Genomic DNA, 288,358 nt, shown 5'->3' with positions numbered 1-288,358 from the left:
TGCAATCATAACCACTTACCTGAGAGTAAGCCCCATTGAACAAAATAGGACTTACTTCTGAGTAGACCTGGTTAGGATTGTGCCCTGAGTTTGTTAGCAGCACACCTGCAGGGGTTTGGAAAGCAAGGGGGAAGTAATGAATTTGCTGGGGGAGGGGAAGACTTTGTTTTGTGTGTATCTGCTAACTGCAAACTGAGACCTAGAGGCTGTTTGGCTGTAATCCTAACCCTACTTTCCTGGGAGTAAGTCCCATTGAACACTTCTGAGTAGACCGAGCTAGGATTGTGCCTTTTGCCTTACAGTAGCAGCCAACAGAGTACCCCCCCCCCCAAAGGAGGCAGGAGGAAAAAGGGGAATGGCTAAAAAGGAATGGGAATTTTTATTTTTAATCAATTTTTGGAGACAAAGCCATCAAGAGTGGCTTTTTTCTCTTTTTTGGAGGGGGAGGAAAAAGAAAGGTGAAGATCCTGGATTAAGCTGACACAGACCCCAAGCCTGTGTAGGTGTACTCAGAAGTAAGCCCCATTTGAGTCAATGGGGCTTACTTCCAGGAAGGTGTGAAAAGGATTGCAGCCACACCCAGCAAGATTACAACTCACCCCAAAGTAGATGGGGGCTGCTCACACACATACACCCAACATGCAGATGCCTCCCCTGTTCCCCCCAGGCAAGACAGAGGAATGCAGGCTGTGGCATTTGGACACTAAGAGCAGGCTGGGCTCCCCAAGTGGAGGATTTACTCTTCCCTCCTGCTTTGAAGACTGCCAGGAGCACCCCTGTGCTGATGAGATGCAGCACCTCCACACTCTTCTCTTCTCCAGACTTGACCAATCCCATGATGCCCAGGGCGAGGGGCACGCTGGGAAATGTAGTCCTTGGGACGAGGTTGCACATGGAGAGAGCTCCATGCTGAGATGCAGCACCTCTGCCTGCCCAGCCAGCCTTCTCTCCCACCTCCCCCCAGCATGTTTCACATGCCTTCCCAGCCTCACGCTGCCCCACCTCACACAGCTGCAGAAAAGCAGCAAGTCAGCAGGCAGCACATAGAGCACCCAGCCCAGCCTCTCTCCCCAAGATGCCTGGCAATGCCCCTGGAGGCTAGCCACGCCTTACTACGGAGGCGGGACGCATAGATTGAATACCTCAGCTTTAATCTCTTCTGTCTCACTTGATTCAAAAGTATTTCCATGATCACTATAAAGCCTCTCTTGAGACTTTTCGGCGAGGCCTGAAGACCTTTTTGTTTAAACAAGCCTTCTAGTTCATGGCCTTTTTAACATCCTTTTTACATCTTTTAGTATTTTTTACAGGCTTGAGTCCTCTATGATCTGCTGCTTTATGCTCTTTTTATCTGACTTTTTATCTGACTACTGTTTTTATGCTATTTGTTAATGTGTTTTAATATGTTTTAATCTGTTGTTAAATTATGTTTTAATCTGTTTTTAATATGTTGTAAGCCGCCCTGGGTCCCTTTGGGGAGAAGGGCGGGATATAAATAAAGTTTATTATTATTATTATAAATCAGTGGTTCCCAAACTGTGAGCCGTGGCTCCCTGGGGAGCCATGGAAACCAACCAGGGGAGCCGCCGAATTCTCATAGAAAATGTGCCACCCTCTACAATGTATAGGATTGTAGCCCTAATGGGGAGCGCCGGCCAGTGGCCCAGTATGTCAAGGGAGCCGCCAATTGAAAAAGTTTGAGAACCGCTGCTATAAATAGTAATGGAGAAAGTGAACATCCCTGTCTCATTCCTTTTTCAATTTTTATCTCCTATGAAAGCTCTCCATTTATTCTAATTATAGCAGTTTGATTCTTACATATAGCTTTAATCATAGCAATAAACGAAGTTCCTGCATCCATCATTTCAAATTGTAAAAACATCAAATTCCAGTTCACATTATCAAATGCTTTTTGAAAATCTATAAAAAAACATCGCCATTTGCTTATCAGGGTGCATTTCATAATATTCTAAAAAGTTCTATATCTTTCTCATATTATTTCTGGTTTGTCTTCTTGGTAAGAACCCTGCTTGGTCTTGATGAATAATGTTTATCAAAACTCTTTTTAATCTTGAAGCTAATATTGTTGCAAAAATTTTATAATCCACATTAAGTAGTGAAATTGGCTTGTAATTTTGAATCTCTTCTTGGTCAAGCCCTTCTTCATGTATAACTGTAATAATTGCTTCCTTCCAAGTATCAGGGATTTTATTCTTTTGCTGTATTTCTTCTGTTTTTTAAATAGTAACATCAACTCTTCAAAACATTTATAAAATTCAGCTAGTAATCCATCGCTACCCGGCGATTTCTGATTTTTATTTTATTGATTGCTTCTGAAATATCACTAACTGATATCACTGTTCACTAACTAACTGTTCACTAACTAACTATTCACTAACTAACTAACTGATATCACTATTCACTAACTATCACTATCTCACTAACTGATATTGATTTAAACTTTCTTTTTGTTGCTGCGACATCTTTAATTCATTTGTTTTTGTAAGTAATTCCTTTGAGTAATGCTTGGGATCCCGTCTTCCATATATAATTTTTCATAAAAATTTTTAGGAATATCAATCATATCTCTTACATTCATAGTCTTTTTTCCATCTTCATTCTTTAATGTGTATATATAGGGTTTCATTTTCTCTCTCTTTAATTTATAAGCCAGTCATTTTCCAGTTTTATTGGCATTTTCAAAAAAAAATTTGTCTAGCAAAAGTAAGTTTCTTTGCTGCTACTTCTTCTGTCAAGAAAATGTTCAATTTGTGTTGTACCTCTCTCATTCTGTTTTATCTCTGTTACTGTAGGGTTTTGCTTTGCCAATAATTCTTGTTGTTTCAATTCTTTCTCTAATTCTACATATCTTTTCTCTCTTTTCTTTTTCTTGCACCTTCTCTTGTTGCCAATCCTCTAAAAACAGCTTTACTAGCATCCCAGACCGTGGTCATTGGTATATTAGGTGCAATATTAGCTCCAAAATAATGTTCAATTTTTTCTTTCAAACTCTTTTTAAATTTTTTTAAACTGTTAATGTTCAATCTCCATTGAGATGGCTTTTGAAGAGTTTCAGATTTGCTCATTACTGGGTTGTGACCTGATAGTATCTTTGGTTATGTTAACATGATTAAAAAATCTGCAAATACTTACCAGATACTGACATTTGTCACAATCCAATACAATTTAGTCAAACTGTTGAAATTGAGTGGGGTTGCAGCCCAGGCCCCTCCTGTTAAAATGGTTTACACCAGGGTTTCTCAAACTTTGTTACTGTTGTCCTCCCAAAATAATATATAAGTTTACATGACCCACTCCCATCACAATGATTTCCAGTAGACTGATCAGCATAAACAGCAGGCAGTTCTCCCTGCCCATTCGTCTCTCACTGAATGATGGTGGAATGTTATCTGAGTAGTCAGTATGGTGCAGGAATGGAAGAGGGCAAGGACAGGCAGGCAGATGCAGCTGCAGGAGCCACCAGGTAGTCAGGCAATTGACTTGTGGAACAAATATTTTATTTTCAGTTCTTCAGAACTCTGCAGCCTCCCCTTCCGATCTGTTTATGACCCCAGTGGCGGTCATAAACCTTGGGCTCATCAAATTTGTAAAAGCCAGGGGTATTAGGACTTGGCTAAGATTAGTGTGGACCTGATGCACATCCTGATGTTTCCGTAACCTACAGCAACTGGAGATGTGTCACCCATTGGTTTCACATAGTAGTTGCTGTGCGTGGGATGTTGGAAAGGGAAATGATTCCTATGCATAAATCTGTATGTGCACAGCTCATAGTTTGCTGGGAATGGATACTCTTGGAGTCCTCAATTTTGGCCGATTATCTGCAGCTCATAGGATAGGACCTACCTGCAAATATGCTATTTGATTACCAGGCTACCACTAAAAAAACACCGAGTTATTATGACTGTTATTGTCACTATTGGCTCAAAAGATATGATTTAATTCTCCTTCAGGGGTTGTAATTAACCATCATGTGGAAGCTTAATGAAGTGAAACGTTTCTGTTGAAACCTCTTCCATATCGTCAATAACATGCTGCATATTGTCCAAGTGAATTTGACGGGTAGAATAATACGAACTTGACATAGATCCAATAGTATTACTAGTGTATACTGCACTATTGAAATTCTGGGAATTTATGATGACAATGATGATTTGAAAAGGAACCTAAAATCTGCTTGACTTTTAAGAGATTCCAGTGTTGCATGAAGATAAAAATATACAAGATGATAGTTATCTGACTGTGGTCAAATGGGGTAATGAGAAAGTGCAAATAGTTTGTTGTGGCTACTTTCCAAACTACTACATTTGTAACTGTTGTACATTTCTGGGAAAACTTGTTATGTTTACATACTGAAACTGGCTTTTTTTCTTTTTTACTTCTGCAACCCATAATATTTTACCTTTCCATTCATATTGCTTTTACTTTCCTTTAGCTAAAGTAAAATTCTAGTGGCTGTTTACTAGTGTTTTTTTTTAAGCATCTGTGTTCTGCAGGCCTGAAACCACATACATAATAATTTAATATAACCAAGTACCTGAAAACAAATCTTCAAGTAAGTTATTTGATGTGTTCTCAGAAACAAGTTTAAAAAAAACAAAAAAAAAAAACCTAAGCAGTAATTTTGCTAAGCAGGCCATTTGAGCCTGCCCATACACTGTTATTCATCAAAGGCCCTGCTCTGTGTCCCGACTCCTGGATAACTTGGTTGACAGGAATGAAAAACTAGGTTTTCTTCATGATAGTGCCTAGGTTATGGGTTTTCCTATCACGAAAAATGTTTTATGAGCAGCCCAATCCTATCCCCAGTGGCTCCATTGGGTGCAGCGGTGCTGTCACGATGGTTGCACTTGCCTCCAGGCCTACAAATCTGTACACAACTCTGCTGGCTTCTACTTTGACCATTCAGTGCAAACCTGTGGTCCGCTTGCTATCGCTACAAGTGCATTACTTCATATACAACCCACTATCAGGTTCACTGAGGCAATTCAACCCCCATGTCCATACAATTCACTAATGCAGATTCATAAACCTAAAGAAGTTTTTATTAGTCAGATACACAAGATATTTTAAAATAAACCCTCTATGTTTACATAAGACTAGTACAAGAGGGTTTTCGGTCAATAAAACGTAATAAACCAAGGCAGCCAAGAAAAAAACAAATAACATCTAAATATCTAAAGTTGCCTTCTTGCTGCACTGTACTCTCCATCCACTGGGTCTTCTCATCCGAAGCAAGGCTCCTAGCTGCAAGGCTAGTTAAAACTGAATGACTTTGACTTCTTTCTCTACAATAGCTTCCCAACTTAAATACTCTTAGCTCCCCCTACCAACACCTGTTATCAACTCCACATTAGAACCTATTATCTTACCAACTTCTCTTTACTCTCCAGGAAAGTCTCTAATCCTTCAAATCACTTACAGTCTTTACCTTCATCTGGATTTTTACCCTCAACTCTTCTTCCCCTTTTCCCGTTCTTACACAAAATAGGGCAACTAAATACATAACCTCTGTGACAGGTGCCAAAATGGCTACAGCTGCATCCAGTGGCACCACTGGGACCACTGGAGGTCTTCTAGGAGGAAGGAGAGATCTGTCCACCTGGGGAAAGCCCCAAGCCCCACTATGGGGCTTCTCAAGTTTGCGCTAGCTATTTTGCTGGCGCAGACATGAGAGCTTCCATGTTTGACTTTGCAGCCCACCATGAAAGATAGGATCTGGCAGAGCAGGGCTCCATCAGTCCCATCTCCCTCCCACCCCAGTTCCTCCCCCCCCCCCGTCCTCTCTCAGCCTTCCCCCTGCCCCAGCAAGTGGCCCTCATCTCTTCCCGGAGCTCTTACTGTGCTCTGGGCGGCATCCATCTGGTGCTGGACCAGCGCTCACTCCTTGCTGAGTGTCACCGGCATACCTTACGGCATGACTGTGACACCCAGCGCTGGCCCACATTATGATTGGACCCTTAGTCACTGGAGTATTTCAAGCTAGCTATTAAAACGTGTGTATTTTTGTTGGTTTTTTTATTGATGCCTGTTTTGGTTGCACCTTAGTTTGCTGTATTATTCTCTTATCTCCTTATTTTTATTGTGGATTGCTGTACTATTTTAAAGTGTTGTAAGCTGTCCTGATTGTTCATTTTGGGATGGAAAGACAGGCTATGCATACTTTAATAAATAAAGCAAGTATACATGGCCATATGTCAATTTCTGTTCTCTCCATAGATTCCTGTCATAAGCCAATTCTTTTTATTTCATTCTATTTTATTTAAGCTATGCTGTTCCTATTCAGTGGAGGTGATCCAAAGATTTGAAGGACATGGTGGCAGCCGTCACTTCTTCAGGTCTGTGTTAGACGTTGGTGATGACTATAGTAGCACTTCACCTTTGCCATATACCTAAGCTTTGTCTTTGGAAGGTGCAGCTGAACTACTGGCTCAGCTGAATAGTCTCCTTGTTTTGGCATATTACCCTTTGGTATCTTCTCTGTAGTAGGAGCTCAGCGGAGTTAAAGAGTTTGGCACAGCGTAGTCTTTTTACAGAGAGGCAGCGTATTAGATAGATGTGCGTTTGCTAAATCCCAACAACCTTTTAAAAGTATTGGGGGGATTTGGAAAGGATTGGCTCCTAAGAAGCTAGTATACTGCTGATTCCCAGAGCTTTTCCCCTTCCCTTAAGCTGCATTTTATGCCTGTACTACCATTTTTTTCCTATAAGAGATACAAAGAATTGATAAAATGCTATCATTGATTGCCCCTGAATAGTTGTTTAAAAGTTGCAAGTTTTCAGGCCTTATGAGGTGTTCCTTAAGGGTAAAAACAAAATGTAGGAAGGTGGATGGTTTTAATCAAAAGTTTGATAAGGTGTTACAGTTTATACTTAAAATTATAACCCATCCACCCCTGATCTCAACAATTTCCATCTTAACATTTCAATATTTTTTCACCTTCAGTCTCTGTATGTCCAAACAGACCTACTAGAATGTTTCAGGTGTCTCATACCTGTAATTTAACAGGTGGATCAGCAGTATCCATATTAACAGTTGAGTTTTTTGGGATCTCTAATGCCAAAGGATCATGGCATTGACTGTGCAGAAGCCCATGGTATATATCCCAGCTCAGCAGGGCCAGCTCCTCTGGGGCATTTGGTGGGCCGCTGTGAGATACAGGAAGCTGGACTAGATGGGCCTATGGCCTGATTCAGTGGGGCTGTTCTTACGTTCTTAGTTTCAGGGGCTCTTCAGGAAATTGTCTTCCTGAGAGTGCCTTGAGAGTTCCTCTTCCACCACCATATAAAGCCTGTGGGTATAGAGGTGATCTCAGGAAGCAAAAGTGAGCCCTCAGCAGCTCCCCAACAATGCCAGCTCCTGGTATTTGCCCTGTATTCCAGCACATTGCTTAGTAGCAAGGACCCATTTACCAAACCTTTCTGTCATGTCTTTGATCTTCTCCTGCTACTAGAGCAATGTCAGAGGGGACACAATGAAGCAGCTCTGTATTGTCTTTCAGTTATCAAGTCACTGGCCAGCCAAGTTCTCTGAGAATACATGGCCTGAAAAATTTTGGTTGCCATCCTAATACTGTGTTTGGAGAAGAAACAGCTTTAAAGTCAGATTTTAGGCTATCTAGAATTGCTGTCAAAAAATAATACAATAGTTCCAGTCTGAATCTCAGAGTTATTTAAGAGGAATGACCCTATAAAGAAAAGGTCATGTGCCTTAATGGTGGGCTTGCAAGCATGTATGATCAAGCACCACCATTTAGAATTATTTCAGAATTCTGACACCAACAAAATGTTTACATGGAGATGTTTTCCTTGTTAGAAGTCAAAAGCCATGGAATTAAAACAGGACAGCACTTGTTACAGAAGGCTACATTAATGATGGACTTGCAGCCCTTTATTGCCATTAAAGAAGAAAGGTCCTGTTCTAAAGAATAAAAAATGACACATCTGGGAAATAACATGATGACCCGAAGCATATGGGTATAACTGTCCTTTATTCCCCATGGAGGTTAAGATATTGTTGATAATGAACTTTGTGTAGCTAACAGCTTTAGTTCTAATAAGCTGAACCTTATTCACTTTAAAAGTCACAACAGGGTGTGTGATTGCTCTTTATTGTATCCCTGGTGGGGATGCTAAGCAGTTGAGATAAAATTTGTAGTGCTAATTCTTTTATGTATGTAAATAAAAAGACATCTAGCACAGGAATAGTATGTGATTTTCCTGCCTGCCACCCTTGAGTTGGCCTTTAATAAATTACAGTCCTGTGGAAGCTGTGTCCCTTGTCACAACACAAAGTATAAGTGGGTGTGAAATCTTCTAAAGCACAATTTAAACATTAAGAAATTGGTGTTTTAAAATAAAGTTACCCTAAGAATAGATAATTTAAGCTAGCAGATGGACATCTCTAGTATTTTAAAGATGGAGCAAAAAGTCATGCTGTTTCAATTGAATAGATCTGAATCAGTAGGATAACAATAAACATGTGTAGGTTCCTGAGTGTACAGATCACTTCACTTGTACCATTTTGATGTACTTTAGTCCTTAAACAACCTTGTAAGGTAAGTACTGTTATTCCCATATTGCAGTGGAATGGAGACAGAGTAGCTTGCCAAAGACCACTATGTGAGTTCATGGCAGAGGTGAGATTTGAGCTGGAGAAGTTTTGATTCGCAGCTCAGTCTCTTAACCTCTACAGTTCACCAACATAAATACATTAATCAACACACCCATATGACCGTACAATTTATTTTATCAAAGAAACATTCCTATGGGAAACAGATCGTTCTGGAGTGAATAACGAATGATCTTTCTTCCCATTTTCCTATCGCCTTCTTCCGAGGAGCTCAGGGTGGTGTACATAGTCCCTCCCCTTCTTTTGTCCTCACAACAACCCTGTGAGGTAGGTGAGGCTGAGACATATGGACCGCCCAAGTTCACCCAAGAAGCTTCATGGCTGAGTGGGAATTTGAACCTGGATCTTCCGCCAGGTCTAGGTCTGACTCCCTGAGCCTCTGCAACCATCCTAGCTCTCTTATTTTCCCCTATTCCTTAGCCATACCTGTTTTTGACTGCCACTACATTACTCCTTGCAAATAACATAAAAAATACTATATAAATTAAATCATAAGGTGCACCTGTGTTTATGGCATGTCTCCAGACTAATGGACCATGTCCCAGTGGTAACCATGAATGATCACAGCAGTTAACTTTTGCATCATAAAGAATCATTGTTATGGTTTTGTAAAAAAATTTGCAGAATCGATAAAGATTTGTTTCTTTAAACGCATTTGGGTATATAACAGAGTATTGAGCCTAGGTTATGCTGGGATCAGTTAAGACTTCCAAAGATTTGAGTCGTCACACTTTTTATTGTGGGTGTATAATCTCTCCTGAAATAAATGCGCTTTGCCCTAAGTGCAGTTGAGTGCTAATTTGCTTTTTTTACACCCCTGTTGCATACTTGTTAGCTATGGCTAAAAGGCACCAAGTCACTGTGCACTTTTAAAAATGTTTAGTTTATTGGGGCTCAATACTGCCTCTCCTCGATTTAGAGTGAGATCCAGACCAAACGTTTGTTATTCATTCTGCCTCCCATCCATGGGGAAGCAGCATTTGTGAAAGAATCAATTATCCATTTGTTAGTCAGAGAAGCTTTACAAATTATACATTAGCAGATTGATTTCTCAGGTTCACTGTTGAGGGACTGACACTATAAGGTGGGATGATGATGAGCATCAGGGGAGAAGAAGTTGCCACACAGTTAAAAGAGGCTCTCTGAATGGCCATGAATTTATTCCTAATTGAAGAGCTGACATAATCCATACTAAGTGTATTTATTTCAAGCATTTTGCATTAGATTATCTCACAAGTTGCATTTTGCAAGTGGCAGCTTTTCTTCAAATTTAGGGTTTTGCAAAAAGCTTTTGTTATAAGAGACCGACTGGTCTCTTTGCTGCCAAAATACACAAACCATTTCTCCTGAACTTTTTTCCTCTCCCATTAAAGTTACATTTTTGTTCTAATAGTGTCAGGTTGATGTTATTGATTTCTTTTGAACAGTCAAACTTAGATTGTCCAGAATTCCAAGCAGGTCTCCAAGAGAAATAAAGCGGCAGTTAATGGTAATTCAGTGGGGGACATTTATTCCTCCCTGACACAACTTCCTGGCGTTCTTCATGAAATCTGGATTTTTGTCCTCAAGTTAATCATTTAAGTCCTAAAGTTCTTTAGATTGGGGAGCCAGTTCACCTAACTTCTAGACATAAGGTTCATTGCTTTTATGCTATACTTAATCCTTGGAATAATATAGTATATATCCAGTGTTTCAGCAAAATACTGCTCCTATTACTAGGAGCAGTCTCACTATGGGCTCTGTTTCCTTGAATAGAATTGCAAGCTGGTTCTATTAATTAGTCATTTCCACTGATTTGCTTAGGTAGTTACCTGCTCACACAAACAGTGTAAGGGAGTTGCAAGCTCACACAATGTCACCCCTTGTGCAGAACTTGCAGTTCCAGAAAGGAACATTGCAAATGAAGTGGCATAGCTTTGTCCATTCAGTGCCTTTAAATATATCTGGAAGTACCGCACTTCCAGGTTTGTAAAAACCTCTCCATGGAGCACAGTTAAGGGGCTTTCTTTCAGTGCACCATGGCAGAGGCGGCAGGAGCAGCATTGCCCCTGTCTGCCGCCAACAGAAACTGTTGTCCTGAAATAAAACATGGTCTGCACACTGGTATATTAACTCCACAGAGTCATTTGACAGACCTGTAAATGGTGATCCATCTGAATTGCTTCTTGGTGGCTAGTTAGGGAACTGTTATAAAATGTATTGTCTATACCTAAGTTAAGGCATAGATTCCTAACACTGGAAAGTTTGGTAGGTAAGCATAGGAGCAGAACTGATTTCTAGGGTGCCCTTTTCATGTAGAGTATTATATAGTGGTTATTATTATTTTTGGCCATTCTCATGCTGTATTCTAGAGCAGGGGTCTCTAAACTTTTAGGCCCGAGGGCCACATCAAATATCTGGCATGGTGTCAAGGGCCGGAAAAATAAATAAATTTTAAATATAAAATTTAAATAGATACATTAGAAAGCCTAAGGCCTTCAGATAGCCCAAAAACATCACTTCTGGTTTTTCAGGAAAATCAGGTAATTATGTTTTTAAGCCTTTAGAAAGCATTCTGAGGGGAGGCGCATGGCCTCCCAGGCCCTCATAACACCCTCCAGACTCAATTGGAGCACAGCTCTGGTCTAATTCAGTTGAGCAGGCCAGAGGCTTGCTGTGGGCTGGATAGACACTTATCGTGGGCCGCATCTGGCCCCCAGGCTGGGGTTTGGAGACCCCTGTTCTAGAGAACCCTGGAAGCCTATCAGGAGTTACTTGGTAAGAAGGTCATTAATGGTAGACAAATTTATCCACTGCTGTCAGTCTTCCCTCATAAGGAGCAACTATAGAGGAGTGTTAGAAGTCTGCAAAAAAATATGTCCCAGAATCCTTTACAATGTTTAGGGGTTGAGTGGCAAACAGGTAAGTATAAGAAGTGGTCCATAAAGACCAAACGTTTGAAAATCATTGTCCTAGAGCAGTGTTTCTCAAACTGTGGGTTGGGACCCACTAGGTGGGTCATGAGCCAATTTCAGGTGGGTCCCCATTCATTTCAATAACATGGTATGAAATGCTACCATGGTATGTGACTGCATTTGGGGAAATGTTACAGTTCTGTACTTTTAACAGGTTACTATGCATATGTTTTTAACAATGATAGTCAGTGGGACTGACTCCTGGATAAGTGTGGGTAGGATTGCATCCTAGGTTTGTTAAAAATTTTCCTGCTTGATGATGTGACTTCTAGTCATGACATCACTTCCAGTGGGTCCCAAGAGGTTCTTATTCTAAAAAGTGGGTCCTGATGCTAAATGTGTGAGAAACACTGTGCTAGAGCAAAACTCCCTTGCCTTATATATATGGAATTTTCTCCCTGAATGCCTCCTCTGTTGCATTCTTCAGATCCCTCTTCAAAGCCCACCTTTTCCATGAAGCTTTGGAGAGTACTTCCTAGGCTCTCTGCCTTACTGTAACTAAGTCTAAGTACATATCCCTGAAATTTGTATATTATTTCCTAGTGCCACTTACCTCTCCTTCTGGTGTCTACCATGTGTCTGTTTAGATTGTGAGCCCCTCTGAGAAGGGACCTGGCTTATCTTATTCAGTAAAGTTCTGTGCACTTTGATGACACTATGCAAATAAAAATAAATGCTAGATGTGTCTTGTGGCATGTCTGGTGTTTGATAACCCTCTTCTGATCCATCCACAATACCCAGATAGACAGCAAATCTGGTAGCTTTATTGAACCTCTGATGGACTGCTATATAAGACTGCGTTCAGCTTGGTAGGTCACAAATAGTACAGGTTTCGTTTATATCTTAGGCAAAAGGTCTTCATTTATATCTTAGGCAAATCTTCATTTACGTGCTTTTTAAAACTGTTCTCTTTCGTTTGTCAACAGAGTCCAGTTAAAATCAATCAGATTAGCCTGGATGAAAGTGGAGAACACATGGGGGTGTGCTCTGAAGACGGCAAGGTATGACAAAAGATTCTGCTTTCTTTTTGCATGAGACGGGGCTCGTGTGCTGTATTCCAGATTGTCAAGAGATACCATGAAGACCTATAGCAACCACACTGTGATCCTCTGTTTGTATACCAGGCACATGTGCAGAAAACTCATAATTAAAGGCAAATATATTTGACCCAAATGTGCCTTAGGAAAAATAATTACAAGGAATGTCAATAATGTTACTGGTATTAAGCTGATTAACAGCTGTGGCAGAAGGACTTGTCACCATAATCATTACTACCGTGCCAGTTATACTTCAGTGACTAGCTTGATGCTCCTGCAAGACAGTAACTTAATGCTTCTCTGCTATAAATCCACCAAATTGGATTTCTGTGGGCGAGATTTCTGTGGGCTGGTGGTTTTTCCTTTAAAACACGCACGTGCACATGTGATTGTTTCTTCTGTGAAATCTTTTGATAAGCAGTCATAGTTTATCCGAATAATATAGTGCCTTACAGTGGGCCATGTTTAACAAATGGTAAATCAATATCTATAATATATGTACAGTTTCCTTAAAAATGTGGCAACTTCTTTCTCGACTGGGGACATACATCATTTTGTGCACTGCTCAGCCAACAATTATCAGTGTTCTGTCACATTGAGAGCTGTGACATTTTAGTGATTTTGCTGATCGATTCTCCACTTATTAGAATGTCTTTGTTTGTTTTTAACTCAGTGGCAGTGCTAATATTGCTTGTGATATAAAAATTCCAAACCATAATCTATTCAGGATGCTTTTTCAGGCAATAATGCTACTGGTAGGCACAGTGTGCTAATGTCACTCTTCAAGATCCATCTCACTTAACTGGGTAGAGTATGGCTTGTTACTAATCCATATTTTTAGGCAGGATTTTTGGGATCACCCATTGAACAATTTAAGCTCAGCAAACTGAAATTAATACTGGTGTGTGCACACGCATTTATAATTAATTAATACTGGTGTGTATAATACTGGTGTGTATAATTATATACAGGTGTGTATAACAGTATAATTATTACTGGTGTGTGCACACGCATTTGTTAATTCTATAGTCATCAAAGTAACAGTTTATGTACCCAAGCCCATTGTTCCCTAAACCTTAGGGAAGTGGTTCTCAGACTTCTTAGCACTGTGACTCACTTTTTCGAATGACAATTTTTTGTGACTTCATGGCCAGAAGTGTCATCATCAAGCGGGACCATTTTTAAAAACACTCCCCATACAACAAAATCAGATCAAATCAAATCAGTTCCCTCGAAGATCCCAAAGGCTACAATCTTATCCACACTTACCCGGGAGTAAGCCCTATTGAATATCATTGTTAATAAGTCACCTGTTAAAAGTAGGGATCTGTAACATTTCCCCACAAGCAGTCACATACCATGGTAGCATCAAGTCTAATATATTAAAAATAAATTACTCAGCCGGAGGTAAGGGAAAACTCTTCCCCTTACCCGCGGGTAAGCCACTGCAGCCCCTGTGGGTTTCCTCAGACTTGTGCCACCTCCTGAGTTGGCAGAAGTCCAAGGAGAGTGAAGTGGCTTGAAGTCACTCCAGCTGCTCAGGAACAGGGGCTAGAATCCTGTATATCTGCTAGCTCCACCTCCAGCGCACATCCCTGCACAAGCCCAGCCAACTCATAAGGAGGCACAAACATGCTTTATGGCAACCCCAGGTCAGGATTGTGCCCATAGTGAAGTTCGTTCTCATTGGTATGCTTTTAAACATAACTTTTTGTGTGCTTTGATATATCTGGATTACAAAAATAGACTTCCCGTTCTGAAGCTGGCCAAGCATTTGAACAATATTAGCCTTTATGACCTTTTTGACCTAAATATGACTTTAGACCAGCCCCTTTTCAATCAGCAAGGAGGGAGGGAGGAGGAGCTAGCTAGGAGTATAAAGCTAGTGCCTGCCACCGTGTGAGCCTCTCTGCAGAAGCACGCGTGGCCTCTGGGACACCAAGTGCCTCAGGAACAAAGTGCCAGGTAAGGCACCACAAGTTTAGCATCTGTGCAAGTTCAGCAGCAGGGTGAGGAAGCCAGGGCCCCAGATACAGCCCTTTCTCTTCCCTTGAGAAGAGGGCTGCTAACCAGTGTAGGGTTTTTAAGTACCCCTAAACAAAAACAAACAAAATTTAAAAAGCTATGCAGTTAGACAGCCAGCAGCAGGGTGGGGGCTATCCAGTGTTTTGCATCCAGTCCCCCATGTATGACTATATGCCTCTGGGGCATAAGTCATGGGTGTGTCTTTGGTGCAAGGAGTTCCAGGGACACGTCTGCTGCCTTGAAGCCTTGGTAGCCGACCTGGAGAAGCAGAGGCAGGCAGAGAAGGACCATGGGGAGACTTCGGGGGACAATCAGGCTTGGTACCAACCTCAGGCGTGCAGCTCCTCAGCTGCCCGGGTGGGAATTCTCTGGGCTGGAGGACGTCATCCTGAAGAGGAGGGAAACAATCCCCTAGGGGGGACCCCTTCTCCAGGGGATGGGCCCGTATCCGAACGTACTCGGGATACTCCTCGGTGGGAGGGGGGTCGGGGGCTTCTTGTAGTGGGAGATTCGATTATTAGAAACATAGAGAGGGGGGTTTGCGACAGATGTGAGGACCGCATGGCGACTTGCCTGCCTGGTGCAAAGGTTGCGGACATCACTTCTCGTCTAGACAGGCTGGTAGATAGTGCTGGGGAGGAGGTAGCTGTTGTGGTGCATGTCGGCACCAACGACGTGGGCAAGTGTAGCCGGAAGGTCCTGGAGGCCAAATTTAGGCTATTAGGTAGGAAGCTGAAAGCCAGGACCTCAAGGGTAGCGTCCTCTGAAATGCTACCTGTTCCACATGCAGGGCCAGCTAGGCAGGCGGAGATCAGGGATCTCAATGCGTGGATGAGACGGTGGTGTAGGGAGGAGGGGTTTAGATTCGTTAGGCACTGGGGAACGTTTTGGGACAAGCGGGGCCTGTAACAAGGGGGACGGGCTTCACTTGAACCAGAATGGAACCAGACTGCTGGCGCATAACATTAAAAAGGTGGCAGAGCAGCTTTTAAACTGATCCCTGGGGAAAGCCGACATGAGCCGAGGAGCATCTGGTTCGGGACTCCTCATCCCTCTGGGACAAGAATGGGGAGGTTAGAGAACAACAAGGTAAAGGCAGAGTAGGAGAAGAAATTGGGAATGGTAGCGTGATGGGATGTGATAGACGGTTTGGCACAATGAGAGGATTCAGGGATAAAGGAGCTAATAAGCAGCCCATCCTGGGGCATTCCATGTACAAATGCTTTTATGCAAATGCCTGATGTCTCCGAGCAAAAATGAGAGAACTGGAATGTCTGGTGACATGGGAAAACATTGACATAGTGGGATACCAAAATCCCGGGCTATAAACTCTACAGGAGGGACAGGGAGGGGCGTGTTGGAGGAGGGGTGGCCATTTATGTTAAGGAAGGGATAGAATCCAGCAAAGTAGAGATTGAAGATGGGTCTGACTCCATAGAATCTCGGTGGGTTAAATTACCAGGCCTGAGAAGTGATGTGATACTGGGGGCGTACTATTGTCCTCAAGACCAGAAACTGGAAGGGGGCCTTGAAATGAGGAAACAGATCAGGGAGGTGACAGATCAGGGAGGTGACAAGGAGGGACAGGGTTGTAATCATGGGGGATTTCAATTATCCTCATATTGACTGGGTCAATTTGTGTTCTGGTCAGAAAAAGGAGACCTGATTCCTTGACATGCTAAATGACTGTGCCTTAGAGCATAGTCTGTGCCTTAGACTGTGCCTTAGAGCACTAGCTGCTCTAGCTAGAGCAGCTAGTCATGGAGCCCACCAGAGGACAGGTGACTCGTGATTTAATATTGTGCGGTACTCAGGATCTGGTTAGAGATGTCAATGTTGCTGAGTCATTGGGGAACAGTGATCATGCTGCGATCCGTTTCGACATGCAAGTCAGTGGAGGAATACCGGACAAATCTCTTACAAAAACCCTTGACTTCCGACGAGCAAACTTCCCTCAAATGAGGAGGCTGGTTAGAAGTTGGTTGAAAGGGAAGGTAAAAAGAGTCCAGTCTCTCCAGAGTGCATGGAGGCTGCTTAAAACAACAGTAATAGAGGCCCAGTGGAAGTGTATACCACAAAGGAAGAAGGGCTCGACTAAGTCCAGGAGCGTGCCCACATGGCTAACGAGCCAAGTTAGAGAGTCCGTAAAGGGCAAGGAAGCTTCCTTTTGTAAATGGAAGTCTTCCCTAATGAGGAGAGTAAAAAGGAACATAAACTGTGCCAAAAGAAATGTAAGAAGGTGATACGGGAGGCCAAGCGAGACTATGAGGAATGCATGGCCAGCAGGATTAAGGGGAATAATAAAAGCTTCTTCAAATATGTTAGAAGCAGGAAACCCGCCAGAGAAGTGGTTGGCCCTCTGGATGGTGAGGGAGGGAATGGGGAAATAAAAGGAGAGTTAGAGATGGCAGAGAAATCGAATGAGTTCTTTGCATCTGTCTTCATAGCAGAAGACCTCGGGCAGATACCGCTGCCCGAACAGCCCCTCCTAACCAAGGAATTAAGTCAGACAGAGGTTAAAAGAGAAGATGTTTCAGACCTCATTGATAAATTAAAGATCAATAAGTCACCGGGCCCTGATGGCATCCACCCAAGAGTTATTAAGGAATTGAAGAATGAAGTTGTTGATCTCTTGACTAAAATATGCAACTTGTCCCTCAAAACGGCCACGGTTCCAGAGGCTTGGAGGATAGCAAATGTCACGCCAATCTTTAAAAAGGGAAAGAGCTGGGAAACTATAGGCCTGGGAAACTATAGGCCGGTCAGCCTAACATCTATACCTGGTAAGATGGTGGAATGCCTCATCAAAGATAGAATCTCAAAACACATAGACGAACAAGCCTTGCTGAGGGAGAATTAGCATGGCTTCTGTAAGAGTAAGTCTTGCCTCACGAACCTTTTAGAATTCTTTGAAAAGGTCAACAGGCATGTGGATGTGGGAGAACCCGTGGACATTATGTATCTGGACTTTCAGAAGGCGTTTGACACGGTCCCTCACCAAAAGCTACTGAAAAGACTCCACAGTCAGGGCAGGTCCTCTCCTGGATTAAGACCTGGTTGAAGACCAGGAAACAGAGAGTGGATGACAATGGGCAATTTTCACAATGGAGAGAGGTGAAAAGCAGTGTGCCCCAAGGATCTGTCCTGGGGCCAGTGCTCTTCAACCTCTTCATTAAATGACCTGTAGACAGGGTTGAGCAGTGAGGTGGCTACGTTTGCAGACACCAAACTTTTCCGAGTAGTGAAGACCAGAAGTGATTGTGAGGAGCTCCAGAAGGATCTCTCCAAACTGGCAGAATGGGCAGCATGGGCAGCAAAATGGCAGATGCGTTTCATTGTAGGTAAGTGTAAAGTCATGCACATTGGGGCAAAAAATCAAAACTTCACATATAGGCTAAGGGGTTCTGAGTTGTCTGTGACAGATCAGGAGAGAGAACTTTGGGGGTGTGTGTGTGGACAAGTCGATGAAAGTGTCGACCCAATGTGCGGCAGCAGTGAAGAAGGCCAATTCTATGCTTGGGATCATTAGAAAAGGTATTGAGAACAAAACAGCTAATATTATAATGCCATTGTACAAACCTATGGTAAGGCCACACCTGGAGTATTGTGTCCAGTTCTGGTCGCCGCATCTCAAAAAGGATATAGGGGAAATGGAAAAGGTGCAAAAGAGGGCAACTAAGATGATTGCTGGACTGGGGCATCTTCCTTATGAGGAAAGGCTACAGCGTTTGGGGCCTCTTCAACCTAGAAAAGAGACGCCTGAGGGGGGACATGACTGAGACATACAAAGGTATGCACGGGAAGGATAAAGTGGATAGAGAGATGCTCTTTACACTCTCACATAACACCAGAACCAGGGGACATCCACTAAAATTGAGCGTTGGGAGGGTTAGGACAGACAAAAAAATTTTTTTTACTCAGCATGTGGTTGGTCTGTGGAACTCCTTGCCGCAGGATGTGGTGATGGCATCTGGCCTGGATGCCTTTAAAAGGGATTGGACAAGTTTCTAGAGGAAAAATCCATTACGGGTTACAAGCCATGATGTATATGTGCAACCTCCTGATTTTAGAAATGGGCTATGTCAGAATGCCAGATGCAAGGGAGGGCACCAGAATGAGGTCTCTTGTTATCTGGTGTGCTCCCTGGGGCATTTGGTGGGCCGCTGTGAGATACAGGAAGCTGGGCTAGATGGGCCTATGGCCTGATCCAGTTGGGCTGTTCTTATGTTCTTATGTAATATGTAGCCCCAAGACATGCCTGGAAAGACAGGGGCCTACTTGAAGTCACTGGATTATTTCTTCTAGTTTGTATGATCTAGAACTCCATGTGATACTGAATTCCTGGATGCACAGCACAGTGACTGAAAGATTGAGCTTCTAGGACTGCCCCATTTGAAGCTCACCTGTACCATGGAGTGTCTAGGGCAGTGTTTCTCAAGCTGTGGGTCACGAGCCCCTCGTCGGTTGTGACTTGATGTGCAGCGGGTCATGACACAATGCTTCCTATTATGCCATAAAGCATTATTTGGAGCCTCTGGAGCCCACTTACAACTTGTGCCAGGCCTGCAACTCACTCCCTTGGCCTCTGTGGTCCCCAGAATGCCCTGCAAAAGTGATCCAAACCAATTAACTGAAGCAGCCTCTGGAGGTTCCCAATAATGCTTTGTGGCACTACAAAGAGAATTGTGTCATGACCCACCATGGAGGACAAGGTGGATCACAGCTCTAAAAGGTTTGGGAAGAAAGAAACCTTTCTATCATCTTTCAAGCAGAAGACCTTGTGGTCATGGAGTCTCTATGTGTACAGCAAGTTCCATACTTGCAGCAAGTGGTCTGATTTGGGTTGAACCCCTGTTAGCAGAAGCTATAATTTTGTATAGTCGGCCTGTATCTTAGGTGTGATAGTCTTGCACAGGCACTTGAATCCCACCTCAAAAAAAGACAGAAAAACTAAATAGTATAGGCAACTCCCCCCTCCATTCCACTTCTGTTTATGCCACAGAGCAAGACTGAAATGGGAGACTCGCAGCCCAATCCTGAGCTACCCGGAGCTCCCAGGCTCGGCGGCTCTGTGCAGGGCTCCCGTCAGATCCTGCGGCTCCCGCGCTACCACAGGGGGCGCCTTGGGAGAAGGGGACGTTCGTCCCCTTCCCCCAAGTAAGGGAAGCAGCCCCGCAATTCAATTACAATACAATACCTGTGTGCCTCTCATACTGTGCTTTTAGTTCTTAAAGAGACTGTATGTATTTGTTGGCTTTAAGAGAGTTTTGACTATATTCGTTTTGGCTTTACACACTGATCTTGGAAATGGGAAGACTTGCAAAAATGTGTGGCTACTTTGCACGGTCTCTGGTGTTCTTTTGCAGGGCTATAATGTAGAAATTCACCTTTATGTTAACTGTTCAGACAAGTCGTTAAATACTAGAAATATGATATGGTTAATACGAGTCCCCAGGTGGATTCATTCCAGGTAAATGTGTTAATATTTGTAGCATCTTTGAAGCTGCATTTTAATACATATGAAAATATATTAACAGTAGGAAAGCAGAGTCTTAGTGGGAGAGAGAAACCTTTCAGTACACGTTCTACCTAATTTTAAAATGAAAATTATTTTGATCCATTTTAGTTGTCATCAATTTTATAACGGTGGTATAAGGAAAGAAAACCCTTTGTCCTTCTGATGGCTCCAGCAGCTTAATTGTACAGAAATACTTCGTTTGCATGAAATACTTTAATGGAATCAAAGGAAACCTTGAATAATTCTTAATGATTAAAGTGCTGTCGTTTTTAAAAATATAAAATAACGTATATTGGCTGTTGCTGTTTTCTTATTCACCATTTGTCTTCTGAAGTGGAATAAATAAGAGGCAATTTTATACAATTTTACAACCATGTCATTTAATTTCAGGTGCAAGTGTTTGGATTGTACACTGGTGAAGAATTCCATGAAACATTTGATTGCCCAATTAAAGTAAGTAGTTGGTTAATTCTTAACAAATGCCCTATTGTTGCCTTAAGCAAGTTGTCACATCAATTCATCGTATTTTCTGTTCTCTTCAGGAAGGAGGTAAAGACAGTTTTAATATACTTTCACTCAGATATGTGTGATTGTCAGGGATAAACCAAACTGGGCCCTGATTGAGGGCCCACATCCATCTGAGGGCCCACCCAAATGGGCTGTCCCTGAACCCTCAGTACTGGAGGTAGTGGAGGATACTCAGTACTGGAGGATTGGTGGAGTGCTCTGTACTCCACCAACCCTCAGGTGGAGTAGTACCCAGTGTGCTATCAGGAAGTGACTAGGTGCTGCCTTGTGGGGGGGCAGTACAGGCTTTGGCCCAGGGTCTCCATCAACTTGTTGTCAAAACTGAGGATGGTTGTCCTTCCTTGTGATCTCTGTACACACACAAGTTGCAGAGCCTTCTAAACCTAGTCAAGAAGCTAATGCCTGCCTCTCCCCTGAAACAGAGAGATTTGTCCCCTCTCAGCATGCCCATTAGGACAGGCTCCTTTCTGCCTAGCGGTTCTGGCTGCTGCAAAAAAGCAGAAGACCTTCTCTGAGATTCCTTCCGAGCTCTGTTTTTTTTTCCTCTACTTTTTAAATGAGAAAGCTTTTCTTTCTAGTTTTTAGATAGCCTGGTTTTGTTACCATTTTAGTTTTATTGCATTGGGGACACTTAATTCTCTGTTTCACATTAATTGCCTGTGTCACAGTGGGTCATGTTTTTAATTGTATTTGTTGTAGGGGAACGATCTCCATTGTTGAGATTGTTAGCGTCCATTGTTATTGTCTCACTGTTTGGGAGATGCTCCTCACCCCCCATTCTCTCCTGTGGTTATTCCCAGAGATTATACACTCTTGGGAACTTGAAGAGTACAAGTTTATACTCTCTTGGGAATGTGGGACTTGAAGGTCTGAACTGAAGATGTTTTACAGCTCTTCTTACTGAGTTTTGCTGCCATAGAATATCTATTTTTTCTGCAAATCTGGAAACTCCCAAGTTTTCAAACAACACAGGAAGCAAGTATGCCAGAGCTCAGTTAACTACCTTTATATGACACCCACACAAGTGCTGTTGTGATATAGACTTTTTTTTACTTCTGGAAGATCCAGCACTAATTGAAGGGAATCATTGTTAAAGGGATTGTGTGGACAGTTTCAGGATTAAAGTGAATTGCTTCTGTCCTTCCATATAGAAATAGTTTATTGGATTTTTTTTTTTACTATAGCATCCTCAACTCTCACTGTAAGAATATGTGGATATGGTCGCGTCGTTTTCCTTAGCACAACATACTTTGGGTTGTGAACAAGCCAAAAGAAATGAACAACAGCAGCAGCAACAAAAAATCACAAACCAACGTTGTCTGTGAATGGTACAAAAGCAAACTAGCTAATGCTAAAGTTACCAAGGGTATGCTTTGATGTAAAATATTATGCAGAAACAAAGCAAGCAGGACGATGGCCTCTGTATGTGCAAGTCATTCTGCAGCCTGCAAAATTTCAAAACTAATATTGCATTATTTTCCTCTTTTATGTGCAGATTGTTGCAGTTCACCCTCAGTTTGTGAGATCGCACTGCAAACAGTTTGTAACTGGAGGAAACAAGGTACATTTTTTCATGTCATAATATTGTTTGAATAAGCAGGAGACACGTATTGGGATCCTCTGGGCTGTGTGTGCTTATTCCATGTCTTTGCTCAAGGTTTTGTGCAGTATCTTTTAGAAGCTCTTCTCCTTCAGGAACGTTGGAGATTATGCTGAAGGACCAATTGGGAGAAATAACACAGGAGCATTTTCTTTTCATAGACAAAGCTCTACCCCTAATCTCCAAGCTTGGGAGAACTCAAAGAGCAATTCAGGGCACAAGCCTAGACCTGAAGATCTCAGACAGAGATTCAACCACAGAACCAAAAGAGGGGCGATCAGAAAGCCTCCTTGCACACGTGTCTATTACATGTATGCCCTCCCTGTTAACAGAGTTCTCGAGGGAGTTAAAAAGGTAGCGGCACTACCTAACCCATATGGAAGCTTTGGGGAAGGGTTGCTTGTTTTTGGAACTAGAGGATCCATGTTTGCTTCTTCTGACTCATCCCTTTGCCTTTGTCTCAGAGGAGGGGACCTTAACTCTGTGGAAGAGCACACACTTTGTATACAGAAGGTCCTAGGTTCAGCCCATAGCATTGCAAGGGAGAGGTGGAAAAGGACCCTGTCTGAAATATTTGAGATTTACCAGTTAGTGTAAATCACCCTGACCTGTATGGATCAATAACTTGATTATAACAATTATTCTATTAACTTTCATCATTGTAGATCATAGAATGTAGATCATTGAATGAGATTTGCCTATGTGAGACATTGGGGAAAGTATTTTGAATACTGCTACTATGATTGTGTGATCTAGAGTGGAAGAGACCAGATTGAATTCCTTGCTCAGGAAGTCACTGGGTTCCCACTGAGCAAACTGGGTTCCCTTTAACTCTGGGAGTTGACATGATACAAAACGGTTTAACTCCATGTTTGCCACCCTGAGTTCCTTAGAAAAAGGCATAGGATAAAATATGAAAGATAATTCTCACCTTTGCCTCCATTTATGTTTCTGTTATGCTATGGCTTCTTTGAAAGCTAGAATGGGAGCCACTGACCTCACTTTCAGTGACTGGCGAGAGCTTGCTGAACTGTTTCAGGAGATCTGTCTTCCAGAAACTAAGCTATAAAGACTTTTATGTGTTGATTATTAGGAATAGGGAGGGAGATGCAAGGACTTTGTAGAACAAGAGTGCATTGTGAGGTGGTAAACTTACTTGGATTCACCTGATGCTGAAGAGAAGGAGAGAGAAAAAATTACCAATGATTTGACATGTCTTTTTGAATAACTTTGATTACTTGATGGAATGGTTTATATTCTGTCCTCTGAGAAATGGCATACCGATTCCTAATGCATGCCCTCTTCCTCTTCTTCTGTACCTTTGTGCATTTAAAAAAAAGAAACCCACTATTTCTCAGAATAACTTCGGCTGTTTGTCACATGGTATGTGGCAGTGTAAAGGGGGAAAATGAGTGAAAATTCATTCAGGATTTGTTTTGGCAGTAATTTTTTTAAAATTATCTTTAAATAGTACTTCTAGATAACAAGACTACAAAAAACTGCTGTTGATACTGAACACTTCTATAGTGCTTTGGAGCAGAATGCGTCATATGATTATCACAGTCATCTTCACAGCAACCATGCATCATAAGTTTGCATTATGATCCATGTATTATATCTCAGTCTCAATTAAAGATCTTGAGACTGAAAGAGAGTGGTTTGCCTAAGATCTGCTAGTATGGCTGTGGCAGAATTTGAACTGAGGATTTTCCAGCTCACATTCAACCAACTCGTTAAACCAGCAACTATAATTACACCCTAACAGACCAATCCTGAGCTGCCCTGGATGCCCAGCCTCAGTGGCACCGAGAACGGCTGCTGCCAGATCCTGCGCGCCCCAGGCTACCGCGGGAGGCACCTTTGTCCCCTTCTCCTGGATAAAGTAAGCAGCCTCGCGATGGGGCTACTCACTTTACTGCCAACCAAAAGCTCGGTGGTAAAGTAAAGGCATTTGTGTAGGGCACCAAGCCCTCCACGAACGCCTTGAATCCTGCGGAGCAGAGCTCTACGGACCCGCCTCCCTCCCTCTCCCAGCACGCCTCCCGCGTGCCCCCTCCCCGTGTCACGTCTCCACATCATGCCTCCCCCTGCCCTCTCTCCACCCCTGCCAATCTCCCCCCTCCCTGGAAACCTTCTCCCTGCCCCCATCCCCACCCCCGCTTACCATGCCGCGGCTTGGTGGTCCATGAGACCGCCGAGCCACGGAGGCTGGGCAACCACCCCGCTGTAGCCCAGCATTGGCCGGTGCTGAGCTAGCACGGGCAGGAGCCTAGCGGTGAGGCTCACAAACATGCCTTATGGCACGTTTGTGACAATCCACAGCAGCACAGAGCCGCGGCACGGAGCCCAGGATTGAACTCTAAGGGCCCAATCCTAACCAACTTTCCAGCCCCAGCAAATGCATTTCCAGCAAATGCAGCCCCAAAGTAAGGGAGCAAATGCTCCCCTATCTTGAGGAGGCCTCTGGGACTACCTCCCCACCACAGGATGCATCGTACACCCCATTGGCACAGTTGCACTGGCACTGGAAACTTGGGTAGGATTGGGCCCTAAGTCTACTACGGGTTGGGCAAAAAGTGCTCTGCAAATCTATTATATTTTGTAGAAAGTAGTACTAGCAGCGTAATAGCTCAACAATAATCGCAATAATAGGATCACAATAATAAAGGAATATAATAATTTTGGACATGGCAATTTGTCTTTGATCAAAACTCTATGACTGTTTTCAAATATGTGTTGCTTTTTGGAAAGCAAACACTACACTTTCTTGAAAGGCTCATGAGGTAGTAGAAATAGTGGCTTTGGCTGCGTAGTGCAGTAGAAGCGATGGGCGTGGTGCTAACTAACAGAATCATTCCTGCCCCTTTCACTCTGCAATTAAGTACGGTAAGTTTTGAATGGAACACTTGGCAGCTGATGGTAACCCTACAATAATAATACATTGTAAATAACAGGGCATCCCCAGCCACAGAGGACGGTGGAGCTTTGAGGCGAGAAGAAAAGACAAATAGTGCTATTGTAGGCCATAACCTTCTACCTTTAAAAGAGGGTCTAATCTTAAAAAATAACAGGGTGAAGGCTTGCTAAATGAAGGTGGTAAAGCTGAAATAAAGGTGATCTTTAGTTAACCCTTTAAGAACTGTCACATTTCCAACCTGGCAGTGAAATCACTCCTGTAGTTGGACAATATAAAACATGAACACCATCCAGAGGGTTAAAATTTCCAAAACAAATGGAAAAAGAATCTGGAAGGACATGTAAATTTTCCAAATTGCTTATGTTAATCTGAGTCAGCATAAACTTGTGAGCAAAGCCTTGGCGGTATTGTCATATAGAATGACATTGGTGAAATTTGCCACGGAAAGGGGGTTGATGAAGATACAGCTGTAGGTCATTGCTAGGCAAATAATTGTGGTGATGCGTTTGAAGTGTCAGTTTTCAATGAACATACTCGTCATTGCACATGTTGATTATAGTGTTGGGGATATTGTCCAGTAAGATTCAGAGGGGAATGCATGTTCTGCTGACAGCTGGCTTTGTTGCTGCTTGTTGACTTACTGACTTAATTTTTAGTTTCTGAAAAGAAATTAAGGCAGACTTGAAGTATTTACATAGAAACTTTTTAAATGAGAAACCTGCAAGTTCACCAGCTTCCCCTTTGTTGTTTTGAGTTGGTGCTTTGGTTTTTCTGATGCTTTGGTTTTTCTGATTACAAGCAAAAGTAATACTTTATTTCTATTTTGATTTTGTGAGCTTCCTTGACTCCCTTTATTTGGGAGAAATATGGTGTAGAAATTAATTTTAAAAATATGGACGATATTTTCAGAGTCCAGGGGTCCTTGACATTTCCTGAAAATACAAGAATTCTAAAGGCTGGAGAGAACAAATCCAACATATGCATTTAGAATCTTCCACAGTCAGTGCCTTTATCGATTTGGTTCTGCATTATAACATGCCTGATGCACTCTTAAGGACACAGAATGTGTTTAGTATTGCCCAGCCCAACCTGCTAGTCCACCTTGAACTCCCACCCTCCCACCAGAAGTTCTTCCCTCTAGGAGGAAATTGCTCCCTAACCTTAAATATGGTGATCTCTGAGGCCCCTGTACTTGTTCTTTTCCCAGTATGGTTGTCCCAGCCTTCACAATTGCTCCCCTGCTAATCTAGCTACATTTGAAAACTATCACCCATGTGGACTGACTTCTTGGCGTATTTGCAGGTGTTTGGCATTCTGGCCCTTGCAAGGTTTCTAAAGACACCAGGAAGCCAGTGATTTCTTTTCTTCAGGGTTAGAAATTTCTGGATAGAGCTACAATATGTTTTTTTTTCCCCCCATGTACTTAGGTTGTAAACAATGATCTTAAAAAACTACTATGTTTTTGGTATGAGTCACTCCTCCATTAAACCACCTCTTAAACGAAAAGAGGTAGAGCTCCTGCGAAACATGCAAGCTGGAAGTAGGCAAAAATACTTCAGCTGATATTATTTCAAGTGTTGCAATAGAATTTATACTTTTGCCTTTAAAGTCTTGCCAAATACAGTCCTGGAAAATTTTTTTAATTGTCCTGTTTTTTTGTGTGTGTCGGCAAACCCGGTTTATGTTTGCTTTGTGAGTAAGTAGGTGACCTTTACCTCTGAACCCCACAATATGTGCTTCATAATAACTGCTTGGATCACTCTGACAAATTATTAAATTGTCAGGATGCTGTTTGCAGCACAGTCCATTTTTAGAAACAGGATAGTCAGCTGTTTGGCATTGCGTTGGTAGATGAAGAGTACCAGACAAGAAAGGCAGATTGCTTTGTAAGCTGTAAAATGTCAGTCAGTAAATACTGAGAGGTCCCATTTAAGTGAAGTAAGAGTAAATACCAAGGCAATCTCTGTCCAGGTATTGGGTGATTTACCTTAAATCATGTTTTAAGGTACATGTTTATTGCCTCAGTACCTTCTATCTGGAATTACTGTCGAAAATGAATGGCTATTAGAATGTTTACATTTGTGTGTACTTAGAACATTTGAGAGAACCAGGAGTCCAGATATTCAAGAGCCTAGTTGCCACTACAGACAGAAAACTGAACCTGGTAGTGGGTGCCCAGGTTGCTGCAGACTGCAGGAAGATGGTTTCTCATCCTTTCACATGTGCTCCTTTCACTTTGTGTAAGACCTGTGCCTCACCCCCTCATAGTCTTGCCTGCCTTCCTTTAATTTGAGCAAGAAGGCTCAAAGGGCAAGGGACTTCTTTTAGTGGTAGGACTCAGCTCTGGAAGAAAGGTTATGGTGGTGGTGACAACAGTATTTGTTAGCATCTGGAAAGAGGAAAGGAGGAGAAGATCACTGAAGGAGGAGAACTGGATCCTTCCTCTTGCTGGCACATTCAGGCACCTGTCTCTTCCTCCAAGTTGGCTCCTCAATTTTGCAAACCCGTTCATACCTTTGAAGAGGACCACATGGTATATCAGGGATGGAGAACTTTAGACTCCTCTACCCTACCAGGCCCTCTCTTTCCCTCCTTCATTTGGGCAATGCCATTGTCTCATGTCTCCTATCAGTTTAATCCCCCCCTTCTCTTCATAGATAATGTGAGCCAGCCTAGCTTGAGCAACAGCATTTAAAAATGTTTTCAATATCTCTAGTCTTTTTTCCTAACTTAATGTTTAGATAACATTTATATGGGTTCTGCCAAGCGTATGCAAGCACCCCTTAATTCTTAGGCTCTTAGAACTAATTATTGTGTTATGTGGGCATCAAACAGCTCATGGGACTGAATCATGTGGCCGCATAACAATGTGATGTAGGAGGAGAAATTCATGTGATATTGTAGATCGGTTTCTGTGAGTAGGGATTGTTTCATCCTCTGCAGTGAATGAGCAGGCCACCAGCTGAAAGTACTGCATGAATTGGCATATCAGTGATAAATGTGTATTTTTAAGTTTGTTGTTAAAATTAGAAAATCAGTTGAATATTTTTACAGTAAAGAGAATAAATGAGGATATGCATGGATTATTAATATAAAATTTAGTTCTTTTTGCTGGGGTCCAAATGCCGTATGTGATGTTCCACATGTGCAAGGGGACTTTTTGTCTTTGCAAGCTTCTGCAAAGGTGGGGGTCTTTAGAGCAGCATCCCTCAGGGGGCTGCCACTGAACAGAACAACTGGCCAGCCAAGGGCATCCCACATGATTGTGTGGAACCATTTTGCTTATGTACACAGGCTTCTCTGGACCCTTTCCTTTGAGCTCAACTTTTCATGATTTCCTTGTGGTAGCAAAATAAACAAGAAGAAGGTATAGGTGGGGCTTCAGTAAAATGGCGGATAATCAAACCTGTGATTTTCTGCACCTTCCTCTGTCCAAAGAGGACCGGAGCTGTGCTCCAGTCTCTTCTGGAGGGCTTTCTGAAGCCCGCAGAGGCAGCACGAATCAGTCTGCTGCCTCTGCAGACTTCAGAATGGACCGGCCAGGCAAAAAAACGGCATTTCCAGTTTCCTGAAGGTGCTTCTCCTCCAGGCATTTCCCTGGGTCTCAGAATGCCTTAAATGACAAAAAAAGTAATTTCCGGTTTGCCTCGGAAAGCTGGAAGTGCCATTTTTCCACCTCTCTGGGCCATTCTAAAACCCGCATAGGCAGCAGGTAGAAACATGCTGCCTCTACAGGCTTCAGAAAGCCCTCCAGAGGGGACTGGAGCACATCTTTGGAGGACTCAGATGGTGCTGAGTCTGGCTCAAAGCGGACCCATGTTGAGCCAGATCCATGGATGAAAAATCCACAGATAAGCAGGCTTCACCTGCACATTGGGGCAAAAAAATCAAAACTTCACATATAGGCTAAGGGGTTCTGAGCTGTCTGTGTCAGATCAGGAGAGAGATCTTGGGGTGGTGGTGGACAAGTCAATAAAAGTTTCAGCCCAATGTGCGGCGGCAGTGAAGAAGGCCAATTCTATGCTTGGGATCATTAGAAAAAGTATTGAGAACAAAACAGCTAATATTATAATGCCATTGTACAAATCGATGGTAAGGCCACACCTGGAGTATTGTGTCCAGTTCTGGTTGCCGCATCTCAAAAAAGACATAGTGGAAATGGAAAAGGTGCAAAAGAGAGCGAATAAATTATTTACTGGGCTGGGGCACCTTCCTTATGAGGATAGGCTACAGCATTTGGTCCTATGTGCCTGAGGTGGACATGATTGAGACATACAAAATTACGCATGGGAAGGATAGAGTTGATAGAGGGGTACTCTTTTCTCTCTCACACAACACCAGAACCAGGGGACATCCACTAAAATGTAGTGTTGGGAGAGTTAGGACAGACAAAAGAAAATATTTCTTTACTCAGCATGTAGTTGGTCTGTGGAACTCCTTGCCACAGGATCTGGTGATGGCATTGGGTCTAGATGCCTTTAAAAGGGGATTGGACAAATTTCTGGAGGAAAAATCCATTTCAGGTTACAAGCCATGAAGTGTATGTGCAACCTCCTGATTTTAGAAATGGGCTATGTCAGAATGCCAGATGCAAGGGAGGGCACCAGGATGCAGGTCTCTTGCTGTCTTGTGTGCTCCCTGGGGTATTTGGTGGGCTACTGTGAGAGACAGGAAGCTAGACTAGATGGGCCTGATGGGCTTGATCCAGTGGGGCTGTTCTTATGTTCTTATGTATGTGCTGTGTTATAACAAATATCATGTATTCTGTATGTATAGCTTAGTTTTGAGTATAGTTTGCTGCCTTAGAATGAATCATGCTTCAAAATTTTCTTCTAGAATGTCAGGTTGCTCTTAAATTCTATTTGGGTGAGGGTGTTTCAAAAATGATCAATTTAAATGTAATCCCTTTGATGATATTTCTGACATTGTACTTCTAATTTTAGATGACAGAAGGATTCCTCTAAGCACTCTAAAGACAGGGATTACATGTAATTAGTGCTAGCGTTAATTGCCTGACAAGCTCCATTAAATCGAAACACTAGCCTTACTCTGATTCAGTGCTGTTTGCTACTAAATGGACTGTCAGCCTGATGCTGATTGTAATGCTAGTGTTACCTCTCCATGCCAGCCTGTGTGCAATGAAGGTTTACATTTCAGTCCTTGCTTTTGGAATTAATCCAGGGAACAAGCAAATCCCAGAGAAAGAAGAAGGGGCCACAGTGTAAAAAGCAGTGGAGACTTTTTTCATTGACACAACTTCCACTACCACCTCTAACAATCAAGTCACAAAGTGACTTTTCTTTCTGCACTAATTGTGATGTGTGGTTTGGCATTTTGGCTCTTGACCAGATCAAAACAATGGACAGAGTCAGAGGAGAGCTAGCACCTTTCAAGGCTGTTTCTCTGCTTGGAGAGTCACACTTCATCTTTTCAGATGACTGTCCTGAGGAAGAGAGAGATGAGAGTAGAGGGTTCTTTGAGGAATGGAGCAGCTCACAAGAAGATAAAGTTAGCAGTTAGTGTTCAATGGAGAAGATGGAAAAATCCTTAGTGAAACATAATGATTAAACATAGTGACTTTCAAACTGTTTGTTTAGGGACATGTGTTTCCAGCTTTCTCCTGCAATGTGCCCACTTAGGATCTCCCACATGGTTGCAATGGGGCTCTTGTGTTGCAAAGGTTTCTGAGAAAGCTTTCAAGTTTCTGCAGTATCCTGACTGGGCCTGTTAGGCCTCTTCATGCCCCATGTTAGATAAGAGGTCATCTTAGCGTGCACCTATCAGTCCTTTGTGCGGTGCAGTTTAGGAGACATTTGGTAGTGGTGGGACAACTTCTCTAGCTTTTCCAATCCTCTCGTTGAAAAGCTCCTGCTCCGTTTTTAAGAAACCAGAACACAGTTTGTAAATCACAGTTTTCTGGAACCAGAAATTAAGACACTTTCTAAGAGGATAATAATAAAGTAAAACTGTCCACAAAATTCCAGGTGTTAGCAATAGAATAGGCGATAAAACATAATATGGGTTGCACTGCTATCAAAATTCATTTAGTTTACGTTATTCTGTTTATGTAATGATCTGCTATACATACAAGGGCTGACAGGACGTGTGGCTTAAGAACAGTTGTATTGTAACAAAGCATTAGAGAGATTTGCCAGCAGAAAACAGATAGGTGAATAAAGTATATTGCCGAAGAAGTGATTTTATAGCAGCTGCTGCTGCTATTGAAATATAAGTACTGAGAATGCTGACTGCCAGGATATGGATTTATGGGAAATAAAGCCCTAAAATACTTTCTCCAGCCTAGAAGAGGGGAAAACAACCCTCTCTTACGAACAGCTTTTCTTCTCTCAGTACTTAGCTCCCATTGAGCTTCAATTGCTCTTGATACTGCGATAATGACAATTCAATATTATAGTCGACTGGAATATGAACTAAATAAATTAACCAACTGCTTTTAAGAAAAAATATGCTTTATGGATAGCTGCTTCTGGAAAGTCTCAGGAGGAAGTTCCATGTTTCGTAAGCTTCAAAGTGGCTGTATTGTAAGAAAAAGAGAAATAGATTTTATTGAATGTCAGTAAAATTGTACCATTGGTCTTATTGTGGCTAAATTAGCAATACATTTCAAACGGGAAAAAATGAAAATTGTTTATCTGTTGAACCTTATGGCGTAATAGGTTCAACAGATGTTGCTGGTAGTATGGAAGCCACTTAATTTACCTTCAGAAAACAAAGCTTTATTTGATAATAGTAATACCAACATTAATACAGTACATTTTGAGCTCTCCAAAGAACTTCATGTACATTATAACAGTAATCCTTATAACGATTATAATGATACCCATAATATGCCCAGCATTATTATTTCCATATTGCTGATAGAGTGCTTACATACCAGATCTCATCCAGACAGAACCTACAGTAACAACCAGAGAGAGTCACACAGCACCTTTAAAGGCTGACAGCTTTATTGTGGCATAAGCTTTCATAGACTGTGTCCTACTTTATCAGTGCTTATGTTTGTGTACTCATTTTCATGGGTACTCTTTTCCTTAGACTCAGGATGGCAGGTAACTGCAGCCTTCCCTAGATGAAATGGATCAAATAACCCTTAAAACATGGACGCACCCAAAACACATTGCAACCTGTTTCAAACCACAGTATTAAACTCTTAGCAGCTCTTGCCCAATTAATAGTTCATTCTGGCAACTAAAACCAGTTCAAACAAAATCATCTTTATATTGCTTCCATATATTTTAATTCTGGCCAAAACTCAGGACAAAGGCTCAGGTTGCAGTAACTGACCATCTTAGCTCTTGGTGACAGCTAGTTAAGGGCTTGGCAATCTGCTGATTCCTTATTTGTCTGTTGAACTAGTGGGACAGCACTGCTTGTAAGCGATTTCTGCAGTTACTTTTGAGGGACAGGCAGACAGTGCCATGAATTGCATCTGGCCTACCAAAGCATTTCTCCCTGCTGTTTGTAAGACCAGTTATTTTGTAGATATTCTCCCCCCCCCCCAACCAGGACAATCTTGGATACAGTGGTTGTTATAGCCTATAGGGTTAACACTGTCTGAAATCTCCTCCTTAACTGTGGTACCGGCAAGAGATAGGAGCACCAATGCTTCAGTCTTTCTGGCATAATTATGGGTTGGATTCTGCTGTCAAATGAAAAGCTGATCCCAGTGCACTGCTGGTAGAAATAGCCTTGGATGTATGAGGTGCTCACACCCATAAGACTTGTACATAAACATTTTTGTTTTTGCACCTTAGTTTCTGTGCTGGGATAACTACAATGTCAGTTTTTTAGGTACCAGCCAATTTTTAGGTAGCTGCAAGCATACCTTTTCTTGGTGGCTAAAGGCAAATTATTAAAGGTAAGAAAAATGTATCTTAGAGTAAATTTCTACCTGTTCTGAAGACCATTCCAGCTGGCCTATACTAAAATGAAATTCCTAAATAAATTACGTTAAATTTCAGCTGATTTTTCTAAAGCTCTTACAATGCAAGCCAATGTTTTAATTTCAGTTGACTTTGTAGAGACTCTAAAACCCCTATTAATATTTTGGAGGGAAATTAGAAAGAAATGAGTAAGAAAAACTGTTTACACTTTAATGATGAATAGGGTAGAAACAAATAGAATTTTACAAATATCAATGTTTGTGTTCTTGGATAAATATGTACACTTTTTGGAGGGCTTTGCATCTGAATTAGTTTGAAGTAGCCAAAGCACAAATATTAGATCTATTTCAATTTTGTATTCAATTTTTATTTTATATGTGCTCATTATTATGTTATGCAAAATAGATATATGCAATATTCTGAAACTTGGTCCAAGTTTGGAATTTGATTTGCATTTCATAAGGCATCAGTTTGTACAGCAGAATGCAACTTTGAAATCTCCCAATTAGAAATGTGTTAAGATTATTGAAAAGTTAACATTATTTAAATTCAATAATTCAGTTTATTCAGCAATGCCTTGCTATGTTCTCTCTTCTTAATTTTGTGGGGGGGGGGGAGGAAACAGATGGTACTGGTATGTAACTTGATCAAATCCAATAAAAAATTGAACATTAGGTGAATAAGGGTGCAATCCTAATCAACTTTTCAACTTCAGGGTAAGGGTAAAGCAGCTCCAAGATAAAACATTCCCTTACCTAGAGGGTCCATGACTGCCCCCCAAGTGCAGAATCCAGCACATGCCCCATTGGCACAGCTATGTCAGAGCTGGAAAGCTGGTGAGGATTTGGGCCTAAGTCTCCAACTCTCAGACCACATCCTCCAAGAGCACCTCTCTTCTGCTTTGCTAGCTGCTTGGATGAAATTAGACAAACTAATTTGACAAACAAAAATGTAGATAAACAAAAATGTATAACATATTGCCCATTACAGATTATTAACACATTATTGAATTGAATAGCATTTTGTCATGTGTTTTTAAACAAAATTTGAAATCAAAGTGAACATTTGCATCCTTTTTTCAAAGTACTAATACTGTATAATCATACATAGTAGACAGGTAACTTTTACAATATTTTTCTCTTATTCCCAATGGAGAGTTTTGTATAAATTGAATGCTTGTTTGCTTCTATACTAGTAGAATTTGGTTCAGGGAAAGTATTTGTTTACCTTGGTTAATAAGTCTCGTTTGGACTTTGATTTCTAGAGATTTGAGCACTGTCTGGTCATATGAGACTTGCAGATTTCTCACTATATGGGTTTCAGTGACTGATCCAGGATTACATAGAAAATTCTAACTCATAGACACTTTCAAGGCAAATGTAAATGATATTTAAACAAATTAAAATATCCAAATTAGGTACAACCTTTACATTTCTTAGAAGTGATGGGTTGGCGATTAGAAATACTAATTTCTGTGCCCAGCCTTTGTATGATGAAGAATCATGCGTTCTGCAGATACACATCTGATTTCCAATTACAGTACCTGTCTTACTTTGCATTCAACCCATCAAGGGCATTCATTTAAACTAATGTAGTGCCTTTGAAGTGAATGCAATGGGACTCAATGGTCTTAATTTCTAGATTTCAGCTAAGCTGTGGTACACTCTGGACTGCCTGTTTCTCTTCTATATTGCACTTTTGCTTTTACCCAATTTGTCCTAATCTAACTTTCCATCACTAATTCTAAACTTAACTTCTGAATTTTTTCATTTGAAATATCTGTCATTTGGTACCATCTTGTGGCTATTTGTATAATAGTCACTCTGTGTTAAGCAAAAAGCCCTTTTAATAGTGACTTTACATAAGATAGTTTTATATAATTTTACCTTTTATAATTATTTTTGAAAAATTTTATTTGAAAAGGGTCTTGATCCAGTGGGATCTATACTCACAAAATATCATACATATCCTGGATACGTGGACTTGGGTTTTACTTACTGTTTCCACTGTTTTCATTCGTATTGCTAAACCACTTCTAAAATGTCGTAGATGAAAATGCTGTTTATTTTGACTGCAAAATTGTTCCTTCTAAAAGGGAAAGGTGAGGTAATTGTGTCTATCAGGTGCCCACAAAATCAGTTGTCAATGTGAAGCACCAGCTTTATATATGAGATTATCTTTGTGGTTGAAAGGGAGGCACATTTTAACTCTTTCATGGTTATACAGTTCTTGGCTAGTCCTTATTCTAGGTGTCATATTTCAGTTCTAAAATGTAAAACTTCCTCTGTTGTCAATGATAAGCAAAGCTTCTGGTTTATGTTTACATTGTATGCACTTTAATATAAACTGATGAGAAGATATTTAATGATGAGCCAAATGGCTCCTTTTGTATCTTTACCAAAATGCAGGTTTCTTTTGTGTCTTTTCCTCCTAGTTATTGTTATACGAAAAGACATGGATGAACAGATGGAAGCCTTCTGTTTTACATGAAGGAGAAGGAAATCTAAGAAGTGTTAAATGGAGAGGAAATCTAATTGCTTGGGCCAATAATATGGTAGGTATTGCAGGGCTGGCTATTTGTTACCCTGAGGTTATTTCATGTGGATTGTCTTGAACTGTTTTAATTGTCTGGATGCTCTCAGTGACTCAGTGGTTTGCTTCAGACATTATGGGAAACCATGGTCTCCAAGCAGAAGGACTGGGCTGGAGGGCTCAAAACGTGCTGGTGCCTGGACATAAGTGCAGGGGAAGGCAGCAAAGGGAGACTCTGCTGAGTGGAGAGAGCAAGCAATTCCTTGTGGTTGCCTCATGCAGAAGCAGCAAGTGGAGTCCGCTCCCCCCCAAGAAGATAACTGATAAGAGATCCTGGGACTAAGCTCTGCCACTCACCGCTTTCTCAGTTTCCTTGTCAGCATCTTTGTTTTTTCTCATTTCTTTCTCAGCTATTTAAATCAGTAGCCATTCTCACTTCCAGTAGCCTCCTTCCTTTACCATTCTCCTACTCCATCTTGGGCAAGCAGAAGTCACCAGTCATCAATGTATTAAATCGCTTTTTCCCTAACCCAGGCAAATCCCATTGTTCGTTGTAGGAAAACCGGTTTTTATTTATGTGTTTTTATATATTCACAATTTTCCAGGAATTGTTAATTTCCCTTTGTTAATTGAGAGCTGCCTGGTTTTTTTGTTTGTTTTTTTAAAGCAGCATGTGCGCTGTAGTATAAAAGTAAACCACTGAGTTTTCAAAGATGGCTCCCACTAAAACTCAAACCGACTAGGAGCTGCAAAAGTAGTCGTCAGACTTCGCCTGTTTCATCTTGGCAATTTTGAGTATTGGGGACATGAAAGAACTAGAACTGTATTAAATAGTAGAACAACCTTGAGGGACTACCCATGAATGGTGTTCAGGAAGGTTTGAGCAAAACTAGTAACTGGAAAAGCCCATGTTTCTGTATAGGATTTATATCATATCATATCAAGAGGTATAATAACAATAAAATAAAACCAGAAATAGAAATGTAAAATACAAAGAAACAAATTAGGCAGTTGATAACTACATTCATTTAATATAAGCTTGGGAAGTGCTTGAATAGATAGAGTTAGTCTCAGGCTTAAAGCAGTAGTTGACTTTAATAATATAGATAAAAATATGTCAGGTCTTGCCATGACTTGTGACTTCTGTGTGATGGTTCTCAACCATTGATTAGTATTCTGGGTTCCTCTCAAGGGAGGCCACTCTTCAGCTGTCACATCTATTCCCAGCAGATGGTTGAAGAATATATGCTTTAATTGTGTCACTCTTGGCAGAGATAGTAGTGAGAACCTCAAGATGAATTTGTAGCTGTATTTTCATAGATGAGCCACAATGGGGAAAGTTGGTTTCTTTAACGAGATATCAAAAACTAGATCATCATAATTAAAAAAGAAAAACAAAATGACAGGGAAAAATTCTTTTATATGGTTTGTAAGAAGTGTTACAGCACATTTAGCTCTTGGGCATAGATATTCCTGTGCATATGTAAGTCCTGATGGTAAATAGTGCCTGCAGAAAGAAGTTGTCATTGCCTGCCTGCCTGCCTTGCTCATGTACTTTCATCCAAAATTATAGTTTGCAGCAGAAGAGACAAACTGACATAGGCAGCTTTCCTCCAACTGGCCCCAGCTTCTTTTACCCACTCACTGGATTTCTTTCGGTGCTCCCTAGTAGGATCATTCTGCCACCTTACTATGACCTGTCGTGTGATATTTCAGGACTGTGGTTTGTGTATGAGGTGCCACACTGAATTCTCTTACTGTGTATTAAACTTCCAGGGCGTGAAGATACTCGACGTGATTGCTAAGCAAAGAATCACCAACGTGCCCCGAGACGATATAAGCCTTCGTCCTGATATGTATCCCTGCAGCCTTTGCTGGAAAGATAATTTAACACTGATTATTGGCTGGGGAAATTCAGTAAAGGTACAATTACCTGTCTTTGTAATAAATGCTTGCTGCTATCACAGACAAACAGAGGATTATTTCTGAAAAGTGAAGGCGATAGGGGGAAAAAAAGAAGGGAATTTGATTTGACTACTGTGCAGAGAACTCCTGCTGCCATAGAAATGTCATTGGATTGACCTTCATAAGAAGGAATAATGACAAATACCCAGTGGTCAGACAGATTTCTCTGAGCGTGTGCAGTAGGCAAGGTTGCGGGATGATCTTCCTTTCTTTGTCTTCCAGAGATTTGCTCTGAGCACGGTTAAAAGAGAAATTCATTAACTATGTTTAGTCTAGGCAAAAAGTGCTTAGCAGAATGTTTTGGCAAGCCTTTCTCATCTGGCCTTTCTTCTAAGGGTAGTTAAACCTGTGGGAATGGGATGTTGAATGCATTAGGGAGGCCACAGAAAACAATTAGCCCCAAATTAGTTCCTGTGTTCCCAAAACAGTTTTCTACAAAGCAGTAGTAGATGAGAAATCAAGAGATGTCATCTCTGAAGGAGAATGGACGCTAAATAAGTTCCTTAGCCTGCAATCCTATATGCACTTCCCTGGGAATAAGCCCCATTGAACACAACGGAACTTACTTCTGAGTAGTCATGCCTATGATTGTCCAGTTAATAGCTTTTAAAAAAGTCTAATGCACCATACAGTTCTGTCAGCATTTTTATCCTAAGTTTATTATATGACATGCATTTTCTAACTCCACAATCAAGTTACTTCTATATGTTTTTAAACTATCATGCAATTGCTCATAATGTTAACCTACAGTGAGCACTTCTGAAAGCAGAAAAACATTGCCCTGCTGTGGTAAAAAAATAATAATCAAACAAGAAACAAATGATCTATGCCAGATCTTAAAGACTGTGAGATTTGTGGTGGCATCAACCTTTATAGTCAGGAATCTTTTATCAGATAGATTTTATGACATACTCTTGTCCTACAAAAATTCACACTGCATAAATTAGTATTTAAGTTGTCCCAGAACTTTTTCGTTTTTGCTACAACTTGCTAATATGGCTACTTGTCTGTAATAAGTGAAAGCAATTATAGTAACATTGATGCTATATTTACAAATACAAGGAAGGCCATACTCTTCCAGACTTTCATCCCACCTGATCCTTCTTGACTTTGAGAGAAGAGTTTTGTACCAGTTACAAGAAACAGAGTTTCTTAAAATGCCATCTCTACTGAAATCATAATTGCCCTGTTTGCAACATTTGCCTATATGCAGGTCTGAACTCTGTGTCCTGAAGCGGAATTCCAAATTGCCATTAATTAATATACTGTTTTATAGATATGCTCGGTAAAAGAACGACATGCCAGTGAAATGCGAGACCTGCCTAGTCGTTACGTGGAAATAGGTATGAGCACAACATGTTTGTTGTGAACGTTCAGATAAGCATAATATGTGTAAAAATCATGTTTTTTGCTTGATCTTTTAAAAAATGTAAACCTTATTTGTGGCAGCATAATTCAGAGTATGCAGAACACTTCTATTCTGCTATCAGATAGTCTCTGGGGAAAACTGGTAATCCATTCCTAAAGAAAAGAGATGCAGTTTACTTTAGAGACTAGATGGCTTGGCTAGATTGCTCGGTTTGGTGGTGATTTGGTCACGTTTGTGTGTAAATCAGGGTAGTTACTTCTCCACCTGATATGTTGTAGTCTGATTTCCACCACTGTTACAACTTCTGTCAGAAAGGAGGTTGCATACATGTGGCCTGTGTGACAAGTGAAGAGATACAGTTTGGAATGTAGCATACAGATAGATGACGAATGCTATTTAACCATATTCTTTTGACACACCAAGGAAATGGCAAGGGTGGAAGGAGAAGAGCTGTGTTGTCATAAATCTGCCCAGGCACATATTGTAAGGGTGGGGTATTTGTGGAGACAGCTTCTTTATCTTCCCTCTTCCAGCCCACAGTCTTCCCTACATATCTGAGGATCAGTGCTTTATCTCACTTAGCTGCTAACAATCTGTTTGAGATTTCCCGTTCTGGTTTCAGGTCACAGCACTCTGGCTCTGCTGAATGATGTGAGCATCACTCTTAAGCATGGTTTGGAAGAGGCTGAGAGAAGGTTGTCATCTATCCATGTCTTAATAGAGATTACAATACCTCTTGATACCATTTAGGGGCATCTTGCTTAGGAATCTTGTATTGTACAAGAACATCTGTTTGATTCATGGTAGTCTAGTCTTTTAACTTTCAGACACTTAATGATATCCAGGTTAATCATAAGAGGCAGCCCAGTGATCAACTGGAATTTTTTTCTTCTTTTTGTTGTTGTTGACTAAAGTGTAGTATATCAAGTACATTATGGCTGGTTCTCATAGTACCCTAGTACGGGAAGTGAGCGTTGAGTTTGCCACCTGTCTCTTAAACCAACATGCTTGGTGTAAACCAATGTCTGTGCATCTACATTCATACCCAGGTAAACCTTTTTCATCTGATCCCTCCAGCACATTTTGTGGCAGATGAATACATGAGCGAGGCTATTCATGGATGAGCATCCACACATAAGACCTACTTCCTGCAAAATGTTCTATGGACAAGGATGTCCTCTTGTTTGGACCTGAGGCTTGATCCCATGTCCTACCTGCCAGAGTCACGTAGAGTCCTCTACTGTTGATCCTGGTCTGATTAGGTCTGATTCATGTACACAGCTGCACAAGAGGTTTGCAGTTGCAAGAACTGCTCTTCTAAATAGAGTATTATATGGACCTGCTCTCACTGTGTAGGTGGATGGACACATGCATGTGTCACAAAAGTTTATAAATAACCGTCCATAACAGCCCTGTCATTCAAGAGGCTTGCATAATACCAGAACCAGGGGACATCCACTAAAATTGAGTGTTGGGCGGGTTAGGACAGACAAAAGAAAATATTTCTTTACTCAGCGTGTGGTCGGTCTGTGGAACTCCTTGCCACAGGGTGTGGTGCTGGCGTCTAGCCTAGACGCCTTTAAAAGGGGATTGGACGAGTTTCTGGAGGAAAAATCCATTATGGGGTACAAGCCATGATGTGTATATGCAACCTCCTGATTTTAGAAATGGGTTAAGTCAGAATGCCAGATGTAGGGGAGGGCACCAGGATGAGGTCTCTTGTTATCTGGTGTGCTCCCTGGGGCATTTGGTGGGCCGCTGTGAGATACAGGAAGCTGGACTAGATGGGCCTATGGCCTGATCCAGTGGGGCTGTTCTTATGTTCTTATGTCATGATTATTCCAAAATAAGAACCACTTTGTGCATTTTTGGGAAAGACACATTGCTTTGTGTCCACTTGGAAGTGCTGATGATGTGAAGCATTGACCATGAAACCTTTGGGCTGGCTACAAAGTAGTTTGCTGAACTTTTTGCTTGTGAAGAAAATAGTGGAAGATAGCTGCAATGTCTTCCAAAAGTGCTCTGCAGAGACATGTGCATGCAGACTATTAGATTTTTGGGTAGTAGTTTGTTAGGGGAAAGATTTAAGACAAAAGTTATGATTGCATTCCACCCCCTGTGCCCGTCTGCCAGATATATTGTATAAGCCTTAGCTTTAACTTCCAATCTGCCTCTACATTGGCTTTGTCATATAACAATCGGTCTGTCCTATTATAACATTCAAGAAACTAGGCTCTGCCAGATTCTCTGGTTTACTTGAGGTTGTTCTTGGGACAGGCTCCCATTTGTCCCCTGTGCCTGGATAGATGGTTCCTATTGGATTCCTGACTATCCAGTCTTCATAGGTCATTACTTTTTTTTAAGGGCTTTCAGTATGTCACAGATAGAGTGATGCTCTAAGTCCTCCCTGCTACCTCCTACAGCACCTGACAGTCTGCCACAGGAGCTAATAATTCCCACTTAAAGTTAACTGTTGCACTTGAATTGTGTGTCTGATGCAGCACAAGTCCTTATGGTGATAACAGTATATTCCAGTTTGGCGTTGTATAAGTGTATTTTATGCTGGCTTACTCCTTGGGGAAGGAAAAGAGAAAAACCCCAAACACTTGCCTTCTAAGTTTTATTACCTCTGGAGCACTGTATTATAAAGTACTCTTTCCTCAACTTCTTGTTCTGTAGTAGTGCTCTGGTCACTTTTATAGAAAAATAAGACCGCAGCAGCAGTGTAATTGCTTCTAAATTTGACCGCCCTTGTATGAAAGTAAAACAACATCCCATTTAAGCTTTCTTAAATATGCTTCAATTGGTATTGAAGAATAATGCTGGATTTATGCATAACATTTAGGAATAAAATCTTGTCAGGTTTGACTCTGTGAAAGGGTGTGTTGAATGTGCAGCTCACTTGTCACATCTTTCCATTTAAGAGAAATGCAATCATTTCCTACTTTGTCTCTTTTTACATTTTCCAATTCATTGCTTGCCTGGTTCTTAATTTATAACCATAAATAAGCTCCAGCAGAGATCGCAGCTAGGTGAGCAAAGATGTTTGCTGGATGAACTGATCATCTGGGCTCAGCAATGTTGGCTACATTCTGTTCAGTTTTGAGTGGAAGGAAGGACAGATGCTGGATTTTGAAACTGAACATAACCTCTTCTTAAAAACAAGAAGGGTGTTGTGTGTTGTGGTCCTCACTGAGTAGTGTTGTGTGTGTGAGTGAGTGGTCCTCACTGAGTGTGTCCTCACTGAGTGTGTTGTTGTCTTCACTGAGCCTGGATAACATTTGGGGTTGATTCAGTGCCAATACAAATGCAGCCCCTACATGTGATAATTCCCATTAGACTCAGTTTCCCCTCCTCTTGCCCCCTCTCAGCTGGTGTACAAGCTGCACTATAAGCCGTTACAAGTCTAGGAGGTCTGTGTGCTTTTCCCTTATCCTGATCCACCCTGTCTTCCCTGCATGAGACAAAGTGCTCATTTCTCACTCATTTCTTCACTCACCCTTTTTGGGGGAGTTTTCAAAGTTTAAATTATAATACTTTGTTCTGGGGAAGTTAGATTTTGTTTAGAAATTTACCTTCCCTGTTTTGTTTGATCATGAATTATGCAGTTATGATGGTTGGAGCTTTTTGATTGCAATTTTTCCCCATGTTTAGTAGCATCATCTCTTTAGTGCATAAAAAAATTAAAAAACAAGCAAATCATCTTTCCTAATTACTTTTTTCAAGTATCCATATTTTCATGTATTCAAAACCACCTTGGATATAAAAAGAATGTCCTTATGAGACATTTTTACTATTTCATTCACCATATCTGTCCAGAATTTTTTTTTACATGACTGCAAATCAGGATTGTGCCACTTCCAACAGTTATACATACATGCCAAACACATGTGTGTGTAAGATGGCTACAATATTAAAGTTACAAATAACTTTCCTTGAATATTAAACTGGTCATATGTCTAGCCATATTATTCAGTAGCCGTAGCTGTTGCTGTTCATTCTATTCCAGTGGTTCTTAAACTTTGTAGTGCTGGGACCCACTTTTTAGAATAAAAAATCTGTCTGGACCATCAGAAGTGATGTCATTAACCCAAAGTGATGTCATGGCCGGAAATGACATCATCAAGCAGGGAAATTTTTAACTCGCCATACAACAAAATCAAATCTAGTTAAGTAAGCAAGGGCGCAATCCTAACTATCAGTTAGGCCCGCACAAGTCCCTTGCGCCAGCTCAGGAGGGTTGCAAACGTGCCGTAAAGCACATTCACGCCTCCTAATGTGTCAGCTGGGCCACACAGTTTGAGATACATTGTTCTATCCTATTGGTATTTGGATTTACAGGATATTTGCCTAGGATGAAAACTTATATGCTGCCATTCAAAACTGCACACTTTTGGGGGGGGACACGGGAATAGCAAAATATACATCTGAATTTGTTTTTTGGAAAGTCAGATGAATGCTGATCTGTGTAAGGGAAGTTCTTAATATCAATTGTATAAGAATTATGATGCTTCTTGCGCACTGGAAGTGCTACACAGTATAAGTGTTGCTTTATACAATTAATGCAATTAGTGCTTTGGTTTTATCACTAAGGCCTGTTTCTTTTTTGCCATTCAGTTTCCCAGTTCAATACTGAATTTTACATTAGTGGAGTGGCACCTCTCTGTGACCAGCTTGTCATTCTTTCCTATGTAAAGGAGATTTCTGAGAAAACTGTAAGTATTGTCAAATATGTAACTAACAAAATGTGCACACATGTACACATGTACTCACACGCCATTAGCCAGGTGTGAACTAGGTTTCCAGATCTGATTATTTGTAAAATGGTGGTTATTCATTTAGACTGCAGTTTCCACTTGCCACACATTTTTCTGGGTGTAAGTCTCAGCGGGCCAAGTACAGCCTGCTTCTGGGGAAGTATGGAGGACAAACCTATCAATGGCTGCTGTTCATTATAGCTATATGCCATGGCCAGGTTCAGTGACAGTACGGCTGTGGAGACCCGTTGCAGAGGAACAACAGCAGGAGTATTGCCTTCACTTCCCATTTCTGGACTACCCAGAGGTATCTAGTTGGCCACTGTGAGAAACAGGATGCTGGACTAAAGCCTTTGGCTTGATCCAGCACCGCTTCTCATATGTCCTTATGTATGTAGAGGATTCCAGATTTCTGACTTGACATAACAATTCCAGAATGCGTGCAGATAGTCGTCATGCTTCCAACGCTAGCTAACTGGCAGCCATCAGTGCAACTCTTCTTTCTATTTGTGTGATACGGCTGTGTCCCATAAATAACTTTCTCTGGTCTGGCAAAAATGAGGAATGTTCTAACAAGAGACCATAAAACAGTATCCTGTGGACCATTCATGGGTCCTACTAGAACAGCAGTGCTGTTCTGTGCCACTCACTGGCCCAGTAGTAAAGGTTGAACTTTGGACTCCAGGCAAACTGTGTTCACATATACTAGGTTAGGTGGATGCTGTTTTAGCTTTCGCAGTGCAAACTATTTGTGCTGTGGTAGCAAAAGTGGCTGACTCAAAGGTTTGTCCGTGTTGTGGGAAGCTGTGGATAAAATTCCATGTTTGTTTTTTGTCCGTAATCTTTTGCGTGCCTATGAAGACAAATTAAAGCTGAACGGAGGAAGGGCACATTGGCATTGCACATTCTTTTACATAAGGCTAGGAAAGATTATTGGCTTCAACAAGCACTGGGATCCTTCTAAGTGATGTGGGAAGAACAACTATTTGGTACTGTTGTCTCATTCAGATCTGTTCCAATTGAAAAAAAATGTATCAGATCACCACCTCTCCTCAGAACTGAATCTCCCCATGTCTTCATGACGCATTAGTTTCACAATACAAAACTGAAAGGGAAGGGGAAAGGAAGAGGGAAAACCCTTGAAGTTACAGCATTAAGAGTGGCAGATGCTCTTAATCATTTCCTTGATAGCAAACCAGCATTAGACAGTCATTGCTATAGTAACCTTGAGCAACTGGGTGCAGGCTGTTGCTAGGCAATGAAATGCCGGTGGCTCAAGGTAACGCTCAAACCTATTGAAATCAATAGGGTCAGCTTCTAGCCCTCTTGCAGGACAGCCAGATTATTATTTTTTATTATTTTTAAGAAAGGAACAAAGGTGCTCGTGCAGCTTCTCCCAGAAGAGATAATACTGTAGTTCTTCTCTGTGAGCTGAGTCTAAGAAATCAAGCTAGCAGATGAAGAAGGGAATGAAGCTAAAAAGTAGGGAGAAAATAGAATGCAATTAATGGGGAGTAGCAGTGCTTGTGAGTAGAAGCAAGGAAGAAGTCAGCAATCTGACCCATAGAGCCTGACCTGCGTCTTACCAAAAGCCTGAGACTTGGAAGTGCCTTTTTTCACAGCAGTCGTATGGCCTAGATAGCTATCAGCTACTTATGACATCTGAATAACAGCTTATCTAATAATATACATATTGCGAACACCCAATATGGGTAAAACCAGACAACGTTTGAGATAATAAGTGAATCCACGTGGAATAACTATTATGGCCTAAAACTGGACTCTCCAAACCCTGACCGGGGGGCCAAATCCAGCCCGTGGGAGGGTTTTATCCGGCCCCCGAAGTTCCCCAGCGTCTCAGGGCTAAAAATAACTCAAAAAGATGCACTTCTGGGTATATACCGCATTCAGACACAAGAGGTTCTGAATGTAATGAAGGGAAAAAATTATTCCATTACATCGCATTACATTCAACACCTCCAGTAGCTGAATGCGATATATACCGATACTGAGAGACTTGGAATATAAATATAATGTTCGTTAAACTTCAAACGGAGCAGGAAAAAAGTTTGAGATTTTCTTCGTAGGTTACTTGTTGCATTTTCCAAATTCATTCCCCCCCTCTTCCTGTGCAAGTCAATTTTGCCCTCTGTTCTCATCTTCCTTCCACCTCCATTCACTTATTGTATTCAGTCATCAGTTCTCCATGTATTTATTATTTATTTATTTTCTGGCCCTCAACACTGTGTCAGCTATATTATGCGGCTCTTGTGCCAAAATATTTAGAGACTCCTGACCTAGAATAATTTGTCACCTACAGCCTGCCCCTTTACTGAGCTGTCACTCTTTTTACAAGTTATGCTTCTCAGATGTATATCTAAATTAGGTTATATGTACACGCAAGTAAATCATATTTGTAGCCACGTGTGGCAAGGGGTACCTGTGTCACGTAACAGACGTTGTTCACAGATCACAGAGCAGACAGCACTACTGCTGATCCCAGATCAGACTCCCAAAAAGGAACCCCATGAGCCACTGCAATACTACCTAGCCTGTTTCCAGTTTAATTAACACCTACTAAATGCCCAGCACACTTTCTGCCCAAACTTGAAATTCCACAAATGGTTTCTGCCTCTTCCACAAAGTTGTGACCTTCTGATGACCTGATTGAGATTTCCCAGTACTGAGGGCATTGAACTCTTTTGTCTTCTGTTAGGTAAATAAAAGGTAAAGGTTTCACAGTCATATCTGACCCTAGGGGGCAGTGCTCATCTCTGTCTCAAAGCTGAAGGAGTCAGCGTTGTCCGAAGACATTTTTCGTGGTCATGTGGCTTGCATGACTAAACGCCGAAGTGCACAGAACGCTGTTATCTTCCCATCGAAGTGGTACCTATGATGCAGGTCATTCAGAACCATTGTAATAGGCCTATTGAAAATCAAACTCAATACAAATAATGCAGTACCATAGAAATGATGCCAACATATTTTCTTGGGCTATATTGGATGTTGGCAGTAGTGAATCCAACCCAAAGACAGTACATTAGAGAAAGGCAACTGGGGCATCAGTGGCTTCTCATTTGGACTGTTGCATTTTCATCAGTTGCTTTCTGTCTAGCCAAGGCAAAGATGTTCAGGTGGCAGCACTGTGCAAAATGCCTTCTGGAGACCTTATAGAGATACGGTCAGAGTGAAAACAAGGCTTTGTGAAATAGGAAATGCAGGTAACTGTATAAGGCAGTTCCAATCAGGGTTTGTTCGTTAACTGTTTGTGCAAGAAGACCTTGGTTGCACATGATACTATTCAAATCTCTGTTTTGGATATGTTGTAAAATATCAGTAACACAGTGTATGCATTTTTTCTGCATTTTTTTTTTCCTTCCAGAAAACAGAATGTTGTTCCAGACCTAGGCTGGATATAATCCAGCCTTTTCCTGAATCTTGTGAAGAAATCTCTTCTGATGCATTAACGGTGAGAGGCTTCCAAGAAAATGAATGTCGAGATTATCGTTTAGGTGAGAATTTCAGTTGTTTGGCCATCCTTATTTTTTTGTCTGTTATAGTTTTGTGCCCAATTTGAGTTAAGAGCCTTTGTTCCATAATGGTATTGGCCTATGGGACAAATAATGGTAAGAGTGGGATTAGGTTGTTAGGTCCATCTGCAATAGATAGCATCCACAGTTTCCTGTTCCAGAGGAAGGGAAACTGTGGATGCCACCCACGGTCAGAGAGTTAAGTGCTACAAATGTATCGAGCATGATTCTGAGAGCTTTGCCAGTGATATGTATTATGGATATATTTTCTTGATCTACGTAGAACAGTGGTGCTAAGAAATTGATCCCTTGATTCCATTCTCTTTGTATTGGGCCATTATTAATGTTTGCAGTTTACTAACGATAGCGAAGACAAGGAAATGTTTGCAGAGACTCATTGTTTGTTGGGAACAAATCAAATTTTTTGTTCCTGTTTTGTTTGTGGGGATGTTCTTAAGTTTGTGTTTTGCAATCTGCACAATGAATTGCAGAACCGCTGGTGAACAGCTTTAATTTACTCAAGCAGACAAAAGAAACAGACAAAAGAAAATATTTCTTTACTCAGCGTGTGGTCGGTCTGTGGAACTCCTTGCCACAGGATGTGGTGCTGGCGTCTAGCCTAGACGCCTTTAAAAGGGGATTGGACGAGTTTCTGGAGGAAAAATCCATTATGGGGTACAAGCCATGATGTGTATGCGCAACCTCCTGATTTTAGAAATGGGTTAAGTCAGAATGCCAGATGTAGGGGAGGGCACCAGGATGAGGTCTCTTGTTATCTGGTGTGCTCCCTGGGGCATTTGGTGGGCCGCTGTGAGATACAGGAAGCCGGACTAGATGGGCCTATGGCCTGATCCAGTGGGGCTGTTCTTATGTTCTTATGTTCTTAAGCATAAGGCATCCCAAACAGTTTTCTTCAGCAGGACGGTTAACGTGTCCGTGTTTTGTCCTTATGACTACAACCAAGCTTCAACAATGGGAAAATGGATGAAACTGTCTCTGTATCTTTTCTAGAGTATTCAGAAGGTGAATCACTTTTTTATATCATCAGTCCGAGAGACGTTGTTGTGGCCAAAGAACGAGACCAAGATGACCATATCGAATGGCTCCTTGAGAAAAAGAAATATGAAGTAAGTTCCAAATTTTGCTACTCTTAAGTCTTGTTAATGTAAATGAAAATATTTTATGTAATGTCTTGTTTATCCATGTTGTAACCTTTTCAGTATTCTCAGTACAGTTCAAGTTCATGTGAGGCAATAGTGCCAGTGTTAGAATAGACCTTTGAGTGTTTAGGTCAGCAGTTCCCAAACCCCTGCTCGGACTTTGGGAATGAGCTAAGATTTGGCAGGGGCAGGGCAGGGGCGGTTGCCAATTGGAACCCTGTGGAGCTGCAGGGAGGCTTGCAGAGGGGGCTTCAGGCATGAAGCCCCTCCTGGATGCCAGCACAACCCTCTGGGTAAGTAGAATGCCACTGGGTCCCAGTGGCAGCACGATTGCTGCAGTGCCGTTGGGGCATCCATTCCTGGGCCATTCCCCTTAAGGGGGAGCGGTCCATTTCTGGTTCCCTGGTGGGTCTTGACCCACCAGTTTGGGAACCTCTGGTTTAGGTATTTGGAAATAAGGGCATATAACCTTGACCTCAAAAAATTGAGTTAAATAAATCATAGTGACTTTGAAGGATTGTATCCACTCCAGTCATACCTCATCTTCCAGTGTTTGTTATAATGTCTAAAGCAGAAATTCTCAAACTTTTCCCCTCCACATCCCACTTGGTAGACCACAACCACCATGTTGCACCCTATAATGCCTTGCAGCTTCTGGGTTACCCCAGCCTGAGACCAGGAAGCCACAAGGCATTCTGGGGTGCAACATGGTGAACAAAGTTTCCGCTTTCCCATACTAGTAGCAGCTCTGTTGGGCTGATCCTGCTCCTGGGAGCAGCACTCAACAAAAGCACAAGTGCTGGGAGGAGAGGTAGCCAGTTAGTGCCCATGCCAATGGTGATGCCCATGCTGTTGGACTCCAAGGCAACCGAGCACAGTCGGCCCACCACCGCTAGCAGGATGTCTGGGCTGCAGTGCAAACTACAAATCTGAACATCACTTGTGTCACTTCCGCCCAACAGCCACATTGGAAAGGAAGCAGTCCTCTGAGCCATACTTCCACCCTGACTTGTTACTGCCACTTACCTCCATTTCTGTCAAAGGTGAAAGAACCTTTCTCTCCCTTGCCTGCTTCTAGTTAGCTAGGAATGCTTGCACCTTCCTGGGTGAATCATCATGCACCAGAATGCCTTTCAGCTTCTAGGTGACACCTTATAATGCCTTGTGGTGCCACAGCCAGTGGCCTGAGGCCCACAAAAAATCAGGTAGTGACCCACAGTTTGAGAACCACTGGTCTAAAGGGTGCATGTCATATCATACGTGCCATTTAGATATTACTGCAACTATATGTTTAATTTTTTAAAAAAGATTTATAAACTGCTTTTCCCAGAGCTCAAAGTGGTGTACAATATAGCAATAAAATAACTAAAAACGTAACAGTACAATAAGATAAGAACATGGTCCTGTGTTAAAGGTTCTTTGAATGTCTCTATTCTGTGAATTAATTGAGTTGAGCAGCTATTTCTGTGCCTGATTCATTTATAGCATTTTTTTGTTTGTGGTATGTTAGTCTGAAAACATGCAGGCAGGTTAATTGTTCCCAGGAAACAAATGTGTTTGTCCAGGGAGTCCTACAGCATCCACAATACACTGTTCCATGGGATTCTAAAGGCTTTCAGAAATATTCTACCCAAAGTCCTCTAAGGTTTAATAGGGAGGGAATAGCTTGTGTTGTAACCCATATTAAGCTTTCACTTTTCATTTTGGGCAGCAGGAAGCCAGCTCTATTTCTACACACATGGGGTAGTTTAGTAACTGTGCCTCAAATTAAACATAATGAAAAATCATTTTCTTACTAGTGAGGGATTTATTCTTTCTCTTTTCGCTGAGCGCTAGGAAAATCAAGATACCTTTTTGACCCATCTCTTCCTTGAACAGATTTTTGTTAGGAAATGTAACTTGGGCAATTGCACTTTAGATGGTGCCATCCTTCTGAAATTTGATCGTGATATACTAATGTGGAATGAACCCAGATGGAAATCAAAGTAGTATCTTTTTGGTTAACAATTACTTTTGTTAGACTAGGAATTCAAAGCTGTTCATCGAACCATGACATTAAGCAGTCTAGTGTTTTCAGACACAAGGCATAAGAAACAAAAGGCATCTCTATAGCTCTTTGTACAGAAGTTTTGAGTAGTTGGATTGGATATCATTTTTGATTGTATTATATAGGAGGCTTTGATGGCAGCTGAGATCAGTCAGAAGACTATAAAAAAACACAAGATTCAGGTAAGTTGAAATACTTGAGTCTGAAATTAAAGCTCCCTGCTCTTCAGAGAGAAATGTAGTATTTCGAATGGGTCCGTAGGCCAAAACAAACATTAAGGGTGCAATCTTAACCCGTTTTCCAGCACTGACATAAGGGCAATGCAGCTCTGAGGTAAGGGAACAAACATTCCCTTACTTTGAGGAGGCCTCCATAAGTGACACCCAACTGCAGGATGCAGCACATGTCCCACTAGCACAGCTATGCCAGTGTTGGAAAGTGGGTTAGGATTTGGGCCTAAGTTTAGGACATATTCCTAGTTTCTCCCAGATCCACCTGTAATATCTGCTACTGCTGAATTGCCTCTTGATGTCATATACCATGTTTCCCATCCCCCTGCCAGAGAAGCAAATGATGTGGAGTAGAGGTGGAGAAATAATTGAATATTATGACATCAGGATATGGGGGAGATGTGCTCAATGTTTCCAACAGGTAAGAGGGGGTTCTAGACACATGGCAATTTTTTTTTTTCAGTCCAAGTTACATGTTTATCATAACTAGTGTGCCCTGTAGTGGGTTGTACTCACTGTCCAGTCAGCGTTGTTGTGCTAATGTACCTAAGATCACAATTCTTTGTGTTTACTCAGAAAAAGTCCCATTTATTTTAATTGGATTTACTCCCAGGTAAATGTATATAAGATTGCAGCCCTAGTGAAGTAAGCAGTCAGGTAATTTACCTTGTTGAAGTTAAGAATGCCCAGGTTTGAATTTGAGCAAGGGCTTAAAAAGATCATGTAAAGGCATAAAGAAGATAATGCCTCTAATCATGTATTGAGTGCATGTTTTTTGGCACTGAGTAACCTCAGCCTGCTTTACCCATCTGAACTTTAGGAGTCAAGGATTCCATTTCAGGGTATTGCTTACTTCCAAGGAGGCTTGGCTCTTGGCACTGTTTTTTGTAGTTTGCTGAGAACTCCTTTTGCTATTAGATAGCTGATCATAGCTTCCCTCACATGGCTTCCCCAGGCTTCCCAATGCCTTAGGCATTAAAAACATCACTTCCAGTTACCTCTGGAAACCAGAAGTAGTGTTTTTAAGACCTTTTCAACCATTCTGAAACCCACAGAGGCTGCGGGCAGATGTGCATGGCCTCTGTGGGCTCCAGAAAGCTATCTGGAGGCGACTGGAGCGCAGCTCTGGTCACCTTCGGAGGCTTTAAAGGGGCCAAAACCACAGATTTTGGTATCTGCAGGGGGGTCTGAGAATGTATCCTTCACGGATACCGAGGCCCCACCTATACACTATATACTCTGGTTTTCTGAAGGAAAGACATGCACAAGAGCTCTGTAGTCCAGTGAACAAGAGCCCTGAGCAATTACCTTCTTAGCCATTGAGTCCTTGGATGGGTTACTACTCTGAGGCTGCAATCCTATGCACACTGACCTTGAATTAAGCTCAATTTAATTCTATGACACAACTTCTGAATAAATATGCCTAGGATTGTGCCGCAAGTCTCTGTAATATTTCAACCGAAAGTTGTGAAGGAAAAAAAATTAGTTTCGGAAGTATCCCACTGGAATCCTAGAGATTTGTAAATAAACTCTTAGAAGAGCAACTTGCTCTTCCCCTGGGACAAGTAGTAGTTCTCTCAGAATGAGTGCACAAGTTGCAACTCACACCTTTCCTTTTGTCTGTTGTATGTGGTGTTCTTTCACGTGGTCTTCTAGGATTGAGAAAGATAAAGGGAGAATGCTGAATAGCTCTTTCTTTTTCAGGGAAGAATTCAGGCTATCACTTTGGCATGTTTTAGCTTTCAGGCATTGTCACGGAGTGGCTCACCCATTTTTTTCCCTCCACAAGGCTACTGTAAACATTTTCTAATTGTTAACTATTCCTATGCATAACTTCTCTTGATGTTTTCTCCTTTACAATTAAATGTTCCTCACAAAGCATTTAGTGAAGGAATTGCTGGAACAAAGATACATTTGAGAGAGAGAGAGAGAGAGAGAGAGAGAGAGAGAGAGAGAGAGATGTTTCAAAACAACAACCACCCCCTCAAAAAAAAAAAACTTCACCGTCTTTAACTTCTTAGAGTTTCTTTCCTTTTTCCCAAATACTTTGGATTTTACTGTGGTCGTGTATCTTGATGTAGAAATGTGAGATTGTGCATTAAGAGTAAAAACGTATTCAGAGCAACAAAGAAGATTGCAAATGGAAAACCAGTAAAATGGGAAATCATATTCCACAGAAAGAATAGTGAAATTTAGTTCAATATGGTCAGATGCGATTGAAGCTAAAAATGGAGGACATTTCAAAGAGGAGGTAGAAGTCATAAAAACATGGTAAGAATTTGATGTTATAAGTGTTTGTGAGCGATGGTGCTTTAGTACATAGGCACGGTCCTCTGTATTTTTTTAAAATTTTTTATTATTTTCCAAAATAAAAACAAACAACAAATATAAACAAACACAAACTCAATACACAACACAAAAAAAACAAAGAAAGACACCGTTGGAGGGTGCAAGCAATCATATATCAATATATCTAATCAATCAATACATATCTTCTAATCTTGTGCTTCTTCTAGTTTAGCCTCTTAATATCATTTATCTATCATATCATATCCTGTATATCATGTATACAATATATTCATCTAAATGCCCTATCTTATACATCTACAGCTTCATTTTCAACCAAGCATAAAATGGTCTCCATTGCTCTACCTGTGTCTGCGCTATTGATCCAAAATCTCTGTAAGCCTATCCATTTCCGCCACATTCATTATTTTCTCTTTCATTGGAGAAATTAAATTAAATTCATCTTTCATTGGAATTTTAATATCTTTCCAGTATCTAACATATAAAATCCTTGCAGCAGTTAGTATCATAATAACTAAATACACATCATTATCTATAATATCTAAGGTAATATTAAGGAAAATTAACTCTGGTTTCAGCGGTATCGTAAATCCAACGATCTCTTGTATTGGATTCCTTACCATTTTCCAATATACTTGCATTTTTTTTACATGTCCACCGCATATGATAAAATGTCCCTTCTACACATTTACAGTTCCAACAATTTTTTGATATGTTCTGATTCATTTTTACCAGTTTTACTGGTGTCATGTACCATCTATAAAACATTTTATATACATTTTCTTTAAAATTTGTTGCTCTAATAAATTTTATATTATATTTCCAAATCTATTCCCATTGTTCTAATGTAATATTATGACCTATCCATATTTAACTTTTACAATTGAAGGGAGACTTTCTTTTGTTTTTGAGGTGAATTTAAGCCATTTATGTTGACAGAGTAAATACTCCATCCTCCCTCAACCGTCATGTTTCTTTTTACTTTTCACCTCTTTTTGTCTTCTTCTTGTTGCTATCAGTGAATGCCTCCTTGCCCCTCTAGTTTCTTCCTTTTTGATTCCTCAGTTATCTCTGAATCATCTGATTTCTTTTCTTCCAGCTCCATTTCTACACTTTCTAGTTCTTTTCTTCTTCCTCAGTTTCTTCTTTTCTCATCTCATCTTTCATCACTATACTCAAAAAATTTTATGCTTTTATTGTTGAATTTATATTATAGCTCTTTGACTGGAATTGAAAAAACATACCTTCCAGGAGAAGCCATCTATATGGTATTTGCTTTCCTCTTAAGAATTTTGCTAGCTCTTCATATTCTTTTCTCTTCTTTCTCACTCTCCAAGGGACATGTCTCACTTTTCTACCCAAATTTTCACTTTGCTACCCTTCACCATCCATTCCTTTTCCTGTGAGATCTTCAATATTTTATGTCTGTAAAAAGTTCTGATGAATTTCACATGGATTTCTCTTGGTAGTTCATGTTTTCTTAGATAAAAAGTGCTCACTCTTCTCGCTCAATCAAGATCCATGAGTATCTCTGTTGGCGTGTCAATCCACTCTGATATTAAATCACCAATCCGACGTTGTGTATCTTCTTCCCCTTTCTGTTCTGGTACATTTTGCATTCTCACCACTCAAGCTGCACTCTCCATTTGAATTTCCATTAAAGTTGCTTCTGCATCATATTGGTTCTGTTCTGTCTCCAGTATTCTAGATTGATCTTTTGTTGTCTTTTCTTCTAATTTTCTAATCTTTTGTGTATTCTCATCTGCTTGGCCTTTAACAGCTTTCAGTTGCACACAAAGATCATTTAGTTGTGTAGTTAAAACATCCAGACTAGCTTGAATCTGCAGAAATTGATTTGTGTGCTGCTGTCCCATCGCCACTAATTTTTCTATATTGTCTTGTATTGCCTGCTTCCAATCTTTCCCTTTCGGTTCCTCTTGTGTTAGTTTTCCCAAGCTTGACTCCAAGGCGGGAGAGCCCCTAACTTTCGCTCTTTTTCCTGTCATCCTTTTTCTTCCTTCTTATGTCTTCTTTCCTGTAAAACTCAAATATCTGTTATCACATATATCACTATCAGTTACCCTTGTATCACATCGCATCATCAAGAAATCAACTGTTCACCCATGAAAACCAACACAAGGAAATTTTAAGTCAAATAAACCTTTGCCCTGCAATATTTTTTAACGCCGCTAGATGTCCTCAGCATATCATCCTCCTTACTTCACTTGTCAAATCCTGTTGTTGTCCTTGCAATGTCTTTTTAACTCCACTAGATGTCCCGGATGTTCTATTCTTCTTATTCTGTTGTTTTGCTTCCAATGCTTACGTTTGTCGCTATATCAACCACATTCCTTTCCAGGAGATAGTAAGAGGAATTCAAAACAATAAACCACATTTGCAAAACAAAGAAATGCAGATCTCCAGTCCTCTCCACAGGCACTCCAAGATCTCCACAGGAAAACGAAACTGACCTTTCCAAAGCAGAGTTTATATTCCAAAACGATTAATTTGTAATCCAACGAGTTTTAGATTTGTAAAGTTAGAGTTATGCTCTCTTATTTCCATAACAAGCTCCGCAAATCTCCTCCAAAGCTTCTTCTCACACAAGCAAACAAGTGAATGGAGAAAGCCCCTCCTTCTTCTTAAGCAAAAGCTTAATCAGGCAGTCAATTAATCAATCAGTGCCACACACACAACAGAATAACACTCACTTAGTTCTTCCTACATCTTTCCCTGCCTGGGGCTTTCAGCTTAGTTTCAAGATGAATCCTCACCAACATTGATGGCTCGGTTCCCTTGGAGAAAAACAGCCCCTGGATGGACCCTTCTTCTCCGAAACCGTACACAATCTGTAGGATCAAATCTCTCCTGATCACAGATCCTCAAATCTCCTCAGAATCATGGTTTTTTGGGAGGAAATAGCATACTTTTTATAGCTAAAAAAGCTGTTAAAAAAAGCCCCGGAGGCGGGGCCAGAGGGCAGGGCCTGAGGGCCAGAGACAACTGAATGGCTGTGTTTTTCTTAGCACTTGAAAGCTCTTGGCATGGTCCTTTGTATTAATGCCCCATGCCTGTTGCATTCTGCATCAGACAAATGCAGGTCTGCATGTCTGCATCAGACAAATGCAGGTCTGTTGCATTCCTGCATCAGACAAATACAGGTCTGTTGCATTCCACCTGTTGGATCATTTTATCTGCACAAACAAGAGAAGTATCGCTAGAGAGCTGGGGAGGGGAAGCTAGATTGCCTTTAGGGAACCTGCGCCCTGAGAAAGAACTTTCCCATATACTGCCTAGGAAGTGCATAGAAGAATGCCGCTGCTTTTGCATGCTTTATTTATTTAAAATTTGTATCCAGCCTTTGCCCATTCACAAGGGAGGTGCTCAAAGTGGCTCACAACCACTGTTCCCTGTAAAGTCCACACACTTCCAAGCTGAGCTCTGTGCAGCACAGAGCTTGGCAATGCGGAAGATCTGCAATCATGTCGTCACTGAATATCTGGAATTGGTGTCGTGATGCACTCACAAAGCCATGCATCAAAGCCACATTTTCACTATCCATCTTCATTTAAACTTTGCTCCCCTGGTAACCTTGTCTTACATAGACTTAAGCTTGGTTCCTTCTCTTAGCCAGATCTTCACATTCTCCCATACTGGCTTTGCTTTGTTTTGTTTTCAGCTAGAAAAGGAACAAAACACATTTCCCAGTCTTTCCTTTTTAAAAAAAAGATTTTAGGATTAATTTTTAGAATTTAGTGTTTTAATAATTTTTAGCATTTAGTGCTTTAATAATATATGAACAAACTTGAATTTCTGAATAGGGATGGAAATTGGGATACCTCAATAAACTAAGTACTGGTTTTGAATTTAACGAATCACTTAGGCTATTTTGGTAGCCAAACCTTTGGCTGAGGAAGAATGTTTCTAATTTGGGCAGTTACTTTTAACTATCTGTAACTAATTATGCTCTCTTTTACCCCAGGACATTGGTTTAGCCTACATAAACCATCTAATGGAAATTGGAGAGTATGACCTGGCAGCACGGTAGTATTTTTAGTTGCTTGGATTGTGTGCTTCAGTGTGTTGTGCATGCCCCTCTGATTGTGTGGGCTGCTTCTGTGTGTACATTGTACTGATTACCTCATGATAGTTGCAATATACTAATGTGCAGATTGCTTGCTTGCAAGACTAACACTGATGTACTTTTGGCATAGATGCCAACAATGAAGGGCCACTGCCCTCAAACACCCTGTTCATGGAGGCCACACTTTCTCCTTTGTAGCTCTTTACTCATGGCAAATGGGTTTCCTAAGGGGAAGGCGTCCCATGACTTCCATGTACAGGAGGAAACCAAAGGGGCCCATGTGCCTATTGGACTCTGTATAGTGGTCACTGAACTTACGTTCTTAATGGTGATCTCATTCAGAGTAAGGAGCCATACAAAAAGTGATTCCCAAAAAACTTCTAAATGATGGCCAAATGATGCTGGCAAGCATAGGAGGACAGTGTTTTAGCAGTGAATATTTGGTCTGTAAACATTTCTTCTTTCTGCATACTCTCTTTTTGCACTTAGAAAATGTCAGAAAATCCTTGGCAAAAACACAGATCTCTGGGAGTTTGAAGTACATAGGTTTAAAGAAATTGGACAACTGAAGGTATGTTGGTTTGTAACTTGTTACAAAGCTATTCTGTGGTCTAAAACATTATTTGGTTCTTGTAAAAAAAAATGTTGCGTATATGTCAGTGATGACTAAGATTCAACTGAAGAGTTCCCACCTACATATTGACATTTACCTTTCATCTTTCTCATGTGTATTTGTTCATGGAAGCCCTTCTTCAAAAGAGGACTGCGTGGTGGGTCTCTGTGATCTCGTTACTCAAGGCCTATAGTACATCCTTTCTCATTAGTGACAGCAGCAAGAAGTAATTAAGTTTCAGTGTAATAGATGAGTTAGTGTTCCCTGCAAAAATCCAGGGTAAAAGGAGAGAATCCTGCCACTTCCTATATATTACTGGTATAGCAAACGAAGTACACTAATGGGTCGTGTTTGTTAGAAAGTGTTTAAGTTTGTCGGGGCCCCTCCCAGATGCCCTGACCCCCGACTTACCCTGGAGCAAGCACCCCATGCCCAGGATGGGGAGGCTTCCCTGCCCTTGAAGGGGGCAAAGCAGGCTGGCTCACCCCAACCAGCCAGAGGGGGCTGGCAGGGCAAACAAGGAACACTGCAGGAAACAAGCCAGGAAGAGGAAAGGCCTTTTCTGCCCCACCTGGAGGAAGGGGAGGGGCCAACGGGGGTGGGCTTGCTCCATAAAGCAGGAAGGCCAGGGATGAGAGGCAGTCAGTGTGAAGCAGGGAGCTGTGAGGTAAACAGCTCCTGCTCCTAGGCCAGGCTTGGCAGCTCTGCTAGGGAGGAGGACAAGGGTGCTAGAACCCCCTCCCCCTCCAGCCAATCGGAGGCCTCCCTGGGGGTGGAACAAGCCTGCTCCAGATGGGCCCCTACCAAGTTAATAAATTGCCCATGACACATGGCTAAAAGACTGTTGCTTTCCGAGCAGCAGAAAACATTTATGCACGGGCCCTTTGATAACACGTACACATTTTCTTGCCAAGTTTAATGTCTTCCTATTCAAACTCAGTAAGCCAAATGGGGCATATTATTAAGATCCCGTGGCAGGTGGTCCCTTGCTGCTTTTTGAGCTGTAAAATTCTGCTCGGGAATGTGAAGGTGTTGTAACATTACAGCCTTTCTCGTAACATCTGCCTTCTTATAGAATTAAAGATAGAGGGAGAGACAACAGCTCCATTTATGAGGGTTTTAGTGGGTTGGTGGGCACTTTGCCAGATTGGATGATAACCTCTCAGGTTTGTTTGCTTCCACTTCAGTCCAATAAGGGACCTCAGAAATGGGTGTAGGTAAAATTGTGATGTGCTGTTTTCACCATCACCACTCCCTTCTGGATTTATTTCCTTCCTGGATGTGAGTGTCTTGAGCAGACAGACTCCACTTATGCCATCCAGCAGACTGTAAAATTTAGAAATATTTGTAGGTTGTCCAAAAAGCCTTTCTGTTAAATTACTGCCTTTCTAAACAGTTGGTTGTTTTCACCTTTCTGAAAGCCGATCACAGAAAAACAGAAGGTGCCGCATGATGGGCTGCAAACTGCAGGGGTAGCATGAGCTATTTGTATACCTCTTTCAGTGTTGCTGGTCTACCTTAGGCTATTGCTAGACTTAATAAAAATGATGCAGTCAGCCAAATAACATCATCATCAATGTGTGTCCAGCATAATTACACAGAGGGTGCTCAGTTCTGTTTTATGTGATATTATGGGTTTTCGGGCTTGTATGTACAGGTTAGTTTTTGTCCTTTTGGCTTGCAGCATTTATAGTTCACTTTTAATACCTCTTGGAATTGTGTCTGGTAGTTGGCCCATTCTATGCTATGTCAGGATGTGTTGGGCTCAGTTTTGAATAACGAAATTGTCTCTGTATAATTTGATTCTGTTATTCTCCTATGCTTCATTTTCATTTCTGGAGTAAAAAAAATGCACAGATGTCCATTCGCAGATGTAGTGTCTTCCAGAGTTTGTTCCTAAATGCAATTCCATCCCTTCTAGAGATGTCCCAAGTTCTCTCAAGGAGGGAACCCAAATCTGCTCAGCACGATAGTGAAGTCCTGCACTGAGCTCAGTGTTCTCCGCAACCAATCCCATGACCCCACAATTTATGCAACAATCATTTTATTGGACGAGCTCTTGCATTCCAGAGCAGTCAACTTCTCTATTGAGCACCATTAATTTATCCATAATGTTGGGTTGGAGTTCTGGGGCAAATTGGGTGGAGTGACAGCATTTCTGTGTATATAGACTGCACATTTGGCACAAACTACAAGCAGAGAGAGAGAGAGAGAGAGAGAGACCTTTCTTCTTCCTGCTGACCAAGGAACTGCACTTGATTCCCTTTTATGGCCCAGCAGCTGTGGCATAAGACGAAGAAGATTGTGTGCTTAGCGGAAGAAGGTTTTGACCAGGATGGAGAAACTTCTGTGCCTCTAGAAGGGAATGAAGGAGAACTTCCCAAGTGCTAGTTAGCATGGCAACTGGACATCTAGGATGTTTTCCAGTTTGTTATATTGTTTGTGTTATGGATAGCCTGCACAACTTGTGACCCAGTAAGCAGCTCACCAGCTTGACTACTTCCCTTTTTACCTATCCCAGGGAGGCAGCAAATCCTCAGGCCTCAAGCTTAAGTCTGTGATGGGCTGCTTTCTGCTTGGTGGACCACACAAGCAGGCCTCATGTATTCATTTTTCAAACAAATAGTATCACAAATTTCAATTATTTGAATATCTTCATTATTTGAATTCGTGCTACAGAGAGAGCTATTTGAGTGTATTGCCTATGTAAACATTTTACTGAATTCCTGTTTTCCATAGCAATGTAGGAACTCTACTCTCCCCTCCCCCCAACTGCTTGGTTCTCTCTCAGATGAAATGTTGACTCTGTTTTGTTCTCCTTCCTTCCTTAGGCAATTAGTCGCTATTTGCCAAGACGGGATCCAGTCCTGAAACCTTTAATTTATGAAATGGTCCTACATGAATTTCTGGAGAGTGATTATGAGGTACCACATTCCATCTGATAGCCACTGGCATTAAAACAGTGGCTTAATTCTAAACAAGCTGTTACATTAGTAAAGAAAAATTTAGGATGAGGCACAGTATCTTTCAGGAACTTAATAGTATTATAAGCCAGACAAGGATCTTGTGTTGGCACAGCAGAATAAACCAAATAACAATTGATCAGAATCTGCCAGTCTTGCCAGACAAGACCAAGGCTATCATAGTTGCTGGTCTTGCTACATTGGATCAAGTGTATTTGTCCTCTCTTAATAAGGCACAGCTATGTGTATCTTCCGTAGACTGCCCCTTAGGCTATGCAAGATCTTTTGGCTACATCCAGCCTATTAAGATGTTTGCTCCTCCTTTCATCCAAGAAGTTCAGCACACATGGAATTATCCTATTAGGTTTATAATGCTGCTCCTTACTCCCTGCCTTTGGGAGATGCTGTCTCAGATCAATCTTAGTAAATACATAAAAGTGTTTGAGCAAACGTCACGGTTGTAGACATGTATCGCCAAACCAGATGATCATTTAAAAAAGAAAAATATTTGTTTTACAAAATGAAACACAAATGTGATGTATGTGCACGTTGAGAGCTTGTCAGTCCCCAAACTGCTTGCAGGTGAGCTTCAGTCATGACAAGTGAAAACAAAAAGGACTGTAAAATGGGCAAATAAGCACATGGATAATCAATGACCTGCTCTTCCATGGGCTGAAAGTATACTAATTTGTAAGTATTCTCAGGGAAGCGAAATAAATAGAATATTATTTTATTTCCCTGTTCGATTATTCTTAAGTGTGACAATTTCGTTCCAGTTCATTATTTATAATAGCGATAGTAATGTCTGCATGATCTCTCTGCAACTTTCTAGACTCTGTATCTGGAATGCGTCATATGTCTCAGTAACTTTGATGTTTACATTCCTCAGAATGCAGACAAAAGTCTGCTCCTCTGACTTTTGAAGGATTCTCCCACATAAGGTCTTGCATGTCATTCTGGCATTGTGAATCACATTGGGTGAGCAGATGCAACCATTTCCCAAGTGGTAGCATGAATGGGGATATCAGTCTTTCCAAATGTTATCAAATTGTCCTCCAGGAATTTGTCTAATCTCCTTTTGAGGCATCTAAGCAAGTCACCATCCTCTCATCCTGTGACAATGAATTCCATAAATTGATAATGTGCAAAAATACTTTCTTCTGTTGTAAGTCTTCTTCCAGTTTTCATTAAATATCTTCTAGCTTAATGTTGTGAGAGAAAATTTCTCTCTATCCACTTGCTCTACACCAGGGGTGTCCAAACGTTTTGGCAGGAGGGGCCACATCATCACTCTGACACTGTGTTGGGGGCCAGGGGAAAAACAGAATTAATTTACATTTCAAATTTGAATAAATTTACATAAATGAATATATTAGAGATGTAACTTATATGAAGAAGGTCCTGCAATAGTTCAAAGCCTATAAAAGGCCTTGCACAAAGCAAGGCCAGCCTTTCCTTTGCTGCCGCTGCTGAATCACAGGTGTGAAACAGTAAGCAGTGGAGGGAGTCCTAGTCCCACAGCTAACGCAAGAGGTCAAACAGTGGGCTGTCATGCTGAGAGCAGGTGCATCAGGCCAGTGAGGGCTCCAGCAAGTCTCTGGAGGGCCAGAGCTCTTTGGAGACTGGGTGCTCCCTGAGGGCCATATTACAAGTCCTCGAGGGCCACAAGTGGCCCCAGGGCCGGGGTTTGGCCACCCCTGCTCTACCCCATGCATAGTTTTATAAGTCTCAATCACATGGCCCCCATTCAGTCACCTAAGCCCTGTGCCCTGATTAGCCTAAGGCTCTTGATTGAGTTGTCAGTGAAGTTGGTGAGGGAAGTCAGAGGCTGGAGGCACATTTTTTGTGACTATAAATGGTTCTGTTTATCTCAGTCATTGTTTGCAGGACTGAATTGTGGAATTTTCCTAGTGCATGGCTTCTTTAAAGCACTGAGGGAAGCGTGGTGGTGGGTAGTGTTGCTACATTGAACCAAATTTGACCTTATTACCCAAAGGCCTGTGGGATGCTGATGCTCTCTTGCCATCAGCTTAAGCAAAAACTGCCTGGGACATGCTTTCCTGGCATGTATCCAGCTTCATGCACATGTGTGCACATACATATTATGCAGCAAGACAGTAATGAGAGCTGAAGTGAGGAACTTGAAGAGAAAATGTCTTAAATATGCAGGGCAAAAGTTGTAAAGTTTTAAAACGTAATGTCAGGAGAGACTTTTATCCATACTTGGCACCCGATCACCCACTGCAAATGCTGACTCGTGAGAGCAGGGTGGTGAGATAGCAGTTGCTGCAAAGGACCTGCCACTCAGTTGAGTACTCAGTGGTGCACTGTTAATTAGAGGCCGGAAGGCCAAAACAAGACCCATGAAGCTGGCACCAAAAGGGAGCGGCCTTCCCTACCCCATCGGCATGGAGCATCACTGCCCAGCTAGGCTGCAGCTGGCGATGGCCTTCTCCAGGAATCTGGTTTGTAGAATGGGATGGGAGGAGGGGATCCCAGGGAAAAGAAGGAAGAATGCTAGGTACATTAAGGTTGGGCAAATGGCCAGAAGAGGCAGGCCACCAGGTGGTCCTCAGGGAATAATAATAGGTCCAATGAAGCTGGTGCCATCTGGAGAGCAGCTGGCTGGAATCGCCCAGCAGGGGAGCTACCAGTCCACCCTGTGACAAGAGAGGAAACCCAGGAGGAGAACTAAGGCTGAGATATTCCCCTTCCTTGGGTCTGATTTGAGGTTTCCTTTGCACCGCTTCCCTAGCCTGCATTTCAGCCTTCCATTGGGCCCTAACACAAGGGACAATGGACCCTGCCAGCAGTGGCCCACTAGAAACTGAGGGCTGATCCCAGGGAGAACTGGACCCACTGGGTTGAAGGGGCATGAACATCTAATAAAGGCCCTCACTGTTCTTGAAGGTTTTAGGTAGGGTGTGGTGTTTTGTATACACTTAGTTAATGAACAGTGCCTTCCATTTTAAGGGCTTTGCAACACTAATTAAAGAGTGGCCTGGAAATCTCTATAACAACACAGTAATCGTCCAAGCAGTAGTGGATCATCTGAAGAAAGACCCACAGAACAGGACTTTACTGAAGACACTTGCAGAGTTGTAAGTCTGTAGCATAGTGCTTTTGCTTATCTGTCTTAATTGAGAATTTTTAACTTTCTCCACTTTCTAAAAAATTAAGTACTTTTAATTCTAATTCCTTTGCAAAATACATTTGGATCACTGAGTTTAAAAAAAAAAATCTGCATCAAATTCATTCTGTGTCCTCCTTCTTTGCTTTTTAAAAAAATGTCTTTGAAGTGTGTCATTTTGAAAGCAATACATCAGGCAGAGTGGTGTGTTTCAAAATAAAGTAAGTTGTTTTAAAATTAGCTCTGGTATGTATGAATCACTAATGGGTCACCAAGCAGCACTAACTATGAGCAGCAATAGCAGTGGTGTACAGAAGCTGTAGCAAGGGGTCTGTGACACCACTTTTTGTTGACAAAATTCTTATAAGCCAACTTGGAGTTGTGTCACTGTGGGGTGACCTGATCACAGATCATTCTTTTGTGTCTTGATGGTCCATCCCTGGTGGAGATGGTCATCTTCCAGGGTCATGCAGTGCAGGAGAAGGACACCTGAGGAGGCTTTCCATACACCCAAGGAGACTCTCCTTACACCAGCTTTCTCAGGTGTTAGGAGAGCCTCCTTGGGTGTCAGCAGGCAGGGTAGCTACGGTGGTTTTCCATGACTACAATGTGGTGGATCTGCCTCACCTGCCAACCCCACACTGCGCATCGCTGTCGTCTTCTATTGTGCAGCATCCAAGAATGGTGTGCAAGGAGACTCCATGTTTGCTCTGAAAGCCAGTGCCTCCTTTAGCATACGACTCATGGTTAAGTTTACAGTGCAGTTGGTGGAGGAAGCCAAGGTTGAAGGCACTTCATTTGTGACCATGAACTGTCTTCGTTTCCTCAAAGTCGAGAAGCTTCCAGGATGTGGCATTATTTACAAGCCTGAATTGGCTTGCCAAGCAAGGTGTGACTGGTAATGGAATTTTCCAAGGAAGGTCTTCTCACAAGCCAACTACTTAACGGGGGTGGGAGGGGGGGTGTTGCTCTAATAAATCAATATTTAGGCTTTATTCCAAAGGTCTGTGTAACTTGACATCAGCCCAAGCGAAACAACATGAGATTAACATGGGTCACCTGAGTTACTTGGCATGCACCCAGCACCATCTACATACCTGTATAAATGTGTCAGGCAGCCTCCTTATGCACTGCCGCTTAGGCTGCAGGATTGATGATTCTCTGTGACAGGGCTTAAGCCTAATATAGCGACGAGTGTACCTGGTCTTCTAGGATTTTAAAAATAAATCCTTTCAATGCAGTTGAATGTTTGTTTTCCTTAAACAAATCTACTGTCAAGTTTTTCTTGTTCATTCTAGCCTATCCGTTTTAATGTATAAAGGGGAAAGAAACTGCCAGTGGGCTGTTGATAAAGAATCAATAGTTCTGGAAGGGGGTAATTGACTGTTGAAAAGACCTTTCAGTTCTGCAACGTCTGGACTTTGGTGCATAAGGGACACCTAGAAGTCCAAATGGCAGTACAGATATCCCACTGTGCCAAGAATTGGGGGCAGGGCGGAAGGGAGGTAATTCTGTCTTGAGGCACATTGGCTTCTCACAGTGAGCAATTTTTCCCTGATTTGCGGCAAACTTGTACAGTTTTGGGCAGGTCTGATTAAAAATGTATTCAGTCAAGTTTAAAACGCCTGAGGTAAATGTTCAGCCCCAGCTACCGCACCGTTTCTTCATCACACATGGCCAGTACAACGTAGGAAGCTGTTTGTTTTATCTCCTTCTGGAGACTACCAAAACTGGAAATTTCTGGAGCTATTCTATTTTTATAAGGGTTTGCCTATCTAAAGGTCCTATACTGTGAGGCCCACATGGACAGAAAGGGAAGGGAAGATTTTTTTAATCTGCCTAACTTCAACCAAAAGCTTTGGGTTTTATTCTTCCCTCCCCCCAAGAAAAGTGCATCCTGTCTTGGCATCGTTAAAATAATTAGGCAAGTTACTGATGACTAACTTAAGTCCCATTGATTGCAATTCAGCCGACTGGATTCATTTCTTTGGGTAGAACCCTTTGTCAACTGTACTGCTTGTGTTTTTGTTATTCTTTTGAGCAGCTGCTCACATCATATGTCCCCTTTAAAAGAACAAAATAATAAATATACTTGAGTGTTTTGAAATGCACAGTGTCTCTTCAAAAATATTCATTTCCTTCCATCTAAGTATTTCTCAAGTTTGGGGAAAATTTAATGTGGGAAATAGTCTTAAGGCTTGAAGGCTCAGTTTATTTATTTCTTGCCCTAGTGTGATTCACTTATGATGCAGTTGGAGAAAGCCTCCTTTAAACCATGTGTTATATCTGATTAGTTCCTCATTCAAAATGATCTTGTCATCATTCTGAATTGGGTTTGCCATAGTTTGGAACTATGAAACAGTTCTACATTTTAAACTGTTCAGGCATCAGCCTGAAATTATAGCTTTACCACCAAATCTTCATCATGTTATCCATTAGAATCATCCCTCCCAACCTCACTCATAATTACTCCAGTTGCTAGAGTTTCTTGTGGGGAAGAGACTGTGGTTACAGAATGGACATGGCCTGAGTCTTAGGTAGGAATGCCACCAAACAATCATCAGTATAGAATTTAGTAGCTCAGATCCAAACTGGAAGGGAGCCTGGATTTACTGGACTTATTCCATTCCATGTTAAGAAGTCTTCTCCAATATGGAGCACAGTGCTGTGCAAGTTCAGAAGCACCTACACGAGACTGGCATGGGGATGTCCATCCCACCATTTATTGCTTGTGTTTTCCAAAAAAGGAGGCTTCTCTGCATGCACAGCACAGCCTGAAACATTAGGGAAGTTCTCAGAATCCACCAGATCCTAGAAAGCTTACAGACAGGATTAGGGCATCTGAAGCCCGAAGTGGGATGGTGACTGGACATTGGTGGACTTCTGGATTGAAAATGTGGGTTGCCTGAACTTTTTCAAGGTATTCCTAGTCTTTGGATCTGCATTTATAGTCTTGATTCAAAGCACATGCTTTTATTTTTAAGCCCAAATGCACATATGAGTGTGTGTGTGTGTGTAAATACTTTATTGTATCAGCATATGCATTCAGCAGCTACTATAGGAAAAAAAAAAATCAGCTACCTCTGAAGTTCGGAAAATACCCTTACATTGACCTCAATTCTTCATTATGCAGTTGGGACATTGCTGTTTAATCAGAAGATGGGACGTGGGTCATGGGCCATTGGTGGCCTGTTTGGAAAAAACATCAAAGGGAAAAAAATTGTACTCAATTACTTTTCTCATACACGTAGATAAAGATGAAGAGCGTTTCCCATTATTTTAAACGATTCCAGAATGCATCAGCCGTTTGTGTCCGCTTTTCAGCAAAACAGTTTTCGTACTGGTGGATTGCTTTCACAAAAGGCCTTGCCAATAGATCTGTCTGTAACATATGATCCTTCTTAACAGGTACACCTATGACCAACGCTATGGAAAGGCCCTTGAAATTTACCTCACACTGAGACATAAAGATGTTTTCCAACTGATCCACAAACACAATCTTTTCAGCTCCATCAGGGACAAAATTGTTCTGCTAATGGAGTTTGATTCAGAGGTATGATGACTTTTATGTGTTGTTTTTTTTTATGGTCCATAAGAATTTTAATGAAAGGAGAAATAATTTATCTAGCAGAATTGTTTGTTTAGGATAAATTCTGATTGCTAAGTGGCTGAATTAGTGGTATTCCAACAAAATCTTTTTTACAGTAGCTGTGTGCTTTAGCCAAAGAATATGAAAATTTTAGAAAATAAAGCATCTGCAGTGTTTGGTGTTACGGGAGAAAAAGCCCCATAACCTGGCAGTAATATTGTGCTATCTGCATCCATAAATCTTCCTGTGTTACCCTACTTGGAGGAACAGAATATGAACAATGGAGAACCAACCATAATATGTTTGAAAATGGGATTTGCTACAACAGCCCTGTAGCTTTTCCAAACAAACATGTTTAATGAGCCAACATGCTAATTGTTTGCAGAAACCATTTGAATTTAGCATACATCACACACATACAGTGGTGACATTCTCAGCATGTTCTTTTTTTTTTTTTTTTTCTGTTGTCCTAACATGCTGGTGAAGCTTCCCATTCTGCATTGTCCATGCAAAAGATAACGATGTCTGCTAGGCAAAAATCCCCTTTCCTTATATTTAGTTGGCCACAAACTTATAGCACAGGGAAAAGCTTTGGAGGAAGACTTTAGGGTGCATTAAGGTATGTGAGACATTTAAATCTGCTTCACTGATGCGACTCAGTGGTTGTGCCTCAGGGCAGATGTGGGCAGTTCTAACATTTTGTATCTTGGGGCCTGTTAAGTTGTGTTTTTCCCTAGAAGAGATCAAGAGTGGGTTTCAAACTCACACTTTGCACTGCCTCTTTTCTCACAGGGAGAAGTGAATGTCTGAACATTGGTGTGAATAACTTATTGGATTGAGTGCTCCAATAAATGTTCAGTTCTCCCTGCAGCAAAGTATAGGGAGAATGCAAGGCTCTAGTCCTCTCCAAAAACAAACATCATGTGACAGGCCTTGGGATGAAATGCATTGTACGTTGCTGCTGCACAAGCTCCATTTATTGCATGGGAAATAATATTCTGTTACTTTTGCCTTTAATAAGTGTTGCAGTATTGCACATCTATTAATAAATTTCTGTAGATATAGGCTGTGATCCAGCACACAAATGGGACTGTCTTATTGTTGACCAAGACAGGGAGGACATTTTTCCACTGGCAATGGGTAACCCACGTGTGCTGTGAACTGGAGCAGTGGACAGTATAATCAGACTAGTAGCATCTGTTTCCCCCATCAACACTAGTTGCTTTTTTCCCCTTCCCTTTCCCATTTTGTCCCACAAAACTGTATAGCAATTATTGTTTGTCTGCAAGCAGAGACAGCCCAATCAGAAGTCTAGGAATGCACAGAACTGTGTCATGTTGCAATTGTTTACATACCTGTACTCTGTCATGGACATTGTGTTTCTTTTAGAAAGCAGTTGACATGCTTTTGGATAACGAAGATCGAATCTCTGTGAGTATTGTCATTTCATGATGTTGCTTTGGCTGACGACCTTCTATAATCCTTTCAGAATCATGTGGCGTTCTTCCAAGAAACAGCTAACTCTGATACCTTAACAATTTCTCTTTTAGATTGACAAAGTTGTGGAGGAACTAAAAAACAGGCCTGAATTGCAGCATATGGTAAATATGACAGTTATATGGTTTTTATGTGGCTCTCCACAAGTGTTGTCTTGGTCCAGGCAGAGGCTTAATAGACAAATATTTCTCTTTGATGGGGACTGAACCTAATCTCTGATTTCAGTAGCAGAGACAAAACTGATGTGGCATAGAATGTTTTAGGAGTCAAACTTAACATTGGTTAAGGGGAGGGTGTACTTCTGGTAAGGTGCATTGTGAGCGGTAAGCAGTCTTAACTACTGGAAAAACCCCAGATTGCGCTGGTGTGTAGTTGTGCCCTGTCCCTACTCACAGCAGATTTTAGATTTAGAAAGTCTTAAACAACTTAGGCCCAAAGCCTATTCAGACAACAAAGTTGTGTGTGAATGAGCTCTGGATTGTTGTTAAGCTGTGTAACTAGCTTCAGCAGGCTGGGAAAGAAAAACAGTATCTTGAAGGAACTGGGACAATAGTTAAAGGTAGTCTGGAGTACAGGCTTGCTACTAGAACCATTTTATGCATATTCATTGGGTTTTTCCTTTTGATTTATTTTTTTTAGTATTTGCATAAACTTTTCAAAAGAGATCATCACAAAGGGCAAGAGTACCATGAGAAACAAATCAGCCTGTATGCGGAGTATGATCGTCCAAATTTACTTCCATTTCTCAGAGATAGCACCCATTGCCCACTAGAAAAGGTAAGGAAAATATCTTCTAAAATGTCCTTTCTGACTTATACTGAGTATACTGATTATACTTCTACTTCGTGCTGACAATTTGCAGTTATATCTCTGCTGGTTCTGCCTACTCTGTGTGTTATGCTACCCTCTGCTGGAAAATATGAAAGTTACATTTGATTCTCTCCCTGAAAACATAAGGGTGACCCAGAGATGCTTTTTCTCCAGCTCTTTAAAAGAGTGCAGTGCGATGTTCTAGTGAAGTTTTCTTCATTCAGCACGTTACATGACAGCACACCTGAGTTTGCAACTTTATGTACACTTGACAGAAAACTGCAGCCAGAGTGACCATGTCATAACCACAAAAGAGGACAAGGCACCCCAAAATGTAGGACATCCAAGAAAAATGTAGGATGTGACAAAATTAAAGCTAAAAAACTCATATATTGATTTCATGTGGTTAATTTAAAACGATATTACTTATTATTAAATTTAAAACTATATTATATATAATTTATTAATTCCAAGAAGACTCTGTGCTGCCTGAGGACATTTGAGTTCTTTTCCAGGAGGTTAAAAAAGAGGACATGTTCTGGAAAAAGAGAACATCTGGTCACCCTGACTGCAGCAGACCTGGTTCTCTGCTTGGTGGATTGAACATCACTGTGGTATAATGGTCACGGATTCAGACGAGGCCTAGGAAAACCCAGGTTCAAATTCTACTCAGCCAAGAAGTTCATTGGTGACCTTAGGTCAGTTATTCTCTCTTTCTCTGCTCTAAATCACAGGGGTTTTATGAGGATTAAAAGGATGGGGAACCATAAACAGGCCTGACCAGAGATGCAACAGCACCAAAGCAAAGCCAATGCTCCATCCCCACTTTTTTCTCTGCACACATGGCTCACACACACAAAATACCACCTTGTCTTCCTTATGTCCACCTCCTCATCTTCCAGCCCTTTCCCCAGGCCTCTTTGCTTCTCCCCAGGCTATGGAAATTGAAACCTTGAGAAGAAAGCAGAAGAGATAAATTTGAGGAGAAAGCAGAATAGAGAGATTTCCTCTTCCCTCTTTCCCCAGGCGTTGCCCATCCAGCTTGTTTTGGAGCAAAGAAGTGGGTGGGGTGGAGGACAAGGTGGAGCATTACTGCCAGGCCAGTTCTCTCACTGGCTTCGCTAACCTTTCCGCAAGGGAAGGGAAATGAGCAGGAGAGAGTTTGCCCTGTTGATTCCTCCTTCTGCACTGCTGTGATTTCTGTCCAGCTCACTTCCCTTCCTGTGTGCGAAGGAGAGCAAGATGAATGAGAGAAGGATTGTGATGACAGGTAGAGAATTTGTTTATTTTCAGCTTGCTGTGTAATCTCCTTGCCCACCTTTGTATCCTCCCCTCTTTTTTCTGTTTTGCCAAAAGATCCATTCCTTGTCCTTGTCACCTACAGTTATCTCTCCTGTGTTGTATGGAAAGTTGTGTTGTCTTGCCTAGCCTTCCAATATCCTCTTAAACACTTCCAAAAGTATATAGGTGATGCAAGTGCCGGCACCACTGCTGTGAAATACAGGGCTCCCAATAGGAGGATTCTGTTGGACCCTCCCAGTTCTGGAGGGTTTTGCAACCCTAGTCCCGAAGTTTCTGCTTGGCTAGGCAGAGGACATTTCATATTTCATATTATTACTTGCATCATATCCAGCTCTTCATTCAAGGAGCTCAGAGCAGCATATGTGGGATTGTCTCATTTTATCTTCACAGTAGCCTTGTGAGGTAGGTTATAATGAAAGAATGACCGACTCAAGAGAGTGGGGGGAGGAGCAGTTTGATGGCAATTGTTGTAGAACAAGCAGTAGCATACCAAGGGGGGAGCCTGGGGCAGAGCGCCCTAGGTTCCAGGCTGGGGCATTACATGGGGGGGGGGGTATTATGCAAGGCCTCTCCAAGATAGCAGCCACCACATCTTAGTGTCTCAATCTCCATGGGGATCACTTAGAAACACTAAGAGGCAGCTGAAGCAAGACAAAGGGGTGACAAGGAAGGAGGAGGAAGGGGATGCAGCTTCTTGATCGGGAAACTGCAGAAACACTAAGAGGTCATGTCATAGGACATGTCAAAAACTGCAGTATGGTCATGAAATATACCTTCTTAGTGCTTTATTGAGGCAAAAATTACATATCTTACATGCTTGTTTCATTCTGAATATATGGAAGAACTCATTTTACATTTCAGGTTAGGCCAGCTGTCTCTGGAGCATTGGTGTAGGAGTGGAGAGGATTATCATGCCACAATGATGTTTGAATTCACGAGTCCTTCTCATTCTTCAGGGATTTGGAGATAGCTGCCTTATTGTGAATAGCATGTGCCCTTCATATTCCTTATGCATCTCTGTTCAATCCTTTTGACTAGATGACAGGAGGATGCAAATTGTGAGGGATTTTTCTCTGAGGACTTCCATATCCTGTATTTATTTACAGGCTCACAATTCTGTCTTTGAAAGGCTTGGACAATTTTTTATGAGAGAAGTTAAATAATTGCAGTTAAACAAAAAAAGATAAGCAATCTTTGCTAGTTTCAGTAGAGGCTAGATTTTTCTACAACCGTTTTCAAGCTAAAGAAAGATGGAAAAGAACCAGCCCAGGAATGGAGGAGTCAGGAAACCTCAGACTTAGACCTGGTGTTCCACTTGACTAGGGTGGTCAGTTAATCCTGGCTTTCCAAGCTGTGAGCTTATGTTTGCAAAAGTATGCATCATTCTTGTTTGCCACACTTACACTTTTCATGTTAAAATGTATGCTTAAAACATGTTTGGTGTGCATCTAAAAATATAATTTGGCCCTAAGAAAGTGCATGGGAGACTATTTACCAATCTACTGTTTACCGACAGATTTGAAGTGCAAAATCATTCTACTCGCAAATTAAGAAACTTAAATTATAAGCTATTATTGACTGTAAACCCTTTTTTGTTAACTTTACTTCCAGGTGTTTTAAAGTATCTGCAGTTTTGGGTATAAACATAATGACCTTTTTGTACTTCTTACATCTCAGTTCTAACCTACACTGGAACAGGCATACCAATTGTGTGTGTGTGTGTGTGGCTGGCTGCAACACAAATTGGAATAAACGGAATATTTTTCCCCTTACCCTGTGTCACATGCCAGTTGTCACCCCCTATGGGACTACTTGGATCTGTGCCAGCAAAATCTCTGGCGCAAATCCAAGGAGCCTGGTGAAACACTGAGCTAGCTGGGAGAGGGGGTTTCAGATCCGGCCTAAGTTGCTGAGGCTGGTCCCACCCCCCTCCCAGGTCCGGTTTACCCATCAGCTCTCCCTGCCCCTGCCCCAAAATGCCGCCATACCACCCTCCCTCCAACTTCCCCAGCCCCCCCCCCCACACACTGGCCACCCTTGGCCAATGCAAACCTACAAGATCCAAGGCTGGATTTGGCCACTGGGAGCCAGTGCACATCTCCGGAGTAGTCGCCAACATGTTTTATGGCACATCCACGATACTCCTGGGCTGGGACTGGCACTGGTCCAAGTGATTCTCTGGATTGTGCTCTTAATCTAATGGGGGAGAAGTGTTAGTCTTATCATATTAAGACATCATCATATTAACTTCCTACCTTTGACATTTATTTCAAGGCTCTTGAAATCTGCCAACAGAGAAAATTTGTAGAAGAGACAGTTTATCTTTTGAGTAAGTGATATTTTGATGAATTCTAATGTCTCTCTTTGTTTGTGTCAAAGAAAGCTTTGCTTTTGTTTTAAACATAGATCCTCTGTTCTTCCTTGCTCAAACTCAGGGTTTGTCCAGACTGATCAGACCTAAACCTATTTAGCTTCAGCAACATGGCCCTCAGATCATGCCTTGGAACCTAAATGATTAATTCTAAATGCCTCCCAGTCCTTAGGTCTTGTCAAACATTTATGACCAGAGAGGAGAATGTTAAGCAATAATTATAATCTCATATAGGTATGACATCCATGTACCGTCATTACGCAGATCTTCTCTGCCAGCTGTTGAGGTACTGGTTAACCAAATTTGCTCCCTACCTAAGCACTGAATAACACAGCTTTAACTATATACTGCTTTAATTTAGACTGTTTGTATTGCTAAAAAGGTAAAGACTTCAGAAAATGTTCTAACCTAGATAGCGGAACAGAGGATAAGATGTGTTTTAAGTTTGAGACCCAGACTTAAAACAAACTTTTTTGTGTGTTTGACCTGTTCTTTAAAAAACCATTCCTATTTCCTTTGTCTTTCTAGGCAGAATGGGCAACAGCCGAAGCGCCCTGAAGATGATAATGGAGGAATTAAATGATGTCGATAAGGCCATTGAATTTGCCAAGGAACAAGATGATGCAGAACTTTGGGAAGACCTCATTTTATATTCCATTGACAAACCACGTAAGCAGAGTAGCCTTTGCTCAGTTCGCACACTCTGTGCACGCGCTTCTAATCAAATGTGAGGAGGAGTGGGAATATAAACTAGCCCTCTTGTAGTACAAAAACAATTTAGTTAGATTGATTTGGGAGTAATGCCTGCTTGCATAGTGCAAGAGGCTAAAATTGCATGGTAATCAATGTAGTACTACAACATGCTAAGGGGAAATACTGCAGCATCTTGGCATTGATAAACATAAGCGATGGCATTATTCCACAGCTGCTGGTACATTTGGTGTTGCTAGGCAAATGAGATGAAATTGTAACGTGTTTTTTCTTCTTTGCAATGATCTTTGGGTTTCACTGATAGAAAGTGTGACTATTGTACATCTTTAAATTTCTGAAAATAAATACTGTTACTGTGAGTGTGTGTGCCCTTTCATGAGAAGGGAAAGAAAAGAAAATCTTATTGATTCATTTGAAAGATTTATACCTCTCCTTTTCAGCCTTCTGAGGCTTCAAGTGGTTTTACATATAACAGGCTAAGAAAAACCTGTATGCTGCTGGCCCACCTATCTACATGCATCCTTCCTGGTGGCGTAGCTGGAGGGGGGCAGAGCACTCAGGCTGGCAGGGAGGTGGGCGAGTCACCCTTCGGAGCCATTCCCGGGGGGGCAAAACAGAGCCGTATGGCCGGGGGCCGCTCACCCACCTCCCTACCAGCCTGAGTGCTCCGCCCCCCTCCAGCTACGCCACCGATCCTTCCTTAACTATTGGCTGAGCTGTGATGTCATGGAATTTTCATTAGCATTCTAACTTACGATGTGTAAACTTAGCGATAGTGTTTACAAACAGTTCAGCTTTTATAAGGAAAATGGAAGGTCATTATGGCTGAGGACAAAAGCTCACTTTGCACAGAGTAGGGCAAAAGGAGTTGTGTGAAGGTGAGAGGGGGGCTGAGAATGAGGGGCCAAATGAGAAAAGGACCCATGAGTTAAGGAAACTAGGAACTTAGAAGAAGAGTAGCTCAGTGGAAGTAGGGCTTAGTGAGAAGTCGTGACCTGAAGGAAGATTTGATGCAACAAGTAGAGACCTGAGGCAAAGGGCAGAAAAGATGAGGTGTGGGAGGAACCAATAAGTAAACAGGTGTAGGGAAAAGCCATTATAGTCCAAAAAACAAAAGAAGTGTTTACTGTGGAAGGAAGATTCCGCTCTGTTGGCATGTTGGAAAATGAGGGCTGGGGTTCTGTGTGAAAAGGATGACTGAAGGAAAGAGCATTTAGGCGGTAAGTGTAAAACAAATGTGAATGTATGGATGCAGGACAGAAAGAGCAGAGATGACTATTTTCCACAGCGTATCTTCAAGATCATTTATTGCCTACCACAGTTGAAAGAGAACATGTGAGCAACGTGAGAGCATGTTCAAGATGCTTGCAGATCCAAGAAATAGGTTAACCAAATTATTGCAGTGTATTGTCCTCTCAGAACTATTTGAAGAGCCAGATCTGTCTCTGAATTGTGGGAGAAGCACTCAAAGCTCCCACTAGCTTGTGGCTTGCAACCTTTCATTAGCATGCATAACTCTGTAAAGTACAGTTAAATTAGAAAATGAGATCCTTCAGGGGGCCATTCAGCCAGGGAGGTTTCTTCAACTTTAAATGTGTGGGTTGGCATACTATTCCATTTTTTCCTTCAAAAGAAGGCTATAGAGGACAAGCATTCCAAAGAGTAGATCCACGTTCAAGATTACGTCTGTCTTAAAAATCTGTCCATTGCATTCTGGTTTTGGTACTAAACTCTGATAAACCTTTCTGTGTTTCTGCAGCTTTTATTACTGGTTTGTTAAATAATATTGGGACCCACGTTGACCCTATCCTTCTCATCCACCGCATTAAGGAAGGCATGGAGATTCCAAATCTGAGAGATTCGCTGGTAAAAATACTCCAGGATTACAATTTGCAGGTAACCTTTACTGATTGTCTGCCCATTCCTGCCTTCACCCCACTATTAGTCAAATGGGTCTTCTTGAATAATTAGAACTCAGTTATTTCAGGAAGTCAGCAAGTGTTGTAGAAGAATCATGCCAAGATGACTTCATATGTCTGCGGTAGTTCTGAATTTACAGTGATTTAATGCCTTCTGTAGAATGATACAAAATCATTGTTTACCTCATCTGTGTTGCAACACATCATCTATCTCACCATGTTGTCATCAGGACCTTGAACAATCCCTGCAGTAATTGGTTGGAAAACAGCAACATTAGTTTTCAGGTCCTGTGGTCCAATCATATTTGGATGCTGTACAAATGTCAGTGTAATGTCTGTCATATCCTAAATCTGTCCTGGCAACATTGCACTGATGGCACTTTGGTGCCAGCAGAACAAGGGCCAAATGCCAAGCTTGTCCTGGCAAAGCAATACTGGCACAGCCCTACCCAGTAACAGCTTCAGCATCTATGGAAACACTAATACAGCCTGTTATCCATGGAATGGCATTCTGATAGCATCATGTTATCACTGAAACATTGGTGCATCAGCTGAATGACATCCATGTGCCATCAACGTGAAGCTGGCACGAAATCCTTGTGACATGCTTATGTCATCAATGTGCTGTCCAAGGAGCCAGTCACAGCATCCAATGAGCCCTAACGTTGGCAGCCAGAGAAGCCCAACTGAGGGAACTGAGCAGGGGCAAAAGCAGATAACTGCTAGAGATCCCTATACCTTAAGTTCCAATCCCTTCATTCCATCCATACTAAATTCAAGGAATACCTTTTGAGTAGAGCAGAGCACAGATAGAAAGATGGCTTCCCTGGAAGAGGGCAGCTGTGTGAAACAAACACTCAAGCTCCTCCATGTCAGGGGTGTAAATCTCCATAGGAGTATCTTGCAACTGTAAGGAATACTTCTGCCAGGGGAAGGGCTGGAACAAGTCACATAGGGAGCCTCAACGTAATTCAGGCGAAGCAGGACACCAGTGGTTCACTGCACAAAGGCACAGGCCGAGAGCCGGGTGAGATGGGTTCAAGCTCAGCCAAGGACTTGCCCTTCCCAGCAAGGAACTCACCTTTTGCATCACCAGCCAGAAACACACTTGGCAGGAACAAAAGAAGAGAAGCAAGACACTTTAGACGCTAGAAGCCACAGTGGCTGCTACACAGAGCTGCTCTCTAACAAACTAGCTACAGCAGGTGACAGGCAATGAGCACTTGGTCTGGCATTTAACACTCTGCATCATTTCAAACAGGCACAACTGGCTGAGAGGCTGTAGCACATGAACCTATCAGAGGGAGCAGCAACTGTTACCCTGCACATGTCTGATCTTGGAAGCTAAGCAGGGTCAGGCCTGGTTAGTACTTGGATGGGAGACCACTTGGGAATACTGGGTGCTGTAGGCTTATACCATAGTCTTTCGAGACTGAAGGTTGCCAACCATTTAATGCGTGGGAAAATCATTGGGCTATGAGGATCAAGACAGAGAGAGTAACAAGGTCTTGACAACAGCAACAGTCACCCTGTTCTCTAGCATGAGATGCATACTTGGAGTTTGTGTGGGAGAGTGGTGCCACCAGAATGTACATGCAGTGGTACCCTATAGTTGATGTGAGCTTAGTGGGGTGGCTGCAGTGGAACTCTGCTCAATCCCCTGTGATGATGGTGCAGTTCTGAGAAACTACAGAGATTCAGATGAGTATTTGGCTCACAGGAGCAACGGTTGGAGTCCCTGGCATTCACCAAAAGGGAGCAGACGCTCCCAGCTCTTAGCTGTGGCAAGAAGAATAAATAGTGAGACAACACTATTGATAGCAGAGACACGTGATAATCCTGAAGGACCAGGAGGCAGGGGGTAGAGACATGAGACAGAAATAAATACATTGCGGAATGGAATCCCCCCTCCCCACTTTGCTTAACTGCAGTGGGGTGATGCATTGGGGTGATGAGATGGAGGTGTCAGAATTCTGAGAAGGCAAGTGTTAGTAAAATGCCTTGCCATACTTGTTGTGAGGGAGCAGTGGTTGCTTGTGCAAAGCGCTCCATTTGTGTTCTAAGTGCCCTTTTACCAGGTTTATTAAAGCCCCTGCCCAGGGAGACTTTGCTGTGATTGGCTGCCAATTGCAGTCTGTATCCTAAGTTTTGTTGTGGGGGGAACAGGTGGGTCAGAGGAGCAACAGGAGTTACACTTTTCTTCTGTTTTGCACTGTTTTTGCGCTGTTTTTCTTGTCATCGGGGCGTGTTCAGTGTCTGAACGGGTGGGGTGGGGATGAGGTGTATGCCAACTTCTTCTCATCCCCTCCAAGCCTTCCCAATCTCTTCCTAGTTTTGGCCTCTGTGCTAGCAGAGTTGCACTGGCACCTCAGTGATGTCCAAGGTACATCAGTGCAGGTGTTTTCCAACATTGCTCTGGTGTCCGTGGTGTGTCTGTTGGCAGGTGGGCTTCTAAGCTAACAGCACTGTCATTGCACCAGCATAGACGTGGAGATACAATGGTATATCCTGAGGATAGGATTGGGCTTTTAGTGCACTCCTGTCTGTACAAAGAATGCCCATCATTGCTCAAGGTACAGACCAAAGCTTCCTTGCAGAGCTTTCAGCAGTGATCAATATCTGTTCTGTGCATTGGTAGCCTCCTACCCATCTCATCCCAAAAAAAGTCCAGCAAAGAAACAGATCAATGCAGAGATGATTAAGGTAATTCCAAATGGAATTATGTGGCCCAGGTGATATTGTTAACCAGACGTGTTTTGCTTTAAACTCTCTGCCTCAGGGGTCCACCACTGTGTTTATAAGAGCAGCATGAGGATCACTAAATTTAGTAATGTTGTTGTCATCATTGGTGGGAATGATTTAAGCCTGTCTAATAATGATGGCAGTGCTATGAGACGAAGGTGTTCCAATATTCATGGGAGGGCAAGACAGAGTTGTCTGTCTGGAATTAAACAGGGAGTAAGTTAAAGCTGCATTCTAAAAGTGCTTGTATTTTATATCTTGCTCTTCAATGAGATGAATATTAAATCATAAATAAAGGAGACTACTGACAGCTGCAAGTTAATTTATATCGCCATAAAATTGTGCATTCTCTTAAAGTGGAGCCACTCATGCATCAAAAGTGACACATGCCTGGGAGCAGTGTTTAGCTAGCTGAGAATAAATTGCCGTTCCACTGGCAGTGTTTTCTTATTATAATTAAATCACAATTGGAACTCTGACAAGCCTGCCAGAATGAGCAAGGTTACACTGAAATTTAGGCAATAAAATAGTAATTTCCTAATTTCGACTCCTGACATAATATATTTGAAGTATCCTGTATTTTCAGCAGCCATGCTTTGCAAACCTTACCCACAAAATCAATATTTTGCTTTTGCATATATTGTACATAAAAACCATTGACCATTTATCATGGGTCCGTTCCTTGGATTTTTGGTCCCCTTCCCCCTGGGTAAGCTGAATTTTACCTGTCTCCACCTTGGCTGTACTCCCAACCACTTGGTGTTATCAACAGTCTCCCTTCTGCTCTGGACCTGGCTCTCCTGCCTACTTATTCCTAGACAGACGACTGGATTGGAAAGAGAAGGCAGGGAGAGAAAATAACACTCCTGTGGTTGCCAACCAATTTCAGGATGCTTATTTCCCCCTGTAATGGCCGGCAATCATCTTCCCTGCCTGGCAACCAACTCCTGTGCCTCTCCCAGCCTTTGAGAGCTGTCTGATTTTCCCATGAGAAGCATGAGAAGTTGGACTCAAAACAATGAACCTGAACTGCAGCTGCACCTGCCTGGTGTTTTGAGAATCTGGGTGATAAGGTGTGTTTACCCCAAAGCCCAAGGCTATGTTTATTCATTAAGTTTATCAACTTAGCTGCACCTGCTTGATGGTCCTTCTCCCAAATGATGGAAACATCTCTTGCTTCTATCAGCCTGACCAGTTATCCATTGCATGCAGTGGCGTCGCTAGGGGGGTATGGGGGGTGCAGGCCGCACCGGGTGACGCGCACTGGGGGGTTGACGCGTGCTGGGGGTGTGATGTGCTAAAATTGCGGTGGTTAGGAGTAACCCCATCATATTATATACCGTTAGATGTGGAATTTCAAGTGGAATGCAATGCAAAAAACCTGAGTGAAATATCTCCTTTCCATCAAAAGTTATGGCCAAAAAACTGGAGAACAAAAAATGCATGGAGCCCTATGGAAAGTGAAAGTGAACCGTATCGCGCATTTACTCATGAGTAGGTGAACTTGCCTTAGTTCATCGGAAAGGACAGGATGAGAGGAATCCAATGACACCAGAAAGGTCCTGATCCAATGAATGCAGCCCCCAAAAACACCTGAGAAGGAAGTCCCTCCCTCCAAGCAGATGAATGTATTGAGCCCTATGGAAAGCGAAACTAAGCCTCATGGTTGCATTTACTCAAGAGTAAGCAAATGTGCTTTGGCTGGTGTGGAAGATCAGGTGAAGGTGAGTGCAAGGCTACCAGAATGGTCCTGATCCTATGCACCTGGAGCTAAACAAGTGCTCCAGAAGGCAGCCTCCCCCCCCCCACTAAAAAGGATCAAAACAGAGGCTTCAGCTGATAAGGTGAACCTTTTTGAGACTTGCAAAGCCAGGTGGATCCTGACAGTGATCCGGTTTAAACAGAAGTTCTTAAATTGAACTGGGCACTGGGTAGGGCTGAAAACCTTACTGGTTTTGGAGGGGGGTGTTATTGCAGGCAGGCTACACAGGAATTTCACTTGGTGGAACAGGGCTGGCTTCTGCTTATTTAATTATTGTTTTACTTTAATTATTTCTACTTATTTATTTTAATTTGCCTGATGATGTCACTTTCACCAGGACATCACTTCTGGTGGGTGCTGGACAGATTGTCATTCTAAAAAGTGGGTCCCAGTGCTAAAAGTTTGAGAACTGCTGCAATAAGGTGTTAGTAAGTTGACACCCTGGCGTGTCTGTGTGTGTGTGACACCACTTGTGACCAAAATCACTAAAATCGTAATTTGGAGGAATAATACCATCATGTTATATATCAATCAATGCGTAATTTCATGCAGAATGTGTTCTATCTTTGTTTTATCAAGAGGTACAGCCAAAAAACCAGTGGGGGCAGAGTGATGGTGCATCGCCATGCCCACAACCTGGGGTGTTGCCCCGCCCACTGCATGGGGGTGACGCACTGGCATCCCGCACCAGGTGACATGAACCTTAGTGATGCCACTGACTGCATGTGTCCAATAAGATGCCTCTTAATGACGAGAACCCAATCAATAGTTTATATTTACAGTAATATATATCATCTTGCCATCAGTTTATTTCTTGCTAATTAGCACCAATTTCCCAACCAATCAACTGAAGTAAACACCTAGCCCAGTGATTTTCAACCTTTTTCATCTCATGGCACACTGGCAAAGCACTAAAATGGTCAAGGCACACGATCAGCTTTTTGACAATTGACAAGGCACACTGTGCTGTCAGTGGGGGCTAACATCCCCCAATGGTCCTATTGATAAATGACCCTCTCCCAAATTCCCGCAGCACACCTGGGAACCATTCACGGCACACCAGTGTGCCACGGCACAGTGGTTGAAAATGGCTGGCTAGCCTCTATAATCTTTCAATTAATTTAGCTCGCCCCTCCCAGACTTGGCTTTCCTGCTATATTGTGCAGTTAGTCAGCAGGGGAAGCCAGCTTTATCATTTGAACCCATACAGGTTCTTGTCTGCCCATGCTCTGGAGCTTGAACTAGGAATGTTGTAGTCTGACAGAATGGGAGCTAACCTAGTGAGCTACCTGTGGGTTATGTAACCTCAGGCTGCAGGGTCATCTTCATGCATAGCAAGAAATGGAAATGTGTAACATCAGCTCCTGTAATTAAAATCCAGTAGGAAGCCTTTGGAAGGACTGACCAGGCATGTGATATACATGCTAGGAGTCAGGTGGTCTGCCCTTACCTGTTGAACATAGTAGTGTGTGTCTGCTGTGCTTCAGGCTCATTCTCAAGCTCTGTTTTAACTCCGAGCATGCAGATTTTGTGCTGCCCTGGCTTTGCAACAGATATCCAAGTACAAAGCGCACATATGCTGCCTTATTTACTAAATTCTCACACAAGCGGGAGCCCAGTTCTTTCCCAGTCGATGCTCCTGCACATTCTAAAGGGATAAGTGATAGTTTGTGTACCCTTCGCAACTGGCATGACATATATGTAGTATTAGGGCCCAGTCCTATCCAACTTCTCAGTGCCAATACAACTGTGCCTTTGGGGTGTACACTACATCCTATAGTGGTGGGTTAGTTGTGGAAGCCTCATCAAGGTAAGGGAATATTTGTTGCCTTCTCTCAGAACTGCATTGTGAATGCTTCTGCGCTAGAAAGTTGAATAGGATTGGACCCTTACTTTGTTAATATTGTCCAAAGTAAGAGAAGACTTTTATTAGGACCTGCACACAGCTGCAACCCTCATACAAATTGCTGTGTTCTATTTCAAAATACTGATATAGAAGTTGGCCAAGTGACCACTAGGGGGCAAGTTCTACCTACTTGGCATACATGCTATTACTTATACCTGATGGCTAGAGGTGTTTGAAAACGGTGATTTTTTTTTAATGTGTTGAACTAAAATGCAAAATGTGTTGTGTTTTTATTCACAACTGAATACATGACTCCAGTATTCCTTACTCATTACCTATGGATAGAGGTATTTGAAAAATGTGGTGTTTAGTATTTTTTATTTAATAATCTGCAAAAACAATCCTCTCTACTGATGGCAATATTCGTTCAGGTGACCGTGGAGGCTGTTATGACCTGATGATATGATTCCTTTAGTTCAGGGGTGACAAACATAAGGCCCATGGACTGGATATACCCCCCCCCAAGAAGCAATTTATCCAGACCGTGTTATAATTGAACTCTCCCAGCATAATAATGGGCTCTCTCCTATCTTGAAATTATTAACAAGATGCACATTTTCTCTTCTGTCGTTTGCAACTAATGAGTTGTTCAGTCTTGAAAGACTATGGTATCGCGCTCTGAAAGGTGGTTCTGGAACAGCGTCTAGTGTGGCTGAAAAGGCCAATTCGGGAGTGACAACCCCTTCCACACTGGGAGCAAGTGCAGTCTGTCTCTGGTGTGTCTCCCTGGCTATGGGCCTTCCTTCTTTGCCTCTTTGCCTCAGTCTGTTGGCCAAGTGTCTCTTCAAACTGGGAAAGGCCATGCTGCACAGCCTGCCTCCAAGTGGGCCGCTCAGAGGCCAGTGTTTCCCACCTGTTGAGGTCCACTCCTAAGGCCTTCAGATCCCTCTTGCAGATGTCCTTGTATCACAGCTGTGGTCTACCTGTAGGGTGCTTTCCTTGCACAAGTTCTCCATAGAGGAGATCCTTTGGGATCCGGCCATCATCCATTCTCACGACATGACCAAGCCAACACAGGCGTCTCTATTTCAGCAGTGCATACATGCTAGGGATTCCAGCTTGTTCCAGGACTGTGTTGTTTGGAACTTTGTCCTGCCAGGTGATGCTGAGGATGTGTCGGAGGCAGCGCATATGGAAAGCATTCAGTTTCCTCTCCTGTTGTGAGCGAAGAGTCCATGACTCGCTGCAGTACAGAAGTGTACTCAGGACACAAGCTCTGTAGACCTGGATCTTGGTATGTTCCATCAGCTTCTTGTTGGACCAGACTCTCTTTGTGAGTCTGGAAAACGTGGTAGCTGCTTTACCGATGCGTTTGTTTAGCTCTGTATCAAGAGAAAGAGTGTCGGAGATCGTTGAGCCAAGGTACACAAAGTCATGGACAACCTCCAGTCCATGCGCAGAGATTGTAATGCAGGGAGGTGAGTCCACATCCTGAACCATGACCTGTGTTTTCTTAAGGCTGATCCTCAGTCCAAAATCTTGGCAGGCCTTGCTAAAACGATCCATGAGCTGCTGGAGATCTTTGGCAGAGTGGGTAGTGACAACTGCATCGTTGGCAAAGAGGAAGTCACGCAGACATTTCAGCTGGACTTTGCTCTCAGTCTGGAGAGGTTGAAGAGCTTTCCGTCTCATCTGGTCCGGAGATAGATGCCTTCTGTTGCAGTTCCAAAGGCATGCTTCAGCAGAACAGCGAAGAAAATCCCAAACAAGGTTGGTGCAAGAACACAGCCCTGCTTCACGCCGCTTCGGATGTCAAAGGGGTCTGATGTGGAGCCATCGAAGACAACAGTGCCCTTCATGTCCTTGTGGAAAGATCTGATGATGCTGAGGAGCCTGGGTGGACATCCGATCTTGGGGAGAATCTTGAAGAGGCCGTCCCTGATGACCAGGTCAAAAGCCTTTGTGAGATCTATGAAGGCTATAAAGAGTGGCTGTCATTGTTCCCTGGATTTCTCCTGCAAATGTCTAATAACTAATGAGTATGTGAAAACAAAATGCTTATTTCTGGCCATCATCTGCTTAATGATGTCACTTCTGGCCCTCAGCAGGTGCCATGAATGCTATTCAGCCACTATATGCTTTGGCTCATTCAGAAATTTGGTGATGAGGGCACTGATGAAGTAAAGCATTTCATGCTGTGGAATAGCCATAAAAAAATTAACCTTTTGCACTCAACCTTCAAACTTTTTGCACTGATAGAGGGCATGTTCCATGGCCTACTAAAGACTATTGCCAATAGCACTCATTTACACGCACACATATGTTCCTATATGTGTAGTGTGTGTGCACACGCGCACACACACACATTGAACCACATTGGGGGAATTAGCAGTATTTCTAGCACAAGAAGTCAAATTCAGCAGTGTCTGCCAGTTTTGGGATCATTGGCGTGGGTGAGCAATGCGAACAACATCAGAGTGCCTCTAAAGTAGTCTATTGGGAATCTCGGGACTAAGCTTTTCATAAAAAGATTGAGATTATTGAAGAAATAATAATTTACTTATCTAAAAGTAAAAGTCATGTTTACTTTCAGTTGCTTGCTTAGGAGATCAGTTACAGATCTTTAATTAGTTGTAAATACTTGTGAATAGCTGTTTTTTGACTGCAGGTGTGACTGTAGTTGGAGAAAGTGACTGAATGAAGCTGTGCTAATCTGGGTTTCCTCCCCAATCAGCCAGCAGAAGAACGCAATCTAATGGGAAGCTTTGACTAGGCAGAGGAGAATGAAGACTTTTAGGAGGGAGGAAGAGAGAAGGAGAGATTTCCAATCCTATTCTGCTGGGCAGGTTTTGAGTACAAAGCCCTTCTAAGCAGCAGTGGCTGGACTGCAAGATTCCAGGTTCCAGAGGAGAAAAATGCGACCGAAAGATGCTCCTTTTAGCCAGAAAGGTAGCTACTCCAAGGGTGAGGGAAGCTACCAGAGCCAGAGGGCTCAGCAAGAGGCTTCCTGATTGCAGGAAATATCCAGAGAATTTCCAAAGTCATGACTAAGTCTCATTGAAATTCATTGGACTTCACAGCTGACTTTGTTTCATTGATTTCAGTAGTGCTTAGGGCCACATGACATATTAAAGTAAATGTGTAATGTTTCCTGGTGGGGGTTCTACTTCTAAATAGTGGGGGTGGCACACAAAATGTGGGATGGGGTTTCATACCTTTCCCCACCTGCAGTTTTGTTCCCTATCCCATTGGGTTTCAGTGGATATTTTTGTTCTCGCTAAAAACCATATGTGGGCAGTTGTGGCTGCATTTGGGAACAAAACTACAGTGGGGGCAAGTGCTAAAGCCCCCCTACCCATCCACCCTGCTGTGTTTTCAAGCTTCCCTCTTTCATGCAGCCTTTATAAAGAAAGCTGAAACTCCATTGGACCACATTACTTGTTTAGCCTAACATGTAGTGTGGCCCTTAGTCATGCCCAATGTTCTGTGGATACTACCCAATAAAACTAGTCTTGGCCCTTGTTAAAACACAGAAATAAGTGTTTCTGTGTTTGGTAATCTTTTTACAGTTCTACCAAATCAGAATAGGATAGAATTCTGCTATCAGGCTTTACCTTACAATATTTGGTGTTCTGTGTGGTTGGAACTAAAAACAATGGCAACTGCGGGGCCTGACTCCATAACAAAATGTTACAGGAGAGAAGAGGAGGAACTCTGCATGGACTTGCCATTTTGGGATCCACTCTGTATTTGGCATTCTGTCTAATTTCACCTTAAATGTTGCTTTTGGGTTGGTCTTGTAAAACGTTGCCTTTATAAGCCTGAGCAATTTCACTCATTCATATGTACTCTATAATTTTCCCACTGGTTTTGTATGTGTACATACATATTCAGTTATCTAATTAATCTCTGGGTGGGAAATGTAGGCTGTAGAGCAGACCTTTAATTTTTCCTTGTTCTTGTTACAAGCGTACTGTTTCAGTGATTTTCTAATTATGTTAGAAAATATAACAAAACAAAAGCTTGTGGTAAAACAAGTTTCCTTTTTTAAATATATATGTTAAAAAAATAGAATATACTTACCAATTGGATATTTCTTTGCTGTTACCTTTCAGTTCATTCATTCCATTCAGTTGCTGTATACTATTGGCAGTAATTTGCTAAATAGTGTTCATGTCATCTAATTATACATACCCTCTTGCAGAGTAGCCATACAAATGCAAACATTTTAAGCTGCAGAAATAAAAACGGATTTCATGAGCACTTTTGCCTGTTTGTATTTGTGTGTCTTTTTCCTAAGGGTTAGTGTTTTTTAAGTTCACGTTCTAAAATATGCAGCAGTCATTCAGGTTAGGCAAACTAGAAGTAAGAGAGAGAAGATTTTATGGCACGGTGAAGAACCTGGAAATATCTCAGTGGCCCTGTGGATCAACAAAATGAAATATCCTACTGTCCAGTAAAAGGTCCTCTGGCAATGCCACTCTATAATCTGGTGCCATTATTACATTGAGTAGGAAGAAACTGGTCATTTTTCTGTAGATGTAGAGTTCCAAATCTCTGGAACAATTAAAAAAAATAAAAATATTAGTTGCAATAGACCTGACTTTTAAAAAGTACAGTTTGCTAACCATTACTTCTGCCTAATACTCCTTTAAACTTAGCTTTAATAGAAGTATCATAGTGTTGCCCTTGAACTTGCTCTTTTATGTTACAGTTAATCTCATTTTGCTTAGAGAATTTATGAAGCTACTCTTATTGGAAAAGAAGTATAACAGCCAGCAATTCTCAAAATGAAATCCTGAACCCTTTGAATCAATATTGACTCTGTGTGTGTGTGTGAGTGAGAGAGAGAGAGAGAGAGAGAGAGAGAGAGAGATTATGTATATAAATATATATTTTGTTATGCCATAAATATTTGAGATACACAATTTCATAATTTAAAATGAATTCACAGATTGTTTGATCTGTTTCAGTTGTGGGAGCTATATATTCCCAACCCATAGTAGCCTCTGATCTATTCCAATGGAGAAAGTAGATTAACATTTCTATGAGCATGTTAATTTGCAATCTCTGTTGGAATGAATGACAGAACATCCCATATGACCAGATAAGTACCCATGGATTTGTCTTTTGGTTGCTGTCTATAAGTGTGATTATTGGGAGGACTGTAAACTTATTGGCAAATTAATCAGCTAAACTTCAGTTGATTAATCTGTGAGGGCAATTTTGATCTGTGAAACTGATAAAAGGGAATATTTTAAACATTTTTAAAAGCTACTTTAGTGGTCAGGAAATAAAGTAAAATATTAAAAGATGGTCTTCCATTCTAGCAATGACTGTTCGCTTTTGTTAAATTGCAAGCTACCGCACTTGTTCCAGTGTCTCAAAAGAAGCTTCTTTACTGAGGTTTTAGGAACATGCAGATTTATTTAAATGTCATTGATTAATCAGAAAGCAAATACTGTAGTCATCTGGACAATTAGGTTGATTGTTTTTAAAGACTTCTTTCAGCTGTGATGGTATTCGCTATTCATCCCTTTTCAGGTGGCCCAGGTTACAATGTTCCAAGTTTATTTGTTCTATTTTAATATAGAACAGTTTCTGTGTTCTAGAAATATAAATTTGTTAATGTGGGGAATGCAGAAGAATTTCCAAATTATTATAAGGATGGAATGTGGAAACCTAGCACAACGAAGGAGTCCAAAGGCATTGGGAAAGACTTGAGGCTACTTTAAGGAAATTATCCCATCCCGAGGCAGTAGGAAAGGTCCTCCTCCACACTCCCAGGCAGGGATCACATGCTTCCTGCAAAGAGCATTTTCAGCTTCCAATGTGTCATTTAAATTATTAAATACTACTTTTTGAAGCTCCTCAGTGACGTTTTGCCAGGACAGATTTATTACTAAAGGAAATAGACCCTGGAGAAAATTATTGTTAAATCCATAATGTATCATTCATAATTTTGACTTCTGTGCAAGCTGAGTAAATATTGTCACAGAATGGCATTTTTTTCCCCCTGTATCTTAGATTTTGCTTCGAGAAGGGTGCAAGAAAATTCTTGTTGCTGACTCGCTCTCCTTGTTGAAAAAGATGCACCGGACTCAAATGAGAGGGGTCCTTGTGGATGGTTTGTACAATGCATCTCTGAAAATAACTAAAATGAAAATCCTTTCCAGTAGAAACCTTTTAGCAACTATTAAAGGGCTCCCAAGATGATTTCCAAACCTGTGTTGCATTGAGATATGCTTATAGCTGCAAGTTCAAGTATGGGAACATTTACTCTTTACCAGACATTGCAGTTTTTGCCTACAGTGGTGATACCCATTAGCAAAAGATCTTAATTACCTGTGCAAATGTTTTCTCTAGTTCATGTGGGGATTTTCAAGGTGGCCAATGAATCCTCCTGGTATGGCTGGTGATGAACTTTAATGTGAGGACTTGGGTCTAAAGACTAACGGTGTTCTGTGCCTTCCTGCCAGAGACCAGTCACACAGCATCATCCAAACAATTAGCGTTAACTTCAGCTATTTCTTCTTTCCTTACAGAGGAGAATATCTGTGAATCATGCCTTGCTCCTGTACTGCCTACAGGTAGGATATTTCATAGTAAAAGAAAGAAAATCATTTCAATGAGTCGGTGCCTGGTTTGAAATTGTTTTTGGTGGGTCAGGCCCCACTGAATGGAAGTGGAGAATGAAGTTCAACTCTCGTGTGAGCCCAGCCTCTGCTCTCTCCCTCTCCCCTTTGCTCTCCCTGAAACAAGGATGGGGTTGGTGAGGGATAAACCCTGCTGTGCTGGGGAAAAGGATTGCTCTTGGTTGTCAGGGTCTTAGTCTTCTTTCTTAGTTTGTTTTCCTGGCAAGGATGGGTCTTCCGGGTTGAAATAGAATTGACAATTGAATGGAATGGTCAAAACAGAATTGAACACTGCTCTAGGTTTCCTTTCCTCCTATCACAACAAAAGTTCTGAGGCTCTGCATAGGCTAGCACATGTGTTGTAGTATGAGCTTTCATAGGCAAGCATCAAATCCCTCATATTCAGTAACTATGAGGAATAGTCATGTATGCAGTAGTGGATCGTATCCTAAGCTGGTCCATCTGTACAGGGGGAGGTGGGGAAGAGATATTTTCATTTTCTTGGTGTTTATCAATGGCCATCATTTTTTGCTAAGGATGCTCACAGCATCTGGGCACACAGGTAGCCCAACACAAGAAAAAAGTGTGTTTGGTAACATTGGCATTTTAGTAATGGCAACGTAGGACAGAATGATGTCAAAAGGAAGAGGAATACCGAAAGTGATTTTTGTCTATTATTATTATTATTATTATTATTATTATTATTATTATTATTATTATTATTATTATTATGCTGTTATACAAACCAATGATAAAGCCACACCTGGAGTATTGTGACCAGTTCTGGTCGCCACATATCAAAAAAGGTATAGTGGAAGTAGAAAACAAGAGTGACCAAAATGAACAGAACAGAACAAAGTGACAAAAATGATTCCTGGGATGGTGCACCTCCCTTATGAGGAAAAGCTACTGTATTTGGGGCTGTTCAGTCTAGAAAAAAAGCACCTGAGGAGGGACATGATTGAGACGTGCAAAATTATGCAGGGAGTGGATAGAGGGATGTTCTTTTCCCTCTCACACAACACCAGAACCAGGGGGCAACCACTAAAACTGAGCATCGGGAGAGTTAGAACAGGCAAAAAAAAATATTTCTTTACCCAGCATGTAGTCTGTGGAACTCCTTGCCACAGGATGTGATGATGGCATCTGGCCTAGATGCCTTTAAAAGGGGATTTGACAGATTTCAGATTTGACAGTCCATTACAGGTTACAAGCCACGATGGGTATGTGCAACCTCCTGGTTTTAGAAGTAGGCTACCTCAGAATGCCAGATGCAAGGGAGTGGCACCAGGATGCAGATCTCTTGTTGTCTTATGTGCTCCCTGAGACATCTGGCAGGCCACCGAGAAGTACAAAAAACTGGACTAGATAGGCCCTTGGCCTGATCTAGCAAGGCTCTTTTTATGTTCATAGTATGTGAATGTAGAAAATGTCCTCAAATATACTCTTATTTTGTAAGGTGCTGTATGTTAATAAAAGACCTCTCTTTTTTGGTGCTTTTTATAGCCTTGAGTTCATGTGATTTGATAATACACCATGTATTTTTCTCTCTTCCCTGGCCAGATGCATCTAAATCCTTCAGCATAACAGTGTTTCACTGCAGGCATATGTTCCACAAAGAATGTCTTCCTGTACCTGGCACAGTAAGTTCCCAGCTTAATCTCTGTGAATTCTAAAAATTGCTGTAGTCAAAGACAAAAGGACAAATGAGGTGTATTTGCCATCCACTGAGAAGGGCATGTGTTTATGGAGGATTATAAGATAATTATAGTAATTGTTCCTAACTGGATCTCGGTAGGTGTTTAAAACCATCGTAGCGTGCACATCCAAAATATAACCCTACCACCTTTCAGCACCGCAAGTTGCAAAACTGCTTCCATTAGCAAGAAATGATGTGACTTTCATTCATCCAAGTAGTAAATGGAACTTTGTTAGTAAACGGGAAACATTCAATTTGGGGTTGACAAAAAGCGAGCAAGGTTGTAATAACATTAAGTAAGTTGTAGTTCTGGCATAATCTCTTAACAGAGGAGCTTCTCACATAGTTTTAGTGTTTGTGCAGTCAAGGAGACACTTTCATTGCTTACAATAAAGTCCAAACCTTTGGAAGACGGTTGCACCCAGACGTTTTTCTGTCAAACAGGAAATAGTAGATGACCTGTCAGCAGCACAGTGAATAACCATTTCTTGAGACACAAAAGCCACTTTTTCACCTTTTCTGTTGTGATTTAGGATAAGCAATGTTGTGTAGTCACCTGATATTCCCTTTGCAAAACCTCAGTTGGGTATGCCTTCCTGTTTTTTTTCTCTCACTCACTCACACACTCATTGAATTCACTTGTCAAAAAAGTCAGGTCCATACACTGTAGTGAGGGATTTTTTTAGAACTTTTCTGATTTCTACCAAGTCAGATCATTGGTCTTTCTCAGTCATAAGAAGAGCCCTGCTAGATCAGGCCAAAGGCCATCTAGTCCAGCTTCCTGTATCTCACAGTGGCCCACAAGATGCATCTTGGAGCAGACAAGATATCTGTATCCTATTGCCATTCACTTTTGCACTCAAAGAAAGGCTACCTCTAACACTCAGAGGTTGCATAAAATCGATATTGTCTACACTGACTCTGACACTGAATATTGTCTAAAGTGACTCTCTGAGGCATCAGACGAGAGTATTTTTCAGCCCTACCTAGAGATGCCAGGGATTGGACCTGAAACCTTGTACATATGCAACATGTGCTCTACCCCAGTGGGTTATTGCCTTTCTCCTGTGTATATGCATCAGTGGCATAGATGTGTTCCTGAAAAAGATATATAGGTATGCACCACATAACAATGTTCCAACTAATGACAGTCTTCATATATGGTGGCAGTTCCATAAGACTGTAATGGAGATTTGTTCAGGTTTGTAGCCTAGGAGCAATAGGTTACACCAGATTGTCCCAATAGATGGCGCTGTGCACTAAGAATGTTTGCATGACAAAACAGCCTATCACAGTGTTTCTCACACATTTAGCACAGGGACCCACTTTTTAGAATGAGAATCTGTTGGGACCCACTGGAAGTGATGTCATGACCGGAAATGACATCATCAGGCAGGGAAATTTTTAACAAACCTAGGCTGAAATCCTACCTGCACTTACCCAGGATTAAGTCCCATTTACTATCATTGTTAAAAGCATTTACATAGTAGCTTGTTAAAAGTACAAGTCTGTAACATTTCCCCAAATGCAGTCACATACCATGGTAGCATCAAATATATTAAAAATAAAATATTGAAATGAATGGGGACCCTCTTGAAATTGGCTTGTGACTCACCTAGTGGGTCCTGACCCACAGTTTGAGAAACACTGACCTATCAGGTTCCTCAGAACATATCCCCTGTCATTAATTTTACCTGTAATATTGGTTAGTGACATTTTGCTTTTTATATGCAGTATAATTTTGTTGTAAGTAGGAGTAATTTCTGATAGCACCTTAAAAAAAAAAATCAATCATGATTCCCTGCACTGTTTTCATGCATTTCCTGCCAAATATTCAGCAGAAAACAAATGGTTGTTTTGTTCCATTTTCAGCTGGCTCCAATGCAGTTCTGCAACATCTGCAGCGCTAAACACCGAGGACCAGGAAGTGGCATCCTGGAGATGAAAAAATAACTTTCTCTGGCATGCTGAAAGCTTAGAACCCTATACATGTGACAACTATACCATAGCTCAGAGGCACTGTTAGATGCTCGTTAGGCACTTCGTTTATTTTCAACTTTGACTGAGGATGTGATGAAAGGGATTCTTTTAATCATCCAGCTCATTGATGTTTCCTATACGGATCTGAAGCAACAACATGAAATCACCATACTTGTTATCTGACTCACTACTGCTGCACAGTTCAGATGTTATCATCTTGTATGCTTGGCTTATTCTGTATTGCTTAATTAAAGCATTAAAGCTTGATGGGAAATTGAGAAATGGTATGTTCTCCTAACATGCGGAAGTTTTGCTGTTCAGTTTGAAACTGCATTTCAGAATCTAGCTTAAACAACACACACACTACGCTTAAGCATTCAGGAACATTCTCAAAAGTGAGCTGCCTCGTAGGAAGCTGCCCTATATTTAGGCAGGACATTGGTTCGTCACACTCGATACTGTCAACACTGTCTGATAGGAGCTTCAATACAAACAGATAGCAGGGTTTCAGACCAGATTTTTCTCTGCCATACCTGGAGATGCCATGGATTGAACCTGGGACCTTCTGCATTGAAATCATGGACTGTGTCGCTAAGTTACAGCAAGTCCATGTGGACTTACTCCATCCTGGTGCAGGTCCAAGTTGACCTAGTTGGCACAGTCTTACCACCAGGACAAGAGAACAAATGTTCCCTTACATCATGGTGATCTCCAGTGGTTAGACCTCCCCTGCAGGATACAACAGGGGCCATGTTGGTGCCACTGCATATCCGCACAGAGTTTCGATTGGGCTTTAAAAATCGTAATCAAAAACCATGACCCAGCATGCCAGGTATTTTATATGCCCACAGAGTCAACATGCCCACATGTTGCTGACCATGTGATTAGGGAAGCTCAAAAGATGACAAAAAAATGTGAACAAAACAGCTATGTTGGGAAGTGGACTTCACAGGCTTCTCTATAGTTTGATAAAACACATCCTTCATAATGAAGAAGAGTCCCAAGAAAGGATGAAAGTGGTGCAATGGCTTGTAGAAGATAATTGGAAGTTTAGCAGGTAAATGATAGAGAAGCAGACAACATTGACAGAGAGAATGTGGGAACAGACTTCATAACTCTTCAACTAGAAGGCAGTTGAGCTTTAAAGGGCTCATAAACCACACATATACACACACACTGTGGTGGGTAACTAACTGGTCACTGACATGTATAGATGCTTGCAAATATTCTTCACCCTCATGATCTGTCAGCTGCAGATAATGTGTTGAATTTGGTGTGTGGAGAAAGCATTTGCTTGCCTGTTGCTTTTTGACATCAGATCACATGATACACAATGCCTATATTCTCATAAGACATCAGTACCAGTGTGCTGACCCCTTCTTTTCCTGCATGGCATCGTGTCATTGTCAAATGTCTGACTTTCCAAGCTCCGTGCTGCATGGAGAATGGCTTTGAGCTGCACGGCCATGAGGCCGCATTGCTTAGCAGGAACCCTGATTGTAACCAAGTGAGGGCATGTGGGTTGCACAACTCCAAGACTTCTTCCCATGTCACACCAATGGTAAAATCTACATGCTACATGCTAGGCCTATGTGAACCAGCTTAGTCAGATTTCTTGATCACCCAAGCAGAAGGGGGGAAAAGACTTCTGTCTCAGTTGTGGGCCTTTTTCAGAAACAGTATTGACACTGAGCCTCTTGGCTACATGCCTAAACCCTTTTGCATTCAGGTTCTCTCTGTACATTAGCTATAGAAAGCTGATTAAAAAAACATTCCCTCCCTCCACCCCTTGCCAGTCTACAATTTGGCTTTGCGGACAGAATGAAACAGACAAGTTGTAGATGCTTAACCACTGATTGTCCCATGCTTCTCACTTTTAGGACTTTGGTCTTTCTGACCCTGTATATTAGTACTCCCATCTGGATTGCATAATCCCAGATGTTGACCTATTGTTTCATGTACCATCTGGCCTGTTCAGACTCCCAGACTGTGCTACACAATAATATTGTCACAGTTTTGTTTTGCCTTGGTTTTTTGAAGGAAATTAAATCCTAGTAAAAGCATTCTTTATCCTTGTTTCCCAAATATCTGTTGTCATAGCATCCAAGTATTTTATGCTGCTCCCATAAAGAATGAACTAGTGAGAATTATAATGCTCATCAAAAAAGGGTTCTTTGGGATCACTGTGTTCTTTTTTCTCCCATCACAATTTCTCTTTTTATAAGATGAGAATACAAAAATGAGTGCATTCTTCTTTCTGTTGCAAGCATAATGCATTTTTGATTTACCAGAGATACCTGCCTATAAGGCAAGAAATTTCTACCAATAGATCAAGCCTAGATTGTCACCTTGTCTTATCTGCAGGTCACTCAGGGTCAGGGCTGTCAAGGCAGCCAGGAGAAGCCTGGAGGAGCTTTAAAAGTGCCTGCAGAGGATATGTGAAGCTTATAGAACATTTTGAGTGATTGCAGATAGCTTACAACAGACAGCTTTGTTTACATTTGCCGGAGCTCCATTCTGAGCATGCCTCTTAGCTCAAAACCTAGGAACGCCTCTTAAGACAGTGAACAATATAAAAAGTTGTCTGGCAGCAATGGAAGCAGGGCGTTGTGATTTGGTAAGCTGTTGCTTTATATTGGCGCTACATTTGTTTTGGATGATTTTTAAAACTGAATGCTTTTCTGCAGATTCAAACCTGGATTTTTATTTTTTTTTAGCAATTCAATGCAATGTTCAATTCTGTTGCTTGGGGGGGGATGGCACACAGTACTATATAAGCACCTTGTTAATGTGTTCCAAAACAGTGGCCAAGCACAGATTCTCCCCCCCCCCATTCAATCGGACTCCAGGGCAAGCTGCAACTCCTCCTCACAAGAACCATTCCCCAAGTTTTACCTGAATTTATCCAAGGGTCATGGAACGTTCCATGATTTGGGGCTGAAAACCTGCCCTCACCTTATCTGTGAGATTGACTTATGGGCGAATAACTATGGTAACTCTATTTTCTGTGTTGTTCCATCACCTGTCTACGTATTTGCTATTTCTTTTCAGGAAGTGGTATGCAGCCCAATATGTTCTTAGGCAGTCATTCTCAAACTCTGATGCTGGAAATCCTATGGTTCCTTGTAAACTTAATAGGAGTGCCTTAATGAGAAGATCAGCAATGGCAGTCAAGTTTTCCTGAAAAACAACTGGCCTGCCCTGTTCTGTTCTGTTCTGTCCCTCACAGTTACAGGGGAGAATTGGGGATTTTCTAGGATATGCTCTCAGAGTCAGTGATACACCCAGCCAACAGCTGTGGTGAGCTATGGACCCAAGAACATGCTCTGGAATCCTCTGCCATGTGCCGCATTTCCATGGCAGATGCATGATGAGTTACTCTTAGCAGATAAGTAGAAGTAGAAAGTGTTCCTGGAAAGCAAAAACATTTGAAAAACAATCAGTGCAGAAATGCCAGCTGATGACATGTTTCTGCTAATACTGCACATGAGTGTGCTAGTTAGCGCTAGGTTACAGGCATTGTCATTTCAAAAGAGTAGAGGCAGAAATTGTAGAGTCACATTTATTTTTGAACAAAGCCTTACAAAAGTGATGTTTTACAGAACAGCATCTCCTTGTTCTCACAACTCTGTGTGTTGGGGTCATTATTTAGATAGTTTTTACATTTTAGATAAGATGTTATAAAGGTTTGAACAGAAGAAACTAGGTGTCAAAACACTTTTAATTGCTTTCTGGCACGTTGCAGAATATTTCTTTTTCCTCTCTTATCCTCCTTACTTTCTTACACCTACAAGCCCTTTCCAGCTTTAGATGCCCTTGATTCTTCTCTCAACCCTGAATACCATGTTTCTCCTATGCCTGGAGTAGCTTCTTTATCAAACCTAGTGCCTGATGGTGCTAAATACATATTAAATACTGCTTGTGACCTGGTGAACTCTGCCAAGTTGCTAAGTGTTGATTTCAAAAATTCTGACCCTGTTGCTAGGCTAGGGGCAGTGCTGTTGCCTTATTATTATTATTATTATTATTATTATTATTATTATTATTATTATTATTATTATTATTATTATTATTAATAATAATAATACACCACTTTTCAACAAAAAAAATAAAAATTAAAAACCTCACAAAACAGAGAAATGCATCTATCAATAAGTGTTTACTTGACCCCCACAGTGCCCCTTCTCTGCCCTGATGGAACACTGGACACTTGCACCAGTTTTGAGGGCTCAGGGCATAGCCCAAACAGGTGGGCCTTCTGATGGGCATGGGCCCTGTCACCAGGGTCTGGCCCCAGCAATGCCAGTGCACATGGGAGTAAGGAGCTCCTTGGGAGTAAGGGACTCCTCAGAAGTAGGGGACAAGTACAGCCTGGATCCAGCCCCCAGGCAAAGGGTCACCCTGAGAGGCGGGCCTGGGAGCTGTGGAGACCTGAAGCAGATCTCATGGCTGGAAGGGGGGAAACTAGCTGCTGGGTTCATAAGGAGCGCAGCAGCCAGAGAGGGAGGATGCTCCTCCCAGGGTACAAGCTCCTGGAGGACAGACTGGGCTGCTTGGGCAGACCCCTTGCCTTCCACTTGCCTGGCTCTCAGAGCAGGGAATCCGGTGGGCACCGTATCCACTGAAGGAGCCAAAACAGGACAGGGCCTGGGGACTAGAGAGGCAACCCCCAGGCCTGTGTGTGGCATCGAAGCCCCAGCAGTCACCCCAGGGGTGCCCATTGCAACAGCCCCGCAGTTCCAGTTGACCAGACACCCGACAAACTTGGCAATGCAGCTTGGAGACTCTTCCTTACCCAACCTGGTGGATGCTGTATGGACTCTATATGCACCAGGGAGACTGCCCTGAAGACACGGGTCCCAGTGATGTGTCCAGGAGCCCTGATAAGTGTAAAGAATCTCACCCCAATAAATCAGCTTTGCCAAGCCAGTCAACACTCCTGGTTGTCCTTCGCGAGGCAGAGTAAGTCCTCAGTCTTGTGGATTTCCCGTTGACCCGATTTGGGACCTCGGGGGGAGGGGCTGGACACAGCCACAGGCTCGCAGGGCCCCAGCTGGTTTTTATTTATTTGTTTATTTGTTCACATTTTTTATAACGCCCTTCCTCCAAAGAGCTCAGAGCGGTTTACACAGCTGCTCCTCCCCTCCTTTTCCTCACAACAACCCTGTGAGGTAGGTGAGGCTGAGAGAAAGTGACTGACCCAAGGTCACCCAGGAGGCTTTGTGGCTGAGGGGAGATTTGAACCTGGATCATCCAGGGCTAAGTCCACCTCCCAAACCACTACACCATCCTGGCTCTCCTGGTTGGCATCCTTCAGTCTCAAAAGACTATGGTATAAGCCTACAGCACCCGGTATTCCCAGGCAGTCTCCCATCCAAGTACTAACCAGGCCTGACCCTGCTTAGCTTCCGAGATCAGATGAGATCGGGCATGTGCAGGTCCTCAACCTGGTCAATCCTTAATGTCAACCCTAGCTAAGAGGTGGAACCAGGACCAAATTTGACAGGCTGGGGTGAATGGAACTAAGGCAGAATGTGACAAAGTGAACTAGGGTGAAACTTGATCAATTCTGCCAGAATTAGATTTGTGTCAGATCCTCTCTCCAACAGTTTACTTGCCTGAAGATGGTTTCTGGTTGTACCAATAAAACACAGGCTTGCTGGCAACCCCATTGCATATTGCTCCCTTAGCAGCCACGATCAAGAGATTTGTCTCTCTCGGAGTCATGTTTTGCACCCTCCTCAGACTTGTGTTTGCTTTTGTTATCACACTAAATGACTCATTCCTAGCACCACCATTATTCCTTTGTATTCTAGTTACATTTGGAAGCTTTATATTTTTTGGCAGATACAGCCTCATGCCAAATAGGAGATCTAGGTTTTTTTCCCCTAAGGCCTGTGCACTCAAAATGAGATTTAAAAGCATGTCAGTTGTGGAGAATTTAACCTGCTTTCCATGGTTATTGACATAAAGTTTAATTTTCATTTTGGCAGGAGATAAACCCTAAGATGTGGCAGCATCTGCTGCTAAAATCAAGCTTGACTTTAGGTAATTTACTTGTGTTTTTTTTTAACTTAAATCTAAGAAATGTTGAAATAATTAAATAAGAAAGAAATGCTTATGAAATGTCTCCCTGTCCTCACAAAACTATTAAGTGGGAAAGGTACTTCTTGACAGTTTGGGAGGAACAGATCTAAATGAGAAATGTTTAAAAATAAGAATGCATGAAAAACAAAGGGTGGGGGAATCCTAGGTAAGAAAATAAGGCACACAAGCAACATATTTTCTCTAATGATGGAGAAACCTGTTGCCAAAGCTAGAAATAAGCTGAACCAAAGAAGAATTATTCCTTTTTTATTCAAAGGACTCATTCAAAGGACAAGGCATTCCTTTGTGGTTTTTCCACTGGGAAATTTCACTTGAATGGTTGAAGACCCTTTCTCACATAATGCAGATGAAATATGGGTCTGACACAAAATCAGACCAACCTGGGGTTCTGTTGAATCTGCCTTTTATGATTTACATTTTTGCAAATGTGTATATGGCATCATTGTCATTATAAAATTCTATATCCAACATTTCCCAAGCCAAAGCAAACACCCAAGGCGGCTTTCAAAGTTCCACAATAATTATACAATGTATAACAACAATAAGTAAAATCATTACACACAACACACTAGATTGTGTTAGACGGCTAATATTATAATGCCGTTGTACAAATCGATGGTAAGGCCACACCTGGAGTATTGTGTCCAGTTCTGGTCGCCGCATCTCAAAAAAGACAGTGGAAATGGAAAAGGTGCAAAAGAGAGCGACTAAGATGATTACGGGGCTGGGGCACCTTCCTTACGAGGAAAGGCTACGGCATTTGGGCCTCTTCAGCCTAGAAAAGAGACGCCTGAGGGGGGACATGATTGAGACATACAAAATTATGCAGGGGATGGACAGAGTGGATAGGGAGATGCTCTTTACACTCTCACATAATACCAGAACCAGGGGACATCCACTAAAATTGAGTGTTGGGCGGGTTAGGACAGACAAAAGAAAATATTTCTTTACTCAGCGTGTGGTCGGTCTGTAGAACTCCTTGCCAAAGGATGTGGTGCTGGTGTCTAGCCTAGACACCTTTAAAAGGGGATTGGACAAGTTTCTGGAGGAAAAATCCATTATGGGGTACAAGCCATGATGTGTATGCGCAACATCCTGATTTTAGAAATGGGTTATGTCAGAATGCCAGATGCAAGGGAGGGCACCAGGATGAGGTCTCTTGTTATCTGGTGTGCTCCCTGGGGCATTTGGTGGGCCGCTGTGAGATACAGGAAGCTGGACTAGATGGGCCTATGGCCTGATCCAGTGGGGCTGTTCTTATGTTCTTACGTAGATAGAGGTGTTTGAAAACAGTGCAATTTTACTCAGATGTAAGCCCATTGTGTTCAGTAAGACTTAGGTTGAAAACCTGTCTTACTGAAAACAAACACCTCTGCCCATAGAGTCATTGGGGGAGGTAACTATTTGGTCAAGAAAGAAGCAGCCAAGCACAGCACTATTACTGCAACACAGAGGGCAGACATCAGCCCATCACCCAAACGCCAAATGTAACAGACATGTTTGGAGCCCTCACCAGAAAGCCATGAGGGAGGGAATGGAATTCCATGGTTGTGGCATCAGTACAGAGAGGTTTGCCCCTGCACTGTCATCTCTCTAACTTGGGGTGGGGCGGCACTTGAAGGCGAGCTCCACAGATGTGCTAAGAGGGCTGGCCTATCCCCTGAGATCTCCAGGAAAGGGCCTTTTTGCATTTTCCACTACTAACTAAAATACATCTGTTGACACATGAAAGGGCTTTCTCTATGATGGCATCCAGACTCCTCCCACAAGAGGTGAGTTTGCCGCCATCACTAATTCAGTTTCTACATTGGCTGAAAATCCTTTTGTGTCACTTGGCTTTCTCCTCCTAATTTTGGGTCTGGTTTGGTGTAATTTATTAACTACCTTCTGATATTGTTCTGGCACTGCTTAATGCTGGGGAAGATGTGTGAGAGAGTTTTGTAATTAAAATTCTTGGGAAACTATTCCAGAGATTTTAATTGCAAATTACCTTTCCTACAAAATTACATTTAGAGGAAATGTTCAAAACTTACTGCATGCCAGATTTGTCATTTTTTTAAATTAAAACTGCCTTTTTGTTGAATTGCTGCATGTGCTGGTATAAATCCTTATGAAATTACAATATCAGCCATGTTCATTGAACCCTACAGTGAACTATGTATCTGTAAACTCCTGTCACATCTCAGGAGGGGGGGGGGGGGATGATCTGCATGACCAGGGTATTTTCTGTGCGCAGATAGATACGGTTCTGGATGTACTCAGGGTGCTGTTATTGTTAGATCCAGTTGATTCTGGTGCCTTCAGTTACAGATGTATCAGTAACTCAAGCCAACTTGGCAGACATTGTATTTGAGTAGAAGCTATGCCAAATTACAAGGGGCAAAGATGGTCTTGAGCAGGAGTTGATTTACATACTTGAGTCAGGATATTTTAATTAAAAAAACAACACAGTATTTGGCTAGCTCACTGGTTCCCAAACTTGTGGGTTGCGACCCACCAGCCAGGAAAGCACTCCTCTCTGGCCCCTTAAGGTGCGGGACAGAGAAATGGCAGTGACATGGTCCCCGGAGGCACTTGCAGGGCTCCCCAGTTCCTGGGCATTGTCAATCAGTACTTACACACAGTACTTATAACAACCTTGCAAAATAAGTAGGTATTATTTTAATAAATAAATTTTATTTAGATACATTGTCAGAGGACGTTCTGACAATGGATCTAGATCAGGTAAAAATGGCAATAGAGGATGTTTAATACCAAGAAGCAAGGGGATATTAGAAGAACCCCAAACTTTTTAGCCATGGAGGATGCTTCTTTGGCACTACTAGAGTACCCAAGGCTCAGAAGGGACTTCTTCTCGGCTAGTGGAGAGCGCTCCCCTGGGCATTTGTGGAGGGCTGTTAAAGAAGGATTTCTAACTGCTGAAAGGGTCTGCCCCTGTGGCTCAGGAAAAATTGAAACAATCGAGCATGTTCTGTTTCGCTGTTTGTTTTATCAGGGGATACATGCAAAGTTCATCACCCACCTGATTAGGAAACTTTCAGGCCTGCTTGACATAGAGATCACCAAGAACCTCCTTATGGGATCCAATTCATGCTTTGCAACTCGGAGCGCAAGTTTCTTGGCAGCTGCCTCCATAACACACAAGAGTATCGCTAGTAATGAGGAAAAATTCTAATGTTTACTTACTGTTTCCCTGTTTTTGTATGGAACTATTATTTTAATTTGTAACATTTTAGTTCCTTTTAAATTATATTTCTGACACATAGCAAAAGTAAGCAACGATGCTTTTGTACTGCTGTGTTTTGCTTATGCTGGTCTTTGACCGTACCAATAAACTGAATTATTTATTTTAAAATATCCATGTTCCACCTTATCTCTGAAGATTTAAGGCAACTCACAAGTTAAAAAACACAATAAAAATGCAATTTTAAAAAAGGAAACAAAGCACACAACCAAGAGACTGTAGCCGCTATCAGGCAAACCAAGAGAGATAAAACAGTGGTTAAAATGCAATGATAAAAGTAATTGGGGAAGACCTGTTGAAATAAATCTGTTTTGACCCTCTTTGACCCTTTGATCATAAGACAGGGTGCCCCAAGATCCTCTAGGTCAAAAAGGCTCCTTCAGGCCTTTTTGACCTAGAGGATCTTGGGGCACCCTATCTTATCTATTTCATGCTTTCTCGCCCTCTCTCTTTTCCACCTACCCGTGCAAAGACTATCTCTTCTAGAAATTAAAAATTGCCTTGTGCTTTTTTATTTAGATGTTGCTGGTATGCCAATATATTTAAATTTAATCAATTAATGGGTTAATTCAAAACAAATTTCTTCATCCTTTAACAGTTTTGCAAACAATGCCCTTCCTCACTGCTGATGACCAACTCCTTGATTTATTCTCTCCCTCACTTTATGGTTCACCATGACTAGGTTTGGTGTCAGCAAGTGCAAGTGAAACTTTGGATATGCTTGCTAAGGTGTAAACATAAACGAGAAGGCAAAGTTTTCTTTAAGAGAAGAAGTGAAACAGAAAGGACAAGAATGATTATTGATTGGTGATAAGAAACTGGTGTGTTCACTGGACAACTTGCTGAAATGGGTAAAGCTTTGATTGTTTACAGCTTAGTCTGTCCATACTTATATTCATAACATAGAGAACAATCCTATGCATGTCTATGTAGAAGGAAGTTACGTTGTGTTCAGTGGTGCATACTCCCAGGAAACACTTACTGCAGTCTTATGGCCCAATCCTATTGAGGCTGGCCAGCAGTGGAACTCTCATTCTGCTGGCACTAACTGCTGCAAAGCAGGCAGCACATCAGCCAGAGGGGGCAGGTTTGGGCTGTTCATTTTCCTAGGAATCCTAGGTTTGGATTTTGCTCTTTAAAAAGTATGTATCTGAATAGTCAGTTCCCAGCTCACTTTAAAAGGTAAAGCTGTGGATGAAGAATGACATGCAGTCAACACATGCACAAGACTTATTCCCCAGTAACATCAGTGAGCACAAACACACCATCACCACACAGAGTAGAGGAGTTCACCAAATTCTACCTAAAGATTTCCAGGCAAATTTGGGGAAACATCTATGGAATATTGAAGGAAACAAAATATTGTTTGCTTCAGATATTGGGTGGGTGGGTGGGGAGTTTTCACCACCTCCCTAACAAAAGAAAGGAAGGGCAAGGCAGCATCAGTGCAGAAACAACAAGAGAGGAAACTGCAAAGTTGTACTAACAACTTGGTTTTATTATCACACCCAATGCAATCCGCATGATTTTTACAGGAGATTTGCTCTGCTATTTTTGCCCCTTGCTCTCTGCCTTTTAGGTCTACTGCATTTAAGGAGTCATTTCATTCCTTGTGTAAACAGAGTTTCTTTTCTGGTTCATGTGGCCTTACAAGTCTGTGCGCCTTGAGGACTTACTGAAGCCAAAGGGTTAATTTTTATCCAGTGCCATTAAGTGTTTTCCTTTCCTCTTTTGGAATGCAACACCTGTGTTCTCTTTTCTCTTTTGGCAATAAAGGACAATGAATGAATTTTTTTGCACATTTTTCTACCCAGTTACATAACTTTCTACTTTCGTCTCAAGAATTGTTTCAGAAGGTTGCTTTTCTTTATCAGATTAACTTAGACTTAAACTCAATTTGGGAGGTTTGGGTTTTAACTAATCTAGTTTATATGAAACACAGGAGGGATATAGTTAATGGATACTGGTGAGATTTTAGCAGCAATTAGCGAATGAGTGTTTGGGTCATGCTTTTTTGTCACATGATGTTGAGTGCTTATGATGAATTTGGTGTTATTTTAAGGGTAACAGATTTAAGCCTTATCATTGCAACACTATAACACTCTATTGTTTAGTTTGTCCCTTTAGAAAGGTTGTGCTTTTTGTCATTTGATTATTTTTATAATATACTGAAATTTTTTTTGAAATATTAATATTTTAATTGCCTTGGTATTGAACTCACAAAATGGAGGGCAGGAGGTCTGGCTCAGTTGGTAGAGCTGCCGCCTTGTATGCCTGAAGATCTGAGGCTTCCAGTTCGAAACAACCGGAAGTACCCGAGAACTGATGACATGCTGATATACTGATGTGCTAACCCTCGGTGGCAGAGAGGAGTTGCCGTCTAGTGGAGCGTGGGAGGCAAAGGGCCAGAGAGAGGCCAGACCGGGAAGGAATCCAGCTGGAACAAGGAGTTCTATGAAAGACCAGAACTACTCAATTGTAAAAATCCCTATGGGGGTTCAGAACAGCCTGCCTATGTAAACCGCCTTGGATTAAAGTCTGAGGAGAAATCTGACGACCAAAGAAAGGCGGTATAGAAATACCTGTATAAATAAATAAAATATAAAATATTTGATTTTTATACTGCCGTCTCAAGAAGAGGATCCATGCAAAATTCATTGGGTTTAATAATTCAAACTACATTGCTGTTGCACCTTTGCATTTTTATTTCCTGGTGCTTATTTCTGAACCTTTCACTCACCCACACACACACACCCCTTGCAGAAGGGGAGGTTTAATATGAGGGAAGGGGTAGTAAAAGTTGTGACATCCCATTTGAGTGTAGAAAATGGGAGAGATGAAGACAGAGTACGGGTGGAGTTGGTGTAGCTTGAATCATGGGTTCCAAATTAATTCAAACAAAAATATGGTTGATACGTAAGTTGAGAGTCTCCCAATCTGCTTGTCTGATTGTCTTTCACCCCTCTTTTTATGCTTGAAAGACAAAAGAGGGTGTGGTGAGAACTGGTGACTCCCCCTCAGTAGAAAGACCAATGCCCTTCCACCATTGCGGAGAGGCAGTTTAAGACTTTGGAGCTATTCAGGAGGGACTGCAATGCATCTGTGTTCCACAGTTAATAGTATGTTGAACTGGACTTTGTGTGCTCTATAAATTTATACGAAGAATGCCTGAGTCTATCAGTGTGCTATCATCAAGGTGCTGTTGGAGTGGGCACAATCAGAGATGTATCTCATTGGCAAGCCCATCTAGTTAGGTCACCAGATGGCCAGAATTATAACAGTATTTATGTACAGTACATTGTAATTTTTTTTTTGTGGTGAGTTTATGTTTTTGAATAAATAGTATGACTACTACTAGGGGGGGGAGCAAAAACTATAAGGAAAGTCTTGTAGAGAAGGTATATAAAACATTAAAAGAGGAATTTAATAGCTTTACATTAAAGATACAAGAGAAACTGGATAATACAAAAGAGAAAATCCATCATAGAAATGACTGACTCAGAAATACCAGAATTCAAGCACAGCATGGGCAAACTGTGAGAAGTTTGAATGAAATAAAAGTAGTGCAGACAGCATTGGAAGCAAAAATAACTCAGCAGGCAAAAACATCAAAGCTCTGTGAAGATAATGTTGCCAAAGAGATAAAGTAGAATATCTGAAATAATAGGCTGCAGATTTGCAGCCCAATCCTGAGCTGCCCATTGCTCCAGAATTTCCGTGGTGCCAAAATGGTTGCTGTAGCATCCTGCGCACAACAGGACAGCCACCGGCAGCTCCTTGGGGGAGGGGGACTTTTATCCCCTTCTCCCGGGTAAGGCAAGTAGCTCCACAATGGGACTACTCAATTCTGCAGCAACCCTGGGGCTGCCATAGAATCAAGAGCCACATCCTCTGGATTTGGAGGAGCAAAGCTCCTCTGGTTCCGCCTTCTTCCCACCCTGCTTCCTTCCCAGCACACCTCCCCTGCATACCTCCTTCCCACCTTCTCCCTGCCCCAGAACGGCTCCTCCCTGCCTTCCCCCACACCCCCACCTACCTTTCTGCCACCTGGCAGTTTAGGCAGCTGCGGAGCAGCAGCAATCCACCGGCGCTAGCCCAGTGCCAGCTGGCCCTGGCACTGGACTGGTGCTGATGGCTGCAGACATGCCTTACAGAATGTCTGCGACACTCAGCGCTGGCAGAGGACAAGTGGTAAGAGCTCAGGAATGGACTCTCAGGCAATAAAAATAGGAGAACCTCCCATCACTTAGGAAAAGAGTAGGAAAGTCTGTTGCAGCAGTATTGGAGGGGATCATAATTAACAAGTGTATACAGATATGATACATATGGAACAAATTCACCCTCAGCAGCAAGACATATCCTGGCTGGAGAGAATCAAGTGACATTTGACAACATCAGTCTGATGTCTGAGTTATTCAAGTAGTTAGGAGGAATCTGCAGGTTACAATAACTAAAGTAAAGGGGAAAAAAGTCTGGATTTCTCCCCTCTGAGTTGAAAAAAGAAAAAGCTATAAGGCAATAATAGATAAATTGAAACAAGAAATTCTCATTTCAACTAATGTTTAGGTATAGGGGAAAAATGTCATTATAGGACTACAGAAGGGGGGGTGTTTGAAAAAGTTAGTATGTTTCTAGGGAACACTGCGGAAGGTGAAATAATACAACATGCTGTCCAGGCATTAGCAATCAGGTATTGTAGAACCATAGGATCCTAGCCACAAGAGGGAGAAAGAGGGTGAAAAGAGTTCAGTGAGATGAGGAAACAGATATTTCTGAGAAGGGATTAATATTAAAAGAAAAAAAGCAGGGGAAAGGAAGAAAGAAAAGGGAAAAGTTGGGGAAAAGAAAAATAAAGAGGGTGGAAAGCAAAAATGGCATATCTGAAAATATAAGTGAATGTTAACAGCTTGAACAAGATGAAAACTTTTTGTCCTTAAAGTTTAAAAGAGAAATTGAATATAATATTAGTGTCTAATATTATTCCATAGTAGTCTTAGACACACATTTAAGCAAACATGTATATTAATGTCTGTAGAGTTAGGTACATTTAATTCAAGAAGTGTGATTAGGTGCTAGTTTATCAATATGGAAGATATTGATTAAAATTAAAATAATGAATAAAATCTATGCTCTTAATCAAAACTTTAATATTATCTATGTTCAATTAACCAACATACTAGTTACATTCTTAGTAGGGCATTGGGTAGCAGGGGGAGATGTGAATTTGGAAAAGGGTAATTTGATGAACAAACTAAACAAACCACTACACAGAGCGTTTCAAGGAGTTATAAGAACTTTTCACCTTCAGGTTTTTGGAGGATTCTTTACCGTAAAGAAAGGAGTTCGATGTATTACGTGAATGTATAGGATAGCTATTCTTTAACAGATCTATTCTTAGTAGCACTAGGAATTATGAACATTGTTAAAGGAGCAGAAATAGAAGTGGCAGCATATGCTGGTCATAACCCTAGGTCTAAAGATCGTAGCACACGGCTCCCAGAAGTGACTGGTGATGACATCATTGCCAGTTACTTTTGGGTTTGGAGACCCAAAATGCCTCCACAAACAGCAGTAAAAGGGTCAGGGTTGGTGGGCTTTCCCCAGCATGTTGTTTTCACACAGTGAAGCTGTGCTGAGTCTCCAACCACTGTTTGAAGCAGTGAAGTGCAGTCTCCTACCATGGCAGCAAGCACTCCATGACACCCTGGCAAGTGCCTTGCGACACCCCAAGGTGTCAAGATTTGAGAATTGCTGCCCTATGGGGTTACTATTTCCTATACCAGCTCTGCCGTTGGCATAGTGTTATCCAGCAGTGGGCATGTCTATATTCTGAAAGAGGATTAGGATATGGTGTACACTGACTCTTATGTGTATAAGTACTCTTATGTGTATGTGTACACTGATATGGTGTACTCTTTCCCATCTCTCCCATGTCTTTCCCCAGCCTCTTTCCGATTTTGGCCCCTTTGTGGGCATATTTGCACCAGTGTCCAAGTCATGCTGGTGCAGCATTTTTTCAGTGTTGTGTCAGCATCTATGGTGCATCTGTTGATGGATGAATGTCTGTACCTGTCAGGCCATTGTTGCTTCAGTGCATCTCGAGAATCAGATTGGGCTGCACGTGACTGCCTGCAACATTTTTTTCTTCTTCAAAGAATTGCAACAGATGATGGAGAAGTTGTATGAGGGGAGAAAAAGGGCAAACAGTGTGACTGCTACTGAGTTAGGAGAAAATGGAAGGTGGAGGCTTCCTGGTATACAGAGGTATATTAATGCAAATGTACTGAGATAATTATCTTGGCGGTTAAATTGAAGAATGGTAGATGATGCTATTGAGATAGAATAGTCCTTTGCCTTGATTCCAATCAAAGATATGTTGTGTTCTAATAAGCAGAGCAGGTCCTTGTTGGATAAAAGAGAAAATCAGATTATGAATCTGTTTTTAGAAGTTTGGGTTACTTAAAAGATCTCCCCCACTGAAGATCTTTCAGCAGAGGCTTGACTAGCACCTGCTGAAGATGCTCTAGGACAGGGGTGGGCAAACTCTGGCCTTGGGGGCATTTGCAGCCCTTGGGACCCCCCCCCCCCAGTCCAGCCTGCAGGGTGCCCCCAGTTTCCAATGAGCCGCTGGCCTGTCAGAGACAGTTGGAAACCACACTGGCCCACAACTGCCGGTCATGACTATCAGACGCGAGCTGCAGGCCGAGTTAGAGCAAGGCCTTTTATAGCCTCCATGTGTTTTGTGGTTTTTCCTGGGCTTTTTTTAACCCCCTCCCCACTGCCTCTGAACAACTTACATCTCCATGTGTTTTTGGCTTGGTCTGTACGTTTTCACTGTGCAAGAGACATGTGATACACGGTTCATAGTTCTCATGTGGTTATACATGCATGTCTTATAGTTCTCATGTGTATTATAAATAAACTCAGTAAAATTCATTCATTCATATAAGTTCCATCTCTAATGTATTTGTTTATGTAAATTTATTCAAATTTGAAATGTAAATTAATTCTTTTTTGCGGCCCCCAGCACAGTGTCAGAGAAATGATGTGGCCTTCCTGCTAAAATGTTTGCCCACCCCTGTGCTAGGAGAATTTCCTGCTACAGGCAAGGGGTTGGACTAGATGATCTTGTAGTGCAGTTCCAATTCTATGAAAGCACAGCTCCACATTTTTCCCGCTCCCGTCTTCTACAATTAATGCTGAAGATTTCAATATATATGGGCAACTGGGTAATGTCTACGAGCCCAATTCTGTGGTCCACGCTGCGCCTCCGTGGCACAGACCACAGTGGCAAAAGTGCCATAAGGCATGTTTGTGGGGCTCACCACCGGGCTCCTGCTGGAGGTGGCTCAGCTCTGGCCGGCACTGAGCCACCACCCGGCGGGTGCCCGCATTCCGCAGCTCAGCGGTACTTGGCGGTGCTGGGCTGCGGAATGGGGAATGGGGTGGGGGCGGGGGCGGGGAGGCCAGCATGACGTGGGGAGGGGGGCGTGACCGGGGGCGGGCAGGAGGAGGATCTGTGAAGCTCCGCTCTGCAGGATCCTAGGCGCTCGTGGAGGCTGCGTGCCTTACACGAGCGCCTTTACTTTAGCTGCTCCCTTTGGGCGCTGCTGAAGAGAGTAGCCCCATTGGGGGGCTGCCTCCCTTACCCGGGGGAAGGGGACAAATGTCCCCTACTCCCGAGCTGCCTCCTGCTGTAGCGCAGGAGGCGCTGGATTCGGTGGCAGCCCTCGTGGTGCCGCCAAGCAGGGGCTCCCTGGGCAGCTCAGGATTGGGCTGCCCCTTTGGACTGGGCAGTAAATCTTGCAAAAATACAATTATAGACTATTATAACCAAATGGTGGATGGGACACTGTTGTCCTATGAATCAGTTGTTCAGCTGATGAGAGAGAGGCCAATATTATATCAGTATCTACAGTAGAAATGCACACACATATTGAAAAGAAAAGTGCTCATTAAAATAAAAGCTGAATTTGTGAATGTGATATTGAATATTCAGAAGAAACAACTACCAGCGGTTATATGAGATTTTAAGAAATATAGGAACTATTATATTGAATAAAGTCTAAGGAGAAATCTGAGGACCAAGAAAGGCGGTATAGAAATACCTGTATTATTGTTATTATTATGGTCAAAACACATCCAGTAAAATGGAGAAGAGATTTGCAGGAAGAGTTACAGAAGAATTTTGGAAATGTATTATCACTGAAGGGGCTAATTTTTCTGCATTTGTATATTGTCAGGAAGAAAATGATTTATTATCAGTGGTATCTAATGGCTTGGAAGATCTATAAAACATACTGTATAAGGTCTCCGATGGAGAATGCTGGAATTGCAAAAGAGTTCAGTGTGATTTCCTGGTGGGAATGTAAATGAGTGAAAGAATATTGGAAGGTAATGATAAACTCTATGCGAAAGATGTTGCAAACACAAATGCTAAGGGATCCCAAGTTATTTTTGTTAAATTATCCAGAATTTATACCAAAGGATTGGCAAGACCCAATATGATACTTAGTGACAGCTGCACAGATAATATACACAAAATACTAGAAAAGTTGCAAGATGCCATTTGAAGGTAAATAGTTATCAAAAAGCTGGGAGATAATTAAAGAGGTTAAGCTAATGCATAGCTGAGATCAGAAAAGATTTTAAAGAGGTATGTATTAATTGAAGACTAATGATGAACTATTTGAACCATGTAAAGAATATTCCTGAAAAGAGTGATTGCGATGCAATACCTGAGTATTTAAATTTAAGTGAAAATGACTGGTGATATTAAGGTAAATATAGGGATGAAGTTATAAAGAGATGATGGCTAGTACTAAACTGTATTATAAAAACTGGCAAGAGTGCTTTAAGATACCAAATGGATGGAAGGGGGAGAAACAAACCATGCAATCCTATGCATGCTTACTCAGAAATAAGTCTCATAATATAACTGTGTATGCAGTGATTCGCAAACTTTTTAGCACCAGAACCCACTTTTTAGAATGACAATCTGTCATAACCCACTGGAAGTTATGTCATGGCCATACATGATGTCATCAAGCAAATTAAAATAAATAAATTTTACTAGCCAAGGCAAGTTTGCTTACTCATGACTAAATGCGACTGTGTAACTTAAGGTGTAATCATAACTGTGCCCTGGGCTGCCATAAGTCCCTTGTGCCAGCCTTGTACCAGCCAGGGAGGGTCGCAAATGTACCGTAAAGTATGTCTGCAGCCCCAAAGAAATAAGCTGTGCCAGTGCACAGAGGTGCACTAGCCCAGAGAGGCCAGAACTAGCCTCCACAGTGGCAGCAGTAGGTGAGTTCGGCAGGCACAGGGGTCGGAGGGGGACGTGGGTAGGGCAGGGAGGAGGGAGGCATTCCGGGGCGGGGGGGGAGGCCTGTTGGTGGGCGTTCCTGAGGCGGGCAGTTAGGCGGGGAGCGGAGGGCAGGGCCAGGACCTGGCAGTTATGCCGGATCCTATCCCCGTTCCCAGGCAGCACGGCGCAGCTCAGGGCTGCGCCACTCTGCTCGGATATGCATCATCTCACCAGGTGGTGCAGATCTGAGTAGACCCACTGGGGCTGCTGCCACTTTACCCGAGGTAAGAGAAAAAGTTTCCACTTGCTGTGGGCTGAGCTGCAGTCAGCCCCAACCTTGCGCTGGATACAGCACAGGCCTGCCTGTTCCATCGCAAGTTAGGATTTTGCCATTAGTTTTGTTTTCCATAGGGCTCAATACATTCATCAGCTTGAAAGGAAGGGGCTTTTGGGGGGCTGGGTTCATCGGATTAGGACCATTCTAGTGGTGTTGGATTCATCTCAGCCTGCCCTTCACAATGGACAAAGCCAAGGCACGGTCGTCTACTCACTAATAAACGCATGATATAGCTCTGTTTCACATTCCATAGTGCTTCATGCATTTTCCTTCTCAGCTTTCTGCTTGTCGGTTTCAGCTTCATGACCTACCAACAACGAGGTCACAACCCACAATGTGGGTCATGACTCACTTTGAGAAATCTGGAAATAGGAATGTATATGTGTTGGTGGCTTTAATGTTTTAGTACCCAGTCTTATCCAAATTTCCAGTGCTGATGCAGCTGCAATGCTGCCACAACGTAAGGAAACAAACATTCCCTGACCTTGATGAGGCCTCTGTGGCTGCCCTCTATCAGAGGATGCAGCGCACACATCCTGTTGGCATGGCTGCATCGGTGCTGAATAGGATTGATAAGGGGTGTAACAGAACAGAGGGAGGGGAGCGACAGGGGCAGGGGCTGAGTGGATTGGGCCTAAGAGGGGGGCAGGATCAGTGGCAGCAGTGGCAACATATCCTATCACCCTTCCCGGCCCCGATCTGCTAACATGGGACGACATGAATCTATGCCAGCAATTTCACAGTTGTGGCTGCTGTGGTGTGGCTTACCATGGGGCAAGGGTTGCAGTTTTCCAACTCTCAGGGAGTTTCCAGATCGCAGTAAGTCCTTGCAGGGGAGGGGAGGGAGGTAGCGGAGGCGGGGGGAAGGCAGCAACTGGATCTACTCACCAGTCCCTGCAGCAGCTGTGGCGGGGGGCGGGTTTGCAGGGCTCCCCAGCCTTCTAAAAGTGAAAGTGGAGCAATTGCAATTGCTTCTGGTTTTGTGAAAGTGGAGTGTGATTGCTCCACTTGCGCTTTTGGGACGTTGGGGAGCCCTGCAGATGCTCGTGCAGGGCTCCCCACACCCCCGACAGGCTGCTGCAGGGACTGGTGCGTGTATTCTAGTCCCTGCAGCCCCCCTTAGCCACATGATCCTGGGGATCGCGTTGTTGCCTTCCCCCTGCCCCCATCCCTGAAGGGGGCAGAGGGCAGGGCTGTCAGGCTGGGGCGTTGCAATGCCCCAGTTTGAATAGCTCTGAGCAAGGGGTGACTGTCCCAGTACCTCAAGGAGATCTCCAGCATGCAAAATTCCCCCTCAAGGTGCAGGGCAAGCCACACTGGCACCACTGCATCAGCGTGGGGGCATTTGTGCTGGATTGGGCTGTTGGCCATTTTGAATTGTCTACTTCTTCACAATCTCAAGAAAAGGAGTTTTTAGACTTCATGTTCTTGGAGGATACAAGTCTCATTTTGTTCTAACCTCTCATACATTTCTGCCATGTCGACTCTGAAATGTGATGAGTTGTTTCACTCAATTCAGTATTATGCAGAGTCTCTCTCAAGGCTAATAAATGGTTCATAGCATCAGAATCTGCACATGATTGATGTTGCAGCAGAGCCATAAAAATCTATAATCTAATACCCTTACATATTATGGTAAAATATCAGGCTGCTTACAGCAGTGACTCACCCCAAGAGGGATACTTATCTGGCCTAAAGATATGAGCCTAAAGATATGATAAACAGCTCTCATCTGGTGTAACTGGGTTTGCTGTTGTGGTTAATTCAAAGTAGCATGACCTCATTAGACAAAATATGATGCAAACCCAATTGTAAAGCACAGACATAAAACTTCCCAAAATTATCATTCTCCATGAGTCGCTTGGGATGTGAAGCACCCGCCTCATTCAATACCCGTCGGATGGTTGTTTGCATCAACTCTTTAAAAATTCATCCCAGCCATCTGTTCATGCTGCACATGTTAATTGGATCCCCTTGCACCATTTGATACTCATTCTAGCCTCTTCTCCTTCCCCACCTCCTAGCCTCTGGCTCACATTCCCAGGTACCAAATAATATTTAGCCTTGTTTGTTGGAAGCACCCCCCAGCAGCACCTTGGACAGCTACTCTAGCAATTTCTGCAAAGATTTACAACAGTTCTACATTCCTGATATATATTAGCTTTCTACTTACTCAAGTCACCTCTGAGCATCATTCGTGTTTTCCTTTTTAATGGTAAAGAAGCCCAAACGTATTCAGCATCCAACTGGCTATAAAATAAAACCACTGTTGCAAGCAAAAAACAAACACACTTTGGCCGTGTTGTGTAAAAACTAGAGAGAGAGGTGTCTGAGTGTGAATTAGAATTCAGATCTCGGTATTGCCTCCTGATTGGAAGATTGGATACCCTGCCCTCACAGAACTGGTTCCTCCCTCAGTGGTTGTGGAGGGCCTCAATCATGTTCTTATTGGTTAAAGAAAGAATTTTGCTGGAGATTTTTTTCAGTTACAGGTCATATTCTCCCAGGATGAATATTGTGTCCAGATTGCTGTTTTACTGTGTCAACATGCAAATAGCACGGATTTATCTTAATAGATAAACCTTTTTGCAAAAAGAAAAACAGAGGAACAATACAGTGTTTAGATGGTGTTGACTTTTAAGTTTAACCAAGATCACTGTTGATAGAAAATGTGCAAACAGCCTTCTAAAATAAGACTAAAACATCATTATTAGATTAAACAGATAATTTTTTTTCCTGGAGAGAATGAGAAAAAGAGTGAGAAGAAAAAGATAGCTGTGAATGTTGGTTTCTATAGTGATGTTTACAGGGATGGCTTCTTAAGCTTATTTGAAAATAACTTTAAAATACAGTAGGAGGCATATCTCTTGTTTTGGCAACTGCTTTTGGAATTGTGCAAATATTTCTTCTTACACACATGAATCTGACCTCTTTTTTGTCCATCTGTTGGTCTACTTCAGAAGTTTGGTCTGCCTTTTTCTGAAAATTTAAGGAAAGATGGTATCAACAGTTTATATTTAAAATAAACTTTACGTTTCAGACATTTATACTATCCTCCTTTTGGCTTAAAACCAATCATCACAGCCACCTGATCCTGCCTGTTGCTTTGGCCCTGAGTCTATAATGGGGTGAACATTTCTTAACTGTGGAATAGGAACTGGTGTTCAACACCCCCCTCCATTAGTGAATGCATAGAGGAGCGAGAAATAAAATTGTGCTCATTCGCCACACACCCAGCAGGCACACTTCATGGCAGCTGCATGTTTCTCATGCATGAGAAAAGAGGTGCATAGAGCTCCTCCATGCTAGCTAGATCTTTTTGGGAATATTGTAATAAGCTTCATGCAGGGCTGCCCTTTAGAAGCTTTTGGAAGCTAGAACTGGCACAAAGTTTAGCAGTCATATTGCTGATGAGTATCTCCAGATTGGGGTATATAATTCTTGTCTTTGCTGCTTGGCTGCTTTGGGTCTGATATGGACAAAAGCAGGATATAATTTTTAAACAAATGAAAACCAAAAGAAATAAAAATCATTCACAAACTGCTGCATTGGCTTCTGGGTTGAATTCAAGGTGCTGTTTGTTGGCTTTAAAACCCCATGCAGTTTGATCCCTGGGAATCTCTAGTTCTACTTTCTGTCACGTGAGTATACCGACCTAAGGTGGACACTGTTCTTTGTGCAATCACATGCTAAGGCTTTATGTACATGCACATGGAATAGGGCCATCTCTGGGTGACTCTGGATTTGGAACTCTGCTACGGGGATTTCAGAATTCTCCCTCTCAGCTTTGAGGAGGATTTTAAATACACATCTGTTCTGCAGGTCCCTATGCAAATAAATTAATAAAATTCAACAAAGTCATGAGCTTAATTATTTCATTTTAATAGGTATGGTAATCTGTGGGCAAGTCTATATGAACAACCATTGTGCATACACACACATGACTCTTGTCAGTGCAGACTGTAATTTAAAAAGGGGCCATTGTTTAATTAAATGCACATTCTAACAGGCTCAGATGGGGGGGCAAAACAATTGTGTACAGGGATCCTGTGTAGTGGCCAGTGGCACAGTTTCGTATAACTCAGTGGGGGTGATGGTGAAAGGTACAAAGAGAGGATTTATTATAGTGACCCAAACCAAAAAGAAATTCAGAACTGGGGCCTCACTGAACGGGCTCACTAACACTTTAATCTAGACAGGGGAAAGCTATATCTACTAATGTACTCGCTAGTGACCCCTAGGAGGAGGGTATTGGAAGAAATGAGATAAGGGGAGGAAAGAGGAACTCCTTAGAAAGAGCAAGGGGCAGAGTGAGAAGGGGGAAAATGAGAGGGGTGAAGATTAGATGGGTTTCCCAGAGGGAAGGAGGTGAAGGTTTTGGCTGCAGGGAAAGAAGGGAAGAGAGAGTAGGGAGAAATTGGTAGTGAAGAAGGGAGACAGACTCCTACACTTCAGACTGTCATGGGAGATCTGCTTTCTGTAGCCAAACCAAGGGGTGAGCTTCTACGCAGGGTGGGGAAGCTAATTTCTCCTCTTGAATAGACACTTGTATCCCAAGTCTCTGGATGGAGCTTAACAGGAATGCTCAATGGAAAAGGTCTATTTTGGATATTTTCCAGCTCTCAGAGTCCTTAAGAGATCAGTTATAGGGGTATATCTTGGAGGAGTCCTGAGGCTGATCTCATGTCTCCACTGTAAAAATGGCAGGAAAACAGAACAATTCACTCACACGGGCACAACACAGAACTCACTAAAGAATACCACAAACACTAAATGCGTTGTCAATTTGACTGCAAAACCTCTCTGAGTAATAGAGAACATAAGAACATAAGAACAGCCCCACTGGATCAGGCCATAGGCCCAGCTTCCTGTATCTCACAGCGGCCCACCAAATGCCCCAGGGAGCACACCAGATAACAAGAGACCTCATTCTGGTGCCCTCCCTTGCATCTGGCATTCTGACATAGCCCATTTCTAAAATCAGGATGTGGTACATGTACATCATGGTTTGTAACCTGGATTTTTCCTCCAGAAACTTGTCCAATCCCCTTTTAAAGGCACCCAGGCCAGATGCCATCACCACATCCTGTGGCAAGGAGTTCCACAGACCAACCACACGCTGAGTAAAGAAACATTTTCTTTTGTCTGTCCTAACTCTCCCAACATTCCATTTTAATCCCTGGTTCTGGTGTTATGTGAGAGTGTAAAGAGCATCTCCCTATCCACTCTGTCCATCCCCTGCATAATTCTGTATGTCTCAATCATGTCCCCCCCTCAGGCGTCTCTTTTGTAGGCTGAAGAGGCCCAAACGCCATTGCCTTTCCTCATAAGGAAGGAGCCCCAGCCCCGTAATCATCTTAGTCACTCTCTTTTGCACCTTTTCCATTTCCACTATGTCTTTTTTGAGATGTGGCGACCAGAACTGAATACAATACTCCAGGTACCTCACCAAAACAGGGAGGGCTATGAAGCAAGCCTTTGTACGTAGTTTGGCAGTAGCCTTAATCATAAGGAGAAGCAGGGCAAGGAAGTCATTTTGCTTTCCTGAGGGAAGGGGCCTATTGAGAGGTAGCTCACAAAGGCTAGCTGACCAGCCTACACTGGCTCAGCCACTTCAGTTGCATTGGGGGGGGGGGAGAGGCTGGAAAGGAAAGACTGAATGGGGTGTTGGTGATGCTTGGTGCTGACTAGCAGTGTTCCTTGGATGTCAGCTGGAAGGGTGGGCTAATGCAGGCTATTGTTCTATAGACCAACAGCAAGGCAGGATAGCAGGTGAAGAACAAGAAACAAAGCAAAGAGCAAAAAAACACAAGGTTCTAGTGCTCAGGGTTTTCATGGACTTTCCCCTCACATAATACTGTCAGATCTTAGGTGGGGTGAACCAGTGGTGTAGCTAAGACATCTGGCACCCAGGGGCACAAAAATTTAACGCCACCCATACGACATCACTGTGCCCCTGCCAGGCCTCAGAGGGCCTTCTGGAGGCTTCCAACAGGCCATTTTTCATCGAAAACTGGAAGTGCCCTTTGGAGGCCTTCGGAAGGCATCTGCGGCCTGGAGGGGATGCAATGATTTTTAAAGTTACCATTGCCTAGACACCACCTCAGGCATGGTACCCAGGATCCTATACTCTCCCTCCAGTGCCCTATATCTATGCTGGTGGGGTGAACTAATTCAGGGCTCTTCTTTTGCAGGTTGAGGATCCTGGCTAAGCTTTGCCTTTGTCTTCCACATCCACAGCAGTTGAGGGTGTGGTGGCCAGTTTGGAAGTCTGTCTGGTCTTTCACAGGCCTCCTTGATTGGCCTTGAAACATGGGGTTGGACTCTGGTATTCTTCCTTTGTATTATTACATTTGTTTTCTCCAAAGTTAGGAACTCTTAGGCAGTGGTTGTGGTGACAAGGTATGAGATCAGCTTCTCCAGCAGGATTTGGTGCCAGGATGCTCCATTTGAATTTTGGAGCTGTGAAAATCCTGTATGAATTTAAGGACTAAACAAGTCACCACAAGCATCTAGAACAGGCTGAATTGCATTGCATCGATGGAAGGGGGCATTATTACCTGGCTTTAATTAAAAGTGTGGCCTTCTCAGCCCTTGGATCTGCAGCCTCTTGTCAACAGTCCAGCACATAATGTTACTAGTGTCGCCCATGCAGTACAGTAGCTTGGGAAGGGGGCAGGGTAAGCATTGCAGGTGCCACAATGCGCTGTGCAAGTGTCCGGTCCCACTCTCTCTGAGAGCTGTTCTGGGTGGTGACTGCAATATGCAGGCGCACTGCGGCACCTGCAATACTTACCGGGCTGCCCCTGTAGCTATGCTACAGGGTCCATGCACCATGTACACTTGCATAAATGCACGTCTCTTGCACAGGGAAATAAAACACTTGAAAATATTTGGAAAAAATATATATGAATTAAGGGAAAATAAAGTATTAACCGTGTTAACAGTCCAGATTTTCCTGTAGGTTTACCTGCCTGGATCATTAAAAAACAGGTGCACGACTGGCGTTCCACAGGTCTCTTTCCTAGCCAGCATGGTTAGGATCATCGCTCCTATGCACTGAATCCCAAGCAAGCGTGCACAGGAGCAGCGTCACGTGTGAACACGCCTCCCCCCTCCCATCTCTGCTGGAGCTGGCCCCGGTGGCTCTCCGGCTGCCCCTTTAAGGCCCCCCCTCCCCAGCTTGGTCCCTCCCCTCCTGCTCTGCGAGTCGGGCTCCGGCTTTCTCCCTCTCTCCGCAGCCGGGCTCCGTTTGGTGCGCCTCCTCGGCAGAATCCTGGATCAGGCAGGCGCCATGGCCGACATGAAGACCGGCATCTTTGCGAAGAACGTGCAGAAGAGGCTGAGCAGGGCGCAGGAGAAGGTGAGCCGGCAGGGCGCTGGGCTGGGCTGGGCTGGGCTGGGCGGGGAGCGGTGCCCCTCTCCAGGGGTGCGCCCAGGGGCTGCTGCGTGGAACTCACCCTTGGGATGCTGCAGGCGAGGGGCAGCCCTCCAATCGGCGGGGAAAAGCAGCAGCAGCAGCAGCGCCGAGCGCTTCAGCCCGGGCAAGGTGGCGGCCGTGTGGCTGCTCGACCCTGGCAGTGCTTCCTCCCCTCTCCAGCCGGTGCGATCGGAAGCCACCGAGTCCTTTCCCTGCCCCCTCCCATCCCCCTGACTTGCAGAAGGGGGGCCTGCGCACCGACCTGCGGTCTTGCAGTGGGGTTGGCATACCCAAGCCGAGCACCAGGAGAGCTTCTGGTGGGGGCAGGGCTGAGGAACCCCAACAGCAACCGGGGCTGAGACAGGCTACACCTGCCTGCTGTTCAGGTCTGGATGGGCTGTCTGGCGCCTGTCCTTCCTTCCCCAGAAGGTCAGGGGAATTGGAAGGCGTCAAGTCGAGCGTCTGGCTGAAGAGGGGGTGCATTTGGGGCACAGAGAGAGAGAGAGAGAGAGATTTATGGGAGGGGGGGGGACAATGAATCCCCTCCCAAAAATGTTCCTGCAAGTAGTTCCCTGTAGCGGTCTGGATGGTGGGTTTGCAGGGCACTTCTCTTCCTGATGGACGCATAAATAACTCCTGCAGAGTGGATTGCTTGGATGTGAAGCGGAGGGGCCTCTCCAAGGAGCTCTTGGCGAGTAATTACCCACAATAGTGTGTGGTGGTGTGTGTGCGTTTCAGTGTTTTTTCCTTTCTCTCTTGGCAAACAGCTGCCACCGCTGAGGTTATGTAATATCCCTTGTCCCATTTATTAGCTATCCTGGATGGAGTGCTTTTGGACAAAAGGATGCAGCAGCCCAACTTATTTTCTCCTCTTCTCCCACCAGGCCTCTGATCACGTTGTGTGGTTGGCCACCCCTACCCTGAGTTGTGCACAAGGGCGAGTGCTGCATTGTTGGTCTTGGCAAGCGACTGGCACAGGGCCTGGGTTTCATGCTGGGATCAGGCATCAGGGTTGGGGCCTTGGCCGGGGAAAAACAAAGACCTTGGTGCAGGCGGTCGTGTTATGGATCTGCTGGAACTACGCTGATAGATGGTGCTGACTGAAGGATTTTGGGGACCCTCAGACAGTGGACCCTGAAACTAGGATGTGCCAACTGGGAGCCCTCTTGGAGGACTGACATACTTGGGTGCTTCTTGCACAGCGAGAGTGGCCTTGGCTGTTCTTAGGGCCTTGGTGGATGCCTGATTTTAAAATCCTCTGGAGCTGGCCCCACTGGTAGAGTGAAAGGTTTCACCTTGCACGTTTCTGTAATGGGTTCTGAAAAGCCACTGTGTCTGATAACATTCAGGGCCTCCAAGATAACATTCAGGGCCTCAGGGCCATACCAGAGTCTTGGTATGCACTATTCAGTAAGGACGGGAAAATGCTCAGGGTGTATTGAAGGCCCCATGAGAGCCTTTCTGAGCTCTCTGCAGCGGGCTCACTTGTACTATACTTCCTCCTTCTTTCCCTCCCTCCCCTGCAGCCTTGATGACATTAAAGCAGCCATCAAAGCAACTTAAGCTACTTGGGAGCCTGCAATGCAAAAGGAGGATTGCATCTGCAGCCCTGAGCTATTTGCAGAAAGAAAGATTTGGTTCTCACTCTGCTCCACCTCGAGACTTGCACACTTTCCATACTGTAAGAGGATTGTATTTCTTTTAATAACCACCCAAGCTTGCCGTGAACTAACGTGGTCTTTCTCGCAGTGTTCGCTTGGAGAGCTGAGCAGTCATCTGATAAGAAGGGTCCTTTCTTGCCACCTTCTCTAAATCACTTCTGTCAGTAATCTATAATGGCCACCTTGTCACCCTTAGAGTGCTTTGTCGGGGCCTCATGCCAGCTCTTTCATGATTGGCAGTGAAGTATTAGGAAGTATATTTGCATTCCTGATCAATTAAAAATATTTGATAGAACACTGAAGGCCCATCATGTCGTGCTTCCCAGTGATTTAGAGGTGAATCGGACAGTTCTTTTTGGGGGTTTTAAAAAAATATTCAGGGAAGTAACAGATGGGGGGAAGATGGCTTGACTCAAAATGGCTGCATCTTGACTATCTATTTCAGCCATTTTCAGCCACTGCGCTATGGCACAAAACATTTGGTGTGCCGTGAATGGTGTCCCCAGATGTGTCATGGGAATTTGAGAGAGGGTCATTTATTACTAGGGCCATTGGGGGATGTGAGCCCCTCATTGGCAGCACAGTGTGCCTTGTCAGTTGTCAAAAAACTGATGGTGTGCCTTGACCATTCTAATGCCTTGCTAGTGGACCATGAGATGAAAAAGGTTAAAAATCACTGATCTGTTTTCTAGCCAAGTACTTGGCAATCATGTAGCTATTGGGTTCCCATTCTTTGCGATGTCTCCTGGGCAAACCTGATCCATAGAAATAGGGTTTGGTCAACACTTCGTATGCTAAGATGGTCCTACCATATTGTGTCCAAAAGCTGCTTATTAGTTGACTTTATGAAAAAAAAAAAAATATGGAACTTAAGTGTAATTTTGGATTTGTAGCCTGCTGTGTCTCAGAGTGGGTAACACTTACACAAATAGAAAAGACCCAGCCTGGTTGGTACATGTAGCAAAGTGAGATGGTAGAATGGACACCATCTCATTTCAAGTTACAGTAGAGGACTTATTTTCAAATGTTATCTTGTGTTATAAACTCCCTGCAGATAAACAAGTACAGTAGGTTAAGGGCTGGGTTGATACTTCTCTCTGTGTACTAGTTTTCTACTTGCAGAAGCTGGTTTTTCTTTTAATTTTCTTTGGGGCAGCAGTATTCAAAAATGTGATCTTCTCATGTACATTCTACTGTCTCACTTCTAACTTCATTCTGCTGCAAGTGTGGGCCCAGACACTTTCTTGTCCCAAGAGGAAAGAGCAGGATAGTTTCTTGTCTGCTGAAGAAAGCCCTTGATTGCCTAGAGATTTGATTCTGGAATATTGTATTGGCAACCTTCAGTCTCGAAAGACTATGGTATCGCGCTCTGAAAGGTGGTTCTGGCACAGCATCTAGTGTGGCTGAAAAGGCCAATCCGGGAGTAACAATCCCTTCCACACCGGGAGCAAGTGCAGTCTGTCCCTGGTCTGTCTCCCTGGCTATGGGCCTTCCTTCTTTGCCTCTTAGCCTCAGACTGTTGGCAAAGTGTCTCTTCAAACTGGGAAAGGCCATGCTGCACAGCCTGCCTCCAAGCGGGCCGCTCAGAGGCCAGGGTTTCCCACTTGTTGAGGTCCATCCCTAAGGCCTTCAGATCCCTCTTGCAGATGTCCTTGTATCGCAGCTGTGGTCTACCTGTAGGGCGCTTTCCTTGCACGAGTTCTCCATAGAGGAGATCCTTTGGGATCCGGCCATCATCCATTCTTACGACATGACCAAGCCAACGCAGGCGTCTCTGTTTCAGCAGTGAATACATGCTAGGGATTCCAGCACGTTCCAGGACTGTGTTGTTTGGAACTTTGTCCTGCCAGGTGATGCCGAGGATGCGTCGGAGGCAGCGCATGTGGAAAGCGCTCAGTTTCCTCTCCTGTTGTGAGCGAAGAGTCCATGACTCGCTGCAGTACAGAAGTGTACTCAGGACGCAAGCTCTGTAGACCTGGATCTTGGTATGTTCCGTCAGCTTCTTGTTGGACCAGACTCTCTTTGTGAGTCTGGAAAACGTGGTAGCTGCTTTACCGATGCGCTTGTTTAGCTCGGTATCGAGAGAAAGAGTGTCGGAGATCGTTGAGCCAAGGTACACAAAGTCATGGACAACCTCCAGTTCATGCTCAGAGATTGTAATGCAGGGAGGTGAGTCCACATCCTGAACCATGACCTGTGTTTTCTTCAGGCTGATTGTCAGTCCAAAATCTTGGCAGGCCTTGCTAAAACGATCCATGAGCTGCTGGAGATCTTTGGCAGAGTGGGTAGTGACAGCTGCATCGTCGGCAAAGAGGAAGTCACGCAGACATTTCAGCTGGACTTTGGATTTTGCTCTCAGTCTGGAGAGGTTGAAGAGCTTTCCGTCTGATCTGGTCCGGAGATAGATGCCTTCTGTTGCAGTTCCAAAGGCCTGCTTCAGCAGGACAGCGAAGAAAATCCCAAACAAGGTTGGTGCAAGAACACAGCCCTGCCTCACTCCGCTTCGGATGTCAAAAGGGTCTGATGTGGAGCCATCGAAGACAGCAGTGCCCTTCATGTCCTTGTGGAAAGATCTGATGATGCTGAGGAGCCTGGGTGGACATCCAATCTTGGGGAGAATCTTGAAGAGGCCGTCTCTGCTGACCAGGTCGAAAGCCTTTGTGAGATCTATGAAGGCTATAAAGAGTGGCTGTCGTTGTTCCCTGCATTTCTCCTGCAGTTGTCTAAGGGAGAATACCATATCAGTGGTGGACCTGTTGGCTCAGAATCCACACTGCGATTCTGGATAGACGCTCTCTGCAAGTACCTGGAGCCTCTTTAGTACAACTCGGGCAAACAGCTTTCCTACAACGCTAAGGAGAGAGATGCCACGGTAGTTGTTGCAGTCACCCCTGTCACCTTTGTTCTTGTACAGCGTGATGATGTTTGCATCCCTCATGTCTTGAGGTACTCCATCTTCTCTCCAGCAGAGACAGAGGATTTCATGCAGCTCAGTGACGATGATCTCTTTGCAGCATTTTAGGACTTCAGCAGGGATGCTGTCTTTTCCAGGTGCCTTGCCAAAGGCAAGGGAGTCCAGGGCCACGTGAAGTTCTTCTAGGGTTATTCTGGAATAATATTATTAATATTTTAAAAAATACGTATTTACTGCTTTTCAATAAAAGTTCACTGGGTAACATGGCAAAATAAATGGGAAGATGGGTTTGTTTCCTGTTGCAAAAGGAATGCCACCAAATAGCCATTGGGAGAGATTCTATGCCAGGGGGAACAGGGACATTTGGTTGCCGGATCTCATGAAGGACTTTGTAGATTTGGGAAAGTTGCCAAAGAGGGCTACAAAATGATCAGTGGACTGGAACACCTTATGAAGAAAGGCTACAGTATTTGGGGCTTTTTAACTTGCAAAGAGGGTGTCTGGCCTCGGATGCAGCCTCCTCTGTGTCCTGGGGGCATCAGCCACTGAAACAGCTGGTGGGTGGTTGAGCATACCTGACTGAGATCACATGGCTCAATGACTGCCTCGACTGGAATATGGAAGCATTCCTTGCTCCCGCAAGAATACGTTCTGGCCTCGGGCAACACTGCCAGCCAGCATCAACAAGGAGGTTGAGGAAGAGGGAAGGGGGGGAGGAAATGCCAGGGAGAGGACCATTCAAGCTGCCACTGTGAGCACACAGCATGGGAACTTTTGTAGCCACCTGGGGGTGGGAACAGGAAAACCTGACCAGGAAGGGATGGGGTGACCCAGGCATAAGACCACCCAGGCCTGTGAAGAAGAGCCCTACAAGTTTGTCTCCTGAGGACATTGCAGGGAGGACACTCCCCAGGGAGCCTCTGCAGCTGCACCATGCCCATTGCACCTAAGGTCTGATGGAGGAGGGCCCAATGTAGGGTAACTTCGTACCTATGTAATTTCTGAGATCCTGAGGACCCTGGTTTGTCCATGACTACTCCAATATCATGGACCGGCTACCTGGGGGGGGGGCAGGAACAGAGAGAGGAAAGCGAGGAGCAGCCCCTCCTCTCATGGAGCACCCTGACAAAGGACAATTAAGAGGGAACATGATTGGGACATAAAAATGATATCAAGAGTGGAGAGAGAGAAATTTTTCACCCTTTCTCACTATACTGGAAGTTCACTCAATGAAACTGATTGGCCAGAGATTTAGGAGGTACACAGTCCATAATCAGATTGAGGAATTCATCGCCTTAAGATGTGGTGATGGTCATTCTTAATTTGGATGTCTTTAAAGGAGGATTGACAAATTCATGGTGGACAGGTCCATCAATGGCTGTTGGTGATGATGGCTGTATGTTACCATAGAGTTCAACAGCTGTGAGCCTCTGAATTACTAGGGGAGAGAGATGGCAGGTTAGAAGTATGCCTTTCTCTCTTGCTTGTGGGTTTCCCTGAGCCTCCTGATGAATCAGTGTGAAACAGGATGCTGTACTAGATGAATATGGTTCCCTCAGTACAACAGGATTGACTTGAGAAGGGCAGTGGCAGAGCTAGAGGGGGTGCAAAGCACTAAGTTTTGCAGGGAGCCTCACCGCGGTGTGCAAGGAGCCCCTTTGGAGCTATTCCAGGTACGGGGTGCAAAATGGGATCTGACTGGTCTGATCCAACCAGGTCAGTAATGCTCTTTTGTTCTTCCCCTGCTAAATGTAAGAGAGCCACCACTAAAAAGGTGCCTCTTAGTGCAGAACATAAACTTTTTCAGGACCACGTCCTAAACATTTGATGCTGGCTCCATAAAGGAAGTAATGGAACTTAGAAATTGGAAATCTGCTTTCCCCAGCCCCATAGTCCTCACAGAGATGTTGAGATTATTCCCAAGTGCATGTTTCAGAACTTCCATTGTGAAGCGAATCACTCAAATGCGACTAGTTTTTGAGCCACATGTTGAAGGAGTAGTAGAGTGATACTTCCGTACCTGAACAGAAACATAGGCAGATACCAGATGGGTGGACTTCCTGTGTTTAATTTGCTTCCCCCAAGGAATACTGCAACTATGGAACAGATCAACATAAGGGAATTACTGGCAGTCAATTGGGGTTAAGCAATGGGGTCCAAGGATGAGGGAAGAGGGAAGGATACGTGCCCTCCCATTTATGCCCTTGATCATGTGAAACCATGTGGTCGATGAGTTATCATTTGAGCAGGCCCCTTAGTCATTGAAGCCCCTCTACCTCAACACAAAGGTGTTAAAGGTTCTATGGCTATTTTCAAAAGTGTAAAATGTCAAGGGTGGGTGGTTTTGTGTTTTGGTACATCATTCTTGTATGTTCTTGCAGATATGATGAATGCAGTTGTGTTCCTGGCCCTTCTGCCACCTTGGGCCCAAGAGTGTAACTGTCACCCCTCCCTGGCCCCAGAAGTAATTGCGGTGATGTGGTGATGTCACAGCAATTACTGCTGGTACGTTCAGAGTGATTACGCACTATTACCCCTGCTAACGGGTAAAAGGCACTTTTTCAAGTAGGTGCTCCTCTTTTATTTAGCAGGGGGAGAGTAACTGGCCCACCTCCCCCCAGCAGTGTCTTTTCTAGTGGCTGTCTGCTGGGTTTGCATCTTTTTAGATTGTGAGCCCTTTTGGGACAGGGAGCTATTAGTTGTTTGATTTTTTTTCTGTAAACCACTCTGGGAACTTTTTGTTGAAAAGCGGCATATAAATACTGTTGTTGTTGTTGTTGTTGTTGTTGTTACTTTGGCTGTTTTTTAAGCTTTATTTTCAAAGTGAAAGAAGTGGGCAGCTGCTTAGGCCACCTGCTTCTTTGCTTTGAAAACAAAGCCAAAAAAGTGGGTGGCAGAGCAGCATGGAACTGCACCAAGTGGCTGCGAGGGAGGGCAGCCCCCACCTCACAGCCACTTGGAGTGGTTCCCCGCCGCTCTGAGTAGCCTGACCACCTGCTTTTTTTCAAAGCAAAAAAGTGGGCAGCCGTGTGAGGACTGTGGATAGTGTTGTGGTACCCCCCCTGCGTGCCTCCCAGAAGCACGTGTCCTTTCTGACCCCCCCCCAATGCCAGTGGGTGAATGAAAAAGCTGAGTGCTGCTACTTTGAATTCTAGAAATGTGAATACTTTAAAATTCAAATAGGCTGGTTGATGCTTTTATTCCACTTCTTGAAAATGGCCATGAGGGTACAGTTCAGGGAAAACTAGGCATGACAAAAGACTGGTTTGTCATAAGCATTCAGGAAAAGCAAGTCAGAAAGCTTTAGCTAGGCCAGTGATTTTCACCTGGTGTGCTGCAAGGGATAAAACCTTGTTGTGACTAACTTAATTTCCATTCATTTCAGTGGGAGTCAGTCACAGCTAACATTTTCTAGATTGTACCCATGATCTTAAAAAGGGCCACAGTGCTGGTTGCTCATTACCATCTCACTATAGCACTGGTTCCCAACTTGTGGTCCATGGAACCCTGAGAAGTGGTCTGTGAGCTCTCAGGAAAAAAAAAATCTTTGATCACTTCCAGTGTTTCACTGAGCAAGCAATCTGCCATGAATCACCAATGAGGGCGGAGAACTGACTGCCCACAGCCATAAACACTGAAGTGTCAGCTGGGCTGTGGGTGGTCTATTCTTTGACCTCTCTGATAATCTGTAGGGCAGCGCTTGGGGGACAGACCACCAAAGTGGAGACCAAACCCCCCACAGCCACAAGTGGTCCATGATGATTCCAGTTTTTGCCCCAGTGGTCTGCAGGTTCCTAATGGTTGGGAACCACTGTACTATAGGAACATTCTCTTCTGTACAACAGTAACATTTAAACCAGGCCCTGATGAAGTCACCCCAGTTCATCCTTCCTGAGGACCTTTCTCCCTAAGAAGCTGAGATTAATCGGCAGACACGGCATGACATCCTTCCCCACTTTCAGTTTAGCCTCTGTGTGTGACTTGGCTGGTCAAAGAACCAGTCTATGTAGTTTCTAACTCTAGTCCAGGGGTGGGCAAACATTTTGGCAGGAGGGCCACATCATCAGTTTGACACTGTGTTATGGGCTGGGAAAAAAAGTATTAAGTTACATTTCAAATTTGAATAAATGTACATAAATGTACATAATGTACATTATGTACATAATACATAATGAATGTATTAAAGACCGAACTTATATGAATGAATGAATTTTACTGAGCTTATTTATAATGCACATGAGAACTATAATACAGGCATATCGCAGCACATGAGAACTATGATCTGTTTACCGCACACCTTTTGCACAGTAAAAACATACAGACCAAGCCAAAAACGCATGGAGACATAAGTTGTTCAGAGGCAGTGTGTGGGGGCGGGGTTAATGTCCAGGGGAAAGCAGAAAACACATGGAGACTATAAAAGTCCTTGCTCTAACTTGGCCCACAGCTTGCAAATGCCGGTAATGACTGGAAGTTGTGGGCCAGTGCAGGCTCCAACAGTTTCTGACAGGTTAGTGGTTCATTGGAGACTGGGGGCTTCCTATGGGCCAGATTGGGAGGACCTTAAGGGCCACAAATGGCCCCTAAGCTGGGGTTTTTTCCACCCCTTGTCTAGTCCATCAATACAACCTAAGTACTCCTGTGAACATAGCCATGGATCACTCTGACTTCCACTCTAGTGTTCACAGTTGTGGGCATTCAGACTTTTCTGCAGTCCAGCAACAAGCACCATCCATTGGGAGCTGGGTAATACTCATTGATATTAAATAAGAATTGCTATGTGGCTTGTGTTTGCTGCTAGACAGAGGAGATTGTTTTCAGGCTTTATTGCTAGTAAGCTTTTCTTGACATGGAGCACGCATAATGAAAGGGTTTGAAATTTCCTGCAGCATACATGGGTGCAAGTCATTTCATGCACACAACTACCCTATGAAGTCAGTTAGCATGCAAGAGAGTGAAGTGCCCAAAGCCAGTCAGTGAGCTTTATGACGGAATGAAGTTTTGAACTTGAGTCCAAGTCTAAGGCATAACACTGGCTTACTCGTGTATCATGGCAGGAGGTCTGGTCTAGAGGGTAGAGCCTCCGTCTGCCTGAAGATAACATCCACAAGGTCGCCAGTTCGAGGCCACCGGCACCTTGCGACCTTGGAGCAGCTGACAAGCTGAAGCCGAGCAATTCCATCTGCTCTGAGCGTGGGAGGATGGAGGCCAGAATGTGAAGCCAGATCGGAATGAAACACCTTGAATGTAGTCGTTCTTGAAAGAAAGAACCTTCTTTGAAATTGTAAAAATCCCTATTTAATAAGGGATTTAATAAAGCCTGCCTATGTAAACCGCCTTGAATAAATTCTTGAATAAAGACCAAGAAAGGCGGTATATAAATATCTGTTGTTGTTGTTGTTGTTGTTGTTGTTGTTGTTATTATTATTATGGTCTAGTACAGCAGTATTGAAAAAGGCATGAACTTTGCATATTCCTTAATAATAAAAAAAATAAAATCCTTAAAGCTGGGATGGTGTAGTGGTTCTGGCATTGGATGTAGACCTGGAAGATCCAGGTTCAAATTCCTGCTCAGCCATGAAACCTCCTGGGTGACCTTGGGCCAGTTTACTATCTCTTAGCCTAACCTACCTCACAGGCTACTTGTACACGGCTCCTCCCCTCCTACTGTCTTCACAAGTATCCTGAATGTCTTGGAGAAAGGGTGGTCCTCCAATGTAAATAAACCCTGTTTTTGTTTCTAAAAATGAAGAGGATAATATTCAGTTCTGATATGGACTTTTAACTCGAACTCTGTTTATATGGAACACTGATCCAAAATGGATTCCTTAGTAAGAACTTGGGAACGAAAGAAAATGGTTTCTCTTGCTCAGTAGTACTCCATATGGAGGTTTTTTAAAGTCCATCTGTTCATTGATTAGTGCTGTAATGAACTGCTGTTCATTAACTGCATCACTTTGCAATAATTTTTACAACACATTTGTATGTGACTGTACATGTGCGTGTTCCCCCATAAACATAGGAGATCAGAGTTCATATAGCAAGAGACATGTATTAACTCTCAAGCAGATATTAACATATTTAACCTGTTTTTGTGTAAGTTTGTGTGGTTAGAAGTGTGTGAGAGTAAACTGGAGAACATGCTGCCTTTTCTAAGAACACCACATTCAGGGAGGCAAAATGATTTAAGCATCCAGATCACAGCTGAGGTGCAGGGAAACCATAATAGATGCAGTGGAGAAAACGTTGCATTTCGGAGAGATTCAGTAGAGATTCAGTAGAATGAAAAATCAGCTCTTTCAGTGGGATTGTGTATTTTTTTTTTTTATTTAGTGAAGTCCTATTTAAATTACAGCAATGCAAATAGATTGACCCCTCTATCTGCACAGAATTCAGAAGGCTACATTTGCATCATTTATAAAGCTTTAACCTGCTTGGGACACAGACCTATAGAACTGTTTGCCAGGGCAATGGTGACAGTGGTGTTTTGTATTTTGCTTTTAAACTGCTTTGCTGCAGACCCTGGCAGTGGTAGCTGTGGCACTTCTTTCAGCAACTTCTCCTTGCAACTGCCATTTTTACCGATGATGATCTGGGCACAGTATTGCGCTGGAACACTGTAGGGAAAAGTACAACATGTTATATTTAGACCGATAAAATGCAGGATAACGTTTGACTGGAGCAGTGTCTGGTGGTGTTCATATCAGGAGCCTCTGCTCATGCCTTTGGCCATGTGTGGACCATCGAACCCCTAAGGCAGCAAGGGTCCACTGCTGCTCCCCACCACTGTCTGATAAGCCATAAAGGGTGGATACTGTATTTGCTACTATAGCAGCTTCCTAACATTGCCTGTTAAACCAACCAGGGCCCAAAGGAGATGTACACAAGACAGGAGTGGCCAGCATCAGCAAAAACAAATCCTCATTTGCACTTTCTTCCTTAACTTCGGTAGTGGCTGTGAAAGAGAATTGTCACCCATTTGCTGCCCAGTTAACATTCCTGGTTGGGTTTTTTGGATGGTGCCCAGCTGGGACAGCTAACCAGGCAGCAGAGTCCTCCTTCACTGCAGCAACTCTAACTGTTGGTGACTTGCATCCATTTGCTGCTTGTTATCCAAGCCCTGGGGGGAGGTAGCTGGTGCACATTTTAGAGCATGGCAGTGCGTCGCTTGTGGGGGGGGAGGAACCTCAGAAGTTGGAGCCACTGCCACCAGTTTCATTCGTTTAAAACTATATAGAGAAAAATCTAAAATTTTGAAAGACATGATTGTACACAATCTAAGTATAGTGTTTTATTATATAGCTATGAAAGTAAACTGTATTTATCTTTTCTTTTTGAAATAAAAGTGTAGAAAAATTATGCCTACTTAAAACTATGCAGAGGAAAAAGATGAATAGATGGCAGACTAAAATATTCAAATTTGTACCAGAATGTCAGTGGGATTGATAATGATGAGAAATACTGCATATTCCCAGTTTTATGTGCTCCTGAAACACTGGCACCGAAGGCAACCCAAAGTAGAGTCCACACTGTTTCAGAACTTTCTCACTCATGGGACAATGTGTTTGCTTAATTACAAGTACTGCTTTTTATTGGACAAGATTTCCCCAAGGACATCTTATTTTAATGTTCATAGGGTTCATCCTTCCCTTGATTTATGAGCCCAGCACAAAGTACTAACTTTCAGTCTGAAAAAGTCAGGTGCTGTACAAAATGTGATTTTAGCGTTGCCCACTTCAATTCAGTAGGTGTGTGAGTTTTCCGTTCATTGAAGGTAAGAGGATTGCTGGGAATTTTGCCAGGAAATAAGGTAGCTTTCTGTCTTTCTTTCATTCCTGGTTTAAGTAGCTAAAGGGGAAACTTGTGAGTGAGATGGAATGTTGTCCTGTTTTGTACATTTGTAAAAAAATTACAAATTTACCAGTGAAAATGGACTTGGGACCATTGAAATGAATGGCACTTAATTTAGTCATGACTAACCTGTTTCATGACTAACCTGTTTACTGGTTCTTAGTCTGAATTTGTTTCTCTCAGTAGAACCCTAAGGATAATGGACAGAGTGCTTTGTCAAGGAGCAATAATAAATATTTTCTACACTTTAATTTACCTCTAAGTTAGCAGTGACCAACTGGCAGTCACCAACCCTCTTCCCAGTTTCCAATCTGACAGGTACTGTGCGTGAGGCAATGTTTAAGAAATTTAATCAAGGGTTTGGAGCTTTCAAAGCAGCTGGGCCAGGGGGAGTCTTTTTTTATTTGGGCTGTTTCTAATACTAAATGTTAAGACAACGTGGATTAATGCCATGTTTCACTCAGTATTTTAAAAATTTTTTATACTTGTTATTAGTTTGGTTTGGGTTTTACTTACTGCCCCAAGATCTTGGGATGAGGTTGATTACAAATCTGAATAAATAAATTCTTCAGTCTACAATGTTGATAAGGTCTTTGTTGTGGTTCCTGCCTTTTTCCCAGTGAATCTTTTATTCTTGGAGAACTGGAATTCCTGTTATACTGCATTTCTCAATTCACTGGAACAGCTTTCATTAGCTTCCTAGTGGCATGGGAAAAAACTCAACCACAGGCTAGTCACTTGATGAAGCAATTACACAATAAGTTGAAATTGCTATGGACCCATTCTATCTATTTTTGTCTGTGAAGTTCAACAGTTGTGGGATTGGTCAGTGCCTAGGTGTTGGAACTGATCATGAACCAGAAGCTTCTCTCAGCTCCTTAGAGAAAGGATGGGTTCTAAATGTTAACAGTGGACTGAATTCACATTGTATCAGTTTGGTTGTGTGAATTGCCCCCTTAGATGGGCAGGGATAGCACTTACCTCCAATTGAATAGTAATGCTGAGCATCTCTAGCTTGTTTCTGAGAAATGATAAGCTTTAAAAAAAAGCCAGTGTGTTGTAGTGGATTGATTTGGGGGTTGGTAAGTCCCCTGACCAAGAAAGGTGGTATGTAAATACCAGTTGTTATTGTTCATATGGAATTGGGATCTTATGGAATTGATTGGAATGATAAATGGTGCCTGTAAACAAGGGTAACAGAAAGTGAGATTGTTACCTAGAAAAGATGATGGACGAAGGAACCTATAATTAGTTTTGTTGGGACTTTGACTTTCCTCCTAATTTGTCTTTTCATCCATGCTCTTTTCATCCTTTGCTACCTGGCTGGATACTCTGTTTTGCACAGACTGAGGATTGCATTTCCTTACTTTTTTGGCATTGACCCCAATTATGCAGCAGCTACCAAGGTGTAATTAAGTCTCTCTTCCTGTAGCATCAGCATATCTGTCTGTGACTTATAGTGCTGGAGGATCTGGTGACTCAGCCCTCTTTCCAAAAAGTGCTCCTTTAATGTATGTACATGTATAGAAAGAAAAACTTAAAACACATTTAAACATTATGCATTGTACTTTGAAGCTTGCTTGACGCTTGTCAACAGAATTTGATCCAAACAGTGAGACCTAATGGGGGAAAGAATGTAGTATGCTTAAAGGAAAACCTATCTTGCCAGATTAGTTTCACCAGTGGAGGCCTTTCCCAAATAGTTGTTGCCATTCATTGGCAGTGTTGGATTGGGCTGAAGAACTATAGACCTGAATGGTTTTTATGTGTGTGCCATTTCCAAATGTCCTACTCATGAACATCCTTGGGCTGACTCTGGTCAGCTTTTCAGTGGAGCAAGCCATGTGTGCACCAAGAGATGTGTTGCTGGGTTACATGCTCTATCGCTGTGATTGCCACAATCCTGACAGTCCAGAATTTTGAGGCAAGAATCGCATCATGTGCAAACAGTAGCATTTGGTCCAGAGAGAAGGGGGTTTCAGAGACGGCACAGGAGGAATTATTTATTTTTCACATTTTTATACCGCCCTTTCTCCAAGGGGCTCAGGGCGGTATACACAGCTGCTCCCCTCCTTTTTGCCCTCACAACAACCCTGTGAGGTAGGTGGGGCTGAGAGAAAGTGACTGGCCCAAGGTCACCCAGGAAGATTCATGACTAAGAGGGGATTCAAACCTGGATCTTCCAGGTCTAAGTCCACCTCCCAAACCACTATACTCTTGAAGCATTGTGGTTAGGGAAAATTACTTTGTTATATGTTGACTCCAAGGATTACAGCAGCCTTTTTCAAGGCACCAGGATCCCAAGAATTGCTAGTGCACTGATTATATCTACAGTTGCTTATTCACATGTCACATGCCCAGATCAGTCACTGGAAGTCTACCAAACTGTACAAAGAGGATGGCCACTCTCGCTAATTAACTTCCGCTTCCTATTAAGCATTAGATCTAATTTCCTCAAGCATTCAGGCTGCTGACAGCCTGCTCTTATGGCGCTATAAGCGTAAACACTTATAGCAACCTGTTAAAACAAGAAAACTGCCCCGGTAAGCTTTCAAACTGTGTTAATGGGTGTGGGATTTTTCTGGTTAGGTCTCTTTGCTCCTCCTTGTCCAATCATATCATGTAGTGAACATGATAGTGAGGAAAACAGTGCTTTAAAGATTGGTAACATGGGTGAGTTCAGCTAGTTGCATCACTGATTACCCATCCTCACCCTGGGCAAACGTTTTCACCCACTTTCACTGTAGTCCCTGAAATATTCCCAAAACACCTCTGTGTGGAGTGTACGCATGCTGTTTTCCACTGCCAATTCCCCTTTAGTTCAGCCCTATAAGTGTGTATTAAATGAGCGGTTTCTTTATGTATTGTATTGTCAGTGGAAAGCAGCAGATCACCAGGTTGCTTTTGCAAGCCGTCCAAATAATTCCTCAGGCTGTTCTGCAACTTTCAAGTGGTTAAATTACTATTTTGATTGAAATAAATTACTGGCACAGAGTTGATTAGTATAGACAGGAATGTTGGATGATCAACGTTAGCATCATAGAAAGGGTTGATAAGGGCATTATAAACTTAATTAGGTAACCTTTCAAATGTGACTATCTTTACATCTATGCCAGGATGCATACTTTGTAGTGAATGGAGGAGGACTGAGAATACCATCATGATCAAACAAAACATCCATCCTCTTTTGGTTTACGTAATTCAGTGTGGAAATTGGGCAACTAAACTGTCATCAGACTTATTTGGAAGCTAATTATGTCCATGCCAGAAATCGCTTTCACTCGTGCAGTTCTTGAAGGCATTGCAGAGACTATCTGGTAGCAAAGCACCATTGATAGATAAGGCTTGGCTGATACCTGCTTGGAATCTAACTTGTCAAATGCTGTGAGTGGGAGGACTTGTTTTCTCTTTGACAGTGAAAGACAGCGCCTACTTGCAGATGGATTGGTGTTATTTAAAGAACCCTGACAATGGAATCTGTCTTTATTATAGTGTTTTCTGTTTCCAACAAAGTCAGTGTTTTGAGCATCTTGTGCTTTCCTTACATGTCAGACTTTTGTATTTATCCTGATCTCTCTAAATCAGGGGTGCTCAATAGGTAGATTGCGATCTACCGGTAGATCGCGAGGCAAAATGAGTAGATTGTGGAGCCCTATCTCTCCAAACTGTTAATATGTCAGTTTTGTCTAGTGACTAGACGAAACTGACATATTTAGCTGACACTAAACTGACACTGAAACTGACACTTTAGCTGCTCTTCAGGCATGCAGCAACAAAACTGACTAGACTCTAGACAGTTTCATCAGTTTCGTGGCGCTGCATGCCGGAAGAGCAGGAGCTAAAGTGGGCGGCAGCGGGAGGGGGAGCTGGGCTGCACTGGACTGAGGCGCTTCCTGGGGCTCCGTAGCGGAAGGGGGGAGGGGCAGGAGTTCGAGATGGAGTCGCTCTGATGGCGGTTGCCGCGGGAGGCCCCGAGTGACCCTCCCCTTCCCTTCCAGTCAGGTCCGGCCCAACCCAGCCCAGCCATGCCCAGCCCAGCCGCCCCTCTAGGAGCCCAGAGGTAAGTGCTGCGGCCGCTGCCGCTCTCGGTCGGGGCTGACAGGTGAGACGACCCCCCTGGTCCCCCCGCCGCTGCAGGAGGAGGGCCGGTGGGAGCAGTGTCTCCCCCGCCTGCCGCCTGCACATGCAGTCCCTCTCCATGGAAATGGGGAAGCCCCCCGCCCCTTCCGAGGAGGACCTGCAATGCCTCCCTCTCCCTGCTGGTCTCGGGGCGCAGCCACAAAGAGTTTGGGGGCGGGGAGTGGGGAGCTCCTCCCCCCGTAGTGCAGCAAGGCTGGGCATGTGCCTCTTGGGGGGACCTGTGGCTGCCCCCAGTATGTGGGGTGGGGAGAGAGGAGAGGCCTCCCGTGTGCTTCCTGAAGCATCTGGCGGGCCACTGTGGGGCACAGGAAGCTGGACTTGGTGGGCCTCCTCTGACCTGGTCCAGCAGGGGCTCCATACATCAAAGGGGGTGTCTGTCAGACGCTTCCTTCCCCCCTGGTAGATCTCCGGGCCTTGCTGGTTTCAAAATAGCTCTCGAGCCAAAAACGTGTGAGCACCCCTGCTCTAAATAAACCTTTGTTCTGTCACTTTACTGTTTTACCCTGAATTCTTCTAACCTGCTAGTGAAATAGTACTGCACCACCACCTGGATAGCATATTCATAAGAGGCTTGTGAAGGAACCATGAGGTTGGAGAACTTGCTACATTCCATACGAACAGATGTTCTAAACTTGCATGTCCAGTTCAAATTCTAGGTGTGTAATCTGTTGCAGACAAACCAAAGAGTCTTACGATATGATATGCTGGTTGGAAATGAGCTTGTGGTTTGAGGTTCCTGTATTTCAACAAAATGGGACTCTTGTGTTTCATTGCAAACCATGACCAGAGGGTTCCAATCTCTGAACTGAACCTCACAAAGCCTCACAAGGTCAAGGCCAATGTTGTATCTGGTGAATTGTGTTGCCTCTGAGCCAATGGAAGATGCCTGCTGGGGCAAAATAAGTGAAAGAGAAAGATTTTTTTCCTGAAAAAGATGTTCTTTTATCTCCTGATTTAAAAAGCGGAAGACATTCCATGAACTAACAGGATAACATGTTAAGAGTACAGTACTGTATTTATATGTTCTTTGCAGTATCAAAGGTTCAGAGTGGTTTACATAGCAAACTAAATAAGTGGTTACCTGTTCCCAAAAGACTAGCAATGTGTAAAAAGTAAAAGGAGCATCAGCACACAGCCACTAGAAAAGATTGTATACTGGGGTAAAAGGAACAGAACTGCTCTCTCCCCTGCTCCACCTAGATACAAGGCAAAGACATTTGTCTTCTGTGAAGGGAGTGGCATGGCAGAAATCTCTCCATACTAGTTCTTCAGATGGGCCCTTTGCATGCCAGCAATGGTTTGTCTACTGAAGTAACCGCTGGCAAATTTGAGGCAGTAAATGCCAAAAGAAAGATACAAAGAGCCAGTGAACTTGAGTGGTTCATAAAGCAAACCAAGTAGTCAAAGGAAGAGGATCAAAGGAGGGATTAGACCCACACTCCTTACCTTCAGAATGCAGTACAGATGTCTCTTGGTCCTGACCCAGGCGGTATGGATATTGTTACAAAGCCCATGGACTGGTTGACAGCCAAGGGGAAGAAGAATCCACTCTTACCTTGACCAGAGAGTGATAACTTGGCACCAGAACTCTGATACGCATTGACAAATCTGTAAGCAAGCTTAACTTGTAAGATAAAATAGAAAATATGAACAGCAATTTATCAAGTCTCTAGTGCTGATTCATACTGTTTTTAGACAGTGGGGGGAGAGGAGTGGAATGTGCATATTGTTGCAAAGTATAAAACCAGATGGCTTGTTCCTTTTTATGTAAAATGCGATGCCTTACGAATTAAATAACATAGACTTGATTATAACATATTTAAACTGAATGAGTTGCCAAGGGTGGAAGGAGTGAATAAGTCTCACCTATTTTATATCACATTGGTACATGTTAATAATTTTTCCTTATGAATTTTGTATAGATTGTGTTTACAGCAAAACGTGCTTTATATATAGGTTTTGGAGAATGATCTGCTGGTCATGGAGGCTTCTGTTATATGCATAGGTTGCAATGCAACATTGCCATCACTGGTGGCTTAAGTGCTCTTAAAAGCTGGGCTGCCTGTTAGATATCAAATGGAAGTTTGCATGCGTAGAGGCTGCTTGCTGAGATAGAACAGGACAGGTCCTGTGTGTATTTTGATGCCCACGTGTGTGTCCCGAAACCAGTGGATAACAGTACATATCCATTGGTCCTTATCAACACTATGAAGTCTGTAATTACCCCATATGGTAATTGGTTCTCTGTGGTAAGTATTATTTTCAAGGTGATTAGGTGTTGCCAAGTGACTTCTAGTGTTCCTCCCACCTCCTTTCAGCATATTCTGTTGCAACCCTGGCTTCGCTGCCCTGTACTTGCCTGATCTTGTCTGATCTCGGAAGCTAAGCAGGGTCAGGCCTGGTTAGTACTTGGATGGGAGACCGCTTGGGAATACCAGGTGCTGTAGGCTTATACCATAGTCTTTTGAGACTGAAGGTTGCCAACCATTTGTTGATAGTATGGATCCATGTTTATTTGTTTACTTGTATAACTTGTCCCATCTCCAAAAAGCCTCAAGGCAGCAAAATCCCTCTTCCATTTTATCATCACAAGAACCCTGTGAGGTAGGCACAGCTGAAAGGCATCGCTGGGTAGGGATTTGACTTCGAGTCTCCTCTGTCCCTCTGCTCTACCATTACACCTCTTCCAACTTACGGCAGCTGTAGATAAACTTCCTCCAGTGGTTTGGGAGTTGGGCTGAGACCAGGTTCAAATCCCTGCTCAGCCATGAAGCTACCTGGATGACCTTTGGCCAGTCACTGTCTTGAAGTCTCACCTACCTCACAGGGTTCTTGTGAGGTCAAAAGGATGGAAGGAACCATTCACACTGCCCTGAGTTTCTTGGAGGAAAGGTAGTCTAAAAATGTAGCGGTCTAAAAGGTGATCTAAATTTTTTTTTTTCTATAGATTTCAGAGTGATAGTGAGGCAAGAGCTACACATTTTATTCTCCTGGAGACTTTTTTTTTCTGCTGATGCCACCAGGTGCTCAGCTGATTGTGTCTGTGTCAGCAGAGCAAAGAGAGAGCCTCTTCCTTCGCTTAGACTGTTGCAGGAAAATGCCCAAGCTGAACTTTCTGCTAAAATATTTACAAGAGCTGCATGCACCACTTGTCACAACCTGTGGCTGGCTCTTCCCCAGACAAACACCCACACACACGTCCAGAGGGCTTAATGCATCAGCTTTAGGCCGTCTGCTGCTGCGGTTTAATCTTGCTAATTTTTCTTCCCATGATGCCTACAATAAGCATGATGCTGGACTGCTCCTTTTTGATTTGGAGAATGCTTATGCCATTTTTACTTCTCAGGGTCAAGTTAGTTGTTACCCTAAAGACATAACTATGAGACTTTGCATTTTGTTTTAGTGCTCAGAATATCTGATTTATTTTACTATGAAAAATAAACTAATTGATTTATTTTGCTATGCAAACCACTTTATGAACTACTGTTGTGGAAAAGCAGTGTAGAAATATTAATAATAATCTGGGGGAGGGGAGAAACAAGTCAAAACTGGGGTGGAGGATTAGGGGAGCTATAATACATTTCCCCTATTGTGGTTCTGATCCTGATCATGCCTCCCCATGTACTTTTCCCCCCCAAAGGTTCATATTGAAAGCAAATATAAGATTTTTTCCCCATTAAAAGGGGTGTGTGTGTGTGTGTGTGTGTGTGTGCGCGCACGCGCTCGCGTGAGAGAGAGAGAGAGAGAGAGAGCAGGAACTGTGGGCAGGGATAAATCACTAAAGACCCCCCCATTTCGTTGCACCCCTCCATGCTAAAAACAACCACCACCAAACCACCATGATTAAGTTACCCATTTAGGCTAAGATCTGACGTGCTATCAAAAACGTATTGCATCTGATGTGCCATTCAAAGCATTCAAGGTCTGAGCAAAGGCTAAATGTTGGAAACCTATTTTTTCAAATCAAATGGTGATGGGTGTGGAAACTCTAATGTACAAAACAGTACAAAAGCGCACCATTGCTTCAATATTGCCATTTCAAACTTTCCTATGCTGTATCTTCTGCCTGCATTCACTTCTGTGGGATGAAGTTAAGCATCACACTTTGGGACAATGTTGCAGTGAAGGCAAAATCAGAAAATTCCCAGTGGCCTGCACCCCCACAAAAGGAAGCATTGAACATGATGACATGAATCGGCCTTATGCAGAGTCAGAACATTGTTCTATCTAGCTGAGGATTATGTATATTGACTTGGCTCTCCAAGGTTCTTATAGGCATCTTTCCATCCAACTTGGAATGGTTGGGATTTGGACTTAGGACCTTGGGCATGCAAAGCAAGTCTTCTACAGCCCTTTCCCCACCTGTGCTCCATGCAGAGCAGCGATGGGGAAACAGCAGTGCCCTGCCAAGACATTGTGTTTCTCCCCAATCAAAGCAGTATTCTGGGTTGAGCATGGAGGTCTTCCTCCTTGAGAGAGTCACATAAACTTGTAGCCTGGAGAAGGGTGGTATAGAAATCTTGTAAATAATTAAATAAGGTGCGTTGTGATTGAATTTTGGACCTTAGGGGAGGGGCCGTGGCTCAGGGACAGAGCAACTGCTTTGCCTACAGATTCTGGTCTTTATAGTACTGGGAAAACCTCTGACTGAAACGCTGGCTGAGAACTGCTGCAAATGATACTGACCTGGATAGACCAATGAGTCTGACTCCTTACAAGGCAGCTTCATCTGTTCACCTTACTCTCAGTTATATTTTGTTTGATTGATTAACTGCTGACCCTTTCTGCCTTAGCTGATTCTCTGGACAATTTGAATATGTGCGCCAGCAACTATGCCATAATCCTCTGCACAGAAGCTGATGGCATGTATGCCATCACGAGCGCTCTGTTTTCTTAAGGAGCTGTCCAAGGTAGGCACTAGTTGGTCTGCTCCCAAGCAAACTGAGGGCATTGGTGAAAGCTGCAACAGCCAAGATGCGGAGCCCAGTCTCCCCCACCTTCCATAGGCACACATATGTGCTTCACTCGTCAGTCTTTTTATAACTGGTTTTATATAACTGGAAATCATTGCTTCAGAAATTTGGAGAAGAATAGCAACTCTCTATTCAAAGCAGTTGATGAATACATGTTTAAAAGGATATCCAGTTCATGCTGTATGATGGTATGTATGGAATTATCCTCACTAGAAAAAAAATGCTGAATCAAAAGTTTAACCCAATTTTTTTTTTTTTTTTACTGTGGTCTGGGGAAAAAAATGCTTTCAAGGAAAGTAGATTTCCTCCTAAGAAAGCCTTTCAGGAACAAACATCCCATTATAGTGTGTGTGTGTGTATGTGTGTACATGCAGTAGATATAAAATGCTTTGATCTGATACCTTGGAACTGTTCTATTTATTACCTGCAGCTGGTGTTTCTTTCTGAGCATTTTGTCTTGAAATGCTTCTCCAAAAAGCAGTGTTCTATGCTCCTTGAAAGATTAAGCACTGATGGTGATGTTAGAATTACTGTGTGTTCGTAGAGCTGTTGTAGCATAGTGGCTAACAGTGCAAACGTATGTGTGTACGTAAGTAAGACCTACTGAGTTGAATAGATCTTACTCTCAGATAGCATTGCAGTCCAAGTCACTAGGCTGTGCATCAAGGCTTCCCTGGTTCAAATGTCAGCTCTGCCATGGACTCACTAGGTGGCCTTAGGCAAGCCACACTCTGCCTCAGCTCTCTGATTGCAATACAGGGATAATAAGGAGTACTTACCTTACAGAATTGTTGCAAGGGTTTTGCCAAGATGATTCATGTGAAGCATTTTGCACACTCAAAAAGTGCTATGTAGATCATGATGGTCTATGAACAGGCATACGAAATTGGAATAATTTCCAACAGCAAACATACAAAAAAAAAAAAAGCCTTTGATTCAGAGAGCGAGGGAACGAGAGGGGGAAAGAGAGAGCAAGAGGGAGAGAGCGAGCTCTGCTTTTTAGTTGAGCTGTACAATCCCAGGAAGTTGCATCCCTGAAAGGTATTGAGAACAAAACGGCTGATATTATAATGCTGTTGTACAAATCTATGGTAAGGCCACACCTGGAGTATTGTGTCCAGTTCTGGTCGCCGCATCTCAAAAAAGAAATGGAAAAGGTGCAAAAGAGAGCAACTAAGATGATTACGGGGCTGGGGCACCTTCCTTATGAGGAAAGGCTACAGCGTTTGGGCCTCTTCAGCCTAGAAAAGAGGTGCTTGAGGGGGGACATGATTGAGACATACAAAATTATGCAGGGGATGGACAGAGTGGATAGGGAGATGCTCTTTACACTCTCACATAACACCAGAACCAGGAGACATCCACTAAAATTGAGTGTTGGGAGAGTTAGGACAGACAAAAGAAAATATTTCTTTACTCAGCGTGTGGTTGGTCTGTGGAACTCTTTGCCATAGGATGTGGTGATGGCAACTGGCCTGGATGCCTTTAAAAGGGGATTGGACAGGTTTCTGGAGGAAAAATCCATTACAGGGTACAAGCCATGATGTGTATGCACAACCTCCTGATTTTAGAAATGGGTTATGTCAGAATGCCAGATGCAAGGGAGGGCACCAGGATGAGGTCTCTTGTTATCTGGTGTGCTCCCTGGGGCATTTGGTGGGCTGCTGTGAGATACAGGAAGCTGGACTAGATGGGCCTATGGCCTGATCCAGTGGGGCTGTTCTTATGTTGTTATATCTTGTTGGTAAAGTAGCATAAGATCATACCTGTGTATGATACCATACTCCTTTTTATAATATATGTAGAGTCCAAAATACATGGTGCAGTAGTGAATGAAAGAGAATCCCATTTAGGAAAAGGAACCTCTGAGTGATTCCTTTTTTGTATGACCATACAACTGTGTTGGATGGTCATTGTTCTTCTCCAGGGAAGAAGACCTTGTAGAAATCAGTCAGCCAGAGTCAATCTAACTAATCGAATCATAGTACCAGAAGTAATGTTGCTGCCCTGAAATGCCTTTGGGAAATTACCTTCTAGTTCTGTTTCAGTAAGCTTACCCTTTTCAAATTGCAGTAGAACTCTAGATCTGTGGTCTTCCATTTTGGAGAAACTGGGGATATCAAAACTACACCTGGAATGCTTACTTAAGTGTTGTGAAGTCAGGATCCATGAGCTTCAAGTGGCACATATATATTGGGAATATCCACTGTGCGCGTGTGTGTGTGCGTGTGTGTGTGTGCGCGCGTGTGTGTGTGCGCGCGCTGAGGACTAGATGGATGGGTAGGCACCCAGCTATTGGATTTAGAGAGCAAGTAGAGTCAGTTCTTGTTATCTGCTAGGGTTAGATTCTTGAAAAACCTAGCAGAAACCGAATTAGCTGATACTGAATCAACAGTCTCCAACACTGTTTCTCTTGATACTGAGCTAAATAAACGCATCGGTAAAGCAGCTACCACGTTTTCCAGACTCACAAAGAGAGTATGGTCCAACAAAAAGCTGACGGAACATACCAAGATCCAGGTTTACAGAGCTTGCGTCTTGAGTACACTGCTGTACTGCAGTGAGTCATGGACTCTTCGCTCACAACAGGAGAGTAAACTAAATGCTTTCCACATGCGCTGCCTCCAATGCATCCTCGGTATCACCTGGCAGGACAAAGTTCCAAACAACACAGTCCTGGAATGAGCTGGAATCCCTAGCATGCATGCATGCACTGCTGAAACAGAGACACCTGCATTGGCTAGGTCATGTCGTGAGAATGGGCAATGGCTGGATCCCAAAGGATCTCCTCTATGGAGAACTTGTGCAGGGAAAGCGCCCTATAGGTAGACCACAGCTGCGTTACAAGGATATCTGCAAGAGGGATCTGAAGGCCTTAGGAATGGACCTCAACAGGTGGGAAACCTTGGCCTCTGAGCATCCCACTTGGAGGCAGGCTGTGCAGCATGGCCTCACCCAGTTTGAAGAGACACTTGGCCAACAGACTGAGGCAAGGAGGCAAAGAAGGAAGGCCCATAGCCAGGGAGACACACCAGAGACAGACTACATTTGTTCCCATTGTGGAAGGGATTGTCATTCTCAAATTGGCCTTTTTAGCCACACTAGACGCTGTTCCAGAACCACTTTTCAGAACAGAATATCATAGTCTTCCGAGACTGAAGGATGCCAATGAATGATACTGAATAATTGAGCCTATCAAGAAAATGGGGTTAAGTTCCAAGGGACTCTCTTCACTATACACTTTTTGAACTTTGTGAACCTCAAACTTAACTTGAAGTCTATGGGGCTGGGTGCTAGTGAGGACTCATCAACATCTCCAACATCTGGTGCTTCCTTCTCCATGCTGGTTGTCCCTCAACTCATTGAAGGTTGCTGGCCCAACAACTAGGCCTTAGAGTTTTGGAGGTACTGTGTAGCCACCTTGTATGCAGATTCAAACTGCTTCCATGAGGAAGCCATTGCATCGGCTTTATCACAAGGAAGCTGCTTGAATCAGCATACAAGGTGGCTATACTATACCCCCAAAACTAGAGCCAACTGGGCAAAACCAGTCTCATTTTTTGATTCCGCAGCCCCCAAATATCCTAAATTTGTTCAAACATCCTTAGTAACTAAAAAAATAGTGGGTTTTTTTGTAGTTCTGTGTTATGGGTTGAGGTGTTTGAAAATAGTGTTATTTATTTTACTCAGAAGTGAGCCCATTATGTTCCGTAAGGCTGTAAACCTATCTTCCTCACCAGAAATGAACACCTCTACTTATGGGATCTTTCTAGAGTGAGATTGTGTGGTTAGGACTGGGTGGTGCTGCTCTACAGAAGTTCTGCTTCTATCTCATTGAGAGTGTCAGGAGGTGGTACCCTGAGTAGATGACTGTGCCATTCCACATGGATCTGTTCTTTTTAACATCTAGATGAACTGCCAACAGAGGTTGGAGTGCCTTGTCATCAACATGTTTTGTTTCTCTCCATCTGAATTGGGTGTTTCTGTTTTGACCTAGAATGATTACTTGAGGTAGAAACTTCCGTTGATTCAGGATGCAGCTGTCAAGTTGATGATGGCTGTTAGCCATGTTGACCATATCAACGTTTCAAGAGCTCTGTTAGTCATTAGGCTGTGTTTTTACTAAATACAATGCTGGTTTTAATCTGTAAAGCTGTATACACTGTGGGTCTGAGATATTTGAGGGAATGACTAATGTAATTAATTTCCCTGATCACTTATATGAATCGATAAGTTCCATCTACAGCAGAAGCAAGACTATTTTCATCAGCAGGTAGAGGCTTTTTGGCAGTGCCCCCTACCTTAGAGATGTTTATTTCCGCTGAGCAAGATAGGATTACAGCCTAGATCTGTGGTTCCCAAACTTAGTGTCAGCACCCACCTAAAAAAGAGGTTTCATTTTACCAGCTGCTCAAGTCTCTGTGGCTATAATGGTGATTGGGCAGCAGTGCTTCCCCCAAGTAGCACTGTTCAAATCGCCTTGTCAGTTTCGCAACCCAACAAAAATTGAATCATGACCCACTGGTGGGACCACAGACCCACAATTTAGGAACTGCTGGCTAGGTCTTGCTTAACACAGTGGGCTTAGTTCTGAGTAAAATAAGAGTTTTCAGACACCTCTACTTACAGTATTTTCTTCCATTTGATACTTGGCTGAGTCAAGGTTGCAATTTGTTTTACTGATCAAATAAGACCTTTATTGGATAATTGCATGAAGATGCTTGAACTTAAAATCCACACAGGCTAGCAGCACAGATTGGACTTGTTCAGGCATGTACCACCTGGTCTCTGCTCTCCCCTCATCACCTGGTAAGTAGCCTGTGGCTTATAAGGCAATAGAAGGGTCTGCACTTGGATCGTGCAGACCTGGCCACGGTGATCCATGTCACAGTGACATCGAGGTTAGATTATTGTAACATGCTTTATGTGGGGCTGCCCCTGAAGACGGTTCGGAAACTGCAATTAGTGCAGAATGTGGCGGCCCGTGTGGTTACTGGAGGTAGGCAGTTTGACTCTGTCAGTCCGCTTCTCCGGGGGCTACATTGGCTGCCCATTCGTTTCCGGGCCCAATTCAAGGTGCTGGTTTTGACCTTTAAAGCCCTATACTGCTCTGGGCCAGGGTATCTTAGAGATCGCCTACTCCCGTACAATCTGGCTCGTCCTCTCAGGTCATCAGAGAAGGCCTTTTTACAAGTGCTGCCGGCTAAGGAGGTACGTGGGGCGGCAGCAAGAAATAGGGCCTTCTCAGTAGTGGCACCAACGTTATGGAACTCCCTTCCCCTTGACTTGAGAATGGCTCCCTCTCTTGACACTTTTCGGCGAGGCCTGAAGACCCTTTTGTTTAAACAAACCTTCTGAATTCATGGCCTTTTTAACATCTTTTCTATATCTTTTAGTATTTTTACAGGCCTGATTCCTCTATGATTTGCTGCGTTTTGCTCTTTTTATCTGACTTTTTATCTGACTACTGTTTTTATGGTATCTGTTAATGTGTTTTAATACGTTTTTATTTGCTGTTAAATTATGTTTTTAATCTGTTTTTAACATGTTGTAAGCCGCCCTGGGTCCCTTTGGGGAGAAGGGCGGGATATAAATAAAGTTTATTATTATTATTAAGGGGAGAGCAGCAGCACTAGTGGTTCATCTTCCTTGGATGTGAGCATCGAAACATTCCTCAATGCCCTTCCCCTGACATTGCATTGGAGGTAGGACATCTGGGAATACCCAATTGTTGTATGTACCTATTCTACAAAGCATTGTTGTAAGGCCTATTGACTACATCAGGGGTGGGCAACCTTTCAGCTTTAGGGCCCCTGGACTTTTAACAACTATGTAGAGGAGGGAATTTCAGCAGGTGCAGCTTGTCACCTGTGAAATGACAAGCTGCACCTGCTGAAATTCCTTCTATACAATTGTTAAGTGTCCAGGAGCCCTAAAGCTGAAGGTTTGCCGACCCCTGGACTACACCAATATACTATTAATATTGCTGCTGTTGTTAGATAACTGTAATCTTCCTGTCATTGCTTTGGACTAGGCATTTGTTGAATTCTAGTTATTACGTTTAATTTGTATTTTGTTGTTCTTCATCCTGTTGAGGATTTGTGTATGTGGAAAAGCAGGCTATAAATTGTTAAGTGATAAATGAAATTTGTATGGAGGCAAAATGAAGAATGGGGAGCAGGGAAGCTCACCTGATGCAAAGTTGGAGACTGGGGGAGAACAATGCTAAAAATAGAGTGTACTTTGGAAAGAATCAAAGATGAAGTTGGAATAGTTAATTCTGTGCTGTACTGAGGTTCTTGCCACAGGTAACTAGGCAAAAGGTATGCACAGTTCTGGTGTGTGTCCTAAATTTGATTGCATTTTGAATTTTTTATAATAATTTTGTACTTTTTAATTTTTTAAAAATAAAACTTACCTGTGAATACTTGATGGGTTCCCTCTTGGAACAGGAGAAATAGATCACCCAGTTCTAGAAGTCAAACAGAGTCCATCTTTCAGTAGAAATGTACATTCAGGTTCCTCAGCTCTTCAGTCACTTAGAGACTGGGGTGGGAATTGGAAGGTTCTTGGGGAATGCTGCTTGGTAGAGCACCCTCAGGTGGGGCTAAGTCCTGGGTGTTGCCCTTTCAGTTAGGTTTCTCATACTTTGCTGGCACTCTGTTACTGCTTTCTCCTGCTTACCTTCTCCCTTCACTCTTGACCACTTAGTCTTTTTATATCAACCGCTGAGTATCAAGATATGTAATGCTTCATCACAATAATAAGGGGGAGGGAAGGCCTGTTGTCTTCAGCGGGGCTTGCTCCCTGGAAAGTGTGTGTAAGATTGCAGCCTAAGATTTTTTACTTTGGGGTGAGTTTCATTGAACATCACAAGGCTTAGTTCCAATACAGTATGCATAGGATTGCATTTCATGTACTATCAACAGGTACGATCTAGCCAGGTAAGCACTGTAGACCCCTTAGGTATGGTGACATCACTTCTGTTGAAATTAATGAGACTTAAAATTGCCAAAGTTTGGCTGGACGGTGCTATTAGATGGCCTCTAAGCTAATCAGAACCATGCAAATGAATGTTATAATTTAAAAACATCTTTTCCAGGTATGGAGCAGAAATATTCTATGGTTTCTGTACTGGGTGAAATTGAGCTACGTATTGGATCGACTTTCTTCCAAATACTTGGCCCTTAGTATAGCTTTTTTCCCCTTAAATTTTATTGTATTACATAAACAGAACAAAAACAAAAAGAAAAATAGTATAACATTTATACATAATTTATACATTTATACATAATAGTAGTATACTATACTAATAAATAATAGTATAACATTGATATGTGCGTATTACTTTTAAAAAAAAGGGAAAAATATTTATACATATACGTACATGACCAGAGTATCTACATATCAACACTTCGTGCGGCTTATGTTATTATGTCAAGGAATGACCTCCAGATATCCTCAAATAAATGCCCCTCAGTATAACTGACATCAGATCTGCTGATTAGATACTAGCATGAACTAGATTTGTGTTCAAGTAGGGAATAACAATTTTTTCTTCTGATGCCTCTAGAGGCCAAGATAGACAAACAGGTAATAGCAGAAACAGTTGCTGTTTATGTATCCTGTCTGTTTGTGATTCTTGACAAAAGTGTGCAGATTCTCAGTCTAAAATGCACCCCTGAGTGTGCTTCAGCTCAGAACAGGGATATCATACCAGTGCTGTAGGATCTTGCATAACCACCACCACATGAAAATTTTTGAATATCTTCCTCCCTCTCTGAAAGCCAGCATAGTGGGGACCATTCTGCATACTGAAATACATCCTATATATTGTGAAGGACACTCAGCAGTGTGGCACAGCAGACATAAGAGACTATCGTTGGCTGCCCTGCTTTGGAGGATATGAATTTTGAACTTCTGCTATGACTACTCTTGGAGGTCAAAGTTTTGTTTGTTTGTTAAACTTATTTATCACTCTTTACTATGCCCCAAATTTGTTATAACAAAACAAAAAAGATTAGTAACAAAATTAAATGTCAGGAACACATCTATGTGTATCTACTCGTCATTAATACAAGTGGCACGGAGCTTGCAGAAGCCCACAAATTAATTTCTCAGAATGCTGACAGAATAACAACATCTTAATCAGCTGTTGAAAGTCCTGGTGGAGGGTGTCTGAAAGCCTGAGTGCAACCACAGATGAGATCCTGCCCCACATGTAAGAAGACAAAGCTTTGGAAGGCATCAGCATAGGGAGCAGAACCTCCACACAACTCCCAAGAATCTTAACTGACAAGTAGATGCACATAGAACAGTGCTCACTCTTATTATGCACAAGCAGGGCTTAGCAGTGGCACATACTGAGGTCTGGTTTCTTGCCGTTCAAAATGTAGAGTCTGAGAGCTGGTTCAGCATTACTTTTAGTGGTGTTCAGTGACTCTTCTGTGGGAATCACTGGCCGGCAGTATGTTGGGTGTAACAATGTCTGCTAGCTGGGAAGGTGCATTTTGGATTGCAGATGCTGCTGTGGTTGAGGTCTTGCATTCCATTGTTTGTGTGTATAAAGATGTCTCCCGTCAGCAAAGGAGGCAATATCAACCCTAGAAGCAAAAGCAACTCAACGTGCCAGCTCTTATAAGAGTGGGAAGAACACTGTCACTTTTAAAGGTGATCAGTAGGATTGGAACCCTGGCAAAACTTGGTTCTAAGTGGTCCTGGTTATCTTGGTGAACTCCCCAGAATGAGAAAGCTGCTGGTGAATTCTTGATTACTACTTAAATCCTGTAAAGCTTGCAGACGTTAACATAATTTTTTGTATAAACTATCAGTACCCAGAAATGAAACAATTGAAGTAACAAGGCTATAACCTGGGGGAGATAATCTATAATGTTGCCATTCATCTTCCACAATTTGTCATCCCTGGAGTCAGATTGTGGACATTCCTAAAGAGGGAAATAAGAGGTTTTGATGGGCCCTTACCGTGGTAATCTCTGAACAAGGACAAACTTTGAAGTACTTTCCTAGCAAACAAAATGCAAAACAACTGTGTGCTACCAGCAGCAAAACTAACTGGTGATAAAAGGCATGGGCTTATTCTTGAGTGGTTCAGCCTGCAGTTCTATGCCCCTGGGATTATGTGGTGTTATTTAAAGAGATTTATGTACCACTTTTCTGCAAGAAGTTCACAATAGCATAAGCATAGCAGAAGAAATGAAAAGATTGTTCTCAAAGAGCTCACAACTGAAAAAGAGACACCAACCAGCAGTCACTGGAAAAGTAACTATGCTGGGAAAAGTGGGGACTGTTGCACAGGGTAGGCCTTATACGTACTTCTAAAACTGTACGATTGCATTGTTTGCATTTCAGAGAAATCAGTGAAGCACATCTTGGCTGTGTACTGTAAAAGAAAAAAAAAACTCAGATTTGTGTGCACGCATATCCCCTTACAGGCTTGTATCCAAGATCAAAACTGAACAGTTCATCAAAATTTTATGGATCAGGTACCACTTTTCCAAGACAGACATCAAAGCCAACCACAAAGAAGGTAAAAGGAATTCATTGGCCAGGATGAAGGTTTCTCTTATGCCCTTAAGGTTCCTCTTAGGCAGAAAAATCTTATGCTTTCCCCATGCAAAAGATATGCTCAGTGCTGAGTTGTCATATATTCACAAGAGATGTACCGCAATGGTCATCAAGTGCAGCATTGAAGACAGCTGTCTGGAATTCTGCTTTCTTGCTGCACATTTACTTGCAACCTACAAGTTTTGTTGGTAAATTGTTTTTTCTCTTTGCTTTGCCCCCATTCAAGATTTTGTGTTCCAGATGATGCAGCATTATGCAAAAAATGAGGAATGTGAAATGAAATGAGGAGTCTATGAAATGATGTATTGTAGTAGTTCACAAATTGTGGGTCTGGGATCCATCAGTGGGTTGTAATCCAGTTTTTGGTGGTTGATGAAACTGACAGGGCAGATTAGGCTATGTGCATCAAGGGTTAAATGAGCACTGCTGCCCAATCACCATTATAGCCACGCCCCTTGACATTAATCAAGCAGCAGCCTCTAAAATGTTTGAGAACCATTGATGTATTGGATTCAAAGAGCTCATTTGGTATGCGGAGGGAGCTGGCACATTTTTACTTGTTTCCTCTCTCTTGAAGAGCAGATACAATTCTTGCCCAGTCCCATTCCTTTTCATCATGTGCTCTTGATGGTCCTCTCTGCTTCAACCCTTTTTTTCTGCATAGCATTCGGGGTTGCTGTTCAAAAAAAGCTTCACCCCAAAGCTCCCTTGGGTGCGTGGAATGAGCCACACAATCTTTGACTCCCAACCCATATATACTCAAACCTGACGTAGCAGATATGCAGGCACTGCCATACACCCTCAATGTAGCTACCAGATACCACACAGCTGCATTTTGCAAGTAGAGACTATGAATTAATAAGAAACAGGAAATACAAAGGTAAAGCAGCAAATATTTGTTTTTCAACAAAAAGATGTTACCCAATTGTTGTAGCCTGAAGTGCAGACCATCAATATGATTTCTTGAGTTGTGGCTCAGCTACCTTGAGCTCCTTCTCTTGAAGCTCATCACAGAGAGAGAGAGAGAGAGAGAGAGAGAGAGAGATGATAAAAATGGCAAGCAAAGTTAACTTGGCTCACATAAACAGCTGCAAGTGCTTAGCACAAGTGGAATTCAACACTTGACCATGAAATTTAATGCACAAGGTCTTGTGCTTGAGCATGTGGCTAATCAATTTCTATTTGACTTCGATAAGGTTTATAGAGGAAATCCATAGGTAAATATTATCTTTTGGGTACCATGAGCTAAAGATGTGCAATGCTTTTTCCAGAGTTTCACCAGCAATGACAAGGAGTCCCTTGGTCATGGTGTTTTGTGTTTAAATGACATACATGTTTGATGTCTGGTTTGCAGGTTTTTTTTTAAATGTATGTCATAATCTCTTTGGCAGAAAGCCCAATGCAGTTTACAGTAACAAGAACCACCAATAAAATACATGTCAGTATCTGTGGTGTTAAGAGCCTGGCATCTTCATCATACATAGGATTTGTATAGTGCTTTTTGAGTGTTCAGAGTACTTTGCATGTATTGTCTTGATGTAATCCTTACAATAACCCTGGAGCATAAGCTTGATTATCCTCATAATGCAGCTGAGGAATGGAGGCTGTGAGGGGATGGCTTGCCCAAGGCCACTTAGCAAGAATCCATGGCAGAGGCAAGATATGAACCAAGCAAGTCCCGATGGAACAGCCCAGTCTCACATTAGCCCAGCTTTCACACACATGCAGTACAGGGTCTACGTGGAGGCTCTGAGTTCAGACTTGGACCTTGTTACCATAGAGTCTGACAACAGCTTTCTCCTTTGATATAGAGCAGCACTTTTCAACGTTTTTCTTCTTGCTGCACACTAACCTCTATGGTCCTTGCCTGTTGTGATGTTACTTCCAGATTCTGTGGCTGTTTTTAGGGCAACTGTCTGTAGTAACAAATTGTCTGACCCTCTTCCTTGGCCAGCTGTGTTGCCGGTTGCCCTAAAAACTGAGCCACAGAACAGTTTTCAGCTATTTTCAACCACTGTGCTCCAAACCCCCATGGCACACCTACAGGGACCTTTCATGGCACACCAATGTGCCACGGCACACCGGTGCCAATAGTCGATTTGGAGGCAGCAGTTGAATGCCTCTAAAATGCTTCATTAATAGTGGTTTTCTGAATTTTTCTGCTGGGTGGATTTCCATGACCGTTTTTATCACAGTGCATGTCCGTGCTTTAGATGTTTGACTTTTTTAGTTTATCATTAACATATGTATCAAAATATTCAGTTATTCTGATTTGAACTTGCATTCTTTTCGTGAGACTGTCATTCAGTGCTGCACTGGATCCTGAGTGCCTCAGTGGAGGTACAATTGGCTGGAATTAGAACATGGAAGGTTGAATGAGATTTCACATGATTTGGTGTTTGAGTTTCCCGGTCTCCGACACCAATTTGATTCAAGTTGCTAAGAAGAACAGGAAGCAACATTTCCTCTGACTTTCAGTGCTGTTCATTTGCATTTCATAAAGGAATAACGCAGCATGTTGGCAGGCCTCCCAGCATCGCTTCAAGCAGGACTTCAGGAACAATTGGAGACAGAAGCAAGGCAGTGTGATAAGAAACAGGAACCAGGGTCTTTCTGGGTTTTGCTCCATTCAGCAGCTGAAATGCATGTAAACTGTAGAGCACATCTTAATTTCCACAGTGAAGCAGTTCTGAAGTTTCCCCTTGCATTCACCCAGGCACCCAAGAGTTTGCATTCAGAACAATCTTCATAATATGATTGAAATTGAGAGGTTTCTTCTGAAGATGGGGGTTTTGAGCCTGCGGCTAGTGTGATAGAAGTGAAAAAAAAATGGCAGATCTGTGTATCTTAAAAAGACTTGAGTGCTTAAAAGCAGTGAGGTATACTAGGTAGTGTGTTCACCTAAGGAGTGTGTTTATTAAGGAGACAAGTTTAAAACCCCAACTATAATCCTGCCCATTCTCTTAGGTTATGGAAGAGGGCCCTGTTGAGAATTTCACTGCCGGGAGAAGGGTGCGGTGGCAAAGAACAGGGCCTTCTCAATTGTGGCACCACTTATATGGAACTAACTGCCAGAAAAATCTAAGACTTTTCCCTTCAGTAGAGAGTTTCTTCCAAGGCGTAAAAATATTTTTGTTTACATTATCTTTGAGGGTGAGGTGAGAGTGGGATATTTGTCTGTTTTTATATGATTGTAACATCCATGGCGGGAGGAGGCCCCTGCCCTGGGGTTGGTACCGAGCGGGGGGGGCTTACCTGGTCGAGGCGCGGCGGTCGGCGGTGAATTAATGAACAAGAAGCAGGTATAGTGGCTTTACACAAGCGGTTTAATTGAGTCAACCTCTTTACATTCATGGGGGCTCGTTACTTCACGGCCTCCCTCAGTCTAGGCTGACTGGTGTCGTCGGAGCTGCTCAGGCCCCGGTCCTTCCGAGCTTGTAGTCCTGGCCTCCCGGCCCAAGTCCCTCGGCCCTGCGCCTGGCCTCTGGAGGGCACTGCCCCGGCAGTCTGGGGTCAGGCTGGCCGGACTTGGAAGGGCCCCCGGTACCTTGCTGTTTGCTCCCTTCTCAGTTAGTCCCCCTAGGTTGTGGTTGGCATCGAGCGTTGGTCTCGACAACCACCTTTCTCCAGAGTATGCTCTCTGGGTCTGAGCAGGCCCGGGATCAGGGAGGTCTCTGCCCAGGCCTCCTCTCTCCAGAGATGCCCGCAGCCCCCTTCCTATAGAGGCCTTTCCCTTTGACCTGGGTTGCCTTCTCCCACTGGCTTCCCTCTGGCCTTCCACCCCTCCGGAGAGGAGCAACCCCTCTCTTCCCCTTCCAGCTCCCTTATGAGGCTTACCTCAGGTCTGCCTAACCCCACCCTTCTGGCCCACGTGTCTTCCTGCTCCCAGCTGTTCCCTGTCCCTACTCCCGTTTAGGTGTCCTGCACAGGCCTCCAGTCCTGCTGACACTTCGGGCTTGCACCCGAGTAGGCCTTGACTCCCAAGGAGACCCCGGTGTCTAGGGAACTCCAGGCCACCTGAGCCGGGCCCAGGTGACAATGATCTTTTGCTTTTATCATGAATTTGTATGTTTCTTGCTACCTTAGTATTTTTAGCTTGTTTTGTACAGTATTGACTTTTTACCTTCCACCAGGGTCTGGAGGAGGTGCAAGGGGTAGATTGTACCTGGGACCAGGGTCAGAAAGGGGCCCCCTGAGCCAAGGAGGGGAACCAGAAATTTCCTGCGATCTTAGAAAATGGTTGCATGTATTGTATGACCACTAGCATTCACATAGGTTTAAATATTGTAATTCATAGAAATTATGATTCAGTGATCCTGTGAAATTATGATCCAGCGGAGAAGCAAGGAGGCCCAAAAGAAACTTTGTACCCCCAAAAGAAAACTGTACCCCCTGATAAAATTCCTCTCAGAAACCCTGCCTGCGATCACCTTTGGGTTTTTAGAATTACTTCCATTAGCTGTGCTGGCTTTTAAAATTATGCTAGCTATTTATTAATGTGGCTTTGTGGAAGTGTCTTTCTCCACTATCAAATTAAACCTTTGGGCTAAGGATCTGTGTTTCTCAACTTTTTGTAAAGCACCTCGTGCATAGATGACACTGCAAGCACACAGTTTTCAGAAAGGTCTTGGAAAGCCTGACGCTGGTTCTTTTGCTTTGTTTGTCTTTGAGGTTTATTTTTTTCTTACTGATTGGTTTTCCTTTCTCCTCATAAGGAATGTGATCTGAATCTTTGATATCCTTCATCTGAGCTCACGGGTAATTAGTTTGTTAATGAAATGCTGGAAGCATTCACAGTTGGATGGCCTACCCAGTTGAACAGATGGCTTCACTAAAGCAGTGTTGTTATTACTCTCCTAAGGATCTCGAAGTGGGTCAGTGTCGCTGTTGACACTGTTTTCTGGTCCTCTTCCCGTGCAGTGTTAGACAGAACTACCTTGCATTTCATTACTTGGTGCTATCAAACTATCTACTTTGAAATGAACAGATTTCTGGCATTCATTGAACATGGCTCCTGTTAACAGATTAATAAAGGCTGATAAGTTTGCAGTCCAAGAAGAGTGCAAGCCAAAGACTTGTACCTTTGCTCCACTGTTTGTATAGCCTGCACACTTGAGCTGTTCGTGAATTGATCTTAATAGATGCACATAAGGATAAATACACTGGAATCAATCCTAACTTTTCTAAGGCTTCATTGAGATGCTCGCTGCATTAAATCACCCTAATCTTTCATCTCGTCATGTTCTGTCATTTAACTTTTTCTCCATCAGCATAAACATATAACATCAGAGGATAGCTTAGCCTACCCATTCATTTAGGAATTATGTAATAACTACCCACTGATATGCCCACCTATATTTCCAAATGTGTTTTTTTTTCCACCTTAGTATAGCACAAGAAGGGGTTTTCATGTTAGAGTGTTGAGACATCAAATTTATATTCCAAACAGACATGAGTGGGAGAACTGCGTGTATAAAAAAGGTGCAGTTGAGTTCAGTACATCTCAAAGTCGCCTTTTAAAAAAATTACACTGTCAGTGGTTTAGATTAAGATTGGCAGAACTGGTGGGTGTGGGAAGGAGGCTCAGAGACCATGAATCCAGAATGAATTTAGAGAGGATGTGAATACATCCAGTGCGGGCAACTTGATTCACTGTAACTGGTAGATTCCTCTAGTTCTTGTGATGTTAGTAATAACATCCCATGGTGTCCTGAAACACAGTGCTAGCGGCAAACCAAATTTAACACTGTATGGTTTCATGTGCAACGACTCCTTAGTTTGGAAAATGATGGCAATTCAGAGGGCTTCTGCACAACTATGGCAATTTTGAACGGACAAATATTTTTTAATGGGCTAAAAATGATTGCTGTCTTTAACTTGTAGTTTTATGAACTCCTGCCAATAACTTTCTGGAGCTGAGGATTCTTATTCCCCCCCCCCCATTTATTCTGCTGTGTAAACTGCTTTGTGCACTTTTTGTTGAAAAGCGGTATATAAATAGTCTTAATCATACAGAAGGGTGAACTGATTTGCAGATGTCAAATTAAGGATCTGTTATATGGCAGGAGTATACTGTACAAGGGTTACAGCCCAAGGAACTATATACATCAACCTCAATTCCATGGAGAAAAGGTGGTATAAGAATGTGAAAATTAAATAGTCCCTGACCACATCCACAAGGACCTGTTAGAACGTAAGTGAGGTAGGTCCTTCATTTTTGATAGCTGGTACCACCTGGGGAGACACAGTTTCACTATTTTTGGCAGTGTCTCATATTCTGGCAAAGAGACATCAGTGATATATTCACACTTTGTCTTCTCTCTGTGTAACTGCTGTGTTTTCATCTATATAATCAATTATTTTTCTGCTTTGGTGAAAGAAGGGTGGAAGCTATCAAATATTTCATTTAACCATGAATTGTAGGGCTGTAACTTTGTGATATAAAGTGGTTTAAAAGAAGATTTATATGTTGTAAACCACTTTGTGATTAACTCATTTGAAGAAAAGTAAATCTTCAAAACATTTGTTGCGAGAAAGTAGTTCTTCCACATTTATTTATTTTGTTTAGATGTACATTGCGTTTCTGATTCCTGCTTCTGACTTCCAACGCCTTGAACTATATTAGGAAAGACTTATGAGTGTCCTGTGGCTTTCTGGAACAGGTTTCCCATGGTGTGTAAGGAGCTGTGTGGTTTTTCCAAGAAGCCTTTTGGATTCCACATTTTAGTTCTCTGTTAAACTCCTTAAAAGCATTGTTTTCTGCACCCGAAGGGCTCACAATCTAAGGATCCTTTAGCTTCATGATCTGCATTATCTCAGTGCAGCCTCTGTAAGCCTTAATGGCTCCAGCCAGAGCTTAACCAGAAGTGATGAAAGAGGACTGGATTGGAGTGGGCTCCCCCCACCCCAAAATTGCATATTTATTTGAGAATTGGTCAGCCTCAAAGGCTGAGCAGCACAATCCTATCCTGCACTGGAACAGCCAGGCTGATTGGCCTGTGTTGTATCCAGTGCAAGGTAGGAAGTAGCTGTTATGCAACTTGGAGTAAGGGGATTTACTTTCCTTTACCCCATGTAGCATGGCAGCCACCCCAATGGGGCTACTCAGATCTGTGCCAGCAATTTTGCTGCCGCAGATCCAAGTAGCCCAATGTAACCCCGTGCTGGTTGGGAGGGGGGTTTGGATATAGCCTCAGCCTAGGTCACCGGACTGGACCCACCTCCTCTCGAGCCTGGTCCACCCACAGACCCACCCTTTCCCCACCCAGAAATGCCCCTGTTACACTCTCCCATCAAACACACGCATTCCTCCCACCACCCACACTGGCCTTCCTAGTCTGACACAAACTTTCCCTTCGCCAGCCTGGATCTGGCTTCAGGAGGCAAGCACACATCCTCATGCCAGCCTGCCCAACTCTTGAGGTGGTGCACACTTGTTTAATGACATGTTTGCAACACCTCAAAAACAGCGAAAGTTTGAGAGGCCAGCCTAAGTGCCGGTTAGGATTGCACTCTTAAGTCCTTTAGTGCTGTGTCCTGCTCTCAGTTCTACATGTACAGGGAAACAAAGCCCTTTTAACTTACTTCTATTCTCACCGCTGTAATGCTCACATTTGCATTCATGTATGGTTATTCCTATTGACTTTTCAGTGGCAGCCTGACTTTGACAGCTTCCTAGGGAAGGCTCTCTTGCTGTGTTGTTTCATTCTGAATTGTGCTTCTGTTTAGCCAAGAAGATTAAAGGCATGGTTGGCACACCCAGACAGTTGGAAGAGGTGCTGCTGATTTGTACAGATTTGAAAGCAAAACTACTTTTAAAATATCTGGGGTGGGACAGGGAATTAACAAAGGGCAAGACTGGATGATTTGGTTGCCATGGGGATTTTGGTTGCCTATGTTCAGGGCTTTGTGTGGTTGTGTTGAATGAACAATGTAGGAAGCGTCCACATCAATCTAAATCCACCTTGCTGAGTTGCTGCTGTCACAGGGATTTAATGCCTGGAGCACCATGGATGTATAATGTTGCCTTCATTAAGGGTTGGTTTCTGTATATTTATGAAACCTGGTTTGTTACCAGGAACACCTCAGGATGATCAAGTTGTTACGATGGTAGAGAGGAAAAGACAGGCATGGAGGAACATATTGTTTATATATTATCTTAATGAAGGCATGCATTGAATCAAGCCTCTTCTCTGCCTGTGGGAGGAGGGAGCAAACTCTCTTTGAGTTGTGACCAGTTCAGGTTGCAGTGACTGGAGTTCAGCCCGTGTAGAACCTTTACTCTGCCCCCACCTTGACTTCCAAGGAGAGACTTCCAGCGGCAGCTGCTGTTCTTCTCCCTTCCTCCGTCTACGAATGTGCTTCCTTCCATATTTGTCATGCAACATTCACTGATTATGTGCAACATTAAATCAGTCCTGGCTTTTGTGGCAGAAAGTTAGCTGGTTTGGCTGTACAATTTTGCTGGTGGTGAAGGGAAAGCAGGTTTTGGAAATATTCAGTCAAAGATAGACTTCAGGCCAATTTAAAACACATGAAACAACTTTTGTCTCAACTGAACACAGAACTGGTCAAATTGTTTAGAAGGGGGGGGGGCCCTTCCATGGCTTATGACACTCTAGTTCCAATCCCAAAGAGCGTGTTTTCAGCCAGAATAACGTCTTGAATCAAACCGATGTCTAGGAAAGATGTGTGTGGGGAAAGGGGGGGGATTGTGGGATGTTGAATCATGAGGGTCAGGGTTCAAATCTCCTTTCTCATGTGCTGCTTTCAATCTGAAAAATGAACCCCAGCCCTCTCTTTTTGTATGATGAGGCCGTTAAGGGTTTAAACACACGGAGCTGTTGTCATCACTCCGAGCTTGGCCCTTTGATGACAGGATCTCTTACTACATTGTGCTTTCTGTGTAGGAAGATCTACCCTGGCCTTTCCTCTTCAAATTGAAACATACCTTCACTTTGCTCCAAGTTCTTTTAGTCCCCATTTCCAAAATGTTTCTTCTATCTCTGCTTGGTTTTAAATATTCCCTTTCTTCATCTCGCTTTCAGCCTGGAGAGCTTCAGTGTCTCTCAAAGACACCCAGGTGGAGAGCCTAAGTTATGAATATAACAGGGAAATATGGAAACAGGAAGCATGAATTGTGCACCCTCTTTTTGCTCTTCCAACATAACTTCCACCTCACTGTGTGTGTGGGGGGGGGGGGGATGTGCAAATTTCCTGTTACCAGGAAAGCACTTCCAGTATGAAAAAAGTGATTTTCTTTCAGGAGTAGATAGGGGCCTAGGGACAGGGACTAAACTACTGCCTGGGAGCGTTTGCTGGCACTCTCTAGGTACTCTGGGTGCATGAGAAGCAGATGTGCGTCTCATCCTACATTCGGGATTTTCAACTGGTGTGCTGTGGCGCATTGATATGTGGTAAAAGGTCTACAGATGTACTGCAGGGGTTTGGAATGCAGTGGTTGAAAATCACTGAGAAACTCTTCCAGGTTCTGCAACTCTGTTTCTAGGGCAACTGTCTATAGTAACCTGCTCTGCTGGCAGAAGAAGAAAGGACAGACAATTTGTTATGACAGTTGCCCTAGGAATAGCCACAGAACCTGGAAGAATCTCCTGGAAGCTAGAAGTGATATCACAAGAGGTAAAAACCATAGAGGTCAGTGTGCCATGATAAGAAAAACATTGAAAATCACTGCCCTACATGGCGATGTGTTCAACCATCCAGTACAAAATCGCATGATGATGATTTAGTACATGTCTTTGGAAAATAAGACCATAACCAGATGGTATGGCACATGCATTGCTGCTGCACAAAACAGCAGCCTCATAGCCTTCTCCATAATGTCTAGTAGTACAAATAGCATTATGTTGCATTGTTACTTGAGTTTCCTCACCCCATTGGCTGCTACCTGAATAGATGAAAGCTGGTGTTAGCTCACACTTGTGAAAAATATACAGAATGTAAAAGGCATTCCCTTTTGTCTTTCCCTTATATCATTGCTTGACTCCCAAGCTGCTTCCCCAACCACATTAGCATATCTGCTGCCCTTAATCCCATTAGACTTTGCAAGAGCATCTGTTTTACCCATGCTACAAAGTTGCAGAAGATTCTGGAAAGTACCAGTGATCAATTCATGGTTTGCAAGGGAGTGTAAATTCAGTGCGTTCAGCACAACTCAGAGTACAGTTTTAAGCTAAACAGATGACCAGTATGTGCCTGCACACACACGCATTTTTAAAGAAACATGTTTTGTTTTTTATTTAATATAGAATTTCCCGTATCTGCTGTTACTCTCATTTAATGTTGATCAGCCTCTAATCACATTTGAAGGCCTCTTAAACTTTAAACCTGTAGTCTTCAGTTCTCCCTTCAGTCATGACCCTCCCTAGGGAAAGGGCCATAGCCCAGTAATAGAGTGTGTATCTGGATTGCAGAAAGTCTCAGGTTCAGACATTGAGGACAACCCTGTCTGTAACTCTGGGGAATTGTCAGAGTAGGCACTACTGAGCTAGGTGGATTAGTCCAGCTTGGAGCATGGCAACTTCCTGTGTTTTACCCTAGTCTGCAGTCTGGGACCCACTTTTTTACCTTATTGTCGATGATAAAAAATACACCATTGGTTTGTCCATCAGTAGTTGGGGCCAAATTAAAACCAAAGTTTTCCAAAAATTGTCCTAGCCTACTAAAAAAAAAACCCAAGTGTCAGTGCATTTAAAAAAAATTTTGGGAGCACCTCACACACCCCTGGACCCCACACATTAAGAACCCTGCCTTAGAGAGTTAACCAAAACCAAAAAAGTTTTTTTAAAGAGTGAATACTGCTAGTGCCACTGGCTGGTACTCCCAGAGATCTCTGGCATGGTAGGGGAAAAGAAAGATTCCTGTCTGAAACCTGGGATTGCTGCTGCCAGCCAGTGTGGACAATCCTGAGATGCAGGGCCAGCTTTAAGCCAATTGGACCAATTTATTTTAATTGGAACCCTGCTAGGATAAAAATTGATATTTTTACAAAATAATTTCACCATCACTAAAACACATGCTTTTGAAACACATTTTGTTTGTTTACTCATAGGCTTACATCTTTGCAATTTGGAATTAAAATTAGGTCCATTAGGTGCTTACGTCCATTTGGTCCCTGAACTCTCATGCACTTTTTAAGTGCATATTTTGTTTGTTTTCCATGGAGATAGAAAGTCTATAATGAATGGTGAATAAGATTCTACAATCTTGTGAATCTGGGGCCCTGCAAAAAAGGTTTCCAATTGGGCCCCATAGCTTCTAAGGCCTGCCCTGCTGAGATGTACCAGTGGACTGATTTAGTATAGCATACAGTCCTATGATCCTGTTGACCAGAGCAAGTTGCAGTTGTTACTCGTTGAGTGACCAATTTGAAAGCAGAGTTTTTAAATGTCCTTCTGCCTGGCTATAATGGTGGTGTAGATTGCTGATTCTTGCATCAATCCAGGAACCTTGTGCTTTCATTTTGTTTAATTCATGTCCATACATATGCAATACAGCTCTCTAGTGCATTCTCATGAAATCAACAGAATACCTGTACCACAAGAGGTTTGTCTTATTTATCTATCTCTTTCTAGGGCAAGATGTGCATATTTTTCTTTTATGATAAAAAGAATTAAGCCCCATTAAAAACATTTTTATTCATAAACATTTTCATGTTGTATGCTTGCGCAAAGGTGCTAATTGATTAACTGGGGTCATGCATTGTGGCCCTTTTAAGAATAATCAGAGTGCATTTTGACTATCCTTTCTTCCTTTATTAGTACAGATTAAAATATTAGCTACAACTAGTTCTTGGATGATACGCATACACAATTAGCACTGAAAGAGTCCCCCTCTACATGTGGTTACTAATCTCAAATGTTCATTTATTGGTCCAAATGGTATTTAAGATGATTTCATAGCTCATTAGCTGTCAGACATTTTCAAAGGATGTCACTGTTTCTCCATTATTGTACACTGAATTGCATAAAAATTAGAGTAATGTTTATTACTGTCATGTCTAATGATCCATAACATACAGGAAAAGCCTGATGATTTTTAACACAGCGGTCTGGCTGATTGGAGCTTTATTGTTCCACCAAATCACTCCATTGCTCGCCTTTGGGATTGTTCGTTGACAGGAAGATCTATCGCTTCATAAAAGCAGGACAAGACCCTTGCTGGTTCCGAAATGTTTCCAGCCACCCACGCAAGCATATAAAATGCCTCTGTGCTTTGAGTCTGTGATCCCAACTTGGGGTTTTGATTTTCAAACAGTAGCATCATGGCTGCACATTAGAGATCAGCGTTGCATTGTGGTACATGCCACAAACAAACAGTAATCAAAATAAAATGTTACTGCAAGATAATGAATGGAGGGAGCTAAAGTACCACTATTGTTCCCCTGAGCACTGGATATTCTGCTCCATGTAAAGCTGTTCTCTCTTCTTTTCCTTCTTTTCCCTCATAGGTACTTCAGAAGCTAGGCAAAGCTGATGAAACAAAAGATGAACAGTTTGAAGAGTACATTCAGAACTTCAAACGGCAAGAGGTAAGTTTCTTTTGACGTTGTTGATGCTTTGAATATCTTCTTCATACGTTAACATAAGCAAGGACATTGTTAACATAAGCAAGCTTTGCCCCAACCTACAGGTGTTCATTCAGATATTTGCAGAGATACTTCTGTGTGCATGCAGGAGTGTCTCTGCAGGTGTTCTAATGAACGTGCATTGGTTGTTGTGGAGCCTATCACCCACAGATTTTGCAAGAACAGCACAAGACCTTGCACAATCCTGACCAGTCAAGATGTCAGAGTCGGGAGGAAGGCGCTGCCAGGGACATCTTGCCCTGTGAGTGTGCCATAACATACACAGGACTCAAGGCACTCATGGAGGGCTCAGTGCCCTTGCTTTACCGCCAACCTCTTGGTCGGCAGAAAAGTGAGTAGCCCCATTCCAGGGCTGCTTACCTTACCTGGGAGAAGGGGACAAAAGTCCCCTTCTCCCAAGGCGCCTCCCAGGGTAGCCCACGGTGTGCAGGATCTGGTGTCAGCCGTTCTCATAAGAACAGCTCCACTGGATCAGGCCATAGGCCCATCTAGCCCAGCTTCCTGTATCTCACAGCGGCCCACCAAATGCCCCAGGGAGCACACCAGATAACAAGAGACCTCATCCTGGTGCCCTCCCTTGCATCTGGCATTCTGACATAACCCATTTCTAAAATCAGGAGGTTGCACATATGCATCATGGCTTGTAACCCGTAATGGATTTTTTCTCCAGAAACGTGTCTAATCCCCTTTTAAAGGCATCCAAGCCAGATGCCATCACCACATCCTGCGGCAAGGAGTTCCACAGACCAACCACACGATGAGTAAAGAAATGTTTTCTTTTGTCTGTGAGCAGAGCTCAGCGGACCCGTCTCCCTCCCTCCCTCCCCGGTCACACCTCCAGCCTGCCCCCCTCCCCGCGTCATGCCTCCCCCCACCCTCTCTCCACCCCCGCCAGCCTCCCCCTCCCCGGAACGCCTCCTCCCCGCCCCACCCCTGCTTACTGTGCCGCTGCTTAGCAGTCCATGAGACCGTTTGCGACAGTGCTTGGTGGCATGAAGCCGTGCCGTCGAGCACAGAATTGGGCTTCCAGTTGGTTAAAGAAGAAACTGGGTATCTGGTGAATTCTTCACTTAAAACAGATATAAAAGATTTGTGCTGTTTCTTGTGTGCCCAGAGTTTTAGGTAGCTTTCTGAGGGTGTTGCAATTATTTTCCCTCAGAGGTAATTGGGAGCGTATTTAACCTCAAGTAACTTTTGTAAAGGGTCAAATTTTGCATGTTCAGGTAAAACGTTCCTGACTCTGTTTATAATTTGATCCCATGTTACCTTCTTTTGACCCTGGTGCCATGTTTGCACATTCTAATTTTGCCAGCTTGGGTGTAGTTTCTTTGTTATAAAGTGCATCTTCAGTGCCAGTTATGCAGCTGTTTTTTTTTTGTAGATTAGTGTCAATATTCTGGTTTTGCTGCCCACTTTAAAAAAAAAATCCTGTGACAGAGTATGTCAGGCCTCCCAAGGGAGGGAGTTGGTAAGCTGTGTGCTGCCACTGCAAGAGCTGTCTTCTGTTTCTGTCAGCTGAGGCTATTTCGTTTTGGGGACAGAGGGTGGGATTTCTGACAAGCAGTGTACAGGTTCTTGTGAAAGAAGCTATGCTGGTTCCAAGCCATGTAGGGCTTTAAAAATCACAACCAGGACCTTGAATTGGAAACATACTGTAGCCAGTGAAGATAGTTTGCTTACATTATGGTCCCTAGTGGGGGGCCAGTTCTTAAGTAACAGGCCCCACTAGGTCCTGGGCTGCTGCATTCTGTGCTAGCTGAAGGTTTTGGACTATTTCCAAGGGCATCCCAAGCAGAGTGCTTTGCTGAAGTCCAAATGCAATATGATTACAGCATGGATCTGTGTACATGAGACATATGTCATCAGAAGCGGCTACATAGAAACAGTGCAATCTTGCTTGTCATGAACATATGGAATAGTATACAGAGCAGCCCAATATGGTCATGGAGTTACTTGCAGCCATGTGTCATCATGGGAATTGGTGCAGAGGATTTTCCTGCATGCCAACAGAACTGTGCTGCTTTAAGCCAACTAAAGACCTGGCTCTTAGCCTGCAACCTTTAGCAAAGGAATTAACAGCACAGGGCTGCAACTTAAGAGACTAATAAGGTCCCAATGGCCTCTTAAAGATGTCTGTCAATAGCCTGAGTGACCAGACGGCTCAATAGGGAAGCAAATCACTGGTACAAAGTGTTGACGTGTGACCTCTTCAGAATGTATTTGTCTGTTTAAAAATGTTTTTCCATCATACAGTTCTATGAGTTTTCAAGAGGACTCAATTCAACAGCATCGACAGAAAGATGTTAACCATTGTTAAATAGCAAATAAAATTAAAACTGCAGTACGCCTTAGTCATCATTGATGTTCAGTGTGTCTTGGTTGGGATGGTTCACATGTTGCATGTACAGGTGCAGCCTATTTATCCATGAATTTTTTATTTGCGGATTTGTCTCAATGCGAATGGGGTGGGGTACTAAATGTCACACACACCTTTGCCTCCTTTGTCCTGCACTGGCATCTCGCTGGCATTTCCAGGCAGCCCAGAACACTGCAAAAGGCTCTGCCTCGCCCAGGCGAGGGGAAATAGCCCTGGAGCCCTTGCAAAGGAACTAACACTCCTGGAGCCCCTGAGCCAGCAAAGAGGCTGAATTGGGGAAGGGGTGCCAAAAATCTCTGTAGCCAGAACATATGCAACAAGGTGGAGCTCTCTCTCTCTCTCTCTCTCTCTCTCTCTCTCTCTCTCTCACACACACACACACACACACACACACACACACACACTCACTCACTCACTCACTCACTCACTCACTCACTCACTCACTCACTCGGGCAGGTGTGGTAGCAACAGAGGGGATTGCTCTAAAAAACCCAGGGAGTGTTTGCCAAATTACCCCCCCCCCATTGAGATGGTGCGGGCAATCACCATCACAAGCAGCCCCCCCCCCATGGTACAGGCTATCACTGACACAAGCAAGCCATCCCACCAAGCAAAGCATGAGATTTAGCCTACAATCCTCTCCACACTTTCCTGGGAGTAAGCCCCATTGACTACAATGGGGCTTAGTTCTGAGTAGAAACGCATAGGGCTGGACTCTTAAAAGATCAGCATCCCAACTGTGAAAGAAGTCAGGCAGCTAGCAACGGGGAGGGCTGAGTGCGGAGCAGAGGGGAGGGGATTGATAACAGCTGCCTTAGTTTCCTTCCATCCGGAAGGAAGGCTGCAGCATATTTGCGTAATTATGGAATTTAGCACAACACGTTTTTTGTTAATCGCGCCGAGTCACGGAACGGAACTAACGCAGATAAATAGGCTCCACCTTCACATCACTTGTTTGCTGTTAGCTGAGTATGTGAACCATCTCCCTTGAAAAATGCTGTGCTTGAGTTGACATTGGATGATAGATTTTTGCTGTCATGCATTTTTGGAGCGAAGAGTGATAGGGTTGTTACAGTCCACAGAGATGGTTCCCTCCTCTGCAGTGTTTTATAGCAGAAACTTAATATGGATTAGCACAGCACCAGCCACAAATAAGTACATGTAGTCTTTTTTTTCTTTGAGAAATTATATCTACATTAGCCAACTTGTCATTCTTGTGTTGAGTCACAGGTCCAACATCAGAGCTGACAGATTCTTTAATGTGGTTTTCCAAATAAGAGAGAATGTGTCTGAACTCCACAGCCAGTCCTCTTTAATTGTCCTTACTTCTCTCAGGTAAACCTAAGAATTGTTGATTTGTCCATACAGTCTGCCCTTTTTATCCAAAGATGGATCCATTCCAGGACCCACCTCAGCAACTATGCAAATCCGCAACCACTTCTGGTTTGACAAGGAAATTGGAAGTGCCTTTCCGAGACCCTCAGAAGCCTCCATGGGCATCTGTGGGCCTCAGAAGGTTTCCCAGAGGCTCGGAAAACCACTTATGATTTGACGAGCAAACAAAAAATGGCTTTCCTTAGTATCCACGGTGAATCAAGTCTGGCTGTCCGATCTGCGGTTACAGGGGGTACACTGTGTGATTTGTGAGGATAAGATTTTATTTCTTAGAGACCCTTAATCTCTACTCCCTCACCCTATCCATGATCCTCTGTCTTTTCCAGAGTTCCTTGGAGAAGATACTGTAACATCTTCTGTCTGTTATTACTGTTAATTCGTGTACAAAAGATATGCAAAATTCTACAGTATACCAAGGCTTTGCCATTACCAAATTGATATTATTATTCAAATGGATAGTCAGAAATGCTTCTCCAGTGTAGGCAGCTAAGAGCATGAGCTGCAAACTTAGGAAGTCCCTGGTTCAAAACTTACCCCAACCATAAGAAGAAATAGAAGAAAGAAGAAGAAATCATGGGGGGGCAGAGCTAACTTTCAGTGAAGTTGCAGTGAACTTTGGGGGTTCCCGAAGAGACTGCAAAATAGATATGTTTTCATGTGCCTAAACAACTAAGGCACGCTTCGGTGCCAGGAAGACGATATGAAGAGCTGAGAGCTTGAACGGGGGGTCCTTAGAAACAGGCAATTTCAAGGATTTCTGTTTTGCTCTGTGCTGAAGCATATCTATTCCGGGTGACATCTTTGAGAAGCTCGGAGAGCTGAAAACCCGTCCTCCCACGGCCTAGATACAACAACATTGCAGCGAAAAAAGCTATTAAGAGTGAGTGAACTTGGCTCGTTAAAATGTTTTACTGAGAACAGTAAGTAAGAAGTCTGGAGGAGGAGGAGATAATTCAAGATTATTCACGCTGGCCATTAGCCACCCAGGGGGGGAATAGGTGAATTGGTATTTCCCCTGCTGGAGTAAGTACAAGATTATATATTTTTTTAATGGTATGTACCGAAGAGAAATAAATAAGTAATCTTCAACGAAGGAAATAAAGTCTACCTTCATTTTCCCAGCAAAAAGCCTTAATTTAAGCCTGGACACTGCTGGTTTCGGTTTCGGTTTCTCAGCAAGAGGCTTGAATTTTTTTTTCTTTTGGTCATTTAAAGGCATACTAACCTAATTTGACTGTGGATTTGATTGACTTTTTTTGGATATAAAAATTTGGAAAGTAGCCCTGGATACAAAATTAGAAAGTAGCCCTGCAGGAAGTGGCTCGAGTTGGTGTTGATAAAAATGGCTTTTGAAAATCTAAAAGATGATCATGAAAGCCAGGCCTTGTTGGTGGACTTTCTGATGGATTTTAGAAGAGAAATGGAGCAACAAGTCAGAGAACTCTCTGAACAAATTGGGCAAATAAGCTCCTCCCTTGTAAACTCGCGGGAACAGATTATAAACAATAGAGAAGAAAAAAGAATGGATCAGATGTCAGGTGAAGTTAAAGAAGTGGAGTATTTTGAAATGGGACACGAGATGGAAGAAGCAATTGTTATAATAACTGGGAATCTTAAGGAAGAAAAAAGACGAAATGTTCAGAGAGCAAGCTGTCTCAAGAAGAGGAAGAATTTATGGATTGAATTCAAGAATAACAGAATGAAAAAGAAGAAAGAAAAACAGAGGGGGGAACTTAAGAAGAAAAAGAAGAAAAAGAATAAGTGGAAGAACCAGTAGGAGGACTAAGAGGGAACACCAATAAGATAGAGTACAAAGTAAACAATAAGAAGAAGGGCGAAATGGTTGAATAATAAATAGAATTTTTTTTTAAACATATTAAATTAAAATAGATGTAAATGAAAATTTGAAATATAAATATCGTGGAAATTAAGTGGTATTAAGATAAATATTTTATTAACTAGATTAAACTAAAGTGGATGAAAAGGGAATTTGGAATATAAGTATTGTGAAAATTAAAGTGGTAAATATATGAAATAAATTAGATGGAACTGCAATTTTGGAATATAAGTATTGTGTAAAATTTAGTGGTATTAAGACAAATAAAAGGGTTATTTTATAAAAAAGAAGGTAAATAAAATAAATTATAGATGTCAATTTATTTTGGAGAAAATATTAAACCTGTATTTTGGGTTAATAAATATGTGGTGGATAAGCGAAGTATAATATTATTGTAATTGGAGATATTTGTTTTTAGATGTGATATTAGAAATTAAGAATCAGATAAGAGATTGTATTTTAGAGGTTAGTTTAGTGGTAAGAAGAGTCTATAAGTAAAAATTTGAAGCCTTTTTTGATTGGATAGTTATGGAAAATGATGTATAACATGTTATAAGAGATATTGAAGGAGGTAATACCATGGTAATCGGAGACTTCTTTTTTAGATGTCATATTAGAAATTAAGAATCAGATAAGATTTTATTTTAGAGACTAGTTTAGTGGTAAGAAGAGTGTATAATTAAAAGTTTGAAGTGTTTCTTTTTATGATGGGATAGATAAGGTTAGAGGAAAATATGGAATGTTCAAGTATTAACCAGTTGGGTTAAAGAATATGATAATTTTTGTATTGATTATTAATTTCGTTTGGATTAATGTTTGTTGTAATCGATGGCCACCACCCTCGTGTGTAACCTATGTAGTCCTAGCCCTAAGTCTATCCAATTTTCCTTACCTGTATCTGTAATAAATAAATAAAGCATTATATAAAAAAAAAAAAAGAAAGAAGAAGAAATCAAAAAAGGGTGCAATCCTAACCCCTTATGTCAGTGCTTTCCAGCACTGGCATAGTGGTGCCAATGGGACATGTGCTGCATCCTGCAGTTGGGTGTCACTCACAGAGGCCTCCTCAAAGTAAGGGAGTGTTTGTTCCCTTACCTTAGAGCTGCATTGCCCTCATGTCAGTGCTGGAAAGTACTGACATAAGGGGTTAGGATTTGAGCCCTAAGTTTTGGTGTTGTTTTTTTTTTTTTGTAAATACTTAGTGGTCCCCAGTGATGAGCTTGATAAAGGTCAATAGTTAACTTTTGCTGCATGTTGCCTCTGGGAAGCAACAGTTCATCGTACCTAATAGTAACTGGTTGATTTAGGGTTTGATCCTAAACATGGTGGTCATAATCCAAAGAACTATGCACTGTTCAGACGATACTGGTTCAGGTTGATGAGGCTTGCTGGCAAGGTCCCTGGCTGGAACATGCACAGTTCAGCTTAGGCTTGGCCTGGGGTGATCTGTGCTGTCCCAGCTGCCTTGACACTTTCAGGTTGGCAAGGATTAGCCCATTTGGTCTATGACTAAAGGTAGCTAGGAGTCAGGATGCAAAGTTCTTTCTGGGATAGGTAGACGGTTACTACCATTTCCTCCAATTTAGTGGATAGTACGCTGGGGTAGTTTTAGCTAGATCTTGAACCTGCTGCAGTTGTTTTATCAATAAACTGGCCCTTAACCCAAGCCTCTCTCTGTTGCAGCTCCACTGGGGGGGGGCGTGCAAGGGTAATTGGATTAGTGACGTAAACCCACAATTCTGCCCGACGAGCTTCTCTTCAGTATGTGTGAATCAGGTTTTAGATGTTCCATGAAGGCTATAGCGTGTCTATCATGAGATTACTTTCCAACATGCCTCATTTCAGCTAGGTTCCCCATTCAGAATATGTGTGTGCATGTAGCTGCAACCAGTAGCTTTGTGTCTGATGCTGGACTTATTGGACTGTCAGGAAAAGATGAATGCTTCTGCCTCACTTACCTGGTTGAAAGCAGTTTGTGATAGGGCAGGAAAATTCACTATTTGAAGAAAAAGGGATCAGAAAGACCACTTGGCATGCGCAGTAGCTCTCTGGATTGTGGCTTAATATATTTAAGAACCGGCTGGCAGTGTCACTTTCAGTTCAGAATGTCATTAGTCCTTGTCCTCTCCTGCTGATGGAGGGATACAGCTTAGTGGAACAGCACATGCTTTGTGTGCATAAGATCCCAAGTTCAATTTCCAGCATCTGCAGGTAAATATTGTTGGATAGCAGGGATGGAAAAAGCTTGAGACCTTGGAGAGACATTGCAAGCCCCAACAAATAATACTGGAGTGGATGAATCAGTGGTCTATCTTGGTATAAAGATATTGTGTTTATTGTGTGATATTGTGTGATAACACTATTGTGTTTAGTGTTGTACAGAACACCAAAATAAGAGTGCAGGCGACCTGGCATATCCATGATGGCAACTGAAGCAATGGTTTCACATGGCTAATTGCCTCTGTCCAGCTGCTCATTTTCACTGCTACTTCTCTTGCTCCTTGTATTCAAATGGAAGAAGGGAGCAAAACAGAAAAAGTGCAGAGGAGTGGAGACTGGTGGGTTAAATATGTTCTAGCCTTCTACTCTATTCTCTTCCAAACTTACGCTTCTGTTTCCAATATGGGGACCAGTGGGGTTTGCATCTGGTGCACTAGTGAGTGAGGGAAGCAGCATTAATATGCCACTTCAGGTGCTGGGAACTTTCAGACCCGCTCTGCAGTCAAGATTCGTAGTCTATTCATACTCCTAAATTGTCAACATGATAAATGTGGCCCATATAGGCTATTTATTTTTCTGCTGGACATTAGTCTGAGTGCAGGCATGCATAGTTATGTAATTATTTTGCCAACCTATATTTACTTAAATGACATTATAGATTTTTTCCCCCCATGTCGTAGTGTTACCAAAGAGCTGGGATAAAGGCAGTGGTTCCCAAACTTTTTTGACTGGCAGTTCCCTTGACCTACTGGGCCATTGACCTTGGCGTCGCATTAGGGCTACAATCCAATACAATGTATAAGTGGTGGGTTTTTCGCAGGCATTCTGTGGCTCCCCTGGCTGGCTTCCATGGCTCCCCAGGGAGCCACGACTCACAGTTTGTTAACCACTGACTTAGGGAAATTATAGCAACCAGCTCTATTGAATCTAGGGGTGTAAGACTGGATAACAAACCAGTATACCTCAAAGAATCCCCCTCCCTAAAGAAGAGGTTGAGAGATATAATGTCAAATAAGAGATTACAGTTTTATTATAAATGAAGTATTGCATACAAAGAAATATCCTTTTCCACACTAAGAATTAATAAACAAGAATGTCTATACCCTCAACAGAGTGTAATATATTCCTATTTCAAAGTGGTGAGGGTGTGTAATGTGGTGTGTATTTGGGGCAGCTGATGAAATTAAGAAAAAGGTCAACTTTAAGGGAAAGAATTTTCAGGAGTCCCTGCTCTTTCACCCCAGCTGCTAACTGTTAGATGTGGAGAGAGGAGGGATGGCAAAGAGAGGAAGTAAAAGAGTTCCAAGCATGATTATAGCTACCTATGTTCCTGAAGAGGGTTTTGGGGTTACCTTCAGGAATACAGAGGTTCTGAGGAGCATGGAGACTTATCTAAGTTACAGCGCGCACAGCAGATGGTTGCCCATAGAAAGAGTAACAACTTGTTGCTCCAAATCCTCCTGCATTTAAGGAGTGTTAGAGTTGCTGCTATGTGCAGCTCTGGACATATGTTACGTTATCAGGATGGAAGAATGGAATCCAGAGTATCCCGTTTTAGGGTGCAGTTGTGCAATTGGGTGGGTGGGTGGATAGGTAGAATGGGTGCTGAGGTGCCAGTCCCTAGAACACAATAAAGGGAATGTTTTCTAACCAAATGCAGATGGACCTGTGGCATAGTTAGGGGAGTGCGGGCCACACCGGTTGTTGCGCACAGGAAGGGAGGGGCGACACCACTATGCACCAAAATTTTTAAAATCTTGGTATTTTTCAGTGATACCATCATGTCATATATCAACTGATGTGTAATTTCATGCAAAATGCAATGAAACAAACCATGTTGAAATATCTCTGTTCTATCAAACATTATCGCAAAGAAATCAGTGGGGACAGGGCAATGGTACATCACCACGTGCACCGCCTGAGGAGGTCCCTTATGGGGTGACGCACTGGCCTCCCATACCAGGTGATGCAAACACTTGTGACACCACTGAGATGGACAGGAGATATTGCACAAGGGGTGGATAAGGGTAACAGCTAACATTCAAATACAACCAGGATATAAACATGGTGGGGTGCTCACATGCCAGGAGGACATGTTGGAATGGGATTACATAGAAAATGCTGCATGTTAATGCAGTTATGAGCAAGGGGTTACTCATTGATACCTATACAGATAAAAATGCAGATTATGAAAATGTCTTGTTACAGTACCATAGGCAAAATACAGAGATTATTGAGAAGTTGCGTTCAGTGGTGGGAAGATACAAGCAGGACATGACACTGGAAAACAAAGGAGGTTTCATTCAGCGAGGATAATACAAACAGGAGGTGCATAGGAAGGGTTACAGGATTGCATTCCACAGAGACAGGAAATTGCACAGATTGGATTATCTTCTTCCTCCCAGGATGTCACTGGAAGGGACAGCATATCCATTTGAGGCTGGGCCAGAGGACTTCAGAAACTTGGCCTAGGGCTCAGGAAAGCGGTGGTTCATTTTCTATGCTGAAATTCTAGGTGAAACATTTCAGCGTGCAAAAGTGGTATTTATTGTTGCTGGTACGCAAAGCTGGTGGTCATATTGTCTGGCATCATGTTTATACGGTCATTCATTATCTTGTAAAGGGTATGGCATACCTGGGAAATAGAGGAGGGTAATAATTTTTTTAAATGATTTGTAACAGTAGCAACCAACCATGTGTGTGTTTTACAAGGTGTTTATCTTCTGAGATTGTTTTTGTTGCTAGTGAGAGAACATCATCGTGTTCCATTTGACTTCCTTAAAAAGAGAAATTCTGCACTTGTACCTATTGTATAAAAATTCAAGAGTAGCATTCTTTCTCATGGATCTGTTTTTTTCATTGTGATGTGTACGTTATATCATTTTGCTTCTGTATTGTGTTTCAGGCTGAAGGCTCCAGGCTCCAAAAAGAGCTCCGAGGATATTTAGCTGCAATTAAAGGTAAATGAAGTCAAAATTCAGTGAAAATTTTTTTCCTTTCCAACAAATTTACACATGAATCAGCTGTTTTGTGAAAGTTAGAACGTATATTTAGGTGGCTTTTTCCAGGTGTCTTAGTGCTGTGGTTGATGATTACAACACAAATGTACGCGTTCATATGGTAAAAAGGAACCTCCGAAGGGGAGAGGCCATAGCCTAGTGGTAGAGCACATGCCTTGAATCTGAGAACTGATGAATTCAGTCCTTGGCACCTCTAGGTAAAACTGGCAAAAGCTCAGGTCTGAAATTCAGGGGGAGACATTGCAAGTCATTATCGATAATAGCTAGATGGACTAGTACTCTGACTCCAGATAGCTTCATACATCTGAATGCTGGTACTCCACATGAACTACCAGGATCAGCATAGTGGGAAAGAAGTGCTGTTGCCACTAAACAGCAACAATGCCCATGCCTTTTTCAGATTCTCCTTCTTCAGGCAGACCAGAATGAGCCCCACAAAGGTCAGGAAGTTTTTTGTGATAGTGATAAGTGTGGAGTACTAGAGACATTTACTAGATCCTGCTATATCTTGTGAGAGTGGGACACTCCCCAGTGAAAACAGAGAGCTCCCACCCCTTAGAGCTGCTCCATTTCAAAAGAGGAAGTAGTTCTGGACACTGCATTCCTTTGCATGCTTGATCCTGTTTTGAAATGAGTGGGCAGGACCAAGCATGCCAAAGCTACAGTTATGCGCTGGAGTGTACTCGGGGCTCCATATATATGCATAATGGTGCACGTCCATGCCTTGGTAACATCCAGATTTGATTACTGCAATGTAGTACATACATGACTGTCCCTTAACACTGTCTGGCAATGGCTCAAAATACAACAGCAAGACTATGAATCAACAATAATATATATGGACCACATTACCCCAGTGTTAAAAAATGAAAACTTTCCCTGGTTTCCAATTTATTTCTGGGTGCAATTCAAATACAGGTTCTGGGAGGCCTTCCAAGGTGCACAGAGGTTGTGCGCAGCCTCCCCGTGCCTCATAACATCTCCAGCACAATTGGAGGGCACTTCAGGTTGCGTCCAGAGGTCCTTTGAGGGACCCTCTGGCAAATCTCGGTAACTATGGGGGGGTCTGGGAGCAGACTTCCCATAGATACCAAGGGCTAACCTGTAATGAAAGTTTGTACAGGTTTGTAGTTTAGAAGCAATAAACTATCATAGATTGTCCCACTAGTAATTATGTAGTTCATTACATTTTATATAGCTTGAAATGATGTGGGGCTGCCTTGCAGCTGAATATGTGGTAAGGTCTTAGTTGGATACCTTCTGGGTACCTACATTTGTTAAGGTGAAGTGGTAGTGACTTGCAACAGGGCTTGTTCTACTGCAGCTCCTTGAATCTAGAAAACATTCCCCAGACATATCTGGCACCATCTCCTGTCCTTTCAATGTCTGTTTTATCCTCGTGAGCTACTGAAGTCAGTTTATATATTGCTTTTAATTATTCCATATTTGAGTTGTTTTAATTATTTTCTTTTAAACTTATTTTAAATTTTTGTAAGTCAGTTTAGGGAACGTGTTGATGTAGGAAGGCAGGGTTATAATAGTTTTAAATAAATAAAACTTGCACATTTATTGTTTGCTATGCAACAAGAGAGAACCTCAAATTAACTATCAATATAGTCAATCAATAACTGCAGAGGGCGCTAAATCATTGTTCAATTTTTTTTGGTTGCCACGCATGCAAATAAACTATTTTTTAAATGCTATGGAATGTTCATTCTGCCTTTTTGAATCCCCTGGACACTCAAGGCAGTTTACACAGATTTTTTTTTAAGTGTATCAAAATACAATCACACAAAATTTAAAATAGGCAGCTGAAGGCCAAAATTTCAATTGAGAGCAATTTTAAAAACCCTCAAATGTCAGAACTGCAATTGAAGGCCTGCTGAAAGTCTTTAGCCAAGTCTTTAGCAAATGCTGAAAGGCAGGCGGCCGGGGACCTAGGCGGCTATCTCTGGTCAGAGTGTTCTACATCCTAGGGCCCACTGCAGCAAAGACCCTCCCACAATGCATTTCCACCAGTCAAATATCTGAAAGACTTGGGATGTGCAGAATGCCCTTTCCAAATGATCTTAATGAGAGAGCACATTCATATGATGTGGGGACGGGGACCCTTTAATTATGCTGATTCCAAGCCCATTAGGACTTTAAAAGGAGTTAATAGCAACTTGAATTGCCCTTAGAAACAGACTAGCAGGCAAAGCAGGTGTTATAACGGAGGGGTCACAGGTCTCTGTAAACTGGTGGCGGTTGTTATGTACCATTTCTTGGTCAACTGATCACAACAATGTTCTTATTTTTAGGCAAAATTAGTGAGTTCCTTTTACTTTTACTATCGACTCAGTGCTACTTTTACATTTAGTGTCACCCAAACTCCTAGATCACAAGCAATATGTTTTGTAAAAGGTAGTGTGATTTTCCTCCCTCCTTGAGCAGATGGGCTTTCCATTGTGTGTGGGTTGGGTGTTCAAGGATGTGAATGTTATCATGATAGCAACAGTTCTCTCAATCGCACCTACTGGTTTTTAATAATTTCTATTTTTAAAATATGTTTTGCTTTAGTGCCAATTTGGTTGTACACGTTTCCTTAAGCTTAAGCCATTTCTGCCCAACATTGCATATACGCAACAGGGATCAAATGTGTACACCTGCGGGCTGGGAAGAAATGGGTTTAATGTAGCCTGTGATTTTCCTTTTAAAATCTTCTTAACCTTTTGGGAGTGGGGGGAAAGATTTGTATAATGGTGTTTTGGAGAAACGGCTCAGTTTGGTTAGTGGGCACCATGGCTATGGATACATTTTGAGAGGCACCTTTTTAAAGTCTTCCATGCAAGGGTGTAGTTGAGAAGGGGAATGAAATTGCAGCACTTCTTCACCAGGAGTGCTCAAGTTCTGGCTTTGAAAAATCTTTTTCTGAGGATCTTTTTAGCCTAGAAACACCAGACTCAGTTGGAAGCAAATGGAGAAATTTACCTAGGGTCACATGCTAATGTCTAGGCCAGGGCTTTCCACATCCTGTCCAGCAGGCCGGATCCTGTGCCCCTCCCCTGTGTGAACTTCGCTTACTGATCTGCAAATAAGCCATCCTTCCCCATCACCGACCTCTCCCAAACCGCCGCTTCCAGATTCCGCTGCCCCAGCAGCCACTGCATCCAGATTTCTGGGCAGTTGTGGTGGACTAGAGTTCAGTTTGGGGGAGATAGGCAGCGGGGAAGGACGGCTTCCCAGTGGAACGGTAAGCACTGGTCACGCCAGGGATGCCTTTCCCATTGTGCAGAGGTCTCCAGTTTGGAGACTGCTGGTCTAGGCCATCCATTTTTCCAATGGCTGTCTAAGAGATAGTATGTAGCTTCATGTTACATTAAGGTTGCAATCTTATTTAAATTTCTCTGGGGTAAGTCCTATTAAACACAGTGGGACTTACCGTATTTTTCGCTCTATAAGACGCACCTTTTCCCCCCCCAAAAGTGGGGGGAAAAGTGTGTGCGTCTTATGGAGCGAATACTGCAAAAAAAAAAAAAAAACTTCGCCCCTGGCCCCGCCCCCTGCCCGCTCTGCTCGGCTCCGCTTCCCAGGAAAGCGTGGGTGGGGTGGCAGTCTTGCTGAGCAAGCCCGCGTGTCTACTCAGAAGTAAGTCTCAGAGTCACTGGGGTTCACTCCCAGGAAAGCGGGGGTGGGTGGGTGGGATGGCAGGCTCGCTGCGAAAGCCCATGTGTCTACTCAGAAGTAAGTCTCAGAGTCACTGGGGCTCACTCCCAGGAAAGGGGGGGGAATGGCAGGCTCGCTGAGAAAGCCTACGTGTCTACTCAGAAGTAAGTCTCAGAGTCACTGGGGCTCACTCCCAGGAAAGCGTGGGTGGGATGGCAGTCTTGCTGAGCAAGCCCCTAGAGCAGGGGTGCTCATTATGTCGATCCTCGAGCTACCAGTCCATCTCCAGGCGAAATGAGTCAATTGCGGGCTTCTCTCCTGTCCACGCATCCCTAGGAGTGAGCCCCTGGCAGGCTTGTGAGCCCAGGGAGCGAGCCTAGGGAGTGAGTCCAGGGAGCCCAGGGACTGAGACGGGCTCCTCCCTGGGAGAGGAGGCGCTGGAAGGCTTTTCTCCCGTCCACTCATCCCTGGGAGTGAGCCCCATTGGCTCTACTGGGGCTGACTTACCTTTCCCCTGCTTTTGCACTGGTATGTATAGAGATCTGCACCCCCCCACTTCCATCTGTTGGTTCTGTGTGCAAGGGGTTTTGCAATGGTCCTGCTGTGATGTCTATACAGAGATCTTACCTGCCCCACACTTTTCCCCTGCTTTTGCACTGGTATGTATGGAGATCTGCGCCCCCCCACTTCCATCTGTTGGTTCTGTGTGCAAGGGGTTTTGCAATGGTCCTGCTGTGATGTCTATACAGAGATCTTACCTGCCCCACACTTTTCCCCTGCTTTTGCACTGCTATGTATGGAGATCTGCACCCCCCCCCACTTCCATCTGTTGGTTCTGTGTGCAAGGGGTTTTGCAATGGTCCTGCTGTGATGTCTATACAGAGATCTTACCTGCCCCACACTTTTCCCCTGCTTTTGCACTGGTATGTATGGAGATCTGCACCCCCCCCCACTTCCATCTGTTGGTTCTGTGTGCAAGGGGTTTTGCAATGGTCCTGCTGTGATGTCTATACAGAGATCTTACCTGCCCCACACTTTTCCCCTGCTTTTGCACTGCTATGTATGGAGATCTGCACCCCCCCCCCCACTTCCATCTGTTGGTTCTGTGTGCAAGGGGTTTTGCAATGGTCTTGCTGTGATGCCTATACAGAGATCTTACCTGTCCCACACTTTTCCCCTGCTTTTGCACTGCTATGTATGGAGATCTGCACCCCCCCCCCACTTCCATCTGTTGGTTCTGTGTGCAAGAGGTTTTGCAATGGTCTTGCTGTGATGCCTATACAGAGATCTTACCTGCCCCACACTTTTCCCCTGCTTTTGCACTGCTATGTATGGAGATCTGCACCCCCCCCCCCCAATTCCATCTGTTTGTTCTGTGTGCAAGGGGTTTTGCACTGGTCTTGCTGTGATGCCTATACAAAGATCTTACCTCCCCCACACCTTTCCCCTGTTTTTGCACTGGTCTGTATAGAGATCTGCTCCCCCCCCCCTGTATTGGAATCCAGGAAGATCTGGTGAGGAGGTAGATGTGGTGTCAGCAGTGGCCCCTTTAAGGGTAAGGCCTGGGCATCCAGCAGAGTGTGGTGCACAGCTGCAGCCACTGGAAGGCAATAGGGCCCTCAGGGATATAAGGAGTACCAGAGGCAGAAAGGGTTTGTGGGTTTTGAAGGAGTGCAGGTTGGAGGTAGGGGAGGAGACTGACTGGGTTTATTGAATTTGGAATCTGACTGTGGATTGTGACTGGACTTGGATACCCTGATGGATTTAACTGACCTACCTGGAACCTGACCTTGGACTGTAATTTGGCTTATTGGTTCTGGACTCTGATTTGGTAACTCTGAATGATGGGACTGATTTACTTGGAATCTGTGGACTGGAACTGGACTCGTTTTTGCTTGCTGCACTGGTGAGTTGCACAAGGGGGACTGATCAGCCTTAAGCGGGCACGAGGCCCAGTGGATTGGAATTTGGCAGAACATCATTGTAGCAGAAAGATAATGTGATCCCCTATTTGAGTGCACCTGCTTTTGTGAGCTTCATAAATTCTGACTCTAGCGATGATGAGTTCTTGGTGTTTCCAGAAAACTAGAGTGCTCAAACCTTTAAGTCTCTCCATTTGTTAATGACAGTGATAATGGTTCTTAATGCCACTGTTGACTGCTGTTCACTTTACATGGTTCAAATGTTATTCTGTTATAGTTTATTAAATATTTTATTACACTATTTGGTTCAGAATATTTTTTTCCTTGTTTTTCTCCTCTAAAAACTAGGTGCGTCTTATGGTCAGGTGCGTCTTATGGAGCGAAAAATACGGTACTTCTGAATAAACAGGCATAGACTATCTCTCTAATGCACCTTTTATATATGTATCAGAAATTTTTCATTCTATTTTTGTTTTCATAGAACCATAGAGTTGAAAGGGGTCTTCAAGACCATCTAGTTCAGCCCCCTTCTTGAATCAGGAAAATCCTCTCTATAATATCTTTGAAAAATGACTCTCAGGCCTCTGCTTGAAGACCTCTGGCATAGGAGTTCTAAACTATTGCAACCCACTGCATGAGTGTTTCTACTGCAACAGTAAAAGGATAATGTTTTTCAGTAGAGCAGTTTGTATCCATACCAAGAAGTTACTTTTCACTTTTAGAGAAAGTCGATGCTGGCAACGGGTTTCTGGAGTCTCTGGTGCAAAGTGCCACACTGGACCATCTTATGGCACACCCTTCCAGACTCTCAGGGTATACTGGGCACTACCAGTACTGAGAATTCACTGGTCAGTCCAACTGAGTAGGTTCTCTGATGGAGAGGTTTGGCCTCTTGACCATTGGGGACCCTTGTCTGATACCACCGCTGTAAGATATGCCTTTGTTTCAGTCCTTTGCACCTCCAATTAGGAGATATCAGGTTAGCAAGATGAGAAAAGACTCCTGTTTGGGAACATGGAGAGCCATTGACCATCAGAGGAAACCCTACTGAGCTAGCAGGGCCAGTGATCTAACTCTGTGTAAAGCAGCTTCATATTTTCTTTTCCTTGCTGTCTTGAGATCTTATTGATATTTTCTGATTTCTGCCTTTGTAATGAAATGAGTCAGTTAACTAGAAACAAATGATGCTGATTCAGAAATTGATGTTAAATATTAATTGCTTGTTTGTTGATGCTTTTTCCTGGAACTTGTTTCATTTAATTTGTCTAGTTCTGGAGCAGCAATTAAAATAAAACTAGAGCAAAAAACCTAATTATGAAATGTAGCTAATAGGATTTGATATTCCCTAAAATATTCTTGTAGATAATGCCAGAATGAGCTCTCCGAACATGGTAAGCTCATTAAATGAGACCGTTTCTTGCTCACTTAGATGAAGAATGCCATTTGAAAGACTTGCACCTATGTAGTTTTATGCACATAAATGCAAAAAAAGTGGATTGTTTGATACATTTAAATAGTAGATCAGATCAGAACCTTTATTGGCATACACAGACAATACAGTATATAGTACAACATATAAAAACAATGCACAAAAGGGAAAATAAAAGATCCATCCAGCCCCCACAGTAAAAAGCAAAATTGTACTTTGCATACAAATGAGCCCCCATCCAAAGCATTAAGGCTCAAGAATGAATGTCAGCATTTCATGGTGCCTCTGAATAATAGAATTAGCACATTTACCATCTTAGTTAACTCCTTATTAGTGCCTGTTAACAAATAACAAATATTATCCAAATTGGACCAACCAGAGTGACCAGAGAGAAATAAACTTAGGTAATATAAGTGCAGATCCTGGTACCAAGTGCGCTGTAAAAGCATATGCTGTAAGGATTCAACCACCCCCAAGCCACGTGCACACACCCTCATCTCCACAGTAAGCCCCCTGTATCTGCCACTCAAGACATTAGAAGGCACAACATTACATCTGAGCAGAGTGAATAGCCTTCAATCTTGTGGATGTTCTAAGTTATATAAATAATCTGGCCTCCTGCCATAAGAGAATGGTAGTTGAAAGTATCAAGAGGAATAGATCTTGAAGGCGGCATCATGTAGGACTTGCCTCTCCTTATCCAGGAGCCTTACTTTGAATAAACTGAACACTTGGGTCAGAGGTAATGAGCCCAACAGATTGGGTGTTAGACCCATGATCCATATTTTCTTACTAGACAGGCCTTGCGAGGGTGTAGGATCAGATAGCAACACCTGGAGTAATATACCCTGGTCCGAAAGATAACAGATTCTCAGAGTTCTGAGAAGAGCAGAGCGGCTTCAAGCTGCTCCAAACTCCCCGTGAACGGGGGTTGGGATCCGCCATAACTGGTATAATCCCAGCCTTGCCTCCTGCTCCCCGCCCCCAGGGCCACCCACTGCCTGCCTCCCCCCCCCCGCTCAGTAATGCCTCCCTTCCGCTTTCTCCCTGCCTCCTCCCCACCCAACCCAGAGCCTTGTGTTGGCCCAACTAGGCCGATGCAAGGCTCGCCATACAAGCTGCCACAGAGGCTGGATTCAGCCTCTTGTGTACCGGCGCACCTCTGTGCGCTGGCGCGACTTGCTTATGAGGAGGCGCAAACGTGCTTTACGCCACATTTGTGGGCCTCCTGGGCTGGCGCAAGGGACTTGCGCTGGCCCAAGTGCCGTTTAGGATTGCACTGTAAGTCCAACTGTCATTACTGTGGACATAAAATCCCTAAAATCGATTGGTAGATGTCTGGGAATGGACTTCCCAGTAAGAAGGGACTGTCTGATTCTGATGCTGGGTTACTTGGGGCACAAATGCCATTGCCTTTCAGATGGAGGTGGTGTGACTCCTACCTTGGCCTGTTGCATGGCCCAGTGGAAGCTCAAGTCTGAGGTGAGGTGGGGAGCAGGTACTGACCGAGCCTCTATAGGTGAAGTGAAGTGCAGCAACCTGGATTGGGGGAGGGGGAGATATTTCTGGCCCAAGCTAAGGTAGGATTTCTTGCTATTCTTATGAAAAAGATACATAACTGAAACCTAGCATATTTTTAAAAGGGAGCTGGCTGCAGGGCCAGCTTCACTCGTATATTTATTTTGCAGTTTCCTTCTTGTCTGTGACTAAACTGAATGTTAATTCTGGCAAAACATCAGAAGAAGTGCATATGGTGCTAGAGATCAAAAGAAGTGCATAGCAGGCCTGTAGGTTGAATATTTCATGTCCTCCAGGGCTAGAGTTTGTTGTGTCCCAAACATCTCAAACATTATCCCCCAAACATTCTGCTTGGGGGATAAGCAACTTTTCAATATCCTTAAATACTAAGGAGGTTTGACTAGCAAAGGGTCACTCTCCTGAGTGCCCTAACACAGGGCACTCTCTGGGGTGTTCACACATGCTGCTCACAGAAACTGCTTCTCATAGACCAGACACCCAGACAGGTAGCTATGTCTTGCGCTTTGAACTCTTTCTCTTCCCTCACTCCTCTTTTTCCCTTCTTTCCCCTCTTTAGCTAGCAGCTGTGGTTGGCAGAGCAGGGATCCCTGAAATCCTTCTCTCCCATTCTCCTTTCTGATTTCATCAGATGCACCAAATACACTTGCATGACACTACACTCGCCACTATAGGACACTCTGGTTAGGGCACTACAGTAGTCCTTTACTGATTCTTTTGGATATCTATTTTGTGTCCCTTTTAATAAAGCTGTAATCATTTATTGGAATATTTCTCTCAGTCTCTTCTTTAAGTAAAAGGAATTTCTGCAGAACGCTGGTTTGCATCCAGTCTTAAGGGCCCAGTGTTCCAATAGAGCAAGTGTACTAATTCCCCTAAACAACTAAACCAAGCTCTTTTGGTAACAAGGGTGCTGAGAATTTTCTCTTGGATACCCCCAGCTTCCCTTACTGAAGTTTAACTCCCAGTTTAAGATCATACATATGCTGTTTAAACCAGGGGTGCCCAACACGTCGCTCGCGATCCACCGGTTGATCGCGAGGCAAAATGAGTCGATCGCGGAGCCCTTAGTCTAGTCTATAGACTCTATAGACTAAGGGCTCCGCGATCGACTCATTTTGCCTTTATAGAGTCTATAGACTAGTCTAGTCTAGACTTTTCCCCACTCTACGGTTTCAGGGCAGAGCTACCAGGTGGAATGGGGCGGGGCATGTGAGCCCAAGTCGGCGGCGGGGGGGGGGAGAGGAGGAGCAGAGTACATTGGCTGGGAAAGGCCAGAATTGGTGGAGGAAGTGGTGGCGGCCGGCTGAACTGGCCTGGTTCTCTCCTTCTCCCCCTCCCCTTTGGCGCCTGGCTGGTGCATTGGCCATGTCGCTGTTCCAGTCGGCGCTGGACTTCCTGCCCGGACCAGGCTCTCTGGGGGCCGCCAGCCAGGACCAGAATGACTTCATGGGGCAGGTGGTGGAGATGGGAGAGATGAAGCTGCACATCAAGCAGGTCATCGCCAAAGGTGCGGGGGGGAGGGAAGCCCCCCCCTGGGATGAGTGGATCGTGGAAGGGCCCCCCACGAACCTCTTGGCCCCCCACCTTCTCTGTTGGGGTCCTTGGTTGGGGTCAAGGAGCCTTATAGGGTGAGGTTGTGGTGGGGGCTCAGCTGCTCTGGGGAGGGCTTCCCAGCGCTGGCCTTGGGAGCTTTGGACCCCCCCCCCATTGCCAGGGAGGTGGGGTGGGTGGGGAGGCAGGTGAAGCAGAGCCTCCCCACAGGGGTCCTTCGAAGAGCGCTGCCGCCGTGTGATGCGCCCAAGCTCTGCGCGTGGGTGCTTGGGTGGGTGTTTGTAAAAAAAACTCTGGTAGATCTCCAGGCCTTGCTGGGTTTCAAAGTAGCCCTCGGGCCAAAAAAGTGTGAGCACCCCTGGTTTGAACCATGCCATGATGCAGCCTGTGTTGAGCAGAGCACAGGGTGGAGACCTGAGGAAATCGATGGGATCATTTGAGATAGAGAGGGTGAGGGTGTGTGTGTGAGAGAGAGAGGGGGGGGATCAGTCAGAGGGAAGCAGACATAAATGTATAACCGCCCCCCCTCACTAGTTCTACTTGCATTTTCCTCCTCATCTGGCTGATTACTGTGGGGGAGGGGACACTTTAAAAATGCTTGTGGTCAATCATTTCCTGGGGGGAATTGGCAGGTGCAAAAGGGCTGAGCACCCGCTTCTGAACCCACTGATTCTCTGTTAGTATTGCGAAGGAATCACAAGGTTAAGCTCTTGTGTTTACCTTTATAACATGCAGTACCACCCTAAGTTCAATTCTGTTTTAGCTGTTCTTGCCTTAATTCCATAGGGGATGAAGTGGACAAATCTGAACTCACTTTTCCCAGCAGCTGTGCTATGAAGTCTCCATTCCTAGCGGATCTCTTAAAAAAAAAAAAAAAGACTTTTGTAAACTTATGAATATTTTATACACAAGAGAGTTACGAATTTGATTATGAATTTTAGACTGGTCATGTTTCTAAGGAAGGACTAATGCATTGTAGCAGATAAAGATTCTGTATCTTAAAAAAATGGGCATCCAAAGGAAAAGTGGATTAGTGCTTTCGTGTTCACCTGTGGTTGTTGTTACTAGAGTGTTGCGATTTAAAAAAAAATAAAAATATGTTGAAAAATGTTCAAATATATGAGTTCTAATCATGAGTTGGCCCTTTAACCTTACTTAGCATCTTTACCTTTAGAAAATGTACTTCTGTTTTTATTGACCACCAGTGGCATTTTATTGGGTTGGTAGCCCATTTGTGATGAATCCAGTTGTCAATAGGAAATTCTTTGTCTTCACCCATTCTAGGCATGCAAGATGCTTCTAAGAAGCTTACAGAGTCTTTACACGAAGTATATGAGCCTGACTGGTATGGCCGGGAAGATGTAAAAATGGTTGGAGAGGTAAGAATATATTTAAGATGTTTCTGGTCCTGCCTAGAAAAGAGCCCTGTGTCATCTGACAACAATGTAATATCAAATGCTAAAACACCAATTAAATCAAATTAAACTATGGAAATAAACTTTGGAAAGAAAGAAATATTAAAATGGAACACAGAACAGAATACTGTACACCAGAAGAAACCAATGACCAATAAAATCAAGAACGTACTCCATTGTCATTGATCATAACTAGCCTCTGAAATGGAGGCCATTTCCCTTAAAAACCTACTAGAAAGGTGTCAAACACTTTTACCAATAAGGCCTGTCTTGTATGGTCACCTGATGCCATACATCATTTGGGGGTGGAACTTGGCTTGTAATGATGACTTATGCAAACAACTGTTTTTATTTGGGAGGAAACCACAGTCCCAGATCATTTAGAGCTTTAAATGTCAAAACCAGTCTGTGGAATGCAACTTTGAAAGAAACAGAGAACCAGTGAAAATGATACAGTATCAGAGTTGTATATTCTGGATCTCATTTAGCGTTCTGGCAGCTGTGTTTGACCGGATAAAGTTACCTTACTCTCTTCAAAAGCAGCTCACATAAACAATGTGTTATAAATTGGGGCAGCTCTTTCATGCAGGTGCAAAGGCTCAAGTCTAAGAGAACTGCGCCTGCGTGAAAATGGAAGTGCAGCTGTCTGTAACTTGAGAAGTCCATAAGTTGGCTGTCCTTAAGTCAGGGAAAACCTGTACATCATTCTAAAAATGCTTAGATGGGCCAAGAGTAGAAAAATACAACCTTCTAAACAAGTCATTTTCTCCACGTTTATCTGGCTTGGTTTACCACAGCTCAGTTTTATGTATTTATAATACTTCATTTATAACCTGCCTTTCTTCCCGAAGGGACCCAAGGCGGCTCACAACAATGATTAAAAGAACACAATTAAAAACATGATTTAAAAAGATAACACATTTACAGCAACCATCTTAAAAACAGCAATCAGACAAAAAAAGTGTAAAAGAGTAAGCAGCAGCAGTTTAAAAAAGGCCCCAAACCTGTGACTGGATGTTAAAAGGTGTTAAGAGATATTAAAAGATGTTAAAAAGGCCAGGGACTCAGAAGGCTTGTCTAAAAAAAAAAAAAGTCTTCAGGCCTCGCTGGAAAGTTTGAAACATTGGTCTACAAGGAACCAAGCAGTAGATTTTTTGCTTTGTTTGGAAACATATATGTTGTTGCAAATTCATTTTGTGGAGCTGTAAAAGGTGAATGGTACAACTCATTTATTAATTTATGAAACTGTCTTGTACTAAGTCTTACGGTTGATCCATTTAGGGCAAAATCCTAACCCCTTATGTCAGTGCTTTCCAGCACTGGCATAGCAGTGCCAATGGGACGTGTGGTGCATCCTGCAGCTGGGTGTCACTCACAGAGGCCTCCTCAAAGTAAAGGAATGTTTGTTCCCTTACCTCAGAGCTGCATTGCCCTTATGCCAGTGCTGGAAAGCACTGACATAGGGGTTAGGATTGCGCCCTCAGTCTAGTACAGTCAACTCTAATTCGCAGTGTGAGTCTTGAGCGGAACTCTTTTCCAGCTTTTGGTCTTTCAACTGAAGATGCCAAGGATTCAGCTACATATTAAAGCCTATCACATGTTTTGCTGCTGAGCTGTGGCCGCTCCCTAAGAAATTAGCTGGTCTCTAAAAGCATATTTAAAAGCAAAAATCTTCATGTGCATAAGAATAGCATAAGAGGCCAGAATCTGCTCAAAACAGCACGTAATTCCCCTATCTCCAATCCAAAGTGATGCTCCCCCTCCTGTGTTTCCCAGTGTGATTCTTCTGCTATTCACATAGCTCAGTTCTTAAATAAAATTGTAGGTTGGAAATTATTACTGGATGCTGTAAATTCCGATACTTCTTATTTTTCTTATGTCTTGCTCATGTTTTGCACCACACCTGTAAAGGCAACTTTAGTGGACCTCATCCTAATTTATTCTGTGCTTCACTTTACACATTGCACTCTGAGATCAACATTGCAGTCTATGGTAGTTATTCTCCTTTACCACTGGTAGGGAACTTTTTATATGGTGATGAACAATATTTATATACTGCTTTTCAATAAAAGTACTGTACTGTAGTTCTCAAAGCTGTTTATAAAACAAAATAAATCAGTGAATATGATGACCATTTGTCCATTCAATTTAATTATAATTCAGCATTTCACTGTGAAATGCATTTAAGGAAAAAGGATGGTCCAGCATAAATTGTCTACCGCAGTTTATCCACTAAGTTCTGCAGACAAGTTTGTGTTGCATGTTGCCTTCCAAAAGACTTTTGATAATTATCTCTTAAAGCTCAATTCATTTGTTCAGGAAAGGCCATTCAGCCCTGTTAATTGATAGGAAACTTCCAAGATCTTGATTTATCTAGAACTTGTCTCTGTAAATTGATGGGCAACAAGGGGACCTGGGGTTAACGTGCTCTGATTTAATAATCAATGCCACTCTGTGCAGTACTGTGATTAAACTTTGCCACCACTAAAAGAATTTATTTCGTCAGCAATGATTACTAAGTTCTAGTAATTATTTATAGCCCACAATTAAAACAAGAGAGCAGTTTCAAATGAGCTGAACCGTGTGACATAAATGATCCACTGCTTCCCTTGCTTGTAGCAGTGTTATTTCTGGACAACATTACTAGGTAACAGACATGCAGGTTACTGTTTGTGTGAGGAAAACCAACAGTGCTGTGATCCAGTGACTCTTAATTTTTCAGGTTATTGTGGGATATTTTTCATCCTCTCAGACTTCTTTTCCATCTGTGTAGGTCCTAGGATCTTTCCTATAGTTATTGGTTTTGAATGCAGAGTTGTCACAGCCTGATAGCTGGTGTATTGTTTGAGCTAAGATCTCTGGTTTCTGTCTCGTTGTGACAACAAACGCAGTGTCAAACCTATATGTGGTGTCAATGAGAACACCCTTGATTATTTTAACAAAATAGCACCCAGATCAGGTGCCCCCATGGAATGGGGCCATGGCATGAAGTGGGGTTTAACAATTTGCCCTTCTTCAACCCCCAGTCTAGATCATGTAATACACCCCTGTAGCTGTATTTTACTCTAGGGGGAAAAGTTCCCATTAGTACCAGTTAGATTTTTTCCCCCTGGGTAAATATCAGATGGGTGGAGGGAGTGATCCAGATTGGAACCATGGCAGGGCAAAGGTTTATGCTCCCTCCCCTCTGCACCATGGTCCTGAATCTCAAGGACCCAATCCAAGTGCAATTTAATTTAAAAAGAGAAAAAAGCAATCAACTGTATTAGCATTGACCGTGTGCTTTACGTTAGTGTAGTCCTTATTCTATAAACTCGCTCTCCTTCTCTGCTTCACCACTGTCATTGTGATGTGGAATTAATAATATTGACCTGCCTGCAGGGTCATTGTGAAGATTACTGAGATAATGTTGTTGAAGTACTTGGAAAAAGGTGTGCGTGTGTGTGTGTGTGAGTGTGTGATAGATATATTCTATATCCTGATGGGACTTGTCAGTTCCTCCTTATACCCAACCCCTGTTTGGTGTGAGTGTTGGAAGCGTACCATTTCACACACCACACGTCCATTTACCTGACAAAAATCGATTCAAGTTCTTTGCCTGTCTCTATCCTCTGTGCTTTCATCCCATTACCAGTTTCTGCTTTTTCTCTCTCTCTCTCTCTCTCTCTCTCTCCCCCCCCCCCCCAATTCCCTGCCCAGGAGGAGATCAAGTAGTGCATCTTAGGAAATATTTTCTGAAAGGGTTTAAAGGATGGCCTCTTATTTCAGCAGCATCTATGGCATTTTAAATTTAATTGGAGTGCTATTTTAGTCTGGCATGACACAACCTTGTTGTTTCTAGTGCATAGTGGATGCAGCCCATCAGCACTAATAGGCTTGAGGGCCTGAAAGTCCCACTGAGTACTGCCCCCTGGGGGTTTAACCCAGGACTAAGCTGCAGCTTATGTAAAGAATTGTCTTGTTTATCTGCTGAGGTAGCTGTGACTCAAAACCAGATTCAGTGTGACTGAGGGAAATTTCTGCTTCCTCAAGGGGAAAAAATGCAGTTCTGAGCTAGAATGTTAACCTTTAATGTTTTAACCAATACTGGGTATCAAATGCACTTTTATGTTTTATACAATTTTGTCTTAAAAATCTGCTGTACACAGTGGAGAAAGAGCTTTCACTGCTGTGAAAAGCTCTTTCACATGCACCCTTTCTGCCAGAAGAATGCAGCCTAAGAATAGCTCCACCCAAATTTGGGAATGGATTGTAGAATTCAGATGGGTAGAAGCCAAGCATGTCTGGGACCAGGGTTGCCAGATGGGATGCAACCAGACATCTGAGGTGGGACCAGGTGGTGTCACAAGACTACTTTGAAAAAGGGCGGGGGGATCTGTTACTAGTTTAGAACCAAGCAATAAAAGCTCAGAGTCATGCAATGCGTTGAAAATGGCCTGAGATTCAACTTTGTTGTCTGTCAGCTTGAGAAAAAAAGCAAAAAGCTGGAGAAACAGAGTCATTTTGCTCAAACTGGCAACCTTACCAACTGTTCCCAGTTGGTACAGCACATTGCTTTGCATGCTCTGACACTCCCATTTTTGTGCGTTTCAAGGCACTACCTCCTGCTTGCTGTATTGTAGGCCATAGTCTTGCCTGTGCTGCAGGCTTCAGAAGGGTGTACTAGATTTTCCTTGCAAACCCAGAGATCTCTGGTGCAGCACAGTAGTCAATATTCAATAGAGTCTTGCCGTTCTAGCAACCTTGAAGCATGACTAGAGCAGTCTGAGAACCATGCCAAGCCTTGTGGTTCTGGTTCCAATCATTATTCTTTCCTAAGTGAAACCTGGGCTTACAGGTCCAATTCTGGTTAGGATCTAATTGTTCCCCATTTCTGATAAAAGTCTAAAGATGTAAGCAAGAGACTATAGCTGTAGTTTTCAAACTCTCAGGGTGTTTTGAAGACCACAGTAAGTCCTTGCAGGGGAGGGGAGAGGCAGCGGGGTCGTAGGGAAGGCAGCGACGCAATCCCCAGGATCGCTTCACTCATCTGCAGGGCTCCTCGGCCTTCTAAATGTGAAAGCAGAGCAATTGTGCTCCACTTCCGGTTTTGTGAAGGTGGAGTGCAATCGCTGCGCTTTCACTTTCTGGAGACTGGGGAGCCGTGCAGATGCTTGCACAGGGCTGCCCGCACCCCCGGGATGCTGCTGCAGAGACTGGTAAGTGCATGTCAGTCCCTGCAGCCCCCTGAGTGATACGATCCTGGGGATCACATCACTGCCTTTCTTCCGCCCCCGCCCCTTTAGGAGAAAGAGGCCAGGGCTGTCAGGCCGGGGTGTTGCGACACCCTAGTTTGAATAGCTCTGGACTATAGGGAGACTGTATTTGATGTTATCTCTATTATACAAAATTAAACAGATTTTTTTAAAAATTCTACCTGCTGGATTGACTGCTTCCAAAAAGAACAGATGACTGACTCTGTCTACAATGCTGAATGTACTTACTTGGACATCAGTTCTATTGACTTTACTTCCAGGTAGTTAGAAGATCTATAGCGCTAGGGCCTCCATGCTTCCTTTTTCGGAGTCATACCTCTGTAGCTCTTTTTTTTTTTAAGGGCAAAGAGAACACCGTTCATATCAGTATACACATCAGGGCAGCTTCGCAGTGTCTACCAGCTTTCTGATGTGTTTATACCCAAACTGTGAAGCCTGTCATACTTTGCCGGAATGGCCTTGCTTTCCAAACATGTGGCTCCTAGATGCAAAGTAATCAGATTGCTAGGATTGACTGTGACTCCATTTGCAGAGTTCACTTGGCTGTTGGGTTTGTTGTTCCACAGTGTGTGAAATGGTCTTTCCTTCCAGGTAAATATGTGTTTTTAGTTTTTGAATGTCAGTTATCCCTATTTTGATGGACATTTTGCTATTCCCCCCTCCCTTTGCAGAAATGTGATGTGCTTTGGGAAGATTTTCATCAAAAGTTGGTAGATGGCTCATTGCTGACCTTGGATACATATCTGGGACAATTTCCTGACATAAAGGTACTGTTAATGTCTCAATACAGACTGGTCCACAATTCCTATGACCCCTCCATGTTAACAGATGGATGCCATATGCATCCACCACACCTACTCTCCCAAGCCTATGAACCAAACCTTATTAGTTTCTGTGTCAATTGTTATTTGATCTTTAATAATTGTAAAAGTGTGTTCCAAAGCAAAGCTGGTGAACTGGGTCTTTGTGAATTTACTCCTTGTCATACAAGGAGCACAACACAAATAGTCAGGCAGTTTACCAGTATCTAAACTGCTTAACTATTTGCATCATGTTGTAATCTGGATTGCATACTGGCTCACCAGTTGTGACACTTTTGCATGGAAGGTGCTTCTTTAAGATAGGATGATGGACTAAATACAGTCAGTTTTCTTTATATGTGAATTTACTATGTGTGGATTCGCTTATCTGCAAGGGCAGAATTGCTGCTACTTCTTGTTATCTACACCACTGTTCTTGTTATCTGCTATGCAGAGACCTTCTGGAGGCTGCAGGGGACCTTCAGAATGGTAACTGTGACCAGTGCAGACCCCGTCCAGTGCAGCTTCCTGAGGGTCTCTGCTGGATTCTTCCAATGGCAGGAAACCATTTGGTACCCTTTGTACCAAACCCCATTGATCCCATAGGTTCAGTGTTTTGTTATCTGCAAATTTGCTTTCTGCAAAGGTTTCCAGGAACCTAACCCTAATGGTTAATGAGAACTGACTATAACCATTTACTTTGCCTCATCCTTACAGTTTTTTTAAGGTCTACCTGGTAACATTTTGCACAATAGCTATCTGGATGAATACAGCTTTCAATTTCCTTGAATTTTAACATTTTCCTGAAGATTTTCATGGAACTGAAACTGGCAGCAGAAATATGTCACATCTTTCACTTACTGGGATTGCTTTCACATTTTTTTTTTCTTGCTAAGATTGACCATAATAGCTACGGTATAATATTCCCTGGACTTGAGGATTAGGGTGCATGGATTATTTCTGTTTTCTATGAACTCTCCTCTTTACACTCAGATTGCAAGCGTAAGAGAAAACAGGCTCCCCTGCCAAACTTTCCCACTGATTGATTTCATGCTGGTGCTATGCTTGAATTTGTTTATTTGATGAACAGTTTTTAATTTCTTGGGGTATTTTGTTTTTAAAAGTTAACAGGGTTTTTTTTGTTTTGTTTTGGTATATTTTATATAGCTTTTTCCTGTAGAAAGGGACTGATAAATTGTCACAATAATATGTTGTAGGAGGAAATGAATCATTCTTGTGATTTGTTCTTGGTACTACTAACAAGTAGACTGTAGATCTCTTTAAACTTGAGGTCGACTCCTGGGTTGATTTTGGACTATTTTTATTAAGTCACCAAACACGCATCAAAATGGATTATGATGACGAGTACTCTAGTGTAGCAGGCTCCATCTGTAGTACCCTCTTGAAATAATATTTTGTAAATTAATATACATGAAATAAAATCACAGTAGCTTCATGATGGAGTTGATTTTTGTCATGAAAATTTTGTTGTGGTGTATTCTCAATCTTGTACTTGAAGAATCTGAAATGAAATTGATAAATTCAACTTTTGACATTTTTCCTACATGGAGTTCAAAATCGCATTTTCTTTTATCAACGATATGCTTTTCTGCTCAACACACTTACGTTGGACTGTGTGATTAGAGAGCTGAGTTCTGAAATGATTATGTAAATAAATGTGGAAATTTTTAAGGGAAAATTATTAAATTTTTTCTTAAAATTATTTAAAACTTTAATAATTAAAAAAAATAAATTTTCAGAATTTTTAAAGTTGCATCATTAATGTCTGGGGGATGTAAGAAGAACTCTGAGTTTTGTTTTGGGTAATTGTGTACAGAATCGTATTGCAAAGCGGAGCAGAAAGCTGGTGGACTATGATAGTGCAAGACATCACTTGGAAGCCTTGCAGAGTTCCAAAAGAAAAGATGAAGGCAGAATCTCCAAGGTAGGCTATATCTTTAGATTATAACTGGTGTCAACATTTCTGTGCGTGAGTGAAATTGCAGCCTGCCAAGTGCTTGCTAAATCCTTGTGTGTGTGTGTGTGTGTGTGTGTGTGTGTGTGTGTGTGAGAGAGAGAGAGAGAGAGAGAGAGAGAGAGAGAAATAACGTGCCTGAGTCATAAAATTCACTGCACAAAAAGAATACATCATAAAACCAAAGGGTTTATCAAGCACTTGCTGAACCTTATTGCATTGATGGTGGACCACATGTGGTCCAAAGCTGTTTCAAAGCCTTCATCTAGAGCAGAATTCAACAGCATAGAGGCCTGCAAGCCAGATCCAGCAAGACAAAAAAGGTGTTCAGGCGTGGCACTGCACAGCAGAGCCTGCTGATTCGGTGGGCAGTGGAAGTGACTGCCTGGCGCAAGTTTCTGTGAAAATCGGATCAAAAGATAGAAGGCTGCGGCATGGAACGGAATTGCTGTGCTGCATCTGGACAACTTTTTTGTTAGGCAGCGGGCTATGGTTTGGAGACCACTGATATAGAGTCATAAGAACATAAGAACATAAGAACAGCCCCACTGGATCAGGCCATAGGCCCATCTAGTCCAGCTTCCTGTATCTCACAGCGGCCCACCAAATGCCCCAGGGAGCACACCAGATAGCAAGAGACCTCATCCTGGTGCTCTCCCCTACATCTGGCATTCTGACTTAACCCATTCCTAAAATCAGGAGGTTGCGCATACACATCATGGCTTGTACCCCATAATGGATTTTTCCTCCAGAAACTCGTCCAATCCCCTTTTAAAGGCGTCTAGGCTAGACGCCAGCACCACATCCTGTGGCAAGGAGTTCCACAGACCGACCACGCGCTGAGTAAAGAAATATTTTCTTTTGTCTGTCCTAACCCGCCCAACACTCAATTTTAGTGGATGTCCCCTGGTTCTGGTATTATGTGAGAGTGTAAAGAGCATCTCCCTATCCACTCTGTCCATCCCCTGCATAATTTTGTATGTCTCAATCATGTCCCCCCTCAAGCGTCTCTTTTCTAGGCTGAAGAGGCCCAAACGCCGTAGCCTTTCCTCATAAGGAAGGTGCCCCAGCCCCGTAATCAGCTTAGTCGCTCTCTTTTGCACCTTTTCCATTTCCACTATGTCTTTTTTGAGATGCGGCGACCAGAACTGGACACAATACTCCAGGTGTGGCCTTACCATAGATTTGTACAACGGCATTATAATACTAACCGTTTTGTTCTCAATACCCTTCCTAATGATCCCAAGCATAGAATTGGCCTTCTTCACTGCCGCCGCACATTGGGTCGACACTTTCATCGACCTGTCCACCACCACCCCAAGATCTCTCTCCTGATCTGTCACAGACAGCTCAGAACCCATCAGCCTATATCTAAAGTTTTGATTTTTTGCCCCAATGTGCATGACTTTACACTTACTGACATTGAAGCGCATCTGCCATTTTGCTGCCCATTCTGCCAGTCTGGAGAGATCCTTCTGGAGCTCCTCACAATCACTTCTGGTCTTTACCACTCGGAAAAGTTTGGTGTCATCTGCAAACTTAGCCACTTCACTGCTCAACCCTGTCTCCAGGTCATTTATGAAGAGGTTGAAAAGCACTGGTCCCAGGACAGATCCTTGGGGCACACCGCTTTTCACCTCTCTCCATTGTGAAAATTGCCCATTGACACCCACTCTCTGCTTCCTGGCCTCCAACCAGTTCTCAATCCAGGAGAGGACCTGTCCTCTAATTCCCTGACTGTGGAGTTTTTTCAGTAGCCTTTGGTGAGGGACCGTGTCAAACGCCTTCTGAAAGTCCAGATATATAATGTCCACGGGTTCTCCCGCATCCACATGCCTGTTGACCTTTTCAAAGAATTCTATAAGGTTTGTGAGGCAAGACTTACCCTTACAGAAGCCATGCTGACTCTCCCTCAGCAAGGCCTGTTCGTCTATGTGTTTTGAGATCCTATCTTTGATGAGGCATTCCACCATCTTACCCGGTATAGATGTTAGGCTGACCGGCCTATAGTTTTTATAGTTATAGTCATGTTTTTAATGTGAGCCAGGCCTTCCTCAAGAGCTAAAATTGTTTTCCTACATAACATTCAAGCTTGGCTTTTCCCATCGTGAATGCAGTGTAAAGGGATGTATTTGCACATCGCATTTGTACTGACTTTGGTCCCATACGTATTAGCATCCCACAGGAACTGTGGTCTGGGCCCACAGTACTCCAGTGACATTTATAGAGAGGAACTGGTTATGTCAGCTGAATTACCTACTGTGATTGTGTAAATTGTGATGGGAAACAGATGTGTGAACAATCTGGAATGACTTTTTATTTTTCATGGAAAGTTTGTATTCCCAGGAAATAATAAAGCATGCTATATACTTTTTAAAAAGTTAAACATTTTAAAATTTTAAAAATTTAAGTGCAATTTCTGGATCGGACCTTGGTAATTCCATCCAGACCATCAAAGTGGCGCACTCTGTAGCCTGTGTAATGCATTCAAATAACAATAGCACTTCTTGAGTATGCAAAATACTTCACGTGTAGTTCTTACAACAACCATGTAAGGCAAGTATAATCACATATTGATTATATAAGTATAATAATAATACAGTATAATAATACATAATCCGCAGTTGACAATCTGAGGTCTTAGGCAGAATGAGATCAGGCCCTTAGTGTGAGTTCATGACATAGATGAGATTCAAACCAAGAAAGTCTTGTTTCATAGCTCAATCTATACTTGAATGAATATGTAAAATTGCCAACTCCAGTTGTCTTGGATTTTTATCAACAAAAGGCAGAAAGGTTGGTTGTATACACTTCCCTGAGATAGAAAGAATAAACTTTTGAGGTTTTAGAGGCTCAAGCAGTCCAACTCAGGTTCTTTACCCCCTGTGCCACTGTCGTAACTAACCAGAGAAGGGAGTTGCCTATCTACTTTCTGCTACACTTCAGCACCTACATTGAAGATGGCCAGACGGTGGCCTTTAAAAGCAGATTGGACAGATTTCTAGAAGAAAAATCCCTCACAGGTGTACAAGCTGTGACAAGTATGTACAACTTCCTGGTTTTAGAATTGGCCATTTCAGGCTGCCCAGTGCAAGGGAGTGGCAACAGGATGCAGGTATCTTGTTTGGTCTGATCCAGCGGGGCTATCCTTACATTCTTATGTATTACCAATTTAGCAGGCAGTCAGGTGACATAAGGGGGACCAATCATATTCCATCTGGTCTTATAAAGCTACTGATTCTGATCTGACTCCTCAGACTGAGCAATATTGCTTATGCACAAACTAAGCACAAACTAACCTGCCTCTGCCTGCATATCTTCTTGACTGCCTGCCTGTTTTCCATAGTGCATCAACTCTACTAGCCCTGAGAAGAACCAAAAGAAATCACCATGTTTTGTCACCCACTGCCCTTTGGTTTTCACTTGCCCATTTGTTTGGTCTTATTCTAGGCAGAAGAAGAGTTTCAGAAAGCACAGAAAGTATTTGAAGATTTTAACACTGATCTGCAAGAAGAACTGCCAACTTTATGGTCAAGGTAGATATAATGAGTTCTTTTTGTACTTCAGCTTCTCATGAAAGCCTAGAAGCATTAGGTTATCCTCTCTCTCTCTCTCTCTCTCTCTCTCTCTCTCTCTCTGCCTTCCACTGCTATCACTCCCAAGGCCAGCAGGGCATGGAGAGCTAGCAGAAGAGGCTATACAGGAGCTATACCAGAGCTACACAGGAATAGGTGGTGGCAGCAACTGCTATTCCTACCAGCTTGAGAGTCAATTGGTGGTCCGGTGTAGAGTTAATTTGCTGAGAATGATCAAGCAGTAGGCAGAGGCGGGGGGGGCAGGCATGGGGCATGCTAATTGAGGTGACCACTTCACCCTGCCTCTCACGGGTTGGCCTGCTTTGCTTGCATACCCTCATCCATTACATGTCACTCCTTTTAAGATGGACTGAGATCTATAGTCATAAATGCCCATGTGAATAAGTTCTGCTTATGCAATCTGTGTGTGTGTGTGTGTGTGTGTGTGTGTGTGTGTGTGTGTGTGTGTGTGTGTGTGTGTGTGTTGGGGGAGGGGGATGTTTAATGAGTTCTATATTTTCCTGCGTGAGTATGATTATGGGATGCATTCCTAGTTCAATAAAAGTCAAAATAACCATGACAGCTAAGAAAACTATATTGGGAAGAAGCTAGGCAAAGGAGCAAACTTACTTGAGCTGTACAAACTTCATCCTTCTAAGGCTGATGGCCTCTGCCTACAGGAAGGAGACCATATGTTTAGTCAGTCAAGAGTTCTCATCCATTTCTAGAAAGCCTCTTGGAGAAGGAAGAACTTAGTGTCTCTCTCCCAAGTCGTTTGTCATTAGGAGAGGGGAGGAATTTTGTGTTGTCAGGAAAGGTGGGTGGGTGGAGAGCTGTTGGAGAGTGACATGGCATAATTTCAGTGGATGAAGAAGAGAGTGGCTGGAGGAAAAGGGGGCGATCAAGTAGTGGGGCATACACAGGTGGCATTGTGAAAGATCTGATTTTACCTTCAAGTTTATTTCCTTTTGGGGTGAGTCTTAGAATCATTTTGGTTCTTTATTCCAGTGTCTACCTTGGATGTGCCTCTCAATGGGTATATTTCTAGCTGGCAATTCTACTAAGAGAGTTCTATTTTGCAATTCCTTGGCTCACGTCAGTGTTAGTACTGAATCCCTGTGAAGATTCCCTCTGTAAAGAGTCGATTGTGGCCCAAAATGCATTAGGCTCTGTTTAGTTATACATTTTTCTCTTCACCCTTCTGCAAATCATTCTTATGTTTTGCTATTTGGGGTAGCTTCTTTTTGCTATGCTGCATTATTCTAGCCATAGGAAATGCATAAATATTGTAAACAAGCATTCTGTACTTAGATAGTACAGAAGTCTATCTCTATCTTCAGTACAGATGTCTATCTCTATCTTCATATTCTTACCACATTTAATATTAGAAACTGGACTGCAGTTAGCTGTAATGCCTTTGTACAAATTCTTGTTCACGTGAAGTAGTGACTCATATCACTGCTGTTCCTGTTGACATGCAATGGGTCACAAACAAGAAAGCTATATATAGAGAAAATGAGAGTGACAGTAGATTGGGTCTAAACTTAGCATTGCCAGAAATAGTCAGCTTAGACCAGAATAAAGTCAATTAGAAACTCCACTATGTTGGCATAATGACTTGGGCCTTGAATGAAAATCTGAAATGTATCTGAAAAAAGCCCTGTTCACAAAACTAACACTGTACTTCTAGATTAGAACTGGATCAGATAAATATAAATGGGTACAAACTACCTGTAGGAGATTTCAGATGGACATAAGGTATAAATTATTGACAGAAAGGGCAGTTTGGCAGTGGAACAAATTGCTAAGGGATGTGGTGGATTCTTCTTCACTCGAGATCTTCATGTAGAGGCTTGGACCTGCTAGAGATGCTTTTAGCACCAGGACCCACTTTTTAGAATGAGAATCTGTCAGGAACCACCAAAAGTGATGTCATGACTAAAAGTGACATCTTCAAGCAGGAAAATTTTTAACAATCCTACCCACACTTACCCGTTTATTATCATTGTTAAAAGTATATGCTTTTAACATAGTAGCCTGTTCAGATATGTCACATTTCCCCAAATGCAATCACGTACCATGGGTAGCATCAAGTATAATATATTAAAAATAAAATATTGAAATGAATGGGGACCCACCTAAAATTGGTTTGTGGCCCACCTCGTGAGTCCTGACCCACAGTTTGAGAAACACCGCTCTAGGAGGATTTCTTATTACAGGCAGGAAATTGGACTACATGGCTTTGTGGGTCCCTTCCAACTCTGCAATTCTATTGTATGCCTTTAGGAAATGGGTGTGTGGCTTTTTGCATGTGTGTCTTTTCCACCTGATCACTGCGCAGACAGGAGGGAGGGTAATGATTGAGTTGGGGAATACGTGTGTGGCCAACCCTCACCTACATAGTCTCTGCATTATTGACACCTACTCTTTAGGAGCATTGGATTGTGCCATAGAGAAGTAACTGTCTTGGAGTCTAATAGAGCCTTAAGTCAACCTCACATGGCAAATTGAGGGTGTCTATTGCCCTCTCCATGCATTACCAGCCACGTGATATATACATAATGTCGTTCTTCCCTTTCCTGGATTAATACATTACATTGGAATAAAGCATTGTTTATCATGTAAAATAATTCTTTTGTATCTCTCAGCACTTTAAAGCCATGTGACGAAATATGTTGCTTCAACTTTAGAAGAAGAAAATTGTGTTTCATTATTTTCCTTTCTTTTTACAACCTTTTCATCATTGCCTTGTCATTCCCCTTAGACGAGTTGGCTTTTATGTGACCACATTCAAAAACATCTCCAGCCTCGAAGCCAAATTTCATAAAGAAATAGCTTTGGTGAGTAAAAAGGGCTGCGCTGTGGGATAAAACCAGCTAGAGCTTAAGATGCAAAGAATGCACACATTTTTATCTGCTTCTGCTTTGTTCCCTTTCGTTTTCCAAAATGAGATTGATACAAAAATGTCACTGTGGTCATTATATAGTACCCCACTGTCTATAGCAGAAGTTTGCTATGATAAGCAGGAGGCCAGAAGGTACGTTGTGAGACCTTGAAGCAATGAAATCACCAAGCTTTTAGCAGTTGGTCTGTTGAAACATTGACAGGCTGCTTAATGGGTTCTGAGGCTGAGATAAATGAGTATTGCACAAAGGTTCTGTTGGTGGATCATTTTGCTTCCGGGGCTTTACGAAGTTGTTGTGTACACAACTGTACACAACTGTACACAACTGTAATATTGTGTACACAACTGTACACAACTGTACACAACTGTAATATTGTATCATCACTGTGACTGCAAGAATTGGCAGGGATCATTCCTCTTTCAAGACGTCTGTTTGCCAGTTCTTGGCCCCTTTGATCTAACACTGGTTTCAGTGCATCTACTTTTATTCACAAACCTGACATAAACCAGTCTTGGCAGAAGGTTACTGGGAATCCTCAAGAAAAGTCCTGTGCTAGCTCCCCCACCTGCTCCATGGTGGCACTTTGGGCACTACCACTGCCAGTGAGAGGAAGGTTCAAGACAACCTGGGACTTATGCCCAGTATTACGTTGCATTTATGCTTTCTGTAATGTAGCATGTAAATAAACCTGAAGGAAAAAAAAACACCATGCCCTGAAATCCACTATTAAATTATGCTCTTACATCATAAAAAATAAATAGCTTCACCTTATAAAGGTGAAGACAGATTTGATATAAAACGAGTCCCATAGCTCTACTGAGTGCCCTGGCAGTTCCTATTTCAGCATTCAGATGACAGATTTGCATACAGCAATACCTTGACTTTCATCCACTTGGCTTTCATCACTTTACTATTTCAGCCATTTTTAATTGTAATTAAATGCATACATGTAAGCATGTTTTCCTCTTTCGTCCAATTTCACCCAACCTTCCACGATATTAGTATGTTTATTGTTTTATTTCTGTTTGCTTAGGTTTTGCGCGCGTTTGCATGTGTTTATTTATATATATATATATATTTCAACAACCAAATTTACAGGCTAAATTGGGCTATGCTTTGACATTTATCTATTTTTGACTTTTATTCATGCTCTGGTCTGGGACCAGATGAAAGTGCAAGGTATTGCTGTGCCTATGTATTGAAAGCTGGTTCAGCCACTGGTGTGCTTTTCTCTATCTCCCCTTTTCTCAGGCAAGCCTGCAATTTAATTAACTCAAAAACTCTGTATGCATGCTTATTCATTTGTTGCACTCTCTCTCTCTCTCTCTGTATGTAAATCACAATGTTGAAATGGTTGCAAAACTGTTTGGTTCTGTGGCACAGCTAACTTTTGTAGCACTTGTGAATATCTTAAATCAACTGTAACCTCCACAGCCAACTTCAGCTTCCAAGCCTATGGAGCCATTGTTTTCAGGGTGTGACTCTGGCAGGGAAAAAGGTGCATTTGGATTAGGTGCGGGAAGGATGCTTCCAAATAGATCCCACTGCTACTTTTGCCCACTAGAATTTTCAAACTAGTTGTCATGTTGAGATTGCAAATGATTTGTGTATTCACTTTGATGTTTAACATTTGTTCAACTCTGATAGAAAACACAATGGTTTCTCCTTCTATGCATTCCCAGCAGTATTCATTCCAGGGTGGGTTAAAGTACCTTTGCTCTAGATTTGGTATTAGAAAGACTGGGAAGCAAAGGCAACCTCTTCTCTTTTATGTTTGCGTTAATAGCAGCAGATGAGAAGTAGACTTTCTGAGCCATTCTCCTTTTATCAATAAGCAAAGTTCCCTTTCATTCCCAGAATATTTGTAGCTCTTCTTAACTAGTAAAGCATGATGTTTTGTAGTCTCCATGTGATACATGTGAATGTGATAATGTCCCATTTTAAAAGAGTGGTTAATCTTAGTCCTATTGTGGAACAAATGTGTGATTTTAGTCAAGCCTCTTCTCTTCCTAAATATCACTATGACTGTGTTTTGTCTCCTCAGCTATGCCACAAACTATATGAGGTGATGAGCAAACTGGGAGAGCAACATGCTGACAAGGCCTTCACCATCCTAGGAGCACCAAGGTGAGTAATTGTCTTTTAGCCCACTATTCACAAAGCTCAGTGTGAAGCTCAGTGTATCAGTAAGCTTGTCTGTGACCATGTGCTAAGTAAATTAATTGGGGGATTGGGTATACATAATATTTTTGTTGAACCTGACTCACTAAGATTTGAAATTGTGGCGTCAGTCCATTTTTATGTGTCTGATGCACACTTTACCTGTTGGCCAATCCAGTATAATTCTGCTAAAGTAAAAGTGCACCATCTCACACCAGGACCAATGATGAGTTTACATTATGAAAGGTGAACTTTTTCACTTGCTGTTTTGCTTCATGGAATTTCTCCATGTAAATTGTAAACTGAACCTGAACATTGCAGAGGTCTACAAGGTATGACATTGGTTTCCTTTACAAAATCTGTATTGATCTAAACAATTTTAGATTGTTTTATTTGCACTCTGCCCTTTTTGTCCCCATGGTTAACACCAGGGTAAACTGAAGCTTCCCCAACTCAGGCAAAATGCATTCCATCATTGCTAGGTTGTATTAGGTAAGGCTCAAGACAAAGACAAAGATAGTATGTTTGCCTGCTAAATGCAAAATTGATAATATTTGATCTGAAGTGATATTATTAAGAGTAACATCATAATGGTTTTCAACAAAAATGCTTGAGGTTTACATAGCTAAGAGCCCAATCCTAAGCTTCCCCATCGCTCTGTGAGTGACACTGAGCGCTCCGGTGGGAAACTGCATTATGGCACTTCTGTAACTCCCAGCACCAGGGCTGGGCAGATCAGAATTGGTCTGCACACAAATAAATGGTTCCTTGTCCCCTCAAAACTTCATTGAGGACCAAATCCTATCCAATTTTCCAGTGCTGGTGCAGCTGTGCCAATGGGGCGTGCTCTGCATCCTGTGGTGGGGAGGCAGTCACAGAGGCCCCCTCAAGTTATGAGGACATTTGTTCCCTTACCTTGGGGCTGCATTGCAGCTGCACCAGTGCTGGAAAGTTGGATAGGATTGGGCTCTGTGTCTTCACTGTCTGATTAGTTTGCTATTTGATTATATTGTATTCTCGTGTTAGTTACATGGGTGCTAATTGGCTAGGATCATGTGACCACAGAAAAAAATGTTGCTGGTGTAGGAGCTGAGAGCTGCTGAAAATCAGCAAATGTGCACGGAGAAAGGTAAATATGAGAGGATTAGTTTAGCGAACATTGCACATACACACGCTCCTGAAGCCCCTCTCCCCCTTTCATCAAAAATGTTAAGTGGAAAACATTCAGCACAGCCCTAAAATGCATACATTCATTGAATATGTTGCAGAGAAACAGAATAGAAAGGAAAGAATATGTTAATGTCTCCTCCTTTCTTTTCAAAAAATTTTTCCACAGAAAGAGGTGGTGAGTTAACGTTAAGATATATTCTAATTTAAGAATAATTTTGCTTTGCTTTAGTATAGAAAGCATGATTGAGGTCTAGTCAATCATGTAGTACTTTGTGAATAACTAAAGATGCTGAAACTATGTGATCTTTTTGAGTAGGATGCCTATAGAATGTAATCGCTGTATGCTTCTTCAAAGTACAACAATTTTTTTTAATGGATCTTGGATTCGAATGTTCTTAGAGCATTTAAACAGTGCTGTTTAACACAGAATTCGTTTTGACAATGATGCTCTAGCCACTGTATCAGCAGGGTAGCTGGCTCAAGGACTTTTAGTAGCCTTCATATACGTCAGCTTGTTAATTATTGTCTGGTGGAGATTTATGTGTAATAGATAATTATAGCATGTAATACAAATGTCCAAATCTGGTGTGAGCATCACATTCAACTGTTCACAAACCAACACGCTATAGGTTTTGCATTGTCTGAACCAACCCTAAATTGCTGTTGAGTATTTTAGATTATGTGTTGTGAAAAATGAGGTTGTTTGAAGAAACTATAATTCTTATGTAATCATTTTATATTTATACATTAGACAAACACAGCATTGTGTAAATAATTTTGAGTACTTTAGAAAGCAGAGTTCCTACACAATAAATATTTTGTCAAATGTATGATGGTTTTCCAGAATTGGACAATTATTCTTCACATAATGGATCAAGTATATTTTCACAAACCAAAACCCATGGACTATTATTATTTATTATTAACCACATTTATATACCGCTTTTCAACAAAAGTTCACAAAGCGATTTACAGAGAAAAGTCAAATAACTAATGGCTCCCTGTCCCAAAAGGGCTCACAATCTAAAAGATACAAAACACCAGCAGACAGCCACTAGAAAAGACACTGCTGGCGTGAGGAGGGCCAGTTACTCTCCTCCTGCTAAATAAAAGAGGAGCACCCCCTTGAAAAAGTACCTCTTACCCAATTAGCAAGTGTTAACAAGGAATGCCCAATTAGCAAGACTAGAAAACGTATATAATGATACTTGTGGATATCAAAAAGTAGTTGAATGTCCTGCAATGGATGGTGTTTTATAAGTTCTAATACTTTGCATTTATCTAGTGATTCAGGTCCACTTCGCATCGCAAAAACTCCATCACCGCCTGAAGAAGTCTCACCTCCACTTAGTCCTGAAGCTAGTCCTAATCATACTTTGGCACCAGCTTCTCCAGCACCAGCACGGCCTAAGTCTCCCTCACAGGTAGGGTGTGAGCAGAATTAACTGAAAGTTTTGGCACATTATACGTTATGGATTGAGGTTATCTTTAGACTGGAGAGGACTTGCAGATATATAGGTATAACCTAATTATCCACAAATTTGTCACCCACAGTTTTAATAATAATAATAATAACAGGTATTTATATACCGCCTTTCTTGGTCTTTATTCAAGACTTTATTCAAGGCGGTTTACATAGGCAGGCTGATTAAACCCCCGTAGGGATTTTTACAATTGAAAGAAGGTTCTATCTTTCAAGAACCACAACAGTCCAGGTGTTTCACTCTGATCTGGTTTCACGTTCTGGCCTCCATCCTCCCACGCTCAGAGCAGATGGAATTGCTCGGCTTCAGCTTGTCAGCTGCTTCAAGGTCGCACGGTGCCGGTGGCCTCGAACTGGTGACCTTGTTGATGTTATCTTCAGGCAGACGGAGGCTCTACCCTCTCTAGACCAGACCTCCTGTTTTATCTCAAAGGAAAGAAGATGTTTAACCATATCTTATTAATGGGGGAGGGCAGCCGGTACACAATCCATCAGTCGTTCTCTCTCCAGACACTTAGAACAGCCTCACTCCCAGGCAAATGACCCCTCCTTTCACCCTGAGCACGTGAAAGAATGCAAGTCACCTTCTACATTCTTTCCCTGTAATGGGCTCCTGGGGAAGAGAGGGGTTGGTGTCTTGGAGTGAAGCCTTTCTAAGCACCTGGAAAGAGACTGATTGCCTCTGTGTGCATTACAAAAGGTCAGCAAGGCTGTTTTTAAATCGCTGAGCAAAAGGACATTGTTTTTTTAAATGGATTTGTGTGATTTAGTGCGATTGTTGCCATCCAGAGTTCTGGGAATGGAACCCTTGTGAATAATGAGACTCAACCTGTAATAATTATCTGAACGCTTATGCAATACTTGTGTTTCATCTGTATGGCTTCCACAAAACATATACTGTTTCAGGGTATATATATCCAGTAATAACATTAAGGAAACTGATGGAGAAGTTGGTTTTGGATTGTTCCAAAGCATAGTTATTTATTCCATTTATAGCCTACCTTTCTTCCTTTCTGGAAATCATTGAGGTTCCTAGACAGTCACTTGTCCAGACCTAGGACTTCTTAGCTTCAGCAGGGTCGTTGCATCACGTGCCCTCCGACATATCCTGGAACTTGTGTTTAGGACCCGCCTGTTGCTTGATCACTTTGCTATATTGACATAAGGCTGTTTGTTCATTTGTTTTAAGTATTTATGTCCCAGTTTCCCCCTCTGCATTGGGAGGTCTCCAATGTAGCTTATGGTATTTTTTTCACACATCAGGAGAATACAGAAGGGTGGGGGTAAGACATCTGGCTTTTCTGTCTGCTCTCTTCCCCACAGGACTTTTGGTGTTTCTCTGTTGGGGGGAGGGGAAAGTGGCATAGTCAGTTCATTAATGCCGTCCAGGGAGTTTGTGGCAGAGTCCCTTTATGACTGCGCTACACCATCTCTTGCTTGGCTGTACCTGAGTGCCATTAGCAAACTATATAAAGCTATTGCCAAGATTTCCTCTTGTGTATATCTGAACTGTGTAACACTTGACAGTGGTTTGTATCCCTTACTTGCTTCTGCACCAAATCCTTTCAAAATTCTTCTGACTACATGTTTAACGTATTATGCAAGCAACACAGAGCCCCATGATAGGAACTGTATGCTCAACATGCTGTCAGAGGAACTGCATGAGGGGAAACTATTACATAGATAGGAACTGATGGAAAAGCAACCATGGAGACTGGGAACTCATGCCTGTTGAGGCATATGTTTAAGGAAGTATCACTGAGTACATCTCTGAGATCAGCTGGTATTCCGCCTCTCCCAGTGCAGTGTCTCTCCGCCCCGGGGTGGTGGTTGGGTAGTTGATGGGCCCAAACCCTGGTCCTTAGCTAAATGGTCTCTGTTAAATTTCTGCTGTCCTGAATTGGACAAACCAGATGTTAGACCCAAAACCTAACAATTCGTTAAACATTGTCCTCTATCAATGTAAAAATTAATCCTGGTTCCTTTTTAAGTGTAGCTGATTAGAGATAGATGTTCACTTGTAATGAAAAAATGCCAGCCGCTTGAAAACCGCTACAATTAACTAGCAGGGATACAGCTGTGTGAGACAATTATAGTTTTGCTGTATGGAGAGTAATTGAAATGCAATTACTGTTGTTATTAAATCATTCATCTGTGTGGCAAAGTTTGCACAATGTTTTCTCCTGTCCATCTGGATTATTTGAATCAAGGGTCTTGTCCTCGGATAACTGAATGTGAAATGTGATTATTGTCACATAGGCCCAGGGGCTCTTATGCTGGCTAAAGCACTCGTGCCTGATTCACGTTTTAGTTTTTGGATAAAAATATATACAAATACATATTCCGTAAACCAAGATGGTAGTATGTCATTGCAGGGACAAAGCTAGCACTTCTCCAGCTCAGCTTGTTGTTTTAGCCATCTCTACCAGTTTGTATCCGCAAGCACAAATTTGTGTGTGAGCAACACCTGCTCAAGTCTGAGAAATGGATGAGTGCAGCAGGAGTGGACCCTCTTTGTCTGCAAATGCTCCTCTCTAGGGCCATCTCAGTCTTTTCTCTTGGCTCGAGTAGAACCTCTCTTCTTAACTATATAGCACTGTGGGGAAATAGCATCCAGAGACATTAATCTTAGGCTTATTTCTGCCTGAAGCAAAAGACAAAAATTTGCTCCCATATTACCTGCCTCTCCTATGGTCCTCCAGTTATCCTTCCAACACCAGACTTGGTCAGAGGTAGCCATGTTTGCTAACTCTTTGCTTCCTCTGCAAAATGTGAACAGTGTCTATGGAGCACCTGGTAGTTTTTCTGGGGCAGCACCCTGAATAAGATTCTATTGCCTTTAATCTTTTCTGTTGTTTGTTGATCACATATTTATTCATTTGTAATTATTCACATTTATGTACAACCCTTCCCACAAGGAGTTCAGGAGTTTCCCTTCCTTTATCTTCACAACAATCCTGGGAGGTAGTAGGTTAAGCTGAGAGATTGTGACTTGTCTAAGTCATCCAGTAAGCTTCATGACAGAGCAAAGATTTGAACCCAGGGCTTCCTAGTCCAAGTCCAATACTCTAGGCACCGCACCCCATTGGCTCTAACTTGCACCATTTTGACAACTCCTGTGTACAAAACTGGGGCAAGGAGACCATACTATGAGTGTGTTGGCAGTGATGAGGGATGATGGAAAAGTGGTAAGGGGATGGAATTTATTGACTGTCTCTTTCCCTGCTTCTTAATGTGTTGGTTGACATCTGTTCAGTTTTGGAGGTGATCTGTACATCTAAATAGTAATTTTAAAAAATACACACGTTTTAAATATGAGAATTTAAAAAGATGGCCACTCACTTTATACTTAACAAAAAGGGTTTCTACTACAGTGAAATCTTTAAAGAGTGAATTAAAGGCTGCCAACTGCATCTGGCATAAATCCAAAAAGTGGATTTACTATAGCTATTTTTATCCTCTAGATATAAAAGGAATATAATTTCCTTTCCTGCAGGGTAAATGTGATTTGATTTCTTTTGTCACTGGCTCCCTGTTATTCTGTAAAAAATGTGTCAGCACAGCACGCTTGTTGCAGCTGGATAGATCCTGATTTGCTGACTACCAGCTGAAATATGCAATAATGTTCTGGCCTGAACAGATCTAAAGTTTTCATAATATGCAAGTACTTTATGCCCAGTGTCAAATATTTATTTTATTGTCTGTCTTTGATTAGTACTCCCACAGTTCAAAGATTTGTCAACATCCAGTAAACACCCTCCAATATTCCTAATGTTACAGGATTTTGATTCTACAAAATATTCTTTATAGAATGCAAAGGTATTCTGCAAAGAATTGACATATCAAGTGTTCTCTTTCCAGAGAACACTTTTTCCTAACAGCATTTATTTTTTTCTCTTAGTTTTTCTAACAGTTTTTCTAACTGTTCTAATCGCGGTTCTCAAACTTTTAGGGAGATTTACTCCCTAAATAAGTCTTTGTGGAGCAGGGCAAGGACAGCAACACAATCAGGAAGTTGCATTTGCAGACAGGAAAGTGCTTTGTGCTCACTTTTCTAAAGATTCTAAAAACTCTGCACAGGACTGCGTGGGGCTCCCTGCACCTCCTGGAGCCTCCAGCGGCCCTAACTAAGTCAAAGTAAGTGAAAGCAGACCCCTTCGTGCCTCCCTTAGTTGCGTGATCCCCAGGATTGCATTGCTGCCCTCACCCCTTCCCCCACCCCTTAAAGGGATGGGCGACCCTTTACACAAACTGGTGGGTCATGACCCACCAGTTTGAGAGCCACTGTTCTAACATATTGAGAAATGAATGCTGCTTCTTTTACAATTCCATGGTTGTGTTAAGGCTTTACAGCATGTCTCTATGATCTTTGTTTAGCTGAGGAAAGGACCTCCTGTTCCACCGCTGCCTAAACTCACACCGACAAAAGAACTGCAGCAGGAGAATATCATCAGCTTGTTTGATGACAACTTTGTTCCAGAAATAAATGTGACAACACCTTCACAGGTGAGTCAAGGACTGAATAGGCTGTTCCAGTCTTTAACAAAAACTATTTATTGAATGTCATATATTACAGTAATGTACTGGGGTAAATCAGTGTTGACAGTGCTGAGCTAGATGGAACCCTTGGCCTGACCCAGTGTAGGGCAGTCTCTTAATTGTGATTTATCCTTACTGCAGGTCTGGAAAGTAGGTTAGGACTGAGATATTTTTCCTGTCAAGCTTTATGAGAATTGAAACTCTGGTCTCCCCAGTTCAACACTCTGTTATGTGACAGTGACTCATCTGCCCTATTTGCTAATCTCACTATATTCACTAATGGGATATATACTGTAGTCACGGTGCCCTTCTTTCATGGTAGCATCTTCTTCCTGGCTCTCCTGCGTGTCACCATCTTGGATTGCATGAGATCTCCCATGAGATCCCATGAGATCTCTTGGATCAAGTTGGTGACACCTAGAAGACCTCAGAAGAGAAGGCCACTGGGGATATCCTGTAGTACCCTGTAGGTATGCCATGGTGCCCTCAGGTGCTGCGGCACACAGTTTGGGAACCACTGAGATATAGTGATGTGATGAAATCCTTGAAGAGTATAAACAAAATTGCCATTGCTTAAGAATGAGAAGTTGCAGGATTGGTTCCATAAAGTCTGAGAAATAGGAAGGATTATCTCTATAGGTTAAGAGTGCCCTATAGCCAAATCAAACATTTGGAGACAGTATGTGGCACATGCAGATCCAAAAGACTGAATTGAGTTGTAGTCTCAAATTTGTGTTTCATAATTTTAATTATTGTATCTACTGCTTTGGGTACTTCTATTAGAAAAGTGGTTATATTGAATACAATAAAATACATGTTGCCTTGAGCAAAACAAAATCATAGCACACTGATCACTAAAATGTGAACTTTGAAAGAGTTTGTAATTGAGTGTTGCTTTTCTAACAGAACGAAGTTCCTGAAGAGAAGAAAGAAGAGTCTTTGTTAGATTTTGACTTTGATCCTTTCAAGCCTGATGTGGCAGCTCCTGTGCCATCCCATTCCCCAATGTCTCAGGTACTTTCTTGGCTTGACACTTCCTAATCATAGATGTGCAGTCACAAAACCTTGTCTGAGGTTATCAAGCCTGTGGGTATGCTTTGATTCTGTGAGAACACAGAAAAAGTGTAGAGTGCAGGTTCTTCAGAAACTCAATGTAATTAATGTTTAAAAGCCTGTTTCCAGTCCATATGTTTGAACATGTATGGCCAATGCCTACTGGTCTTCAGAACCAGAAGGGTAGCTGCAGGGAGCAGTGGTAAGGTTAGCCAGCTTGGATAGGCATAATGAGCCCACTTGGTTGACCCCTTAATGCCCCAATACAAGTGGCAGTGGTGACACAAGTTGATGAAGAGACTCATGCCACTGCTGTCACCAGCTCCCCATCTACCTATGGGGCATCCCCCCACAAAGTTCTTGTGCCTTGTGGGCCTTGTGGGGCTTTAGAGCAGGGATTCTGAACCAAGGATATCGTACCTGTGGGGCTACGAGAACCAAATTATTGGGGTATGGGACTCGATCTCTGAATTGAAGTAGATTGGATTATAAACTATCCAATCTACTCAATTATCTACGTCATTATCAATATGGATTGAGGCATTCTGTTCCTAACTATCCATATGTAAAGTAAACCAGGCTATTGACCTCTTTTGAATTCAAACTGGTACCTAATAAGACTGGTGATGATGATTTTACAGTCTGAAGAAGGGGGTTTGGGAACATATTGGACAATTCCTGGGCGGGGGTGGTTTGTAATCGTAAAAAGATTAAGAGCCCCTGCTCTAAAACATGCTCCCATTGGCCAGTGGGGAAGGCAGGAGGAGCCACTTCAACCTGGTATCCTTCAGTAAGCTTGGAAAGTGCAGGGGCTTTAACACAGCATGGGAGACCCAGGCCAGGGCTTTGCCTCCAGTAACCTGATGCCAACACTAGGTGACTGAGTAAGCCTCATCACAGTTAGAGGAGGGACTTCAGTGTTTTCCAGAGCTCCTAGCCTGTAACGTACCATGACAAGTGAAACCAGAAAAACCCGTGCAAAATAGTTTTAGAATGAAGGATAAATAATGCAAAATTGGGATGTTGGAAATGTGCCCAATTTGCATAATTTATACAGGTTGCAGAACTCATCTTCTCTTGGTTGGGGAGAAAATAGTAGTCTGCTTTGGCAATGGAGTGCGCAACAGGCAGAAGAAATATTCAATTGCCATGAGATTGTCAAGTCTCTGAAAAGCTGGGTCAGACTGATAACTTTGATGCCAGCTTTTCATGAAACTGATGACTTTTCCTGAAAATGTTGCAAAATACTTCCTAAGATCATCCACATTATAGTACAAACAAGATATCCTTACTGATAGTTTTTTCTTTCCTGTTACACGTATGAGGATTGGATCCAAAGAACAATACAATGAGCAGAAGGAAAATAGCTATTAGTGTTATTTCACACACTCTTATGAAAGACATTGTGCAGCTATGTGGCTAGAGTGAGTCCATTTGTTCCCCCTTTTTTTGGTCTCTATCCTTTACCAGGTCAGCTTTCGTAATATTTTGATACCCTAATAAATCCTTCCCTTAGAAGGGCTTTTATGCTTGCGCGTTTTAACATTTTTTCCTTCCTCATACCATCTTGGCAGATTTTCTCACACTCCTCGGTACAGCAGATTGTGCTCTTTCTGTCACCTCGAGCCAGACACATTGGAGCATATCCTGATTTATTGCCCAGCGCATTGTCCACTTCGAAAGTTGTTTTTGGATCCCTTTTTACGACATCCTACTGTTCCATTTGTCGATCCCTGTTTCGCTTTGCTAAGCGATAACCAGGCAGATATTGCCTTAGCAGTTGCCAGTTTTTTATCCCAAATTATTAAAATATCTTCCATTTCCTAAATCAATTTCTATTTCCCCTCTCTATCATGTATAGTCCTTCAGTGGTTGATTATTCTTTAGTGACTGTTGTAATTTTATATGCCAATAAAGGTATGATTGTATTGTATTGTATTGAGTGAGTCCAGCTTGCAACAAAGCAGGTGAATGAAGATTACATTTCTCTCAGTCTGGGTGTATTGTGGCAGTGGGCAATCTCATATCAAGACACTTCTTGAAATGTGTGCCCAAATTGTCCTGCAGTTTGGCCCTGAATCATGAGCTGTGGATCTGTGTTTTCCCCTGGAATCGGTGCTGGGGGAGTTTGGAAAGACCTTAAAGCACAGTGGCCAGTTGACACACCATATCAAGGCAGAAGCTGCTTTATCACTTAAGGAGATGCTGCTCTCCAACAAGGTTATCTACATAACTCAGGCTTGCAAACATGCGCTTGTCACAATTTAGGTGCATACATAAAGTCTTGAGTTTTCCACCTGAAATACGTATAATGTGTGATGTGGCCTTGAGGCCCCTCTTGGTGCTCCTGAGAAGATCCTCTTCATTTCCATAGGGATTGTGCAGGTGGACTTCCCAGAGGCTTTTGTCCTACAAATCAGAATCTCTCTCCTGATGTGTGGACTTGGTGAAATCCCTCACAAGCACACTGAATCCACCCCCTGAAAAAATGCTAAGCCACAGTGTCTTGCGCATGTGAATAATCATGGTTCTATTATGCCTTACAGCACATAAAAGGGTGTACAAATGAGGTTTTCAACACTGTCCTTCTTTTCCCTCTGCTCAGACGCTACCTTGGGATTTATGGACGGTAAGGTGGCTTTTTATCTTTGTGCGCTGTCTTCTAGATTTATTTTATGTAGCACCATTACTATGCACAGTGTTCAACAGAGCAACATATAAGCAAAGGGGAACAGTCCCTGCCTGCAGGGGCTGGTGTCATAAATTTAGGCAGAGACAGTGGGGAGGTTGGAGAAGAAATGGTAACTGGCTAAATGTGCCAAGGACAGTTGCACATACTTAAGCTTGCTTGTATTTGAGGATGCAAACTGAAAGATTGTGTCAAAGAATTAATGGAGGTTTTCTAGACCTGTATTGTCACCAGAGCCTGGAAGGTTTGAAGTCATTTTCTCAGAAAAAGAATGAAATAGACATTGAAAACATTGCTCTAAAACAGTGGTTCCCACACTTTTTCGACTGGCAGCTCCATTGACCTACTGAGCCACTGGCCACAGCTCCCCATTTGGGCTACAATCCTATACGTTGTATCGGACAGCTGATTTTTCATGGCAATTCTGTGGCTCCCCTGGCTGTTTTCTGCAGCTTCCCAGGAAGCCACTGCTCATGGTTTGAGAACCATGGCTCTAAATGACAGCTTCCAGACCTTCTGTGCAGTGGTGTGCTGCTGGCAAAGATGTCTGCCATAGATGGAAAGAAAATTCTGCTCATGAAAGGACACCTTTTTGCTCTTGCAAGAACCCCTGTATGAGACCAGCTCTTTCTTTTTATGAAAAAAGTTTCTGTCAATTTAGTGCTTCAGTAAAGGCATGGATGTCACTCGTTGTGTTTACACAACATTGATCTGTGCCAGATTATTTGCTATATCTAACACCTCTGTGTGTTACATCCCATTCCTTTAAAAAAAAAAAAATCAACTTTCCAAAATAGAGCTGGGAAAACAAATTTATTCCAAGGATTTATAGCCTACATTTCCTGCGTTTGCAAGCCCAAGGCAACTAACAATAGAAATGGAGAAAAATGACACGCGCGTGTGCACGCTGTGTCTTGCCAGTCATAGCCGTGCAACTCTACAGTGATTTATCATCTGCATGAATGCGAAGGTGACAAGTAGTGTATTTTCAAGGATAGCTGTATTGGTTCTTGGTGCAGCAGACTAAGGGTCCAATCCTATCCAACTTTCCAGCTCTGGTGTAGCCACAATGCAGCCCCATGGTAAAGGAACACATGTTTCATACCTTGAGAAGGCCCCAGTGACTGCCCCTCTACCACAGAATGCAGTGCACACCTGACTGGTACAACTGCACCAGCACTGGAAAATTGGATAGGATTGGGACCAGGCAGCCCAATCCTGAGCTCCCCAACCCGCAGGGCTTCAGCGGTGCTGAAAATGGCTGCTGCCGCATCCTCTACACCCCAGGCAGCCTCCGGCGGCTCCTCAGGAGAAGGGGACTTTTGTCCCCTTTCCCCGGATAAACCGAGTAGCCCCGCAATGGGGCTACTTGATTCTATGGTGACCCAAAGGTTGGTGTAGATTGACGAGCCTCCATGTTGGGTGCTGAGCCCGACACAGAGGCTCTGGATCCGCTCCACCGATCCTGCCTCCATCCCGCCCTGCTCCCTTCCCCCAGAGCACCTCCTTCCCGCCCTCCCTCTGCCTCCCCCTTCCCCGGAACACCTCCTCCCCACCTCCCCCCCATACCTCCATGCCTCCACCTACCTCTCAGCTGCTCGGCAGTCTGTGCAACCACCAAGCAGCAGAGCTCAGGCACTCACCCAGTGCTAGCCCAGCATTAGCCCAGTGCCAGCTAGCGGTTCCAGCACCTGTGCCAGGGCCCGTAGATGTGCCTAATGGCACATTTGCAACAGTGCACGCTGGTGGTGAGCTGGCATGCCAAGCTTCAGGATAGGGCTCTAAGAGTCTTGTGGCACTTAAAAAAAACAACCAAATTTATTGTTGCATTCATTTTTATGGGCTACAGTCCAGTTCATCAATCTGACAACTTGTTGGTCTTGTTGAGATTGCATTTTGACTGATCCTCTTTTAAAATAGAGAATCCTGCATTAATAAAAATGCTAAACAGAAATATTGTTTCCAAATGTTCATATGTGACTTCAGAATATAAACACTGTTATCAAATTTCTTCATTGGAAAGACCTTAAAAACATTAAATTAAAAGAAGCCTAAAGAGCCAAAAGTAAATACAGTGAGTTGGTGTAATTTGGTGAGCTGGTGTAATTAACCAGCTTTATGTTGGTTCTTTTTCCTCAGTTCTATTATATTCCTGGACATCTCAATGCAACTTAATTAATTATTGCGTACATTTCTACAACAGTACTAGACGCCTTTTGCAAAGTTTGTATAAGCTAGCCTTGCCATAGGCAGCCTGCGAAGTTTTCAAGGGTGTCTTGAGGTGTCTCTTTGCCCCAGCAGAATAGACAAATGGACTTGGCTCAAGGCCAAAAATAACTGCATTATGGCAGGTATTACTGTACATTGTTGGTGGTCACTTGAAAATCTGAGATTTGGGGGGGTTGGTCTTGCTTCTGATCCCTGCTTGAGTACAAGGGCAAGTAAAATTGCATGAATATGAAAGCTTCTGTCACACCAAAACAGCAATGGCAGCTTTATATCCTTTCTAAATTGGTGACTTCAGTAATGTGAAGGTGCTTTTGGATGTAGTGGAAATTCAGCATGCTGTATTTTGATGGTTCACCATCAGCATATGAATGCAATGACTCCTGGAAGCCATTGCTTGCTTTTTAGTGACAGGAGCTGTGATGCCTGCAAGCTTTTGGTCGTTTTATTGATATGGTTTTCTTCTGCACAGACAAGCAACGAACTGGTGCAGCCGGTAAGCAGACCTCTCTTGCAACTGCTAACACTGCTGTTTAGATTGCTAGCTGCTGTCTCCAACTGTATGTTAGTCCTGCTCCCCACCATAAGTTGTGATAATTCCTTAATTTAGTCACGTGTCATGTTTAAACTAAAGTTGCCATAGTAAAATATTGAACTTTGTTTTCTCATCAAGTCCACCTGTATCTTTTTCATCTTGTTTTTTTCTTTACTTTTCTGTCTGCCTAAAGCCTGATTCTTCAAAAAGTCTTTCCCTCTGTAACCTGGTCATGGAGGAAAACCCAAACAATGGGTCAGCAGAAGATATTAACAAACCCCAAACTGATCTAGGTTCGCACAGCTGGGGCCTAGATGGTAGTGCAGCCAGTGAGAGCCAGGAAAGGGCGGAAGGTGGTCCTTTGCCTTTCCCTGAGGGAGAGCAAACCTCAGCAGAATCGTCTGTTGCGCTGGCTACCACTACCTGGCCTGCAGTAGGCGAACAAGAGGACAGTGCATCTTGGATGGCCTCCTTAGGTGAAAACCAAAATTTCCCGGAAATGCACTTGGACACTGGTCATGATGCGGACTGTGGTACAGACCTGGTGGAGACTAATCAGCCTTTAGTGAATGAGACTTTGGCAGAGTGGCCGCCGGTGGGAACTGATGGCTTTTTGGGTGGCACCCCATTTAGTATGGACAACACAGAAGAGGAGAACCAAGAAACAGAAGAGTCTTTTTGGGCAAATGTGGAGCCATGCGAAAAGGTAGAAACCAGAGTTGTTAACCGCAAGGAGCTAGACCACACAGAGGAGTTGGAAGAGAGAGATTGGGACAGTAAAGGCAACAGTGCAAGAGAACATCTTGAGACCCTAGCAAAAACAGATCATGAGATCCTGGAGAGCACTGAGGTTGAAATTAGAAGGGGTTCAGAATATAATCACAGGAAACCAGAGACAACCGCAGATAGAAATGGTCAGGATTTTGGCTTAGAGTTTAATGGAGTTGCTATGATTCAGATGACAGGTGAAAGACTTGCAGAGGATATAACGAGCACAGGGCTGGGGGATGGGGTGAGCAACTCTGCAACTGTAGAACACAGTGGGTTTGAACCTGAGAATGGGTTAAGTTCCTGGAATCATGGAACAGAGTGTGTGGATGACTTGCCCTGTGCTAAGAACACAGCCATAACGTGCACACAGGAAGGAGCCATGGCAAATGTTACGGGATTGGCTGCTGTAGATATCAGAGACAAATCAACTGTGAAGGTTGGAAAACCTGATTGTGGCAGTGAGCTGCCTGGTGCAGAAGAGCCTGGGAAAGAGACTGAAGAGCATAGCTATGGCATCCATCAAAACAGTAACGTTGCCGGTGAATGCGAAGCTGCCTTTATACCCTTTGAACAGAACATGGTTCTGCAGCCTGGGTCCACTGCCACAGCTGATGCAAACCTCATTAGTTCTGGGCTAGATAATGTGGAAGATGCCTTTGTAGACAGGGAAGCATTTTGCATGGCTGAAGAACGTAATAGTGACGTTAGTGTCCCCGAAGCATTGGAAATGGATCCCTGGCAGGCCAACTGGGATCCAACAGTTAGTACTGATTCCTGGGGGCTTCCTAACCAAAACAATGGCTATGATAACTGGCCCTTCCCTCCCAAACAGGACTCCGTGGATGGAAGTCTTGGGAGCCCCTGGGCAGGTTTCAGTGATAATTGGTCTACTCAAGATCTGGGAGGTTTAGATAACTGCTGGGGAGCTGTGGTTATAACACCATACCATCAGAATCAGGAGCCACCTTTAAAGCAAGGATCAACTGGGGAACAGGCAAATGTTAGCAGCAGTGGACCAAGCAAGGAAATAGGTAGGCCGTTGGCTCTGTTCCAAATGGGACCTTCCCGAAATGCTAGCACCGAGAGCTCAACTAGTCCAAAAGAAAATGAGACCAACAGCTCAGATTTATCTGAAGATGAAATTGCTAACCGGAGATATGGATTGTTGTACCAGGAGATAGAGGCTGATAAAGAAGAGGTACCTACCCCAGTGTGTAGCCTAGTCTAGAAATGAAAGTTCCTTAGGTCATGTATGCATATATATATAACCTTGTGTTTTACAAACAGTCCTCTTTCTTTGTTCTCCCTGCCCTCCTTTGCTAACCTAGTGATCATTCCAACATTTCAACTTTGATACAGTTCAACCATAAAGTACATTAGGTTGACCAAAAAGTGGTTGGCTGTTGAACACACCATCTTCCACTGTCTTTTTATTTTTGAATGCTGTTTTCTAGTGCGATATATGCAACTCCAGTCTTCTCCAAATCTCAGACTGTATCGTTATTCTTTTCTCTTTCTCTTTAATGGCATTAATAGCTTCACACTGCTTGTTGGAATTGTTATTCTTTCCCTTTACTTTTAAAAAAAATCCTTTTTTGATTTTTTTTTAACTGTGTGTCTCGTAATGTGCAAGCAAGAGTTTGTAAAATGTGATTTACACTTGAGCAACAGTTAATTTAATGCTAACAATCATTTTGTTCTGAATTCCAATTTTACTTAGGCTTCTAGCAATGCTTTTAATGGATTCACACAGGTAAGAAATCCTGTCATTTGAGATAAATTGTGTCATACAATATATACCGAGTCCATGGAACTCAATACCATAATATGTGGTTATAAACCAATGTATGGTTATAAACTAGTAGCTTAGCTGGTTTCAAAAGGGATTGTACGCATTTATGGAGGACAGGGTTCATCTATCATGCAACTTCTGGGTTTAGAGGTATTTTGCTTCTGAATGCCAGTAGTAGGAGAGCATTGGAGGGAAAAAGATATACAGGTATAACCTAATTATCCATGGATTTTTCATCCAAAGTTTTATCTCAACATGATGAGTAGGGCCTTTTAAACTAAAGAAAAAAAGTTGCTAAACAATAGCCTCGTTAATGTGAGAGAGGGCAGCTGCCTGACAATCCATCAATCATTCTCTCTCCAGGAACTTAGAACAGCTTCACTCCAAGGCAAGCGACCCCTCCCTTCCCCCTGAGCACTTGAAAGAAAGATAATCTCTTGGCATTCTTTCCCAGTGCTGAGCTCTGGGTGAAGGGAGGGGTCGCTGCCTTGGAGTGAACCCTTTCCAAGCACCTGGAGAGAGAATGATTGATGGATTGTCTGCCTAATGATTCTGTCTTGCATCACAAAGGTCAGCAAGGATAGATTGCCTACCAAAGGGACATTTTTTTAAATATGGATTTGCTTTAATGCAATTTTTGCCATCCATGTGAGTTTTGGGAATGGAAACCTAGCTAATACTGAGACCCAACTTACCTTTCTTGCTCATGGACTTCTCAGTGATGTCTGCTCAACTATTGTGGGACACATGATGCTGGACTAGTTGGGCCTCTGGCCTAATCCAAGGCCTAGTCCAAGGCCAAGGCTAGGGTCCTTCTTATGTTCTTGCACCTTGTCTTGACCTGATGCTTGAACCTTCAAAGTCCCCACATGCTGGACTTGGGAGGTGATACAGCAAAAGATGCATAATGTCCCCTTATGAATTCAGCAATGTCACACTACATTCTTTATTTGGATGTGAGGTGAGCTAGTAGTGCACTTTTTAAAATGGACTTTCTCCCAAGACATTCGAAAGACATTTTTAATTTTGCTGTATGAACGTTAATTAGCATGATGGTGCTAATGAAGTTCCTTACAGAAGAAAAACTGTTTTGAAGCATGTAGTGTCTAGTCGAATAAGAATTTGGTCATCCATAGGAATTGGGTTGAGTTGTTTAAGGTATGTTAGGCATGTTTAAAACCTGAATTTTTTTTTCCAAAGGGTGGCAGTGGGGAGATTATACAGGTCTGGACCACAGGGTTAACCCTTTCCTCCCCATGTTATTTTCTGACTGAAACGCCCTTGCTGAAGTTGCTATTAGTAGCTATTTACAGCAAACCAATCATTCAGAATAGTGCTTGCTAAGGATTAATGTGATAATGCACACAAATTTTTGATCAAATCCACCATCTTTATTATGGTATCCGTGTGCAGGTACACTATGGGCGTAATCCGAACCCACTTTCCAGCACCGACATAAGGACAGTGCAGCTCCATGATAAGGGAACAAACATTCCCTTACTTTGAGGCGGCCTCCATGAGTGCCACCAAACTGCAGGATGCAGCACGTGTTCCATTGACTATGCCAGTGCTGGAAAGTTGGTTAGGATTTTGGCCTATAAAACCTAGGAAGTTTACATGGGAATTTTTTTCTCAGAAACCATTTGGCAGTTCCTGTTGGATCAAATAGACTTTGACTACTACATTTAGCACTGTTTAATCTTAATTGAATTTATGTTATGTTTAGAATGTTTTAATATGCTGCTATGAGTCGTTTCAAAGGCCAGAATTGAAAAGCGGCACACAAATGTCAGTGCATAAGATCCTAATACTACTGTACCATATGCAGTTATTATCTGCATAGTTTGTTCATATAAGATGCAGATTTGACCAGGCATAGACTGTAAATTTTTTACAAGCTTAGTCTTACTAAATGTTATGTCTTGTGTTTTCTGTTTGTACCTTCCTAGGATACTTCCCTGTTCTCAATGCAGTCAAGTCAGAATGTGATGGATAACTTGGTAAGCTGCTTTTGTCGTGGTATTTGTCAAAATGGGCAAGCCTTATGTTTTCTTCTACTATGCTGCTTGGTTTGTTGGGCTGTGAGGACTTCTGTTCTACTGATCTGCATTACCTTTACCTACCCTCTGTCCTGCCCCATTCTCCTTCATTCATCTTGGAACTTGAAAAATTGCCTTAAACTGAGTTCAGTGTTGGGCGATCTACTTCAGTATTGACACACTATCTGGCAATGACTCTCAGGGGTTTCAGAGTTTTCCCTGCCTTGCTTGGAGATGCCAGGGATCAAACCTGGAACCTTTTGTATGCAAAGCACACATTCTACCACTGAGTTAGAACCTGTCCCTTAAAAAGCATAAGGCACTATGGAAAGTCTCCAATCAGATCTCCCAGCAGCCTTAACTCCTCTGCCACCCATGTCCCTCATGGAAGATGGAGTGTATATGTGCAAACTAAATGTACCCTCTTACATGGGCTGAGGGATGAGACTCAACAAGTCTTCTGTTTGCAACAGAATGTATGGATACATCATTATATGGTTGCTAGTTGAAATGTGTGAGAAAATAAATTAGTAGATCTAGGTCATGGGTCTCCAAACCCCGGCCCGGGGGCCAGATGCAGCCCACGGCAAGCCTCTATCCGGGCTGTGGCCAGCCTCTTGTCCCCTGAAAGCCTCTGGCCCACTTGGCCAAACATGACTGGAACTGTGCTCTGGTTGCATCTGGAGGGTGTTCCAAGGGCCAGAGATTTTGAAGGAATGAGCCCATCCATTCATTTATTTACTCTTCTAAATTCCATCTCTAATTTATTTATATAAATTTTATATTTAAATTTTTTTCGGTCCTGAACACCATGCCAGATATTTGATGCGGCCCTCTGGCCAAAATGTTTGGAGACCCCTGATCTAGTTCAATGATGTTTGCTTCCAATGAGAAATCTGTAGGGTGATTTCAGCCATTTATGTCTGAAATGTATTTATTTAATTAAGTCTGGGTCTACTGTAAGATGTAAAGATGTGGAAGCTCTGCCTTCAGTTCTTGTTTGCATCACTGACTGGCTAAGCTCTATGTCTTGAATTTTCTAACACATCCAAACTGTTGCATATATCATACTGGTAACTGTTTCTTGCGAAGTTCCAAGAAAGTGGCGAGAGAGAGAATGGATGACCTGTGCTTCCTCTTGCTATGCTGCTGAGTCTTGTCCAAAGACAAGAGAGAATTTTAAAAAATTAAGTTAACATGTTTTAAAAATAAACTTAAGAATCCTAACTGCACAGATCCTGGTCCCATAATGTACAGCATTCTCCTCAATTGGTTTGTTTATCTACATTTTCAAAAAATATATATACGATAACTAAAGACTGAAGCAGAAGAAGCTCCGCCTGTAGAACTTCAGGCTGAGGAAGTCCCAAGTGCCCCTGATGTGGATGCCTCTGCCGCTGAACAGCTCACGGAGGCTGGGGAGCCTGCTGGGGAGCCTGCTGGGGAGCCTCCTGCAGAACCTGTGGTGAGTGACTGGTACTTCATGTGCCTTCACACTCATCCAGATAGTGCCTCATCATGTTTGTGCACATCACATTTCACCCATGTTGTCCATTTTTTATCTTTATGGGACTTTACGAGTGGATGGTCAAAAGCCTTGGCCTACCAAAAGTGGTCTGTGGTGGGCATGGCTGAGGAAACTGTGGACCAAGGGGTTTCTTGCTCCCTTCCCCCCCCATTACACTTTATTTCTGCAGGTTAAGTTGCTGTTAGGTGCTTCTGGGATATATATGCTTTCCTTTCTCTGAAAAACCAACATTTCTGTCTAAGACTGCAGCCCTTCAAGTCATCAGCAGATATGATTAATGTCTATAAGGTTTCCGCTAGAACGGTTGCTTGGCTGAATTTGAACTGAAATGGTAGTCTTTGTACATGCTAATAATTCTTGACACTTAAAAATTATTTAGCTGTTTTAAATAAGAGTCTAGGAACTTATCTTCTGGAGACATTTTGTTCTGGATCAGGGGTGTCCAAAGTTTTTGGCAGGAGGGCCACATCATCTCTCTGACACTGTGTCGGGGCCCGGGGGAAAAAAAGAATTAATTTACATTTAAAATTTGAATAAATTTACATAAGCTGACATAAATGAATATATTAAAGAAGTTATATGGATGAATGAAGGTCTTGCAATAGCTCAAGGCCTATAAAAGGCCTTGCACAAAGCAAGGCTGGCCTGTCCTTTGCTGCCGCTACTGCATCACAGATGTGAAACAGCAAGCAGTGGAGGAAGCCCTCATCCCACAGCTCACACGAGAGGTCAAACCATTGCCCTCACACTGAGAGCAGTTGTGTCAGGCCAGTGCAGGCTCCAACAAATCTCTGGAGGGCCAGCGGCTCATTGGAGACTGGGGGCTCCCTGAGGGTCACATTGAGAGGCCTCGAGGGCCGCATGTGGCCCCAGGGCCGGGGTTTGGACACCCCTGTTCTGGATGATGCTACTTGTATAGATGGAGCTAGACAAGAGGTCTGTGCTCAGAACTGTACTTGGTTTTGGGCAGTGGCCAAAAGCCTTCAGCAGAGTCTAAAAGAAAGCTTTTTTGTCATTATGAATAAAAGCAATCTTTCTACAGTGGAGTGGCTCTTTATCTATAAGTACTGAGCTGTTCATTTGAGAACCTGCTGACTTGAATATTATTTTCTCGTAAAGAACTAGCCAACATAATACATTTTGTGCCTGGCATGGTAGGGGGTGCATGTTCTCTCTGATGCCATGCTGCACACTTTAAGAATGGAACTAGACATTACAGGAGCTGGTTGCCATCAAAAGCAGTAGCACTATGTCCTCATCACCTTTCTCCTCCAGTAACTTCTAGTACTAAAAGGCATGTGACACTCTGTTGCCTTGCTGCTAGGATTCTCCACCTGCACAGGAATCGGCCCATACATAAAGTGAAGTGAGATGGAGAGACTCACAGCATAGTGATGTATTACCAAGTCCTGGTTTTGACTGTCAAAGGCCTATGTGACTTGGGTTCATCGTACCTACCCTTCTCCATATGAATCTGCCTATTTTCTAAAGCCTTCTGGGGATGCTCTGCTTCAGGCTCCTATCCCAGTTGAGGTGAAGCTGGTAGAGATGCAGGACAGAATCTTGTCTGTGATTGCATCTGGTTTATGGAATGCCCTCCCTATGAGGACCATCTGAACACTGTTGCCTTCCAGAGATGGGCAGAACCTGCCCAGCTTTGCCAGCCTAGTGTACAATTAGGTGAAGTTTGCTTTAGATCTCGTTTTGCTGCTGTTTGCTCTAACTTGTGCATTTTTTGTGTGTTGTTGTATTGATTTCATTTTATTACAATTTTCTTTTGGGAACCACTCTGATCTCCTTTTCAAACAAGCAAAGGCAGAAGGAAAAATCTTGGCAAACCAGCCTGTGGGCCCTAGCCTCTGCCCCCTTAAGGGGCAGCCTGGAGGCAGGGAGGAGGCAGCGGCGCGATCCCCAGGATCGTACCACTCAGGGGGCTGCAGGGGCTTGGGAGCACTTACCCAAGCCTCCTGCAGCCTCCCCAGGGTGCGGGGAGCCCGGTGCGAACCTTTGTTAGGGCTCCCCGCAGTAGTGAAAGTGGAGCAATCGCACTCCACTTCCGCTTTGTATTGAGAACAAAATGGCTAATATTATAATGCCGTTGTACAAATCGATGGTAAGGCCACACCTGGAGTATTGTGTCCAGTTCTGGTCGCCGCATCTCAAAAAAGACATAGTGGAAATGGAAAAGGTGCAAAAGAGAGCAACTAAGATGATTACTGGGCTGGGGCACCTTCCTTATGAGGAAAGGCTACGGCGTTTGGGCCTCTTCAGCCTAGAAAAGAGTCGCCTGAGGGGGCACATGACTGAGACATACAAAATTATGCAGGGGATGGACAGAGTGGATAGAGAGATGCTCTTTACACTCTCACATAACACCAGAACCAGAGGACATCCAATAAAATTGAATGTTGGGAGAGTTAGGACAGACTAAAGAAAATATTTCTTTACTCAGCGTGTGGTTGGTCTGTGGAACTCCTTACCACAGGATGTAGTGATGGCGTCTGGCCTGGACACCTTTAAAAGGGGATTGGACAAGTTTCTGGAGGAAAAACCCATTACGGGTTACTAGCCATGGTGTGTATGTGCAACCTCCTGATTTTAGAAATGGGCTATGTCAGAATGCCAGATGCAGGGGAGGGCACCAGGATGCAGGTCTCTTGTTATCTGGTGTGCTCCCTGGGGCATTTGGTGGGCCGCTGTGAGATACAGGAAGCTGGACTAGATGGGCCTATGGCCTGATCCAGTGGGGCTGTTCTTATGTTCTTATGAGGCGAGGCGCAATCACTTTTACATTCACTGCTGCAGGGAGCTCTAACAAAGGTTCACACGGGCTCCCCGCACCCTGGGGAGGCTGCAGGAGGCTTGAATAAGTGCTCCCAAGCCCCTGCAGCCCCGAGCGGTGCGATCCTAGGGATCACTTCCACCCACCCCCGCTGCCTCCCCCCGCCCCCGCAAGAACTTACAGTGGCTCAAACTCTCCTGGAGAGTTTGAAAACCACTGCCTTCGTGGAATCCATGGGGCTGCTATTTGCAGTAGTATCAATGACATCTGGTCTTGCAGTGATGCAGTTTTATTGCCAGGAACTTACTTTTGTTGACCTGCTTTATAATTAAAGCACAATTCAAATAGGTGTGCTTTCATATTTTTATATGAAATTGTCACTACTAGCTTTTTCACTGATGTATTTGTGCAACTAACTAGATTTGAAAAATAAAATCGGTCTAAGACTTCAGCTGCGGCAGCTGCAAGAGAATTAATGATAGGAAAAAGTGTTATATAATGCTGTAATATTTAAGGAGATAAAGCTGTGAGAGGTTTCCATAGCAACATGGCTGTCAGCAACTGACTTGGCCTGGCATCTGGATATGTTTGGGGTTTGTAATGCAACTGCAGGCAATATTAGAAGTGATGCATATTTTTAAAAAAGAAACATGGAGTTTGTACATGGAGCACTTAATTTAAGTTACTGGGTAAATTGAAGCTGTAATGTAGAGTGGCTTTTGTATATTTGAATAAATTTTGCCAAAAGGTTTAAAGTGCTATAGGCTTCCTTCAGCCACGTAATACATTCAGATTACACCCAACCGTTGGTAGCAAATGTTAAAACATGTGAATGCACCTGTTAAATATTTTCAGTTTCATTCAATCTAAGTGCTTTAATCAGGATTGGAAAAATATTTCAGATGCCTAGCTGCCAGCATAGGTTGTTAAGATTTCAATTGTGCTAGCTTATCTCAAAGGAAGCCCCACTGAACTCAGTAGAACTTGCTTCTGAGTAGATATGTGTAGGATTGGGTGTCGGAGCCCAAAGCAAAATTTTAGACACTAACCTTGGAGCATTAAATAAATATTTTCGATTTCTAGATACTAGCATTGGTTTACAATGGACCACTGGGTTCCTGGAATATTTCATTTCACAGTCATTGACTTGTTTCTTTGCAAGTCAGCAATAAATTCTGAGACTATCCATTATAGAAATATATTATTTCTATATTCCCTGCATCATCATCACCATCATCATCAAGAAAAGGCCAAAATCCATGCTGTATTTTCCCTCTCATTCTTTGTCCATTGGCCTATTCATTTCCATACATGCCTCCATAGTACCAGCATTCAGCACCATTTCCTTATTACCATTTGTTTTGGAAGACTCTTCCCATTTTCATACAGTCCAGGTGATTCTTCTTGTGAAAAGCCTGACATCAATGCTAAAATCATATCTCTGGTTTTATGAAGGATGCTGTAGAGGCAGGGGTAAAGGAGACAACAGGACTTGCTGAGAAAGAATGTGAGGTACGTATGCATGGTTCAGAGAAAGCAGCAAACAAAATGGCTTACAATGTTATTCATTTATAGCACTTTTCAGCCAAAGAGATGCATTGTTCACTCTCAGTGATCTTAATAAGCATTGACCACGTGGGTTGACTTTTACTTTCTCCCACTTATTGGGACGAGTGTTGGTGATTGTGCCCTACTTTGTATATCATGTACTGTGTACTGTTTGTTTGTTTTTTATCTGAATGCACTGCATGTGGTTACATATCCTGTGTAAGCACTGATAGTCTCTTGCCCAAGCAAAAGAATGAACAAGTCTTGAGTGAGCATCCTGCCACATACTACAGTGACCTACTGCAACTTCACAAACCATTGCATTCTGCTGATACATTTCTGGATGTTCAGTGCAGCATTTCTCAGTTGCAGCCCTCAGGGACTTTGATGTGCCTACCAAAGTGCTAGCTTGCTTTGTAGACATATATAGAACATGAGTGTGCAGTGTCCTTGCCTCATTTCAGCCAGAGCTGAAACCATACATGTGCATCCATTTTTGGAAAAAATAGGACCGGATACAAATGGCCCCCTTTTTGCACTCATTTCCATTCATTCTGGAAAAAAGTATCCAGGCATAATTGGGAATCTGTGCTCCGAACCTTGCTCATTGCCAGTTCATGTTTATGAGGGTTCTTTTTCTTTCTTTCTTTCTTTTTTTAAAGAGTGTCTTACTTTCACCAGAAGATCCATTGCACAGCCAGCTCCTTGCAGTAGCTATTCTGAATGACCCATATGAGTAAAGGTTGCAGTGCAAATTTGCAGAGGGAGTAGAGTTAACAATGACCCTGACTTTTCAATAAGCTCACTACATTAGACTCTCCAGAGGCGGTCAAAAGGCTGCTGCTCCTTTTAGTTTTGGCTCCTTTACCTATTACCACAGTGAGACAGAAGACACTCCCCTATTTATTTAAAAGATTTATATCCTGCATTTCCCATGTCCAAGATGACTTACAAAAAGCACACTAAAATGTACACTATATAAAACTATAAAATCATAAGAACCACTGGGGGAGGAAACTATTTAGACAACAGATTACGGACATCAGAAGTCAGATGACAAACCATCACTCAAACGCCAGACGAAACAGGAACACTTTAAGCCCCTGCTGAAAGACCATGAAGGAGGGGGTTGTTCTTTATTCCCCCAGAAGAAAATTCCATAATTGAGGTGCCACTACAGTGAAGGCTCATCCTTGTGCTGCCATCCCTCTAACTTGGAATAAAGGTGAGCCCCCTCAGATTGCCTAAAAGGGTAGGCTGGAAAGTATGGGATAAGGCAGACCCTCAATAACCTGGACCCAAACCATGGACCTTCCTGCTTGGGGAAATTCAGCTGGCTTCTTCTCTTTGTCTTCAATTAAAATTAATAGTTCCCAGTGCTTTTCTGTGGGACGGTTTTTTGGAAAACTTAGCCATTCTGGATTTAGTATCTCTGCTGCTGTTTGTTTTCTGGCTTGGGTTGATGATGGTTCTGTGATGGCTGTTGGTCCCATTGCAAAGACAAAGGAGGGGTGTAAATATTTTTGCCACAGTAACATTTACATGTCTGGAACCACATAGAAAGGATAAACTTTCCTGTGCCCTTCCCACTCCCTTTCCTGGTCACAGTCCTTAGACACCTTCAAATCAGGATGCTGTAATGAGGACCATTTTGGGATTATGATGAGCCTCCTGAGATAATTTGTTTCTTTATATCTGAACACCTATCCCAGGAGGTGCAGGTACCTCAGCTCTTTGCAGTGTCTTCTGTTTATTTGGTTTAGACTTATCTGGAAGGGTATATAAGAATGATTTTCCTTTTTTATGCTTCCTCATAGTTACAGATGGATTCTGTAGTGGAAGGCCCTATAGTGGAAGGTGAGGATGTTGGAGTCATTCCTGTAACTGAGAGTGGTGAAGGTACTGCTGTCACTGGAACAGAGGAAGACAAACTTCACACTGAAGGAAAAGCAGCAGAGGAATCTCAGGTAAAGCAACCACGATTGTGGGGTTTTTTGTTCTTTTAATGAGTTGCTTTTAGTAATTCAGTGGTCTTCCATGCACTACAAACGTCTAGCAGCTTTATCATCAGTCTGTGAGTTTCCCTAGAGAGTCTTGGGAGGAGTTGTTGAATAAGGTGCTGAGAACTGTTCTCGATCTAGGGATTCTTCCTCAGTTTCCAGGGTTCCCTGAGAAGCAGAACAGATTGCTTAACTAGTTTTAGGGCCCAATCCTATCCAAATTTCCAGTGTTGGTGCAGCCATGTGCTGCATCTTGGGGGGAGGGGGTTCAGTCACACAGGCCTCCTCAAGATAAGGGAGTGTTTGGATAAAGTTGGATAGAATTGGGCCCTAAATTTGTAAGTGTGAATGTATGTGCTGCCATGTCGTGTAATCACGACCATTTCTTGCTCAGCTTCAGTTCTAGCACGGCTGACTGATGTGCACCGGTGTTTTTCTTTGGTGCATACACACATCCACATCCACACCGCTTCTGGGAGCAAGGCTGCTGCATTTTAGAAAAGCTGCAACAGCATTGTTGTATATAGGTCAAGCCTCATGGTCCATGGATTGGATTCAATGTGGGTCCCCTGCCCTTCATTGAAACCCAACCTGGCATGACTTGGACCCTCCAAAGCTTTCCTCAGGTTGCATCTGGGAAGGTCTTGGTGCCCAGACCTGCTGGGTTTCAGTATCTGCAAGAGTTTCAGGAACAGAACCACCATGGATGCAGAGGCACTACTATATATGTGAGCACCTGCATGGGGGGGGGGGTTGTCTAAGGACCCAGAATGTTTGCCAGGGAGCAGTTGGAATGCTACATGGGAGGCTCTTGCAAGCCATATGTGGCCCCTATGCCATACTTTGCCCATCTTTGTTATACAGCTTTATTTTAATGCTGAATGTACAAGAAAAACACAAGGAGCTTTTGACAATTTTTAAAAATTATTTTAGTTGCTAGGAGACAAAGTTCAAAATCTTTATAGATGCTATTGTTCCAAATTTAATTTTTTAAAAAACATTTTTCCTAAGGAAACCCTCAGCAACATTCCTTCAGTAGTAATAGAGCCAGCATCAAATAATGAAGGGGAAGGAGAAGAACATGAGACCGTGGTGAATGAGTCTAAAGATGCTGTGGAAGGCGTTGGCACTGAAGGCCTTGCTAGTGAAACTCCAGAAGCTGCAAGCGATCCCAAACTGATCAAGGAAGTCCCGACAGCATCTTCTGAGGAACAACCTGTGTCACAAGATGATGGCATGCCACCCGGCTTCCTCTTTAAGGTTCACTTGAGCAGTCATTGCTGATATACTTTGCTAAGGGGAAACCTGTCTGTAGGCAACATTATCATTGGTGGAGAGGGCATTCAAGAGAGAAAAAGAATCTTTGCTGTGTGTTCAAGTTTAGTAGTACAGACTGACAACAGGAGGAATGTTCAGTGAGAAAATATTTCCTTGTTTTTTTGCTTTGCAGGTTGAAACTGTACATGACTTCGAGGCTGCTAGCAGCGATGAGCTGAATTTGCTCCGTGGCGATATTGTATTAGTAATTCCGTCAGCGGAGGCTGATCAGGTAACACCAAAGGACCTGTCCCTCAACATACATTAAAATACTTTTTTTCAAGTTTTTCTTGCTTAGATCTGCATTGCCTCATGCCTAACATTTTGAGCAAGCTTTCATATTTTCATTCCTGAAAATGGAGCTATCAGTGGTAACTCACCTTGTTTTGAAATGCCAATACTGGAATTGGAATAAAAACAGATAACTTGCATGAATTAAAGCTGCTTTACTGAAGGCAGTGCTGACCATTGGCTGATTTTGGCTCAGAACATTACACATAACAAGTCAAACAGAGTTTATTAGCAGAGACCCATCTCTGCAAGCCACTGGCACTTGAGGCAGGTGATGACAGGAAAAGGAGTGGGCTGGGTCATGGTACCCTCTTTATGAAACCGTCATATGAAGTTTGCCTGTACCTGAAGTTTGAAGTTTCTTGATACGCTGACTAGTATCTCTTTCAATACCAGGGAAGATAGTGTTTTCCCAGACTTTTAAAAATTTAAAGCAAAATTTTATTTTGCTATTTTAATACGTGATGGTGTTTTTATATTGTCTTTATTATTGCAACCACTCTGATAAGCTCTATGGAAGGGTGGTATCAGTTTTTTTTTTTTTAATTACAATGGGTTGGGGGAAAATGCTACTTTTCAAACATAGGGCTTATCTGTGCGCCAGCCTAATCCTTAAAGTTTTTAAACAAATATGGTGTACATGCATGCAAACATTTATAGTGGAGGCATTTAAGGATTGAGCAGCTGTGTTTTTGTTCTGTTTTTTCTTTATAGGATGCTGGCTGGTTAACAGGCATTAAGGAATCTGACTGGCTTCAGTACAAAGATGCAGCTACCTATAAAGGACTCTTCCCCGAGAACTTCACCCGTCATTTGGAGTAGTTCTCAGCTCAGGCATGAAGAGTATTGTAGGAAGCTCAATCCCTACATTTTGAACCTCTCCAATGTGCAGGAGCACACCTTTATAGTTGAGCCGTCACAGTTTACAGACTGGTGCCAGACAAAAACTTGGTGACATATCAAATGAGCATGATTGCAAGAAATTAAAGCTAGCATTTTCTTGAAGCAGTACGTGGAAAAAAAATTGTCCTTATTTGTTCACATACGTGGCAACGGGTTTGTTTGTACTTTGTCAGAGCTATGGTGATCCTGTAACTTGATCCTTTCCCATGCAAATCTGAGTAGCCTCCTCAATACCAGAACCTTCACTTCTCTGCACTAAGTGTATTGTATTGAGTTGCTGCGCTGCAGAAAACTTGATTAGTAATCCTGTAGTAATGAGGTCAAACTATTCTGATTTCAGTGTATTTTTTAAAAAAAACTGCTGCAAACTTTTTCAATGTTATTTTCAAATAAATATACAACCATGAATGCATATGTGTTGTATGCATATATAAATCATAGGTGGCCAATTTTCTGCATATGTGCTGCAGAGTGCATCAACAGCAAGGGTTTGTGGTAAAGCTGGATGGAAATGGAGGATCCAGAAGTCTGGGAATGGAACAGTCAGGCCTACACTACCATCTGCTCCCCCAATTAACAGACTTGAGGAAAAACCAAGGAAAGCAGCTCTGCTTGTGTACTGTTACATGTTCTAGAGCAGTAGTTTCACACACTGGATTTTTGGTACACTTCCCAAGAGGTAGGCCACTAATGATTATATGCATTAGCACATATCTTACCCATTCATTGTAGTTCCTTGATGTAGTATTGTTCACAGGCATTTGCTCTTATTGTCTGGCATTACAGTAAAGAACTCAGTTCCAAATGAAAATAGCTGCTCCATTGCCAAAACATTAGATTAAATTTCATTCCAAGGTAATAAACAAGTTATCAAGCTCACATTCAAAGCTGCTAAAATACCAAGGAAGGCATGGCTCTGTCACCTCTATATTACCAACTGCTATCGCTAGGGATGAGAACTCTGACAAAGAGGGTTATAATGCTAATTTTATTTTTTAAATTAACTGGCTTGATGAATAAATGTGATTCAAATCTGAGGAAAGATGAACACAATATATTTTCACTACATGTATTATGCAGCACACCTTTGAAGATCCCTTGAAAGTAAAAATATGATGTATCCTGTATCAAAAAGTCATCTGTAACAATTATGTTTTTCAGTGTTGTGTCATTCAAAATAAACCTTTGATCAGCTCCAAACAGTTCAGTTGCATTTCATGAGTAGTCTTTTTGTATATAAACAAAAAAACTTCCACATGAATTCTAAGATGAATTCTATTAAAATGAATTAGACTAATTTCCCAATGTTCATCCTCCACGATACCACTTCACATGGTTCACCTATCTGAAGTACCATTGGAAGTAATGGCCGATGACATTAGTGCTAGTTACTTCTGGGTTGGGAGGCAAGATGCAACAAACACCAGTAAGAGGCTCAGGATGAACAGGAGGACTTTTTCAAGCATGGAAAAGCATGCTTTGGAGCTCTGCACCCTGAGACAAGTCTCCTACCACAGTTGTGTCATGTTCTTGGTCTCACTGCCAGGCAGTAGGGTCCAGGGGTATCACCAGACACTACCTCAAGTACACTGGCAGTACCCATACCACTGGTTGAGAAATACCTAATTAGACTTAGAGTGTGAAATTTTAACAAGCAGGGAGAAATTACCTAGGAGACTAGTTGTAGTCAGGGGCAGGGGAGAATATCTTAGGTGGGGCCAGTTGTGGAAAGATGTTGCATGGCCTCCAGCCACCCATCAACCTCCTTCATGCATTTGGTCAAGCCTCACTTGGTAGCATATGACCAAGAATTTTCACACAAACTACCATATCAGATTTGGTATTAAGTTTTGTTTTGATTCCAACAGACTTTTGTGTTGTATTTTGTGCCTGTAGAGGGAGCCAAATCATCAGCTTTTCTGCAGCTGGCAGTTGTTGTGGTTCAAGTTTTACAATCCACAGCACTGAGTATTTCTTATGCTGCTTTATCAATGCCAACTGGTAACAGCTCTGTTGAGTCTCAGGCAAAGAACCTATTGCCTAGATTTTAATGGGAGGTGCCTGGAACCTTGTACACAGAAAAAGTGAGCTTTCTTACAGAGCTATGTTCTTCATAAGTAGTTAAAACCTGAGTTATGTCATCATGGATAAAATGGGTACTTCACATAACTGCATGTTCAGATATGCAGGCTGGGAGCACTGATTGTTATTTACAGCAAACCTCATCCCTAGACTGAAAGAACTAATCATACTGGCTCATAAAAATCTTACTAAGATACAGCAATGCATTCAGTGCAGAGACACATACCTACCACTCATAGTGATCCAATACACTATTCAAAAATCACATCTAAATAAAGAGATAGTATCCCTTTATGCATTAAGATTATCTGGGCCACATGGAGCTCTGCTTGGGTGGTGAAACCTTTTACCCAATTTGCCAGATGTCTCTAACATTTCCTGTGCAAACTGGGCAGGAGGCTTTGATTCCCAAGCCGAGCTCCATGCAACCACTTCCTGGAGCTTGACAACCTGGAAGTTTGGAGATGTCATTAGTATGTAACTGGGCCCTTTGTCAAAAAAGTTGCTGATTCCTCTTGTAGAGTATCTATACACAATATAATATGGTGGGTTTCCAATTAGCATGGCAATACAATTGGCTAGCCATAATGGAAGAATGTAAAAAAACCACAGGCTCTAGCAAAGAGACCAGAGTTTCTCACTTTGCAGGAATGCAATTATGAAAAAGTAACAGTTTAAAGTACTATAAAAGAAGAGGTGAGGTCTTATTTTGCAAATTAAAAGTTTGCACATAACCTGTGATATCACATTTTATTAATGTGTTTTTAATTTACAAAGAGTACATTGCTCCATCTTAAAAAAAATATCTTGTTTAAAAAAATGTAAAATGAATAGGATGCTAACAGTTTGGTGAATTCAAATTATCCATTAGAATGACATTGTCTACAATATTAATTCATGTAGTAGCAGAACTATTGATTAAATTCACAAGCACATCACTCCTCCAGTGGCATCCTGGTCATAGAAAATCAGTTTCAAGCATCACTGAATGCATAACAAACAAGTACTTTTTTAAATTAGGCATTAGTCAGTCCAGGATATATATCTATATATGCAGACATGATGCACAGATTTGGTGAGGTATTACAGAACACAGGAACAGCTCCCACTTGATCAATAAATAAATAAATGTTTCTGCTATGAGTTTCAACAGTAAATCACCTGCAGCCATCATCATTACAGTCTAAGAACAGCAAATCCTGAGCAAAGTTAGATTCCAGTTTTCACCTGAAAAAGAAAACCATGTTTCAAAAGCAGGTGAAGTCACCGAAAAAGCTTTCAAGACCGATGCATTTCTTTGTTTAAGTCCATAGTGGGTCCGGTTCTCACAATACAGCAGATGATATGGTAAACCCATGTTCCTGACGATACCACTTCAGGCTATAGGATTCACACAACTCACTATTGCACAAACCAAAACTTCCCTATATGTAAAAAACTGGCATGCCACAAGGTGTAGCTTTGCTTCCTCCCAGATTTACCTGTTTTCTCAGAGCAAGAAATTTCTTTGTATGGAGGATCATTCCACATCACATCCCCCCCCCCAAAAAAAAAAACCTGTGGGTTAAAACAGTACAGTTAGAAACATGCTTACCATCTTAGCTGCTTAAGAATCATTCTTTTAAAAAATTTTAAACACATGTACATCAGGGGGCTCAGTAGCTGCTATACAAAACAAGGTTAAACATTATTCCTTCAGTACAAAGACTATTTCTTACTCAGGCAATAGTACAGGTGCATAGAAATGAAATGCTGCAGTGTAAATGTTCATTCCTGCACCAGTATTTTGGCTCTTTCGCATCTCAGAGACTGATGAAATGTTTAACAACCACACACCTGGAGACTTACATGCTCCAAAAGGTCCTGCTAACTGCATGTACAGGCCACCCTGTTAGTGCAAATCAGTTGTAGGACAGCATGAAGGCTAGGTTGCAGTTACTTGTTTCTGTACAGAGGTAAACATGTACACACAAGTACTTAGCTAGTACTTCACACAAGACATATTTGCTCCAAAGAACCTGCCTGTTATTGCCACATTTGCTATACAACTGGTTTCTCACTATCCTGTTTTTCTTCAGATTCTTCATCAGATCCTAAAAGAAATAAAAGAGAAGGATTAAAATCATACAAAATTAAGCTGTGTGTTAAGATACAAATACTAACCATTGACTCTGTATTAAGCTTTTCTAAAAATTAATATATTATTTCTTAAGAAGCCGCAAAGCATGTGATTCATCATAAAATAACTATTAGTCAAAGAAAATCTGACTGAGCATTAGAACAGAATAGCAGACATGACACACTAGTATGTTTATTTGATGGGAGGTGTTATGTGAAGAAACACTCAAAATGCAATCTCCCACTTTCTCTCTAAGTACTATCCAATTCTGCCATGAAAAGGTGCTAACCACATACCTGAATTTTTAGAGTAATTATGTCAACATTGGATTAAAAAGATATTAACAGATCAAAATAAGAAAAGAGTTATTAGAATCTGGAGCATGTTCCTTACAGCAGAGACTCTGGAATTCTGTTCTGAAATTAGAGATTCATTCCTCATGAATCTGGCAGTGAAAAGTCTCAACACAACAACTGGCTTGTGAGAAATCTGATTCTTAAAAAAAAACAACCCTTTTGAATGCATACATAAAATTTTTCAGCATCTCATTGGCAGCCAAGAACATTTTATGATGAAAACCTGGGAACCATATACTGGCATCATCCTCTAGTTCAGGGGTGCTCAATAGGTGGATCGCGATCTACCGGTAGATCGCGAGGCAAAATGAGTAGATTGCGGAGCCCTGTCTCTCCAAACTGTTAATATGTCAGTTTCATCTAGTGACTAGACGAAACTGACATATTTAGCTGACACTAAACTGACACTGAAACTAACACTTTAGCTGCTCCTTCAGGCATGCAGCAACAAAACTGACAAAACTGACTAGACTCCAGCAGGGGCTCCATACATTAAACGGGGTGTCTGTCAGACGCTTCCTTCCCCCCTGGTAGATCTCCGGGCCTTGCTGGGTTTCAAAGTAGCTCTCGAGCCAAAAAAGTGTGAGCACCCCTGCTCTAGTTTAAAACCAATGCACATTTATCATGAAATACATAACAAGATGAAGTGGCACCAGAACAGAGGGGCTACATATTTTTTCCTGCAGCTCTTCAAATCGAAAAGTAGCCTTACTATGGCACAATAGTTCTCTTTATTTGAAGTTTGCTTTTATTTTTTAAAATAGTTGATTACAACTGTTACATTCAGAATATTTATCCAGAACATATTGTCTGTAGTCCTTTTTGTTTTCCTGGGAACATCAACATACAAGTTAAGTAGCCAAAGTAAAGAGAAATGAGTTGTGTTTTTTTTTAGAAGCCCATAATATACTGAAGATTTTTCTGCTTTGCTGTCAGCAACTGTGGAAGCATAGCTCTGCAGTACAGTGTATATATAAGATCCCAGATTTAATTCTTGGCACCTCTAGTTAAAGGGTATCAAACAGCAAGGGAAAAGACCTCTGCCAGAAATCTTAAAAGATGAAAGTTCTAAATTGGCATCAAGCAGCACATATAGTTTCACAAACCATACATTCAATATGACTGCAGCTTCTTTTCCCCAGAATGGAATAAATGGGGGGGGGGGGTAGCAGGGAGACAGCAACTGCCCCCTTCATTCCCATATTGTTACGTGAAAATCCCCTTTTCCCTTCCAAGTTGTGTTTTTATATCTGGTTATGTATTTTGGACTAAAATGCAGGCCTAAAACTTCTCTTACAGGCCACAAAAGGAGTCAAATCATAAGCTCACTCATTTCTCATCGTTGTTGGCCACCTTCAGTCTGGACTCATTTTCTCTAGAGACACTGGAAATGTCTTCATTGTTTAAGTCAATCACTGAATATGCAAACACCTTAAAGGAGGAGGACTTTGGCAGCAAAATCTATCACCTATTGTTAACTAAATCACAGCCATTAAGCTACCTCCTGACTCCAAAGTCCAGAAGAAACAGGAAGCAAGCTACTCCCCCCTCCCCCAGAGTCAGGCTTTGCTGATAGCTGATTTCTGGACCCTTCCACCTTTTTTTACATACTCCACGTGTAGCATCCTGTGTACCAGGGTTGCTCACACTTTTTTGGCTCGAGAGCTACTTTGAAACCCAGCAAGGCCCGGAGATCTACCAGAGTTTTTTTTACAATGTTCGCGCCATCATAACATATAACATTTATGTGTACAATGTATGTTGGTGTACCTTGAGCCCCACTGAGTATAACAGGACTTACTCCTGAGTAGACATGCCTAGGATTAGGCTGTGAGGCTGCAATCCTAGCCACACTTACCTGGGAGTAAGCCCCATTGAGTACAATGGGGCTTACTCCCGGTGTTTCCTCCCAGAGGCACCTGAAGGGGGGGGTCGGCACTCCGCGATCTACTCATTTTGCCTCGCGATCTACCGGTAGATCGCGATCCACCTATTGAGCACCCCTGCTGTGTACTGAGCATGCGCATCTAGGACATCTGTAGGATACTTCCGGGTCATTCTAGGTCAGCCATAAGCCTTTAAGAGAAGGCTCCGAGCACATGCTCTCTCTCTCTGGCTGCCCTCCCACGGGAGTGGTCCTTCCTAGGACTCTTTCCCATCCCTACTGCTCCCCGGGACAGGTAAATATATCTTGCGTTTAAAACTCCCTCCTTTCTTCCCTATCTATTCCTCCCTTCTTCCCCCATCTTTAGTTAGCAAACTGGGTTTAGCAGATTAAGGAAACCCTAAAATACTTCCCTACAACCTATCCGTTTCTGATTCCTTTTCGGATGCACCCAATTACATAGCACATGCAGCCACCATAAGCTAGGTACACTAGACACAAATACTAGAAATCTATACTTATCAATTCTCCATGTGTATTATGTTTACCTTTGTGTGTTTTGTAATAAAAATATAATCTTTGATTGAAAGTTATCTTTCTCCCAGTCTCCTCTTTAAGCTAAACAAGGGATTTCTTTGCTCTACGCTGTCTTGTTATCCAGCCTGCGATCCTAAAAGTTTCCAAAAGGCTAATATACTAATTCCCCTAAACAAAACAGCCTTTTTGGTAACAATATGGCATCCCCCCCCCCCCCCGAGCTGTTGCTGGTGGCTTTTTTATACCTTTGTTTAGACTGTGAGCCCTTGGGGACAGGGACCCATTTATTGACTTGAGCTGCTTTTTGAACTACTTTTTGAAAAACAAAATATAAATATTTCTTGGAAAAAGTAACTTAAAAAATTATCATTGGATCAAGTTCTGTATCTTCTGTAATAAGTTCTTGTTGTCTTACAGTCAGAAGCACTGTACTTTGAATAGGAAATCTGGAGACAAAGTATTTCTTCAAATTCAGTGCTGCAACTAACAGGCTAATCCTTTAATTTTAGTGCAGCTGATTCAGCCTAAACCATGGGGTCACACCCTATCACAGCAACTGAAGCCCTGAAAGCCTGCAAAGGTGATCTGTCTGACCCATAGAGCTTAAATCATAATATGTTTGCTGCCATGCTCTACAAATGTGTAAGTCTTTGATCACCACTAGATGGAGCTGAAAGCAAGTCATTCCAATTCTGTCCTATGTCTGCACAATTCTCCAAGTTCTGTGATAAAAGCAACCTAAGGTCCACAGAGTATAAATTCCATAACTATTAATTATGATTACAGGTGGGAGAAAATGGTGACAAAAAATAAACAAAATAAAAACACATACCACCACTTTTCTGCACTTCTCATTTTTGTTAAAAAAAACACACAACCCAAAAATCTGCAAAATAAATTTATTTTGTTTTTGTTGATTATTTAAAGGGAAGGTGCATGGGTAATGACTACAGCTGCAGCTGCTGAATGATACCATCTACCTAAAAAAAGTGGTTGGCAACCTTCAGTCTCGAAAGACTATGGTATAAGCCTAAAATTACAATTTATAATTATAATGTAAATTTTGAATAGAAACACATAACATCACTTTCTGCACTTCTAACTTTGGAAAACACCAAAATCCACAAAAAAACACTATTTTATCCCACCTCTAATCCTGTTTAAGAATCCTTCAACTTCCACCACCACATGCCATCAGTAATCATGCAAAGCAGTGCAGAAGAGAATATAAAGGAAATTGAGAGTTAATGGTTTTCAATCTTTTAGAAACTCAGAATATGTCCATCCCTTCCATTAGAATTTTCTCTTTTGGGACAATACATTTTTTGCAGGGTGAACTTTTGGAGTATCACTGAGGAAGTACAAAGTATTATACTTCACATTATTTTGTCCACTGTGTTGTTTCTAATTCTAAACTACTTTCTTTCTCAACAGCACTGTAAATGTGCAAAGCCTTCAAATTTGTTCCAGGGCACTATCTGAAGTCATATAATGCGGCATCATGATTAAAATATGAAGCAGCTGGGTCAGTGCCAGGATAACCCATGTCCATCACCTTGAATGTCACAGAAGAAGATATGATGTGTAACCCTCTAACAGCCCAATCCTGAGCTGCCCAGGGCGCCCAGCCTGGGTGGCACCGAGAACAGCTGCTGCCGAATCCTGCGCGACTCGGGCTACCGCAGGCGGTGCCTCAGGTGAGGGGGACTTTTGTCCCCTTCTCCCGGGTAAGAGAATCAGCCCCACAATGGAGCTACTCGCTTTACCGTAAAGTAAAGCTGTTTTTGTAGGGCGCCAAGCCCTCCATGAACGGGCAGCATCCATTGGAGGGGAGCTTCACCGGACCCGCTTCCTGCCTCCTGGTTCCCTCCCCCTCGGCATGCCTAACATCTGCCCTCTCTCCCCCCTCCCCACGCCTCCTCCCCGCCCCCGCTTACCGTGCCGCCGAGTGGCGGATGCTGCGCACCCGCCCCACACTAGCTCAGCGCTAGCCCAGTACCAGCCGGCACTGGGCTAACACAGGCAGTAGCTCGGGGGTGAGGCTTGCAAACGTGCCTTATGGCATGTTTGTGACAGTGCACAGCAGCATGAAGCCACAGCACCAAGCCCAGGATTGGGCTCTAAGTCTGGTGTTGCACTTTTCAAATGTCCAATGTTATGTTAAATCAAGAATATGATATGAATTTACATTACTACAGTTTTAGAAAAATGCCAAAAAATCTAGTCATCTACTGAAAAACCTATACCTGAAGTAACATCTACTACAGTGGTTTTTCCTATAAAAATTTGAAAGTTACACAGGAACCAAGGAACCAAGGCTCTCAAGGCTAAAGGAACAGGTTACAAATCTACAGCAGTTTCTGTCCCTCCCATTCTTTCTCTACATTATTTGGCACTGAGAGAAAAGGAGAGGACAACAGTATTTTCATCTTTGCCTCCCAACAACTCTGTGCTCATTTTTCTTCTCCCACCTGCTAAAGTACCATATTCTGCAATTAACAATTAGGAATATTAAGTAGTCTTTCCATTATTATTTCAACATCAAGAAGAGAAATTTCATTACCTGCTTCAGATTCAGGAGGGGAATAAAACTGCCCATCAGAAGGGAGTCCAGGCTGAATAAGGGCAGCTCTCTCAGAGGCATCTTGCACCAACAATAGTCCTAAAAGCAAACAAAAAATATTTTGTTACTACAGCATCTTTTCAAAGTCAGCAATCAGCTACACAGAATTTATGATACCACAGCTGTTACATACCACAGACATCTTGCATTAATATAGCTTCTAGAGAAGCCACTTGACAATTCTACATAATTCATACTACTCTCAAACACTGTGTACTGTTGCTCCTGTTTGTGCAAAATGTTTGTGTGTTGGGGCACAATTTAAGTAAAGAAACTTACTGTTTTCTTCTTCTGCTTCTTGTGGTAAAACTTTGAAATCTAGGAACCAAGTTTCTATCCAGGCAAGAATGAACGATATGATGGGCAACACATAGCCAAAAGCACCTTGAGATAACAGCTTACAGGGAGGGAAGAAAATCAGTAATACCTTAGAGAAATTGCTTAAAACAAAAGTTACATTTTAAAAAAGAGATAAAACAAGCATTTATTATTATCATCCGTACCTTTGAGATAATTACTTTTGTTAATAAGAAGGCACTGGTTACTGCTGTTGTAAACTGAAAGAAATATTAATGGTGATGAATGCAAGTGTTGTCTCAGATATGCTTTTACAAGTCATAGTTCAGCACCATGAACAGTTAAACCATATGCTGCATGATATTCTTCATTTGGCTCTAGGCAACAGCTAGCAAACACATTGTTTAGTAAAGTCTCAAAATGTTTATATGAAAATAATTTTGACAGATCTATGGCCAGATTTAGCTCCCCTGCTTCTCTGATTTCAAACAGGAATCTGCTTCTCCAACACACCCAACAGAACACACCATATAAAGGCGAATGTTACCTACAATACACTAAAGATGTAGCATTATGTGCATTCCCGCCTAAGGAAAGAAAAACCAAATGTGGAAGTTGTAGTAAGAAATCCTTCCTATAAGTTTCACAAAACCAAAGACCCCCACCCCAATATGCAACTGTGTTTACAGATAAACAATCTTAAGATAGGGGGGAAAAAACCAAGATAAAAATTAACACAATTAAATGAGAAGAGATTCAGAAAATGAAAAGGAGAAATCAAGGAGAGGTATGAAAAAAGGAAAGCAATTCCTTAACACACTGAATAAGATTGCTAGTATTCCAACACAATCAGACAACACTTGGCTCCTGCTTTTACTGCTATCAGCATCTGTGACAAGAGAGTGCCTCCAGAAAGCAGAGCTTCACACTTATGGCCACGCCCTTTCCCAATCTTTTTGGATGGGTTTTCCAAACTTTATTATTGGAAATGAAGCTGATGGAGAGAGTACTTTAGAGAACGTGCCTCATTCCTGACTAGAAGGTGCAGGCAACAGCCTACATAAAAGCAGTCACAACCAGGTTAAAAAAAAAAGGCTATATATTCTGGTGCCAATATATCCATTATGGAAGCTATATTGGTCCTCCATAAATATTTTATATAAGAACAAATCATGCAACATAAGCAGAGCACACTGAAAACTACTTTCAGAATTACATGTTATTTTAGTCTGTAATTTTAAAAAAATGTTTCTTGAAAACCACTGCACTAATGGTATCATTACATGTAATATTTTTTGAAATGTTTTTGATTGCTGAAACATTCTTTGATTTCCTATCAGCTACTTTGCACGGTATGTTTTTAGGAAGGACAGACCCGCTAGCCTGCTATTTTATGAACTGTAAAAAGTTACCCAACAGGTAGTGATGTTGTTCACTATAAACACCACTATCTTATTACAACCTCAGATAGTATATTACAAAAATAACATGCAAACACCACTTTTGAACTGAAATTTAAGACACAGAAAAGCCAACTACTTACTGCTATTGCCCACCAGTGTCGCAGTCTGCACAAAGCATAAGCAAGTATCAAAATCTTAAATCGAAAGACTGCCAGGAGCTACAAAACGAGAAATGAGAGGTTGTTCAGGTCATTTCTTCTTCTTTTTTTTGAGAATTAAAAAAAAACCTCAGACAATTAAGAGTGACCTCTTTGTTCTTCTGTATTCTTCCATGGCTTCCTAAAGAATATGCTACATATGCTTTCTTCCCCACTGCAGTTTCAGTCAGCCACTTCCTTGTTACAACAAGCTAGGCTATCACAAGACTGTTCTGTTGTGATGTGCCGATATTAGTTGCATGTCCAAGTTGCCCCATAGTGGTTGCTGGGGCTTACCCTGGGTCAAGGAGACATATTTACCCTTACCCTGAGGAGACCTCCAGTAGCATAAAATCTCCCACAGGATGCAGGGGAAGAATGGCAGGATTGGGCTGTAAACCACATACCTCCAAAACTTATCACTTCAAAGTAACATTCTGTATCACTGCATTATAGTATGGGACTTTATGATTTCCTCCCCACCACACCACAAATTGATTTTTTCATCCCCTTATCCCCACAGCACCTTATCTATTTTACTAATATTTGTCTCTTCCACCTATTCCTCCTATTTCAATCCTGTATCTTTTACTTTAGCAACTGTGCCTCTAGGCTCCCTTCCCTTTAGCATCTACTTCTTCAGTGACCTCTCCCCACCACGGTTTTCCAGACTTGACACTACCTCCTTAGCTTCTGGTATCCCAAGTCATCTGCAAGACTTTCCCTGAACAGGATTGACTTTACAGTCCCTCAAAAGCAACAAACAACTTGTGAACTTTGTTTCCTGAGCAGTTAGAATATGAGGGTGTTACTACCCAGAGTAGTAGCTGGAGTAATTCCAATTTTCCATCCGGCAAAAGAAGGACCCTGGCTCCCTGTGTTATGGATATCTGTGTTACAGATGGTTGCACTGGCACTTTTGTGCAGGCGCAGGATGCCCACTGTGGTGCTTCTGCACAGGTGCGATAGCACTAGGCCAGCAAAAGCTGGCTGTTTTGACCTATGTATTGACTTCTGGACACAACTCCAAAAATGAAAACGAACAAAATGTAGGGGACTTGTATTGGGCCAGTTAAAAAAAAAAAGACAGAAAGGAAAAATATGCTCTGAAAGGCCATTAATAGTGATATAACCAGTTTAAAAATGTTAAGGGCCTAACGCACTACAGAACAGAAAATGCCAAACAGTTCAGGTAAACCAAAGACCTCTTACTCATTGGCAAATAGAATAACAATAGAATAGAGCAGCAGCCAGATAGAAGTCACATCAACAGACCATCACTTGAAGTTTCCTCCGTGAACATAAGAATTTCACTGAGATTTACTTGTACAAGTGCAACTCTCCTGACATTCACAAAATGAGTTGCTGCCAACATTGCCCTGCTGCACCAAATGTTTGAACGTCACCATCATTTTAAAATATATTAACTCTAAACTAATAATGGCTATAATGAAACACAGCTTCTGCGACCTGGGCCCTGGACATCCAAGGGCCCTGGACCTTTCATTGTATTACACCCCTCTTGTCCTCTCAGAGAAAGGCTCTGCTCCAAGTGCCACCCACTGAAAAAACAAAACATGAGGAGGGCCTTTATGGTAGTTGCTAAAGATTCCCTCCCCAAAGAGGCCCATATTAAGGCCCCACACACGCTTGTTTTCAGAAAGCCTCATTAAACATTTTAGAAAGCATCCAACAATTTTAGTAGTTTTAATGATAAAATGTTGTGGGGTACTTTTTTTTTTTTAACAGTTTCCTATTACCATAGGAATTTTTGGACTCACAAACTGATTTGATTCTACAAGAAAGATATACTTACAAAGATATCAAAATATGAAGAATGATAGTCATAGTGGAGGACTTCTTTTTCTAGCATATTCTCAATGCCCCCTGTTACCTATAACAAAACAAAACTGTCCTCACTATTAACATGACTAAAAAGGATGTATCCATTCATTCACTTTTTGAATTACTCAAGTTTTTGACCTTCATAATTATTTTCCTTTTTACAAAGTACAAAATAACTAGACATCACACAGCCTCATTCAAAAAATAGATTTGTAAGAAGAATAAAGAATAAGTTACATTTTCTCAGAAGACTAGTATTTTGTCTTTTGTGGGGTCTCTCTCTCTCTCTCTCAAAGTAATTTCATCCCACTGACAGAACCTGCAGACTTCTTGGGACCTTCAAGATTCCCAATTCCCAGACCTTATAGAAGATATTTACCTTGCAGAGTTAATTCCAACAACACCCATGAAGTTGCTGGCTTTGATGTAAATAAAAAGCGCTCATGCAAATGGCCTATTCACAAGTGCAGTGTAATTAATATGGGAGCCCACAGACATATGCAATTTCACAGCTTTATTTCCCTGAAAAGAACTGCAATTTAAGATTTTTCTTCTCACAGAAGAGAAGCTTCGAATTTCAGCAAATTCATGGTGCCTTCACACTGATCACTCAGCTATGCAGAAGTTGTGCTTTGGAACAAGTCAGCCCAAGTATATTATCAAAACCACCAATTTTGTTTAGCACAAGCTGAATTTTTTCCTAATAATTTAATCAAATCTACAGCAAGACCAAATCTTACAAGCAAGAGATAGTTTATAAGCTTAAGGGTTTCACTAGCCTTCGAACAGCAGTTTCTCTGTCTCATATTTCAAGCCACTTTATGAATTTAGGATGGGAGTGAGGAGGGCAGTATAACCAGCAACGAAGAGGTGCTGCAGTCTTAAAAGAAATGAAAAAGCCCCATTGCAGTTCTCTGAATGATGACCAGTTTACAGTGAAGGAAGCTTTCTCAGCTTACTGGACAGAGGCATCCTTTAAATGGTGGTTCCCTTGATTATCAGGTGGAGAGCACTTGTCCCAGCACAGCATCTTTTCCAGAGGCTGTCCAATTGTGATCATCAATGTCTGACCTAGTTTGGCACCTAAATAAGTTTGTTAACTACTATAATTACTGCAAGAACTAATTCTATAAATCATATGGAACTCCAGCTTCATAATATCTTTGTTTAAATATATTTAAAGGGCATAACAAGTTGCCCAACTACTTTGTGAGTTTTCATACCAAACAATGTTTTTTTTAAAAAAAGCCAATAAGTCAGTGAAGATACAGATGCTTACAGTATTTACTTTTCACAGACAAGATAAGTTTAGTAAATGACTAACTTCATAATCCTGTGCATGTTGACTCAGAAGGAAATGCCAATGAGTCTAGTAGGCCTTCAAATTTTCATAAAACTGCCGTCTTAATAATCACAAAATATGAATAAATGACTTGCCTATCTAAATCTGAATGTTAAACTCTTCAGAAATGTTTCTGAAAAAGAGAGGTCCTTCTTCATCCCTCTATTATTTAAGTGAACAAAAATTAAGTTGCTCTGCTGGCAGACTTTCATCAAACTCACAGCCTGGTAGCAGAGTAGATTTCAGTAACTTGTCACGCTTTTGAATGAGCAACTGGCTGACCAAGCACCCAGTATCAGCAACTTCTGAAACAACATTTATTAGGTTTACATATTTATAACAAAAAAAATCCATGAGAGCTCACAGAACAACTGCTACCTTCATTTTTTTAATAAGGTGTAGCACAGTGGTGACCGCATCCTGTGTTCTTATACAAAAGACAGTACAATACCAAAATACCATTTTGTTAGCACAAAAGTTTTCTAAAAAAAGGATTTCTATAGTTCAAATACCACTCTGCTTTCATACTGTTTGCAATAATCAGAACCATCTTTTCTTTCCTGCGTTGTGTTGACAAAACAATATTGATAGCGCAATCCTATCCTGCACTGGAACAGGCAGGCCTCCTGTATCCAGTGCAAGTTAGGGGCCTTAAGTGACTCAGCCAGAGGCAAGGGGAAACTCTTCCCCTTACCCCCAGGTAAGCCACTGCAGCCCCAATGAGTCTCCTTGAACTAGCATCACCTCTGGAGGTGGCGTAAGTCAGAGGAGAGCAGAGCGGCTTGCAGCCTCTCCATGCTGAGCAGGAATGGGGGCTAGGATTCAGCACATCTACCTGGTCCAAGCCCTGCCTCCCACTTCCTGCCCACCCGCCCCTGGGACTGCCCTCCACTCGCCCTCCCCCCACCCCGGAACACCTCCCTACTGCCCCCGCCCACCTCAGAGCCTTGCATCAGTCAAGCTCAGCTGATGCAAGGCTCTGTCAAAAGTCAGCACCGAGGCTGGATTCAGCCTCTGCGGACTGGTGCGCATCCCTGCACTGGCCGAGCCAACTCCTAAGGAGGTGCAAATGTGCTTTACAGTGCTGACTTGCACTGGTCCAAGGGTACCCTAGGATTGAGCCCTAAACATCTTTACTCTCATTTTGTCTCTAATGCATAGTTCATTCAGGTCATTTAAGAACACTGGTAGTGTGAGATTAAGACGACAGCTCCTTTAAGTCAGAACTACAACCCATTCTCTGAGTAGCAGCAATTTAAGTTACAGAAGATTCAATTTTTTTTAAAAAAAAAACACCTTTATTTTACTATTGTTTTAGGTGTCCTAACATTTTTGTGATTGTTCTGTTGCTCTAAAACAGCCATTTTCAACTACTGTGCCGTGGCACACTGGTGTGCTACAGGATTTTGGGTGAAGGTCATTGGGAGATATGAGATCCCCACCAACAGCATGGTGTACCTTTAAAGATGTTAAAAAACTGATGGTGTGCGTTGACAATTTTAGTACCTTGTGAATGTGTCATGAGATTTAAAAAGCTGAAAATCACTGCTCTAAAGCCATTTTATTGGCTACTCATTTGTTTTTAAACACTGTTAGCTGCTTTGAATGCTTTTAGTAATAGAAATGTGGTGTATACATTTACTAAACTATATTAATAAAATAGTGCAAGAAAATATTGTTTTGATTGAACCACATACAAGGTAACTTGCGTCTTCACATTATTGTTTTAGATATAGTTCATAACTGAATGCATCACTTTTTTGTCTGTCTTTTGCTTGGAACACTGGGCATACTTAATCATCTGAACTTATACTGAAATGACTTGTAACATTGTTTTCTTAAGAGTATAGAAAAAAGTATGCAAAACAACCAACTTCTGAACAAAATGGCTTATTTTGTTATTATGGCTCATAAATAAAACTATATGATTTAGTAAAATAAAGTGAAGGCTCATATAGTTCATCATTCCTACCATCTCTCACAGCAAAAAATATGTTTAAGGAACTCACATTTAATTCTATAATCCACAGTAAGGTTACAAACAAGAGGTCAAAGGTGACAAACAAACAGAAAGTCCTTCGAACATCGGAAATGCTTTTCTTATCTCTGCTTTCATAGGACTCAATTCTTGCCATCAGCTGTGCTGGGTTGATAGAATGAATATCCCATAAAGGAGGGCAGGAGCTCACACTGCTGCCCTGAACATTTTCTTGATCGTCTGGCTGCCGACTCATCCTGACTCTGATTACAGTAGTTTTTTTCCAGCTTCAACATCACTACCAGGCTTATCCATACAGATTTCTCTAGAAAGGAAAATTCCATAATTAGTCATGCCAATTTGACTGTTCAAGCTCCCCTTGATCCTATAACATATATTCCAACAATATCTGCAATGAAACGTTTTTTCCCCCACCACAGTGTCTGAGGGCCCTAGACACTGCCCCTTTAAGGGGCGGGGATAGGGGGAAGGCAGCAACGCGTCCCCTAAAGGGAGCAGAGTCTAGGGCCCTCAGACTGTGCCCCCCTGAGCGATGTGATCATGGGGATCGTGTCGCTGCCTTTCCCACTACTCCATATGCACTTACAGCAGTTCTCAACCTCCCTGGGAGTTTGAGAACCACTGCCCTACCAGAAACTCTGCATATTCATGGACTTACCTTCCAACTTTATGTAAGACAAGAAAATTATTTCAGACTACTCCATTTCCTAATTGCATCTCTTATACAACTGCTCTCATAACTCCAAACTTTTCTATTCTAGAATAGTGAGCTTGCAAAAGTAACACATTCAAATATAAGAATTTAATGGGACAAATTTTCTACAGGCATAACACTTCTTTCACTGAATACAATGCTTTTCAGTGAAGCTCACTCAATAGTGAGAAATAAAATATGGTGCAACGAAAAAGCCTGAAACAGCTATTGATTTAGAACAGGGGTGTCCAAACCCCAGCCCGGGGGCCACTTGTGGCCCTCGAGGCCTCTCAATGCGGCCCTCAGGGAGCCCCCAGTCTCCAATGAGCCTCTGGCCCTCCGGAGATTTGTTGAAGCCCACACTGGCCCAACGCAACTTCTTTCAGCGTGAGGGCGACTGTTTGACCTCTCGTGTGAGCTGTGGGATGAGAGCTCCCTCCACTGCTTGCTCTTTCACATCTGTGATGCAGCAGTGGCAGCAAAGGAAAGGCCTTTATAGGCATTGAGCTATTGCAAGGCCCTCATTCATTCATATAAGTTTATCTTTAATATATTCATTTGTGTAAACTTACGTAAATTTATTCAAATTTTAAATGTAAATTAATTCTTTTTTAACCCAGCCCCTGACACAGTGTCAGAGAGCTGATGTGGCCCTCCTGCCAAAAACTTTGGGCACCCCTGATTTAGAAGCTATTGCTTTGTCCACTAAAGTTTCTCCTGGCTATTCCTGCTGTCCACAAGAGCACCCATATTAGCTTTGCAATAGGTTTCCATGGCGCAACACGATAAACAACTACCAGTCCCAAGATGAAAACTCTTACAAGCAAATTTACTATTACTGTGATGTGATACTACAGCAGGAGAAAACATTTGGAGCTGAAAATGGGGCACAAAGATGAGAGGGCAAACAGAGGGTAGTTGCTGTTATGGAAAGGGCAATGCAGCTTGTGCAGAAACAATCACAATTGGACTCTGAGACTGTAAAACTAGCATGAATGCACCTAGCACAAACACACATAGTATACGCCTTACACAAACACACACAAAAATAATTATGAGACATGCAAGCTGCCCTATAACCCCAATGACTGTACTCAGACAACTTCTATTTCTACAGCACTACCAGTGTAGACAGTATTCAACCATCCCTTTCACAAAACTACCTATTCTCAGGAAGTAACCCACTATTATTTCCATTTTACAGATAGAGGAAGAAAGGTTAATTCAAACAATAGACTTCACAGTATATTTTACATGCCCCTATCATTGACACAAAATGCTCCCACACTAATGTGGCTTGATGTGGCGCTAATACGTAAAAAAGCTACATCTTAATTTCAGGTCACTAGATAAAGCAACTCTACTTTTACAGAATTCTAGTAACAGAACTAGGAAAATCTCTGATGCTACCTAGAAATATGATGCTGGGTCTAGGATTTCTAACTATTTAAAAACAAAATCAAAGCAAAAACCCCTCAGGAAATTGCTACAACTGCCTGTTATCTGATTGATGCGTCATCTATGAAGAAAGTGAAAGGTTAATTCAGCTTGGAAAAAAGTTTTAGACAGAATTTAGAAACCAGAAAAATTGTGTGCTCTTGGCGGACACAAGCAGGCATAGGGGTGTTGTTGTTTTTTTGGTGACTAACACAGAATGTGAAGTAATGAGAATTTCTGCTCAAATTGCTATATAAAACTATATTAAGAGCAAAACACAAAAAACCACTCATTTGACAAAACACCACTTTTGCTTACTTTTGAGGAATCCACAAGTAGTTTTCACTAAGGCTGTGAGTCCCTGAAGTGTTTCTGATTGTGGAGCAGCTAAGTTAAAGTATCTGCTAGAGCAGTGGTATTCAAACTGGGGTGTTGCAATGCCCCAGCCTGTGGGTCCTAGCCTCTGCCCCCTTAAGGGGCGGGGGCAGCCAGGAGACAGGGGGAAGGCAGCAGTGTGATCCGCAGGATCACACCACTCAGGGCATTCACTGACCATATAAGGTGCGTTCACTGCCCTTTTGAACAGCACAGCCCCCCTGCCCTGCCTGTCCACCTTCTCATTCTCAAAGATGAACTTCTTTGGTGCTCTCTTTGTTATTATTTAATTGGTTTTTTAAAAAAAATATGGCGACTTTGTGCATGCCAGAAAGTGTCCATGTGCCATTAGTGGCAAGTGTGTCACTGGTTGGCCACCTCGGTCTAAAATGATAGAGTTCACAGTTGAAATGCATATTGAGCTTTATTGTGCTGTTTGTATAATATTGAATAAGAATTTGGATATAAACGCATAGCGCCACAATTTGCTATTTTAATCAAGAAATTTCAGGAAACAATTTCCTGAAAAACAAAAAAACCACTCCTAGGAATGGGGGAGAAGTGGAGTACTTGGCAGAACATGACACGGGGAAGAGTGTAACAGTTTAACAACCAACCAATACTTATTTTTAAAAGTATCAGCCACAGGAAACTGCCGGTTTGAGTAGAGTTACAATGGGATCAGCCCTACACACTTCCTCCACCTGCAGGGGTAGTATGATTTTTATTAGAAACACAATCCAACATAAAACAGTTCAGAAGCCCCCCATTCCAATTGCCAGGCTACCACAATTACTTTTTTTTTTTAAGCACAAATTTGGAGAATGTTATGCATCTTCAAAGTAACATTTTCTTAGCCCTAGGAAACTGATTGCAAAAGGATTCAAGATGTAGGGAAATTAAGGCAGGATGATTAGGGAAAGATTAGTTGATTAAGAAGCAGAGACTATCAAAGAAAGACGCAGAAGCCAGAGAAGGAAAGAATTACCAAATAATTAAGAATATAAAGAGGTTTGTAACTGACAGAAAGAAGCGAAGCTGTGGAAGATTACTTCTGAAGATTGGGCCACTGTGGGCCAAGGTAGCACCTGGGAGATCAGATTAAATGTTACCACACCAATTTCAAGCAAATTCACCAGATTTTAGCTGCAGTTCTCTCACTGCACACATTGAAGATCACTATCACATTATTACAGAAATGCTGCTCTTCGAACTGCTAGTCCTTGGAATGAATAGATCAAAGCTCAACATCATTACACTGAGTTATCGTAAAGCTAAAATACTGATCTATCCTATCTGTTATTTTGGTCCAAGAGAATCAACACACAAAGCTTTACCATATCTTAAGTTGAAATAAAGAGTAAGAATTTCTGTTACAAAAATGAACATTAGATACATTAAGTCAAAGGCTAAAGATCCAACTTTGCATGATAAATTGTGCGGTTTCCATTACAACAGTATTTCTTACACATTTAGCACCGGGACCCACTTTTTAGAATGAGAATCTGTCAAGACCCACCAGAAGTGATGTCATGACTGGAAGTGATATCATCAAGCAGGAACATTTTTAACAATTCTAGGCTGCAATCCTACCCACAAGTAAGTCCCATTGACTATCATTGTTAAATGAATATACATAGTAGCTTGTTAAAAGTACAGGTCTGTAACATTTCCCCAAATGCAGTCACATACCAAGGTAGAATCAAATCCAATATATTAAAAATAAAATATTGACATGAATGAGGATCCACCTGAAAATGGTTTGTGACCCACCTAGTGGGTTCCGACCAACAGTATGAGAAACAATGCATTACAGTAATGAGTGCATTTGTATTATTTTCTGAACTAAAGAAAAAACAATGTCTATTCACTGGATACATGTCTAATTAACAGATTAATAGAACTCACTCTTGGGCAAGTGTATATAGGATTGCAACCCATGGTACATAAAGACTGCTAATATTTGGTTGCTAACAGTAATTATTTTAAAACTTATGTCATTGTTCACTGGAAATGGGATTATATTTGAAGCTCAATAATGAGATTTTTCCTCAACCCTATGCAATTCTTATTCTGTATTAAGAAAGATAAAAAGTTTAGTTACTAAAAACAGTCATAATTTTTCTGGCCAGTAAGGACAACCAATCCATTTTATTTCAATTAGACTTCGTTCCAAATGTAGCCCCCAATCCAGACTTTGTGAATGCATACTGAGCAAAGCAGAGTTCCTAACTATGCAAGCGATCTCCCACTGATTTTAGCAGAAGAGGAGGTGGAGCTGTTGACCCAAACAATGTATTTAGGATTATAGGTATAGTGCCAGGTCCATTACTGCCATTAATAAATAATGCTGACTTAGAACCCAATCCTGTGGTCCCACAGTTGCAAACGTGTCATAAGGCAGGTTTGCGGGGCTTACTGTCGGGCTCTCACCAGAGGTGGCTCAGCTCTGGCCAGCGCTGAGCCACCGCCCAGCGGGCGCCCACATTCCGCGGCTCGGCAGTGCCTGCGACCGCTGGGCTGCGGAACAGGGAATGGGAGCATGGTCAGGGGAGGCGTTCTAGGGAGGGGGGAGGCATGGTCAGGGGCGTTCTGGAGGTGGGAGAGAGGCGGATCCGCAGAGTCGAGCTCCACAGGAGCCAGGGCGCTCGGGCAGGGCTGCATGCCCTACAAGAGCACCTTCACTTTAGCGGTGACCAAACAGTCGCCGCTAAAGTGAGTAGCCCCATTGCGGGGCTGCTTCCCTTACCCGGGAGAAGGGGATGAATGTCCCCTTCTCCCGAGGAGCCTCCTGCAATAGCGCGGGAGGCTCTGGATCCGGTGGGAGCCTGCCAGGGAGTCGTCAGATCCGGCAGCTCCAGGCAACTCAGGATTGGGCCGTTAGTTAGTAGAATTAAATATGTGTACAATCACAAAAATATGGAAGAGCTGCAAGAATATGGAAGAACTTAAGCTGCACAACATGCAGATGTGAAAGTAACTGACAGTCCAATACTGAGCCCTTTAGCACCAGCACTGCATGAGCGTACTGCTGGAACTAGGTGTCGCAAACTTGCCGTAAAGCATGTCTGTAGCATCTGGAGAGGAGGGATCACCAGTTCTAGGTCAGCACCAGTAAGCACTGAGCCTCAGCGCCACTTGGAGGGCTGGCTGGTGGTAAGTAATGGGGATGGGGAGTGGGAGAGGAACCAGGTGGGAAGGGGGTGGGCAAGCACAATACTGAGTCTCTCAACTCTCAACTCTGTGCCTGCAAAATAGCGGATGCAGACTTGAGAAGCCCCATTGTGGGGCTTCAGGCTTTCCCTGGGGAAGGGGATGAAAGTCCCCTTTCTTCAAGGAGACCTTGGGCGTCGGCTGCGGGGCCGCAGGATGCAGTGATAGCCACTTTGCTGCTGCTGCACCCAGCAGCGCCTTTAGGATTAGGCTGTCCACCCCTCCTGAGAAGTACAATGTGAGTCCTCTATATAATATACACATCTAACCATAATTCTTCACATAAGTTTTACCTTTAAGGCTTTTAGTAGAAGCTTCTACTCTCAATGTTTTCTAGGCAGGAGTCTATTAATATGATCTAATTTAGATGTGATCTTCCACCTACCACAAATCCAGAGCTTCTATCCATCTCACAAAGAACAAAAACCTTGATGAACAACAACCTCAAAAGTTACAGGCTTAGATTTTAGCATCAACAGTAGAACAGGAATAATCTATGTGCCTGTAAAAATGGGAAAGTCATCCAGATTCACTAGTCTACTTAGGGACTAGTCACTAATCTGCACAGAATTACAGATAGCCATGTGGGTCAATTAGAAAAATCCAAAAACCAAGAACATTCAGGAACAGAATAACTGCTAGATGTTACAAAAATGTACGTGCCTGTGTGGTTGTATTAAAAAACAAGCATCCTCAAAAGCTTGTTGTTTAATATTTTCTCATATTTCAGTTGGTCCAAGGGGAGAGGAGAACAGCCCTAATACTCTTGTGCTATGATTCTGATGCACATTCTGAAATCAGCATTTAGCATCTTGTGAAGCTGTTTGTCAACTCCTCTTACACTGTAAGACAGTCCAGTATTAACTTCTAGGCTCATAAAACATGCTCAGTATCTCTACTCCTTTTCTGCTTTGCTTAATATCCAGCCTGATGAAGAGTTCTGGGGAACGCAAGAGCTTAAAAACTTCGTGTCATTTTAGTTGGTCCTTATAAAAGTACTAAAAGATGTGGCTTTTTGACAGGCCTACTTTGTTCACCATGAGGGTTGGTGCATTTGTGTACACCAGGGGTGCCCAAAGTTTTTGGCTGGAGGGCCACATCATCTCTCTAACACTGTGTTGGGGGGAAAAAAGAATTAATTTACATTTAAAATTTGAATAAATTTGCATAAGTTTACATAAATGAATATATTAAAGATGAACTTCTATGAACGAACAAAGGTCTTGCAATAGCTCAAGGCCTATAAAAGGCCTTGCACAAAGCAAGGCTGGCCTTTCCTTTGCTGCCTCTGCTGCATCACAGACATGAAACAGCAAGCAGTGGAGGGAGCCCTCATCCCACAGCTCACACGAGAGGTCAGTCACTCTCACGCTGAGAGCAGTTGCGTTGGGCCTTCATCAATTCAGATGAACCCAATTGCATTGGGTTCTCATCAATTCAGGTGAGAACTGAATTTTAGAAGGCCCTTGAAAATTTAAATATCATCCAATACATCCTTCTTACTCTTAAAGAAAACTAGCTCACTAAACAACTCTATACTCACACCACTGAGGTGCCAAAATTCATGAATATTTACAACAAAACACACAGTATAAAAATCAGGAAGATGAAGCTTAACGTACAACTTCATTTATTTGATTTCACATTATTAATGAAGGAGATATACACCTAAAAATGTAACATGTGAGTTTGACAAACATCTTGCAAGCACACATATCATGCAAGAACATTCAGTGGGCTGGGATGTGCTGCTGCTCCTTGTCAAGCATATAGTGACAACCCAGCTATTCTTCTATGATAAATGTATATGACAGCCCTGAGGAGAGATTCAAGTTATCAGGATAATCATGGTTTTCAATAGCATCATTATATGGGAATTTAATATGTATAGTTCTTAAAAACAAACAGTACAGAAGGAACAGTTTTCACTCTGCACCTGGAAAAGGTGCAGAAGAGAGCAACCAAAATTATTACTAAGATGGGGCACCACCCTTATGAGGGAACGCTATAGCTTTTGGGGCTCTTCAGCCTAGAAAAAAGGCACCCGAGGGGAGACATGATTGAGACATACAAAATTATGCAGGGGATGGATAGAGTGGATAGGGGAATGTTCTTTACCTTCTCACACACCAGAAACTGGGGAAATCCACTAGAACTGAGAGTAGGGAGAGTTAGGACAGAGGAAACCAACAATTTCTTTACCCAGCATGTGATTAGCCTGTGGAACCCCTTGCCACTGGATGCAGCAACGACATCTGGTCTGGATGCCTTTAAAAGGGTATCGGACACATTTCTGGAGGAAAAGTCCATCACAAGTTACAAACCATGAGGTGTATTTGCAATCTCCTGATTTTAAAAGCAGGCTACCTCAGGATGCCCAGTGCAAGGGAGGGCACCAGAATGCAGCTCCCTGAAGCGCCTGGTGGGATCTCCTGTGAGATCCAGGAGGCTGGACCACATGGGCCTTGGGCCTCATCCTCCCAAGAACAGCGTTTCATCCACTCCAGCCTTTCTCTCTGCCAGGAATGACCATTGGCGTCTCCTGGATCCAAGAGACAGGTCTGCCCTTCTTCTCTCAGCCTCATCGGTGTGACCTGGTGGCGTAGCTGCAGGGGGGCGGAACAGCCAGTGTGGCAGGGAGCGGGCAAGCGGCCTCTCCCTTCGGAGCCATTCCCGGCGGCTCCGTTTTGCTCCCCCCGCCGGGAATGGCTTCGAAGGGAGGGGCCGCTTGCCCGCTCCCTGCCACACTGGCTGCTCCACCCCCCTCCAGCTACACCACCGCTGTGACCACCCATCAAAAAGCACAGCCCAGGCGGTTTCCCGCTGGGCGCCTCGGGAAACGCAGCGGGCACAGCGCGCCAACACAGGTCAGGCCGCTGGATGCCACAGGACACCGAGGAGCAATAGGGAAACATGGGCGCGGTGCGGGGGCTGCGCCCAGAAGATGTCACGCGGGGGGGGGGAGGAGAAGCGAAAGCGCACAAGTGATGGGAGTGCAGAGCGGGTGGGGGAGGGGCAGCAGGCACTCCAGATGCTCCACTCCCACGGGGGGAGGGGGCGTTGGAATGCCGGCTGATGACGAAGGACCCCTGAGCACCGCTGTGGGGGAGGGGCGCTCCATGGCCCTCACTCCTCACACACACAGGCGGCGACGGCTCTTACCAGGGGACGCGCTGCTCTCGCTGCGGCTCGCTCACTCCGCCTTAGACGGCTTCTGCCCCGCCTCTTCCTCGCTCCGCAACTCAGGAGGCAGAGGCGGCGACTGCAGCTACAAACAGCCCGGAGGCCCGCTCGGGAGGCGGAAAACACAAGAGCAAAGCCAAGAAGAGCCGCAACCGCCACCCACGAGCCTGTGGGCGGAGCCGCGTCGCTCGCTCGCTCGCTCCCAGCGCGAGACTGAGGGGCGGGGCCGAGCCGGAGGGAGTGTGGGCGGGGCCGAATGACGGTTGGGGGTGACGGTTGCACCTGTCCTCCTTGGGAAGGCGGTGGCTCAGCATCTGTCCTGGAGAGAGCTACTGGGCTGGCCCTGCCCAGGATGGGGAATTGTGGGTGGGGCTGTGGCAAGGCTGGACAGCAAAGAGCCATGACGCGAGGTGGGTGGGGTGGCAGGTGAGGCAGAGCCTCCCCACCAGAGCCCTTCGAAAAGCGCCAAGTGGGGAGGCAGGTGAGGCGGAGCCTCCCCACCGGAGTCCTTTGAAAAGCGCCAAGTGGGGAGGCAGAGCCTCTCACCGGAGTCCTTTGAGAAGCGCTGGGTTGGGGAGGCAGGTGAGGCAGAGCCTCCCCTCCAGAGTCCTTCGAAAAGCGCCAAGTGGGGAGGCAGGTGAGGCAGAGCCTCCCCACCAGAGTCCTTCGAAAAGCGCCAAGTGGGGAGGCAGGTGAGGCAGAGCCTCCCCACCGGAGTCCTTCGAAAAGCGCCAAGTGGGGAGGCAGAGCCTCTCCACCGGAGTACTTTGAGAAACACTGGGTTGGTGAGGCAGTCTCCCCCCTGGAGTCCTTCGAAAAGCGCCCAGGCACCCACAACCCACGCACAGAGCAGTTGATGTCATAAGCTTGATTTTTGGACTGCACAACTTTTGATGATAGATGGAGACTTCTGTGACTTAATGCTCCTGAGTACAAATTAATCCCCTTCGCACAGAAAACCGGATAGAGAGAAAGGTTCTACTTTTCTCCCTTGCATTCTAGTTTATGCAGAATTTGGTACAAGGAAGCATTCAATTGTGTGACCTTTCCATCTGCAATATGACGTGGTACAGGCCAGAAGTAGGTTTACCAGAAGAAGGTCTCATACATATCAATCAGATTTTTGTTACAATCCACATTTGGTCAATTGCACGTTGAATATGGGGCAGACCCACTTTTGCTTCACTACAGATGAGTGTGGTCATAGTCTGCACTATCAAACAGACAACCACCCCACTGCCACACTTAATTATGAGATAAGATACCAATGCCAAGACAGGATAATCTCTTGTCATAGCTTTGCATCTGACATCACAAAGTCAAACATTATGAAGACAGCTACAACACCATAGCCTTTGGGTGGGAGATGAAGCTGCCAGTTGAGCCGTCCAGTTGAGATATTGCTATACAGGTTTGGTGCACAGCCTCATTACCACAGAGACAAACTGGATGGTAGAAGTAATGGAAATATAAGATGTTGAAAGATTACGCAGCAATGTTCCAGGAGGTGAGTTTAGACAAGTCCTAAAGAGATAAGTGACCTCATTCTGTCACCTGATGAATGTGTCAAGAGGAAAAGGGTCTTATTGTATCCATGCTACAAAACTAATCTCTCCCAAAAAAAACCCTGGGAACTGTAACTATGTGAGGGCCCTATCCTATCCAACTTTCCAGCACCAGTGCATCTGCAATGCAACCCCGAGGTAAGGGAATAAATGTGACTGCATCCCCAACACAGGAAGCAGTGCATATCCTGTAGGCACAGCAGCACTGGCACTGGAAAACTGAATAGGATTGGGCCCTGAGTTGGACTAGAGTTTTCCAACAGGAATTCTCAGTGCCGTCAACAAACTATAGTTCAGAGGGGGAGTATGTCAATTAAACTGCTATAGCTTGATACTAGTTTATAGTATCTGTCATGTAGGTACATCTAGTATTTTGTAATCTACTGTGAGTGTTTTTGAACTTAACTGGAAAGTGTTTTTCATGAGACAAGATTTTGATCAAAACTAATTTTTTGGAAATAAAATCAGTGTGGTTTCCCTTCTCATACCTGCCCCAATGACTACTTGCTTCAGTAAAACTTGGGAATGCATAGCAGGAAGAAAACAAATATAACTTCCTTGAGTCGCTAGCTTCCCCAAGCCTTCAGTCTTCATTTGGAAACAGTTTTTTTGTAAGTTTTCTACTCAGCATTGTACATGCCTGATTTTCTTCCATGAAAGATTATTTAATACCGACACCGATTATTTAATACCGAATACTTAGATCTCTCCTACCAAAAAGCCATATCTGTAGATTGTTACACTTTTGAGGATTTAACCTAATATCCCTAAGAAATATTTGGATAATGTGTAAAGATTACTCATGTTATTGTATTGGATGCTATTGTTGGTGCATTGGAGTTAATAGGAAAGTTCTCATTGATTTTAATGGCATTTGATTCCTTACCATTTGTTTAAAATGTTTGCTATTGATTAAAAAGTCAAGAGTGAACAAACATTTCTATGCTATCCATACAAGGATAGGAATTTTGTGCCTGTCAGTACAATCTTAGGCATGTCTACTCAAAAATAAATCCCATTTAATTCAGTGGGGCTTACTCCCAGGTAAAAGTTTCAGCCTGTCTATATATACTACTCCTTTACACATAAGCATGCATATAATAATTTGAAATTACTATAAGTGCTTAGACTAATCTGGTCTGAAAAAGCAACTTCTTTTTCTAAAGTGGAGTACAGTACTTGTTTTTCTTTAGCTGGTGGATACCATTAGATGGATTAGATTAATTTAATTAGATAAAGCCAAACATGCAGCTTAATGGTCTTTGTCCTACTGAAGATAAGGCACAGCATATTTCACTGGTACAGCTATCTTGGTACAATTTCTATTGCAGATTGTGGAGGAAAATTGCTGTTCTAGATTCTTCCAGAGTGTATGTGAGAGAGAACCACAAGCGCACACAACTGGAGTTTTGCTTGCTGGTATCTTTGCAGTGGTTCCCAATATAGATGAGAAGAGCTGTTCTTAAGGCCAAACAGGTGGCTGTGAGCAAATGGAAATTGCAGCAGTGAACAAAAAGCAAAGGTCCAAATGCGCTTGCAGGTCTGCCTCCAGTGTACTTATCACTTTCTCCAAGTCCTGATCATTGACCATTTTCATCTCAATCCACAGATTTGTGAAAATGCAATGTTTTGCCTATTTCCAGGGGCACAGAGTTACCAGTTTGACTGAGAGAGCATTAGAGCAGTGGTTCTCAAACTTTTCATCACTGGAACCCACTTTTTAGAAGGACAATCTTTTGGGACCCACCAGCAGAGATGTCATTAACCTGGAAGTGATATCATGTTCAGAACTGACACCATCAATTTAGGCTTTAAACCACACAGCCATCTCCCCTTTTCAGCATCCCATCTTCCCACCTGTTTGAGACAGAGCACCACACCTCTCTCTCACTGGGAGCCTGCTCTGCCCAGTGGCTCTGTAACCTGTATTTTCATTTCTGTATTTTCAGTGGCGGCTGTGACCCACCTGAAATTGGATCACGACAACCTAGTGGGTCCCAACCCATAGTTTGAGAACCACTGCATTAGAGACTTAAGGCATCTTTGTAATTCTGCACTTGTAATAATATTTGGGCACAACAAACTGCCTAATTCACTTTTCATCTTTCCTCTCGTACCTCATTGACATGGGAGATCTGATATTTCAATTAACAATAGATCTGTCTTATGGAAAATTGAATTGAGAAAGGTGTACTACATCAGTCACAATTGTTCTATTAAGGTAATATCTTTAATTTGCAGGGAGCATTCTACCCAGTTTGGCATAACTTGCTCCACATGTGAAGGATGCAACCTCACCCAGTCAAGACAGCAAGTGCAGAGGTAGTCTACCTATTGCATATGAGGCCTCCTCTGGCCAGGCAGCACAGTTAAAGATGTGGCATAGCTGGGTGACTGAATTCTTTCCTTCCTGGTTTGTGTTTGCCTCCCAGCATTGCCTACCATGCTGGAGATAGTAGAATGAAGCCTCCTCTAGCTCAAAGCAGAGAAGTCCAGTGATGGTCCTGGGGAAGATAGTGTTCCGGAAACCTCAGAAGGCTTTTGGAGCGCCCAGGAAATATCATGTGAGGTTCTGTATGATTGGGTAAGTATCCTCTGGGGGAGTGTTATGGGGGGATGGCGCATTAGGGTCCTGTGGCCCAGGGGTCAGGTCCACAACTGGAGAAATCCTCATTCTTAGAAAAGGAAGTCCTTAGGGGGCTGTCTTCTATATGCTAAAATACTTGTTTAAAGATAATACTGATTTTGTTTGTTTTTGCTAACTAAGATCTAATTGGGCAGTAAGCTGCTTCGTGAACTTTTTTGTTGAAAAGCAATAGGATGATGTTATATATGTATATGATATGTCACCTAATGCAAAGTGTCCATTTTATCAATTAACTTATACTGGTCCAGCCTATTTATACATGGATTTGACTCAACACAAATGGCCACTGCAAATGAAAAGGAATGTGCTGATCCCTGGAGAAGGGGAAAATGCACCCCTTTAAAATCAGTTTAAAAAACTGAACAGTCCTTTAACAATAACCTCCTTAATGATTGGGGGGGCAGCTGGCAGACAATCCAGCAATCCTCCTCTCTCCAGGTGACCCCTCCCTCCACCCTGAGCACTTGAAAGAAAGGTGATCACTTTGCATTGGTGAAGGGAGGGACTGATTGAAGCCCCTGCTTGGAGGAGGACTGATTGATGGATTGTCATCTTAATGACTCTTAACTTACATCACAAAGGCTGTTTTTAAATCACCAGAGCAAAGAAACTTTATTTTTAAATTGATTTGCTGTAGTGTGTTTTTTGCCATCCACATGAATGCTTGGAATGGAACCCATGCAAATAATGAGGCTCAACCTGTAGTATCATAAGCAAAATTTAGCTCTGATGCTCTTAAGGCAAAATCCTTTACAGTGTCTGTTCCCAAAGTAGTGGGTCTCGACCCACCATGGGAACTGGAAGCGTGCCATTCCTTCTTAAGGGGAGTGGCCCAGGAATGGGTGTTCCGATGCGGTGCCAGTGGGGACCTAGGGGCATGTTAACATACTTGGGGAGAGTTCATGAAGCCTTCAGGAAGGTCCTGGACCATGTAATCTGATCAGCTATCAGAGGTCATTTCTGGTTTGCAATCAGAGCTCCACTCGCTGGAAGTGAGTTTTGATTGGCGATTGGAGCTCACTGCTGCAGGGAGGCTCTCAGGGGGAGCTGTGAGCCTCCAGGACCCCCTGGGAGGCTTCACCCCCCCCCAGTATGTTAACATGCCTCTGTGTCACTATATGCCATGATCACTACAGCACTGCTGGGGGCACACACACCCTGTACCTGCAGTCACTTACAGCTGCAGTTTTCAAACCCTCCAGGAGTTTGAAACCTGCAGTAAGTTCTTGCAAGGGAGGGGAGGGGGGCAGGATTGTGCCACTCTGGGGGGCTGCAGGGACTGGGGTACACCCACCAGGCATGAGCGCAAGCAGGGCTCCCCAGGTCAGGGAAAGTGAAAGTGGAGCGATCGCGCTCTGCCTCTGCAAAACCGGAAGCAGAGCACGATTGCTCCATTTTCACTTTCCCTGACCTGGGGAGCCCTTCAGAGGCTCACGCAGGGCTCCCTGCACCCCAGGAAGGCTGCTGCAGGGACTGGTGGATGCACCCCAGTCCCTGCAGCCCCATCAGAAGTGAAAGTGGAGCAATCACACTCCACTTCCAGTTTAGTGGAGGTGGGGTGAAATCGCTCCATTTTCTCTTTGGAAGTATTGTAGAGCCCTCCTGACAGCTGTGCAGGGCTCCCTGCACCCCCAGGAGGCTGCAGGAGGCTGTGGTAAGTACACACAGCCTGGAGTGATCCTGGGGATCACGTCCCTGCCTCCTGGCTGCCCCTGCCCCTTAAGGGCAAAGAGGCCAGGACCCACAGGCTGGGGTGTTGCGACTGAAAACCTCTGACATACTGGGTTTCCAACTCACTCAGAAGAGTTTGGGAACCCCTGTTATATAGGGAGTAAGCCCTATTGGTAGAGGTGTTTGAAAACGTTGGTATTTATTTTACTCAGAAGTAAGCCCATTGGCTTACTTCAGTAAGACTTAGGTCCAAATCCTGACCCATTTTCCAGCACTGGCATAGCTGTGCCAATGGGACGTGTGCTGCATCCTGCAGTTGGGGGACACTCATGGAGGTCACCTCACAGCAAGCGAATGTTTGTTTCCTTATCTAGGAGCTGCATTGCCCTTATGTCGGTGCTGGAACATGGGTTAGGATTGTGCCCTTAGTCTTCAATAAGACTTTGTCTTATCCTGTCTTACTCAGTGGAAACAAACCCTTCTACCTATTGAACACAATGGGACTTACTTCTGAGTAGACATGCCTAGAAGTACATTGCTTGTGCCTTATATTCCCCAAACTTATTAAAAGCAATGAACACTCTTACAATATTGCACAGGACAAATGCCTTGTTAACAGAATGAACTATGGCCTAATCTTGAACAAGCCACATCCAAATGGAATGATGAGCTTCAAACACAAATGGAAAACTTTGAAATGGAAAATGTTCAATTTTTCAATGAGAAACAATCTTCTATACTTCTCTGCATTTTATTCAACAGAAAATATTCCTTCAAACTGGGTTCCTTAATGTGGTTATGTTTTATTTTTTAAACTGGGCATATATCTACATGCCAGTTGGTGGGGCTATAATGCTCCAAGAGCTAATCATTATAATCTTTTCTGGGACTATTATTTTTCCATTCTGGAAGAAATTGTTCATATGAACATGGGCCTGAATGCAACTTACAATACTGATTGATTCATGTAATTATAGGGCCAATTCCTTTGCAGTGGAATATGTTCATCATGCACCTTGACCCGCAGTAAAAGCCAATTTCCTTTGTTTAGTTTTATTTTGGAGGTTTTCTTCTTTCTTGGGCTTATTGTTCATTGGCTTTCTTGGTGTATTTTTTGAAAAAATGATCAGAAGTATAAAAAATAAATACAAACTGAAGTGCCTGGGATTCAGTCAGGACAACCAGATACACCACCAGATGAAAGTCTGGTTAAATTTTTTTTTAAGCCCTCTTAAATTAAGTTCTGTTATCAGCATCAGTATGGACAAAGATTCCTTAAAATTAATGGAAACTGAGCTTACAGCTAAAAATAAATAAAAGATGGGGAGGAAAAAAGACAATAAATGCTGAGGACAGGGAAGACAAAACAAAAAGCCAAAGAATGTCAAAATGACAGTGAACGTAGTTCTATAAAATCAACCTCATAACCAACTATACGGGATTGCAGAATTAGAAAGATCCATGCACAATGGGCTTGTGATCTTTTAAACTTGGCATCATGAGAGTGGATGTCAAAAGGAAAGAATCATTTCAGGCTTTATGATATAAAGAGTGAGGTGAGTCAGAGAGAGCCAGCTAATTGGTGAAGAGTATGCTAACGTGGCATCTTTCCTTATAAGGGCAAGAGGAGCAGCTGGGAAAGTGAGAGCAGTTAGAAGACAGTGGAGAAGGAAGATAAAGCTAGGTAAAGTTGAGAGTTAGTTGAATGGGATAGGGCTACTTGGAGAGTAGTCTCAGTCATGTTTAAGATTAGTAACCTGGAACAACTGAATGGGATAGGGCTACTTGGAGAGTACTCAGTCATGTTTAAGATTAGTAACCTGGAACAACTGAAGATAATGGCAGTCTATCTAAGCAGCTTCTCTGATGAGGAACATGAAAGGTCTATAAGCCCATGGGCACCATGCTAGTGGGATTCCCCTTGGCACGGCTCTGGGCTCAAGTACTGTCAAGTTGGTTTTTAGAAAAGGGCAGTTTTGCATTGAGAGGCTGATGCAGGTGGAAAAGAGGATGTAATATTTCTTCCAGGGCCATGTGGTCAGTCAGGATAGTTAGGCATCAAATGAGACACTTTCAGCCCAATCCTATTCTCTCCCCCCCCCCCATGCAGCAATGCCAAAATGGCTACCCTTGCATCCTGCTTACCTTGGGGTAAACCTCTGTAATGGAAGATCAGCAGGTGGATGATGTGGTGTTGACAGCTATTCCCATGTTTTGACAGCTCTGGGAAGGGCAGGGCTAGCTCCACAGCTGTAATCAATCAAGGCCAATGGAGACTTTGATAGACACCTGAGCTTCATTTGACTTTGATGGGATTTTGCTAATGAGGTAGCTCACAGCTGAGCTGCATCTTGGAATTAACAAGGGGCTACCGGAGGGTACTGCCAGAACTCTGTTGCATGCACACAGAGGAGGGGACTACCAGAACTCTGCTGCATTGGACCTATCCAAGGAAGAGGATGTGGAGATGCTGCAGGACTTGGACTTGGACTAGAGTCTTCAAACCTTTACCCACTTAGTTAAGTGGAGTTTTGGGAAGGGGAAAGCCTCTGGACAAGAGGAAGTGTAAGGAATGTCTGTGTTTGTAGTAATAAATTCTGTTAATTGCTCAAACTGATAAGGGGTTCTGTAGTCATTCCCTTGCACACAGCAGCTGCTATTCCTGGAGAAGGGTGTTAATTAGCCAAAAAGTGGGCATTGGGAGATGGAATATTTTGGATGGGACAGCCTTTTCAGTACAGAGGGGTCTACTCAAACCTGTACTATCAAATTTGCTGGCACAGGTCTGGGTGGATCTGTACCATAGGAGTCGTTCCAGGAAGGCAGCTAGGATTTGGTGGCACTGCCAGCACCGAACCTGCCTCCTTCCTAGAGCAGATCTGGTCATCCCCTGCCTCATTATGCCTTCCCCTCCAACTTACCTGCCTCGGCAGCTAAACAGAAACACAAGAGGTTTGAAATTTGTAATACTTCAAAATTTATTCTGCAGAAGAGAGACAATGGGCAAGCAAGCAGGCAAGTCTCTGCCCCTAAGGGGCAGGCCCATAATTATTTATACAGTCATGCAAGCAAATCTCTGCCCCCTTGGGAGCTGAGCTCCTGGTGTGCTCCCTGGGGCATTTGGTGGGCCGCTGTGAGATACAGGAAGCTGGACTAGATGGGCCTATGGCCTGATCCAGTGGGGCTGTTCTTATGTTCTTATGTTCTTATGAGCTCCTTACACATGGTGGTCAGTTACATTCCCACCCATCTTGAGATCCCTTTTTGGCTGGCTTTTCTGGCCTTCTATCTATCTGGTTGTAACCAACTTTCTTGGCCTATTGTTGGTGTGGAAATTGCTGACTTTTGTTTAAAGTTATCTAGTTGTGTTTGCTACATGCTGCTTGGTTCTCATGCTAGCTCCAAGCTGCTTGTGTTTTGGCCATGTTTATTTTTTCTTACAGTGGGTCCAGGCAGGGCCTAGGAGAGGGGGGTAAAGGGGGTAATTTGTACCTGGGCCCAGGGTCAAAAGGGGGGCCCAGGAGCCAAAGGAGGGGGCTCAGAAATTTCCTGAGATTTTACATTTTCCTATCTACTCAGACTTGTTGCCTGCATGGGATGCTAGGGACACTACTGATGTTGCATGGGTTGGTAGACCTGGGCTCCAAAGACTTTTCCAGCTGTCTCTACCTTCCCCCCACCCTTTCACCCCTCCCTGCCCCTATTCTGCTCACCCGTCACCACTCTCCCCCTTTGCAAAGGGGCCCCAAATAAACTTTTTACCCCCTGATAAAATTCCTCTCAGAGGCCCTGGGTCCAGGGGATCTGTCAGCACATGGGGGAAGGCTCCAGCTTTCCCACTGTACTCCAGCAGCACACACATCTAGTGTGGTAAAGGATGTGGAGTACCCCAGACAACCATGAAGGAATCTAGTGACCCTAGTAGATCTGATAAAGAGAGGATGGCATCAACATTTGACTTTCCTCCCCAGAGCCTGGGGATAGCAATGAGGAAGAGCAGCACAGATGACTTGTTGGCTAGAGATGTGACAAGTGAACATGAAGGTGAGGATGATGGACTTGGAGAGAAAAAGAGAGAAAGAGGAGAAGCAATTAGCCCTGGAAATAAAGCACACCTAACAGACTGCTTAAGAGGCTAAGGGCCAATCCTAAGGAAACATGCTGTAAGGCACATTTGCAGGCCCTAGTGCCGGTGTTCTGAAAATGGAGGTTTGGAAATAAATTTATAGTATACAAAATAATTTTACATTCATTGGAATTTTGAAATAAATTTGCATAATTGCGTTCTGAATATTGTCATATTTTACAACAAATTAAAATTCTCTTAGATTATTTTTAATTTAATTCATTTTATTATGTTTCATTTATTTTAAAATATTTGTTTGTCTAAGGGTGCAATCCTAACTCTGACTTGGGCCGGCCTGACAGATGCATCCACGCCGGCTTCCCCTCCGGTGCTTGTGTCGGCACCACAGGACCAACTCAAGCAAAAAAATAGGTGTGGGGATGGGGAGGAGGAAGGGAGGGAGGGGTTCCTGGGCAGGGGGAGGAAGGTCGATGGGTGGTCCCGCAGGCGGTCGGGAGGCAAGGCTGGGATCCGGCAGTTATGCCAGATCCCAACCCTGTTCCAGGGGAGAACGGAGCGGCTTCAAGCCGCTTCGCTTCTCCTCAGGCTTGTGCTACCTCAAGAGGTGGCGCAAGTCCAAGGAGACCCATAGGCGCCAGCAGCCCTTACCCAGGGGTAGGGAAAAATTTCCCCTTGCCTCTGGCTAAGCTGCTGCTGGCCACAATTCTGCACTGGATACAGCACAAGCCTCCTGGTTTGCCTGTTCCAGCTAATTTTTTTTAATTGTGTGGTTTATGACAGTCTGTAAAAGATAATATTACCTCTGATCATCTAAGGCCCAAATCCTAATCAACTTTCCAGCACTGGCATAGCTGTGCTAATGGGAACGTATGCTGCATCCTGCAGTTGGGTGGCACTCACGGAGTCCTTCTCAAAGGATGGGAATATTTGTCCCCTTATCTTGGAGATGCATTGCCCTTATGTCAGTGCCGGAAAGCGGGTTAGGATTGCACCCTCATTTGTTAGTGAAATGTTTATTGCTAGAGGATATGGGGGAACCAGGGGTATTAGGGTTAGATTAGGGTTATAATATTAATAATAAAATATTAATATTCTTTGTTTAATTCTAAATTTACATTGTTTGGGGCATGAGAGAATGATATTAGGTATTTTATAATTGTTTGTATTGTGATGTTCCCTGTTTTGTGCACTGCATTTTTATTATGTTTTGGCACTTTTAAGGGGTTTTTATTGTATGTTGTCTGTATTTTTATTGTGTTATAATGCCTTGGGCATTATAGTTCTTAAGAGGAAAGGTGGGATATAAACTTCAAGTAATTAATAATCTGTTATTGTATAATAACAAATTTAAATAAAATATAAATTGTGGTCAAATATAACTTTCAAGTCTCACTTATGTATTCCCAGCAATTTTTATGTGATAGGTTCATAACTGCAGGAGGTGTGGTCTGGAGGTTGAGCTGTTGCCTGCCTTGAAACAATAAGCAGGATCAGCATTGGGTTGACCTTAGATGGGAGACTGGTAGTAGCTGACAGAGCCCGCAAAGAAATGTGTGGAATGTGGTGGAGTCAGATGACAAGAAACAGTTAACATTTGAGAACTGGCCAGGGTGTGACCTGCAGCTGCCTGAGAAGACTCGGAAGGTGTTGGAGTGCAGCCAGGTTGATGATCATACACTGAAAGCGTACCATCTGGAGGAATTGAGGGTTCTATGAATTGTATATAGAACAATAATTGTAAAAACCCATTTGAAAATGGAGTTTATGAGCAGCCTGCCAATTGTAAACCACCTGGTGTCTTGAGAAATCTTGAGAAATGTGGTACAAAAATAAAATGAGTGTAACTAGAGTGAAAATTGCAAAATAATGTAATAATTCATTAAGGTTTCAAGTAATTGTTTCCCATTCCCATTCAGAAGATAAGTAAAATATAGATATTCCTATTCAAAGCCCTGGATAAGTTGGAACTCCACAATAGCTATGGCTTGCACCACCTAGTGGCTGTTATTTTATAAGAAAAGAAAATGAACAGAACTCAATATAACAGAGATGCTTCATTGTGAAACTACTTTTTAGAACAGCATAAAAATAGCCCTGCTTAATTGGGCCAAGTCTAGCATCCAGTCTAGAATCCTGTTTTCCACAATGGCCCACTAGTTAGGTGGCTCATAAGCGGGAGATTAAGGTACACCCTTTCCCATTTTTTCTTTGTAACTGGTTTTTAGAGGCATGGTGCTTCTGATTCTGAAATTAACATGATAGCTAGAGCACTGTTTCTCAGGCTGTGGGTCAGGACTCACTTGGTGGGTCACAAGCCAATTTCAGGTGGATCCCAATTCATTTCAATTTGTATTTTATTTTTAATATATTAGACTTGATACTACCATGGTATGTGATTGCATCTGGGGAAACATTACAGATCTGTACCTTTAACAGGCTATGGCCCAAATCCTAACCCACTTTCCAGCACTGGCATAGCTGTGCCAATGGGATGTGTGCTACATCCTGCAGTTGGGGGCACTCACGGGGGCTTCCTCAAGGTAAGGGAATGTTTGTTTGACATAAGGGGGATCAGAGCTGCATTCCCCTTATGTCAGTGCTGGAAAGTGGGTTAGGATTGTGCCCTACTATGTATATGCTTCTAACAATGATAGCCAATGGGGCTTACTCCTGGGTAAGTGTGGCTAGGATTGCAGCCTTTGGGATTTTGGGAGAATTTTTACAAACAGATCAGCAACAGCCTGGGAGGGTTAGGGAAGGTTCTTTATTTTAAATAATTTTATTGTAAATTTTTACTTAATTGTTTGCTTTGATTTTGTCATATCAGGGCTATTAAAATTTTTCCTGCTTGATGATGTCACTTCCAGCCATGACATCACTTCCAGGTTAATGTCATCACTTCCAGTGGGTCACAGACAGATTGTCATTCTAAAAAGTGGGTCCTGGTGCTAAAAAGTTTGAGAAGCACTGAGCTAGAGTGTTTCTGGTGAATAGGATAGGATTACAGCTGGGCAGCCCAATCCTATCTGCCCTGGAACTGCTGGGTGCAGCAGCACCAAAATGGCTACCGCTGCATCCAGTGGCGCCAGGGAGGCCACCAGAGGTCTACTTGCATCTCTGCGCCAGCTATTTTGTTGATGCTGATGACAGAACCCCCTTGTCGGGCTTTGTAGCCCAACACGGGGGATAGGATCCAGCAAAGGAGGTCTCAGCTGATCCCACCCCCTTCCCAGATTGGTAAATGGCACTTATTCTGCCCATGAATAAGTGAATCCATGGGTAGCAATTCCATAGATAGTGAGTACTGACTGTATATGCAAATACCAGAAATTTCTGAGCCAAGTTGGGGGAGTTGCTATGTTACAAAGGAGAGCAGATAAAGTGAACATGGTAGAAGACTAGAAGAGTGGAGATAACAAGTGGAAGAACAGTTATTCTAGGATACAAACTACAAAAAATACAGTAGCAATGTGCTACCTCAGTTACCCTCACACACCCTTGGTAAATTCATGTTCAGTTTCTAAATACACTAAACAACCATGCCTAGAATATCACCAGGTCCAGGAGGATAGCAGCACAGCTCATGAGTAGCATCAAGGAAACTACAAAAAGTAAGAAGGTTTCCTTTGAAAATTGAAATCTTGCCCAAATGAGAACACAAAGGAATACAGATTGACAAAAGAAATGTCAGCTTACTACGAGGAAGGGCTACTTCCACTGTAATAATCTTCACAAACACTACAACTCCCATAAGCCTCTTTGCCTTTAAAACTTTCAAATTTTACTTATTTTTTAGCATGACATATTGAATATTACAACAGATATGGACTATTCACACAGTTCTAGGTTTCCAGGGATTCCGCAGTTAGAATTGGGGAGTTTTACCTACCTTAAACAAATTTAAGCATGCACACCTTTCCACTGGGCCATAATCCCAATCTGGTTCTCATACTTTTAGCACCAGGACCCACTTTTTAGAATGAGAATCTGTCAGAACCCACTGGAAGTGATGTCATGACCAGAAGTGATATCATCAAGCAGACATAGTTTTAACAATGCTAGGCTACAATCCTACCCACACTTAATCATGAGTAAGTCCCATTTACTATCATATACTTAATAACCTGTTAAAAGAACAGATGTGTAACATTTCCCCAAATGCAGTCACATACCATGGTAGCATCAAGTCTAATATATTAAAAATAAAATATTGAAATGAATGGGGACCCACCTGAAATTGGTTCACGATCCACCACTGGGTCCCGACACATAGTTTGAGAAACACTGGCTTAAAATATATTCCAAACCAGCTCAAGGCTGTGCTTCTTCTCTCCTCCCCCTAAGCTTGTTATGCAGTTATTATTATTGTTAATGGCATTTATATACTGCTTTTCAACAAAAAGTTCACAAGTGGTTTACAGAGAAAATCAAATAACTTAATGGCTCACTGTCCCAAAAGGGCTCACAATCTAAAAATATATAAAAGAACACCAGCAGATAGCCACTAGAAAAGACACTGCTGGGGTGAAGAGGGCCAGTTACTCTCCCTCTGCTAAATATAAAAGGAGCACCCAGTTGAAAAAGTGCTTCTTTCCCAATTAGCAAGGGTTTATGAGCTTGAGTCTCTTCTCAGGGGGAATGGTGTTCACAGGTGTAGGGTTCTGAGGGGGTCCACCTTAATATCCACCTGCTATTATCCAGGACCACTGAGCCCTGCCTGAGTTCACCTAAATGTTTGGTCCATTCCTGGAAGTAACTTTAAAATGAAATGGAGCAGAAATAAAGATGGAAGATTTTAACTCACCAACTAAATAAATGTTATTTTGTTAAGTGGGATAAAGAAAAAAATATCTCTGACTGCTGTACATAAAACATCTTGTCAGCAACTTGTCAGAGCATATCACCACGCTGGACGATACCCAAGGAATATTTTTGGAATTGAAACAGCAGAACAAGTTCATCCAGAGTACATTTGTAGCTTGTACTGAACACCTTTGTTGATCTAAGCTGTTCAGAACAGGCCTAAGTGCTAAGCAGAATAGATGCTCTGATCAACCTTCATGATGTATTTTATTATTTGTTATATGCACACCTAATCCTGTTCTTCCTCCAAAAAACACACAGCCGCTTAATCTATGAATCCCCACCCACGTCAAACACATGGGTCACCTTGCTTAGGCTAAGAACTGGCCTCTCCATGTTTTGTGCTAGGCTGTGCAAGGCTGCTAGGCTCAACTCCCTCACTGCAGCTCTGGACTTATTCTGAGCCACTTCAAAGCTCCAACCAGGTACTAGAATTTCATAGGTTGGCAACCCTGCTGGGAGAACTAAGAGATTTTCTTGTAAGGAAATCTTGGACCTAAAGTTAGCTTCATACAACAAGGATCTGTGATCTGATACTGGGCTTATGTTGTCTGGTGGATTTTGGATCTCAGCGAAGAATACAGAACCACAAGGGGAGAAAACACTCTCTGTTCCATAGGACTGACCCCAACAAATAAAAACATTATTACTGAGATCTTTCAAAAATGTTCCTTGCAGCACAATCCTATGCACATCTTCTTAGAAGTAAAGCCCAACGTGTTCAGTGGAACTTACTCCCAGGGAAGTGGTATAGGGTTGTAGCCTTAAAATAGTTCAACTTCAATCATTGAAACTACAGGTGGGCCCCGGAATCTGCGGATCCAGTATCCATTGATGTAGTGGATATCGGGGACCCACTTGAAACATGTTAAGAAAGCGGAGGGGAAGCCTCCAGTAACTTGCCAGGTCATCGCACCGTGCTTTTGCTGTGTTTGCAGGGCTCCAGGCAGTCCCTTTGTCTTTTTTCATCCTCTTCTGCTCTGGAGGAGGCCCTTGTCTCTGCCCAGGATTGCCCCAGAATGTATCACAATTGTGTCTGTTTTCTACTGTATCTTCAGTAAAAACAATGCATCTAGCAAAAAGTTGCATTTATCTAACCAATTACTCTCCAGCTCACACATACCGACAAGCTCCTGTAAAGGAACTGAAAGTACTGACTTTGCTGTGTTCTGAAATGTGGGAATCTTTGGCTCATTTGTTTTTTCAAGCTGCAGTACTAATTGGGATCACCACAGACTAAGGAAGTGAAAAGTGGTCAGAGGTCAAAGGCAGATATATGCACTGCTGGCCACATCACTCTCTTGTGGTATTGTAACAACGGGCTACGAAAGAGTTCAGCATTTTGTTTATAGTCAGCATCTTCTTTGGTGCATATTTTTAAGTTGCTATGGCTGAAAAACGGAAGTCACTGAAGAAGTGGCACATGAAATCCATGTCAGCTCCAAACCTCTAAAAACAGCACTTTGACCTCTGAAATGCACACATCATATCATTTACATCTCAGGAAATGTATCATGTGTTTTGGTAGACCCATTGGCCATAAAAGAATAGCCAACTTTCCAATAGCTTCACTTCCCTTACCACTGATACATGTAGCAGAAACTTGTTACAGCAAGAATTTGCTGAGAAAATTCTGTAGTAACAGAGGCTATATATATTTGGGCATCTGCTCCGGCAGAGGAAAGGCGGAGTACAGACAGACAGATAAAAATTTCTGTTGATTTTATTCCACTGCCAATTGTCATTGCTTTGCTCAAGGAATTATGGGAATCTGAGGTTTCTGAAGAGGGTTGAGAATTCTGCTAGAAACAAGTGAGACCAGAAACAAAATGTTGCCTGTCCCCAACCTTAATACCCACCTTCTGCCATTAAAAGCTCATTCCCTCCCCTTCCCAATGTTTTGCTTTTATTTTTATTTTCCAAATGCCACTTCAATGTTTTTGTGGTTACAGGAGGCCATTAAGCATACTCAGAGCCCAATCCTGAGCGCTAAGTGCCAGCTTACTGCCAGCGCATACTGTTGCAAACATGCCATAAGGCACGTTTGTGTGTCTTAGTGTCAGCCCAGCATCAGAGCTAATCCAGTGCAAGCTCCTGCTGGGCCAGCACTGTGGAAAGCCAGTGCTCCACCGCTTGGCAGTCACCCAAACTGCTGGGCGGCAGAGAGGTAGGTGGGGGCATGGGGGAGGCGGGGAGAAGGCGTTCTGGGGCAAGGCGGAGAAGGCGTTCTGGCCACATTGGTGCCACACCATCACTGCAATTATTAAAAAACAAACAAAGGACATCTCATCATGTGATGACACCCAGACATATGCTAATCATGTGTCTGAATTTTTAGGGGAATTTTTTTTTAATTACACAACAAAGAAAAATTCACAAAGCAGTCAACACAGCAATGGACATTTTAGAATAGTTGCCACAAAAGAGGAGCCAGGAAGTGACCACTAGAAAAGAAGCCATGCTGAGGTAAATAGGGACTGTCACTCTCTCCCTGCTAAATATATGAGGACCAACACTTAAAACATCTCCCTTAGCCCAGCTAAGGCTGGGATCTGTGAGATTCTCAGCTTAAACATGTTACATAAACATAACATGAACGTACTGGTGGTCTCACTTTCTAGAATTTCCAAGTAGAGCAGAGCAAAATTCTTGTTGGCAATCCTGGAGAGCCACTGCCAGTCTATAGTGACAATTTTGAGCTAAACTGATCTATGATTTGGCTCTGTATAAAAACAGCTCCTTATGATTTACACCTGTTTAATGGTAATGTGCTACACAGACAGGGTGACCAGATGCCCTCTTTTTTCAGGACATGTCCTCTTTTTTAGCCTTATGTCCTGGAAATTAACTTAAATGTCCTCCTTTTCCCTGTGAGCGGCCCCTACAGGAAGCGCAGAATCTTCTTGTAATTAATAACTATATGTGATAAATTGTATGTAATATAGTTTTAAATTTAGTAATAATAGTGTTTAAATTAACCAAATGAAATCAATATACAAGTGTTTTTGTCTTTTATTTTGTCATCTCCTACATATTTCTTGGATGTCCTCAAATTTTGACCTCTTGACCTTGATGTCTTGACCTCTTCTGCAGTTATGACCACCCTGTACACCGGTTACAGAACATGAATGGATGTGTTCAGTTATGTGACAAAAGGAGAACACATTACTGGGACATTATTTATTACATTTTGACCTTGTCCTTCCTCCAAGGAGTTCAGATATATTGGGTTCATCCCATAGTTTTGCTCACCACAGTCATGTGAAGGAGCTTAGACTGGAAGACGAGGACTTATCCAATACTGCCCACTGTGTTTAAAGGCTCAGCTGGAAACTGCACTTGGGCTTTTCCAACTCAAGTACAACCATCACACGCTCATTGTTAGTATGGCTGATCAGTTGTGAATCATTCCCAAAATGCATATGGAGTTTTGCATGGAAGAAGGAAGTAGAAGGAAAAACTTCCCTGTTTTGTGCTACATCCAGTTAGTTGCCTTGTAGAAATGACGGGAAGGGAGAAACTTCATTGTCGCCAGAATATCTCTCTGACCTACAATAGTCACCCTGCTGTTGTACTTTCTCATTCTTTCTGCTCTATAATTGTGGTGTAGTGGGAATCTTGTTCCGAAGATGCTGTGTTCTGTGGTATTTTAAAGCCATGAAGGCATTTTCCCGGTGGACAAACTGGGAAGGATGGCCAGTAGGGTTTCCGTGTTCTTCGACATAACATCCTGAAGTCTCGGTTTTAGGTTGCAAAGAGTATGGATGCCAAGGAAAACTAGTGAGCAAGTGGAAGGTCATGGATTGGTCACAATTCACTGCCTCTGGGAAAGAATGCCAAAAGGGTCTGTTTTTGGAGGTAAACTGAGGAATCAAAGAAACCCCTACTGCTGACATTGATTTGCTCACGGTGCTGTGTAGGTACGTTTTCTGATTTTACTGAATAAGTGGATAATGTTAGTTCTAATGGAAAGGTCAGGAGTGTGGCCAACCCAGCCATGAGGCAACTCAATGCAGCTTGCATTAGCCAGAGTTGGCTGGGTACCCTACATCCTGAGTCTGCCACTGCTTCCCCTCCAGCCTGCTACGGATGAAAGCTGCATTGATTCACTTCCCTCTCACTCAAGCAGGAAGTGAATCGCCCACCTCCTTATCATGCTCTGTTGTGCGCTTTTCACCAACCTGAAAGTGTGGGCCTTCTGGCTTTATTTATAGAGACTGTGTGTATGAAGAAGCTCCTTTGTTTGTGTAATTCCTTTGAACGGAGCCAGATGTTCTGCTCTTCCAGGTGTGTGAGAACTGTGTGAGGAGCATAATAAAAGGTGTGTTTTTTCCCCCCAACTTGCTGCAGCAGAGATGACAGCAATGGCAAATGGTGTCCCAGGTCATGCTGCCACTGGTCAGGAAATAAAGAAGGAGAAGCAGATGGTGGTAGAGATGGAGAGAAGATGTGAGTGATGAGGACACATGAGATGGTGATGGAGGAGAAAAGCATGGAGGGTTTCTGGGAGGTCAGGAAATGATGAAATGGAAAAAGTGATGTAGGAGTCATGGGAAGTGATGGCATCAGTTGTGAAAGAAGAGGTTGAAGAATATAACTACAGTTCAGAGTATAAGCACTTATTGCCATAGAAAAGCTTCCTAAAGTAGCATCACAGCTGTAATGTTGTACCTTGCAGGTGGCAGAAAAGGGCAGTTTGGCTCTGGGAAGTGGGCAGATTTGGCGGTAGTTGTGGCTGCTGAATCCTAGCCCCCTTCCTGGCCCGATTCCATGGCACAGGCCCACGTGACTTTGCTCATGCAGGTCCAAGTATACCTGTTCATGCTGTGGAAACTTACCTAGAGAAGACTGCCTTCCCCCACAGGATGCAGTGATAACCATTTTGGCATCATTGCATCCCCGGAGTGGGGAAAGGAAAGGATTGGGCTATTAGCTTTATCAAAATTAGTCATGACAAAATTATCAATCCTCCTGACTGATGTTGTCTTTTATGAGAAGTCCTTGAAAGCAATTTTCTATAATGTCTAGTTGTTAACCCAGCTCACAGCATAAAGGAAACATCACTGCTGCTGATCTGAAAGCTGGTTTTGTGGGCAGAGGACAAGCGTTGCTCCAGACACCCTAATGGTTACTTGGATATTGTGGACAGCACATCATTCTATTTAGAGAGTTTCATTATTGTTTTAAACACAAAAAGAATCAGTCTGGGCCGCAGTTAGTTGAAGTCAGAAGGCAGAAATAAAAGTTATATCTTTATACATCTCAAAATATCCCCTGTTGGGATGCAGTATATGAAGGCCGTTTTTTTGGTTTGTTTTTCCTGCAGAACTGCATCTAGCACTGACATCATCTTTGATAATATTTCAAATTAAATTGATGCCCCAATTTTCATTTTGGAGTAGTATGACAAAGGCCTCAATCCAGAAAAAGGTAGTCATGACTCTAGGCTGAACTAGATGTAGCATGGGAGGTCCATAATTTAATCCTCTGAAGTCCTTCTATTTTCCTAAAAGGTGGGGGGGGGGATCCTAGCTGGATCAAGGCTGTGGTATGCAGGTAGCATGCTTGATCCTTTTCCCCGGGGCACCTTTCCCCTGATGGGAATTGTCTCCTCTCAACTGCCATTAGTCACAGAGGGGAAAACATACAGGTACTCTTCTGGAATAGCACATTTGCAAGACCAGATATTTCCCCAAGGTATTTCTTAATCTACTTACCAGGCCCCAAGTGAAAACCTTCCTTTCCTCTAGGTCAGGGGTTTCCAAACCTTTTGGCAGGAGGGCCATCTCTCTGACACTGTGTCAGGCGCCGGGGGGGGGGGGGAATGGTAATTTATATTTCAAATTTGAATAAATTTACATAAATGAATACATTAGAGATGGAACTTATATGAATGAATGAAGGTCTTGCAGTAGCTCATGGTCTATAAAAGGCCTTGCACAAAGCAAGGCCAACTTTTCCTTTGCTGCCCCTGCTGAATCACAGACATGAAACAGCAAGCAGTGGAGGGAACCACACAAGAGGTTGAACAGTTGGCCATCATGCTGTGAGCAGTTGCAGTTGTTGGGCCAGCATGGGCTCCAGCAAGTCTCCAGAGGGCCAGGGCTCATTGGTGACTGGGTGCTCTCAGTGGGCCGGATTGTTAGTCCTTGAGGGTCACAAGTGGCCCCAGGGCCACGGTTTGGGCACCCCTGCTGTAGTTCAGGGGTGGCCTACCTGTGGCACACGTACCACTATTGGCACACGGACGCATTCTGAGTGGCGTGCTCAAAGTTGCCAAATATTTTGAAAAACATTTAAATAAGAACAAGGAAAGCACTGTAGCAGTTAGGGTTTGTTTGATTTCTTTGCTACTCCTTACACAGCACCCTCCCCCCAAGTTTCTAATGCTGCAATGGGCACACTCAGGGAGGCCACACCTACTCTGCTTGATTTACTCTAGTTCAAAAACGAGGAAAAAGGTGGGAAAAGAATGATGGTCAGGGAAGAAAGTCAATGGGACAGCTGCTAGAGTGCTACATTTGGCGAACTGGCAGGTCACTTACTTACCCAAGAAGGCCTGGGGTGGGCTATGGAAGGTGGCAGGGGCTGAGTGGGGCAGTGCAGAGTTGGCTGTTGAGATCAGCAAAACCCAGGTAGCCCAGCCAGGTGAATGCACTATCTTTGAGAAAATCATCCGCAAAAGGATCATCTTTGAGAAGGAGAGGGTGGGTAGGCGGAGGTGGAAAAGGGCAATGAATGCACCTTATATATGGACTTTGGAACATATGGACTTTGAAACAGGTCCTGCAGGGCCAGACCTCATCAGCAGTCAGCCAGATGTCTTTTGAAAACCCCACATAGGCAACAGCTCTGTTTCATGCTTGTACTTCTGGCTCTCAGAGATATACTGCCCTTGAACATGGGGGCTCTATTTAGCTATCGTGGTAATTGCTAAAAGCAACATTAAGGTGGAGTTCAAGGTTCTCTACCTTAAAAGTGGTATATGGCATGCTGCAGGTTGGCCACCCCTGCTCCGGGTGTTCGGGTACCATTTTTAAATATTGTGGATGGCTTTCCTTGTGATTTAATTTTGTTTCTTGAGAGGCTCTTCCCTCACTTCTGTAACTTTAGATTGTCTCTTATTTTTTATCATTGTTGTGTTTTGACTGAGCACCACCTTGAGTGCTTTTCATTAATTGGGAAACAGCATATGCATTTTAAAGTCATAAAACACTGCAGAAGCAAAATCAATTGAGAACATATTTTGCAAGCAGGCTGGAAAGAAACAATATTTTATCCATGAAAACAGGACAGGTAGCCAAGCAAGAGGCACCTGTTATTTATAGATGAATCTGAAAATTTATTTTATGAGTAAAACTTGGAATAGCCCTTGTAAGCGTTGTTGAAGTATTATTTCCTGAATTTTCACGGAAGGAGTTAACAGGTAGTGCAGATGTTGGGAGGTGGGAGAAACAGACCCTTCCGATACTGTCCTTTTCAATATTTCCTGCCACTCACATTGCAGGGCACCAGCTCCATGTATATGCATGAAATTCAAGTGGGAAACAAGATTCCCATCGCAGTTAAAACAAATTTATGGGTAGCTCGGCTGCCCAGTCCAAGAGCTGAGTTATGGCTTATTGCAAATAATGAAACCAAGGTATTGAGAAATGTTGCAGGCTTCCCACCAGTTATAAATTTTTGAAATTATTCTAACAGCAGCTAGAATGATGGACTTGTTTCCTCAGGACTCCCATACGGCCCCAAGCTACATGTACAGATAAACACACATGCACATGCAAACAAATATTTTGATTTGGACAGGCGATGTCTAAAATGAGTCTTCTCTGAAGACAAACCAGAAGAATAATGATTCTGTTTCTTGATTTTTAAAGTCAACTCAACCGCTAGCCGTGTCAGCTCATGAAACTCTGCTTAATACTGTAGGCTGCTACCAGCTCCATAACTCTGAGTGTGGTCAGACCACAGTTCAAGGCTGATGCCAGTTAGGGGTGAAAGTGAGAGAAATATGCAGGTACAGGGCACAGGTGCAAAGTTTAGCAGTGGTACAGAAATGCCACTATAATCCATAAGCATTTCAGAAACAGGGGCAGAAAAATTGGACAGTGTTCTCAGAACATCATTAGACCAGATCAGACTAGTGCTTCATTTGTTATAAATGCCATAACTGCATAATGTCCTCTGCTTACCCTTTGTGCTTCCTTTATGGTTCGCCCTGTGTCAATACCAGGATTGGAAGCACCTAAGGGTGCAATCCTAACCCCTTATGTCAGTGCTTTCCAGTACTGGCATAGCGGTGCCAATGGGGCATGTGTTGCATCCTGCAGTTGGGTGGCATTCACGGAGGCCTCCTCAAAGTAAGGGAATGTTTGTTCCCTTACCTCAGAGCTGCATTGCCCTTATGCCAGTGCTGGAAAGCACTGACATAAGGGGTTAGGATTGCACCCTGAGAGTGCTTAATACTGTGGGCTGATACCAGTTCTGTCTGTCCCCCTCACTCCTGGCAAAGTGCCATGTACATAGATGTTGATATTCCATTGGGGAAGGGGATTCTCTTCTCTCAGAGCCTGTAGCATCCTTACCCATTGGGCTCCAAGGGGGGGACACTCCTCAGTGTTCAAGAGCCCCATGTTCTCCTGCTATGGTATATGGTGGGCAGCAGTAAGGGGGTAGGAAGGGCACCATGTTTAGCAGAGGTGTCTGTTACTGTGCTGTTCATTCCCAGTGTCTAGAGAACATCCCATTAAATGACTTCTGAAGTCACCCCTATGAAGATTTCTGCCTCACCACAGCATCTGAGGTTATTGTAAATGAGGGGAGATTTTGCCTGAGCAGACAGATCACCTGTGTTTTGATACTTGTATCCTTTCCCTTATGGGACCCAAGCAGTGTGTGGCATGATGGATGGGATAGGAGGTGATTTTAATGGAAAAATGATACCAGAGAAGATGTGGTTAAGAACCACCATCCCAACCACCCCACAATGATATGTGGTTTTAGCTGCAGTCTCCAAGGCTGCATTCTTTCACACAAAACGTTGGGGAGAAACTACCCATGACTCAGCATCGGGTTAGCCTAAGTTAGCCAGTGTTACCTACTGAAAACTGCAGTTACTCAACTGTCTAAAGTTTGATGATTCAGACTGATTTACTTCTGGTTGTAAAAACGCTTGCTAACTATTTCAGTGGGTATCAAAGTGTTGTTTGTGTTTTTGAAAAGGTACATGGCTTTTCTTTCCTTTTTTTTTGAATTGCTGCAGTTTCTGGAAAATGTGGTTTCTCTAATTGAAGGCTGTGCAAAAGAGAGTCTTTTCAGACATCATTTGATTAGTCATTCCAGGGTGGGTCACCCCTTTCTATCATTTGATGTCTGGTAATGGGAGGCAACATAAAAGCGATCCAACCCGCATTCCCGTGTCACACTGAGATCAGCCAGCTGGAACGTTATTAAGTCAGCCCACAGCCTTTCCTTTAGAATTCAACGGAAAGGGGGACAATGCCTCTCCAGTGGGCTCCAGCACTCTCCAGCATTTGTAGAAATAGAAGTTCAAAGTGTTATGAGGTGGTCTGCCTGGTTATAGTAGCTGGAAGTGCTGTTACCAGAACTGGGGTTACCAGGAACCAGGCAAATGTTTTGATAGAGCTCCATCCCAGAAATGTTGAAAGGGAAAATGTCTTAACCCTTGACTACACAAGTACTGGAACAAAACTAGTTTCACTGAGCGGCTAGTTCTTTCTGATGCCTACTTTATAGAGAGAGATGGTGGTGGAGGAAGGCCAAGACCCTCAACACTACTGCCAGGTCCTGTTGCCACTCTTCCACAGCCTGCTTCTACTTTGATAAGGGAGCAGATTTGGTTTAGAAACCATCAGTTTCTGATCCCTGCTTCCATTTGCCTCATCATCCTTATTTACAGGTTGTGCCTGCATATCAGTGAATTTGAGACCCGTGGTGTTATCTCATCACGGGTTCTGAACCTGCCGATTTACCTGACCTGTAATCCCCTGAATGTGACCAGAACCATGCTCTGGTCATGTTCAGAGGGTTAATATGCCCTGACCCATGGATTTGATTATCCACAGGTTTCAGCATCCACGGGAGTTCCAGGAACAAAACTGTATGGTTCCTTTGGTTCACAGGAGAGTTTGGAGCCTAATTCCCTCATGCTAGTAAATCTTGAAGATACACCTACATAAAGGACTCCAACCAGTGCATTGATTGGAATACGCCAGCATAGCACCATCCCCAGCTCAACTCTGCTTACGAAGGGACTAAAAATGGGCTGCACTGGAAGCATGCTGGGGGAAATGTGGGGCCAAATCAGAATTCTAAGCTCCCTCATACCGCATTCTGCCTTCTAGAGCTGTTGACAGGGGCACTGGGGGAGTGGCTGTTAGAATTGCCACACTACTGCTTGAAATGCTACCTTTTTGTCCTCAGCTTTGCTGGGTGCGTTTGTAAGATCCTACTTAAGGGCCAAACTAGATGTGTGTGTATTGTTGCAATATGAACAGAGGGGGATGGGGTCAGGTTCTTTTACAAATAGCAAAGAAGGCAATGAAACATGGTCAAACCATGGTGGAGGGAGGGGGGGCTTTAGTATGCTGTCCTCATCACATGTTTGATCCCAATAGTAGCCCCTCATGTGCTATTTTTTATATGGAAAAATTGTCAATTGGTTTTTTTAAAACCCAAAAATAGCACACAGGGGGCTGCCATCAGGAACATAACTGCAGCTGGGTAATGCACCCCTCATGCCCTGCCATGGTTTTGTCATGTTTCATTGCCCACTGTCTTGCTATTTGTAAAAGAACCTAATACCCCCCCACACACACTCAGAAACATAGGATGATTATGTGCATGCCTAGATCCTGAGTAATACCAACATTGCAACTATGCCAGCAGGCTGCTGGTATTATAGCACTATCTGATTGCTGAGGTTTCAGATGTGTTTTACAGTGCAATCCTATGCATGCTTTCTTGGCAGTAAGTCCCATTGAACACAGTGAGATGCATTTCTGAGTAAACAAGCATAGGATTGCAATTCTAGTGCTGCTACCACTACAGTTATGGCCCAATTGCATTGGTCTGGTGCATGCAGTCCTGCTGTTGTAAAGTGACTGCCAACGGAGTGCTCCACCAGTGGCCAATTGCCTCCAGATCACTCAGCACCCACTGGAGACAGCAGCAGGGCAGAGAAGGGATGAAATGGGGCAGAACACAGATGGGAGGCTGTGGGAGGGGGTGGATCAAGCAACAGTGGCATGTGTCAGATTCTATCCCCACTTTTTCAACCCTCTCCATCCCATTCGTCTTCTCAGACATGTACCAACAAAATTGCTGGCACAGGTCCAAGGAGACCCATTGCTGAGTAGAAGGTTTACGGAAGTGGAAGGGGATTTTAAATAAAATGCTACTTTTATGCAATCCAGAGATCTCCTGTGGACAGTCAATGTGTCCATGAACTCCCCTGTCCTCAAGGGTTTTCCCATTCAGTCCTATGAGCAGGGCGCACCTGCAGCATCATGTTTAAAAGGGGATGTGTACTCAAAATCTAAGCTAGTAATTGAAATGAACAGAGACCCACAAACATGCTGCATAGAAATTCCATGTATATCTCTCAATCTGTACAGGCTTTAGCTAGAGGTGCAGATTGCTCATCTGTGCATTAAAATTATTTTTTAAAGAGTATTTTTATGCCGCTTTTCAACAAAAAAAGCTCACATAGTGGTTTACAGAGAAAATCAATTAAATTACTCCCTGTCTCAAAAGGGCTCAAAATCAAAAAAGATGCAGAAGACCACCAGCAACAGCTTGAAGAAAAGACACTGTGCTGAGGTGAAGATCAGCTTAGCACATCACAAACAGCCTTTCAAACTTTCCACAGTCAGAAATTCCACTGGGTATGCCAAAGAACATCCTTGGATCCAAACCAAGGTCTGGATCCAACCCATTATTATATTTTTTATCCAGCACATTCTGAATATCTGGCAGTTTCCAAAGGCACATAAGCGAAAACAGCAGATCTGTGAATCAAGACATTCACAGTTGATAGCGGTGGGAAAGAGAAAGCAAGGCGAGGAAAATAACAACAAACTGATATGATGGAGTGGAGTTATACATACCTAATACATAAACTACAGGAGTTGATCCAAAAGTATCACAGAAAAATTGGATTTGGTGGAGGGATTTGAAGTGAGAAGAACTGGAACCATGTTGATGTCATGAGAGAGTATCTCAGGCACAAGGAGTCAGCAAGGAGAATGTCCATAGAAAGTAAATTCCACATAGAATCATAGGAACCTGAATAGGACCGTGATGGTTAGCAACCTTCAGTCTTGAAAGACTATGGTATAAGCCTACAACACCCGGTATTCCCAGGCGGTCTCCCATCCAAGTACTAACCAGGCCTGACCCTGCTTAGCTTCTGAGATCAGACGAGATCGGGCATGTGCAGGGTTAGTAGAATTCCTTGCCTGGAATAAGGGACCCTTATATCTAAAAACCATTGAAATTTGCCTGCTTCTCCTTGTCCTTGGAAATGAGTAGTTATGGAATTTTTACAGCATCCTTAGACACATTGTCTTTCATTGTTTTTTCCAAAGGATGCCTTAATAGTGCTGAGTGGGAAGAGACTATTTTGGAATCATAGGATCATAGAGTTGAAAGGGACCTTCAGGGCCATCTAGGTCAACCCTCTGCAGGAAAATCCTCTCTAGAGTTTCTCCAAAAGTGCCTGTCAAAACTTTGCCTGAAGATCTCCAGAGAGGGAGAACCCTTTACTTCTCCAGTAATCAGTTCAATTGTCAAAATACTACTTTACCATTAAGAAATTGGTCCTGGTATTCAGCCAAAATCTTGCCCCTATAGCTTAAACCCATTGGATCTAGTTCTGCTCTCTGGGGCAGCAGAGAACAAATCTTTGACCTCTTCCATGTGACAGCCCTTGGTACAATATTTGAAAATTGCCATTATGTCTGGCATCAGCCATTTCTTCTCCAGGCTTTTCATTTCATGTATTAGATATGATGACAGCGTCTCCGGATGCATTTGCACCCAATGGTATTACTGCGTATCAACAGGCAACACCTGGCTCATGCCCAACATTCCACCTATGACTTGTTTTTTCCATACTGGTAGTGAATGATGTGATGAACAGTGGTGGTAGAAATCAAAACAGGACACCTTCTGAGACAGCTTAGGAGAAGGGGGGGGAGGGTGGACTGTTGGTTGTACCAACAGTAGAAATAAGGAGGTTTTGCTCAGAATATACCAGAGGGGTGATTCATCAGGTCAACAACTTAAAAAAAAATCCCAGTTAGTTTTTGAATGCATCCAACATTTGTGAATCAATAAAGCTTCCTTAGAGTAGGCTTGGCTGTTTGGTCCTGTCTTCCAATCAGTTTCATTATCAACTTTGCCAAGCACTGAAAATTTCCACTTTTCCATGAACTAAAGGCAATCAGTGTTTATGGTTGCCAAACAACCAGAATCTTACTAGTCCAAGAAGCAAAATTTTGTTCATTTGGATAGCCAATACTGAAATCTGAAAAGGCACTGATCTTCTGTGTCTGTCAGTCTCCACCTATCAATTGCTAGGTTTCATTATAGCTTTAGTACCCCACTATGTTGCAAACCTGGATTCCCATTAGATTCCATTAACAGATTCCATTTGCCTCGACCTACCTTTCGCCACTAAGAACATAATAACAGCCCCGCTGGATCAGGCCATAGGCCCATCTAGTCCAGCCTCCTGTATCTCACAGTGGCCCACCAAATACCCCAGGGAGCACACAAGACAACAAGAGACCTGCATCCTTGTGCCCTCCCTTGCACCTGACATTCTGACACAGCCCTTTTCTGAAATCAGGAGGTTGCACATACACATCATGGCATGTAACCTGTGATGGATTTTTCCTCCACAAATTTGTCCAATCCTGTTTTAAAGGCATCTAGGCCAGATGCCATCACCACATCCTGTGGCAAGGAGTTCCACAGATCAACTACATGCTGAGTAAAGAAATATTTTCTTTTGTCTGTCCTAACTCACCCAACACTCAATTTTAGTGGATGTCCCCTGGTTCTGGTGTTGTGTGATTGGGAAAAGAGCATCTCTCTATCCACTCTGTCCTTCCCATGCATAATTTTGCATGTCTCTATCATGTCCCCCCTCAGGCATCTCTTTTCTAGCCTGAAGAGGCCTAGGCTCTACCTATGAGCCACCAGATTCCACCAAATTCTTTCCTGGTTCTACCTGTTCTGGGTTTGTCTCTGCTTCACTCAGGAAGCCAGTGATAATATTAGGTATTGCATTTGTCTCAGAATTAATCCAGGGCAAGTCCATTCTTCACTTTCCAGTCTTGGGCCATTTGCAATTACAGCCCAATAATGACCACTGCACCCGTTACATGTTCACTGAATGCATGGTGGAAAGTTCTATCCAGTGATGACTGTGCACGCAACCTTCTAGTCTTCAAAAATAAAATAAAAGCCAACTGTGTCCATTAAAGTTGCTGGGGCTCTGATTTTTATGTAATTGCTTAAGGGTGCAGATAGATTAATCCCAACTTGATCCCTCTGAAGGCTTAAGCACTGTGAGCAGGACAGTTAACTTTCAGATTCCCCCAGGAATAGGTAGCCTTCGACTGCATTCTGGAAGGAGATCCCTTTGTTGGCCACCAGATGTTGCTGTGAAGCTAGGTTCAGGAAGCAGCCTTGCAGCTTACCTGTCTACTCTGTTGCACATGCTCTGTTCTATCACACACACACCTCATACATTTACACCTGCCAGTGAAAATCTAGACTGCTTTCCCACTCAGAGTATGAATTTGAAACTGAACTTCGAGGTAAGCCCTGTCCAAACTAGCAGGCCATATTCTAGAATTCCTGCAGGAGCTATTGCAGACTGTGTCTGCTAGCTATTCTCAGCACTAGGCAAAGGATGTCTTGGACTGTTTTCAGTAATCTCATTGGGGTTGGAAAGAAGGATCAATCTATGGGAATTCCTACCCCAGGAAAGTCTCCTGCCCAAACCCCATTGACGTGAGGTTTGCTTTGGAGAACCTCAAGATCAGTTGTGCTCCTCCTTAATTCTTGAATGTTATTTTAAAATATTTTTGTTAACAGTATACATGATTAAATCCATTGTATTCAACATCAGGATACATCTCCTTCTGTCTCTGTAAATGTTATTTCTAACATAAGGATCGATCCCGTCCATGACTGCCACCTTAGAAAATTACATCAGACACAATTCAGTTCTGTTCAGTGAGTTCAGAAACCAATTGATTAAAAAAGGTGATTCCATTAATCTCCGTTCAGACCCATTTAAGGAAGAAAAGAACTACTTCAGGCATTTTGAATTCAGGCTGGGAAAAGCAAACAAGTTTCTGATTCAAATCTTATCTTATCAAATCTTATGTTATGTCAGGGTTCCCCTGACTTACCTGAGTGTAGAGCCGCCCAGGAGCAAGTGCCCAGGCTGGGTAGCCACAGCAGCAGGAGGAGAGAACCTGCCTCGGCCCCTGTGGCTGGCAGGGGAAATAGAGCCGCCAGGCTGCCACAGACAGATCTTCATGCCCACTGGGAGGGCAGTAGCACGGCTAGAGGGGATTGGCCTGCAGACTCCGGGAAGCAGGCCATGGCAAGCCGTGACTAGACACCCAGTAGTAAACCTCACCCATTCCTGAGCCCGGCGTTGGGACCGTGGGGGACCAAGCCAGTCCCTGACCGACTGGGCGGACCTCCAGCAGACGGCTCAAAGCTCCAGGGCTCGCTGTTGCCGCCTTGCTTGCCAGTTTGCAGGGGCAACACTGCCCACAAGCCCAGTCCACTCCAGGGGCAAGGGGGCGGGAAGCAGTTCCTGCTGCCTGGCTGGCAGGTAGAGCAGGAGGGTGAGGCACAGGCGAGGAGAGGGAGGGAAGGCTTAGGTGGCCAGCATTACAACCCTCACAGGGAGGCAGGGGAGGAGCCTAAGAGGGATGGTCTCCAGCTTAAAGCCCAGCCTGGCCAAGGATGAGGTCAGAACTGGCTAGGACTCTGGTTGGAGCAGATGGGGGCTAACCCCTGAGCCAAAGCCGCCTGGAACTAGGAGAGTCCCAGATTGTGAAGAGAAGGACCTGCGTGAGGTAACCCCCTCCCCGCACAACCCTACTGAGGCCACTTGGGCTGGGCTGGTATTGGGCTGGTATTGGGTTTGTCTCTGCTTCACTGGGCTGGTATTGGGCTGGGCTACTGAGGCCAGACCTGGAGGTGCCCTGCCACTGCCTCCTGTGACCCCGGGGGTCCCCTGTATCCAAGGCCTGACATGTTAGTTTTCAGTCAGTTGGTTAAGTGAGTAATTATTCAGACATATAGATCAAGAGGGCAGGTTGTACAGATTGGTTGATTGGCAACCTTCAGTCTCGAAAGACTATGGTATAAGCCTACAGCACCAGGTATTCCCAGGCGGTCTCCCATCCAAGTACTAACCAGGCCTGACCTTGCTTAGCTTCCAAGATCAGACGAGATTGGGCATGTGCATAGGTTGCCTATTAGTCAGTAGAGTGCATTAACACTCCATTCTTGCAGCAAAGGATGAATTTGCTCCTGATGCCAAATGGAAATGAAGTTGTAGCGGCCTCTTCTAGGGGATTCCAAATGTACACTTGGCATGATGCCATGGTTTACTCAAAGGTGTCATTCTGCCCTCTCAGCTTCTGATTGGTGAGGGCTCCTGCAGGTGACAACTAGGGGTGGGCAGGTGGCTGACAGAGGCAGTGGGGTCTTCCTGTGGGGACTTCCTGCCCCACCACAACTCATATTTTGCCCTTTAAATGCTGAACTGATGTCCATTCTTTCTTTAATGTGGGGCAATATCACTGCAGAATCAAATGGCAATTTCCACTGCAAGTGAACCAACACAGCTGCAACATCACAGATTACATCTATCACTTGCAATGCTTTTTAGTTGAGTCAGTTCAGACATTTAGTTCAAGGGCTAATTAACCCCCTGCACGTTCATCACTTGATGACGACGTCATCCAGTGAAGACTTAAATTGTGAATGGTCATAACAGATAACACCATAGGTGGCGTTTAGAGGTGGGCTACCTCAGAGTGCCAAATGCAGGGGAGGGCACCAGGACGCAGGCTGTGTCTTGTTGTCTTGTGTGCTCCCTAAATAGCATGGCCAACTAGTAGAGAGGGTTGTGCCACTCCTTATCAGTGATGTCACAGGTGCCTGTGACAGACATTCAAAACAACGCTCCATATCTCAGTGATATCTGAGGGGGTAGCATCTCATTGAGATGGAGGTGGGTGATTTCCCCTTTGGGACATTACACCAAAAATGCAAAAAATGGATATGCGAACAATTCATGAGCCTGCTTTACCCAAGCCAGCATAACATCTGAAGCCTCTGTAACTGCTGAATCAACCA

General features: G+C 42.8%; 3 protein-coding genes and 3 pseudogenes across 5 annotated transcripts in view; 3 read left to right on the top strand and 3 right to left on the bottom strand.

Moving 5' to 3' along the window:
- Positions 1–92,965, top strand: part of VPS41 (VPS41 subunit of HOPS complex) — a 134,384-nt gene extending 41,419 nt beyond the window's left edge. For both annotated transcript variants that reach the window (XM_066627387.1, XM_066627386.1), the window contains exons 5-29: positions 12,531–12,605; positions 20,575–20,637; positions 22,208–22,273; positions 35,568–35,687; positions 37,442–37,588; positions 38,907–38,973; positions 43,617–43,714; positions 47,139–47,268; positions 48,298–48,413; positions 50,619–50,675; positions 57,013–57,074; positions 57,604–57,685; positions 60,559–60,651; positions 63,664–63,791; positions 67,229–67,373; positions 68,799–68,840; positions 68,960–69,010; positions 69,546–69,683; positions 73,293–73,347; positions 73,918–74,058; positions 75,860–75,996; positions 88,397–88,496; positions 88,915–88,959; positions 90,568–90,647; positions 92,576–92,965. In XM_066627387.1, coding sequence (XP_066483484.1) covers positions 12,531–12,605; positions 20,575–20,637; positions 22,208–22,273; positions 35,568–35,687; positions 37,442–37,588; positions 38,907–38,973; positions 43,617–43,714; positions 47,139–47,268; positions 48,298–48,413; positions 50,619–50,675; positions 57,013–57,074; positions 57,604–57,685; positions 60,559–60,651; positions 63,664–63,791; positions 67,229–67,373; positions 68,799–68,840; positions 68,960–69,010; positions 69,546–69,683; positions 73,293–73,347; positions 73,918–74,058; positions 75,860–75,996; positions 88,397–88,496; positions 88,915–88,959; positions 90,568–90,647; positions 92,576–92,656 — 2,319 coding nt within the window. In that variant the 3' untranslated portion in view covers positions 92,657–92,965. The remainder of the gene's footprint in view (positions 1–12,530; positions 12,606–20,574; positions 20,638–22,207; positions 22,274–35,567; positions 35,688–37,441; positions 37,589–38,906; positions 38,974–43,616; positions 43,715–47,138; positions 47,269–48,297; positions 48,414–50,618; positions 50,676–57,012; positions 57,075–57,603; positions 57,686–60,558; positions 60,652–63,663; positions 63,792–67,228; positions 67,374–68,798; positions 68,841–68,959; positions 69,011–69,545; positions 69,684–73,292; positions 73,348–73,917; positions 74,059–75,859; positions 75,997–88,396; positions 88,497–88,914; positions 88,960–90,567; positions 90,648–92,575) is intronic.
- A 25,976-nt stretch (positions 92,966–118,941) lies between these two features.
- On the top strand, positions 118,942–231,707 carry AMPH (amphiphysin). Its single transcript, XM_066628319.1, has 22 exons — positions 118,942–119,042; positions 162,693–162,773; positions 173,565–173,619; positions 185,050–185,144; positions 191,107–191,202; positions 193,073–193,180; positions 196,661–196,746; positions 199,550–199,625; positions 201,736–201,818; positions 204,307–204,445; positions 208,882–209,010; positions 209,950–210,057; positions 212,702–212,725; positions 215,484–215,507; positions 218,038–218,070; positions 220,059–220,109; positions 221,467–221,613; positions 225,914–225,970; positions 227,824–227,973; positions 229,018–229,266; positions 229,457–229,555; positions 230,329–231,707. The coding sequence occupies exons 1-22, from the start codon at positions 118,974–118,976 to the stop codon at positions 230,434–230,436; spliced, it is 2,067 nt and encodes a 688-aa protein (XP_066484416.1). The 5' UTR covers positions 118,942–118,973; the 3' UTR covers positions 230,437–231,707.
- LOC136655092 (5S ribosomal RNA) lies at positions 138,003–138,115 on the top strand (annotated as a pseudogene).
- A 1,645-nt stretch (positions 231,708–233,352) lies between the features above and the next one.
- STARD3NL (STARD3 N-terminal like) lies at positions 233,353–256,254 on the bottom strand. Of its 2 annotated transcripts, XM_066628754.1 has the most exons (9): positions 256,084–256,254; positions 247,213–247,506; positions 243,833–243,910; positions 241,960–242,037; positions 240,623–240,676; positions 240,399–240,516; positions 240,060–240,158; positions 234,622–234,692; positions 233,353–233,826 (listed from the first exon to the last, which is right to left on the bottom strand). In XM_066628754.1, exons 2-8 carry the CDS (start codon positions 247,435–247,437, stop codon positions 234,640–234,642), a joined length of 705 nt encoding a protein of 234 aa, XP_066484851.1. In that variant the 5' UTR covers positions 247,438–247,506; positions 256,084–256,254; the 3' UTR covers positions 233,353–233,826; positions 234,622–234,639. The 2 variants fall into 2 exon arrangements, with proteins under 2 accessions (XP_066484851.1, XP_066484850.1); XM_066628753.1 differs by having other exon boundaries at positions 233,353–234,692; positions 247,213–247,504.
- Positions 256,255–283,296: 27,042 nt separating this feature from the next.
- LOC136654712 (5S ribosomal RNA) lies at positions 283,297–283,416 on the bottom strand (annotated as a pseudogene).
- Positions 283,417–287,361: 3,945 nt separating this feature from the next.
- LOC136654469 (5S ribosomal RNA) lies at positions 287,362–287,477 on the bottom strand (annotated as a pseudogene).
- Positions 287,478–288,358: the final 881 nt, after the last annotated feature.

Source organism: Tiliqua scincoides, chromosome 5 (genome assembly GCF_035046505.1).
Source record: "Tiliqua scincoides isolate rTilSci1 chromosome 5, rTilSci1.hap2, whole genome shotgun sequence".
Classification (NCBI taxonomy): domain Eukaryota; kingdom Metazoa; phylum Chordata; class Lepidosauria; order Squamata; family Scincidae; genus Tiliqua; species Tiliqua scincoides.
Note: the sequence above shows the minus strand (reverse complement) of the source record. Positions and strands in the feature narration are given on the sequence as shown.

What these genes read in the sequence shown, in the direction of transcription:
- AMPH (XM_066628319.1), top strand. Translation starts at nt 118,974, where the DNA reads ATGGCCGACATGAAGACCGGCATCTTTGCGAAGAACGTGCAGAAGAGG. An exon ending in TGAGCAGGGCGCAGGAGAAG is followed by an intron (nt 119,043 to 162,692) that starts GTGAGCCGGCAG and finishes TTTCCCTCATAG; the next exon opens with GTACTTCAGAAGCTAGGCAA. An exon ending in CTTTTAATGGATTCACACAG is followed by an intron (nt 218,071 to 220,058) that starts GTAAGAAATCCT and finishes GTACCTTCCTAG; the next exon opens with GATACTTCCCTGTTCTCAAT.
- STARD3NL (XM_066628754.1), bottom strand. Translation starts at nt 247,437, where the DNA reads ATGAGTCGGCAGCCAGACGATCAAGAAAATGTTCAGGGCAGCAGTGTG. An exon ending in CAAAAGTAATTATCTCAAAG is followed by an intron (nt 240,517 to 240,622) that starts GTACGGATGATA and finishes CCTCCCTGTAAG; the next exon opens with CTGTTATCTCAAGGTGCTTT. An exon ending in CCCTCCTGAATCTGAAGCAG is followed by an intron (nt 234,693 to 240,059) that starts GTAATGAAATTT and finishes TATTTCTTTTAG; the next exon opens with GATCTGATGAAGAATCTGAA.